This window comes from Emys orbicularis, chromosome 1 (genome assembly GCF_028017835.1).
Source record: "Emys orbicularis isolate rEmyOrb1 chromosome 1, rEmyOrb1.hap1, whole genome shotgun sequence".
NCBI lineage: Eukaryota > Metazoa > Chordata > Testudines > Emydidae > Emys > Emys orbicularis.
The window spans coordinates 76,509,151-76,778,510 of NC_088683.1; the positions used below are offsets into that span (position 1 = coordinate 76,509,151).

The 269,360-nt window shown below is 42.2% G+C and overlaps 2 protein-coding genes across 2 annotated transcripts; both read left to right on the forward strand.

Annotated features, from left to right (window-relative positions):
* Positions 1-66,255: 66,255 nt before the first annotated feature.
* On the forward strand, positions 66,256-69,916 carry RPS16 (ribosomal protein S16). Its single transcript, XM_065403158.1, has 6 exons — positions 66,256-66,359; positions 66,451-66,506; positions 67,370-67,471; positions 68,642-68,738; positions 69,520-69,567; positions 69,698-69,916. The coding sequence occupies exons 2-6, from the start codon at positions 66,459-66,461 to the stop codon at positions 69,841-69,843; spliced, it is 441 nt and encodes a 146-aa protein (XP_065259230.1). The 5' UTR covers positions 66,256-66,359; positions 66,451-66,458; the 3' UTR covers positions 69,844-69,916.
* Positions 69,917-78,302: 8,386 nt separating this feature from the next.
* OTOGL (otogelin like) lies at positions 78,303-222,869 on the forward strand. Its single transcript, XM_065403324.1, has 57 exons — positions 78,303-78,381; positions 79,490-79,529; positions 80,669-80,717; positions 81,728-81,794; positions 82,538-82,636; positions 83,976-84,130; positions 85,583-85,704; positions 87,328-87,533; positions 91,434-91,561; positions 92,613-92,719; positions 94,880-94,986; positions 97,893-98,018; positions 100,134-100,242; positions 100,509-100,555; positions 102,417-102,562; positions 103,257-103,380; positions 110,219-110,396; positions 114,477-114,601; positions 116,849-117,058; positions 117,977-118,142; positions 119,600-119,674; positions 121,572-121,621; positions 122,371-122,533; positions 127,402-127,509; positions 128,931-129,069; positions 147,790-147,944; positions 148,444-148,579; positions 150,636-150,755; positions 155,050-155,166; positions 157,952-158,108; positions 159,996-160,022; positions 165,019-165,186; positions 166,970-167,248; positions 171,121-171,238; positions 171,740-171,819; positions 174,009-177,043; positions 178,722-178,899; positions 180,322-180,464; positions 184,020-184,043; positions 184,167-184,259; positions 185,302-185,491; positions 190,270-190,484; positions 196,352-196,493; positions 196,871-197,056; positions 199,243-199,455; positions 201,307-201,411; positions 201,753-201,860; positions 202,699-202,800; positions 203,530-203,634; positions 203,721-203,761; positions 205,808-205,871; positions 207,704-207,882; positions 211,273-211,377; positions 213,812-213,931; positions 215,896-215,945; positions 219,727-219,802; positions 222,669-222,869. Exons 1-57 carry the CDS (start codon positions 78,303-78,305, stop codon positions 222,867-222,869), a joined length of 9,957 nt encoding a protein of 3,318 aa, XP_065259396.1.
* Positions 222,870-269,360: the final 46,491 nt, after the last annotated feature.

The following is a 269,360-nucleotide window of genomic DNA, read 5'->3' on the forward strand; positions in this document are numbered from 1 at the left end:
GAAATGCTGGGTACCCACAGCTCTGATTGAAAATTCCTGGGAGCTGTGGGTGCCCAGCACCCCTGAAAATCAGGCTGTGCACCCACTCTCAGGCAGTCGCCCAGAAATTGTGGCCACTTGTGAAAAGACTTGCACAAATTCACACATGATGTCTCTGACAGAGCCAAGAATAAAATCCAGGTCTTCTGGCTCCCACTCCTGTTCTTTTACTATGTAATTATCATTCCTTCCTGACGCTAGCAATTAGTGAGTATTTTCCTGCCACCTACAGGTAAAAGGTGTGTAACATATTTTTGTTGTCCAGCTCCTCCCTACTTCCTTCTTGATTGTTAATTTGACAGTAACCTTATTTTATATTTTTCAGGCATGACTAGTTGTTCTACACTGATATGAAGTCCATATATGATGTGCTCAAGAGGGCAGAACAATAATTCTAATAGTTTACAAATGTTTCAGATGAGTCCATCAATGGTTTATGTAACTCGAATCACCATAATTGAGAGGTAGGGTGATGGTTTCCTTTTGTCTAATTAACAGACGCTGCAATTTCTGTTTCTGAATGAAATACTAGAAAGGACCAAAGATGCAGTGCATTTAAAAGTACAGAAAGCAATTCAGTTGCACGTTTACACTCCTAATTTATCAGGCTCATAGAACTTTTCTACTTTTCATTTAGGATTTTTATAGAGATGGGTTTCAGAATGATAGATACTAAATTAATTTTATGCTCTTGGCCTGATTGTGCAACCCTCATGCAACTGCTAACATTTGTGAACTCAGTGCAACCACTTCTATGACTAAGTGCTGTTCTGAATGAGTAAGCACTGCAGAATCTGGCTCTGTGTATATATGTGTGTGTGTGTATGTGTCGTTTTTTGTTTGTTTTCCTTTTATGTGGAAAGTTTCTACCTATTCCACATGGTATAATCTATATTATAAGACCATTTGCTGTCTGTAGGACTCATCATTAACCTGAAGATTTTTAAAGCATCCCAACTACAGACAATAGAAGTATGAATAAAACTGATAACTTATATAAAGGGACATATTCCAGCTAGCTCTTGATTATTTATGTATATATTACCATTGATGTGCATGGTAGTACAGATAGGTCACTTATTTCAGTGATATTGTCCACGAATAACCGAGCCTGTTTTGAACAGGAAAATCACTGCCTTTTCATTCTGTTCTACAGCCTGCCATATTTAAATACAAGAAAGATTTACACAGAACACACCCATTTTGAAACCTTATGACAACAACCTTTAAACTAGTGATGGAAAGTTTCCAAGTGGTTTGGTTCAGATATGCATCTCAGTGTCTGCTACCTTACTGTTTTGGGAATCTCTCAAGGTCAGGTATGTTTGTTTGTTTAGAGAGATTTATGGTGCCTCCTGGTTTTGAAGGAACCAGAAATAATCTTAGAACATTGATTCTTGGAGGATTTCAGTTCTCCCACCTGCAGGCAAAACCAGGAGATGCAAAGGCCTGAAAATAATATTCAAAGCAAGAAAGATTCAGGTTTGGTTATATTCTCTAACTCGGTTCACTCATCTTCACTTTAAAAACCCTAAGCCAAATTGAACTAGGTGCCAATCTCTGTGGGAGAGGTGGGATTTAGGACACACCCCTCACATTGTCCTCTCCCATTGGATAGTTTACCCAGTTCTTAGCATGCTGGCTTTTGTGGATCGCATTCTTAGGCACCTATTTCTCCCCATTCATTGTATGGGGAGTCTACGTGCCCAACCCAGGCTTTCTGGATTGCAGTGCTGTTCCAGTGATTTGTCTATGCCCCTAAAAGGTGCTGTGAAGCAGAGCACTGCAATGCCTAAATCCCATTGTGGAGCTAGGCCTCAGTGCCTGAGGAGAGTAATTATGGGAAGGTGGGGTTTTCTTGATTCTTTGGCTATCTGGGTTTAGCTGGTTATTGCTGGGATACAATGGAGTTGGCAGCTGGATTTGTCTCTCATGTTATAATTTGTCTTTTAAAGAAATGTCAAAGTTGTTGAGAGCCAGGACCCCACTACAGCGCCCATGGACCAAACATGAGCATGTATGTGGGTGGGGAACCCTCTACAGCAACTTACCCCCTCAGCCAGATGTACAAGGCAGAGACAGTGCCCAGGAACAGCAGGGACTTCCCCAGTAACAAAGAGCGGAGGCAACAGCAGGAGGGCAGGGATGAGGCCCTTCAATGTAACAGAGAAAGGTATAACACGATCCACTGGCTGGGAGCAGAAACTAGACAAATTCAGACTGGTAATAAGGTGTAAATTTTTAACAGTGAGAGTAATTAACCATTGGAACAATTTATCAAAGATCATGGCGGATTCTCCATCACTGACATCTTTTAATTCAAGATTGGATGTTTTTCTAAAAGATATGAATCATTTTGGGGAATTTCAGTGGCCTGTGTTATACAGGAGGTCAGACTAGATGATCACAATTGTCCCTTCTGGCCTTGGACTCCATGAACCTGTGAGGTACCTTCAGAACCCAAGGCCATCCTGTTGTCAGAAGACTACATTCTAAAAACTGTACTGTGGACATATTTTTTCCTCTCTGCTGTTTGAACTTTATTTAACTTTCTTCTGCCCTTTTTCCTCACGGCTCCTCCTTTGCTGGTCTAAGCCCCCTACCCTCCATGTTCCTCTTAATCTGCAAGATAAAATCATTTACCTTCAGACTGATATAGCTATTTTGGAATACTTATCCAAAGTGGACTATGCTAACTCATAAAAAGGTACTTTATTCGTCTTCTTCTCCTCACCCTCAATGCCCCTCTTCTGTTTCTTTTTTGTGCTCTCATGCTATTAGCTCATTGCCTCCCTCCATTCCCCCTCTTGCCATCTCTACTCTCATTTTTAAATGTAACAGGAAAAAAGGTAAATGATTCAGAAACACCAAGTTATGTGCATAACTACCCTCTAACCATGTGATCAGATTACTATTAATCATACTCTCTCTCCACCTTGTCTCCTACTGTTCATTACTCCCATTTGTCATATTTTGTCTTTAATTAAACTTGTCTTTAATTAAAGCAATCTGGGTGGGGGCTGTTGTTTACTCTGTGTTTGCACAGCACCTGACAAAATGGGACTCCAATCCTTAGGGAACTAATGCAATATAATTAATGCTCCTTATAAAGCCAATGCAATACTTGCATAATAATCACAAATGAATAATTTACACTTTGATTTCCTGGTTTTATAAGGATGTTTTTTCCTCCCTCTTCTAATCTCTTTGTACTCTTCCTTGCCTTATTTTTGAAGTTATGTTAGTTTCCCCATCCTCCCAAATGCACTAATTCTTAGTGAGACCAGGTGGGTGAGGTAATATCTTTTATTGGACCAACTTCTGTTGGTGAAAGAGACAAGCTTTTGAGCTAACACAGAGCTCTTCTTCTGGTCTGAGAGAGGTACGCAGAGTGTCACCGCTAAATACAAGGTGGACTAAGTTAAGCATAAAGAGTTACCACATGTTGCAAGAGACCATTCAAGGTGAAGAGGGCAGTTAACATCTCTGCAGCCATAGGACAAAGGAGGGTTATTGGGTTACATATTGTTGTAATGAGCTATAGATCCAGTGTCTTTATTGAGTCCATGATTTTTAGTGTCTAGCAAAGTGATGAATTTAAGCACCCAGGCTCGTCTTTTGAAGGTGTTATGCAGGTTTCCTTTGAAAATGAGGACTAAGAGGTCAGATATGGAGTGATCATTTTGTGAAAAGTGTTCACCCAGGGGTGATATACTGTTTTTTGTCTTTTATCATTTTTCTGTGTGAGTTCATTTGAGAGTATAGTGATTGATTTGTTTCACCCACATAGTTGCTATTGGAGCATTTAGTGCACTGGATGAAGTATACCACATATTATGATAGACATATGTAGAACCCCTGGATCTTGAAGGGTGTGTTGGGGTGGGGAGTGTTGATCATTGTAGCAGAGGAGATATGTCTGCAAGTTTTGCATTCATTGTAATGGCAGGGTCTCGTTCTGCTTTGAGTTGATATGTCTTGGTCTGTGTGGACCTTGCTTTGATGATGAGTTTAGCAAGATTGGGCGTTATTTGAAGTCCAGAAGAGAGGGTTGGGGAAAGATTTCTTTCAGGTGGTGGTCCCCATTGAGTATGGGTTGTAATTTTTTGATGATACCATGTATGGATTCTAGTGTGGGATGGCAGGTGACAAGAAGGGGTGTGTGGTTGGTAGGGTTTTTTCCCCCTGTATTGAAGCAGGTTCTCTCAGGGTATTTGGATGTCCTGTTCCATGATGTGAGCTACTTCTCTGGTGGAGTGTCCTTGTTTGCTAAAGGTGGTTTTAAAAGCATATTCTGTGGTATCTGAGGGCGTGGCTGTGGGTAACAGATTTCTTGGTGTGTTTGGGATGGTTACTGCATCTGTGAATATAAGTGTGGTGTTTCATTTCTTGTAAATAGTTGTTTGTAGGGTTCCATTGTTCTTAATATCATGTATCTTGTCTCATTCATTCCACAGCTCTTCATCAAGCCTGGTCTCAAACCAGTTCTAGTTAATTCTAGTTATTCCTGTTGTCTTAGCCAAAAAGAACTGATCTCTCTCTATATAAAGATGCCTCACACTACAGTTGGGCTGCAGCTATTTCTTTCTGCACTCCTCTCTTTTTCTGTGGCTCTGTGCTTTTCCTTGGTTATGACAGGCATGTTGCTTTTACAGGTATATTAGGCCCTAAGCTGCACTGTATGGCTTTGCAGATAGAAAGAGTCATAGAAGTTAAATAATACAAGACAGAATATAAGGTCATCTAGGCCAGTCAGCTGTTAGAACAGGTTATATTTCCTACAGTATATACCGAAAGGGGGGCTATTTGGCACTGGAATCTACAGTATATACCGAAAGGGGGGCTATTTGGCACTGGAATCCATATAAATTTCAGCTTTCTCCATCCTCTTGCTCCTAGAGGTGCTTTCCAATGACTTTTTCTATACATCATTTACTTCAGATGAGTGATTTTAACAGTAACCCTATGAGCTAATAGACTGGTTCATCCACAAACTACTCTACTATTGCTCTTTTCTCACAAAGACTTTAGATGGACACTTGTAAAAGTTATTTGCACTTCTGAGGGACAGGATGCCTCAGGGAATTGCTGACAGGCTACAGAACCCTTCCCCTGTAGGTCATAAGTTTGAATACAGCCCACCTCAGCAATGATTAAAAGTTGTTCCCCCTCAATGGGATGTTTGGTAACTTCTCTATAAGAAAACCTGAGTGGGAGGGAGTTCCATTTCCAGCTTCCACAAACTCACGACTCTGCTTTGCTGTAAGCTATTCCGTGCAGGGACTCCCGCTTACTCTGTGTGTGTGTGTGTGTGTGTGTGTGTGTGTACAATGGGGCCCTGATCCTGGCTGAGTCCTCGAAAAAGAGCTCCTGCAGCAGGGGCCAAAATCATGTTATGAACAATTTGAGAGAGCCAGCACCATTTGAATTGTCACACGCACAGTAGGGGGGTAGGCAGGTGGATTCAAAATCAGACTAGACCACAAACATGAAATCATCATCTTTTTAAAATACATTTTATGATTTGTCAGCCAGTCTCTTGATTTTTGAACTTTTGGGGTTGGCAGTATTGAATAAGTATGCAAATACTGGAAGAATTGCTGTCTGGGCAGCTGGCTTCTTCTGTAAGTCAGAGCTACACGTGCTCTATATAGAACTAAGCTTTTTTTTTTAAATCAAGAACAGACATTCCCCAAATTAATCAGACCTATGACAAACTGTTTTTACTTGAGATGTGGCTTGAAGGCTTAGCTATTACAGCTGTTCAGTTTTCATCAGGTCTCTAAACACTGTAAAGATTTAGGGCATGGTCCTGCAAGCAGCAGGTGAGTAACCTCCTTTGTGTGTGGAATCCCACTGAGATAATGTGTAGTAGTGTGTATAGGATCAAGCCCTAAATCATAATTTTCTCCATCGTGCCATTCAATAGATTGGCATCCAGGTAATAGAAGGTGTTTTTCTATTGAAACAAAAATGTATGCGTAAATCTCTGACCAGAAAACCCACAGGTTACCTTTAAATTAATAAATGGCTCAGGTTATTTTCTTAAGCTTAATAATATTTTCCATCATCCCTCCGTCTTTAATACCTACCTGCCATTGTCTAATCATTCACATATTTTGTTTTTCAGCATGCAGATGAGTCATGAAGTGCACATTACCATGATAAATATTTCATCTCTGTTTCCTTTTACTGTTAACTCAGCTGTGTGATTCATGCCATAACACTATTTTACTTGTTCCATTCAATGTTTATGTCAAACCTTGACTTTATGAACATTAATAATGCTGCTGCAATCACCTGTTCTTACTTAAAAGTCAGCATGGAGTTATCTGCTTTACATAATCTTATAAATTCAACGTAGTGTAATTCTTCATGCCGTTAAGTCAGTTACTTGTAACCAAGAATAATGTTGTATTATGAGCTGCAGAAACAAAAGCGTTTTTTCTGCATGATTCTGTCATTGATTTATTTGAATATTTTAAAAGGATGTTTACCAGTCTTTTTTATTTTTTTTAAGGTAATGCTGTTGCAGGGCACGATTTCAGGCTCTGCAGTGGCCCCTATAATGAGGCCTGTTATGGCCACACTCACCATTAGAAGTGCCCCCTCATGCCTGGAGGCAACATTGCAGGAATCTGTCTCTTGCATGTTTCTTTGGCTGCTTCATCCACTTTGTGATGGCCTGTCTCTGTCTCTCTGGGTACACCTGCACTGCCATAAAAGACGGGTAGCACGGCCATGGCTGGCCTGGGTCAGCTGATTTGAGTTCATGGGGCTCAGGCTGCGGGGTTATAAAATTGCACTGTAGATGTTCAGGCCCAGGTTGGAGCTCAGGCTCAGAGACCCTCTTCCCTCGCAGGGTCTCAGAGCCCGCACTCCAGCCTGGGACTGAACATCTACACTGCAATTAGCCCTCCAGCCTGAGCCCCGAGAGCCCAAATCAACTGAGCCAGGCTCTGAGACTCAGTCCCAGGCTCTGAGACTCAGTCCCATGGGGTTTTTTAATCACAGTGTAGACATACTCTTTGTGTTCTGTGGCCTGTTCCTCCAGCCCCATCTCATAAAAGTTCAACCCCCGCTTTCTGCGGAAACAAAAAGGGCCAACTATAAGTCCAACCTAAATGCCCCTCTTGGGACACCTGCAGTTCTCTGCTTCTTTGCCCTTATACGAGGACCCTGCAGAACTGCTCTTATGCTACCTTCTTCTAGCAGGATTCTCCCACTACCTCCCCTCTCCTAGGACTTTGGCAGCAACCCTTCAAGAGCTCCCTGCTCCTTGTAGGCCCTAGCTTAGGGCATCCCCCATAGGAGCCTGTCCTGCTCTCTCTGAGTCCCTTTTAGCCTGACTTCCCTGGCCTTTCCCAGAGAGGGAACTGCCCTTGCATCTCTCTCCTGTATCGTTATGCTGAGTTCTCAACTCTGCCTATATAGTCCTTCCTCCTTTCCCTGGCAACTGGCGTCAGTCACTATAATTAAGTCTCCCAAACAGGTTCAAGTACTGTCACTAATTATCCCTGGGGTTGCTACGTCACAGCAGGCAAGATTAAACTCAGCTTGCCTAAAAGGCCAGCCATGACAGGGCCACAAAACCAGCTTAACCCTAGTGCAGGGCCAGCATAGGCGCATACTAGGGGCTGCATAATTCACACCAGTGGTTATCAACCTGAGGTCCGCAGACCCCTGGGGTCCACAGACTATGTGTAAGGGGTCTGTGAAACCTGATTATGAAAATAACATTTCAGATCCCAGAAAAGGCATTCCATTCTTCTGATCAATCAAAAGTATGTGAATAGCCTCACCCTACAGGTCAAAACCCAGAAGTGTTGTCATTACTATAAAAGTTCAGTTTAGTGCCCTTTCTCATGCTGCATCAAATGCTGTGCCAAGCAACATTTACATGCAACATTTATAGTTGAATTCTGTTCAGTCAGTTTTCAGTTAAAGACTTCTATGGTAGGCGCCAACAGAACACAGGTTGAATTTCCAAAGGGGTCCACACCTCCATTCAAAATTTTTTAGGAGTCTGTAATGAAAAAAAATGTTGAAAACCACTGACTTACATGGATGACTGCAGTCATCAGCCCAGAATCATATGGTATGTACTTTGATCCTCTGGTTTTATGTTAATAGAACATCTGCTGTCATAGTTTTATGACAGCCTAATATTTGATGGTCCTGACTGAATGCATTCACACTTTTCCATATAGGGCTGGGGTGGATGTGGAGCTGCTATGTAATAATCTAAGCATACCAATATGTAATAATTTTATGAATACTGTTTGTGAGCTGGTCAGTGAGGTGAAATTACTACAGGTCTGTCGCATCTTACACACATTTAACATGCGCGATTTCAACTTTATGCAGTCGGCAAAAACAAAAAACAAAAACAAAAAAAAGAGAGAAAAACAACAGTTTTAATACTATACCTGTAGTGCGGGCAATTTCGCCTGCCATTGAACTCAATGGGGTTTTGGCTATACACGGTTTTCGCTTTACGCGCTAACCGCGGAATGGAACCCCGGCGTAAGATGAGACAGACCTGTATATACAGGACATTAGACTTTGTTGTATGAATAAGTCGGTCTTGCTTAATGTAGGGCTGTTGGAAAGCAACCCAATGGCTATAGGTTAGCAGCCTCCCAACAAATATTTGTGGGGCAATTACAAGACCATGGCCTACTGTCAAGGCTGGGAGTCTAGGCATCAAAGGGATAGTAAACACTTAAAAGTACTGTCTGGAGAGGGGGTGGAGTTGTTCCTGGAGAGTACAGGCCCACATGGAATCCATACACACTTCTTGTAGGAGTGTCTGAAAATACTTAGGGCCTTTCCCAGCTTCCAGGGAATGGTGAGCCTTAGTGAAAGACAGGCACGCATATAGACTATTTATTGTTTCATAGATCTGTTTTCTCTGAAATCTTTTGGTTCTAAATAAAATAAATCCTTTGCTTTAAGAACACTGTCTGGGTTCTGGATTCCACTGTCGTAGCTCACAGAGGGAACAAAGCCTAAGGCAGGCCTGCTGAGGGAATCCCAGTCAGCACCTGGGGATTGTAGGCCAAACCCTGGTCTGAGAGTGGGTGAATCAATGATTCCACTCTGAGATAGATAATGGCCCAAGGCCTGAGAGCTGAGGGGGTGTGGTCCCCGATTATCAGAGGTGCTGAATGTGCACCGCTCCCATTGAAGTCAATGGCAGCTGCAGGCGCTCAGCCCCTCTGAAAGACAGGATCAAAGTCTATAGCGTAGAGTATGGATGAAATCCTAGCCCCATTGAAATCAACTGGAATTTTGCCCTTGACTTCAGCTGGGGTCAGGATTTCATCCTATGCATATTATGTAAGGCAGCCTATATGAAATACCATTTATATTCATTTCATGTAGCCATATCTCTGAATAGCTTATAGACCAGACCACTAAATAGGATAAAACCTCAGGTTTCTACTTTCACTCAAGGACGCCGCTTTACCTTTCTGAGTAATAACTAACACAACCAATTCATGGCATAATTCAGATTTTTCTATGTGTAATTGTGATTAATTTTAAAAACATAAGCAAATTTCATAACACTTGAAAAGCTCCCTCTTAAAAATATAGTAGTATTTTTAAAAGGTGAATGGATTATCTGATAGCATGCTATATTTTACTATTGTCAATCAGCTGGGAACTAGTATAAGAATATTACTATGTGGTTAATTGTTCTGGGGTAGCTTTAATGCTGGACCTTTGTTCCATCTTTAACCATGACCACTTAATAACCAATCTACTCACTTTTCCCTCAGCATGGTATTGAATGTAGCATTAGTATGTGCCATGGTTACAGAGAAAATGCACATTTGACCCCTCTTCAGTCTCTTCTTAGTGCACCCTTTCCAGTGCCAGGCCCTGAGCCTTCACTCCTTTCTGGAGCAAATCCCATGCTTCTCCCACTCATAGACCACGTCCCTGGGCTGCAGCACCTCTGATTACCAGGCATGTTTCTTCAACAGATCCAGCTGGGTTTGACCTCTGCAAGAGACTTCCTTTCAGGAGCTGTGACCAGTAGGTTATGCAGTGACTCAGAACAACTTCTTCAAAACAAAAGTATTTATTTATCCATGGAATATAACAATCAGAGAAAAGGGGTAAAAACACAGAAACCTACACACATCTTGTCTTACCTAAAGCTTAACTCAAACCCAGATGACACGATGTCTGGGTACTGGGAGTCAGTGATTCCTGGCAGACACTATCTCTGTGTCTTTTGTCTTCCTTGAACTTCAGGGGATGTCTTTTTAAAACCAGAGAGGCCTCTTTGCTCACTGTGTCCATAAACTGAACTTTACCAAATTTGGCTAGTGTTTCATGCACCACATGTTGGGTTATAACGCAAGAGGATTCCAAGTTTCAAAACTAAACTGGATCTCTAGTAAGAGAACAACTTAAAGAGTTGCTGCAGTCGCAGCTAGCATTCTAGCCGTGTACACACAGACTAACTTCCTGGTGCTTTCTCTAAACTCTTCTCTCCTACATATATGGGCTACTAGGTTTACCCCAAGGACAGAAAGATGTTTACTTTAAAAGCTAGGAGGCCAAAGGACTGCTGACCATTGAAGACTTTGTTCCTAAGGCATAACACTATTGAAATTTGAACACCTCAGAATTAAATTTAATCTACCTTCTTCTTGGGATTTCTATATAAACCTACAGTTTAGGAACTACCTAGATCTGGTTACTAAAGGAGAAATTCTACAATTGGGAAACAATAGATTAGAACTAGAAGAAATACTCAAATGAAACAACCCAAATAAGCTCCTCCTTTTACTGTACAACATATTCATTGAGAAAACACATAAATTTTAAAATATATATGCACACAAATTTCTATACGGTCATACACACCCACATTCACACACCCATCTGTGATTATTTTTAAACAAGAAAGGCCTCAACACTTCAGGTATTGCATCTGAGAAGACAAAGTTTTAGGCCTAAAATTAAAACTCCTGCACTAGCTCAAAGCAAAACAGGAATTAAGAAGAAACAGGAAGCATAGCATGTTAATCAAACGACTCTAATTTAACAGTGAATGACAAAAAAGGTTGCAGCAACACACTGAACTATTACACTCTTATTTATTCAAATTGTTATGAGATTGTGCAGGGAAAGTCAGCTGATCTGGTACAGCTGCGCTGCCTGGATGGCCCATGCACAGCACAGAAACAATTCATTGGAACCTGAATCATTCCAGGCTGGTTATAAGACTTGCTCTTAACTCATGCAATCACTTAATAGTCAAAAATATTATCATCACTTTTGTGTGTGAACATGAAGTGTTTGGAAAATGTTTCCAGTGCTTGAAATGGTTCTATAAATGCCAAAGATCTCTACAGCAGATGAGGTTTTTGAGGATTCAGGCCTGAATTCTCAGTCACACTAAGAGCCCTTTACACCACTCTAGCAATGTAAAGGAGTTTTAGTATAACTGAGAATTCAGGTCAGTGTCTTTGCCTCTCCCTGCTGCAGAGAACACAGAAGGATCAGGTCCAGAGGAGTGGTTCTCCTCTTGCCTCAGAAGGCCACAAGAGGAGTTAGCAGGGAGTTCTCCCCACTTCTTTATTGCTACTATGCATTTCCTTTCTTCTTGAAGTCTATTTTCCCTATCTCATTTCCAGTGCAGATAATATAGCAAGCTAGAATGATCTACAGAAAAATCCATTATTTATGCATTTATTCATTCTATATGTAAGCAGAGTCTGAATAAGCTCTTCCCTAACATCTAGTGATGAGCTGTGGAAGAGGACTTCAGGAGCTGATTTTGTTTGCACGGGCACACCACCCTGCCTAGGTGTTCAGCATGATGGGATTGCTCACCCAAATGGTCACTTTTGGCTGGTGTGGGATCCCCAGTCTCCTTGTTATTGAGGCAGAAGTAATAAAGAGTTGTTATTCTTGTTGTATAAATCAAGGGCAGCAGAACTGTACTTGGCATTTCCCGATTGAGGGGCTCACCCTCAACTAAATGGCACTCGCTAGGCAGGGGACATGGGTTCCCAAGCCCAGTGAGTTGAGAGAGGGTGGGGACCCTGTGTACGGGTCCCAGACACCATTTGACTTTTCCTTGCTTCACTGTGTAATAACAGCTAATTTGGACTCAACTGAGAGTTTTGTTACACACTGCAGAGCTAAAATCACTGATAACTAGATCTAAGTATTAGACCTGCTTTGGGACAGTGTCTCTGATGCAAGAGACTTTCCAGTATGCACCAGCAGTGGGGCTTCCCAATTAACAGCTCAAATCACAGAGCTGTGTTAAGTGGTGGGCTCTGGGGACAGCTTGGTGAGTGGCCAGCAGGGTGGTTGGTGGAGAGGGCCTGAGCAGGGCCCCATAGAGAGGGGTGGCAAGTGAGTGCCTGAGCAGTGGAGTGAGTAAGGTGCCTCCTTACCTCCCCCCTCCACCCAGTGTGGGAGGTGAACTCTGCAGATGCATCTCTGAATTCTGGGTCTGCACTGTCCCAAGGACAGCAACTATGAGTGGGGTGCAGAGAAGAGACGGGCACATTAAAAGGACCTTTGAGTTGCTGGACTTAAGAACTAGAGAGGAAAAGTACATTGCTCAACTTACTTGGGAGTGGGTCTTTTGCTCATGGTTTATGTTTATGAGCCCTGTTTGCAGTGTTTCCCTAAATTAATGCCGAGTTTCTTCCCTCCTTTTATTAATTTTTTTTTGCTACACTCAGACTCTGTGCTTGCAAGAAGGGAAGTATTGCCTCTTAGAGGCACACAGGGAGTGGTGTGTAATTGTCTCAGGTCACCGGGTGGGGGCGCAAGCCAGTTTTGTGTTGTATTGTTGAAAAGGAACCCCTAGATACTGAACCCGGCCCTTGTTGCTGCCAACTCTGACTGGCAGAAGGGTTACATATATATAAATGGATATATTGATCAGACTCTAGACTTGGTTTTTAGTATCCATAGAAACTGAAGAATGCTAAAAATGACATCACATTTCCTTCCCTTTTGCTGATCTTGAGAAGAATTTCTTAAGCTGTAATGCTACTTGATATTTAATGAATTAACTTTTTAATATACCTTTTATTCAAACTAGTGAATTTTCTTTTTTTTTAAATTAGCTAATATTTAATTTTGCATGAGAATTTGGGAGCTGGTTACCTCTGGGACTATACCTTTTATCCACTTTTTATGAAATAAAAGCTATCTTCTCTTGGTCATTCTGTTCATCCCATGACTGGGATGCTTTCACATACTGTGCTCTGACTTTCTAGCCTTCCTGTTTCTTCACAGCTTACCACAGCTTCTCCCTTCTTGAGAGCTGCTGAAAATGTAAGTACTGATGTTACAAAGCTATTTGGCACCTAGAAGTGGTTCCTATGACAACAGAGGCAGAGAGAGGTATAGAGACAAGTGTGAATCCTTCCAGAATTCAGGTCCTGTAGTTTGTAAACACAGAATAGCAATAAAAATACACGTTACCACTATTATCACTACAATATATCACTATACATATGAATATATATTCAGTGTGGTTATCTGTCAGGAAAAACTAAATGTTTTCCCTTTTGACACTGTGACAGGGTAACATCCCACTTCTTCTCTGTCTATGCAGACTTAGAGACCTTCAGTTGTTAGACCCCCCAGTGCAGTTTACTTATATTTGCTCTTCCCATCATCTTATTATACCCCCTTATTTAGTTTCAGTTTCTCCTCAATTCTCTGATGAGGGGACAGGGCTCATTCTAGTCAGAGATCATTGGCTCTTTCTCCCTCTCGACATAGCTTTCCTGTGCTGCCTTATCCTCCTGTGTTAATGGGTCAGTTTGCTCATTAATCCTCACCCAACCCATTCTGAGCCACCTACGAGTCCCTGTCAAGCCTACCCTGGGGGGAATTAATTGGTGTTTACCTGACCAGAGTGCTGGTTTAGCTGTTGATTCCCAGCGCTGTGTCACTGATATATTTGGCTAACTCATGACTCAGGCCTGGTCTACTCTTGCAAGTTTTTTCGCCAAAAGGCATCAGATGTGTACACACTGCAGAGCCACTTTTTGTGCTGAAACTCCTCAGTTGCAACACTGTAATAAAACCACCCTGACAAGGGTCATAAGGCTTTTTGCGCTGAGGTTTTAGTGCTGTAGTGCCAGTGTAGACACCGTGCTTGATTTTAGTGCTTTTATTGGCCTCCGGACGGTGTCCCACAATGCCCATCCTGACACTCTGGTCAGCAGTTTCAACTCTGCTGCCAGGTAAACAACCTTCCGCCCCTCCTCCTTTAAAGCCCCAGGAATTTTGAAATTCCCCTTCCTGTTTGCTCGGTGTGCTGAGTTCACATCGCATCTTCCCAGCTGACCATGGTGGCTCCATGCAGCAAACAATCTCCTGCTTGGACCACTGCAGAGCTCCTGGATCTGATAAGTGTTTGGAGAGAGGAGGCTGTCCAGTCCCAACTGCGCTCCAGCCATAGGAATTCGATACTTACGTCCAGATTGCACGCAGCTTGCATGAAAAGAGATATGACTGGGACATGCTGCAGTGCAGAGCAAAGGTGAAGGAATTGAGGAACGCATACCACAAGGCAAGGGAGGCAAACCGTCGCTCCAGGGCTGTGCCCCAGACCTGCCATTTTTATAAGGAGTTGGACACTATCCTAGGTGGCGACCCCACCTCCACTGCAAAGAGCACCGTGGATACTTCGGCGGGTCTGGAGCCAGTGGAAAGTGGACCTAACCCAGAGGAGGAAGTCATTGATGAAGAGGTGGAGGATGAAGAAGATGTGGAGCCCTGTGATGCATCTAGTCAGGAGCTGTTCTTCACTCCAAAGGTGTCTAGCCAGTCTCTGCAGCCGCTCTCTGGTGAGCCAAAAGCAGGAGAGGAGACCCCTGGCAAGTGGTTTTGCTTTGTGAAGTTCTGAAGCAGGTTGGGGGCAGAGAAATGTAGAAGGCTGGCTTTGCTGGGCATTTCCCCGCACAGCTAGGCAGTACGGAGGAACAGGGAGTTGATGCACTCTGTGATTTCACAGGAATCCTCCATAGTGCTCTCTAGGAAACTTTCCTGGAGGTATTCAGCAATCCGCTGCCGAAGGTTCCTTGCAGGGCTGTTTTGTTCCTTCCCCCATGGAGAGACACTTTCCTATGCCACTCTGCAATCACTTGGGCAGGACCAAAGCTGCATGCAGGCGACCAGTATTGGAACCAGGGCGGAAGCTACAACCAAGTAGCAGATGCACCCTTGCTTCCCTGCTTACTCTCAGGAGCGAGATATCTTCCATAGTGACCACCACCTATGGAAAACAGTGGGAATGTTTAGAGTGTTGCCCTCTATAAGTGCCCCGTGACCTTTTCAGATTGCTTTTCTGTAGTAAACAAGGCCCCTGCCCCTGGGTTCACTCACCATTCTTGGGGTCTTCTGCCTCATATGTGCTTGTCACCAAGAAAGTGATAGGTATGTTACCAGCAGTATTTTAATGTTACTGTTTCAATGCTCTGTGTGTAGTTGACAATAGCACTTCTGTTTATTGTTAATTATGTCTCTCCAGACTTGACCTTGACAACCAACCCCCCAACAGCAGTAGAGCATCTGCGCAAGATAAGGAAATGGCTGAGACAGACCAAAGAAGATATGTTCCAGGTGGTGCTGCAGCAGTCAGAGGCAGAAAACATTGAACGCGAGAAGTGGAGGGAAAGCAAAAAGCAGGAAAGACAAGAGAAGGATTCTTACAACAGGGATGCTACAAGGAGGCTGATTAAAGTTCTGGCGCATCAAACCAACATGCTCCAGACTCTCGTAACACTGCAGACTGAGCAGATGCCGGCCCGCCCTCCCCTTCAGCACATTCAGAACTCTTTCCCATGCACTCCCCAAACTCCCTCTGCACATTCTTTTCCACCTTCTGGCACTTGGCACTTTCCTCTACACTCCACCCCCCGCAGACAGCTTTTCAAATGAAAGCTGGACCTATACTAAGCTATGAAAATCAGCCCCCACACGGTACCTTCTCCCCCACCAACAGTGTGTGGTGTGTGTGTCCATATGGTGTTGTGGTCTATTTGGCAATAAAAGCAAAGTTTTTTGAATTAAAAGCATTCTTTATTTGTTTCCACGCAAAGTATGATAACTCATGGCGCCTGCAAATCAACAGGCATTTTTATTAGTTCTTTACATGAATCCTAGGCTTTAACAATCACAACTGCTTCCTAGCCTACTAAATGTAATTAACCATTGCAGTCCCAAGCATAGCAACAAACATGTTTTTCATCTTCAAAGTGTTGTCTCAAGGCATCCCTGATTCTTATTGCCCCATGTTGCGCCCCTCTAATAGCCCTGGTGTCTAGCTGCTCAAAATCAGCAGCCTGGCGTTGTGCCTCAGCATTCCACCCCTGAGTAAACCTTTCGCCCTTCTCTTCACAAATATTATGTGTGTATAACGCACGGCTATAACCATGGGAATATTTTCCTTATTCAGGTCTAACCTGTCATATAGGCATCGCCAGCGCACCTTTAATTGGCCCAAAGCACATTCAATGGTCATTCTGCACCTACTCAGCCTGTTGTTGAAACGCTCCTTACTGCTATCTAGGTTTCCCATGTACGGCTTCATGAGTCATTGCATTAAGGGGTACCCTGGGTCTACCAGGATCACTATGGGCATTTTGATTTCCCCTTCTGGTCTGGAAAGAAAGTCTCTGCTTGCAGCTTTCTGTACAGGCCAGTGTTCCTAAAGATACATGCATAATGCACCTTTCCAGACCACCCCACGTTAATGTCAGTGAATCACCCACAGTGATCCACAAGCGCCTACAAAACCATGGAAAAGTACCCCTTCTGACTGATGTACTTGGTCCCAAGGTGGTCCGCTGCCAGAATTGGAATATGCATGCCATCTATCGCTCCTCCACAGTTAGAGAAACCTATTTCTGCAAAGCCATTCACAATTGCATGCATGTTGCCAAGAGTCACGGTCTTTCACAGCAGGATGCGATTAATGGCCTTGCACACCTGTATTAACACAGCCCCAATGGTCGACTTCCCCACTCCAAACTGGTTCACCACCGACCGGTAGCTCTCCCTGCCCCCACCCTCCCGCAGGTAACTCTGGTGGGGCAGGGAGAGCGTGGTGGTCCTCAGGCTGGGTGCAGGGTGGGAGGTCGCTGGGGAAGGCTCCAGGAGCAGGTTCCCTTGCCTCTGGGCCCAGAGGCATGTGCTCCCTGCTCCTGTGGCCCCAGCCCCCCAGAAGCTTGTGGAATTGGCTGCCTTAGCCCAGGGAAGTGGGGCTGGAAGTTCCTCCCATAGGAGACAGGAGGGGCAGTCACTTGTCCTCCCCTTTACATTGTGACCCCCCCAGTATCAGGAAGCATGAGTCATCTATGCTTGGAAGCAGCTCCTGTCTCTTCCTGCCTGTAAACCAACAAAAGGCAGCTAACATCTCCAGGCTGTTGCTGGCCATGAGAAGGTTAAATGGGCCTTCCTGCGGTAACACACATGGGCTCCTGCACCTGCCGGCCCCCTGCCCAGGGCCCTTTGCCCATTTCTTGCTGTGTCTGGCCCTTGCAGGGTGGCGGCTCCAGCCTCACTCCTCTGCCTGCTCCCCTGGCTGCAGGCACGGCGCAAGGTGCAGGAGTGGATCCTCTGGGCACGCAGGGAGCTGGAGAAGGAGAAACTCTGAGTTCAGCAGCTCAAGATACCAGGAATCAGGGCCATTGGGAGGGGTCATCCTATGGGTTGGTGCGGGCATCTGCTGGGCAACAGTGCCAGAACTGGGGAGGCCAGGGGGTCAGGCCCCCATCCCCCATCTACAAAGGATCCAGTGCCCTTACTCCAATGCAAAGGGGATGGGAGGATGGGTCATGGAATACACGTCTGCATCACATCTCAAAGAACTACAGTTACGGTAAGTAACCACTTCTTCTTTGAGTAGATGCAGATGTTTATTCCAAGTAGGTGACTAGTGAGCAGTACCCCCATCGTGAGGCAGCTTAGAGTCTGCCTGAGTAAGGATCACAGGACCACTCTTCCTACATTAGCGTCTGCTCTGGAAGAAGCAGTGATCACATAACGGTCTGTAAATGTATGGATGGATGACAATGTGGCCACCCTACAAATGTCCAATATGGAAATTTCATTGAGGAACGCCACTGACATTGCCTGTGCTTTCGTTGAATGCACCCATATCTACTGAGGCGGCATAGCTGACACTATCTCATATGCTGTATTGATGCAATAAGTTATCCATCTAGAGGTGGTCTGTGCAGAGACCGCTTGTCGCCATGTGGTCCATATATGATATGATCAGGCAAGGCAAAGCATGAAACTGTTCAGTCATCTTCAGACAGAAGGCTAGACAGCATCTACTGTCTAGCATATGGAGACATTAGTCTCTGGAGAGGAATGTGGCTTGGGGAAAAAGATAGGCAAATACACTGCCTGGTTCAAAGGAAACTGAGAGACCACTTTGGATACAAACTTTAGGTGTGGCCGAAGCACCATCTTCATCCCTGAAGAACAGCGTGAAAGGAGGCCCAGCCATCAGGGCCTGCAACTCACACACCCTCCTGGTAGAGGTAATGGCTATCAAGAATGCAGTTTTCTGGGACCGAAGGGGCAGTGGACAGGAAGCAAGGGGCTCGAATGGATGTCCCGGATTGGAGGATGCAAGCAGAGAAGTCCTTTCAGAAATCTCATCACCATGATGCTGGAGAAAACTGATTTCCTTTGGATAGGTGGATGAAGCACTGATATTGCTGCCAAATACACTCTCAGAGAACTGAATGTGAGGCCTGATTCTTGAAGATGTAGCACGTACTCCAAGATATCCGATGGAAGCCTCTGCTGGATGGGTCCCACGGGCCAAGGACCACACAGAGAACCTCTTCCACTTCACCAAGTAGGCCATTCTAGTGGAAGGTTAAGTAGGACCTGTTGGACAGCCTCCGAGCAATGCCCTTCCTTCTCCTTCAGCCATGCAACAGCCATGCTGTAAGGTGCAGAGAGCTGGTCGCCGGGTGCAGCTGTGGTCCTGTGTGAGAAGGCAAGGAAGGAGAGCAAGTGGCAGGGGAGGCTGAACCAACAGAGCAAGGAGGTCTGAGAATCCGTGCTGCCTCAGCCATGCTGGGGTGATCAGGAGGGGTCTGGCTCAGTCCTTCTTGAGCTTGGCAATGACCTGGGGAAGGACTAGAATAGGAAGGCATAGGAGAGGGAGCATGGGCTGAGCCCATCCTGAGAGCAGAATAGGCAACACTTCCTGTTTTTCATGGTTGCAAAGAGGTCGCTCGTGGGGGTGCCCCATGCTGTGAACACCATCTGTAGGACCTCCATCTTCAGGAACCATTCGTGGCTTGTGGAGAAAACCCTGTTGAGATGATCCATGAGATGGTTCTGGACCCCTGGTAAGTGGTAGGGTGATATCCTCTTCAATGCAGAACTGCCACAGGTTGATCGCCTCCAGGCACAGTGATCTGACGTGAACTCCCCCTTGTTTGTTCACATTCTACATCGCGGTGGTATTGTCTGTTAGTATGTGAACCACATAGCTGATGTGGTCCTGGAAGGTGTGACAAGCATTGAGGATGGCCCAAAGGTCCAGCATGTTGATGTGGAGCAAGGCCTCCTGTTCTGACCACAGGCCTGCATCCTCAATGAGTCCAGGTGCGCTCTCCAACCCAGAAGAGATGTGTTGGTAATCACATCGTCTTCTTTTTTTGTACGACTGGTGTAAAGCAGCAACTACAATTTCAGTAGCCACTGACTTGGTTGGAGAGGGCAGAGCGAAGGGTACCCCTGGGCACACATTGTGTGGGGACTCCCACCAGCACAAGTACTCCAGGACTGAAAGAGGAAGACGAACCAAACTGTCTAGAGAATGCAGGTCAATAAACCATCCTTAGCCACATCTGAAGAAGGCAAAGGTGCAACCTGAAGAGTTGGGCCACATATCCACTTGCACCTAGGTGGTCCAATAGGCTCAGGCACACACGAACTGTCATGGACGGTTGTGACTGCAAACAGAGGCACAGCTGTCAAATCACCTGGAAGCAGTTGGTCTGCAGGAACGCCCTTGATTTTGTGGAATCTAACAGGGCCCCAATGAATTCTGTTTGCTGAGTGGGGGCCAAGATCGATTTCATGGTGTTTAGAATGAATCTCAAATGATCGAGTAAGCGTAACGTGGTGCCGACATGGGCAAGAACCTCCTCTCTGGAGCCACCCTTCAGTAACCATTGAGATAGGGGACGATATGGATTCCCGTCCTCCTGAGATACGCTATGACCACCACCATGCATTTTGTGAAGACTTGGGGGGCAAAAGAGAGGCAGAATGGGAGAACAGTGTATTGAAAGTGTTGGTCTCCTACTAAGAATTGAAGATACTTCCTGTGACTTGGTAGAATGGCTACATGGAAGTAGGTGTCTTGAAGGACCAGAGCAGTGAACCAGGCATTCTGAGACAAAGCAGGGAGGATAGCTGATAGAGTGACTATGCAGAATGTCATGGATTTGATGAACTTGTTGAGTCTGTGGAGGTCAAGGATGGGCCTCATTCAGCCCTTGGCTTTTGATATCAGGAAATATTGGGAGTAGAACCTGTGACCTCCGTGTTCTTGTGGAATCTCCTCCAGCACTCCTAAGTGCCAGCAGAGAGCTGACCTGCTCAAAGAGCAGTGTCTCATGAGTTGGGTCCCTGAAGAAGGATGGGGGGGTGGGTGGGAAAGGGGCGTGGAAAGGAACTAAAAGGCATAGCCCGATCTGACAGTGTCCAGAACCCAGCTGTTGGATGTTATCAAGACCCAGGCATTGTAAAAGCGGGCCATCGTGTCCCCAAAGGAACAAGGATGAAAAGGGAGGAAGAAAAACAACTGAAACAGTGCTCTGGGCCAATGAGTCAAAATCAATGTTTAGCAGGCACTGAAGGAGGGTGCAAAGAGCAGCCGGGCCCTGAGCTCAAATGCTTCCTCTTGTGAGACTGATCCCTCTTCCTGGGGTAGTCTCGCTGTCTCGGGGGGAAGGGCTGCACAAAGATGTGCTGTGATCTGTATGGCTGCTGTTGCTATGCCCCTTAATGGCATCTCTGTGTGGGTGTGTGATGGGGTGTGCGTACCCCACACCAGGCAGGAAAGGATTAATCCCACACTATGGGCAGAGGAAGTCCCACCCCTCAGACCCTGCTGGGCATGCTCCAACTGCTGTGCTAGTATAAAGGAGAGCAGCCCAGCTCAGTTTCGGGTGACTGCCAAGGAGGAAGAGTGTTTGGTGGAGGCCCAAGCCCAGAAGCTGTTACAGCCCTTGCCTGTGGGAGCCAGAGATCCCGAGACCCGCACTGGAGACATATCGCCTACAACTGACCGGCAGGACTTGGAGTCCCAGGGAGTTACCTGCGCCGAGGAGCCTGGAGACCCCAATGTCATAGGGATTACAACTGCAGGAAGTACGGTAGGAAGTGGCCCAGGGAGGTGGCATGAGTGGTATCTCCCACCCGTGTAAGGTCAGATACCTTACATGTTGTGTGACTGGATTCCCCACTGACCCATTGGCGGACCACTCCGCCACTGTTAAGGTGCTGGACTGGGACCCAGTGGAGTTGGGTGGGCATGGGTCCCCATACCCAGCCGCCACCCCCACTTTAGGGTGGCCCCTAGATCTGGCCACTAGGCCATGCAGCCCAGCACTGGAAGGCCACTCTATTGACTCCGGCCACTAGGCCACACAGCCCAGCATGGGAGGGCCGCTGTATTGACTCTGACCATTGAGCTGTACTGTCTTGAGTCCCAGGAGTCTTCGGTGCTGTCTTGAGTCCCCAAAGGGTGATGGGGGTGTGCATATACTGCCACAGTGTGGTGAGACCTTAAGGTAGCTGTTGAATCCTTGAAGCAATGGAGGCAAAAGTCTCCAGCTGTGGCGCATGGGGCACACACACACCTATTTGGGATACATGTCTACATCTACTCGAAGAAAAAGGTACTAGGTTCTAATCCCACCAGGTTCCTGGCTAGGGGAGTAAAACTTCTAGCTAAGCACGGGAATAGGCTTCCAAGGAAGGCTGTGGAATCCCTGGCATTAGAGGTTTCTAAGAATAGATTAGACAAACACCTGTCAGGGATGGTCTAGATCAGCGGTTCTCAAACTGTGGGTTGGGACCCCAAAGTGGGTCGTGATCCCCATTTTAATGGGGTCATCAGGGCTGGCTTAGACTTGCTGGGGCTCAGGGCTGAAGCCTGAGCCCCACCGCTAGGGTGACCAGATGTCCCGATAAAATCGGGACCGTCCCGATATTTCAGTGTCTGTCTGGTCGGGACGCATTTTCTCCTGACATCCGCTGGCAGCACTGTGGTTTTTGGGTTTTTTTTTCTTTTCTTATTTTTGCTCAGCTGGCAGGACTCGGCTTTTTTTTTTTTGCTCTGCCAGTGGGAACCCCCCCCCCCCCCACATGTGTCCCGATATTTTCTTCCCCTCATCTGGTCACCCTACCCACAGCCCTGGGCAGCGGGGCTTAGGTTACAGGCCCCCGGCTGGGGCTGAAGGTCTTGGGCTTTGAACCCTTCCCCGCCAGGGGCAGTGAGGCTCAGGCTTCGGTCCCCCCTCCTGGGGTCGTGTAGTAATTTTTGTTGTCAGAAGGGGGTCGCGGTGCAATGAAGTTTGAGAACCCCTGGTCTAGATATACTTAATCCTGCCTGGGAGTGAGGGAATGGACAAGATGATCTCTCAAGGTACCTTCTAGACTTATATTTCTAGGCTAGTTGGAATGTCACGTGACTACATACTGCTTCTAAAAATATTAATTGTATTGCCAAATATATGTACTGCCTGAGTGTTTCCATAGTGTGTTTTATGCAGAAATAGTTTAATATGTGAAATATTGTACAACCGTCCATTAATTTTGCTATTGACAATGATTTTTGCGATAGAACTACAATATAGTTAGAATATACCTCTAGAGGTTTGCCATATTCCTATGCCCTATCAGTTGGTTTTGAATGGGAGAGTTCCTAGAGGGCTATTGTATTGAACTGCTAGATGTCTATGCTATTCTTCTGGAGTTGTTAGTGAGCCGGATAGATGGAGACTTGACCTCTTTTAAGGTAAACATATGAATCTAATCTGTAGAGAACATGGGCAGGGGAGGAAGGGAGACAGAGAACGTTTCAGATATAATCAGTATCAAGGAAGCAAAACAATGCCTTCCCCAAGTACCTTATATGGCTACAGCCAGCCTTAGTTACTACTTGGCAATTCTTGTTTTCTTTGTGTTGGTGCTACAGTAACCCCTCTCCATTTATTGTTGGCATGTAGAGGAGATCTCCAAGAATGAACTCCTTGACCTTCCCAGGTGCCACTCGTTTGGAGTTCGGAATACTGTTTCTTTTCATAGGTAGTAAGTTAAGTTGGGATTTTCTTTTATTTAATGTTGGCAAGAAAAAAAATTAATATACTGCTCAGCAGCTACTGCTACCTATCTGGCAGTTTTCATTAAGGATTTTAATGTTCTATCTAAATGCAGTTAAGATCTAATGTAGGGTATAATTTTAATTAATAAAACTTTCAAACAATTGCTGAGGCATAGCAGCCATTTTCTAAAATTCCTGCTATCTGATGTTGTGCAGAGAGTATTACTGAGCAGAATAGCAAAATGATGTCTAAAAGTGGCAGGTTTATTTTTCATGGAAATTAGTTTCCTACTGTAGAAATAATCTGAACATCAGTAGTGCAGTGAATCATTATATAGCCACTGAATTGCTATTGATTTAGTGTATTAGCCGATATAGCAAGTATTGTCAAGTTTAAAGCACACAGGGAATTTACAGTGCAATCTGAGCAATTTTGCTGCTGTTAGAGAACCAACTGTCTCTCACTTCATGTATTAATATAGCACTAATGAAGCATAACAGAGTGACAGACTCTAGGACCCTAGACAGGCATGCAGGGCTCCAGGGATAAGGCAAACACTCTATGAAGGTGCAGCTGAATACATCAAAATAGCGGGACTGTCTACACTAGGAAATAGCATTGTTTCAGCAACCGGTTGTCATTAATCAGTTGAGCTGAACTGGTATTCGATTTAGCTGTAAGTGAAGGCAAGGAGAAACTGTGGTCAACACAGTTAACCCCAGAGTCAAAGGAGCATTGACCATGGTTTGTCCTAGTTTACATTTATAGTTAAACTGTGGTCAGCACTAATTCAGATGAATGGACCATGTACCAGTTCAGAAATGTCCTCCGGAATCTGCAGACAACTTGAAATGCTAGCTCCTAGAGGTATAATCTGTTCCCATTCTTACGGGTGGGTATTGACTTGGAAACCTAATGACAATTTAAAACGTCAAGATTAACTATTTCACTGCTGATCATTCAGCAGAAACATTCTTCCACTCTATTAGGCCAAATGGTGTGGAGTAGATGGATACGCTCCTGGGTTTGCTGGAGTGGGAAAGTAGGAGTTCAACAAAACGCCCATCCTTCTAAGCAAACAATTTCAAGTCACATCTCTCCCTGTCCACAAGAGACAGAAACGACACCTCCTACATTTTCCTGTCTGTCAAAAGCTCCAGTTCTCTAGTCATCTCCTAAAACTTTGAACTGGGAAACTGTCAATACAGAACTCTGCTGTGTGATGAAATAGAATTATTTGAGGACAACATTGGATAAAGTGAATTTAATATAATAATATATCAGGAAATGTGGGATATCAAGGTGATTATTATTAATTTTTAATTCAATAAAGTCCTCCCTTTTTAAAATTTACACCGAGCTGGCTGCAGAATTTCTAGTTTGCCGAGTCAGAGAAACCTGAGGTCTGGTTCAGGTCCAGCTTGCAGCAGAATACACAGCACTGTGCTCATGGTAAATAAAATTCTCTCTTTAAAACTAAATTCTGTAAATTTTGTCTAAATTCAACATAGGGTTTGACAAACAGCAGGATAACAATAAAAATGTGTTATGTCACCCAAGCACTATTTCAGGAAATGGTGCAAACAAGGTACCCAGCAAACAGCACACGGCATAAGTATTTTGTCACCTAGAACATTGTGCAATTTCATTTAACATGCAATGAAGTTATACCTAACAACTTTCAACACCAGCTAATTGCACCACATGTAACTTCACTAAATACTCAGAAACCTTGCACTCAGCGGCTCGCTTATGTCAGCACAGTGAGTTTACAGTGTATGGGCCTGATCCACAGCCCACTGAAGTCAATAGAAATGCTGACCTGTGCAAGACCTATTCATGTTGTTGGATTTTATTTATTTTTACACTATCATAAGAATATAAGAACGGCCATACTGGGTCAGACCAAAGGTCCATCTAGCCCAGTATGCTGTCTTCCGACAGTGGCCGATGCCAGGTGCCCCAGAGGAATGAACAGAACAGGTAATCACCAAGTGATCCATTCCCTGTCGCTCATTCCCAGCTTCTGGCAAACAGAGGCTAGGGACACCATCCCTGCCCATCCTGGCTGAAACCCATTGATGGACCTATCCTCCATCAATTTATCTAGTTCTTTTTTGAACTCTGTTATAGTCTTGGCCTTCACAATTTCCTCTGGCAAAAAGTTCCACAGGTTGACTGTGCATTGTGTGAAGAAATACTTCCTTTTGTTTCTGTGGCACCTTTAAGCCTAACAGAGGTATTGGGAGCATAAGCTTTCGTGGGTAAGAACCTCACTTCTTCAGATGCACTTCTTGCAAGCTTATGCTCCCAATACCTCTGTTAGTCTTAAAGGTGCCACAGGACCCTCTGTTGCTTTTTACAGATTCAGACTAACACGGCTACCCCTCTGATACTTCCTTTTGTTTGTTTTAAACCTGCTGCCTATTAATTTCATTTGGTGACCCCTAGTTCTTGTGTTATGAGAAGGAGTAAATAACACTTCCTTATTTACTTTCTCCACACCAGGCATAATTTTATAGACTTTGTGAGAACTGAAGTGTGTGTGTGTGTGGGGGTAGCTCCCTTATGGACACCCAGCCAGCCAGTTAGCTGTAAAATCCTTCTTGCTGTCTGTTCTCTGCTTCCTTTACCTGTAAAGGGTTAACAAGCCCACAGGTAAAGGAAAAGGAGTGGGCACCTGACCAAAAGAGCCAATAGGAAGGTAGAACTTTTTAAAATTGGGAAAGAAACTTTCCCTTTGTCTGTTGTTCTCTGGGCTGGAGGAGACACGGAGCAGCAATGCTATAAGCAGAAATTCTGTGTAAGACTTGAACCAGGTATGAAAATTCATCAGATCATACTTAGAATTACGTATTTGAAACCCCCCAAATATGTAAGTAAATTAGGAATGTTTAGCTAGATGTGATCAGGTTTATTTCTTTATTTAGCTTGTGGATCTCCTCTGTGCTAACACCAGATGCTTTTGTTTGCTTGTAACCTTTAAGCTGAACCCCCAAGAAAGCTATTTTGGGTGCTTAATATTTGGAATTGCTCTTTTAAAATCTAGCAAAAGCCTAAGTTCCAGATGTATTTTCTTCCTTTTTGTTTTTAATAAAATTCACCTTTTTAAAGAACAGGATTGGATTTTTAGTGTCCTAAGAGGTTTGTGCACGGTTGTTGGATTAGCTGGTAGCAACAGCTAATTTCCTTTGTTTTCTTTCTCAGCTATTCCCCGGAGTGGGGGTGAAAGGGCTTGAGGATACCCCACAGGGAGGAATTCCCAAGTGCACCTTCCTAGGTCCAAAAGGGTTGGGTTTTTTTGCATTTGGGTGGTGGCAGTGTTTACCAAGCCAAGGTCAGAGAAAAGCTGTAACCTTGGGAGTTTAATACAAGCCTGGAGTGGTACATATTAATTTTTAAAATCCTTACAGGTCCCCACCTTCTGTACTCAAAGTGACAGAGTGGGGATTCAGCCTTGACGGACCACAATCATATCCCCCCTTAACCATCTCTTTTCCAAGTTGAAAAGTCCCAGTCTTATTAATCTCTCCTCATTTGGAAGCCGTTTCATATCCCTAATCATTGTGTTGCCCTTTTCTGAACCTTTTCCAATTCCAATATATCTTTTTTGAGATGGGGCGACCACATCTGCATGCAATATTCAAGATGTGGGTGTACCATGGATTTATATAGAGGCAATATAATATTTTCTGTCTTATTATCTATCCCTTTCTTAATGATTCCCAATATTCTGTTTGCTTTTTTGACTGCTCCTGCACATTGAGTGGATGTTTTCAAAGAACTATTCACAATGATTCCAAGATCTCTTTCTTGAGTGGAAACAGCTAATTTAGACCCCATCATTTTATATGTATAGTTAGGATTATGTTTCCCAATGTGCATTACTTTGCATTTATCAACACTGAATTTAATCTGCCATTCTGTTGCCCAGTCACCCAGTTTTGAGAAATCCTTTTGTAGCTCTTCACAGTCTGTCTGGGACTTAACTATCTTGAGTAGTTTTGTATCATCTGCAGATTTTCCCACCTCACTGTTTATCCCTTTTTCCAGACCATTAATGAATATGTTGAATAGGACTGGTCCCAGTACAGACCCCTGGGGGACACCACTATTTACCTCTCTCCATTCTGAAAACTGACCATTTATTCCTACCCTTTGTTTCTTTTAACCAGTTACCAATCCATGAGAGGACTTCCCTCTTATCCCATGACAGCTTACTTTGCTTAAGAGCCTTTGGTGAGGAACCTTGTCAAGGCTTTCTGAAAATCTAAGTACACTATATCCACTGGATCCCCCTTGTCCACATGCTTGTTGACCCCCTCAAAGAATTCTAGCAGATTGGTGAGGCATGATTTCCCTTTACAAAAAACATGTTGATGCTTCTGTTGTATCCACCAAGCAAAGTATTAACAACTTCAACAGAACTTTATTTACAGTGGAAGTCTCTTTTCCAAGCTGTAGCTGCACACTCTGTAATTCTCCCAGCCTCCTCAACTCCTCCCCCCTCCTTCCTGTTTCCTGTCCTTTCAGACTCCCAACAGCCAGTGCTCCCAGTTCTAATAATCACATGCAGCATCTAAACACCACATTCCCTCCTCTCTTAAGAAACTTTCCAAATTAAAATAAACATTGTTGTTCTAACCACAGGAACAAATATGAAACAAGACACTATACTGTTGGCAGGAATATTACATTGAAAACACTGTAGATACTACATAACATAGTCTTTAGTCCAGGCAGGTGGTCGTCTGAGTCTGACAGGCCGTCTCTCAAGCCCCAGTTCCAGTGCAATGTCTTGTTGTGTTGGTTCTACAGTGAAGTCATCCAATGCAGACTGGGTGTTGGCATAATCTCCTCTTGGTGCATAGGCAGGTGCAAGATAAGAAGCATTCCATACCTGCCCATCAGAAAGTCGATAGGTGTAAGGTCCCTTCTTCTCTGTGATTTTAAGAGGAGCTGTGAATTTATGGTCCCCTTTGCGTAAGAGTCCAGGTTTTCGTATTCTAACAAAGGAACCACACTCAAACTTTGGTTCCTTAGCACCCCGCCGTTTGTCTGTGAAAGCCTTAGACTTTGCTTGGTTCTGTTCAACTGTCTTTCTCACATCATCCTTGTGTGGGGCCTCAGGTCGTGCCTTTAACAATCCAGCAATGTTCAGTTTAGTAGTCATCTGTTTCCCATGAAGTAACTCTGCGGGTGATCTTTGCGTTGTGGCATGTCATGTAGCCCGGTATGCTTGCAAGAAATCAGTAGTGAAGGGTATCCACAATTGCCCTTCCAGTTTAGCTGTTTGCAAACTCTCTTTCAAACTTCTGTTAAACCGTTAGATTTCCCCATTGGCTTCAGGGTAATATAGGGATGACCTCCTGTGTAAAATGTTCCTCTCTGCTAGAAAAGTTTCAAACTCCAGGGAAGTACATTGACTACCATTATCTGAAACCAGTTCTTTGGGGTTACCTTCCTGGCTAAAAACTGAAGAGAGGAACTTAATTACTGCAGCAGAAGAAATTTGCAATGTAAACGCCACCTCAGGCCATTTGCTGAAATAGTCTATTAAAGTGATGGCATAACGACAGTCAAGTGGAGCAGTATCAAAGGGTCCTAATGTCAATCGCCACTTTTTCCCATGAAGATTCAGGAAGAGGAGCAGGCTGTAATGGAGGGGTACATGTCACTGCTGTCTTATCATGCATTTGGCAAGTGACACAGGATTTTATGAGTGCTTCAGTTTGAGAGTCCATCCCTGGCCACCAATACAGATCCCGTAGTCGTTGTTTGGTTCTGACAATTCCTTGATGAGTATCGTGTGCCAGGTGTATGAGTTTTGACTGTAATTCTTCTGGCACAAGTAGCCGGTGTGTACCTCGTAGCACACAGCCATCGAGCAAAGAAAGTTCATCCTGAACTCTAAAATAAGGCAGCAAAACTGGGTCAAGGTTTTTAGGGTTACTGGGCCATCTCTTTGTCAGAAATTCCCGTAATTTTTGTTGAATTGGACACGCTGAACAAGCAGCTTGAAATTGTTCTCTTGTAACTGCAGTAAGAGTGCTTGTAATAAGCGCAACTACTACATCCTCATCCTCCGGTGGACCATCTGGTGAAGGCAAAGGCAGGCGAGAAAGGCAATCAGCTACCACATTTTTGTTTCCAGGCTTATATTCCAGTTCATGATTGAAAGAGAGTAGTCTTGCAGACCATCTAGCAATACGATATCCTGCTCTTCCCAGTCCTTTCGTGGTGAGCAATGTTGTCAAAGGGCTGTGGTCTGTGCGCAACTTGAACGTGCGGCCCCACAGGTAAGTTCTCCATTTTTCAGTAGCCCAGACACAAGCAAGTGCTTCTTTTTCAACTGTAGAATATTTTCTCTCAGCATTACTTAGTGTCCTTGAAGCAAATGCAACAGTCCTCTCTGTGTTGTCCTCATGAAGTTGTGTGAGGACAGCCCCAAGTCCATAATCAGAAGCATCAGTAGTTACAATTGTGGGCAATGCGGAACTGAATAGTGCAAGTACTGGACTATGTACAATCAAGTCTTTCACCCTTTCTAAACTAACTTGTGCATCCGTTGTCCACACTAAGGTTGAACTTCTCCATAGTAATTCTCGTAACGGTTCAATGACAGAAGCATAATTGGGAATGAATTTTGCGTACCAGGAGGTAAGACCCAAGAAGGAACGTAAGGTTTGCAAATCTGTTGGAGGAGGAGCATTTGAAATTGCCAGGATATGATCTGGATCAGGTTTTAGTCCAGCCTGTGAAATTGTATGCCCCAGAAAGGAGAGTTCAGTTTGTCTAAATTTGCATTTGGACCTATTGAGCTTGAGGCCTGCTTTGCTGATGCAGTTTAGTACAGACTGCAGGTTATTGTCATGCTCCTCAGTAGTATTTCCAAACACAATAATATCATCCAAATAGCACTGAACTCCATGTTGATTCTTCAGAATCAATGACATCATTTTTTGAAAGGCACTTGGGGCTGATGCGAGACTGTATGGAACACGTTTAAAACGAAATAGTCCCTCATGTGTAATAAATGCTGTGAGGTCTCTGCTATCTTCATGCAACATAACCTGGTGGTATGCGCTGTGCAAATCAAGAGTAGAAAACATCTTTGCTCCACGGAGTTCTGCAAATACTTCCTCTATGTGAGGAAGAGGATGGCTGTCAATCACAATAGCTTTATTTGGCTCCCTTAAGTCCACACAAAGGCGAATGTCTCCACCCTTCTTCTGCGTCACTACTATAGGTGAAACCCATTCCGAGGAGTTAATCTCTTCAATAATGTCCTTTTGAACAAGTTTTCTAAGTTCCTCTGAAACAGCTTCCCTGACTGAAAATGGTAAGCGCCGTAATTTCTGTCGTACAGGCATCACATTATTTCGCATTTTAACTTTATGCAGAAACCCATAAGCACAGCCGAGTTTCTCCTCAACCTGGAGTTGGGTCCCAGCTGAAACTGGTGTGTGTACCGCAAGAGTGTTTTGCTGAGGAAGATCAATTCGTCCATTAACTACCCTGAGATTTAAAGCAGCTAATCAATCTCTGCCAAGGATAGGAGTGCCTTTGTGAACAATGTAGAATTCTGCAGTTACACAGCGATCACCAAAAGTAACTATTGCTGGCAAGCAGCCATGTACTGGAATATGGTTTTTCAAATAGCATACCAAGTGAAGTTTGGGTTCAGTAAGAGGCACATCTTTAAAGTAATGCAAATAGATGGAATCAGGTAGTATAGATACTTCTGAGCCAGTGTCCAACATTAGCTGAATAGAGTGTGATTTGCCTGAGGGTATGGCAGAAACATTTACAGTGCACTTTATCTGTTATGGAATATGTGCAGTAGTGATTTTGTCTACACTCAGCACAGTAACATCTGGTATTGTAACTGCATGCACCTGTTGATTGAACTGGCTACTGCGACATACTTTAGCAAAATGCCCAATCTTTTTGCAATGATTGCACTGAGCTACTTTTGCTGGACATCCTGTGTAGCTTGCAAGATGTTGTGGGGATCCACAGCGAAAGCATGCTTTTACTGTATTTTGCATTTGCTGATTCAGTGGCTTTTCATTAGTTTTCCTTTTGCAATTGTTTGTCTGCAGTGATAGTGAACTTTTCTGCAAAGGAGTCACAGCCTGGACTGGGCCTCCTGTACCCTGGCTCATTATTTTGGCTTCAGCTGTAGCTGACTCAATCTGAGTAGCAATGGTTATTGCTTTTTCTAGTGTAAGTTGTGGTTCTAGAAGTAAGCGTTCTCTTACATGAAGCATTGTTGTTTTCTCAATGAGCTGGTCTCTAATCATCTCATCTGCCATATTCCCAAAGTCACAAGTTACAATCAGACTCCTCAGGGAAGCCATATACTGCATTATAGTCTCCCCTGGTTTCTGCTCACGCTGGCGAAATCTGTAGCGATTAGCTACTATATTCACTTTTGGCACAAAAAAGTTCTTTAATGCAGTGAGTGCAGTCTCATATTTATCATTTGCAAGGGGAAAAGTGTAAAATATACGCTGCCCTTCTGCTCCAAGGCAGTGGATTAGCAGAGCACGCTTTCTTACTTCAGAAATCTCTGTAGCACTGATTGCAAGCAGATAAGTCTCAAACATATGGATCCAGGCAGTAAAAGCAATTGGAGGCTCACCTGGGCTTTGCAGAAAGGGTGCAGGTGGGTTCAGAGGCAGAAGATCCCATCCTCGTCGCCAAAATGTTGTATCCACCAAGCAAAGTATTAACAACTTCAACAGAACTTTATTTACAGTGGAAGTCTCTTTTCCAAGCTGTAGCTGCACACTCTGTAATTCTCCCAGCCTCCTCAACTCCTCCCCCTCCTTCCTGTTTCCTGTCCTTTCAGACTCCTAACAGCCAGTGCTCCCAGTTCTAATAATCACCATGCAGCATCTAAACACCACAGCTTCCCCAACAAATTATGTTCATCTATGTGTCTGACAATTTTGTTCTTGACTATAGTTTCAACCAGTACTGAAATCAGGTTTACTAGCCTGTAATTACCGAGATCACCTCTGGAGCCCTTTTTTAAAATTGGCATCACATTAGCTATCCTCCGGTCATTTAGTACAGAAGCTGATTTAAATGATAGGTTACAAACTACAGTTAATAGTTATGCAATTTCACATTTGATTTCCTTCAGAACTCTTGGGTGAATACTGTCTGGTGCTGGTGACTTATTACTGTTTAGTTTATCAATTTGTTCCAAAACCTCCTCTAATGACACCTCAATCTGGGACAGTTCCTCAGATTTGTCACCTAAAAAGAGTGGCTCAGGTTTGGGAATCTCCCTCACACCCTCAGCCGTGAAGACCGATGCAAAGAATTCATTTAGTTTCTCCACAATGGCCTTATCGTCCTTGAATACTCCTTTAGCATCTCGATCGTCCAGTGGCCCCACTGGTTGTTTAGCAGGCTTCCTGCTTCTGATGCTCTTACATTTTTTTTTTGCTTTGGCTAGCTGTTCTTGAAATTCTTTTTTGGCCTTCCTAATTATATTTTTACACTTCAATTGCCAGAGTTTATGCTCCTTTCTATTTTCCTCAATAGGATTTAACTTCCACTTTTTAAAGGATGCCTTTTTGCCTCTCACTGCTTCTTTTACTTTGTTGAATTTAATCTGTCATTCTGTTGCCACGGTGGCCCTTTTTTGTTCTCTTACTATGTTTTTTAATTTGGGGTATACATTTAAGTTGAGCCTCTATTATGATGTCTTTAAAAAGTTTCCATGCAGCTTGCAGAGATTTCACTTTTGGCGCTGTACCTTTTAATTTCTGTTTCACTAACCTCCTCATTTTTGTGTAGTTCCCCTTTCTGAAATTAAATGCTACATTGTTGGGCTGCTGTGGTGTTTTCCTCGCCACAGGGATGTTAAATTTAATTATATTATGGTCTCTATTACCAAGTGGTCCAGCTATATTCACCTCCTGGACCAGATCCTGTGCTCCAGTGAGGACTAAATCAAGAATTGCCTCTTCTCTTATGGGTTCCAGGACTAGCTGCTCCAAGAAGCAGTCATTTAAGGTGTCAAGAAACTTTATCTCTGCATCCCGTCCTGAGGTGACATGTACCCAGTCAATATGGGGATAGCTGAAATCCCTCATTATTATTATTATTATTATTATTGAGTTTTTTATTTTCATAGCCTCTCTAACTTCTCTGAGCATTTCACTGTCACTATCACCATCCTGCTCAGTAATATATCCCTACTGCTATATTGTTATTATTAGAGCCTGGAATTACTATCCAAAGAGATTCTATGATACAGTTTGGTTCAATTAAGATTTGTACTTCATTTGATTCTATGCTTTCTTTCAGATATAGTGCTATTCCCCCACCAGCATGACCTTTTCTGTCCTTCCAATATATTTTGTACCCTGGTATTACTGCGTCCCATTGATTATCCACATTTCGCCAAGTCTCTGTGATGCCTATTATATCAATATCCTCATTTAATACAAGGCACTCTAGTTCACCCATCTTATTATTTAGACTTCTAGCATTGGTATATAAGCACTTTAAAAACGTGTCACTTTTCAGCTGTCTGCCATTACATGATGTAATTGAATGGGACTTTTTTTCATGTGACTCTTTCTCATCAGATCCTACCTGTATTTTATCATCTGCCATCCTCTCCTCCTCATTAGGACATATAGAATCTCCATTAATAGATCTTCCCCTAAGGGATGTCTCTGTCCGAAATAGATCCTCCTCTAAGGGATGTCTCTGTCCAAAAATGTATCTGAGTTTCTCTAATTATATACATGTATTCTCTTTGATTAATTATCTTAATTCCCCTGCCTCATTTTCTCCCCATCAACCACTCTTTCTTCTTTAGCCACAATCTCCTATATCTGTTAATCTGATAAGCAGGGAAGTCAAACGGATCAGTTGGGAAAAACCAAAATAGGATATTAACTGACTATTCTGCAAAGATTAGGTGACCAATCTGAAGAGCTGTCCCAGATTGAGGTGTAAATAGAGGAGGTTTTGGAACAAATTGCTAAATTAAACAGTAGTAAGTCACCAGGACCAGGTGGTATTCACCCAAGAATTCTGAAGGAACTCAAATATGAAATTGCACAACTATAAATTGTGGTATGTAACCTATCACTTAAATCAGCTTGTGTACCAGATGACTGTAGGATAGATAATGTGACACCAATTTTTAAAAATGGCTCCAGTGCCGATCCTGGTAATTACAGGCCAGTAAACCCAACTTCAGTACCAGGCAAATTTATTGAAACTATAGTAAAGAACAGAATTAGATGAACATGATTTGTTGGGGAAGAGTCAACATGGCTTTTGTAAAGGGAAATCATGCCTCACCAATCTATTAGAATTATTTGAGGTGGTCAAGAAACATGTTCACAAGAGTGATCCAGTGGATATAGTGTACTTGGACTTTCAGAAAGCCTTTGACAAGGTCCCTCACCAAAGACTCTAAAGCAGGAGTCTCAAACTCCCGGCCCGCGGGTCATCTGCGGCCTGCTATCCTCCCCAATGTGGCCCGTGGTGCTCCAGCAGTTTTGGGGCTAGGTCTCTCCCTTGGCCCCACCTGCCACCCCAGAGTGCTCTCCCCCCCAGGGGCCCCAGCAGCACTGCGGAGCTGAGCGGCGTCTGCCTGATCGCTCCAATGGCTGCCGGCCCCTCCCTGCGGCCCGGGGTGAGCCGGTGTGGCTGTGCCTCCGTGCGCTGCCCCCACCCCGAGCGCCCCTGCGGCCAGTGGGACGCTGCGGGGGTGGTACCTTGGGGCAGCAGCGCACGGAGGCCTCCCGGCCCACCCCGTCTTGGATCCCCAGGTAAGTGCCGCACCCCTCGGCCCCCTCCCAGAGCTTGCACCCCTACCCCTTCCCCACATACCCCCTCCTGTCCCCAAACTCCCTCACAGAGCCTGCACCCCCTCCCCAAACCTCCTCCCGCCCCCAAACTCCCTTCCAGAGCCTGCACCCCAGACCCCTTCCCCCACCCAAACTCCCTCCCAGAGCCCACCTCTCACCCCTTCTGCACCCAAACTCCCTCCCAGATCATGCACCCCAGTCCCTTACCCCAGACCTCCTCCCCCACCCAAACTCTGTCCAAGAGCCTTAGGCAGGTGGGGGCAGAGTTTTTTGGGGGGAGGAATTTTTGGGGGCAGGTTCTGGGTGGCATGAGTGACATTGGCCCACTGGGAGGATTTGAGGACTGGCACTGGCCCTAAGGTAAATTGAGTTTGAGACCCCTGCTCTAAAGCAAAGTAAGCAGTGATGAGATAAGAGAGAAGGTCCTCTCATGGATTGGTAACTGGTTAAAAGATAGGAAACAAAGGGTAGGAATAAATGGTCAGTTTTTAGAATGGAGAGAGGTAAAAACTGGTGTCCCAAGGGATCTATAATGGGACCAGTGCTGTTCAACATATTCATAAATGATCTGGAAAAAGTGGTAAACAGTTAGGTGGCAAAATTTGTAGATGATACAAAATTACTCAAGATAGTTAAGTCCAAAGTAGACTGCAAAGAGTTACAAAGGGATCTCACAGAATAGGTAATTGGACAAGAAAATGGCAGGTGAAATTCAGTTTTGATAAATGCAAAGTAATGCACCCTGGAAAACAATAATCCCAACTATACATACAAAATGATGGGATCTAAATTAGCTGTTACCACACAAGAAAGAAGTGTTGGAGTCATTGTGGATAGTTCTCTGAAAACATCCACTCAATATGCAGCAGCAGTCAGAAAAGCTAATAGAATTTTAGGAACCATTTTAGGAACCATTAGGGATAGATAATAAGGCAGAAAATATCATAATGCTACTATATAAATCAATGGTATGCCCACACCTTGGATACGGCATGCAGTTCTGGTCTCCCCATGTCAAAAAAAGATATATTAGAATTGGAAAAGGTACAGAGATGAGCCACAAAAATAATTAAGGGTATGGAACAGCTTCCATATGAGGAGAGATTAAAAAGACTGGGACTTTTCAACTTGGATAAGAGATGACTAAGGGGGGATATAACAGAAATCTATAAAATCATGAATGGTGTAGAGACAGTGAATAAGGAAGTGTTATTTACTCCTTCACATAACACAAGAACCAGGGGTCACACAATGAAATTAATAGGCAGCGGGTTTATAACAAACAAAAGGAAGTACTTCTTCACCCAATGCATAGTCAACCTGTGGAACTCATTGCCAGGGGCCGTTGTGAAAGCCAAAAGTATAAATGGGTTTAAAAAAGAATTTGATAAATTCATGGAGGATAGGTCCATCAATGGCTATTAGACAAGATGACCAGGGATGCAACCCCATGCTCTGGGTGTCCCTAACCTCTGACTTCCAGAAGCTGGCAATGGACAAGAGGGGATGGGATCACTCAACGATTTCCTGTTCTGTTCATTCCTTCTGAAGCACCTGGCATTGGCCCTGTTGGAAGACAGGATACTGGCTAGATGGACCACTGGTCTGACCCAGAATGGTTGTTCTTATCCTATCCTCTCTCCTAGAACTGGAAGGGACCTTGAAAGGTCATTGAGTCCAGCCCCCTGCCTTCACTAGCAGGACCAAGTACTGATTTTGCCCCAGATTCCTAAGTGGCTCCCTCAATGATTGAGCTCACAACCCTGGGTTTAGCAGGCCAATGCTCAAACCACTGAGCTATGTTCTAACAAGCTGGTAAAGAGGAGTATTCTGCCAAGCAGTTTACACTTAGATCATAATAAACCTTCCTTTTTAATTTGACAATTACTTCAAGAAGAATTTCATAGGAAGAGTTCCATTTAATATGCTTCATAAAGTTGATATTAAATTTTCTATGCATGTTTGCATAAATACATATTATTTAACTGACAGTGTAATGGCTGCCTCAGAGCTGTTACAGTTGGCCATGTACACAGGTAGGGTTACCATACGTCTGGATTTCCCCGGACATGTCCGGCTTTTTGGTACTCAAATCCCCGTCCGGGGGGAATTGCCAAAAAGCCGGACATGTCCGGGGAAATAGGGAGGCAGCATAAGCCAGGGTCCGCCTGGCCCCAGCACGACCCGCCGGGTCTGCAGTGCAGCCCAGCCGCCCGGCTACATTGTAGCGAGCTCGGGCGGGGGAAGGGGGGGCGCAGCCGCAGAAGGCGGCGAAGGGGCCGCTGCTGCCCCCGGAGGCTGGGCGGACCGCGCGCCCCAGCCGAGCCCGCAGGACCACGGGGAGGCCGGGCCCAGCCAACGGCTCGGGCTTCCCTCACGGGCGGGGACTCCCTGGCCACTGGGGGACCCTTCCTGCGGCCCCATCACCCCGAGCGGCAGGAAGGAGGCTGCGGCGCGGGGCAGGGAGTGCGGCGTGTGCCGGGGCTGCAGGGACCCGCGCTGCCCCGGTCGCCGCTGAGCATCCGAAGCCCCCGCCAGGCAGAGGCTGCCGGGGGAGCGGGGGAGCTGGGCAGGCGGGGGGGTGCAGAGGCTGCAGGGCGAGGAGGAGCAGGGCAGGCAGGGGCATAGAGGCTGCAGGGGCAGGGGGGCACAGGGAAAGGGCAGGTGGGGGGCGCAGAGGCTGCAGGGGCGGGGGGGGGATGCAGGGGATGCAGGGCCAGTGGGGAGCAGGGGGCACAGAGGCTGCAGGAGGGGGGGTGCAGGGGCTGCAGGGCGAGTGGGGAGCAGGGAAGCACTTAGCAACCCCCAACCAAGATCAGAGCGGGAGGGAGGAGGGGGAATGTGGGGTGCTCAGAGGAGGGGGCAGAGTTGGGGCAGGGACTTTGGGGAAAGGGTTGGAATGGGGGTGGGGAAGGGGTGGAGTTGGGCGGGGCCGGGGGCGGAGAAGGGGCGGAGTTGGGGCGGGGCTGGGGGCAGGACCGGGGCCCCGTGGAGTGTCCTCTTTTTTAAATGTTTGAATATGGTAACCCTAATACAGGTAAGTTGGAAACTGTTAAAAAGCAGATAATGCACATGATCGAGTTAAATATTTCTTTTCCTGCTTTCAGAATATTTGCTGGTGTTTTTCAGTTTCATTGTCCCTGAGAGACCACAGCTTCCTATCACCACTTTAGAAACAGCTCACCTGCCAATGCTTTCTGACTTGCTGACTGGACACGGCAGGAAGCCACAATTGCTCAGTAAATTTATCTCTCCACATCTCACAACTCTGACAATGCAAAGCTATTTGGATAGCAAGAAGCTGCAGTGACTGCAAGCAACCACAAAATGCTAAAAGGGACCTTTCCCAGTTATTTACAATACTCAGAGTAAGAGCAAAACAAGTGCATTTTTTTTATTTTTTATTTTTTTACAAAACAAGTTCTTTTTAACTCTAACATAAACACAGAAGAATAGTAGTTTGGGTGCAGGCGCTCTAATTTGCTCTAAAACAAAATCCTCACCCTGCAGATTCAAAAATTCACCCCTCCCTGGGGTTTGGTTTTGTTAAAGAAATGAATAACATAAAAACACAACCAGAATCTCCAGACAGTCTATCTTGAATCTTTTCTTCAGGATGGCGGCTCCTACAGTGCCTACCTCAGAACTGCTCAGCCCAAAACCTAGATCCCTTCTGTCTCTAGAAAGCAGCTCCCACTTCCTTTGCAGTAAAAAAACTTCCTGCCCTGGTGAGTCAGCAGAATCCATTTAGCACTTTCCCAGTAGAATAAACACCAGTTAGAAGGGAGGGGGGTGTTTCAAGCAAACACTGCTACCCTGTTACACAGCATTTTTTTTTTTTTTTAAGAGATGGGCTCCTGATTCAACCTTTGGATCTGTAGCCAAACTTTCTCAAAGTTTGTAGCATTCAGATCCAGGGTTTTGGTTCAGATATAAAGGGCAGCTGCAAAGTTCAGTTCCGGATCAGAATTCTTCCGAAGCATGGAGGAGTTCAGATCTGTGGCTTTGGTTCTGGAACCAACTCTCTTTGTTTTTTGTTGTTGGTTTTTTTTTTTTTTTTTGCAGATATGAAAAAATCTGACTTGGCAACAACCCCTGAATAAGACGCTTAGGATCAAGATCCTCATGAAACTTCCTTTTACAGTGGGATTATTTGAAGCAAAACCAAGGCTTACGTCAACAATGTTATTGAAGATTAAAGCCTGATTCTACAAGTAGTTCTGTGCAACTGTCTATTGACCCATTCACTTCAGAGGGGCTTGGTTCAAGGTTCACTTAAGAGCATGATTCTGAAAATCAATGGAGTTGCTGTGAGATCAGAATCAGGTCCTCATGCCTCAAAGTCATTGACTTCAATGGAGTTACACTGGTATAAAACCAGACCTACATTTTAAAGAGAGAGACTGTGATGGGACAGGGAGGGAGAACTAGGCCTTGGTGGCCCCCTACTGATGGCTCCACTGCTCAGCTACACTCCTCAGGAAACTTATCTGTGAAGAAAAGAGCAGCCATTTTGAATATCAGCAAGATCTAGTCCTCCAGCAGCCAGAAGGGCGGGGGACCAACAACAGCCAATCAAGGCCCATCAAGCCAAAATAAAAGGAGCTGCTTGCTGTCAGCAAGCAAGTCAGTTCTGAGCTGGAGCTATAAGAGTGAGGAGGGATGCTCCTTAGGCTGCAGATAGAGGAACCAGGCTGGGCCAGGGCTATTACTGGCAGGGGCAATGGCTAAGAAAGAACCCTGTTGATTCAATTGGAGAGAGGGAATTTAACCCAGATAGTGAGATGCTATTTTATTTATAATTGGTCCTGGAGTGTAAGGAACTGTTTCTATCTTTTGAGTTTGTTATACACCAGAAAAGGTTTTGGAGTGTGTGACCGGGCCACAAGGCCAAGTCCCAGAAGACCCATGGGGGCAATGGTAGCTCAAGAGAAGGGCAAAACTGTAACTGGATGACAAGGGATCCTCAAGAGATGTGTACAACCCACCAGAGAGACCATAAAATACTTCAGGGAAAAAATTCAAAGTTAGGCACCCACATAAAAGTGACTTGATTTCTTCTCCCCCCAACACACTGAACTCCCCTAAACTTCCATCTCTAGGTTTCTCTCATGGCCATTGTTCTAGCAAGTAGCTTATAGTATCAGTAATTATACATGTCTTTAATTAAAGATAGTAAATAAAAAATAATGGATATTTGAGCATACTCCGTTTTTTCAGCTAATAGGCCAGATTCCATGGTCCATTCTGGCTGCCTTTTACCACTCTAGAGCACCTAGACGCCCAGTTCATCTGGCCAATTAAACCAGGTTTACAGCTGCTTTGCACAGCTGTAGTGCCACAAAGGACCACACCAGTGAAGCTGGCCCAACTGTTAAATTTTTACAGGAAAATATAAAATACAGGAGCACAAGCAATATAAGCACAGAGTTTGATATACCTTAAATTTTATGTAATCTAGTAGAGAAAATTCTGAGATTATTTAAAAGAAATGATCTACACTTCTTGTTCCAATTACACTAAGGAAGACAAACAGTAGAGAATGTGAAAGTTAACTAAAACCTGTCCTAAAATTGTGCGGAATTCAGTAGTGGCAAGAAGATGGTGAAGCCATATTGGCTTGTACTCTACAACAAACAAGATTTTAAAAGAGTATTACAGGCAAAATCAACAAAAAGCAATAGAAACTGGTCACCATTTTCAAATGTAGGTGTCTACACTTTGAGAGGCAATGGGGTTGTCAGGAGCACAGCTGGCTCCCAGCCAGGTCACTAGGCAACCCAGCAAGCTCAGCTGGGTGCAATACACCTTTGCTAAATGACTGTGCTTCCTGATTGGGCATGGGAGCCAGCAGCTTGCTACTTGAGTATTCCAGTGGCTGCAGTACAGCAGCTGCTCAACTCCTGCTATGCTGCAGCTGTGGCTTCCTGCTCCAGCTTCTGAGTCCAGCTACTTGCTCCAGCCTGTTTTCAGCCCTTACTCTGCCCCTGCTTTAGCCTTGATTCCTGTCCACTTCAGTCTACTCCTTGCCTCCAAGTCCTGATTCTGACTCAGACTCCCACCTTTGGCTCGGCTTCTCAACCCTGATTTTGGCTTACCCTTTGGCTTGGTGTTCTCTATCTTGTCTCCAGTTCTGACCTTTTGTCTTGGCTCCTCCACTCTGACTCCAGCTCACTCTTGGACCTGTACCTGACTCCTGAATTTACACTCGCCATTATTTCAAACTGCTGCCACAACTACCAGGCAAGGCCCAGGCCCACCCATTGGGTAGACCAACCATGCCCTGGCAACCTACAGTTTGAGCAGCCCTGAAAGACCAGGTGTAGGGAAGGCATGGGCCTAATGACATGGAGGTCCCTCCTGAAATGACCTCAGCAGGAGCTCTGCTCACCCTTTTGGACTTAGTTGGAGCCTTGCAGGAAATGCAGACCTAGAAGAGGAACTGCAAAGTATCTATATATAACATGTATGTATAAATTAAAATATTAACTTTCTAAGGGTATGTCTACACTGTAATGGAAGTGCAGGGGTTGTGGGACTTGAGCTCGCAGGCTTGTTCTTTTTAAGCTCAGACTTGAGCATCCATGCTAAATATTGACCACAGGTTTAGAATTTCTGCATCCGGATCTTACAGCTGTGCTCACGCATCTACATTGTGCTACACAGACCTGAGTCAAACTAGCCTATGCCTAGGGCCCTCCCCTGCTGTAGCTGCTCTAGCCCTTTCTCATGGTGCACCGTGGTAAAACTTGACTGTCTATCCCACAGCACTTTACAGGAGGTTGTTGCAGCCTGCCAACATATCCTGCCAAGCTGTCTTTTAGGTCTGCACATTCCAGGCAACTGGAGCCAGCAACACGGAGGGGTCATCATTTTGAAGAAGTTTGGGCTTTCACTCCTGTTCCATGAACCAGGGAGAGCATCCAGGAGGTACTGGTGGACATTTTGGTGGCATTTTCTGACCTAGCGAAGGCACCTGTCTAAGGAGGAGAATACAGACATAGCAGACTTGAACTGGCTGATGCTACACACAATTCTTGGTATAGCTTCTGATGCTCCCCTGGTAGACCAGCATTTATGGAGCAGGGCTACAAGCGCAGACTGGTGGGATCACATCATCATGCGGACTTGGGGTGTCTGGCAATGGATCTAGAACTTTCATATGAAGAAAGCTCCAGAAATGTAGCTTTCTGAGCACCTCTAGCATTGCGGCACATGTATGAGAGTGGCCATGCCAATCCAGAAGTTAGCGATTACAATCACCTGGAACCTAGCTATCCCAGACCGCTACAGGTCCATTACTAATCACTTTAGTGGTAGGCAAAAAGCAACTGCTGCAACACTAGGTCCCAATCATTGGAGTGTTCATTTACGAATTTACGTATCATGGCCCTCAAAGTTCCATTAAACCTCTCCACCAGACCATTGGTTTGATGGTGATGAGGGGTGGCAACCAAGTGATTCACCCCATGAGCTTCCCACAGGTTTTTCATGGTCCCTGCCAGGAAATTAGTTCCCGAATCTGTAAGGATGTCGGAGGGCCACCCTACCCTGGCAAAAATATCTGCTAATGCCTGGCACACACTTTTAGCCCTGGTGTTGCTTAAGGGTACAGCTTCCGGCCATCGGGTAGCAAAATCCATGAAAGTCAGTACGTACTGCTTTCCTCTGGGTGTCTTCTTTGGGAAAGGACCCAGAATATCCACAGCTACTCGCTGAAATGGGACCTCAATTATGGGTAGTGGCTGGAGAGGGGCTTTCCCACTCATTGGCACACCTCACAAGACCGGACATAATTAGCAACATTCTTGCCCATTCCCTCCCAGTGGAAGGACTTCCCCAACCAGTCTTTGGTTCTGTTCACCCCAGAATGGCCACTGGGATGATCATGGGCTAAGCTCAAGAGCTTTACCCGATACTTAGTGGGAACTACCAACTGTCTTTGAGGATGCCAGTCTTCCTGGTGCCCACCAGAAAGAGTCTCCTTGTATAAAAGTCCTTGTTCTACAACAAACCGGGATCGGTTAGAAGAGCTGAGAGGCGGTGGGGTGCTCCGTGCCGCCGCCCAAGCTTTCTGAAGGCTGTCATCTGCTTCCTGCTCGGCCTGGAACTGTTCTCTTGATGCTGGAGACATCAGTTCCTCCTTGGACTGTGGACTGGGGGTTGGCCCCTCTGGAAGCGATGCAGGTGCTGGGGCTGTTTCCATTGACTGTGAACCGCTGTCCGCTGGTGCACTATGTGGTATTTCAGGCTCTGGCTGAGCCTCTTGGGTAGGGTTATCTGCTGCTTCCACCAGTTCAGGCTCGCTGGTGCCCTCTGGCGTTGGAGTTGTAGACGGGTTTGCAAGCGCTGGACTCAGTGCTGGCAATGGTTCTGGTGCTGGCTGCGTTGCCAGTTCCGGTTCTGGGACTGGCTTTGGCTGGGTCTCTGGGATTGGATCCACTACGGCTGTTGCAGTCGTTGGCAGGGGATCTGGTTCCACCACCTTTGTTTGGGTCTCCGGTAACACAGACGGGGCCCTGGTTGACGGCTCAGTAACAGGGATTGGGGTGAAAGCTTGCCTAGCCTGGCTGCGGGTGACTATTCCCACCCTCTTGGCTAGCTTTACATGGTTGGCCAAGTCTTCCCCCAGTAGCATGGGAATGGGATAATTGTCATAGACTGCAAAAGTCCACATTCCTGACCAGCCCTTGTACTGGACATGCAACTTGGCTGTAGGCAAGGTTACAGACTGTGACACGAAGGGTTGAATTGTCACTGGAGCCTCCGGGTTGATGAGTTTGGGGTCCACTAGGGATTGGTGGATAGTTGACACTTGTGCCCCAGTGTCCCTCCAAGCGATAACCTTCTTTCCGCCCACTCTCAAGGTTTCCCTTCGCTCCGAGGGTATGAGAGAGGTATCTGGGTCTGGGGATCTTTGGTGTGATTGTGGTGTAATGAACTGTAATCGGTTGGGGTTCTTGGGGCAGTGAGCCTTTATATGTCCCAGTTCATTACATTTAAAACATCGCCCTGCTAAGGTATCACCGGGGCGATGTTGGTTGGTGGAGACTGGTGTGGTGGGGTGAGAAGGCATCTGGGGTTTCCCTTGGGATGTGGGTGGAGCCTTGGGTTGTCCCTGGTGGTAAGGTTTGGTTTCGGGTTGCCCCTTCTGATATTCGCTCCAACTGCTACTAGTTTTTTTCTTTTCTGCCACCTCCACCCATTTGGCTCCAATCTCCCCCGCCTCGGTTACAGTTTTGGGCTTCCCATCTAGGATGTACCTTTCTATTTCCTCAGGAACACCCTCTAAAAACTGCTCCATTTGCATTAGGAAGGGCAACTCTTCCGTAGATTTAACATTTGCTCCTGATATCCAGGCATCCCAATTTTTCCCAATGTGGTAGGCATGTTGGGTAAATGACACATCGGGTTTCCACCTTAGGGCTCTGAACCGCCGACGGGCATGCTCAGGTGTTAGCCCCATTCTGATTCTGGCCTTGTTTTTAAAAAGTTCATAACTGTTCATGTGTTCCTTAGGCATTTCAGCCGCCACCTCTGCTAAGGGTCCACTGAGCTGCGGCCTCAGCTCTACCATGTACTGGTTTGGAGTGATGCTGTATCCAAGGCAGGCCCTTTCAAAATTTTCTAAGAAGGCCTCAGTATCATCGCCTGCCTTGTAGGTGGGGAATTTTCTGGGATGGGAAGTGGTACCTGGAGAGGAGTTGCTAGGATGGGCTGGTGCATCCTGCCTAGCCCTTGCTACTTCCAGTTCATGCTTCCTTTCTTTTTCTCTATCCTCCTCTTTGGCTTTTTCCAGCTCCATAGTTCTCTTGTGAGCCTCCTCTTTGGCTTTTTCCAGCTCCATAGTTCTCTTGTGAGCCTCCTCTTTGGCTTTCTCTTCTCTTTCTTTCTGCTCTGTCTCGAGTTTTTTTAATTGAAGCAGTCTCTGATGTTTTCTTTCATTTTCTTCTGCTTCTAGTTTGGCCAGTTCTATTTTGTTAGCTACTTCTTTGGTAGTCATTTTCCTGTTTTCTTGTGCTGGGTCACACCCCTCTGCAGTTGACTGAAACTGGGATGCACTTAGCTCAGGCTGCTGCTGAGTTAACAGAGACTTTCTAACTAGCTACTCCCGAGGATGTAAAAAGAAAAAAAAACAATTCAGCTTGTAAATTCCTTTTACCAGTCGTTTGCTCATTAATTGAACCCTTCTCTTAACAAAGGCTCTTGTTAAAAAAAACTTAACACCTCTGCCTTCAGGCAAGGAGAGATAAGATATGCATCTACCTTCAGCTCTGCTTTCCAAGCAGCTAGAAGGAAAAAAAAGTCTTACTGGCTTTTGGGTTTAAAACTATCTCCACCACTCTGCCACCATGTCAAGGCTGTATCCCCACTTTGAACTTTAGGGTACAAGTGTGGGGGCCTGCATGAGGACTTCTAAGCTTAACTACCAGCTTAGATCTGGTCCGCTGCCACCATTCCCTTCCCTGGGAAGCTTTGAGAAACCTTTCACCAATTCCCTGGTGAATACAGATCCAAACCCCTTGGATCTTAAACAAGGAGAAATCAATTAGGTTCTTAAAAAGAAGGCTTTTAATTAAAGAAAAAGGTAAAAATCATCTCTGTAAAATCAGTATGGAAAATAACTTTACAGGGTAATTAAACTTAAAGAGCTCAGAGGACCCCCCTCTAGTCTCAGGTTCAAAGTACAGCAAACAAAGATAAACACTCTAGTAAAAGGTACATTTACAAGTTGAGAAAACAAAGTAAAACTAAGACGCCTTGCCTGGCTTTTTACTTACAAGTTTGAAATATGAGAGACTTGTTTAGAAAGATGGGGAGAACCTGGATTGATGTCTGGTCCCTCTCAGTCCCAAGAGCGAACAACCCCTTAAACAAAGAGCACACCCAAAAGCCTTCCCCCCCCCCCCCCAAGATTTGAAAGTATCTTGTCCCCTTATTGGTCCTTTGGGTCAGGTGTCAGCCAGGTTACCCGAGCTTCTTAACCCTTTACAGGTGAAAGGATTTTGGAGTCTCTGGCCAGGAGGGATTTTATAGTACTGTACACAGGAGAGCTGTTACCCTTCCCTTTATAGTTATGACAGGTGGAAAGTTAACTGTTGGTAAAGTCATGGCTGAGGTTTCTGAGGCAGTAAAGCATGTGATTTTACCCAAAGTTGGTGGACATAAAAAATATCCCTGAAGTAATTGCTGGTTTTTAGAGAACGGGATTTCCAGACTGCATCAGGGCCATTGATGGGACTCATGTGCCCATAATTTGTCTTCCTCAAGAAACACAAAAACATAAACCGCAAACTACACTGTTATGCAGGTCCATGTGGACTACAGAGGCTGATTTATGGATGCCAATGTGGGCTGCACTGGAAAAGTTCATGAGGCTAGATTTTTCTGTTGATCAGGAATCTGCCTTCATGGATAGGCCAGGACACTATTCCCACCAAATGCCATTGTCATAAAATGGATTAACTGTCCCTGATGTTATTCTAGAGGACCCAGCATACCTCCTTCTTCTTTCGCTTATGAAACCATATCATGATAAGAGGCCCTTGCAAAAGACTCTCAGTAAGTCTAAGATGGTGGTTTAAATGTGCATTGAGATTGAAATCCTGCTGGTGCTGTTCACACGTTTGGATTCCACTGTCATCAATATTGTCTGCATTATTGTGGCTTGCTGTGCTCTTTACAATCTTTGAATCCAAAGGTGAGCATTTTCTGCCGCTAAATGGACCTACTATGACAGTAATGGATTGCTGAGCCAGTACACACAGCCAGAAAGTGCATCTATCACAGTGGGAGCACACTGGCAACAGAAATCAGGGATGCTTTGTGCACTCACATTATGGACTTACATGGACCAATGGAAGAGAAAGAATGGTACATTCATGGACGTGTTTGTACAGCAATTTTTACAGTAAACGAAGTACTGATGCTGTATGCTATGAATGGGTGTGTGTGATTGTCATGAATTGTTAATTGTGAATGAGATGATTGCTTATCCAATGTGTGCGGGGGAGGAGGGAGTGATTTGTGTGGCATGAGCTGGGGATTTTCATTATGGATTGATCTGAAAAGATGTATTGAGAAATTGTGTTTGGATAAACAATTCCCAGTTGTGCCTTATCATGTCTTTTTCTTTATCCTTCAAAATGCTCATTACATGATGTGATGCAGTGTAGTAATAAACTTTTAAAATAAAATAAAGCCGTTTTACTTGTGAATATAGCTGTATTACAAAACAAAACAAAAATTAAATTAGTGTCTGATAGGACAGCTGCCATTACAACACCAAAACATCAAAAATAAACCAAAACCAGTAATAAAATAAAGTGCATAGCACAAACATTTAACAGTCCAAATAAATAATTCTGTACTTTTGCATGGTCCTTGGTCTCCTGTTTCTCTCCCTACCGCCTTTCTAATATGTTTAACATGCACTTGGTGCTGCTGCTAGGGGTGGAGGACTGCTAGGGGTACATTTTCCCTTTCCAACTAGTCTTCAGTCTCAGATGCATGGACTATCCAACATGGTATTGTCCAATGAGTTTTCTTGGTACTGTGGAGCGGATTCAGGTGTGAGTGGAATAAGAGGCTGAGCCCTTGTCGCCATTAGTGAAAGCAGCCTCTCAAACATGTCAGTAATATAAGGGGCCTACCATCAATCAAACGGCCCTGACCCCTCAGGCCCCACCCCCTGACCCATCAGGCCCCCACCCCTGGGCGTATTATATCCGGGGTCAAGGCGGACACATGACCAGAAGCAAAAGGTGTCATGTGACCCCTCTAAGAACTCCTCCCACCGCCCTCTACCAATCAGGATGGGTTTTGCCCCCCATAGGACTTCCCTGAGAGGAGATTTGACCAATCAAGGGGAGTTCCAGGGCGGGGTAAACTGCCCGGAAGTGGGTCATGTGACCCCTCTAAGAACTCCTCCCACCACCCTCTACCAATCATGATGGGTTTCGGCCACAGAGAACCTCACGGAGAGTGGATTTGACCAATCGGGGGGGAGTTCCGGGGCGGGGTGACCCACCCAGAAGAGGGTCATGTGACCCCTCTAAGATCTCCCCCTACTTCCCTATACCAATCAGAGTGCAGCACCGCCCCGGGAAGTCCAAGAGCTGTGCGGAAGACGCCATTTCGTTCCAAGAACGCGTGTTTTAGAAATTGTGGAAAGGCTGAGAGGAAACATGGACTTCTTCACCACCCCCGTGAGAACTTCGGACTTTGTTTTAGCTCCAAGAGCCTTCGCGGAGGAAGTGCACCATCAGCAACAGTTCCGAGGAGGAGGAGGGAGCAGCCCTGGGGAGCCCTTTGGCCCAGCCCTTGATGGATATGCCGGAACCCGACCCCAACACCCAAGCGATCATGAGGCAGACTGACGAGCGTGATGGCCTCTCGTAGTCCACCCCTATGGAGGAAGGCGACTGTGGCTCGTGAGGATCACTGGTGGACAAGGTGAACAGAAAAGACGTCACTCAGGTAAATGAATGATTAAGAAGTGACAGTCGAGGATGGGATGTAATGGGGTAGGAACCAAACTGGGAGTTTGCTTAAATGTTAAAAAACAAGCGGTGGGGGCTTACAGCTGTTTTGTTTCTGAAAATCTCTCGACAGCTTGACAATGCCTTTCTAGAGGCCGTGGAGTCCCCGGACAGCGTTGCATCAGACAGTGAAGATGAACCAGGCCCGCCTTGTTTTTGCTCAACGCCGGTATAAATCATTGACAAGGAGTCCGAGGATGATGGATTTGTGGAGTTTAGGAGGAGGTGTGGCATGGAACTAACTGAGCCAGTGCCACATCGTGAGGGTAAAAAAATCATGTGATCTATTGTACGTGTTGCTGTTTATGCTGTCCTTAATCACTGTCTTAAGGAAAAGCTTTTCAAAGTTTGTGAGGGCTGTGTCATAGACGTGTCTGGCCAACGGCACCAGGACTGTGTGACTTGGACTTCAGAGGATGTAAACCGCAAGCTCCATGACCTATGTGCTGAACTGTGTTTGGAAAGCTTATTAAACGCTGTTATTGCCATAGGTTATGCTATGCAATGTCTGTGCTTAACTCAAGAACATTTAGCACAAGGGGTGACCTTGGTAAATGCTGTATAATTTGGTCAAGACCCTGACAGTGTTTTAAAGAAAATGACCAAACCGGAGAATGCCTGCTTAGAGCATTATATTGACCGTATGGTCCGCACAAAAAGTTACAGAACCCTGCTTAGGAAAAAGAGTATTTGTAAGAAATCTAAAAGGATTAAGTTAGAGAATGGTGAGGGGACAAACATCTGATATAAAACTTGGTAGCTATTGAAAAGGACTTTGTGACTATCTGTGTTTCTGTTAGAATGTCTGTGTGGCCCTTAAGTAAGATAAAAGTTTTGATGGAGCATCTTGGTTTGTTTTCAAGGTCTGTATGTCTTTTAAATAAAAAAAAATAGATTGTGAGAACCCAGCTATTGTGTCTTTGTGTAAAGAGATCTATTTACAGCAAAAAGCTGAAATGTGTGTAGTAGAATCCTGAGGAAAAATAAAAAATGTGTTTAAAATAAAGCAAAAAAAAAAAAAAAAAAAAAAGCTCCTATATTATGTATAAAACAGGGGTGTTTGAGACATGTGTTTGAGTACAATAGAGCTGACTCACCCTGTTGAACTGATGGTTTAACCACATCCCCACTGAATAGCCAGGGTGATTCTATTGAGTCTATTGAGTCTGTAGGTCTAGATGTGATTATCCACCCTTGTTTCCATAAACTTACTAGTAATCAGTAATTAAGTCTGATGGGTGTACACCCATAGTAAGGCAGGTGAGTGTGTGGGGATGGTGAGCTCTGATTAATACTAAATGAAATAAAACCTCAGGAGTTTGTAGAATTCTTTTGGACAGTTTAAATATAACCCAGGAGTTTGTAGAATGCTATTGGACAATTTAAACGTAACCTCAGGAGTTTGTAGACGCTATTGGAGAGTTTAAATAAAACCTCAGGAGTTTGTTGACTGCTATGGGTCAGTCTTTCTAGCAACTCAAAGTCATTACAAGTTTAAAATAATATATTTACATAAATAAACAAGGGTCTAACCCAGGGGTTCCCAAACTTGGTTCGCGGCTTGTTCAGGGTAAGCCCCGGTGGGCCGCGAGACACTTTGCTTATCTGAGCATCCACAGGTATGGCTGCTCGCAGCTCCCAGTGGCCGTGGTTTGCCATTCCCGGCCAATGGGAGCTGCAGGAAGCAGCGCGGGCTGGGCCACCACTTCCCGCAGCTCCCATTGGCCAGGAACGGCGAACCGTGGCCACTGTGAGCTGTGAGTGGCCGTACATGCGGATGCTCAGGTAAACAAAGCATCTTGTGGAGTACCAGGGGCTTACGCTGAACAAGCCGCGAACCAAGTTTGGGAACTCCTGGTCTAACCCAAAACTGAAATGTTCCAAGGGTTCACAAACCTTGAAATAAAATACTTTTATAAAATAAGCATTTGCTGTAAGAACACTCAAACATTTTAAAGCTATGGGAAAAAAAACCTAAGAATCAAACATTTAAAAGCTATGGGTATTTGTAGAGTGTTTACTATGGTTGTGCTCCATCCATTTTATTTCAAAACAAACCAAAACTTTAAGCATGAAAGAAACATGTTTAAAAAAAAAACAAAAAACCCTAAGACATTCCCTGATATCTGTAAGGTCCCCCCAGTCAGGGGAGGGTACAGTAACATTAAGGATTGTTGTGTATGGTGACTTACTGTTTAATACTGTAAGAAGGTCCTACAGTACTCTGTTTTTTCATTGAAACAGGAAAATGTATTTTAACTTAAAAAAAAAAATCCCAGTTGTGCAGATCACAAAAGGGGGATGTTTGGGGAGGGGTGCTTAAAATCCTTAAGTCACTATTAATTAGGAGTTGTAGTGATCAAATCAACCTGCTAACTACAGACTTTGAAATTTGTTTGAAACAAAGAGTTAGAATGGTATAAAAAACCTCACCTTTTTGGAGACTGTCCTTTTTTTTATCTTGAACAGAACAGCTGCTGGACTGCAAGACTAGGTATGTTGCTTGTTTTTTAACTCTGAAAACATATAATGTTATTCTTTGTCCAGGCTGTCCTTACTAAGAATGATACATGTCTTTATTGCAGTGTGATCTGTTTAGCATGTAAACAGCAACTTCAAGTTGTATTTGACCAGGGCAAGGTAAAACCCTATTTTTAACTATAGTTGTGCTTAATACTGTTTAATAAAAAACCCAGGTATTAAAGAGGTTGTATAGGGGTTTGATGCATTTGGGGAATAATACTAACTACAATTTTGCTTATTCTTTAACCCAAAGACCCAAATACACATATGGAAAAACAGAATAACCATGTGCCAGCATCCCTTTATCCTGTGGTGGAGGGTAAATTTCTGCAACTGGCTTTTAAATGCATGTGGGTTTATTGAAAAGTAGTTTGTTGCAAACTGTTGATTTGGTGTGTTTAAAACTACTGGGGGAGGGAGGGGGTTATTATGTGCAAGACAGAGGTGTGGGTTTCTTGAAAAGGATTTTGTTGCAAATTGTTGGTTTGGTGTATTTAAAACTACTCTTTTTTTTTTTTTTTTATTAAACAGTATTGAGCACAAAACCATCCCGATTGGTAGACGGCGATGGGAAGGGTCACATGACCCACTTCCGGGCAGGTCACTCTGCCCCGGAATGCCCCCCCGATTGGTCAAATCCACTCTCCGGGAGGTCCTCTGCAGCCGGAAACCATCCTGATTGGCAGAGGACAGTGGGCAGAGTTCCTAGAGGGGTCACACGACCCACTTCCAGATGGATCACTCTGCCCGGAACTCCCCCTGATTGGTCAAATTTCCTCTCGGGGCGGTCCTACAGGGGGGCGAACCCCATCCTGATTGGTAGAGGGTGGTGGGAGGAGTTCTTAGAGTGGTCACATGATACCTTTTGCGTCCAGACATGTGTCTGCCTGGACCCGGGATGTAATACCCCTAGGGGCGGGGGCCTGAGAGGTCAGGGGATGGGGCCTGAGGGGTTAGGGGAGGGGCCTACGTTTGATTGATGGTAGGCCCCTTATACTACTCATGTCTTTCTGCTGCGCTCTGCCTTCCTTCCTCAAGCAATGTTCCAGCTCCAGAAACTGTGTTGCACATCTCTCTTCACTTGTTGCACTCCTCTCCTTGAACACTGCTGCCTGTCTGTCTTTTCCACTTGGTGTCAATCCTTGTCCCTTAGGTACTGTACATGCTTGTTGGCCCAGTCCAGCATGTCCACCGTAAGTTCATCATAGAAATGCTTCCTCTTTGACAGCTCTGTAACAGTTTGAAATCCCAGGCTCCTGCTGGACTGTGGCTAGGCTGCAGAGATGGAAGGGCCTACAGAGATGGAAGGGACTGAAAGCAGGCAACAAACAGTATATTATTGTCCCAGCACTTCAAAAAAGGTTTAGTGCATCCTCAAGGCCAAAAAATGATATTTTGTAAAACTCAGGTCCATTATATTCCCAGAGGAACACTCTGTTCGCAGAAGCTCCATGGACACAAATGAGTTAACAGAATAAGAAGACTGAGGCAGGCATGGTTTACTGCTTAAGGTTTCTCAGTCTTTTCAGGCATTCCACATTCTGGAGGACATAAAAATCCTGGAGTTTTACGAATGGCAAAGGGACAATCTGTTCCAAGCTACTGGTGGCAAGCCAGCAATATGCCTATAGCAGGATGCGGTCTGCTCCTACCTTCTAGTCCCACAGAAACTGGCTCAGGCTTCAGTGGCTCTGTATCCACTGTGCAGTTTATTTGAGGTCCCTTCACCAACACCTTCACAGTCTCATGCAACAGTACTATTTACAATATGCGCTGTGCTATCAGCCCTCCTCTCAGCACCTGAGAGCAACAGAGGTCTCCCTTCCCTGAGGCCTCTGTGAGACTGGGCTCAGCTAGGCCTGTTCCTCTTTCTCTCTCCCCTTGTACTTGCTTCCTGCACCTCTTTATCAGTCTTGAGCTGATGGGCTAATTGGCTCATTAGCTCACCTAGCCTAATCAGCTAATCACCTTTAATTACCCAATCAGCTTTCTGCAGGGACACCAATGAGTGTCAGAGTGATCAGAGTGTAGGCTCACCTGTTAACTTCGTGCACTCTGTTACAATATCACAAAGATATTCAAGCTTATGGTGACTGAGCAACACATCTACAAGTGGAGTGGGCTGGTGTCCTATAGAGGAGGGCCTTGAAAAAACACCCTTCCCTGACTTGTGACTACCTATCTGATGTTCCTACTATGGGAGAAGGTTGAAGCTATCAGCACCCAGGACTGAGTCAAAACATGGGGAATCAACAGGATGCTGCGTTAATATCTACATGGATTACTGCCCTCCAACGGCTTACCATACACTCTGCTCTGACTACATCTCCCTGTGGATGACATGCAAACACATATGATAATACAAACTCTCAAAGAACTGCAAACACACCCCCTGCCATATTTTTGACATTGACTTTTTTTTTTCACCGATGCATTACGTTTCCCACCGCCTTACAGTTTCCTGTTTACAGGCAGCTTGTAATGCTGTGGCTTTGCTGATTTGTACGGTGTGGCTTACTAAAGGGAAGGCAATATAAGGTTCTTAGTTTCAACACTCCAGCACATCTTTTTAAGAATGTGTGAGTAACTAAAATTTAATGTTAAATGGTTGGTTAGCTGTTGTTAGTGCTTCCTGGTCTCCATTTGGAATTCCATGGGGTGTATGTGTGGGTGTAACGCCAACACGCTAGTGTACATTCCACCATTAGCAAATACATGCTGCTATCTGCGGCTTGTAGTTAAAATTGAATTGGGCTATAAACCGGAAATCCCGCCCATCTGTATATTAATAATAACAAACATGAGCAAAACACTTCCCAGGCTCCAGCACTACTTCTGCCTCTTCTGTTTCTGCTGCTGATTCCGTGGAAGGGCTGCTCCTCTGGGGAGTCATCAAACAGCTCTTCCAAGTATGGACCCAGGGTATGCTGCAGCTGCTCTGGTGGTAAAGCCTCCTTGGGCACCGGTGTGAGCACCAGAGTCACTTCACTAGCCTAATCCAGCACCTGCTGGTCAGAAGGTCGTCCCCCCACCCCCGTTGACCCGGCTACTGTAAATCACTTGGGGAATCAGTGCTTGGTGCAGTACCCAGCACCCCGTCAAAGTCCTTGTACAAGAGGCAGGATGATGGAGCATTCCCAGGGGTGTGGTTCTAGTCCCTGGTTTTTAAGTAATCACTGTTGAGCCACTTAATCTGCTCCCTGCACTGGTCCCCGGTCTGTTGAATCCCCAATGCTTCCAGCTTGTCTGCTATTTCTTGGTACATGTCGTCATTTCTGGTGCTCAAGCTTGAGCCCAGCAGCTGCTCCCTGTCATATTCCTCTGCATGACTTATGGAGTGGCTACAGAACTTGCTTATACACACCAGCTGTGTTCATCATAAGATCCTGTAATGCTCTGCCAGGTATGGGTGAGGTTTGTTTAAATAAGGTATTTTACACATAGTTTCACCTAGTGGCTGAACAGTATAATAAGTTTGGCATTCCATTGCAGACCCTAAAGAGGTTGTTGCAGTGTCTGGACCACTCATTGGTCCACCCCATGTTATACTCCGCCCCTTCCCCCCACCACTGTGGCGCCTCCAGTTGGGGTGCGGTCACACTCTTAGAAGTATCAGCTTTGTCTGCCAGAGTAACAATGTCCCCTTGTTCAGGGCCTTTCATGGATTCCCAAATCCAAAAAAGGGGCATGAGTGTGGAAACATGGATCACCGCACTTGGAGTGGCCTATCAATGCTGCAGTCACTCAGCCCACAGCTCCAAACATCAGCCTTTCTTCCTGGTGCAACCTGAAACTCCTTTCCCAGACTACCAATGTCCTTTTAAACTGTCCCTGCATCTGGTGCATGCCCTGCAGCTGCTGAGGGGCAAGGCTTCCCTAGCCCAGTACTGTCCCATGCCTTGCTCTGGTTTAGCGTGCGGTCTGTAAACCCCATAACATCCTTCAAATTGCTCAGGGGGGCAGATTTTTAAAGGTATTCAGCCACTTAAGATCCTATTAAAATCAGTGGGACTTAACAGAGCCCAGAACCGCATCTGAGCCCTATGGAAGGGAAGCCAAATGCAACACCCCCCCCCCCCCCCCAGCATTCTGGATCACATTTTGAGTATATGCACATTTCACTACAAACAATACCATAATGGCATCTCATGTAAGCAGAGCTTGGGAGAGTACTACTACTCCCCACCCCACCAGTTCAATCGTATATGTAGTTATATCACTGAAAGGAAATGTCATTCTATTTGTGTTTCACTTTCAAACGTAGCCACATCTCCTGGTCTGCAGGGGAAGCTGTCATTTGGCGTTGCTGTCCTTTTTTGTAGCAGATTTTTTTTCAGTTATTGTATTCTCTCTCATGGAGATTTTACATTTGTTCATTGTTGTTGTTCTCGTTCAATTGAAATAACTCATCGTGACCTAAAAATGCATGTTTGCCCTTGGTCATGTTTTCTAAGACACCATAATGGTTCCATAATTTCTGACCTATTTATTTTGCAGGCATAATAGTTTCCAGGGAAAAAATGAGACTGCCTCTTCAAGGTTATTGCTAGCTTGTCACTGCTGCTGCCACTAGGAGAGTAGAGATTTTTGAGGGTTGTGGTTCTGTCTGCTTTAAATTTCTTTATCCCTATTCTCTGATGAGGAGTCATGATTCTTAAGGAACTGTGTTATAAAATGAATAACAGGACAACTAGAAAATGGATGAGATGCAATTTCAGCAAAACTAGAATTCTACTGGGGTGTGAAGAGAAGGGCTCTGCACTAGACTGGTTTTTGAACTCCTTTTGAAGAGGAAGAGAGCTTAATAGCTAACCTATGGAAACAAGTCTTATTACTGTTACCCTCATCCTCTCTTCTCTTCCATTATTTGTTAAACTCGCTTGCTACACGTTGTTTTCCTGACTGTACACTCTTCAGAACAGAGACTGTATCTTCCTATACAATTTTATAGCAAGCAACAAAATGGGATCACAGTCTTGACTGGAGCCACTGGGTGTCACTGTAATATAAATACTTAAAAAAAAAAAAAAAATGTGAAGAACACCCTAGGATGATATGATGATAGTTCCATTGCAATCGCCCCAAGGCAGTGGACTAGTTGATTAGGGTTTAAAAATGTATGAATGTTCTAGTTCATCTCATGTCATTATTTTTACTTTAATTTGCGTGTGTGAAACCTGTTTTTAAAAAAGCGAACCAGCTCACTTAATGTGAACTTTGCCTGCATAAATAAAACCATCTGGTTTGCTGGCTAACCATCTGGTTTATCTAAAGATTATCGTCTCCTGAGTATTATTCACAAGCTGACATTTGATCAGTCCTCCACAGTCCCTTGTGGTTTGTACGAGTTTTCCCACGACATTGTGATTTTAATTGTTTTATCTGTTTTTCTTTTTGTAAAAATTTGGTATTTTAATCTGCATCTTGTAATGCTGTGTGTGTTTTTGTGCAGTATCTATGATGCCATGAGCAGATAGATACTATGACCGAGATTCTGTTGGGGGCAGGTGAAGAGAGGGCTGCAAAAGAACCCTTTGGAGTGCCTTGGTTCTGGGGCCCATTCAATGCTGGCCCTGGTCACAGTGCACTCCAGGGTAGCCCCAAGACTGCTCTAAACTAAACCAGCTATTAATGACCAACAGAATGGACTGCCTGCCTGTTAGGGACTGAATTGTGGCCCCAACCCTTCCCCATCTCTCAACCCAAGTGCTTCAATGAGTGGATGGTGTAGGAGCCGCCTATGGCAGCTGGGGACTCCCCAGCTACGGGATAGGGGGCAAATCACCTCCTAGAATCTGGCCTTGTGTTTATAAGATTTATTATTGGTGTGCTGAGTATTAAAGGCTGAAGAGTGACTAAGTTTCTGCTGTCCCTCTGCTTCATAGACACGTTTTCCACTGGGAGCCCTAGTAATGCCTTGCCAAAAGGGTTCCTCCTCCTCCAGAGTTCAACTACTCCCGTTTCTGGAGAAAATGTCTCAGTTCTCTTCTAGGTCAGACAGTATACGACAGTTCACCTGCCTTGATACTTCTGCCTGATCTGCCATTCTACCACAGGTTGCAGAAAATATTTCAGTCAAACGACAGATTCAAACTATAGAAATAGAAATGACCTGATTAGAGACTAATATAACTAGAATTCTCCTGTTCTAAACAAAACTAATGTGTTGGAATAGGCTGGTTGTGTGCACAATTCATACTCTAGCACTTTTCACCTGCTGAACCATTAGAAGATAGCACTTTTCTGTGTGCATTACAGTGAGATGAGTTTTAAGGAGGGACATGGAGAAAAGGTGGTGTTTTTACAGATCAAGTTTATTAAATACAAAGGATAGATTTTAAGTGATAGCAAACAGATCACCTTAGTACAGGGGTTCTCAAACTGTGGGTCAGGAACCCAAAGTGGGTTGCAACCTCATTTTAATGGGGTTGCCAGGGCTGGTGTTGGCCCTGGGCCCCAGCAAGTCTGAAGCCAAAGCCCAAGCCCCGCTGCCTAGCATTGGAGCCCAAGCCCAAGCCCCACCGCCCAGGGCTAAGGTTACATGCCCCCCACCCAAGAAGCCCTTGGGCAGAAGCCCTTGGGCTGGCAGGGCTTGGGTGGGCTTGGTCTTCAGTCCCCCCTCCTGGGGTTATGTAGTAATTTTTGTTGTCAGAAGGAGGTCACGGTGCAATGAAGTTTGAGAACTGCTGCCTTAGTAAATAAACAAAAACTGCAAGCTGATCTTAACACACTAGATAAGTAGGATACGGTATAAATTAGCAAATTCTGACCCTGAGTGATAAATAGGCTGGCAGTTGCCTTGGCTTTCCCAGGTTTTCATACAACGGCTAAAGATCCTTCTAGCCTGGGACTATCACTTCCCACAGTTTAGTCCTTGCCCCATATTTGTTTCCAGGTGTGTTCTTGAGGGAGAGTGAGGTACCCTCATGAAGTCATTGTCCCCTTTTATATCTTCTTCCCACTTGCTGGAAAGCTCTTTTGCTGTGACCTGGGTCAAACAGTTCCCATTGTGTAGAGCTATCTCTGAGAGGTTTCTATTGTACACATTTCCTGGGGTAATCCTTGTGCTTGTGTACATTTCCTCAATAAGCCATTAACATTGTTTGGTCTTTTTACTGTTGTACCTGAAAGGCTGCTTGTGGGTGTTTTCAACCTCACGTTTCAGTAACACATACATAGCCAAACTTCATAACTTCACATATGACAATAACACATACAATTCAATGAGATATTAATGTCTAGCAGATCAAGACTTTTAGAATGATACCTCTCAAGACATACGTTGTACAAAACATATCCTAGTTACATGACAGTGGTGAATATTGGGGTGTTGGAGTGTCAAAACAGGGAAGCGGTATTGACATACCTAGTGAGCCAGAGGAGAGGAAGCCAGGGCAGTGCATCTCTCTGCTGAGGAAAGTTGAGAGAGAGCAACAGGTCCCAGTGTGCTTAGGCGCTAATAAAAGGAAGGAGGCCTCTAGGGGAAGCAGACTACTGGAGGAATTGCATTCTGCTTCCTCAGCAGCTTAGGAAATCTATTCAGGCAGTTTTAGAAAATCAATCCTATACACTGTTTGCAATTCTGTTTACTGTTTGGTTTATGTGAGCACCTAACTCAGATATAGTGGGTAACCTTCAGGTCAAATTTTTACTACTTTTCGTTGATCTTTAAAACCAAAAAAGAAACACTTCTGTAAGGAGGGATTTTGTGCACACGTGTGCTTCAGAGGAGAGTCTGAGTTGTGGTAGAGGCCTAACCACAATTTAATTCTTCTTCACTATAAACCAAATTACACTATACCCTCGTACACCAGAAGGGAATTCAAATGCACAGTGTTGCACCATTTCCAGTCAGAGGGCTTGATCCTTAGATTATTGCTTAGCTACCACGGTGACTGGGTGTTTCAGTAAGAGATAGCTCTTACAGTCCTTAGGTAAAAATCACATTGAAATCCCCAGGAATTGAGATTATTCCTGAGTAGAAATGGCAGGATTGAGCCGTAAGTGATCTATTAAGTTTCTATTTATTGATGGACAAAGATTTCAATACAGGCCTATACATTTAATACTTTTTCAAATTCTACCATAAAAATTTGCATTTGTGACTTCCATCCAATGTGATCTAAGCCTTTCCACGAGGTCAACCCCATCTGTGAGCAGCTACCAGAATTCACAACAATCAGGATAATATTTATCTTTACATGCAAATATTTTAAATAGCCTTTTTGGAGATGAGCAATTAACCCAATACATTTGCATTACACCCAAGTAATAAGTAATATTTTCTAAAGGAATAATATGGAAATCTTGTGCAATCCCAAATTGTTTTGACAGCAATATTTTTAAAAGCTGGGAAGATTCATTTTCCTGGATGCATCAAACATTTTTCCATTGGTCACAGCATTCTTGCACTAATTCAGTTTAGAAGACTCTTCAGCGGTTGTCTGGATGACTATAATCCGTGAAAAGCAAACATTGGAAATAATGTGATTCTTGAGTTAATTACACATTTTATCATCAAACAAGTACAAAATGTAACAGCGCTATACACTAATACCCTGATGACTAAGGATAATAAGTTTTGCTATAGCAAATAAGGCCAATGGTAGACCAAGTTAAATATCTTCCTCCTGGCAAGTCTGAGAGGGGACACTTCCTGAGCCCTGCAGTGATCATTTTTTGCCCTAAATAAAGAATAAGGTTTTTTTCACCCATCTGTATCTTAACATGTATGAAGGAGCATTAAGTCTTTTTACTGGTCAAAATTATCCATCCCTTTAAAAAAATAATACAGCTATGCACCATAGTAGATTATGACCTACTGGTATATGGCAGCAAATTCCACATGCTGAACACAGTGTATAAGAAAAGTCTTTCCTTTTATTTATTTTAAATTTACCTTTAATTTTAGAATGACTCTTTGTTTTCACATTATGAGACAGCACAAAAGGAGTGATTGATCAATTTTTGCTACACCTCTCAATTTTAAATATTTCAATCAGGTCCCCATCCTCTTTTCCCTCTTCCAGCAACTGTGCTAAAGGTATGTGGAGTTCCCCTTACTATAGTGAGTGTTTCCTCTCTCCTTTCATAAAGATTCATACTGAAAGCTGGCCTTATTGACATACCTTTGCCTTGATACTTCACTGCCTTGTACCTTGTATAGTTATTTATTCCTATGTACAGTCCGTATAAAATACTATCATTCTGAGCTGGGTATGTTTTACACTCATTTTGTACAAGCTGCAAGTGAAGAATCAGGTCTTTTGTTTCACGTTTGGGTCCACTATGTTTAACTTCCAAATGTTTAACCTGAATATAAGTAAAAGGCCTGATAGAAATGAATCTCCATGAGCTTTCCCTCACAGCAATCCTGCAAGTTTTCCCTTCAAGGTGACACAGTTTAGGTAATGTAGAATTTGCACTGAGTAAGGATTCTCAGTGCTATGCATCCTAGGGACAGAAGCCACACATCCACGGAGGCAAAAGCTGTTTGCATGGATAGGCTCCAGTAAAAGCTGTGTTGCAACAGATTGTATCCCTCTGTGGCTGGTTAGTTAAGTAGCCATGGAGAAGATTCAGAGGGAGTTAATATTGCATTAACTTAATTTTATGTAATTACTCCCAGAATTCAGTGCTGTCAAAGAAATTAGTACTAATATGAAGAAAGAGAGACATAGGAAAGACATCATTCAAGTGCCTATTGCTATTAACTCTTAACTGTAAAGATTCAAGCCAAAAATTTCAAAAATGACTAGTGATTGTGGATGCTCAATTTGAAACATATTATTAGGAAGTATTGAGTACCCACTCTTTGAAAATCAGGCTATTAGAGTTCTTTGAAGGGGTCAACAAACATGTGGACAAGGGGGATCCGGTGGACATAGTGTACTTAGATTTCCAGAAAGCCTTTGACAAGGTCCCTCACCAAAGGCTCTTACGTAAATTAAGCTGTCATGGGATAAAAGGGAAGGTCCTTTCAAGGTCCCTCACCAAAGGCTCTTACGTAAATTAAGCTGTCATGGGATAAAAGGGAAGGTCCTTTCATGGATTGAGAACTGGTTAAAGGACAGGGAACAAAGGGTAGGAATTAATGGTAAATTCTCAGAATGGAGAGGGGTAACTAGTGGTGTTCCCCAAGGGTCAGTCCTAGGACCTATCCTATTCAATTTATTCATAAATGATCTGGAGAAAGGGGTAAACAGTGAGGTGGCAAAGTTTGCAGATGATACTAAACTACTCAAGATAGTTAAGACCAAAGCAGATTGTGAAGAACTTCAAAAAGATCTCACAAAACTAAGTGATTGGGCAACAAAATGGCAAATGAAATTTAATGTGGATAAATGTAAAGTAATGCACATTGGAAAAAATAACCCCAACTATACATACAACATGATGGGGGCAAATTTAGCTACAACGAGTCAGGAAAAAGATCTTGGCGTCATCGTGGATAGTTCTCTAAAGATGTCCACGCAGTGTGCAGAGGCGGTCAAAAAAGCAAACAGGATGTTAGGAATCATTAAAAAGGGGATAGAGAATAAGACTGAGAATATATTATTGCCCTTATATAAATCCATGGTTCGCCCACATCTCGAATACTGTGTACAGATGTGGTCTCCTCACCTCAAAAAAGATATTCTAGCACTAGAAAAGGTTCAGAAAAGAGCAACTAAAATGATTAAGGGTTTAGAGAGGGTCCCATATGAGGAAAGATTAAAGAGGCTAGGACTCTTCAGTTTGGAAAAGAGAAGACTAAGGGGGGACATGATAGAGGTATATAAAATCATGAGTGATGTTGAGAAAGTGGATAAGGAAAAGTTATTTACTTATTCCCATAATACAAGAACTAGGGGTCACCAAAAGAAATTAATAGGCAGCAGGTTTAAAACAAATAAAAGGAAGTTCTTCTTCACGCAGCGCACAGTCAACTTGTGGAACTCCTTACCTGAGGAGGTTGTGAAGGCTAGGACTATAACAATGTTTAAAAGGGGACTGGATAAATTCATGGTAGCTAAGTCCATAAATGGCTATTAGCCAGGATGGGTAAGAATGGTGTCCCTAGCCTCTGTTCGTCAGAGGATGGAGATGGATGGCAGGAGAGAGATCACTTGATCATTGCCTGTTAGGTTCACTCCCTCTGGGGCACCTGGCATTGGCCACTGTCGGTAGACAGATACTGGGCTAGATGGACCTTTGGTCTGACCCAGTACGGCCTTTCTTATGTTCTTAGGCTCACGTAGGATGTCCCAAGTTGGGCACCCAAAATCACTAATCCCTTTTGAAAATTTGGCTTCAGATCCTAGATTTCTCAGAACTCATTAAAACTCTTCTCCCACCAAAGTCATATTTACAATAACCCAATGCAATGTTAATTCATGAGAATTCACAACATATATAAACATACACATCTACAGACACTGTAGGCACAAAGTTCTCTCTAAATACCTTTTGCTGTTAGGCTCTAATCCTGCAAGAAATTCCATGCAGGTGGACTCCTGCACCCTCACAGAGTTTTCTATGGAATCAGGACCTTGCAGTTAAGATAAAATGTTTTTTTTTTTCTCCAGACAGAGTTATAAAACAATTCCTCATAATTCTGAATGGAAAATCTCTTTCAAATCCAAGAATTTAAATAGTGGTTGTTAGCTATATAACAAATGTCCTATAAAATGCCTTTCCCAGTTGGGTCAGAAAAATCCTATCTGTTCCAGGAGTGATGTTTCTAGTAAGGGCAGATGAACAACACATAAATCTTACATTTAGTAGGAATGAAAAGTTTGTGTTGTCATTTACACCTGTGCAAAGCAGATAGAAAATGCTACCTCGTCAGTATGTTATATTGCACAGGTGCAAATGAGTATACAAAGCACAAGGAAGTGGAGAATATGGTACTGTGAGTTCTTCTGGAGACTCTTGTTGTCTTTTCTTTCCTAACATTAGTTTTATGGCTGCTTTAGGGTGTGTGATGTTCTACTGAAGTGGTTTTCTAAGTGGGTTATCAGAAGAGATTTTGCATGCATTGATTTTCTGAACTGCAACACCTTCCCTAGTCTGGAACCTTTTTCTCCATCTTGCCATTCATCTTTATTTTCTCCTCTGCTTCTCACTGGGAACTTCCCCCCCCCCCCATGATCTCTGTGAATATGGTTATTTGTGACATAATTTTCTCTCTCTCATGTTACATACCCTACTCCCTGAAGCATGAGCTTCTAAATTAAATAGCTTCTAGCTTCTATTCCAAGATTTGTATGGGCCAGAAATGGGGAAAAAAAGAAACAAACAAACAAACAAAAGAAAACCCCAAACCCAGTTCTTTCCAGAATCATTATTAAATGTCCAACTGTGTGCTAATTACCGCTTTACTTTTCTAACAGAATATGGAAAGGCAGATAGTCAAATTTATAAACCGTATTTGTAGCATGAATTTTAGTGGCATTTCTAGACTGTTGGCAGAGACTTGCAGCAGGAGATGACTATGTGAGTGGGAATGAATGTCACAGGATCTGCAAAAGCAAAATAAAGGAAGTCTTATGCTAATAATGCACTTGAATGCCCCTATTTAATTGATTATTTAATACTTAAGCCCTGATCTGCACTGAGAATTGCGTTGGCGTAGAGAAGGATCCACCCAATACAGGTTGGGAATGTATTTATAAAGTTGTTGGGCATCTAAAGGAAATCCTTTTGCAGGTCACATTTAAGACCCCAGTTATGCAAAGACTTAAATGTGCTTAACTCTATACACTGTGAGTAGTGCCTTTTACTTGAATGGAACTATGTAATGTGCATAAAATTAGGCACATGTGGAAACCCTCAAATGTTTGGGGCCTAAAAGGGATTAGGACTATTCAATTGTACTGGTTTAGGACTATTCAATATATTTATTTACAGGCAGAAGGATTGGTTGTTTAATGACAAATTAAATGTATAAATAAAAGTATCGACTGTCAACAAAAATCTCTGTTTCAGAAATATGTATTCATTCAATCTGCATTTTTTATACACACGGATTCCATATAGAAGAAATGTCTTCATACTCATTATTATTGACATGAGGGTTTCAGTGAAATATTAGATCTTACATTTAAAAAAAAATCAAGCTCCACAAAAGACACAATATTCCATATTGTCTGAGATGCTATTATATGTGAAAGATAGAGGCAAAAACCCAGATCCTGCAAAGAGCTCAGTGCAGACAGATGGATCCTGTACCTGTGAAGAGTCCACTGTCTTTAATGGGACTTCATGTGGGCACACGGATCTGCACGCAGGGAGCTTACTGCAGGTTGTACATATCAAAGATACTATTTTGATATTTCTTAGCAAATTCAATATTTAAATGGCAAAAAATACAGCTTTTTCACTCTTATTTATTATCTGTGTTACCACAGCACCTAGGAGCCCTACTCATGGACCAGGACCCCACTATGCTAGGTTCTTTGGGGCAGGGACCATCTTTTTGTTATGTTTGTGCAGCACTTAGACATGGATCAGGGCCCCATTGTGCTGGGGCTTCTAGGTGATACTACAATATAAATAATAATTTGGATATCTCAGAACTAACCCAAGGAAGCATTATCATTTCCCAACAACTCCTCAGAATACCACTTTTGAGCTGATACCAAATATGATAAAATTCAGACATCTGTGGGTTTTTTCCATGATTTGGTCTGAAGCATTTGAACACAGGTCATCACAGGTTAACTAGTGAGTGCTCTTTTAATATTCACCATGCCCATCTTAGTAGCATTCCTTTATAAGAAGTGCACTAAATAGCCTCTAGGTGGCACCTGGATTCTTTTGTTTGTCAAATGTCTTTTTGTTCCATTTAGCAAAATGAACTCATACAAGAGGAGAGTTTCAAAGTTAGGACAAAATCTCTCACACTGTGCACAAACTTTAAAGAACTTGGAACTTCCTCTATTTTCAATGTCTGTCAAGCTTATATTTACGGAAACGTTATTTCCTTTGTGGCTAAGGATGAGACAGGCCAGTTTCAAAGTTAAAGTAGTAAACAAAATAAATGAACAGAAATAATTACAAAACATTATACTGCAAAATCAGTAGAAAAATGTAAACTTTAAAGGACCATATGCCAGTGCACCAAGAGCCAAACTCACAAGGAGTGGTTCTAAGTGTCTGGGATGTTTTCAACTCACATTGGCTTAGGTTAAGTATTAAGTGAAATACTTTGGGTGATAGTGCCATTTGTTTTAGATTAAGCATTTAATTCTACTTTGCACCAAGTTTTTGTGTTGATATAGGACACAATCTTGAAAGCTGTTCCATGTAGATAGGCCATTTTACTCAGAGACTAGAGGTCTTGGGCCGGTTTTATATTTTACTCACCACCTTGGTAGTGGTTACTCCTTATCATGCTCAGATACTATGGTACAGATACCTAGAAAACAGCACCTACAAATAGACTGAGGCACATTAAAAAATGTATCCAGATGGGAGAGATCCCACTGATTCCAGTAAAATTCCCTCTTTGTAATGGGGAAACCATGCTGGTAGTGAAAGACTCCTTCTAACCAAAAGCGTTTTTTTTTTTTTTTTTTTTAAAGTATTTAGAAAAGACCCATTGCGTGAAAGGGCCCAGACAGAGAAAACCTTAGATGGGTGTGAGGAGCTGCTGTCGCCGTGTAACACTAGTCAGTACTATTTAGTGCATTATTTGGGTTAGTTTAATGATAACATAGGTGAAAGCCTATGCTGTTGTACAGCAGTAATTCATAACGTGTAAAAAAATAAAAGAGCACAGAGAACTTAAAAATTGGATGGTAACAGACCACGAATCTGGGTGACGGTCGCCCCCTGCACCAGCCTCTTCCCGGCAGCTCTCTCAGCCCCGCCCCGCCGCGCCGCGCCCGAGACTCCTGTCCCCCTTCCTTCGGGCAGCCGTAAAGCGCGGCGGGAGGGAGCCGTAAAGCGCGGCCGGAAGTCGGACTGCGCTTTGCGGCTGGGCTGCCCCTGAGAAGCGGCTCCGGAGGCCCCGTTCTCTCTTTTGCTGCTGCTGTCGCTGGCGGAAGGTGAGTTTTCGCCAGCTCCGCGCCCCCCCCTCCCTCGTCCCCCACCCTGGCTGGGCCGCGCGCCGCTCACCGCCGTGTCTGTCTGTTGCAGGAGGAGCCATGCCGGCCAAGGGGCCCCTGCAGAGCGTCCAGGTCTTCGGGCGGAAGGTGAGCGAGCGGGCGGCAGCGCCCCCGGGACCAGGCCGCGTTCCCCGGCCCGGCAGCTGCGGCCTGTGCGCTCCGCGGCGGCCCGGGAGCCGCAGGGGCCTCCACGTGTCTCGCCCGGGCCCAGCCAGGCGGGGTGGCCGGTAACCCCGGCCCGGGGCTCCCGCCGCGGAGCTACCCGGGATGTAGCCGTGGGGGCACCGCGCCATCGGCCGAGCCCGTCATCGCGATGGGAGCCAGGCCGCTGCGATAGGCGTGAGCTGCAGCACCCCGTAGCGTGCACAACAGCCTCCCTGCTACACCCACCTACAGCCCCCCATAGGTGTTGGAAGTGGGGGTACGGCGGCGCCCCCTGACTTGAAGTAGTTTCCATCATGTACAGGGTTTACAATGTGGGTTAATGGTTCTCAGCGCCCCCACTATACAAATTGTTCCAGTGCCCCTGCTCTCCCCGCCCCCCGATCACACACAGGTAACACTGTAAAAAGTCTTCTCCACGGCATGACTTGCAGAGATGGCAGACGGTGAAGGTAATGGCTCTGCCTCTGGGCCTCTCCTGTTCATTCCATGATCTAGGAGGCCTGGTTGCTAGTAGTAAATTATGTCATCACACTTCCCACGTGTAGATCAAATTTTGTGTGTTTTCAGCAAAGCTGACTCGCCTATATATTTTTTTATTTTAAGTCCTCATCTGACCTAGTATGTTTCAGTGGTTTGCAGCAGTGGCTTTGCTTTAAATGAAAAATACTTTTTGAAATCTTGAGTGTCATAATCTAGACTGAAAGCACTGTACGCTAGTCTCTAAAGCAGTTGGTGCACAGTTAATAGTATACGAATGCTTTACTCATATATGCTTGCTTTTTTAGAAAACAGCTACTGCTGTTGCTCACTGCAAGAGAGGAAATGGTCTCATTAAAGTGAATGGAAGACCCCTGGAAATGATTGAGCCTAGAACCCTGCAGTACAAAGTAAGCACTTTATTGGTTTTCTTTGGACATTATTCTATGTTTATGTACTATATACATAAACGGAAGAGCGGAAGAGTTTATTGTTGCCATGAAGACATACAGTAGATCAGGGGCCGGCAAACTCTTTGGCCTGAGGGCCACATCTGGGTATGGCGGGCCATGAATGCTCACGAAATTGGGGGTTGGAGTGCAGGAGGGAGTGCGGGCTCCGGCTGGGAGTGCAGGCTCTGGGGTGGGGCCAGAAATGAGGAGTTCAGAGTGGGGGAGGAGGGCTGTGGTTCCCAGCCAATGGGAGCTGCGGAGGTGGTGCTTGGGCGGGGGCAGCGTGTGGAGCCCCCTGGCTTCCCCTACACATAGGAGTCGGAGGGGAGACATACCACTGCTTCTGGGAGCCCCGGCACACGCGGAGCGGGGCAAGCCCCCAACCCCGCTCCCAGGCGGGAGCTTGAGGACCCGATTAAAATGTCTGAAGGGCTGGATGCGGCCCCTGGGCAGTAGTTTGCCAACCCCACACTAGCCATCACTTTTTTTAGTGGCCATGTAGGCTGTTAGCTGTAGCTTGACTATTTGTAAGTTTGTATACAATTTTAGATTTTGGAGTTGAGTACTCAGGTTAAATAATAAAAGCTTAGAAGTGTGTCCTCACTCAAGTCACTTTGCAAAATGGGATTTGAGCTTCTGTATCAGTTAGGTGCTTTTCTCAATTTTACTCTGATGTATTTTCTTAATTCATTTATTCTTATTAGTGTTGATGGGAGCAAAGCATACATGTTGATAGGTGTTAATCTTCCTTAGATCTAACTTCATAAAGTTTAATATTACCTAGTTTGACTCATCAGTTAACCTCAAAGCACTTTACAAAGTATCATTGCTCCCATTTACAAATGGGGAAACTGAGGCACGGGAAGGCAAAGTGACTTGCCTAACGTCACCCAGCAGCAGAGTTGTGACAAGAACCCAGGTCTCTGCTCTTATCCACTAGTGACTAGGCCACATTGCCTCAGTGGTTTTTATTTAATTACCTTAGTGTGTGCATTGTAAATGCAAGGCTCATAGCCCCAAACATTTTATAAATCCATGCTTAGAAACCTTGCTCAAAACACTGATTGCTGCCTCTTGATTATAAATATGTTCTCATAATTTAATACAATTTTTATGTCTATTTCTTAGTTGCTTGAACCTGTTCTTCTCCTGGGCAAGGAACGCTTTGCTGGTGTTGACATCAGAGTCCGTGTTAAGGGTGGCGGCCATGTAGCACAAATCTACGGTACGACTCTTGTACAAGTTCTTTAGTATGGGCTGGAATAGATTAAACTACTTATTAATAAATTATAAATATTTTTTATCTTAGGGAATAAACACCATCTACAGTTTAAAGCTTTGGCTATTACAAATACCAGTTTAATGCATGTATCTTGAACTATATCTGTATCACCTGCTCTCATTTATACACATGAATGATCTTTATGGAAATGATTTGAATGAAACTGGCATTAGCATTTCCCTCTTCCAGGGCTATATAAATGATTACGTGTGATTGGTCATAAATTGGATTTTGGGATGAGGTTAAACAGCATTTTCTAACTGCACTGCAAAGTCAAGTAGTTATTTGTCTCAGATAAAATTGCTCAAATAAAAATCCTAGAATCAGAACTTAACTTGTAACTTATACACATTGGGCAAAATAGAACATAAATTGCTTTTCAGAAGTGTTAACGTGCTGCTGCTAGTTAAGGCCTGAACATTCATTAAAATGATATGGCTCAGAAGATGCACAGGAAGCAAGTAGATGTATTAACCCAAATCTTCATCTGTTTTAGTTAACCATCCTGACATTATTTTAAAGTCAGTTTTTGATTAAAGGGTGTGGCTTGAGGTGGAAGGTGTATGACACAAAATGGTTTGATGTGGTTTTATCATTACACTTATAACTATTTTTCATTTGTCAAATTCATTTCTGCCAACCCCTCCCCAAACCCTTTGCCATGCTTTCTATGTAAACCTGAATTTATTGGATATTATTGTTAACTTGTCTCTTTCCTCAACAGCAATTCGTCAGTCTATTTCCAAAGCATTGGTGGCTTATTATCAGAAGTGTAAGTTGATTGTTTTGATTTTGTTTTACTAGCCTTTTTGAAGTGTTTAGCTTCAGACATTAACTGCTATACGTAGAACAGTAATAGATGGCGGTATAGAATGTTAGTCACAAATGTGATCTTTTTTCAGATGTTGATGAAGCTTCCAAGAAAGAAATCAAGGACATCTTAATCCAGTATGATAGGACCTTACTGGTTGCAGATCCTCGTCGTTGCGAGTCCAAGAAGTTTGGTGGACCTGGTGCCCGTGCACGCTACCAGAAGTCTTACCGTTAAAATTGTTCTTTACCCTTGTATCTTGCAATAAATATGAGGAAAAGTTAATAAATATTTCAAGTTTCTAAATCTAGTATTTGGTTTATATTGGATAACTCTCTCTTTTTTTTTTTTTTTTTAAGGGTTGGGAGTCCTTCGGTAGTTAAATATTTTATTAATATAAGAGAGCTGACCTTAAAAAAACCACAGGGGAAGTGCTGGTATCTAGAAATAAAGAAAAGCACTTTGCTGCTGTTAGATACACATTTTTTTTTCTTTGTTTCAAACAATAAACTCCCCATACTGTGCTCCATGCACCCTTGACAAACCACTAACAAATCTAGCAGAATAGCTTCTAAAATTGTTAACCCTGGGAAATTAAAAGATCTTATCTCAACCCTCCCCCAAACCCTGACCAAATGCTACAAAGCTGTATTGCTGTTTTGGAGCAAGAGGAGTATGTTTCCTTCTCTGTTGAAAAATCTACAGTGTATGCATGTTGAAGTGCAGTAGCAGACTTCTTAAAATACCCTTGTGCTATGTGAATTTTTACGTTTATATTCAAGACTAGAAAACTGATTTTTTCCAAAAATCACGAAAGCTTTCATATGTCCATCTTTCAAGCTAAAAAATGCTTAAATATAATTACTTGCAATGCTTCAGAAATACTGAACATTGAAAGGGTTGCACAATGCTCTGAAAATGAGAAAAAGGTCCTTACTCTGAGGTGCTTTGATACTAATTTGGGCACATGTTATATACCCATAACAGATCAGACACAAAGGGGTGCAGGTAAGAATGTGATATACAAAGCTCCCTGAGTTATCAGTTTGAAGGACAGACATGTTTCCTGTCTCACAAGATTGGGGAGGCAATTCCAAGCCTTGGAAGTACATGTGTAAGATCTGAGATTGACTAAAAGCAGACACATGGGGAGTAATTTGGAGGGAGATCTAGATTAGCGGTTCTCAACCAGGGGTATGCGTACCCCTTTGGGTACTCAAGATGTCTTCCAGGGGGTACATCAACTCATCTAGATATTTGCCTAGTTTTACAACAAGCAACATAAAAAGCCCTAGCAAAGACCGTACAAACTATAATTTCATAAAATGACTTGTTTATACTGCTCTATATACTATACCCTGAAATGTAAGTACAATATTTATATTCCCATTAATTTATTTTATAATTACATGGTAAACATGAGAAAGTAAGCAATTTTTCAGTAATAGCATGCTGTGACACTTATATTTTTATGTCTGATTTTGTAAGCATTTAGCTTTTAAATGAGGTGAAACGTGGGGTTACGCAAGACAAATCATACTCCTGAAAGGGGTACAGTAGTCTGAAAAGGTTGAGAGCCACTCTTCTAGATGGTGGAGGTGTGTGCAGTGTATGAGAGGAGGAAATCGTGGCGATGCTAGGGAGAGAAGTTGCATCTATTTAAGTAGATATTGAGAGGAAAAAGATAAAGAGGGCGAGTGGATGATGAGGAAGCCTTAAATGAAAAAGAACTAGCTGCTGCCAACAAAAGAGCTGGGACATCAGTCACAAGTGACCAGCAAAAATCACGCGACAAACGGGTGCTCAAATACTGAGTAGAGGCCTTCTGACAGATGGGAGCAGCTCTGGGTCATGATGAGAATAACTGCTTTGTATTCCTTTGAATACTCAGCAGGAAACCATTTTGGACAGGAATGGAAAACACCATAGGCTGACCAATAGAGAGTCTAGATTCTTGACCATATCACACTTTAAGCAAGATACTATTTTCTCTCCCCCATTAGACAACAGTGGTACTTTGGGGGCTTTTTTGAGGGGTATCTTCCAAAATTCCTTCTTTGTACTGTAGCCTCCATGGTCCTGCATTGTAGTGATTCCTTCCCACCAACAGCTAAACCCACTTCCTTTGCTAATTGGGGTGTTGGAGATCTGTAAAGGATTTTTTTAAAACATTGGACTTTTGCCCTTTCTTGTATTGAAGAGTGCTTGCAGGTTTTTTTTTTTTTGTTTGGTTTTTTTTTTTTTAAACCTTAAAAATATCTGCAGTCTGGTCTTCCTTGTTGCTGCTGGAGGAGCTCATGGATGTCTGAGAATGAGCTAAAATATTTTAGGGTAAGGGAGTGATCTTGTTAATTAAGATTTCCTTTTTCATAAATGTAGTCATTAATATTAAATAGTATTAGCATAAATTGAACAAAACTTCTAAACAGGAATGATAAGTCCTGCTCTCATTTGCTCAGCTTTCAGTCTCTGTAGATAACATAACTAATTTTTCAGTCACAGTTGTGTGTTCCAGAGTGGATAAGACTTGAATTTCAAATTCAGTGCAACTGAAAAATCAAACTGTTATTCTTTCCTCATACATCAGAAAGAAAGGAGGGGGAATGCAGGAAAGCAACAAGCCCATTTTTGTTTCCTTTTTGCAGATCTACTGTGACCCACTGGCAACTTGTTTGCCAGACTTTTTTTTGTTTGTTTTTTTTGTCCTGCAGCAAATGAACAATATGCCTAATTTCACTTTAGAAGTTTTATTATGGTTTATTATTGTTCTGACTGATCTCTCTTGTGGGATGTTCTCTGGCTTCTCTTTCCTCTCAGTCTCCTTTGACCTGTGAAACTTCTCATCACCCCGTCTAGGGATGCAGTATTGGCTGGTTAGAACACTGGAGCTCATCCAGGTTTCTTCTTGTGATGAGGTTGATGATGAATGATGAGCTGTTCTAGCTCCTGGGCCATAAAAACTCTGCCTTCCCCTTTCTAGGCCTAAGTTTTTGAACGCAGAGATGGGGAATGAAACCTGGATATATTATAGGGCAGTGCAGAGCATACTGCCTCCATGGCATTTCTTCAAACAGAGAAGCCCTTAACCACAACAAAAGTGAATCAAAATGTTTTCTAAAGTGGATTTTGATCTCATGAAAATGTCCTGTTAATCTCTGCAATGATGTCACGTCAAACTATTTGATTTTTGTTAATAAGATGTAAAATGTAAATGTTACTTGATGGGGGGGTAGTTTTATTTTCTGAAATACTACAAGTAAATTGGTGTGAGCTAAGTGCATGAGAGCACAGTGGAAATAGGATGTAGTAGTGAGAACTCTGTTTTTCCTATTTATTCTCTCTCTCTCCTGCCAATTACCTTCAGTAGGGGGATGCGTGGTGAAAAGGATTCTTCTACCATCGATAGTGGTAGGAGCAACTTTACCAACTCAGCTCTTGCATAGCCTGCCCCTCCAACTAGCCCTTATCAGCAACAAGATGTGTAAGACCAGAAAGGGGTCCCCCAGCAGCAGTGAGGCTGAACTGGAAATTGGAGATGGTCTGGTTCCAGCTTGGCCCAAACCCCATCCCAGGACTCACTAGCTGCAGGAGCATTAAGCTTGGGAGGCAGAGTAGGGACTGGAAGCTGCTGTGGAAATGTGGATCCTGCCTAGTCTGTCCACGTGACATTGGGACTTACCAACTGTGGGTGTGGTGCAAGCTCTGAAAAGTTCCATGTGCCACTGGCATCAACAATGTAGGGAGAGCCAAAATTGGGAGTAGCTGTACCAGTGTGGCTCTGGCCTGGTGTATCCTCACTGACCAGATTGCCCTTTTATGCTGCACAGTCCCTATAGAAGCTGAAGACGCTCCTTGCTGCTATGGTTTTGGAGTCATTGAGATAAATTGTGCTTGACTGTAATACCCACATAGATTATAAGTGGTTATTAAAAAGTTTGTTATTAAATGAGGCTGTTAATTTTGTATATTTGAAGTCAGCCAACAAACTTTTAAATACAGAATTTATATCTTAAATTAACGTTGTCATTTCTAATAGTAGAAAGTCTAGATAGAGAACACCTATTAATTCATTCAGTTTGTCTCCCTGCCTAACACATGTGTTCTCGTGGGCTCTTTTTTTCTTTTTTTTTCTTCTTGATTTTTCAAAGGTCCCAAGCAGTGGGGCTTCTACTTATTCCCTTATGCAGGCAAATTCATTTAATCGTCTGAATGTAATTCCTCCAATTCAACTTAATTTCTCCCCCCTCCCCCCCCTTCCCATTTCTTAATTTTAATCCCATGACTCTTGTACCATAGTCTACCTCGCTGAGTAATTCCTTTCCTTCCTTGGATGCTTGTTGGACTGTTACGACCTTACCTTATCTGTCATCCCCCTATTTCACTAGTGACTTTTGTTGCTCTTTGTTTCCTCAAATTTCTCTGTCTTTCTGGTAATATAGTTGCCAGACATGAATGCAGTTTTACGGGTGCAGGTGTATTAGAATCGTAGAGAGGAGGATTGTTGCTTTGCTACTATATGCCTTGTTATGTCTGTGTTTTGAAGGCCTACCCTGCATGGGCCTTTTTACAGCTATAACACATTGCAAACTAATGTCTAACATGTTTTCTAGTATGATTTCCTATGTCGCTTTTTAGCATTATTGCTTTCTAGGTTTCTCAGTCCAAATAAGTATGTGTGTTCTGGAAAATTTCTCTCACTTTGTAATATTTCAAGATTAATCTAATTTTGTTGTGTTCTTTCTGTATTTCTAATATTTCTAGGTTCTTTTATATTATTCGCCTGTCTTCACTGCTTTTGCAAGGACAAAGAAATAATACAAAGGAAACTAGATACACTATACTGTAAAGTATGATATTAACATGTCTTTATCCAGCACTAAATGCTGGACACAAATAGCATCTAAACAACAGTAAGAATAACTTCATACATTGGTTACCAGTCAGTTATTGGTTACCCAGTTGATGTTCCATGAGACTTTCAGGACAGAGTCTCTGGTGTGTACACAACACAAAGGGAAGTTATGTCTAGGCCCTCTTCTTTTCCAAATGAGTGTTAAAACTCAGTAAATGAAAGCTTCAAATTAGAGAAGTCTCCTCATATTTTCAGAGTTGTAGTGGTGGGAAAAATAATCCTTGGGTAAGAGTGTACAGAATTAAAAGAATCCCTGAGAACCAGGCTGTGGTGGGGACAAGGGATGGTGAGAAAGAATCAATACCAAAATGCCTGGCTCTGAAGTCATGGCAAAAAGGAATTGCCAACATAGGAACAGTGATGTGAGAAGAGGAGAATAGATATGAAAGTGGAGAGGAAGAAGAGTGAAAGACTGATAAATGATGACCCCTCTCCCAACTTTCACCCCTGATATTAGTTATATTTTATAATATACAGTGATATGTTTCTCTACAGAGGTTCTTTATATTCATAAGAATTGGCCCTTCTTTCAGTAGATAGTTTTCTGAAGCTACTGTGAAATTACCAAATCATGAAGGTATTGATATGCACCAAATACTCCAGTCATCTCACTTACACATAGAATAATTTTTAGGTGACTGATTAGGTTTAATCCTAAACAGACCCTATTTAATGTGTTACTTTATGTTAAAATAAGGTAATAGAAATATTTCTATGTCCGTGGAGCTATGCAAGTATGATGCATTTATATATATAATTTAAAGTATGGGCTTGGGAATGGCAGAATCTGAGGTCAGATTATCTTTACATCTCTGCTTTTGTAAGAGATGAAGAAAGGAAAGATGAAAATATTTACAAGGCCAAAATAACTGATGTAGAGGACCAGATGGCTCGGGAATTGGTAATAGAATTTGGAGCCTCTCATCTCTGCATTGTTGGCTTGGGTCCGTACCAGGCTGGTAATGATCAAAAGTCATTGCCATCTATTAACTCCTTTTGGTGATCTGTGAAATTAATGGGAGGTCTCAGTCCAGCTCTTAATAGACAGGAGTCCATTCATCATTCACACTAAGTGGCTCCCTTCTTGGCAGTGAGCAGAGGTGCAAAGGCACAGATAACAACCTACTCTCTTACTCATCCCGGCTGATTTTCCAGTCAATGTTGGAGCATATGTTACTCAAAAATTATCCCTTTGATCAATCAAAATATACCACTGATGTGTCCTAGAAAACATCATGTACAGTTCTTGCCTGCAAAGTCCAGGACACCAAGGCAAGGTCTTCAGTTGGAGGGGTGAGATGGGGGAATGGTTGTAGGGAAGATGATTTTGCACTGGGAAATATTTTCATTGATTCCTCTAGAAGATAAGAAGTAAATGGGATAAATGAGACAAAATGGACAGATAAGCAGAATGCTTAAAATGACTTTTTACTATACATTTTATAAAATACCAAAATGTGGAGGAATGCATCATGGAGTTCGTTTTTCAAAAGTTATATTCATTGCTAAGAGTCATCTATAGAGATTAGATTACTGCAATGCATTCTAAATGGGGCTACAGCTTAAATCAACCTGGAAAGAGAAGCAGGTGTAGAACAGGGCAGCCCATTTAGTAACTGATACATTTTTCCAGCCATACATAACACCAGTGCTCTAGCTGCTGCACTGGCTTCCTGTTCGTTTCTGTGTCGAGTTTAAGGTAGTGAATTTGAACTATAAAGCTTTAAGCGGCTTGAGGCCTGACTTTTTGAAATACTGCATCTCTCTCTGTCAGTGAAGGCACTCAAGCTAGATGGATAAAAGAAAGGGAACTGCTGGTAGGACAACTTCCATGCAAGGCCCTCAACTTCTGAAGTCACTTGGGTCTAAAATAGCCTTCCAGCATGAGATTAGAGACATGCTGCATGTTGTTACTTTTGAGGAGGGGGCATGCAATGGGGGCTGCATTGATGGGCTCAATACAGCATTGGTTGGGGTGGAAATCTGATTGGTTATTCTCCAATTTGTTTTGAGGAAGCTGTTGGCTTTATCTTTTAAACATGTCAAAGGCACAAAGAGACCACCCTAGTTAGTGTGTAAACAATGAGTTAAAGGTAGTTTCGAGTAGTACACCTGCCCTGGGGTCCCAGTGCCAATTCTTATGGTTTTACTATAACATTTTCTTTTTCTTTCTTTATTTTTAAATCTGCCCGTGCGTGAAAGAGCCCCAGGGGAAACTGGCTAAAGCACAAAGTAAATTTTTTTTTAAAAAAAGGAAAATATGTTTTTCTAATCTCTGTCTATTGGTGTACTTAAATGCATTATCACTGTACAATTATACCATTCAGTTACAACAATCGTTTGTGTGTTGCTTGTAATCAATAAAAAACAAACAAAAACAAAACCCCAGAACAAAGCAAATTATTTTTTAGGTCCCTGTAAGTATACTTTGTAACAATTTCTCAGTAAATACCATATTTTCTTGATGTATATGTACAGAAATCATCAGTATTCTTTATTATGACGCACACACCATAAACCTAGATGATGCTTTACATAAAAATAAAAGGTAATTGGTGAAATCCTGGCCCCATTGAAGTCAATGGCAAAACTCCTATTGATTTCATTGGGCCAAGATTTCACCCCTCATCTTTTACACTGAGGAATTTATAATCAGCAAGAATGGTATGTCAGTGAATACTACGCAGTAGTGCGCGTTTGCACAGTTTGACCCGGGGTTAGATTAAGACATAATGACAAACACTAAATGGGCTATGGAAGGGCTAGGAGGAAGGGAAGGCACAGTACTATGATCAAGTGGTTGTTTGGATTAGTAATGTACATGTTTTGATACACAGATTTTTTTTTTTAAATCTGCAATTAATTTGAAGGGAAGATTAGTGTAGTTCTAGGGCTAGGCTAGATGAGGTAGTGTCTTTCCTTTGTTTACATTAGATTTTGATGAAGAATATAGTCAAGAGGATGGAAAAAAATTCCAAAAAACTTATGCCCCTGCACCAACAGTTTTTCCCTTTCTGTTATCTATGAGATTTTAAAACACATTTTATTTTAAAAAAATTATAAACTTCTGGGCAGTTTTCTTTTGTGACACTATCAAAATGTTACAAGGAAAAAAACTTATTTGCTTCCACTAGGTAGTTAAAATCCAGGTAATTTATTTAATGGAAATGAATGTCTCTTATTTAAAATGTTTGTTGAATACTTTAATAAATTTGTCAATAAAACAACTTAGTGGTACGTTATACAAGAACATTATTGTAAGTTTGAACTTAAAAGTTTTTTTTCATTTTAATAAAAGGTAGAAAGGGCAGCAGTTTTAATTAGCACAAGTTTCAAAACACACAAACGTGAAATGACAACTGTTGGAAAAAACTTTCAAAGCATCATGACATGGCAAAATTTCTTTCCATGTCACTATCCATGAATGTTATAAAGGGTTGATTCAGTCCAAAAGAGCAATAAGCCTTGCAGGTCTAGTGTAAGTGTAACTAATACAGGCTCTGGTAAGGAGTTACCATGCATTACTAATGAGAGAAGCACAGCCAAAAAGTTGTATGCAACATTTCCAGAGCTCCAGAAGCTGAATGTGGCTAGGAAGCTTGATGTTTCTTTTGAATTCTCTCCCCTCTTTTTTTTTTTTTTTTTTTCCCCCTGCCTTATTTAAATTTCTCGGATATCTAAATTTATAAAAGATTTATACATTCCAGAGACACATACTTCTAAGATGCCATAATAGTCAAGGCCACCAATTTGGATACATTTCAGACTAAGAAGCTACACTGAAATGAATATTGTGGGAAAACTCTATTTAATGATACCCTGGAGCATATTCTTGGTTCATTCTCTGCTGTTCTCTTTGCAAGGTAAGAACTTTTATGCTCAATTTTTACACTAAAAACCTTTTAGAAAGACTTCTCTTAACAATTTAGTAATACGGTTACTTATTTTTCTTTCATTGTAAAGCAAATATTTCCTACGGCCCATGGCTTAATTAAACAAACAAACAAACCGGTAATACAGACTTAATATATTTACATCACACACTTTTACTGCTTTTGAAACTAAAAACGACTTTGATATTTTTTTTAATTCAGACTTTAATGCTTGAATTTTATACAGAATGATTGGTAAAGAACAAAATTATTTTTCTTGGCTTTCTTGCTTCTCATTATTGTCAAATGTGTTATCAGATTGATGTAGGCTTAATTGTTATGAACAGGATATGGGTTTGCTCAAGATTTGGACTGCACCTGCAGTGTGTCTGAACATTTTCTATAACTCTAGAATAAATATTTGGCAAACTGATTATATAAACTCTCCCAGCTGTTGTCATCACACATGCTAATAATAGATACCATAGACCGCTTAGAAAAATGATTCTGAGGATAACAGAGGTTTTTCAAGCATTGTAACTTTCACATAGCTTGAAAGTAAAAATATTCTTAAAATGAAAGTAAATCTGCATGAAATCTAGAGAGAGATTTAAACATTGGACTAAAGGTTTATAATTATTATGTTCAGAAAAGCATTACATTGAAGCCTGATCCTGAGAGGTTCTGAGCACCTTCCATATTTGATGAGCTTTAGTCTGATCCTGCAAGGGGCTGAGCATTCATCACTTCCACTGTCGATGATGGGAGTCAAGGGTGCTTAGCACTTTGTAGGATCGGGCCCATTGGAAATTGCAGGTTCTCAGCACTTCTCAGGATCAGATTCTGAAGACGAAAGACATCAATCACTCAGAAAAAAAGTGTTTCTATCTTTGCTGGCAGGGAGTAACTTTGCTGGCAGGGAGATGGAAGGGTTGCATAAATGCTTTCTGGAAAACTTACTGTCATTAGCCCTCTTCTAAAGGACAAAACTCACTCTTGTTTCTTAATCCAAAGTCAGGTAAACATTTGTCTGCATGTGAAATGCGTTGAAGGAAATAGAGAAAAAAATGGTTTAATTCCATCACTTTTTATCCAACAGGATCCTATTGCGAGTTTTCTCTTTTGAGAAGAACACCAAGGTGAGTGAGCGTTCCTCATTTGCAGAGTTTTAAAAGCAAATATAGGTGCAATCAGTAAGGCTTGTCTGATATGATGAAAGTATAAGAAATACAATATGGCCTTGTGTAGAACACCTCTGACTTTTAGTAACTTAGACATAAAGTATTTCTTCCGTTTAATAACTCTTCCCAAAGAGCTGGTGATTAAACGTGTGAATCCTTTTTTGAAAAACAAGTGCACCTCTTTAGTAATCACAAAAAGATGGTGTTCCTCAGGGGCCCAAGTAAGTTCACAGGATGAGTTTCTTATATGACTATTCTCATATCTGATAAAATGGACATTAATTAAGTACCAGTAGATCATTTTAGTTTCAGGATAAAAATAATAAAATTCTAGTGACACACAGAAAGGAATTTCCCCACAAATAAAATGTGTTATACAATAAATATAGTCTCAGTGATGATAATTCATTTTCTCAGTCTGAAAAAAGCACTTGCAAGGAAAGTTGTATGTAATAGTTCAAACCAAAACAAAACTAGGGTATCTTCCTGTTCCCATTGAAGTCAATGGAAACTTTGCCATTCAATAGAAGCAGGATTAGAACTCAGCTATGGACATCTAATGACTTCTAGTACATCTAGTGATCACACACTATATTGTACAAAATCTGGCCTGTTAAATAAAACAAAGTGTATTTTGTAGATTGAGGCCATTATTTCTGAAATTAATTTAATCATTGCCTATTATAATTTAGTTACCACTGGAAGGTAACCGTACACTTTTAACACCATGACCACTGCACATGCAAATAGCACTGGTGTCCCTCAACAACACGTGTACCATTCAGGCATCTAATGAAAGAACTTCACTATTTTGTGTCCCATATTATAAGCCCAATTTGCTTATCTCCCCTCCCCCATAAATACCAGGTACCTCCTTGAACAAGTAGCCTGTGTTCAAGAGCAGAGATCTGAGCACTCTTGAATTTTGTAAAACGAGACTATGAAAAGAAAAAAGTCACCTTTTTAAATGTTAACCCAAGAAAGACCTCTTTGATAACGTGCTGGAAATCAGAGAGAAACACCTCTCCCTAGGGAACCACTTATTCAAGTTGCTCAGGGACCTTTGATTATACAAGATCCTTTTTGTTTTCTTCCAGAAACCAGTTTAATGCAACTCGACAGAAAAGAGATCTCTTAGCAGCTGAGGTAGGTTATACCACAGAAAGACAGAGGGGCAAAAATCCCCCTCCTTTCTGCAACGGGGCTTTGCTGTTGTCACAATGAGGTCTTTGTAAAGGAGAATGGAAATGGTAATAACAAGACAGGGATGAGGAGGAGAAGCTTTTCCATACCTGCTTTCCTCAAACTTAAATCTACAGCCTCATTCATTCTTAGCAAAATGCTTCATGAATTACCCACCCTAACACACACCGTGGGGAGGAGGGTCTTTGTTAAATCTTTTGTGAGAGCAAACAGAAACTTGGGAGTGACTGTTTGGTGAAAAGCACAATAATGTAACCATAGCCAAACAATTTTGCAAATAGTGTTGTTATTGGGCAACGCTCCTGGGCTGTGCAGCAGGTTCCCAGGGCAGAGCCTGTGCCTCCGAAGACCATCCCCAGTTCCATTGCCTCATTGCTATTAAGATAACTCAGGGAGGTAGGAGGTCAGGGAGTAGACCTGATAATTATTCTATCTGGGATGAGTTTAAAGTCTCTCACTCTTTTATGTACTAGGATTTTGTTGTGTGTCAGTGAGAGATGCAAACCCCTGTAAATTCCTGCCATTTGCCAGTCCTGGAGAAAGCAACTTGTTCACTGGCACAGGAGTGTGGGGGTTAGCATTTGGGATGCTAGGAAGCCACATAAAGTGCTGAGTGCCTGCTTGGGGCAGATGGCTAGTCTTGTGCTAGTATCTCAGTGAGCTATGCTCCTTGTACTACTTCTGATATCTCTGTTGCTGTGTTCCACCCCAGGGAGTGCTGCATTTCGGTGATGGAGAAAGTAATTCCTTACATATGGTTTACAATTTTACCTAGTGTTTACAAAGTGCTTTGGGATTCTCTTGGATCAAAAGCTCTATATACACGCAAGATCATTTTATGTATTAAAGTAATTGTCCTATCCTAAAATTGCTTCAAAATCTCTAGAATTGAATTAGTCAGACCATTTATGAAGTATTAACACTCTGGTTTTGCTTTTTTGTTTCTCGGATAGACTGGAGCAGATTCTGCTGGGTCTCACCTTCATGGGGACCTTACTCAGGGTCAAAGTCCATCAGGAGGTCAGTACCATGTTAGTAATTCACTACCTGTTTGAAAGGATTTCAGTAAAATGCCATCTACCCATCAACTATCCCTTGTTACCAGAGATTGTGTAACTTTTGATAGTATTTACCTCCCATGCAAAACCCAGTGCTATCTAATTTTGTTATGGTAACTTGTACTTCTGACTTGCTAAATCACAGAAAATAGTTATTATAAACAATCAGTTTCTAATGTACCTGTTAATGTGGCACCCAAGCACCCAATGAAACAAATCCTTCATTGCTTTACAGTTATTTCCACTCCCAGTTTTCTTGTGTGTCACTTTTGGGCCTTGTCAGGTTGAGTAGGTATGCTGTGTGGGATTGATAATAGCAGTTGTCCATGGAAGACCAACCTAAAGCCTCTTTTAGAAGATTCTAGGTGTCAATCAAACTCTTCAGTTTGTTCGGAGTGAATTGAGGGGTTTCACAGATGATACATTCCCATCGCTGTTATCTAGCATCCAGCATGCAAAAATGATCAAATGAGCTGAACAGTGACACTTTCTTAAGACAAGATGGAGTTTTTGGTTTCTTTCATATCAATGAATACAAATCATGGTGAATCATATAGTGTTGTTAGTTTTAAAAGTGTTTCTTTGTAAGTGAAATGGGGGAGCGAGACAGTATTCTCTGCCTGGTCTATATTTTCAAATGGTATTTGTCTTTATAAGTGTTTGAAAAATAACTTTAACGTGGAAGGCTGCTATGTTTTCTTTCAGTCTCTTGTCCTCAAGAATGCCTTAATGGAGCAGTTTGTACAGAGGCGGGTGTATGTGATTGTCAGATGTTTCAGGCTCATGGTGAAAGGTGCCAAATTGGTAAGTTTCAGTAATCGGCAATGGAATTGAGTTTCAGATTAGAGTGAGATTTAGGGGCGAGTTTGTTAAAATAACACCTGTTCAGAGCACTTTGCAATTGCCTTATAATCAAGCTGTAATTCTAAAAGGAGGCTGGGTGGCTCAAATGCTGTATTTCAGAGTGAGATATGGGAGTACAGAAGAGCATCAGATGTTCCTGAATTTTATTAATACTCGTAACAGTATCCCAGTGCATCATAATGTACCATATCTGCTTTTACTTACTTAGCAGTGTCACCAAAAATATCACTACATTTCCACTTAAAGTGCCCTATTGCCCATTCTGAAGACAGGATGTTCAAATATTTTAATGGGACAAGTTTTGGCAGGTGTAATCTATTGGTAGTAGAATTGGGGTAGAAGTTGTTTGTCCCTATCGTGATTCTTCAGGCTCTGTAGAATATCTGCAACAGCAGCCATGGAGGGACTTTCTAAGGTCAGGCCTAGAACCTCAGCTGGTGTCAACCAATGTAGCTCCATTGAATTCAATGGAACTGCACTGACTTGTGTCAGCTGAGATGGTAGGCCAAAGCGGCTGTTGAAACTGAACTAAAATCTTAGCCTTGGTTCACCCTGAGCCCATACACCAAACACTGACCTAAACTTAAATGATATGATCATCCTCTCCTTTGTAAAGTTTTGTGGATAATGGATTTTTTTTGGTTCACTGGCAATTTCAACAAGTTGAAAACAAAACTAATTTTGTGTTAAACAAAATGTTTTATTTGAAACAAAACGTTTCATTTCAGTTTCAATCATTTTCAGATATATTTAAATTTTAAAACCAAAATTAAAGGAAATTTCAAATAAAAATGTTTCAAAATGAAAAATCATAATGTTTAGTTTAAAAATGTCAAAATAAAAAGTTCTGATTTCTCCCCACCCCAGAATTTTAGTTACCCCCCTCTTCCCCCCAAAAAAAGGTGAAATCAACATGAATTCATGAAATGATTAATTGTCACCGAATCTGCCTTTTTTCACTAAAAAAAAGTTTGGGTCCAAAAATTTTGCCCAGCTCTACTCATTGGTCCATTCCTAGTTATAATTTAAAGGTGAAATCCAGGCTCCATTGATGTCAATGGCAAAATTTCCATTGGCTTTATTGGTCCACAGTTCCCACCTAAGAGTTTTAAAACTTGTCTTAATCTCATTTCTTGAATGATAAGCATACATCAGCACAGAAGATAGTTTTATTTATCTACTAGGCATGTAATATCTTACTTTTGTACATGTCTCTGACACTTGTGTAATTTTGTTGTTATTTTGCATTTTATAAACTCATCTTATTTATTCTCCCCAGTACCTAATGATGGCAAGGATCGAGATGGAATTTGCAAATCATGGGGACAGTATCACTTTGAAACATTTGATGGCATCTACTACTATTTCCCAGGAAATTGTTCCTACATTTTTGCAAAAGATTGCAGTGCTCCAGAACCTCAGTACACTGTATGGGTAAGTGTGTGAATATGGATTTTGAAATGAAATGCAAAAGATTTTTATAACATAACTCAACAGAGACAGTAAATGGATCAAAAGGTGGTTTATTTCCTTTTTAGATTTATAGAATGTGCTGATCAAAAACTCTGTAAGTACACATGCAATAACATCTACAAATCTCTGAAATATAAAGTAAACTGTATTATAAAATGATCTCTTTAGGCAAACATGGGGAACTTTTCTCCTGACTTCAAAGTAGTTGACTGTCTCCTTCATTAGCCCCAGACTGAATCATTTAATGTTAGTGATCAGTGCTCTGATGTCAAATGTTGAATAGCATCATTTGTTACATACAAATGAAGTTAAGACTTGTATTATTCCAAAGATAGTAACTCTGATAACTGTGATAAAGAAATTGTTTCCATGACAGATTTGTAAAACTGCAAGTGGTAGTTATAGAGACAAATATGAGTTGAGGAGGTTTTCTGAAATATAGAGATTCTACTTACATTAAATGTGGTTTGACCAGGACAGGTGGACTGGACTAGTTTTGGGCATAGATGACCACACAGGATTTCATATCAAAGAGGCTTCCAGATATCCCCGGTGTAAAGATTTGAAAAGAGAAATTGATTAGGAGAGAAGATGTTCATTGAGCTAAACTTTTGTGCTATAGAATATATTAGGGTTTTTTTGGGTCTGCATATCTGCTTTGGGCAGGACTACATGAAAAACTTTTGTTGGTACAGTAATGCCAGTTAGAGGGGTGATTATTATTTTTTGATGATATCTCTGTGCTGGCAAAAGCATTTTTTTGCTGATATAAGTTGTTGACACTGTCCTAACAGAACTCTCAAACCAAGCGGGACCAAGCAGAATCAATACTTGGATGGAACACCTCCAAATAAACCCCTACTTGCTGCAGGAAGGGACACTGATGATTCAATAGATGCCAGTCTTTTTTTCTAGGTCAATATTGAGAGTGCCCATACGGTGCTGGGGCTATTGTGTTGCTGGCGGTCCCATCTTTCAGAGGACACATGTCTTTGGGCAGTAAAGGCCCACTTGCACTTTTCTGGGGTGTTCCCCTCAGTATCATTCCCAAACCCATAACTAGGTAATTATATTCTGCTTAAACTAAATTCTCTCTGCAGTTTCAATTGGATAAAATATTCCAGTTCTTTTTTCTGTCTTAAGCTGCTATGTAATGATGCCGGGTGCTGTTAAACAGTTACTGGGTTTCATAGCAGCGCGGGGCAAAGTGGTCTTCTAACTATGTATATCCCTGTATTAGTGATCCCTTGTATTGTTTAAATATCTATTTCTAAAGTTCTTTGGGATCCTTCAGTGAGAGGTGTGTAGATATGTAAAATATTATATGTGTAAATTTATTAAGAGTTGTATGTAAATATTGAGCAAAAAACCACATTTGTTGTTAGTGCACGTGTGTGTTTTTCTCCTCTCAAGGTTCATAACAGCCCCCAGTGTGATGGTTCGGTGTATTCTTGTCTGAGGTCAATCAGCTTATTTTTTTCAAGCCAGGATGAAATAGTTGTTGTGGGACATGAAGTAAGAAAAGAAGGAATCAGGTAAATGAACTGACTGTTTTTGGAACATCTTACCACAGAAATGAAGTATTGGAATTGTGGGAAGGCACTCGAGTAATTTAGCCTGCATCCTCACTGCAAAGTGGGCTGGTTACCAGCCCGAGTGAAAGTGGAGCCTATACTCTAATCTACACCCACAGCCGCGCCAGCTAGCCTGGGCTGAAAGTACCACTAAACTCAGGGAGAGGTTTTTGTGTGTGGATGGGATAGGGACTAGGGGCAATATCAGGTAAGAGTTTGGCATAACCCTGCAGTGAAGACATACCCTCAGATGTCATATGGTAAGACACAGAGGTTATAATTATTACCGGTAAGTCAAATTCAGATTTGATGAAAGGAACTTAACTCTATTGAAACGTTGAGCGAGTTGTTCACTCACACCTGTCTGAGTTAGCCTATTAATTTTGCTATTTTCAGTGGTGGGCCTCTACAAGGCATCTGATTTCTGATTTTTCACATGTCTGTCCCTTGACTGAAAGTTTTTCTACACTGGGAAAATGCATGGTGTTATAATATGTTAATTATTGGACTGTCTTTTTTAAAATGGTGTTAGCTAGTCTTGGTTAACCCTTGGTCAACCCTGATATTATTTAAAATATGACAGTCAGTCATTGTCCATGCTGAGTGCATTGCCCCATTGTAGAGAAGTCCAAATTGAGTTCATCAGGGTCCTTAAGTTCCTTCTGTCTTACCATTTTGAGGCCCAAAATAGTGTTTGAGATACACCAAACCCTGAACTCTATCAGTTTACCCATCTTTGTTTCAAATATAAGGGTCGATGAGTAGATCTGGTGTTCTCACGTCTGAGTTGTTACACCTGGTAGCTCCAAGGATATTGCCATTAGTCCCAGAAGCAGCAACCTTTGAAGACAGAGATTCTGGAATACTAGAGTCTGGTGGAAATCCAAACATAGCTGTCCCCACTAACTGGACAGAGCTACAGGCATATTAGAGGATGTACTGTACATGGCTAATAAGGTTTTCTGTGCTATTTAATCTTTGATTAAGCAAGGGTCTTATTCTACACACATTCTATGTAAAGAACAGTTATTGACTTCAAAGGGAGTTGTCTGTATTGAAAACTTGAAGGATATGGCTCCATGTCATTACCCTGTCAGTAACTGATATTTTTAAAAGTTTTTGGGCACATCTACCTGTTGCTGCTTCTGTTTACAAATGAATTAAAAGTGCACTTAGACTCTAAAAAGGAACTGTATAAATGACTTCATGGGTCCCATGCTTAATGTCTCTGTCAATTACTTCATGTCAAAACTATTCAGTTTACAAGTAAAAAGATGTCTTTCCTAACACAGCAGTGCTGCAAACGCACCATAGGATTTGAAAGTCAACGTGGGTTCTTTCTGGTTTATGCATCAATACTGTATTGATTGTGTATGTGCCAGAAAATAATCCATTTCACTGAATTGATTGCGCAAAGTAACAGGAGTGACAGATATTGAAAACGTATTTTTGACAGAAAAGTAAACAGACTTTGAGGACACACGGGGAAGAGATCTAATGAGTTGGAAGGTGACATTTTATGTAATCTTTTTCTAGTTCTAGTCTCACTTGTCGTGTTTAAAATGGGTTGTTCTATTTTTCCAGATTGACATTGCCTCAGACAATTGGAAATGTTTTCATTGAGAGGCTGGCCGACTATATTCTGGTGAAAACTACCTTTGGTTTTTCTCTTGCTTGGGACGGAAGCTCTGGTATTTATATTAAACTGACAGAAGAACATAAAGGGAAACCTTGTGGCCTGTGTGGAAATTATAATGGCAATAAATCTGATGATCTGATAATACAAAATAGTAAGTGAAGAGACCAGAAATTCACCTTTCCTTTGTTATAAAAAAAACAAAAAACAACAACCAGATTCTGTGGTCCTGATGTCTTGTAAATATGAGGATGTGCTCTAAAAGGTTGTGACTATTATCCGTTTAAATTTATTTTCAGGCGATTTGAGTAGACTATATAGGGTCTGGTCCACTTTCCCCAGTCATAAATTTTAAGGAGTAGGGCTAGTTCTACAAAACATTTAAGTGTATGCTTAAGTCCTTTCCTGTTCAGCAAAACACTTAAGCACATGTTTAATTTAATTGATAAACAAACTTTTAATGACCAAAATACTATTGTTTTTGTGAAAGCAATGTGATGTAAAAAACAAACAAACCCAAATTAATATTTGGAAAGGGCAATAGTTCAGCATGCAGCTCTACAGAGTTATTTTAAATAATATGTTGCTATTTTATTGGTTGGTGAAATACAGAAAATTGAAAAACCTTGTTGAGGAAGTTTATTTTTTTCCCATTGCTACACTTTTATTAACATACTTTGCTGTGGTGGCAGATGGTACATTTTCAGAAGATGAATAATCCAGTGGCATCACTGTAGTCCATCTGAGAGACTACGAGCTTGTGCTGTTGATTTCAGCAAGGGTGCCAGAGCTGGAGAAAGTTAAAACAGCTTTTCTCTTCAACTGAATAGTGTTCTCTCTAGGCAACACTTTATATTGGCCATTGTCTACTGTAGATAATATTTTATGCACACCCAAGTGAAAAGTGTTCTGTGCTGCCTTTGTTTTAGAGCAGACACCAGCTCGCAGCTGGTGAAACAAGAGGAGGAAGGTTGGGAACACAAGAGGAGCAGTTTCTCCCAAACAATCCCTGATATAAGTAAAAGTAATAATGGTATTTAACCACTACAACAAACTACAGGGAGAGTTTTTAGTTTCTCACATTGGCTATTTTTTAAAATTACAAGTTTTATCTCAATATTACCCTGGCTTTTCTCCCTCTTTCCACATCGCTCTTGGGCGATAGCCAGGTGCTATTTATTGTACCAGGAGAGTGAGAAGCAGTTTATGTGTGTGCACATAGCCTTCATTTTCTGCCCAATAGAAACTGGTTGTATCCTCTCCACAGTGCATGTATCAGCCTCCAGTTATTCAGTGACATGGTACTGTTTGTTCTGTTCCAGACATTTGATGTCTGTATACCAAAGCATAGTACATTATCTGGCCAGTTAAAACTAATGGTTTTTTTAAAAAAATCATTGATTCACACAGAGTTAAAAATATAGTTTCAGCGTCTCTTTAGTTTACTGTTTATCATAAAACACTTTCAAGAGGTGGTCTGCTTTCTGTCTCCACTTTCAGCATTACACAGTACTAATGGCACTATAATCTGGCAACTGTAATGGCAGAATTCCTGTCTTTTAGAAGTCAGAGAGATATGGATCACATTAAAAATTAAACATGAACTGAGTTTATAACACTGCACCCTGACACCATGTGTGCAAAAGAGAAGCAATCTGTTGTGATATTTTTCACAAGAATAAGATGTGATGGGTTCATAATACTTATAAATTGCAACTCTCTCTCTACGTCTAAATGTTTCCAACTCTCATCAATCCTTTATGGTATTTCCATACAGGGCCGGCTCCAGGGTTTTGGCCGCCCCAAGCAGCCAAAAAAAAAAAAAAAAAAAAAAAGCCGCGATCGCGATCTGCGGCGGCACTTTGGCGGGAGGTCCTTCACTCCGAGCGGGAGTGAGGGACCGTCCGCTGAATTGCCGCCGAATAGCTGGACCTGCCGCCCCTCTCTGGAGTGGCCGCCCCAAGCACCTGCTTGCCAAGCTGGTGCCTGGAGCTGGCCCTGTTTCCATACACCAGCAGTGTAAGATGAACTGTTCTTTGTAGTCTGCAGACTGATAACTCTCATTGGCCTCAGCTACACTACAGCTCGAACCAAATCTGGGGATCTGTTGTCCATATGACTGTCTTCCAGTTTGGCAATGCAGTTCAGAATTGTAGGATCTCTGAAAGTGGGTTAAAGTCTTGGACACAGTTGCAATGAGGTCCCCGACTCGGTTATGGCTCTAGTGTTGCTGGGGCATTAGACATACCTCACAATCTACCAAAGTAGTAGTAGAAAGTACATTTAAGAATTCAACATTTCTAATGATGGTAAAATAAACTGCTAAATACAGTGGGATAAGTGGAAAAATGGGACAATGCTACAATCCTAAAACTGTTCAAGATACAAAAATGAATCCAGATGGGGATTCCCCCAAACAAAAAAGTGAGCGAAATTAAAAGGCATGCTACAGATTCTGAATACTTAAAAAATAGTAGTTGAATCTTATTCTATTTTTGTTTTTCTTAATGGCCACTTTACACACCATCTCTTTGTTGTTGTTGTTTTCTTTATATGACACCTTACTCATTTTGATAGATCTGCCCAGAGGAGGACAATTCTATTTAACAGCAACTTTTGAGGTTTCAAAATTTGGTTTTGTTGAACAAAAGCAAAACCTTTCGAATGTTGAATATAAAACAGAATTTGTCAGAATGTCTTTATTTGGAATATAACCCTGGGCTGTTTGATTCAGGAAGGTTTTCCAGGTACAGGGCTTGTGGGGGAGGTGGAAGGGGGAGAGGAGGAAAAGAGATTGAGACTCAGATTGGATCTCTTTTGACTAGAGAGCTAGAAACTCATTCTATAGCCTGAGTGAGAGGGCACTGGCCTGGCATGTAGGAGACCTACGTTTATGTCCCTGCTTTGCCTGAATCAGATTCTCCCCCTCCCAGGCTATAGACTGTGAGAGTGTCTCTCTCTCTCTCTCTCTGGTTGGAAGTGACCAGAGAGCCTCCGTGATCCAAGAAACCTTGGTGATGAAAACTTTGTCAAAATCAATGTCTCCACAAAACATTTCTGCTTTGATAAAACAGCATATTTTGACACAATTTCATTTTGTCAAAAATGTTCTGACCAGCTCTAAATTTCGATTTAGAAGATATTGGACTGGATTCCCTGTGTCCTGAGCTGGTTTAATCTGGAGGCAATGTATGCAGACTTTGATAAAGGGAATTGTAGATGCATCTCATTTTAGTATCCCTGGCTTCTGACCTATTGATTGGTATTGGTATCAACTGCTGCTGTGTCCCACAAGATAGAGGAAATGCACCTGTTTCACTCTTTTTGCACATTTAAGAGCATGAAGTAAATGTGGTACATAGTGCTTAGAGCAGGACAATGGGAATCAGAAAACCTGGGGTCTCTTCCCTGACATTGACTTGTTGCTTGGCCTTGAGCATCTGTTTCCTTATCTGTGGAATGCTGTTCTATTATATACTGGTTCTTATGTCTCCCTCTTCACCATAGTCTCTGGTACCTTCCAGCAGTGCGTTAAGTGATGTGACTAGCATCGTTCACATGTGGTTTGTTCTTTCTCTCATCTTCTCTCCAAGGGGGAGTTGTGTGTGTAGTGCAGTGTTTTGTTTTGGTAGGATTTTTCTTTTGAGGGGATGGGTGGGGGACAGGAGAGATTATTATACCCACTTTCCCCAAAATATATATAGAGGTCCTTAAATAAAATGTATTAAAGAAGTACCAAAAACAAACAAATACTCATAGTAAGAAATCTGCCTTTGACTCCTTATGAAGTTACCACAACTATATTTCCTGAAAAACTAGACATTTCCTGTTAATTCATTTTAGAATTTAAATATGGTATAAAAGGTTAACTGAAATTTAAAATAATTTTGTAAAGATCCCAAACTACTAACTGAATATATCTTATAGTAAGTACATTTAAATTGTTTGGAAAATAATTCTAATATTTCATTCGAGGGGTTCCTCGGCTTTTGTGTTGACAGAAAAACCTTTGTTCTTGTGGAAAATGATTCTGTTCGATGTTTTTCTGAAGTAGGTGAATATACAGAAGACATTGCTGTATTTGCAAACAGTTGGTCTATACAAACCCCAGATGATGCAATTTGTGTGACTACTGCCTCAGATTTTTCTAGTCCATGTTCGACTGACACAGAGTCCTCCGAGGTAAGTTGGTCAATGTACATTTTCATATTAGATGCATTATAGTGATTCACCTTCTCTAGCCTGTTTTATGTATTTCCATTAACAATAATTTTATAATAAAGTGCCCAGCTCTTCCCAAATCAAAGCACTTATGGCTCTGCATAGACCTAAAATTCAACACACGTGAAAAAAATCATAAATGATTGATTTAAAATTAGATAAAATATTTTAAAAGGCAAATGCTGTGTCACCTGGTTAATAAATCATATTTTCTAACCAGTTATATAGGTGCATAAGAAATGAAATATAGTCATCTGCATGTTCTTTATTGATAATACATGAGACTCTTTAGAGTCCTAAAGGACTTTCACACAAAGTGCCTGATACTGATCTCACACTGGTGAAGATCAGGATTAACTCCGCTGTTGTCAATGGAACTATACCAGTGTTAGAGAACATGAGGGGGAACAGCATAAATAAGATCAGAATCAGGAAAACTATAGTGAGTATATCAAGCTTGTAGAGAAGAGATTGGTCCAAGGCAAAACACTGGCTCTAAACACTGAAACATTGGGAATGAGAAGATTTAGATCAGGCCTGTCATTAATGTAGGGACTTTTCCTAAGAATCTTTGAAGAACTGTCTATGATGAAATTAAAATAACAAGGGATTGTTGGCCTACTTACAGTTATTTACTGCCACATTGGACTGTGGGTTTAATTCCCAGCCCTGATGCCTTACCCCTTCATTATCTGAGGAGTTTAAAGTACTGCAGAGGAAACTTGCTCAGCTCCTGGGTGGAAGAGGATGCTTTTTGTCACTTTGGCCAGTTTAGCTGTAGCATTGAGGGGCTATAGAAGAAATTCAGTCCAATCAAAACCGGTCTGGGAAGAATAGTGACTGTGATATACTGGGCGAATGAGTGGAAATAGGAGAAAATGGGGGAATCGTCTCGTTTTAAAAGGAATGTAATAGACACCCAACGGGGGAAACAAAAGTAAAAAGAATAATATTTGTATCATGAAGTATATGATAGCTGTTATTTAACTGATTTTTTTTTAAAAATGCACAGGCCATATTCTTCAAATGCCAAATACTCCTACAGTTTCCTTTTCTCAGCTGTCATGAAAGCGTAGACCCTTATTCGTATATTTCTAGCTGCATGAATGACCTTTGCAGGTAAGAAGGATGGTGTTCTTTAAACATTTATTTTCATTCTTTGAAATATTAAACAATAGCCAGACTGGTTTTAGATAGTGGAGTTTTTCAGTACAATTTTATTTTAGTAATTTCCTCTCCACATTTCCCCCAGTCTCACCTCCCAGTGTTTCTCTGTTTGATCCCAATAGTCGCTATAATCTTAATAAACAGTGAGTCAAATTCAAACCTGGCATAAAATGTTGCTACTGTCATAGACAACAATGAGTACTGCATCCTCTAATGCTAGGGATAAATTCCATCCATTATTTCTCCCTTAATTTCAGAGGTGGTTTTTTTTTTAGTCTTGTTTGCTAATACCACCTGCATTTCCAACAGTGCTGGTTTCTGTTAGACCTTGTGAGATCATTTGAATTAGAAGTGATTATCCCCTCATGTGTACTGAAATTGAATAATTGACCAAGCAATATACCTCCGCTTTTTCAATAAAAATGATATCACTAACAAATAATCTTAGTGACATCACTATCCATGTTATTTATTTATATCTTTTACTACTTTATTTACTTTCTGCTTTCCTATTTATTTATTTAAGTGGCTACAGAAGGCAATCAGTGCAATGAATTGAAGAAACTCTTGCTTCCATTATACTTCAATATGTGACAAATGACTGTTTTTTGATTTTCTCTTTTGCTTCACAATGGAGATAGCAAGATACAGATTTACTAGCGTCATAGAGTTTAAAACCAGAAGGGACCACTCCATCATCTAATCAGACATCCTATAGACCACTGGCCACCAAAACACCTGAACATTAAACCCAACAACCAAAATTAGACTGAAGTAGACATAGGAGACTAGATGATTATGTGTTACGCACAGACAATAGGAAGTAGCAAGGTGCACCAGTGCCTGGGGCCCCCTGCAATGGCAGGGAAATGATTAGGTGAGAGAGACCTTGGGTCTAAAAATGTTTTCACTGAAGCCAGTGGAAAAACTCCCATTGACTTCAGTGGTAGCAGAAGCCAGGCAGGATCTGAATCTTATTTGTAATGCCTATTTACATTACAGTGACTTATTGCACCTTCTCTTTTGCAATGGAGAAAAATGGAAAGCAGACTTTCAGGATGGCATTGAGTTAATAAGGCAATATGCAGGAGGCTTTTTTTTTTTTTTTTTATCATTCACACCTGTGATGTGAATGGTGTGAATATTCAAAACTTTGAGTGAAGTTTCTGTATCCCAGGATCTCATTAATTTAGGCTTATGTTGCTTATAAAAGAGAACTCTCATCTTGTGGCTTAGTGTCAGGTTGAGAAGTTCCTTCTGGCGCCATAGTTTATATGCCAAGTCACTCTTTCTATTAAGACTCATTTAATTGGATTAGATGAGGCAAGCTGGAGAGAGACCGATCACTGTGGAGTTTTGAAATGGTGACTTTGTAACAGGTATGTTGAAAGCACCAAAACACACACAATGCGATATAGTCTTAAAACAACTAATTTTGGAAACTTGATCTTGTGCTGAAAGACAAATAAACCCTGAGACTATATATTATAACCTTTCCTATCTCAGAGATGTCTTGTTATGACTAGTCTATTTTGGTACAAAGTCCTTCACAGTGAACATTCGTTAACTTCTCACTTTAAAAAAAGTGACTCCTGTCCATGGAATACCTGACCACAACCCAAATATTAATGAATGTATCCTTTGAGCAACCTGATGAGGGAGGGAATATTATCCCCATTTTGCAGACAGGGAAGGGAGGTATAAAGAGTGACTTTGACCAAGGCCACACAAGAAGTCTGTGACAAAGTCAGCAGTAAGACCCAGATTTCCAGACTTGCAGGCCTTTGCCTTTAGCACAAGACCACCCTTCCTCTCACAAATTGTTTCTATTAATGAGCATTGCTAATCTTTTGTAATAAATGTTACTCATTCTTTGTTGTAACATTAAAATAAAGCAAAAATCGTTTGTCGGGTCAAATGGTAAAAAATGCAAAAGCATAATCAGTATCCCTAGTTTCTTTTTTAAGTGATGCTATTTAAAGTCTCAAAAACTGTAACCCCTTTTAACTGTGCAAGGCCAACTCTGTGGAGAGTTCTGTAATGTCACATAGCAGATATTTATGAGTATTAAATTTAGGATTTAGTGATGACAGGATTATTTTACCACTTCAGAGTGGATGATGATGAAACTTACTGCCGAGCAGTGACAGAGTATGCTAGAGCATGCTCACATGCAGGCTACCCCGTACGGGACTGGAGGGAGGATTTTCCTGCCTGCTGTAAGTATCAACTTTTTAATATTTAAAATGTTTTATTAATTTTTCCAAATACACCAAAATAGCAGATTCAACATAATACATAAAGTAAGCAAAAAGGATTAGGATTAAAGGAGGGGAGGGAAAGAGATTGATCTATCTTCAGGGTCAACCTTAATCAGGGACCTCTAACAAGTTCAAATTACTTGGAATTTTTCGGAATGTCAGTCGTTCATTAGCTGTGAGGTCAGCGTTATCATTGAGCCAGGCATCGATGTTTGGTAGAGATAGACTGTTCCATTTTTGCAGGATTAATTATTTTAGTGACCAAAGCTGCATATTGGAGCCATGCCACTAGGTAACCTCCACGTACAGTAACTCCTCACTTAATGTCTTCCTGCTTAAAGTTGTTTCGAAGTTATGTCGCTGCTCCATTAGGGAACATACTCGTTTAAAGTTGTGCAATGATCCCTTATAAGGTCATTTGGCTGACTTTACAAGGGAGCATTGCACAAGTTCCTCTTCTCCGCCTCCTCCCCCTCCTTTCTTCCCTCCCTCCCAGCGCTTCCCCCGCCGCCAAACAGCTGTTTGACAGCACTTAGGACTTTCTGGGAGGGAGGGAGGGAGGGAGCGAGCGAGCAGGGCCACCCGGAACGCAGGGATTTTAGGGGCTGCAGGGCCCTGGCCTAAGGGGGCCCCTGGCCTGCAGCTCTAACACCCCTTTCAGAATGCGGCCCTGCGAGCATGGGCCAGAGGACTCAGGAAGAGCAGGGGCAGCCATGCAGCCAGTGGCAAGAGAGAAGTAGCACTTTCCCCTTCAAAGCCAGCCGGAGAGAAGCAGCGCTTTTGAAGGGGAAAGCGCCAGTTCTCTCCGGCCACTGGCTGTGCGGTTGCCCCTGCTCCTCCTGAGTCCTCCAGCCCATGCTCGCATTCCGAAAGGGGCTTTAGAGCTGCAGCCCAGGGCCCCGGGGCCCCCTTAGCCCAGGGCCCCAGGGCCCCCTTAGCCCAGGGCCCCAGGGCCCCCTTAGCCCAGGACCCTGCAGCCCCTAAAGCCCCTGCGTTCCGTGTGGCCCTGCCTGCCGGGGGGCGGGGGGAGGGGGGACTCCCAGAATCGTGGCTCCCAGAATTGCGGCCATGGGGGCAGTGCTGTGCTGCACAGAGCCTCCTGCACACCCCCTGCACCAAACAGGAGCTGCCCCAGGTAAGTGCTCTGCACCTTGTGCCTGCCCCAGCCCTGAGCCTCCTCCCACCTCCCCCACCCTGAGCGCCCTCCCGCACCCTAACTCCCTTCCAGACCCTGCACCCCCAGCCCTGAGCCCCAGGGGTAAGCCAGGGGCACCTCCCCACTACAGTACAGTACATAATGCCTTTTGTCTGCCCCCCAAAAATTTCCTTGGAACCTAAACCCCAGCATTTACATTAAATCTAATGGGAAAATTGGATTCGTTTAACTGGCTCTGTCCCCGTCCCCCAGCCTGGAACAGTACCTGGCCTGACGGTGCCTGGGGGGAAAGGGGGCTGGGATGGGATGGGCCGGGCTGGCTTAATGGAGGAACCCTAGCTGCTGCTGTCTGCTGTGGTGACCTGCGGCCACTCTGGCACCGGCTGCTGCAGCGATGTGGCGGCTCTGGTGCCTCCCTGCTGGGGCTGCTGCTGCTACCGAGGGGATGCCACATGCCGGCTCCTGTTCCCCCTCACCACCATTCCCATATCCCCTTCTATTCCCCATGGCACCCCACTTCCCCTCACCACTGCCCCCAGCCCCATCCCTTTCTCTTCCCCTGCCCTACTCCCCCCTTCCCCACTGTCTCTTCTCCCCATCCCCCTCCCCTCAGCCCTGCCCTGCCCCCGGTAGGCACTCACTCTTGTACAGGAAACAGATGGGCACTAGGACCCAGAAGGGCAACATCCAGCTGCCGAGGTAGCAACCTGGAGCAGCTGCTCCGTTCTGCTCCCCATCCTGGCCCAGCCAGCTGCCTGGCTTGCTCTGCTTGGCCTACCTTTGGGGGAGGCACAGTTTGGGATGGGCAGAGCCCCCACCCCCCATAGGCCGAGCAGAGCAAGCCCTGCAGGGCAGCTCGGTACTTGTTGAAATCGGGAGGGGGGGAGTGGCACATGACCTCATGTGCCCCCCCACACCTTACCTCTGTTGGGGGGGGGGGCAATGCCCCTCCTGCACCCCTTCAAACTACCGCCATGGTCTGTGTGGGGACCACTATATTTGGAAATGTGACTTTTGGTGAATAAGCTGTAGTTTCAGGTCTATAGTTGCTTTTTTAATGTTAGGTACAATTGTATTCCATTGAGTTGGAGATAGTAATAATTGGATACAAAACTAAAGCATATTTAAGATTTTTTTAAATGTTATATTCTAACATATGCAGTGTTGCTGTGGCCATGATGGTCCCAGGATATTAGAGAGACAAGGTGGGTGAGGTAATATCTTTTACTAGACCAACTTCTGTTGGTCAGAGAGACAAGCTTTCGAGCTACACAGACTTCTGCTTCAGGTCTGGGAAACGTACTCAGAGTATAACAGCTAAATACAAGGTGGAACAGATTGTTTAGCATAAGTAGTTAACACATATTTTAGGGGACCATTTAAGGTGAAGTGGCCCCATTAACATCTCTCCAGTCATAGGGGAAAATAGAATAGAGACACTGGATTTATGGTTTATTACAGCATTCTATAAGCCCCCACTTAATTCCCCTCCCCCCATCATTCCCCTCCCCTTTATGACTGGAGAGGTGTTAATGGGCTTTTAAAAGTAAATTTATGTAACAACAATTAACTATACCAGAAACATTGCACAACTATTTATTTGGTAAGATGTGTTGTGTTTCAAAAAAACAAATTACTGATGAAGGTTTTCTAACTTATAAAGGAAGCATAATGCACTAATGTCCAGTGTAATTTGTACACGTTTTAGCTGAAAAGTGTGAAGACAGTTTTGTCCATCGGGATTGCATTAGTTGTTGCCCCCCAACCTGCACATTTGAAAAGGATTGTCTTGGCAGCAACCTCCATTGCTTAGATGGCTGTTACTGTCCAGATGGTAAGTATCTAATATTGTCACAGGACATATTAACATTAAATTAATGCCTGACAACACAACTATAGTGTCATAGACTGTATGCTTAAAATTAAAAATCAGAAAAAATGTATATTTTACATACGTAAGCTTCTATTTTAGTTTTTCATATATATCCATACTTTCTTTCCTCCTGCTAATGTTTTATGCATTGGTTGTATTATTATATTCTTCTAAAAGATCATTCAAAATACAGTGCAACTGTGAATCAGACCATATCAGTTAAAACTTGGGTGAGCTATACAAATAAAAAAGTTGCATGAGTTTTAACTAGCGTATCTGAATTTTTCCTAATTGTTTTGAGTTTTTTAAATAGTGCAGATATTTTATGCTGTGTTCGGGAAGATTACCTTCCTTAAAGCTAGACTCAACAAAAGACAAGATGTTGGACTGCAGGGAACAGCCCTGCAATGGACTGTGTGACCCCACCAGTCTTTTCCATTTCAAATTTGTATGGTTCTATGGGATCATTGCGGGTATTGTACATGGCATGCACATTCAGGGTGAAATTCAAGCTGCTTCAAAAGACCTGCTCAAAGACCTCCACCACAAATCCCCCCAGTAAGCCCCTTTAAACTAGTAAGTGGTGCACCTTGATTGGACACCTTGCTTTGGGGTGAATTTCATTCAGTGCTTAATTTGTAATGAAAGAGGGGCTCAAGCAATTAGGTGCCTGGTCTCAAACAATTTTTTTACATTCCTTACTGATGCAGCAAGCCCTGAGGTGCCAGAGCTTTGAACTGCCACGCCTAGAAGTGCCAGGACACAAATTAAACACTGATTTCACCCTTTTGCTGAATTGAATTTTTATGCTGCAGAGTGAACAGTGGAGCACAAGGATGGCCCACTGGTCTGGGATGTGGGAGATTCAGGTAAATTCCCTCCTGTACCATGGACATCCTGTGTGACCTTGGGCGAGTCACTTAGGGCAGGTCTATACTACAGGGTTAAGTTGACCTAAGTTACGCAACTCCAGCTACATGAATAATGTAGTTGGAGTTGACATAGCTTAGGTTGACTTATTGCAGTGTCTATACCACGCTGGGTCGATGGGAGAAACTCTCCCGTCAACTTACCTTATGCTTCTCGTTCTGGTGGAGTACTGGAGTCGCTGGGATAGTGATCGGTGGTCGATTTAGCGGGTCTTCACTAGGTGACCCACTAGGTGACCCAGCATCGATCCACAGTAAGTGTAGACATGCCAATGCTTCCAGGAACAGCATGGTCCCGCCACCTTCTTGACACTGTCCCCACTGGTGTGCTGTGCATGTGAGGTCACACCATGTAGAGCAGTGGTTCTCAACCTTTTTCTTTCTGAGCCCCTCCCCCCACCCCTACATGCTATAAAAACTCCACGGCCTACCTGTGCCACAACAACTGTTTTTCTGCATATCCAGTAGATTAAAAGACTAGGGGTAGCAAGGGGTAGCAAGCAGGGAAATTGCCCAGGGCGGCCCTGTGAAGTTAAGTGGCTTGGGCTTGGGCTTCAGACCCAGGCAGCAGGGCTTGGGCTTCAGCTTTCTGCCCTGGGCCCAGTGAGTCTAATGCTGGCCCTGCTCTCTGGTTTATTTTGACGGACCCCTTGAAATCTGCTCGCGGCCCCCTAGCAGGCCCCGAACTTCTGGTTGAGAACCACTGATGTAGAGGACACCATTTTAAAGGGTGAGCCACCCTGCCCCCACTGGTGCAACCGTGCATGAATGGTCATGGTGGAGTGGGGTGGGGTGAGGGTGAGGGTGGGGATGGCGTGGCACACTCTTCAAAATGGCACCCTGCATCCATGATTTCAGATAAAATCATGCCTGGTTTTGTCTCAGTACTGGACAGGGAACAAACCATTTAGAATCTGGACTGTCTGGCTTAAAACTGGATGAATGGCCTGCTTTGCCTCAGTTCCCCATCTGTACAATGGGGGTCATGGAGAGGAGACGGACACTGCTGGGATAAAACCACCCACTGAAATATCATGAAAATGGTGTCCCTATGACCAAGTGAACATACGGAGTGAACAGCAGAGCCCTAATATTCCTATCTTGTTTTCAGTCTTTTTTTTTTTTTTTTTTTTTTAAACAAAAATAGGTCTCGTTATGGACAATGGAACTTGTATCTCTGTGTCAAGTTGTCCTTGTATTTATCATGGGAAAGCCTTCTCTGCCGGCTCAAAAATTGAACAAGAATGCAGTCAGTGGTATGTAACCTCTAATCCACTCTTCCCTTTTTCATGTATCCGTTTGCCTATATTTAATTCACTGTAGGATGTTTACCAAGTTACATTACATTTTTCAAGGCTATTCTATATCTGTATCTACAATCCGTGTTCTGTATCTAACTAGAATACAGAGAAAATGTATCCTAAATTAAGTATAAATTTGTGACGTGTCTGAAGACTTACAAAATCAATTTTTTCTAAAAACCTGAACAAAAAGCATGTTCTGTGTTTTGTGCTTTATTTAGTACTTGTACTGGTGGCATTTGGAACTGCACTGAACACGACTGTCCAGGTAACTGCATTTTATTTATTCCTATCACCAGTATAGGGATCACCAGCGATCTGGGGCTCATAGTGGATCACAAGCTAAATATGAGTCAACAGTGTAACACTCTTGCAAAAAAAAGCAAACAGCATTCTGGGTTGTATTAGCAGGAGTGTTGTAATCAAGACATGAGAAGTAATTCTTCCACTTTACTCCGCACTGACTAGGCCTCAACTGGAGTACTGTGTCCAGTTTTGGATGCCACATTTCAGGAAAGATGTGCACAAATTGGAGAAAGTGCAGAGAAGAGCAACAAAAATGATTAAAGGTCGAGAAAACATGACCTATGAGGGAAGATTAAAAATTGGGTTTCTTTAGTCTGGAGAACTTAACAGTTTTCAAGTACATAAAAGGTTATTACAAGGAGGAGTGAGAAAAATTGTTCTCCTTAACCTCTGAGGATAGAACAAGAAGCAATGGGCTTAAATTGCAGCAAGGGCAGTTTAGGTTGGAAATTGGAAAAACTTCCCAACTGTCAGGGTGGTTAAGCACTGGAATAAATTGCCTAGGGAGGTTGTGGAATCTCAACCATTGGAGATTTTTAAGAGCAGGTTAGACAAACACCTGCCAGGAATGGTCAAGATAATACTTAGTTCTGCCATGAGTGCAGGGGACTGCATTAGCTGACCTCTTGAGGGCCCTTCCAGTCCTATGATTCTATACTAAATATGTGGCCCAGAAGCTGCAAAAGATAACAGAAACAGATATGCTTTAGGGGTTTGGGATGATAATAAGCAAACAGGAAAGATTAAAGAAATGGATGCAGAGAGCAATGATTAGACCACTGGTGTGCTGATTATCTGACCATATCATCCTACTGTTACCTTATGCTTCCCCCAATCTTTCTGTTGTATCCCCCTGCTGTCTCTTGTCTTAGACTTCATGTTCTTCAGGGCAGACACCATCTTTCTATTGTGCATGTACAGTGCCTAGCACAATGGGTCCATGATTGGAGCAGCTAGATATTATCATAATACAAACAGTGAAAAGAGCACATCATCCTGGTGCTCAGCTTACTCTGCATAGAGCAACAGGTTAATTTTAAAATAACAGGCCTCATTTTTAAGGCCTCCATTGCTTTGGACAAAGTTATTCAACATCTATTCAATAACTCTTGTACCTCAGGGACCAATCTCCCTTGACAATTACATTTCATAGAAATGATAAAACTCAAAATCAGGAGGTCAAATTCATGAAAGTGGGACAGAGCTTTCCAGGCAACTGTCTCTAGACTATGGCGCTCCCGGTGGAAGGATAAGAATGACTACCTACCTAACCTCCTTCAGAATGCAATGCACGACTCATTCCCTTTTAATCTATCCTTCCCACAACAGCAACAACTAAGAAAAGGAAAATAAAAGGGAGAAACATGCTCTCTCTGCCTCAGTCTGACATGCAGAGAAAAGAGGAGGAAAAGTATTCCAGGAACCTCGCGAGAGGTAGTGGGGTGTGTGTGTGTGTGAGGGGGTGCAGAATATAGTCTTCTTGTTGGGCTTTGTCTTGCATTAATTCTTCTTATTTTGAAGTGGGAGGGCACTCAGATACCATGGTGACATGTGCCTGATTAGAACCTAGGGATGCTGCACATGTAAAACTGCATTTGATGAGGTGGTTTCTGATGGAAATGTAAGTTGTGATACTGCGCATGCACTAAATGTGGCACCAGACATCATGATAGCTTGATAGATTTAAACTAGGCAGGATAATGTGCTTGAGAATATATGGTAGGGAAATGTTCCTGCATTGCCTCTTTTCCATCTCCGACTCTATGATCTGGCTCTATGCAAATTAACTTTTCTATTTATTGAACGTTGTTCTTTCTCTCAAGCTGAGTGCACCATCGTAGGTGACTCTCATTTCACAACGTTTGATGGTCGTCATTATACCTTTCTTGGGATTTGTCAGTATATTCTGGTAAAAGGCACTGGGAAAGACAAATTCACAATCACTTTACAGAAAGCTCCATGTGATCAGGTAAGGTCACACTTGAATTTGAGATGATAAATGGGTACATAAAAATTTCAGGTAATCTTACATAGCCAGCCAATGTAAATTAACCAGGCAAGCTTAGTAGTAATAATGTCAGAAATAAAATTGAAACAGTTTTGCTGCTTTTTACATTGATGAGCGAAATATAGTTTGAGCATGATCTGTGTTTTATTTCAATTACCTCTATTGCCCTTTGTAAAATTAATTGCTGCCTTTCTGGAATTAAGTCAACAGACCTTTTCATTCATGCATGATTACACAGGTATCTACATATTTGGTTACAGCCTGAGCAGGTGTCTTAGACAGAAAAACACTCTTACTGACAGGACTGATGGGTTTAATATACTGCCAGCTAGGTAAGAGAGATTTCTTAGCAGTCTGAGACACTTATTTATTAATTTATAGGATATCACATTCCTTGGAACAGTATGTTTAAGAAGTTCACAAAAATATTAAAACGTTAACTGCCATCCATATCAGTTTGTGGCTGAAGAGTTCAGGATATGTTATTGGTCTGAGTTAACAGCAACCTTAACTTTTAATTTCATTCGTTTTGAAAAAGTTAAATACTTGACATTATTTTAACATACCTTTGGATGAACAAACTGAAATTTAATTCAGTGTTAGTAAAACACTCTTTGTATCTTTCTGTCTGTTGATAAAATTCATTTTCACTCAGAACCTCGACCATGGCTGCATCCAGTCTGTAACACTAGTTCTTGAAGATGATATGAGTAAACAAGTGACTCTTACCAGGGATGGTGAAGTCCAAACTGGCCCTAGCCAGGGTTTTAACTTTAATGGTAAGAAAAACATGGATTAGAGTTCACATTCTTGCCTTCATATTTTCTAATGCTTTTTATTATACTTTTGTACAAGTAAATAATTCCTTGGCAGGCCCAAACCATGAAAGGTGCTAAGTACTGTTAAAAGACTTAACCTTCTTAATTTTAATAACCTATGGAATGCTGCGTATACTCTAGAAATACTTTATGTAGGGGTGGGGAATCCCTGTGTTATACTTCCAAGGACACCTACAGATGTCAGCCGTTCTGATTTTTTTGCCAGATCGTCCTGATGCTAAAGGGATGGTCCTACTTATTCTTGGAACATGTTGCAAGCCAAAATGCAAACGAGGCACAACTTGGTTTAATGGCATCTGCATGGTTTGAGAGCTAAGATTGCATGAGTCTTGACTCTGATACTGATTTGCTGTGTGACTTTGGGAAAGTTAGTTCACCTTTTTGTCTCATTTCCCTCACTTTTAAAACTGTGAAATATTTACCTGCCTCAGAGTGTTGGTTTGAGGATTAACGAGTGAGAGTCTAAGGTTGAAGCTAGCATCTGATTATGTCCACTTCTCAGACAAACTTGTTAAGATGTTTGTGAATATGTATAAATGAGTTAGTTGCAGGTCTGGACTTACCATGAGGCGAACTGAGGCGGCTGCCTCAGGTGCCAGACTGTTGGGGGGTGGGGGGGGGGGGGGCGCCAGTAGGACCCAGAGTGTAGAAAATTGTGTCTGCTGCTGGTGCATATGTATTCTCTCTGCTCTAGATGCACAGAGATGGTGGAGTGCTGTGCTGGAGGAAGAAGGGCACAAGAGACATAACAGGCAGGCAGGAGAAAAGGTGAGAGGGAATAACAGAAAGCAGCAGGAGCTGCAGGGAGAGAGAGGAAGAGAAGGAGCCTCTTATGTACCTCTCTAGCACCCCCAGGAGCCTGGACTGATTAACACCAGCTTCTCAGGGAGCTTCCTGTTTCCTGCTGCTTCCCTGAACCCACTTGAGGAGAACAGGCAGTCAACTGAAGTAGTAGGAGCCAGTTAGGTCCTTAAGACGCTGATATTTTCCCTCACTCAGGCCCTGCTACCAGCCTGCTTATTTGTCCCCTTCAACTGAGTGTTGAGAGCCACTATAGCTGGCACAGAACAGCAGTCATGAGTGAAAGAAGAAAACGCCCCCTGGGGCAGCATTCAGAAAAAGAAAGAAAGCAAAGGAAGCTTTTCTATCTAAGCAGGAAGGAGCTCTCCTGAGATACATAGACACAAATGTTCCGGCCCCAGAGAGGATGTGAGTGGTGAGGAGATGCCTGATCTTCCAGTTAGTTAGAGTGCAGGTGACCTGGCAGCTACTGCAGCATCCATATCTCCATTTCAATGAATGTAACTATGCACATTCCTGAAGAAAAGTGTAGATCAGAGAAGAGTGTGGTGGAGGAGCAAGAAACAAGCTGCTGCTCAGTTTAGTTCCTTAAGTCTAGATGATCCAGGACTGCGGACCCACTTGAGCAGTAGCCTGAGGGACTTCCTTGTACTGCATGGGCCACAGCAAGTGAAAAACTTCATGTTCCCCCAAAACAATGAAAATAGAAGTTTCCAACCAACACATTATTGGTGTGAAATCCCCAATGGTGACAAAGTGGAGAGGCCATGGCTTATGTACTCAAAAACCCAGAATGCTGCATACTGTTTTTGTTGCAAACTCTTCCAGTCTAATGTTCCAGCCACATTGGGTTCTACAGGAACAAAGGACTGGAAAAATCTGGCATGCCATGAGAAGGCAGCAAATCACCAGAGAGCATTCCATAGGTGGAAAGAGCTTGAGATGAGACTAAGGTTAAAGGCCACCATAGATGATCAGCATCAAGAGAAGATTGCATCAGAGTTTCTTTACTGGCAAAATGTTCTGAAAAGGCTCATTGCCATTGTGAGAATGCTTGCTACCCAAAACCTAGCACTGCGTGGCACTTCAGATCAGCTGTATGTGACAAACAATGGAAACTTCCTTAAAATTATGGAGCTGATGGCTGAGTTTGATGCTGTACTCCAGGAGCATCTAAGAAGAGTCACCACCCAAGAAATGTACACACACCACTACCTTGGAAAAACAATTCAAAATGAGATCATACGAGGTACTGGCAACAAAAATCAAACAGAAGATTGTGGCAGATCTGAAGTCAGCAAGATATTCCTCTGTTATTCTGGACTGCACACCTGAAATCAGCCATACAGAACCAATGACTTTAATGGTGCGTTTTGTAACAACAATAGAACCTAGTGAAAATGTCCCTGCTATGGTGACTGTCAGAGAGTATTTTCTAGAATTTATTGACATTGATGATACTATAGGAGCTTGTATGACAAATGTGCTTCTTAAAAAGCTGGAAGATATGGGAATTGCGATAGCTGACATGAGAGGTCAGGGCTACGATAATGGTGCCAACATGAGAGGAAAGAACAGAGGAGTGCAGACACGGATCCGAGAGTTAAACCCTCGAGCTTTTTTTGTCCCGTGCAGTTCTCATTCATTGAACTTGGTGGTCAGTGATGCAGCATCAGCTTCTCGTGAGGCTGCTGAATTTTTTAATGTAATTCAAAGCATCTATGTATTTTTCTCTGCATCAACTCATCGATGGCAAATTTTGAAGCAACATCTGGGAGCATCCTCTCTGATACTGAAACCACTGAGTGCCACATGATGGGAAAGTCGAGTGGAGGCAATAAAGTCTATCAAACACCAAATTGGGAAGATAGATGATGCCATATTTGCCATTATGGAGGATAATGCTATGACAGGAACTGTTCGTGGGCGAACAGTGGCAGAGGGAAATGGAATCACCAGAAACATACATAACTTCAAATTTCTGTGTGGCTTAGTGTTATGGCATGACATACCGTTTGAAATAAATGTTGTAAGCAAGAGACTCCAAGGTGTTGACCTTGATATATCTGGAGCAATGGAACAACTGGACAAAGCAAAGTCATACCTACTGTCTGACCGGTCAGATGAGGGATTTCAAAACGTTCTGAAGAGTGCACAGAAGTTGGCAGAGGAACTTCACACTGAAGCTATTTTCCCATCCATTCAAGAATACAAGAGTCACCGAAGAAGAAGACATTTTGGTTACGAGGCACGGGATAATCTCATAAGAGACCCCAAACAACAATTCAAAGTTGAATTCTTTAACCAGGTGCTAGATTGTGCAATACAGTCAGTTGAAGAATGTTTCATGCAGCTCAAGGAACACAGCAGGATATTTGGGATGTTGTATGATATTCCAAAACTCCTCACTATACCTGAAGAAGACCCACACCAGCAATGCAGGGCACTAGAGACAGTGTTGACACATGATGACATGCGCGATATTGATGCGAGTGATTTAGGTGATGAACCGAAAGCCCTTTCAAGATACATTTCAGCAGGATCAACTCCAAAGGCTGTTCTGGAATATATGTGCACAAATAAGATGACCACCCTCTTTCCAAATGCTTTTGTTGCTCTGTGCATACTTCTAACACTTCCTGTAACAGTTGTCAGTGGAGAACACAGCTTCTCCAAGCTGAAGTTAATAAAAACACATCTATGCTCCACAATGACACAGGAGAGGCTATCAGCCTTGCAACCATCTCAATAGAGCACGAGCTGGCCCAGACTGTGGACCTTCAGGAAGCAGTTCAAATCTTTGCAACCAAGAAGGCAGGGAAAGCACCACTTTGATTATTCAAACAGATAAAAATGCCAGTGTTTACTATGCAGACAAGAAAAGTTACATTTGCTGTTCAGGTGTTTGAAAGTTAAGTGTTACTTAAAATTTTTGAACAAGGCATTTTAAGTTGTTAGTTCTCCTTTATTGTGGTAGGTAGCAGAGCAGTACCATGAGAGGAGTAGAACAGGAAGAAGGCAGAATTGAGACCTTTCAAAGTTTTGGCCCAAGCATGGAGGCGTCATTTGAGCTTCCCGCCTCAGGTGCCAAAATGTTGTGGGCAGCCCTGGTTAGTTGGTTTGGGAGGAAACCCCTCAACAGAATATTTTAATTATCAAAGACAAATATATGAGGCAAAGAATTCAAAAGTTAAGATGACACTTAAAAAAACCCACCCCAAAACATTAAAGCTTAAGCACAGGAAAGTTTGGGAATGTAGTTAAGAAGCTCTACCCTTTTAGCCTCACTAGCTTGTGGAACATCCTTGTAAGGTACATATTTGTCTATGACAAATATCTTGGTATTACAGCTAGGACATGTTATTAAACCCTGGATAACTGGGTGTTTTGGCTATTGGCTAGGAACATTTTAAAGTCTTATACACTGAAGTGTTTTGTCTGAAGCTGCAGGCATCTTAAACCATTTTCACTGCAGTTATACAAAAGAGTATTATGTAAATTAGCTGCAAAGGTATACTGGGTTTAAGATGTCTGCAGCTGCAGGGAACCGAAGCACTATGGATAATAATTGGCTACAATGATTGTAAAATTTCCATTGCCCACTATAAGGGTTTTATTAGGAAGATGGACTTGGTGCTGGATAGGGATTTTGTTTGTATATCAAATGTAGTAATAATAATTAATAATAAAGTTATTAGGTAGCATATTCTATATAAACACTGCAATGCACCTTACAGACCTCTGTTAATTAACCTCACAATGCCCCTGTGAGTCAAGAAAGTTGTACTATTCCCATTTTGCAGATGAGAAAGCTGAGGTACAGAGATTGAGTGATTTGCCCAAAGTCACACAGGGAGTCTTTGGCAGATCTGGAATAGATCCATATTCTCCCTTGACTCTGTCCTCAATGGAACTGTCATTCATCTCACCAGAGGCATGATGTTGTTGTTGCTGTCTTGTCAAAGAAGGGAGAATAGTCTCTGGTCTAGTAGCCGACGCGTACAGGAAGGTGATGCACACATTTTTATGCTGATTATGGTACACTGTAGTTGTGGCATCTGGTTCATTTTGTCAATGTTGAAGATGTGTGTCACAGGGTTTGGGGGTTGTGTCACCATGTGCTCTGCAGCCCTGGGTGTTTTAAAATGTTTTGCTGCTGTAGTTTCCAGCCTGGAATGCTCACAGCTAGCCTACAAACATGCAGGTCACACCCTGAGAGAGAGAGAGAGAGAGAGAGAGAGAGAGTGTGTGTGTGTGTGTGCGTGCGTGCGTGCTAGACAGCCCTGGTTCAGCACTGTCTGACCCCAGCAGTCTGTCTGCCTTCCACCAGCCTGGATTACAACCAGCAAGGTGACCCCAGTGCACTCCCATTCCTGAATTTCTCCAAAACCATGTGCCCTGAAGTGTCCAGCCCTCTCCTGAACAACTCAGAGAAATAATAAGGTTTGTTTGGTCCTTTAAAGAGACAAAAGCACATTAAATCTTATTAACTTCACTGGGATAAATATACCCTTCCCTGCAAACACAACACTGAGTAGGTTTATAATAAAAATAAAACTTTTAGTAACAATAGGACATAGGTTAAGTGATACCAACTAAAAGAAATAAATTTAGAAATGGTTACAAGCAAATAAAAGTGAAAACACACATCTAGAAGTTTAAAACCTAATCTAGCAAGGTACAGGCTTTGTTCAAGATGATTTTTCTCACCAGTCTTCCTTCTTCCCAGCCCTGGCTGACTTTCCCCAAGTCATGATCTTCCACAGAAGTACAAGATGCTGACTTCCTACGTCTTCCTAGGTGAAAGATCTCTGCCTAAGCAGGTTTCTCACCTATATTCAGATCCCAGAGACTTTAACCCTCCCCCCTTTGGTTGAAGGACCCATCTCTCTCAGCTTGCAAGAGCTCTGTCACCTTGTCTGTCTAGTGGTGAATGCCAGAGATGGCATCTGTCTTTGCTTATATCTTCCAAAATTCAATGACCTTGTTTCAAGAGGCGGGGTGACCTCGTGCTGTTCTTTCCTTCTTGTGGTCTTTCCCTCCCCCTGTAAGTAAATGGGGTTTCAATTGTTTTGATTCCACCATGTTTAATTTATATAGGAGACAAGTGAATAGCTGCGACATCCCTTCCTGTCTGGGAGAGGCATGTTTCTCCCTTTGTTTGGACATTGGCTGTAAAAGCTTAATACCAATGAGTATCCATAATTCCTTATATGGTGTCAATATATACATTTTACAATGCTATTAATCAGTAGTGTGTCATAGGCTTTCATAAAACACTTCACTTGATACACTTATAATACTGTAATATCGTATACAATCTGTTGATTCAATTGCTTATCACTTAAGGTTCAGGCCCCCTGTCTTTATATCCCAGATAAAGTTTCTCTTTTCTGCTGGAAGCTATCTCCTCCCCCCGCTTAATAGTTTAGTTTAACTAATATGTAAATAGGCCTTCCTTGTCTCTGCCTGACAACAGGGCTGGTCAGAGAAGCAAATACACATTTGTTTGTCTAGGGCAGACTTGTTTGCCAACTCCACCTGACATGCCTGGTTTAAACAGCATATATCCATAACTCTTAATGCACACCATGTACATATATCGCACAAGAATATTAATGATCAGTGAGTTATTAATTTTCCAATGTCAAATTAAATGACACCAATTATAACCATAGTGAGTTGGTTGTAATGAGTATGTCAGGCCTGAGAAGAGTTGCTGACACAGAGTAGTGAACCACAATTGGGCCTGTCACAGTGTGATACACGGTTGTCTCCATTAGTTTTGGTGCAGGGTGGGCAGGGATATTTGGAGTGTTCTGAGGTTGTGTATGGTCCATTAATTGCATTTCTATACTTTTCAAAGGTGGTTTTTTTTTTTTTAAAGTTGAAACATTTAAAACCATAGGGCTGGTTTCTGTATGGAAATATTTCAACCAAGGAAAAATGACTTACTTTTTTTTTCTGTTATGTGCAGGGGACATTGAAATTCGGAACCTGTCTTCTTTGTTTGTGCAGCTGAAAACTAGATTTGGTTTAAAGATTCAATTTGCTAAAGATGGGGAGAGACTTTATATACAAGTCAATACCAGCTGGAAAAGAAGAACACTAGGTCTATGTGGAACTTTTAATGGGAACTTAAGAGATGATTTTCTGTAAGTTTGTTTTATATATGTCTAGATTGAATTTAATAACAGGTGAAATATTCAGATAAATCTAACCAGCTGACGCGGTCATTTCACTAACACTTTCATATTCTGGTAAACCAATCAGTCAAAAAACACTTGACTTTAATTACAAGAATCTCAGCTACTTTCTTTTTTAACATTAAATTGGTTTACTCAGTACCCTATGCAGTGGTTATTTCTCTGTCAAGTTCTTAAGAATCAAGGTGTTTGTGCTTTTCCTGCCCCAAAGGTGAGATGCATCAGTTTTACAGAGAGACAATGTTGTCTGGTGAGTTGAGAAGGGGCCTGGAAGTCAGGATTCCTGATGTGAAATTCTGCCCTATTGAAGTTAATGGCAAAACTCCCTTTGACTTCAGTGGGATGAGGATTTCACCTCTGGACTCTATTATGTGTAAAATAGTGACTATAACTTACCTACTTCACAGTGAAATTGCTTAACTCACTAATGTCTGCAAAGTGTTTTGAGATGCTTGGATGCAAGACAATATATAAATGTAAATGATTATTTATGACAGTGCAATCATAGAAAAATGAACAACTAGAGATTTATCTAATATACAGAATACATCTCATATCTAGAATATAGCTATATTGTGTTTCTCTATTTTGTATTAAAAATGTAGGCTCTGAATTGATCAAGGGATTGTTTTAGTCTGTTACATCTTGTCTGTGGTTTGAATTGGCAGAGGTCAGATCTATGTCTGCCAAGATCATGATCGCGCTGTTATATTTGCCAGAGAGCATATTAGTTAACATATTTATCATTAGTCAAACAGAAAAAATCCATTGAGCAGCTTGGTTGAGTCTAGCAGCATCTTTATCCTCTCTACTAGATTTAGTGGCAGCACTCTATAGGAATTACTACAGGGGTTTCAGAGGACAGAGAGATGATTCATTCCCAAGCTGAGTAAAAGCAAATATTTAACAGAAGGCAGGTTGTGTATCATTGTTTAACTCCTTGGCGCCGGAGGTCAGATTTCCTTGCATGAAGTCCACTGCTGGCGACGGATTTACTGGGAAACACCAGCACAAAAGGATTAACGATTTCTTTATTTCTTGGTTGTATTGGGGTTGCAGCACCAGGAAGGTAGTGAGAAGTACAGTTGATGGGATCTTGAGTCATTTCATGGCTCTCTGTTGGGGGGATGAAGTTGGCATACTTTTACCAATAAATAAGTTTCACTTTTTAGCAGATTCGCTTTTTTTTGGTAAAACGTTTTGTTTTCTTTTGATTTATGGACTGAATAGGGTTTTTTTTAACAAAGGAAAGCAGCCTTTCTGTGACCAGGCTGATTTATCTCGATCATGACATGGCAAGAAACTACTCTGTAAATCACTGTATGCCATCCTCCTTTTAAAGAAAGATTAACATGTCATTTGTATATTGAACCATTTTATTCCTGATATTTCCAGGTAGCTCCTTTGCATCCAAACTATCAGCTCAGGGCATCAGAGCCAGGAAAAATTACAGTATCCAATACTGTTACCATCCTCCCTTGATTTCCAAACATTATTATTACTTGATTTTTTCCCTTAAATTTTTTAGGATTGGCACAACTTTAAACTAGAAGAATCCCTTAATCACAAAGGATACCCTTTCCTCTTCCCTTCAGTTCTACTTCTCTACCTTCCTGAAAATCCTTCCAACTCTATCTATTCTTTATAGAAAGTGTATTTGTTTGACATATTGAATACAAAATTAAAACATCATTGAGAATTGGCTATTTGTCAGCTTTTTTATGCTTCACTAAACATGTGAGTTTTAGCAATGGCCAAATTCTGCTCTCCCTCATGGCTCATCCAACTCTGCTATGACTGTACTTGCTTGGGGTGGAAGTGAGGTCAGACATTTCTGCATCAGTAAAATATTAGCTGAAGCTGAACCTGACTTTTATTATACTTTTTTGAAAGCTAAAAAATGTGGAGACTGCTTTTTTGAATGGTGAATTTGCTTACGTGTTTGAGGTTCTTTGACTTGCTGAGCCTAACCCATGTGGCCAGTAGAGACAGCAGGACTCATTCTGATTCATTTTCTCAGAGGAAGCAGCTTAAGTTTATCTTCATATCCACAACAACAGCTAGTGTCTATTACTTATGTCAGGGCTTGGGCCCTGGGGTTACCTTGGCTATCACAGGCAAGAGTTTATGGGCCACGTGACTGCTCCAGCAACTTATGAGCTGATGAGAGAAACTTTTATTTTAAAAAGTTAATGCCTTTGATATGTTGTGAAAAAGAACATTACACATTTTATACTTAGACCTGAACCTTGGCCTTCCTTTTTAAATCATTTTTTTACAAAGTGATTTGATTTGCATTTAATAATAAAATTGGTCAATTATGCAAAGTTTTTCTTTTTAAAGACAGGCACAAACATAAACAAATTCCCATTGAAATCCACTATAGTTTGCTTTAAGGGTAGATTTTATTAACAGCTCTCCATTTTGTCATAACTTGTCTCCCTTGATGTCAATAATAAAGCTGACTTCAAAGGGAAGCAGGCCAACACTGAATACTTTTGAAAATCCCGCCCTAAATTTATATTCCATACTCTCAAATTGTCATTCTTTTTGCACTGTGTTGGATTTTTCTTGTTCAAAATCCATACTTTGGATGCAGTGTGGCCCAGTGGATAGAGCAGGTCTTAGGAGACTTTAGTTCTATTCCCAGGCCTGCCACTGGCCTGTGAGGTGATCTTGGGCAAGTCACTTCACCTCTCTCTCTGTGCCTCGGTTTCACCATTTGTAAAGTGGGGATAATGCTACTGCCCTCCTTTTGTAACGTACTTGGAGATGTATTGATGAAAAGTGCTAAATAAGAGTTAGGGGTTGTTGTTATTTGCTGGGGCAAGCTTGACAAATGGAGACCAGGGCTGCCCAGAGGATTCAGGGGGCCTGGGGTCTTCGGTGGTGGGTCCCGGGGCGGAAGGAGCCCCCGCCGCGGGTCTTCAGGGTGCTTCGGTGGTAGGTCCCGGGGCGGAAGGACCCCCCGCCGCCGAATTGCCGCCGAAGACCCGGAGCGGAAGAAGCTCTGGGGTCCTGGGCCCCACGAGAGTTTTCCAGGGCCCCCGGAGTGAGTGAAGGACCCCGTTCCAGGGCCCCCGAAAAACTCTCGTGGGGGCCCCTGCGGGGCCCAGGGCCTGGGGCAAATTGCCCCACTTTCCCCCCCCTCTGGGCGGCCCTGATGGAGACAGGAAACCCGAAAGAGCATTCATCTCTCATATTTGTTTTCTTGGTTTTAATGATTTTTTAAAAATGTATTATGAATGCTCTGTTCTTCTCTATTGTGACTGAGCAAATACCCTGGCTCCGGGATGCTACTTCTGTTTCTAGAATCTATACAAATTTCCAATTTCCAGGTAAGTACCTAACTTACAGAAGTTTGACACTTATCTGAAAACAGAAATGTGTGTCGACTCTGAAGTGACTCTGAGTCTGCATCTCTCTCGCCCTTTGCAGCATCACCATCTTGAATTCTATGGCAAGATGACAGTGAGGGGTCTGATTTTGCAGATGTGCCTAAGTGATTTAGAGCCACAAAGTCCATTTGGGAATTGGTGTCCCTAAGTCGCCGAGGCAGTTTTGAAAATCACTCCTGAGGTGAACAAGGACATAGTCAACAACAGTTTCCGTGAAATTAGTGGAACTGATTTAAGAATGTTCTAAAGAATTTATAAGACAGAGTTGGTAAAGATGTTATAAAATGTTGGTAATAATGCAAAGAATACTGGACAGGCCTTGATTAAGTATACTTAACTTTCCAAAATGTTTCTGTACCTATACCACACTGAATAGCTGTTACACTTTCAAAGGTAGTATCTGCCAGTTGTAAAGGAAAATCTTTTCATGAGAGTTCTGTTCATTTTCATTCCTTTATAAAGATTCTGAACCAAAATGCAGTGACAGGGTAATTCCACTGTGGTGTGGAAACAATGGATGTGCAAGAGAGATCTGAACAAATGCAAAGACATTATTAATAACTAGTCTATGTGAGAAGCCCTTCTACCAGGCAATGCTGATCTTTTGCTTTATCTTTCCTTCTCCCTTCAGTTCTCCAGCAGGGATGATTGAAGGAACCCCTCAGCTTCATGCCAATGCATGGAAGGTTTCCTCAGCTTGTTTTGCGCCTGTCAACATTCCTGTGGTTGATCCTTGCAACATTAATCAACAAAATGGTACGGTCTCACTTTTGGAATTTTGATTTATCTTAACCACATTACTAGATCAGGATTTTATTTATTTATTTATTTATTTATTTATTTATTTATTTATTTATTTAGAGAGAGAGAGAGAGAGAGAGAGAGAGAGACCTATCTCATAGAACTGGAAGGGACCCCGAATGAGTCCAGCCCCCTGCCTTCACTAGCAGGACCAACTACTGATTTTGCCCCAGATCCCTAAGTGGTCCCCTCAAGGACTGAGCTCATAACCCTGGGTTTAGCAGGCCAATGCTCAAACCACTGAGCGATCCCTCCCCCTATTTTGTTCTCTCTATGATGCCTGAGCTTCATTTATCAGAGGGGTAGCCGTGTTAATCTGGATCTGTAAAAAGCAACAGAGGGTCCTGTGGCACCTTTAAGACTAACAGATGTATTGGAGCATAAGCTTTCGTGGGTGAATGCCCACTTCGTCAGACGCATGAGCTTCATTGTTACTTACAGATTATCTGTGGGTATTAGTTTAACTTCAGTTTTAGACACACACTGATTTTTTTTTTTTGCAAACCCTTTCCTTTGGTGTGTTTAATGTCCTTAATATACAAACTGAAATAACCGTTGGCAAATGCAAAGGTGATTACTTAGTTTTAGATGTGCTTATGTTTCCTTTTAAGAAATATAAGCATGTTTTGCAGATTTGAAGGCTGTTAGGTCTCCTCTCTGATATGCATGTGTAGCTCACAGTGATTGTGCCTTATCCCCAGATATAATTTGGATTTAGTATTTTTAATGTTTTTGGGTATCATCGTCAAGTCCTTAATCAGGCCTTACCTCCACTGAAGCCAATGGGATTGAATCCTGACTAAAGACTACAGGACTGAGCCCAGAATAATCTTTAACTTTTAGGAAGCTAGTGAATCCCAAGGAGTTTTATATCTTCAGGGCTGGGCAGTTTTCTAGAGTGCTGTGGTTGTCTGTGGCCAATGCAAGGGGGCCACTTTAGGACTTTTGTGTAGTCATCTCCCCAATTCCCCCCAAGATACCCTCTTCCTTCCTCTGGCCTGCCTGAAAGATTGCCCTGCCTCCCTCTGCTGTCAAGTTAACCCCCCCCTTTTATACAGGAAAGCAGCATGGGTAGATGATGCAGAGCAGCAGTGGTGGATGGCGATGGATGCCATCTCGTATAGCACACAGAAGGACAGCAGTGTTGATGTGGCTGGCTGGGGAGGTGGTAGCTGGAAAACAAGAAGTTTGTTATCAGAGAGCTGAGCCTTCCTGGCAGCTCCAGAAGAGGTGTGGTTGGTGGCAAGAGACAGCAAAATCTGAGTTTGCTCTGCTCTTGTCCTTTGAACTCAAATATAAAGGCTAAGTATGGTCATCTTTAGGAATCCAAGGATCAAAGTACTGTAGAAGAGGTCCAAGTGCAGCAATAAGCCACATGTGGCCCTTCAGCATTCCTATGGTGGGCTGGCATAGGTATCAGCCATGCAGTTGGAATGGTCATCTGTGGCAGCTATTCCACCATGTAACAGCCAAGCATTCAGTCACCTGCTTCTCAGGGCTGGAAGGGACCTTAGGAGGTCATCTAGTCCAACCCCCTGCTCAAAGCAGGACTAATCCCCAGACAGATTTTTGCCCCAGATCCCTAAATGGCCCCCTCAAGGATTGAGCTCACAACCCTGGGCTTAGCAGGCCAATGCTCAAACCACTGAGCTATCCCTCCCCCCTTTGCTTCTGTTAATGCCAGGAGATAAAATGAACAAAAGCATGAAATGGGCTCAGCACCAAAGCAGAAATATTTTGTGCCAGATAAGAATTTCAGTGGGCAGGCTAGCAAAAAGTCAGTAACTCCAGGAAGCACTATGTGGCGCGTGGAGAGAGCAGTAGGCTTGGGACGCTTGGGTCCCAAAGCTCCAATTTGTAATAACTGCCCAGCCTGCGTGCCAAGAAAAGTTTGGCCATTGCAAACCCCCAAAATTCTCAATGACTTTCCTTATGCTTTTGAAATGTATTCTGTTTCCATTTACATGTTTCCTTCACCTCAATATAGATTTTTATTTAGTTACATATTTTTATTGAAGCAAAGTTCATTGCTGAAATATTTATGTCCGTTACAAAGAACAGTATTTTATGGAACTACTTTATGTAGAAGCTTTTATTGCACAATTGTATGAATTGGTGTGTTGTTGATACTCTTTGCTATTTATTTTTGATTGATATATTATCATGGGTACTGCCAAAAAAGAAAATGTTGCCTTCCCTTAGTTGGCTATGCATCCCACTGTGATATCATCAATCAAGAACTTTTTGCTCCATGTCACCCATACATCAGTCCAGGATTATACTACCAGCTGTGCCGTTTTGATGCCTGTAAATGTGGAAGCAGCTGTTTGTGTAATGCACTTGCACACTATGCCTATATCTGTAGCAAGCATGGAATTGCTATTGATTTCAGATCTCAAGTTTCATACTGTGGTGAGTAACATTTGCAAAAGAAGAATAGTTTTAGAAATGGGGAATGATGAGAAATTCTTTGAAACAGAATAAATCTTTGCTTTGCATCAGAAGCGAGAATTCTGCTTTGGGATGTTCAAATATGAACATAATACAGAGTAGATGCAGCTGCAGTGCTGAGGGTGTCATTTTTTTGGAAGGAGGGGAAAGAGGTCACAGTGTGATTTGGAAGGTAGAGCAGGGACTTGAATCCAGATCTTTCAAATCGTTGGCTAATGCCCTAACCACTGCATCATTCTTCCTCTCCCCTAGAAACTGAGTTACTAGAAATATATCGAATATACTTTGAAACACACATACTTTTTCAAGGGTTTTTCTTAACAAAAAGGCATCCTGAATTTAATCATTTAAAGCCTCAAAATGGGTGAAGCCAAGCAGGGCCGGCTCTAACTTTTTTGCTGCCCCAAGCAGCAAAAAAAAGCGCTGCCCCCCCCGCCGAGCGCCGCACCGCCGGAACCCCCCCCGAGCGCCGCGCCTGGCGCCGCCCCCCCCGCCGAGCGCCGCGCCGCCGGAACCCCCCTGAGCGCCGCCCCCTGCGCCGCCCCCCCCGCCGAGCGCCGCGCCACCGGAGCGCCCCCCCGCGGAATGCCGCGCCGCGCCGCACTGCCCCCTGTCACCCCAAGATTGGCCGCCCCTTACCAGGCGCCGCCCCAAGCATGTGCTTGGTTGGCTGGTGCCTGGAGCCGGCCCTGAAGCCAAGAAATTTCTAACACACTTGAAATCAGAGTTGGCCTCAGGTTTAGCTGAGAATCACATGACTAAACCCCAGCACATCTCTGTGGCAATTTGGGACAGTACATCTTACTGTGTTAACTCACACTGTCATGAATGTCAGTGTATTTATTGCAACCTCATAAGATGATGATGTTTCCTCCCTAGCTCTAGTGTGCCGAAGTGGTATGCTGTATCATCGGTGCTCTTCTTTTTGCGAACACTCCTGTTCTTCCCTTTCTGCCCCGCATGTGTGTAATGATGACTGTGCTGAAGGATGCAATTGTCCTGATGGCAAATACTTTGAAGAATCAATCAACTTTTGTGTGCCAATGTAAGTCATATTACATTGTTTTGAATATACCGTGTTTGTCGCTTTGCAGCAACCCTTTAAAATCGAACTCTTTCTTGCATCTCATTTTGTGTTCCCGTTTCTCCACCACTGTTACTGTACCAGTTATTGGCTGATAGTGTAATTGGTGACTGATGGCCAACAAGACAAGTGATTTGCTGATTCAGTATCAGAAAATGTAAAGTAATGCACATTTGAGGGAAACATTTAAACTACTCGTACACTTTACAAGATTTTAAATTCATGATATCAGCTCAAGGAAGAGACCTCAGAGTCACTGTAGACAGCTCATTGAAGACCTCTGTTCAATGCACAGCAGCAGTCAAAAAAAGCTAACAAAATGTTAGGATACATAAGGAAAGGGATAGCAAATAATATAAAACTATCATAATGCCCTTATATAAATCAGTGGTGCAGCCTCTCCTGGAATACTGTTTGCAGTACTGGTCACCCAGTCTTAAAAAAAGATATTGCAGATCTGTAGGTGGTTCAGAGAAGAGCGATGAGAATGTACAAGGTCATGTAAAAATTCTCATATGAAGAGAGATTGAAAAGATTGTGATTGTTTACTGTAGAAAGGAGACAAATGAGAAGTGACATGATAGAGGTATATCAAATAACAGAGAAGGTGGATCTTTAACTTCTGTTCTCCATTACACATAACAGAAGCCCAAGGAGACATTCAATTGAATTATAAGGTGGGAAGTTCACAATGAAAAAAGGAAATAGCTTTTTACACAGCATGTAATTAACTGTGGAACTCATTGCCACAGGAAGTCATTGAGGCCAAGAACTTAATAAGATTTAAAAAAAGGACTGGATGTTTATATGGTTATCAAGAATATCCAGAGTTGTTACAATTAATGACAATAACTATTTTGGAAAGGATAGCAAACCTCATTTTTCATGGTTTTAGCCAGTCTCTAACTATTAGAAATCAATGTGGGAAGCTGATTACCCCACAGCTACTTTCTGCGGGGTTCTTATCCCGTCTTCTGAAGTGTCTCGTTCTGGCCAGTGTCTGACAGGATACTACACCAGATGAAACTCGGGTCTGATTCAGTATGGCAATTCCTATGTTCCTAAATCAGGCTGCATCCTGCCATACTCAACCTGTAACCAGGAAGAAAAGCTGCTTTCTGTGAGGCTGCAACACACAGAAACAGCAAATAAGTAATTTGAAGATCATTACAGGATATGAGTGAAATCCTGGCCCAATTGAAGACAATGGCAAAATACCCATTGACTTCAATAGGGCCAGGATTTCACCCTTTAAGTCTTGCCTTAGGTTAAGCTTGCACTGTAAATATAAATAAGCAGATCAATTAGAGAAGTAAACTGCGTGTTTATCCTACTTAGTTAGGATTTGAAGAGTAAATATCCTTATAGCCTATTTCATATAGTTTTTATACCCATATGCATAAGCTTTGTTTTCACAGATCTAGCTGTCATTGCTATTACAAAGGCAGAACTTTCCAGCCTGCGGAAATCCTGCCCACACAGTCAGGCTCTTGGTAGGTTTTGGTATTAAGTGTTTAATCTTTGACTCACTCAGGCCCTGATCCTGCTAGTAGAATTGTATGAGCAGACCCCTATGCCTGTGTGGTTCTTAATTCAGAATCAGGGCCTAACTGCTTCAAGATCCGTGTTTATGTCATATATTGGAAAAGGAAATCTTGAAAGAAACTGGATTTAATACATTCTTAACAAAGAACTCTTAAACCCAAAGAAACAACTCATCCTACCACCACTCAATATTCCCCACTTGCCCCAACCTCACCATGCCCCATTGCCCCCTACTTGCCACAACCCATATTACCCTGCAGTCCCCCAACACTCCTCACTCACCCCACAGCCAACCAACAACTCAACCCCACCCTTCTCCTCTGGGATTTTCCTAGCCACTCAAAGTTGCCCTTCCTTCCCCCTCCCCTCCACTCCTCTCCCCCGTGGCTCAGCCCTCCACTCCCATCCTGGGCTAGGGTGGCTCCTCCTGATCCTGGCTGTCCAGCTCCACTTGCTTCACAGTCACTCGGCCCCACTCTGCTCAGGTTTGATGTGGCTGTCAAAGTTCAGTAAGTGTTGAGAGACACAGTGTTTCAGGGCTGATCAATTGGGTGTGGTGCTCAGAGAGGTGGCCACGCCAAACTTCAGTGAGTAGGGTGTGATCCACCTCACTAGGCCGCAGTGCTGCTGAGGTTTGGCTCTATCATGACAGAGGTGTGGCTGGGCCAAATTTGAGCAAGTGGTGTTGCATTGTTGTGCCAATTAGTTCCCCAACCCCCTGCCCCAGTTGTCTCATGTTATTTCCCTGAGATGGGGGCTTATGCAAGTGCACATGGGTTAATCTGGGCCTGTATCACATTACCAATACCCTGAGACACCCAGTTCCTGAATCAATATAAATAATAGGGTTATCATACGTCCGCTTTTTCCCGGACATGTCTGGCTTTTTGGTAATCAAACCGCCGTCCGGGGGGAATTTCCAAAAAGCCGAACATGTCCGGGAAAAATACTCCCTGGCTTACCTTAGAGCGGGCGCCGGGGGCTGCTGTGCTCCCTGACTCCTGGGCTCTGTAAGAGCCGAGCTGCCCGAGCGCTACCAGCTTCGGGCAGCCCCCATGCCTCTGGAGTCTGCGCCCCCGGCCAGGCACTTCCCCTCCCGGGCTCCGGGGGCGCAGGGTCCAGAGCCATGGGGGCTGCCCGAAGCCGGTAGCGCTCGGGCAGCTCGGCGCTTACAGAGCCCAGGAGTTCAGGGAGCACAGCAGCCACCGGAGCCCGGGAGGGGAAGTGCCCGGCCGGGGGCGCAGGGTCCAGAGGCATGGGGGCTGCCCGAAGCCCGAGCGCTACCGGCTTCACGGTTTGCCGGGCAGCCTCCAGACCCTGCGCCCCCAGGCGCTTCCCCTCCCGGGCTCCAGCTGCGCTGGGGAAGCGCCAGCCAGGGGCGCAGGGTCTGGGGGCTGCCCGGCAAACGGTGAAGCCGGTAGCGCTCGGGCAGCCCTTTTCGCGTGGCTGGGAGAGAGGAGGGAGAATGCGGGGCGCTCAGGGGAGGGGGCGGAGTTAGGGCGGGGACTTTGGGGAAGGGGTGGGGAAGGGGTGGGGAAGGGGCGGAGTTGGGGCGGGGAAGGGGCGGAGTTGGGGTGGGGCCGGGGGGTGGGAAAGGGGCGGGGTCAGGGCCCCATGGAGTGTCTTCTTTTTAAATATGGTAACCCTATAAATAAGTTACACACCGAATTTTGGACAGATTTAGATTTCTAGAGTTTAATGATCATTCCCCTCTTGATTTAGATTGCTTAAATTAGGTAGTGTTTTTAGAGTGCTACATAATTGCTAAGTTGTTTTCTTACATACGCAGCAGATATGTGATTTATTTTTTCTTGGAATAAAGATGGTTTGTTTTCTTTACACCAGCCAGTGTTTGAATGGAACAATGAAATGCACTGAAACTGCTACAACTGCAGGTGATTTATATTCTTGTCTTATTTTACAGTTTCACGGGGAAAATGTTTGCTATCGAGTATTCATTCATTTGCATTTTTATATTCATATACATCTCATCAGATGCTAAATATCACCACTTTTTGTGACAATGATTTTTTCAGTCTAAAGTTACTTATCTTGACCTAACTGACTTTCAATGCAACTTGTATTCCTAAGTCACTTAAGTAGAATTTTTAAAAGCACCTCTTGTAAGACATAGGGCACAATTTTCAAACATGGGTGCCTAAAATTAACCCCCCAAATTCCATATTAAAACATCTAAAGGAAGAAATCTGATTTTCAGAGGTGCAGAGCAGATGAAATTTTAGTTGGATTTCTGATGGAATTTGTGAGTGCTCAACACCTCTGAAAATCAAGCCACTTCATTAAGGGCTGATCCAAAGCACACTGAAGTGATTGGTAATTGACTATAATAGGCTGTGGATCAGGCCCTTGGTGCCTTGATTTAGATGCCTAACTTTAGGCACTGAAGTTTTCAATTTTGGACCTTAGTTAGTAGATATTCTTAATGAAATAATTACATAGAATATAAACGAAAATGCAAATTTTCACTTTAACTGCTGTCGAACACATACAAAATGCACTTATTTTAAATAGTATATCTTATTAATTACAATATTTTTAAAAATAAATTGTGAACTAAAAGAATTAGAAATCTTCAGTGCAAAGGAGCAGCTGATCTCATTCAATTTGCATTTTACATTTGAAGTTCACACATGCCCTGAAGGAAAAATCTACTATGACTGCAGATATCCGGTGCCTGGCTTACCAGCAGCTGGTGTGAACTGTGAGATCTCCTGTGCAAACCTTGCCATGAACTTCACCTGTGTGCCATCACCACCATGTGCAAGTGGTTGTATCTGCCCCCCAGGGTAAGTGTAAGCCAGAGTGTTTAGTAGTGCCACGGGGACAGGAATACTTTGCCTCCACAGGGACCCTCTGTTCTTTTTTTTTCTTCAGATAGTTCAATTTGTAAATTTCGTTCTTCTGTTTTGCTTGCAAACGTTTGAATCTATCATGCTGTCTTTTTTTCTGAGATGCGAAATAGTGATTGTTATCTGTACCACTGACCCTTTCTCTTGTCTCTGTGAGTGCACCCCCCACAGGTGCTAGGCCTCATGCCTTACCTTTTCTTCACAGAATCCTGCAGTTCTCCCAATCTTAGATCAGGTCCTAGGCTACAGGGCCCTGTGCATCAACTGTGTGTACCCTAGCTAGTCTGACTGGGTTTGGAATCTGCACTTCTTCCCTTTGGGAGCCTATGACCATGGGTTATGATGACCCAAAACAGCCTTCCCTAAAGCTAATATAATAAATATATTTATTTAGCCATAGGACCAAAGCATAACATAAGAGAAAATTATTTTAAAACAACAAAAGGTCTCCATTCATTTCTACCTTACCTAGAGCCCTAGGCAGGCCAGTCTTACTCTCTGGGGGATCTGTCCGGTGAGTGCCACAAGAGGTTGAGCCAGAGCATCAAAGAAAATGGTTCTTGCATTGTCTCTCAAGTGTTTGCTGCAAAATGTATATCCGGATCCACTCCTTCTTGGATGCATTTCCTGACAATCATGCTATTGAATTAACTCAACATATGGATGCAGTACACATCACAATAACCTGGTCACGATACAGTATTAATTATACGAGCAGTTCCAAATCCACCACACTGACATACAGTTGATTTAAGTTGGAAAGGCCAAAGGTACTACAGATATAAAATGATGTGACTCTGTTTACCTGTTTTTAACCACCATAATCCATCTCAGATTGTGTTGGATGAAACTGTGATGATAAACATTAAAATCTTAGTTGATTTATTTAAAGATTAGCCTTTCACTTTGTTGCATGGAAAATAAATTCACATTTAGTGCATAATTAGTGGTAAATTATGTTTCTGTATTTCATTGTACTGTTCAGGCATGCAGGGTCAATTTGTTTTTCTAGTCCCAAGCCAGATAGAATAGAATAGTGTTATCTCCAAAATATTTGGGTTAGAAATTATTTCTGTTTTACAGAAAAAAAATGTAACTAATAGGCTTCCTGATATCCAGTTTATTTGGAGTGTGACTGAAAGACAGTCCTGGGCAGGTTACAGACTTATTATAAATTTGCAATTGTAAGGCACTAGTGCTAGCCTCAGTTGATATAGTCAGTTGTTAGAAAGAGATGTTGAGGAACAAGAAATAATAGTGATCAGAGGTATCAATGAGACCAGGCTAATCTTTACCCCTCCTTCTAATTGTGAACAATTCTGTTTAATTTTTAAAAAGAAAATCCCATTATTAAAAACTTTCTCCCTGCCATTGAGTTAAAAACAAAAAGAAAAAGACTAGTTTTATATCTTACGTGAACGAAGAACCCCTTAATGCCAACTGGCAACTGGGTACAGGAATATCCTGATTCTGGTATGTATGTTCTGGTCTCAAATGAAAGCCGTGTCACACTGGTTATTTATATTTTTGTGAAATATATGTGCAGGTATTATGAAAGCAGCACTCTGTGTGTGTGTGTGTGTGTGTGTGTGTGTGTGTGTGTGTGTGTGTGTATACACATATATTGTGTGTGTGTGTGTGTGTGTATACACACATATATATTGTGTGTGTGTGTGTGTGTGTGTATACACACATATATATTGTGTGTGTGTGTGTGTACACACACACACACACACACACAATATATGTGTGTATACACACACACACACACACACACACACACACACACACATAATACCTGCACATAATATATATGATACTCTGAAACGTTTTAAAATCTATACCAAGGTACTGCTCACCATCAGATATGCAAAACAGCTTTTCTGTCAGGCAAGAGATGTGTGTCCATCTGTCTGGTTGTTTAAATGTAAATGTAAGTATTGTCTCATTCACAATGGGTTCCCCATCACCTGTCTGAGCTGAATGCAGATGAAGGATTGTAAGAATTTCAGAGAGGAACTAACAGGTAGAGGAACACATCTGGGGAAGAGAACCTTATCTTGAGATGCACTTCAAAGGTTTGCTGGGTTATATTTGCAGAATAAAGAAGATACTCTGTCATCCTGCTCCTGTTTACATTTAGGAAATGGGATCTCAGGCAGCTGAAAATGCTGAAAAGGACTTTGGGTGAGATAAACTTCTTTAGACAGGAGGTTAACCTATTAATTAAGTTTAGTCTCTTGCAAGTGTGTTATGATTTTGTTTTATATGTACCCGAGGACTGGAAAAGGGCAAATATAGTACCTATCTATAAAAGGAGGAATAAGGACAACCCAGGGAATTATAAACCAGTCAGCGTAACTTCATTACCTGGAAAGATAATGGAGCAAATAATCAAGCAATCAATTTGCAAACACCTAGAAGAAGAAAAGGTGATAAGTAACAGTCAACATGGAATTGTCAAGAACAAATCATGTCAAACCAACCTAATAGCCTTCTTTGACAGGGTAACAAGCCTTGTGGCTAGAGGGGAAGCAGTAGATGTGATATATCTCAACTTTAAGGCTTTTGATGCTGTCTCACATAACTTTTTCTTAAACAATGTAGAGAAAAATAGCTTAGATGAACCTATTGTAAGGCAGGTGCACAACTGGTTGGAAAAACATACTCAGAGAGTAGTTATCAATGGTTCACAATCAAGCTGAAAGGGCATACAGAGTGGGGTCCCATAGGGCTTTGTCCTGGGTCCGGTTCTATTCAATAGCTTCATAAATGATTTGGATAATGGCAGAGAGTACACTTAAGAAGTTTCTGGACGATACCAACCTAGGAGGACAGGATTAGAATTCAAAATGATCTGGAGAAATGATCTGAAATAAATAGGATGAAATTCAATAAGGACAAGTGCAAAGTACCACACATTGGAAGGAATAATCAATTGCACAAATACAAAATGGAAATTGCCTAGGAAGGAGTACTGCAGAAAAGGGGTTATAGTGGATCACACACTAAATATGAGCCAATAATATAATACGTTTGCAAAAAAAGTCCACATCCTTCAGGGATGTATTAGCAGGAGTGTTGTAAGCAAGAAGCAATTCTTCCACTCTACTTGGCACTAATAAGGCCTCAACTGGAGTATTGTGTCCAGTTCTGGTCAACACACTTTGGGAAAGATGTGGACATATTGTAGAAAGTCTAGAGGAGAGCAACAAAACTGATTTAAGGTCTAGAAAACATGACCTATGAGGGAATATTGAAGAAATTGAGTTTGTTTAGTCTGGAGAAAAGAAGACTGAATGGGGATTTGATAACAGTCTTCAGGTACGTAAAAAGTTGTTTAAAAGAGGAGCGTGATAAGTTGTTCTCCTTAACCACTGAGGACAGGGCAAAAAGTAATGGGCTTAAATTGCAGCAAGCGAGATTTAGTTTAGACATTTGAAAAAACTTCCTAACTGTAAGGGTAGTTATGCACTGGAACAAATTACCAAGGGAGGTTGTGGAGTTTCCATCATTGGAGATTTTTAAGAACAGGTTAGACAAACATCTGTCAGGGATAGTCTAGATAATATTTAGTTCTGCCTCAGTGCAGAGCACTGTACTAGATGACCTGCTGAGATCCCTTCTAGTCCTACATTTCTATGATTCTATGATTTGTTTCCAATAATCTTACTCACTATCTACTGAATCTCTAATCTTTGATGATGATCTTATTCTTGTTTTCACTATAAATATATCTTAGTGCTGTGGTGTTAAGCAAAGGGATGGTTCTGAGCTGAATCTTACAAGCTGTGTGTATAGTGTTCCCTTGGGCTCAGCAAACCTGGTATTTCTGTGAGTAGCCAGTGTCGGGTTGGATGTCGCAGAGGTTTGCTTCAAAGGGACTCAGGAACTGGGGTGCACCTGTTGTTAGCCTGCAAGGCAAAGTAAGGGCTGGCATAGCTCAGAGAAGAATGCTTGAGAGGCTAACAGGCTGGTTGTGACAGGGAGCTAAGTACAAGCAAGACTCCCTCTTCTTGGAGGCAGAGGGTAACAGGGTGACTCATACCCCACTACCCATTACATCTTATTAATTTGAAAAAAAAATACAAACTCATCCTTAATGCTAGTGATAATACTGGGAAAACATTACTGTGAACTTCGTTTTAATTTTTAATTGAAGGATCCTCAAACTTATTCATAGTGTGGATGGCATCTATTTGCATAGACCACTTCCCCACTCAGCCACAACGGCAGCTACAGCAATTGCTTCCCTAGAGCGTAATATCAGGAAAGCATGTAGTATATCAGGGGTCGGCAACCTTTCAGAAGTGGTGTGCCGAGTCTTCATTTATTCACTCTAATTTAAGGTTTCGCGTGCCAGTCATACATTTTAACGTTTTTAGAAGGTCTCTTTCTATAAGTCTATAATATATAACTAAACTATTGTTGTATCTAAAGTAAATAAGGTTTTTAAATGTTTAAGAAGCTTCATTTAAAATTAAATTAACATGCAGAGCCCCCTGGACCAGTGGCCAGGACCCAGGCAGTGTGAGTGCCACTGAAAATCAGCTCGCGTGCCGCCTGTGCCCAACGTAGGTTGCCTACCCCTGTAGTATATTTTAGCTGTTCTTTTATGTCGCTGAGCAGCTGGAGGTAAGAAGGCAGCACAATGTGACCAGCCAGCTCTCTGGACCACCAGCAGGTTTTCCAGTGACCAGCAATGTTATACTGGCCACAGTTGAAAAACTGTGCTTTAGGTGGTTAGTTAAAGCTCACGTAGTTGGATTTTCACTTTAAACAATGATTTGTTTTCTATTTTGAAGGATGGCAGAGCATAAAGGGAACTGTTATGTTCCTGATAGTTGTCCATGTACCTGGAAAGATTGGGAGTATCTGTCCGGAGAAGTGATAGCTACACCTTGCTATACCTGGTAAGTGACTATTATGTTTTACATATTTCCAAAACATCATTGCCTATTAATAAAGTGAACTTTATACTTAATACAGCAAATTTTGTAACGACATTGAAAAAGAAGGTGGTATGGGAAGGGAAATATCAAGGAAGAGAAACTGTGAAGGAGAATACATGAGAAGAGTTGAATGTAAAATCATGAGTGAGGAAGCTGGTTATTTGGTAGCTCAGGATACAGCTAGGTGAGCTTACATAGAATCAAAGAATATCAGGGTTGGTCGGGACCTCAGGAGGTCATCTAGTCCAACCCCCTGCTCAAAGCAGGACCAATCCCCAAGCAGATTTTTGCCCTAGATCCCTAAATGGCCCCCTCAAGGATTGAACTCACAACCCTGGTTTTAGTAGGCCAATGCTCAAACCACAGAGCCTATCCCCAATGCTACTTTCCAGTAAGGCTTGGGGCTATGTGCAGGATAAGGTACTACTTAGTATGAGTGAGGGTACCAGAATCTGTTCATTAGCCAAGACCATGAAAGAAAAAAAAATGGGTCACAAAAAATTAAAGGAAATAGAACAACTAAACAGCATTAAAATATTTTTAAAATTGGAAAGATAGCACCTGGATTCCTTTCACAGGTTTTCAACGTGGCCTGCATTGGCACCCACACAACTTTGTATGCGCTAACTCACATGTGGAAAAAAATATAATTGAGGGACACAACCTGTTTGCACTTGCTTTGTAGTCAGCTTGCATATACAAATTAGTGACAGTGTGAAAATGTTACTAGCAAATTGTTGAGCTCGGAAAATTAATTACACATGCATAAGCAGAGGCTCTGGATTTTTTGCTGTCATTTACACCAGGCAACTCCATTTAAGTCACTTCATGTAACTGACAGCAAAATTTGGCCCTCCAAATGTAAGCAACTTTGGGGCTCGTTTGGCACAAGGACATCCATTGATAGTAATAGGAGAGCTCCATGTATTGAACAAATGTAGATCCTGTCTCAAAAATATATCAAAATGAAACACAAACAGAAAGTTCTTAGTGTTCTAAGAATCTGGCTTAGGCATTGTGGAGTGGCATCACAGTGCTGGAGTTATCCATGCTGCCAGTGCACCCTGAGGAGGCAGTGGGAATGCTCTCACATGCCATGGAATTGGTAGGGTTTTCATGTTCATTTTCTGCACATCTTTATCAAATATGTGGGTTTAAGGCCACCCTTTTGTCACTTCTGCAACACTGGCAAGCTCACAGTTTTGGGGCAGCATGCAGCACAACTCTGGGTTAACATGGCCATGCAAGTTTTCCCCTTCCTTGTTTTTTCCCCCCACAAGTCAAAATAAAGAGCGTAAGAAAACTTCTTTGAAAAATAAGGGTTTGAAAGGAAAATAGCTTTTCTATGAGACATTATGGACTATATTACCTTTTCCTCACAGTGTTTGCCGGCGAGGGATATTCACATGCACCAGTTATCCTTGTCCTGCTGTGTGTACAGTTTACGGGGATCGACATTATTATACTTTTGATGGGTTGGAATATGATTACGTCAGTGACTGCCAAGCTTATTTAGTGAAGGTAGGAGAATTGTTCACACATTGCTTTTATTTTCCCTAGGCACACTCCTGTGTAAAAAAAAATAAAAAAAAATAGAGAACTGGACTTGCAAAGGGAGCCTGTACATTTTTTCAATATCAATAGTTGATATATGGAAAGAGCCTTTAATAAAGAGGGTGCAACAGAGATGTAAGGGGAAATCTATAAAGAATTATCCTATAAATGACTTTTTGTGCTAACACTATTTTGAATATGATGGTGATGATTTTTTTAATATAGTGGACAAAGTGTACATAGGTGCTCTAAGGACAAATAAAGACAGGACCTGTCTCTGCCCTGCCATGATAAGGGAAGACAAATCAAAAGGATGTGTAGAGACCACCCTCATCAAGCCATCTCCTCAACTGCAGTTCCCATGTATCTTTTAGATTTAAGCTCTTTGTAGCAAAGGCTTTCTTTATTTTCTGTACTCAACCTTGCTGAGTAAGTTGTCAGCCTTAAAACAAATAGCAGGGCATAGGAACAGTTTAAGATTGGCTAACCATTATTTGCATCTAGCTAGAATTGCATCTAGCTAGCTTGTTCTAAACCAGTGGTTCTCAACCTATTTATCATTTTGGGCTGCATATGCGGCCCACAATGTGTTACGTGGGCTGCAAGTTGAGAACCACATCACCCCCACAAAAGCCCGGCACAGTCCCCTATGCCCAGCCCCCCTGCCCAGAGACCCCTCCACAGAGTGGGGCCAGGAGCGGAGCCCAGGGCGTGGGGATGGGCAGCCTGACTCCACACCATCGCAGCGCGGGTCTGGGCAGCCGAACCCCATAGCCCGCCATGCGGGCTGGGCAGCCTAAAACCTGGGCATGCTGTAGCACCCCCCACAAACCCCTAGTTCCCAGTGCCCCCACCCCCTCAGTGCTCAGAGTGCCCTCCCTCCCCACAAACCTGCCCAGAGACCCACTCTCCCGCACCTTGCCTCCCTGCAGCACTCACCAGCTCCCCTGCTGACAGGAGCGCTCCAGCAGGCTGCCAGATACTATCTCCTCCTTAGCCAGCCCCACCTCCTTTCAGATCAGAATGGCAAATTTTGAATTTTTTTTAGCACACAGCTGGGCCGTGGATTGAGAACCTTTGTTCTAAACTAACCGTATAGGTAATTGCTTTGCACTATATCCTCTGTCACTCAGAGAACAATAAAAAGTGACAATGTAATTTCAAAATGACAGCTGTATTGCTCTCACAGGATATGTCTGCATTGCAAGTAGACACCTGCAGCTGGCCCATGCTAGCTGATTTAGGCTTGAGCTGAAGGGCTGTTTAATTGTGGTGTAGATGTTCAGGTTTGGGGTGGACCCCTGGCTTTAGGACCCTGCAAGATGGGAGAGTTCCAGAGTGTGGGCTGCAACTTGAGCCTGAATGTCTACTCTGCAATTAAACAGCCTCTTAGCCTGAGCCCCCAGAGCCCAAGCTGGAGTCAGCTGGCCCGGGCCAGCTGCGGGTGTCTAATTGCAGTGTAATCATACCCAGAGACTGTTTTCCTGTAAGAGCAGCTAGCATGGAAACTACTGTGCAGCTAGATACAGCTTTTGCACTTGTTTGTTGGTTTATTTGTTTTATATCACATGTTCATTTATAAAATGCACTTGGTTGGCATAGTTTCTAGGGGCCTGATCCACAATGCCCAAATCAGTGGAAGTCTTTCCATTGACTCCAATGGGATCTGGGTTACACCCTGAATGCATGTGTCTAATTAAACTCAAGTGTGCTGATTTAACAAAAAAGCCACAAATTCCTTTATAATGATTGGCTGGCAACTACATACTAATGTTCCTAATAGCAAATATTTACATTACTTGCCTATTTTGTGTAAAAATACCATTACTGACACTTCTAAATGTATCCTCCTGTTACTAAAAAAACACTAATTATTTCTTCTTCTTGGTTGGTGCTTGTGGTAGTGTTTAAAAGTGAGAATCTGTTTTTGGAATTCTAGTAGTGTCCTATAAAAGAATATTTTTACTATGCTAATACAGTAACTCCTCACTTTATGTTGTAGTTATGTTCCTGAAAAATGCGACTTTAAGCGAAACAATGTTAAGTGAATCCAATTTCCCCATAAGAATTAATGTAAATGGGGGGTGTTAGGTTCCAGGGAATTTTTTTTCACCGGACAAAATATATATAGACAGACAGACACACACACAGTATAAGTTTTAAACCAACAATTTAATACTGGTACACAGTGATGATGATTGTGAGGCTTGGTTGAGCTGGTGAAGTCAGAGGGTGGGATATTTCCCAGGGAATGCCTTACTGCTAAATGATGAACTAGCAATTGGCTGAGCCCTCAAGGGTTAACTCTCACACCTACAAAGCAGCAGGAATGGAGGGAGGGGAGAGAACATCACAGAGAGAGAGATGCACATTTCCCCTTTAAGTACACTGCCTTGTTAATTAGATCAGCTTGCTGAGACTGCAGCTGCTGCCAGCAAGCTCCCTCCGTCCTGAGCCCTGTCGTGTGTTCTCCCTGCTCTATGGAAGATGGGGTAAGCAGGGTGCAGAAGCAGGGGGGAGGGGGACACCCTGACATTAGCCCCCCTCTGTCTCCCCTACTCCCTGCACAGCAAGCAGGAGTCTCGGGGAGCAGCTCCAAGGCAGAGGGCAGGAGCAGCACATGGCAGTGGGGGGAGGGACAGCTGCAGTTGCTAGCCTGCTGGGCAGCTGCTGCATAGGGAACTTAGGGGAGCGGGGAGCTGATAGGGGAGCTGCCGGTCCACCCTGGTTCCAAGCCCCCACCAGCTAGCTGCAACGGGCTGCTCTTCCTGCAAGCAGTGGACAAAGCAGGCGGCTGCCAAATGACGTTAGAAGGGAGCATTGCACAACTTTAAACGAGCATGTTCCCTAATTGATCAGCAACGTAACAACGAAACAACGTTAACCGGGACGACTTTAAGTGAGGAATTACTGTATGTGACCTAGTACGTCTAACTCTGATAAAAAGCCCAGCTTCTCAGTCATTATTATTCAAAATAACATTTCAAAGAAACTTTACAAAATACCCATAACTGTGTGAAATAAAACGAAATTATCAAAGAAAGAACAATGTGAACTTACATAACAACTTTACATCTACATCTACATGGCCTGAAGTTTTTATGTCTGTTTGCAAAGCACTATTCAAAATGATGATTTACAACCCTCTTCTACCAAAAGCCAAAACAAACAAAATCACTCACAACTAAACTCCTGATATGCATCAGGGCATCTTCTAGCTAGAAATAGAAGTTAACTTATTTGTTATACCATCTTGGCATGCGTGAGTTGGAAAATTAATAGCCATCTCTTAATCTGTAAATCATCCAGCCGGATAGGTACATAGCCCAATCTTTACTAGCCTCTCCACCTTCAGGGGGCTGTGACTATTTTGCTGATCCCTCACATTGTCCAGTCGAGTTTCACTTGACATTCTTCTTCTTATTAAATATATATATATTTTTAAATGAACCACTGGGAGCACACGGAGTTGTAAAGTTCAAGAATGAAGTTGGCAGTCACATAATCAAGGCATATGGCACATTGCCTGTAGTCCTTTCATCCAGTGAACGAGATGACACAACTGATGAAAAATGCTGCCTATGTAGATTTGTGATATCAGTACTAGCCTTGTTGTGTTGGAGACAGGTGCAATGGTAGGCCTACCTAGAAGCCTTTCAAACTCTGCTTTTTAAAAAAAATTAAGATATGCCTGGTTCACAATAGCTAATTTGTTCGTGGTCCTTGGGTTGCACTGAAGTGCTGAAGGATTTCATCACCCCTACAGAAGGATTGTTTACTACAAGCCAGGCGCTGTATGATGATTGATAGAATCAATAACATTGCTATTTGTTCAATTCTGTCTATAAAATATTTAGAGGCAGTGAAGAGACTGATTTATCAGATTTATCAGATAGTTTCCGTGTCTCTCCTACTGAAAGGTTGGGTGGTTTCTGCTTTAAATATTTGTCCCAGGGATTAGGTTAAACTGTTTTATTTCCTATCCATTAAATCCAGTTGATTTAGCTGGAACTCTGAAGTATATGTGCTATAGATACTCCAACTGAATATTAAAGTATACACCTTGTCTATCATTTTTTTTTTCTGCTGAGAAATAGGTCACTTTGCTCCTGCTAGTTTATAAACTGGCAGTAGAATACAATACTGGGAACTGTTGCTACCAAATACTTATTGCTGTGTTCTTTACTGACACAAGACTGAGTCCTTGAGTTTTATCCTGAATCTACGATAGCTGTTTTCTCAGTTGATAGGATAGTGAGTTGTGCCAGTCCACTTAATTGGCTGATGCTGTTTGACTTGGCATTTAGCCTTTCTGAATCTGGTGCACTGTGTTTAAACCATACACTTTATCAATATATCCTGCTGTTAAAGTTTAAGAAGATGCACCTGCTTGTGTTGGGAAGGGGGAAAAGGAAACACATTTAATCTTTCAGCCACTTAGGACATTTTAAAACACAGACTCAGTGTAATTATTATCAGCACTTTTTGTTTAAGATGACACCAGGCAAACGAAAAGGCTTTTTATGAAAGTTTCAAAAACATATTCTGTATTGGATAAGAAAAACATGTGAAAGAATTGAATGGAGCAATTTTTTTTTTAAATCAGGGAGGTCATTATTTCTCATTAATTAGTAATGTATTTCAAGATATTTTGTTTCATGTAGTATATAACATTATGAATTTAGTGCACGTAAAGGTTACTGCACTTGTGTATGACTTCTTAAAGAACGTGTCCATTTTAAGCCCTAACCATTTAAAATCTTCCTTAATTAACAAATCCTTTCAAAGCAGAAAATCTCTATTCCGTGCAGATCGACTAATCTTTTTCACTTCATCGTAAGTCAAGTAAATTGCTCATTTTTTGCAGGTCTGAATATTGATGAATTCATGCCAGCCAAGTATTATAGCTAAATAGAAGATCTTTCCTTAAAAGCGTAGGAAAGTAAACTCAGTGCTATTTTTCTACTGTAAAATAACTGAGGTTGTCTATACTACATGTTCCTCAGTTGTTTCATTCCTGTTTGTTTCCTGGTACTTTTGCATTTATGTTAAAATTGCCACTTGTGTGGTATATATGTAGGGCCTAATCTAATTAGTTCATAATTGCCTCTATAGCTGCTTTCACTCCTGAAATTCAGTCTCATCTTCAGTAGCGGCTGCACAATGCTAGTGTGTAGGCATTTTGCAGCCCTTCAAGGCCGTCCTCTTTGTAGAAACAGAGTTCCACATTCAGTGATGTAGGAGAGGTCATGTTCCCAGCTGACGAATATCAGCCAAGGAAGAATTTTGAAGGGTCTGTGTAGCCTGAAGATCAGCCTGTCCTTGAATGAGAGCTCTATGCTAATACTCAGAGCCTACTTCAAAGCCCAATGAAGTCAGTGAGAGTCAAGCTCCTCTTTATATCAATTTTTGGAAGTCCTTCTAGGTTCTTATTAACCAAGCCTATAGAGATGTCCCTCTCCTTTTTAGTCTTCACCTGGAAAGCTCAATACCCAGATAACTTTGGCTTGTAACTTTTTTTCCACTTGTTCCATCCTCTCGGTGAGCAGAAGATTCAATTACAGCTGGCAATGGGTTTATGCTCTTGTTCCATTTTCTCCAGATCAATGATTTCAGACTCAATTACCTCTACGTGCCTTTCTGTCTCCACCATCTGGCTATCCAGACCATTGAATTATGCTGTGAATGAATCACTTTTGTTCTCCAACAAAGGAAAGATTGCTTTCAATTTGTGCAGATTAGCATGGAGGGTTTCCAGCAATGGCTGGAAAAAAATTTCTTGCCATGAGACTGGAGTTATTGAGGAGGTGTGGTGAGATTGACAGGTTGGCACCACATGATGGGTCCTTGCTATTCAGCAGTGACCACACAGCATGAAGAAAGTTAACTTTTTCACCATTGATTTTTGCTTTTGGTGTTATGATTGGGCATGCAGGTGTCCTTTGGAAATCCCCAATCTACATTTTAATTTGTTGCCTGTCTGAAGAGCAAGACGACCATAAAAATGGCTAGTTGGAGTTCTGATAATACTGCTTGCTTCTGGTGTGTCAGGTTCCATAGACTGTTAATATAGCACTCCCAGCCATAAACACAAATAACCTTGTACACATCTGTTTTAGGGTGATCACTGTGTGTGTTGTCATTTCACTGCTGAGAGCCCTTTACCATATGTGAACTCTAAGCATGTGAGTCAGGTTGATGATGTTAGTGTGGGCCACATTTTTTGGGCCACCTGAAGATGCTGCTTTAGGGGTGACCGTGTGGGTGAGACTCTAAGAATGGGTAATGTAGGAGCAATATAGGAAAATGTTTAATTCTGAATTAAATTTGCTATGGGCTGAGTCAGGAAAGCTCCTCAGATCCTACCTTTCTGAATCTGTAGAAACTAGACATTACAGTATAGCAATATGAATGATCCAATTTTAACTTTTTTTGTTATAAAAGTTGTAATGAAGTCTAGGACTTGTAGTCATTGACAATGTTTTGTGGTACTCAGAAATACCTTATATGTTACTTAGGAAAAGTAACTTGCTGTCACAATTTCATTTCTACATTTTCACCTTACATTTTGCTTTACTAAGGAACAAAGCAAAATCTTCACAGTGACAAAAAAATTAGTAAAAACGAACAGGAGTACTTGTGGCACCTTAGAGACTAACAAATTTATTAGAGCATAAGCTTTCGTGGGCTACAACCCACTTCTTCGGATGCATCCGAAGAAGTGGGTTGTAGCCCACAAAAGCTTATGCTCTAATAAATTTCTTAGGCCTGGTCTACACTAGGAGCTTATATCGAATTTAGCGCCGTTACATCGAATTAACCCTGCACCCGTCCACACCAGGAAGCTACTTAGTTCGAAATAGAGCTCTTTTAAATTCGACTTCTGTAATCCTCGAAAACGAGAGGAGTAGCGCTAAATTCGAAATGGCAATATCGAATTAGGCTAGGTGTGGATGGAAATCGACGGTAATAGCTCCGGGAGCTATCCCACAGTGCACCACTCTGTTGACGCTCTGGACAGCAGTCTGAGCTCGGATGCTCTGACCAGCCACACAGGAAAAGCCCCGGGAAAATTTGAATTCCTTTTCCTGTCTGGCCACTTTGAATCTCATTTTCTGTTTGGACAGCGTGGAGAGCTCAGCAGCACTAGCAACGATGCAGAGCTCTCCAGCGGAGTTGGCCGTGCAATCTAATAGAAAGAGGGCCCCAGCATGGACTGATCGGGAGGTCTTGGATCTCATCGCTGTGTGGGGCGATGAGTCCGTGCTTTCAGAGCTGCGCTCCAAAAGAAGGAATGCAAAGATCTATGAGAAGATCTCTAAAGCCATGGCAGAGAGAGGATACAGCCGGGATGCAACGCAGTGCCGCGTGAAAATCAAGGAGCTGAGACAAGGCTACCAAAAAACCAAAGAGGCAAACCGACGCTCCGGATCCCAGCCCCACACATCACGTTTCTACGAGGCACTGCATTCCATCCTAGGTGCGGCCGCCACCACTACCCCACCAGTGACCGTGGACTCCGAGGATGGGATATTGTCCACGGCCGGTTCCTCCTCGGAAATGTTAGGTGACGGGGAAGATGAGGAAGGAGATGAGGAGGACGAGGCAGTCGACAGCGCTTGCACCGCTGATTTCAACGACAGCCAGGAGCTCTTCATCACCCTTACCGAGATCCCCTACCAACCGTCCACAGCCCTTACCCCGGACACCGAATCAGGGGAAGGATCAAGCAGTGAGTGCTTTAAACATCTAAACATTTCATTTTAACATAAGTGGAATATTTATATTGTTAAGAATGGGCTTTTCAGTCACTCAGTTAAACATAGAAACTTTTATTAATAACAAAACAGGAATAATAACTATATCAGTAATTTGTTGTTCATGATTTAGTTGGCTTAGTAAACTTTTTTCTACTAACTATGTATAGAAAATCAAGTACTGTCCGGATATTCATGATTAGTCCACAACACGGCCCCTCCACTCTGTAGTCCGTTATGCTCAACTTAAAGGAAAAGGCGGTCAATGTGCCCGGGAATGGACAGACAGTCCTCCTGTGATAGCTCCGCATAGCTCTCCTGGAGGTACCGCTCCAGCATGCGCACGAGGTTCAACGGCAGGGCAATCTTGTTTGGTCCCCCGTGGTAGCACACGTTCCCACGCCATGAGTCCATGAGGTAGTCGGGGATCAGTGCGCGGCACAGCATGGCGGCATATGGCCCAGGCCTCTGCATGCATTCACGCAGCATCCTTCCCCTCTCGGTCTCCGAGATCCTCATGAGGGTTATGTCACACATGACGCCCTGCTTTAAATTAGGGAGGGGAATGTTAGTATTTGGACTGCTTTACAGCCACGCGGTGGAGGCGGCAGAGGGGCAGCATACAGGGATCTTTCCCGGGGACAGCCGCGAGGTGGTGGGACAGGGGCAGAGCTCATGCTTCCCTGATTGCTGCCAGCAGAGAGTGGCCTTGCATTCAGTGCGAAAGGAGCCCAGTGCTACTATTACATGTTTAAGCTGCCACAAGTCTACGGCTTACCATGTTTTCCCGCAGCAGAAGTAGAGGTGTCCTGCAACGCTTCTCTGATCGCAACTGCAGGACCCCAGACACATAAGGCGAGGGCCGAAAATTCGACCTTGTCCTGAGTGCGCATGTGAAAGGTGCAGTGCATGGTGTTGTTCACAGAGAAAGACTATGCTCTTTGTTAGCAACTTCATTTATCTGTCTCAGGAATTTACTCCCTTTTTCCCATTCCAACAGACACATCTGCGAACGTCTCCCAACCCAGCCTGGCATCACACTCCCAGAGGCTAGCGCAGATTAGAAGAAGGAAGAGAAAAACTCGTGAAGACATGTTTTATGAACTTATGGAGTGCTCACGAGAGCAGGCAGCCCAGACGACACAGTGGAGGGAGAACTTGTCACAAATGCACAGAGCAGTCATGGAACGGGAGGAGAGGTGGCGCCAGGAGGACCAGCAGGCTACTCAAACCCTGCTTGGACTAATGAGGGAGCAAACGGAGACGCTCCGGCGCCTAGTGGATGTTCTGCAAGACCGGAGGCAGGAGGACAGAGCACTGCTGCTGTCTATCTCTAACCGCCCTCCCCCGCCACCAAGTCCCACACCCCCCTCACCAAAAGTACAAAGAAGGAGGGGCGGCAAGGGCCGTTAAAACTGTCAGTCGGCCACTGCACACTGCTGCAGCAATGGAAGGCTCTCGTTCCAAAGTTTGAAAAGTCCTTTCCTACCCATCTCACACTAGCCCATGTCCAAGTTTCCTTCCCCCCCCCCCCCTTTTCATGTGCGGTTCGTAATAAAACATCGGTTTCTGTTAAGTACTGTTTCCGAGAGTGTCTTTTGGAGGGGATTCTGTCTGAAGGGGGGGAAGGGGTTTGTTACTTGGACAGGACAGTCACCTGTAGCAGGCTACAGAGGCGGGGGCAGGTCCAGCATCAGGACACATACACAGCACAGTCACCAGTTACCCTGGTCAGTCTGGGAGGCGGTTTTCTTGTTCTGGGGTGCGAGGGGGATTGATCTGTGACTTTGTGTCGGGGGAGGGCAGTTAGAGATCCTATGCCGCGGTCCTTATCCTGGATCACAGAGCCACGCAGCAGGGGATCTGTTACCCTCCGCCCCCTGCCAGAAAGTCACTTGGCCGACACATACATCCAGTCCCGCCCAGGACTGCTGGCAGGCTGCGTTGAAACAACCAATGCAGCACTGCGGAGCCTGTCATTCCCGGACTTTAGAAGCATCATTTGCATCAAAACAGTAAGCCCGCCCCCCGCCACAGTCTGCGTCCCCGGTTTAAAACATTCCCGCGAAAACAGTAAAAAAGAAAACCTTGTTCATTAACAGAACAGAACAGATTTTATTTGTTGGGAAGGTGGGGAAGGGGGTATGTAACTTGGAAGGATAGTCAACAGTAACTGGGTAAAGAAACGGGGGCAGGTTCAGCATCTGTGTCCACAAAGTAAAAAGTCACTGGAGACCCTGTTCAGTCAGGAACCTGACTTTCAAAGCCTCCCTGATGCACAGTGCGTCCCGCTGTGATCTTCTAATCGCCCTGCTGTCTGGCTGGACGTAATCAGAAGCCAGGCTATTTGCCTCAACCTCCCACCCCGACATATAGGTCTCCCCCTTGCTCTCACACAAATTGTGGAGCACACAGCAAGCAGCTATCACAATGGGGATATTGGTCTCGCTGAGATCACAGCGAGTGAGTAGGCTTCTCCATCTGCCCTTGAGACGGCCAAAAGCACACTCCACCACCATTCTGCACTTGCTGAGCCGGTAGTTGAATAGTTCTTTCCCTGAGTCCAGTGCGCCAGTGTAGGGCTTCATGAGCCAGGGCATTAGCGGGTATGCAGGGTCCCCGAGGATGACTGTAGGCATCTCCACATCCCCAACAGTTACTTTGTGGTCCGGGAAGTAAATACCTTCCTGCAGCCGTCTACACAGACCAGAGTTCCTGAACACCCTAGCGTCATGAACCTTGCCAGGCCATCCAACGTAGATATTGGTAAAACGTCCCCGATGGTCCACCAGTGCTTGCAGCACCATGGAAAAGTAGCCCTTCCGGTTGATGTACTGGCTAGCCTGGTGGTCCGGTGCCAGGATAGGGATGTGAGTCCCATCTATAGCCCCACCGCAGTTTGGGAATCCCATCTCGGCAAAGCCATCTCTGATGAGCTCCACGTTTCCCAGGGTCACTACCTTAGATAGCAGTAGCTTGACGATTGCCCTGGCTACTTGCATAACAGCAACCCCCACGGTAGACTTGCCCACGCCAAACTGGTTAGCGACGGACCGGTAGCTGTCTGGCGTTGCGAGCTTCCAGAGGGCTATGGCCACTCGCTTCTGGACAGTCAGGGCTGCCCGCATCCGGGTGTCCTTTCGCTTCAGGGCAGGGGACAGCAACTCACACAGTTCGAGGAAAGTCCCCTTCCGCATGCGAAAGTTGCGCAGCCACTGGGATTCATCCCAGACCTGCAGCACTATGCGGTCCCACCATTCCGTGCTGGTTTCACGGGCCCAGAATCGCCGTTCAACAGTATTAACAAGACCCAGTGACAGCGAGATGTCCTGGGTGCTGGGTCTCATGTTCTCAGAGAGGTCGGAGCTAGTGTCCGACTTCATGCCGTCACGGTAGTGCCGTAGCCTCCTCTCATGATTGATCTGCAGCTGCCTCTGGTACAGGTGGAGGAGAAGCTGCGAGGCGTTGAGAACTGCCACAACTGCAGCGATGGTCGCAGCGGGATCCATGCTCGCACTGCTGTGGCGTCCGCGCTGTCAGTAATCAGAAAAGCGCGCGAACTGATTTCCCGCCGGCGCTTTCAGGGAGGGAGGGAGGGAGGGCTTGAGTGACTGACGGATGACGACAGGCGCCCAAAAGCACCCTCGACACATTTTTTTACCCAGAAGCCATTTGGGGCTCGACCCAGAATTCCAATGGGCAGGGGGGACTGCGGGAACTGTGGGATAGCTGCCCACAGTGCACCGCTTCCAATGTCGACGCTTGCCCCGTTAGTGTGGACTCACAAAGTCTCACAAAGTCGAATTACTGTCCTTAGTGTGGACACACACGTTCGACTTAGTAATATCGATTCCACATAGTCGAATTAACTAAAATCGAAGTACTCTCGTAGTGTAGACAAGGCCTTAGTAATATCGATTCCACATAGTCGAATTAACTAAAATCGAAGTACTCTCGTAGTGTAGACAAGGCCTTAGTCTCTAAGGTGCCACAAGTACTCCTGTTAGTTTTTACAGACACAGACTAACACGGCTGCTACTCTGAAAAAAATTAGTTACATCTAAAAAGTAGCTATTAATAATAAAACCACATTTATGGTCCATTAACAAAAATAATATATCACATACACTTTATAATACTGCATGCTTCCATATAAATGAAAATTTAAATATTTAAACATGCAATAAATCAGTACATCCATTAACTGTGCTGTTTAGATACCTTCTGTATCTCAAAATAATTTATACTGCTGGGGATCGTATCACTTTGTAACAGATACCCAAGCATTCCCAAAACCTTAATCTAGGGAATATCACATTTTTAATTAGAAAAGGATTGTTGTAATGTAACCTAAGCAAATGCCAAATCTGATACAACAAGCAAGGCAAAATTAAATAAACGAAACAAAGGAGAATCTGTTTAAATGATTTTATGCATTCTTTTTCTTAAAATATGAAAAAAAGAAGAAAAAAATCCCTGCTATATTTCTTTTTACCTGATTGCATCGTTTTGGTTTTGAAATTTTGATTTAATTAAAATAGGGCATTCTTTTAGAAATAAACGTTGGAATGTATTAACCAGAAAGATTCCCTTGTCATGGTACCATTCTGAACTGTCAATAGAGTCAGATTCACTAAACGGTTGTTAGGACTTTACACATACTTGTGCTAAAATCAAAACCCTGTATTACTATAAAAAGCTCCCAGAATAGGAAATCAGATGAAGGTCGTAAAATGGTATATTTTGGAAGTCACTTCTGGGGAGGGTATCCTGAGTGCATTATCAGACATCTGAAAATGGTCAGAGGGTGAGTTAGAAACTGGAATAATAACCCTCTCCATATAAAAACAGGAGTACTTGTGGCACCTTAGAGACTAACATTTATTTGAGCATAAGCTTTCGTGGGCTACAGCCCACTTCTTCGGATGCATAGAATGGAACATATGAAAGCTTACGCTCAAATAAATTTGTTAGTCTCTAAGGTGCCACAAGTACTCCTGTTTATTTTTGCGGATACAGACTAACACGGCTGCTGCTCTGAAACCTCTCCGTATAGCATTGCCACAGACCTTCCCACCCACCGCAGTTGCACCCTGCTCCTGCCCTTCTACTCAATAATGTTATCATTCGTTATTCTTACAGTGCCATAGAGGGGTATGGTACTTTACAGATTTAGCTGATTAAATCATTACTTTCTGGAGTTTACAAACAAAATTAGACTTAATATAGTCATAGGGGATGGCAAGGAAAAGGTGTGTGTGTGGGAAGTGAGAAATGTCGTTTGGTTGATATTTGGCTTGCATGTTAGTAGTTCCAAATGTTATTTATTTAAAAAAAATTTTTATTAAAGTGAGTTAATTTTTGTAGAAATGTGAGCATTATCACTGCTCTTTTCTCCATTTGCCTTTCCTGGTGCTCTCCTCCATGGTGAGAACCCCCCTTTCTTCCATATAAATATGCATCCCATCTCCAGTTCTGAGCTCTTCTTAACCATTTCTCAGAACTTGTGAGACTGTGTGAATCAGTGCCATCTGGTGACTCCCAATAACAATGCACACGACTCCTGCAAAGCCTTTTGGGGGCCATTAGCAATGTGCTTCAGGGAGGCAAGAAGTTAAAATTAAACAACAGTAAACAATGTGTGTGTATTTATACGAAAACACAAAGGTATATAGGCCTTAATGCTTATGCTTAAGTGCTTTGCTGGACTGGGGACAGAATGCTCTGCATCTTGCAGGATTGAGGTCTTTGTCAATAATAGATTAGCAACAATGCTTCAGGAGTTAAACATTAGGTGCCTTGCAGAGGAATTTTAGAGCACCGCATCACAATAAATAACAAATAATAAGCCTGGGCTTTCATGACGTATAAAAAGGGGAAACGGCTAAGTTTGTCTATACTATGCTGGTAGCATCCCCCTGGAGATAGCCAATAAGAGTAAAACAAATTCTACTTTTTTGCAGAAAAGTGCAGTTTTCAATGTTTTCAAATCTCCATATTTTGTCTTTCGAGTATCATTATTAAAAAAGTAGCAAACTCAGACAAAAATAAGTGAAATGGGACTTGATTTATCCTGTGCCATCTCCAGTCTGTCCCCAGATTCCGTAGGGAGTGCAGTGGTACTACCAGAGGGCATGCTGGTACATCATACAGAGTGGGAGCCAGTGAGCCTGGATATTAGGACCTGGAAAAGATGGTGAAGAGGGTATGCCTTTAAATCAGTTAATTACTGAGTGTCCCACTAATCCTGGTTATTTGAGCATGTAGCTCTAAAGCAGATAGATTTAAATGATTTTTTTTCTTCCAAAAAACAACCTTCACTTCAAGTCATCATTTATTGGGCTGGATTTTCTGAGATGAGCATAGTGTTCTTATTAGATGGCACTGATAGCAGCTGAAGATTTGTGACAGAAATAAGATGTAACGTTCCCAAGCATTGTTACGAATTTGGGAAGTGGTAGCAGTTTATTTTTCCTTATCTCAAAGGCATGGGATACAGTACAGTTGAGAAGTCTAGCAAAAGAACATTCTGAGAAGTTAGGACTGACAATGAGTTTTTGACTGAGTGCCCAGGTCCGTGACACTCTGCCTTTCACGTTGCTTAGCAACTCCATGTTATCACAAAGAAACTGATATTAAGTCGGAACAGGCTGGATATGGTAATTTACGTGGGAAGATACTAGTTTCTCTTGAAGTGGGAAAACCATTTTATTTCTAGTTTCTATCAGCGTGACTTGGTTTCACATGACAGATTGTAGCTCCCTCTTTGTGGACATTTTACCTAATAAGGTAAAGAGTAGCTCTGCTCTGGAAAGTGACTATGTAAAAATGACACCTTGTTATTCACTAGGTCTGCTCCCTGTCTATACTCGGATGTATCTACCAACATCGGTGACAAAAGTAGTTTGTTACAGCAGGTTACTGAGAGTGAGTTTGATTGTTAATAATTATTTATTATTTGTATTACTGTAGCACCTAAGAGTCCCAGTCATGGACTCAGACCCCATTGTGCTAAACACTGAACAAAAAGACGGTTTGTCTGCCAAAGAGATTACCGTCTAAATTGGACCCCCTTTTTTTTTTTTGCATCGTCAACAGAATTATTTACTAAATTGCAGTTGCACCTGTGCTTTGCCCACTGAAAGTAATAGGGTGGCACATGTGCCACTGGTTGCTGAATTTGAAGGTCATGGGACTACACAGGTGTAACTCAAGGTGCTGTGTGAAAAGGAAAGAACCCAGCTACTTTCAGATCTGTGGAGGAGTTGCAGTTAGGGGGGGCAAAAAAAGTCTTTATTTATTAACTGAGCAAATTTGATCCTGAAAGTTTTGTGTCACAATAAACATGGAGCCCCACAAGGGGCATTTTTATAGTGGGGGCCAGGGTTTGAGTGGCGGGAGAGGGTGCACAAGAGGCTTAGGTTTAAACACAGAATGCCCTTTCTGAGATTTCTGGTTTATTTCAGGAGTTTTGTTTTAATCAAAACAATACAAACTGGCAGTCTCTGGCTGCATTCCTGCCATGCAGCTTTCCATAAATGATCTCTAATATATACACCAACAAACAGGAAAGTACTTGTGGGTCCTTAAGGCTCCCTGTCCGGGCTTTTGATCAGCAATACTGGTCTGTCTCACTGTGCTTGTTGTCACTGCAGAGTTAATTCATTTTATAACTTGTGTCCACCCCCCTGAACTCAAGTCCTGTTCATACGCAAAAACCCTTTAGTGTGGTGGTGCCTTTAACTCGACTTGGCTGACCTATCAGGGTATGTCTACGCTGCCGCAGGGAACGTGCCTCCCAGCCCAGATAGACAGGGTGGACATTGCAGCTTGTGTGGCAGCCCGACCCTCTGGGTCTGAGCTCGAGTAGATAGCTTGAGTCTCCACCAAAGCCACAGCACCCACACAGCTATTTTTAGTGCACTAGCTGGAGTCCAGCTAGCACAAATTTGTCTACCCACACTAAGAGGTTTATACGCGCAGGCACACACACACACACTCACTGTTTTCAGTGAAAACATCACCTGAGTGTTAACTTGCAGTGTGGCTCCTCTCACTCAAGCCAGGCTAACTTGAGAGGGGTTACCTCGAGTTTTGACAATTTGAGATAACTCTGCATTGATGAATAGCCTTTAAGATCCTGAACCTAATTAGAGCCCATTGCCCCTAGGTAGCATCAAGCTAGCAGTGCTTCCCTGAGCAGACTCTTGCTAGAAGTTAACCCCCAAGCCCCACAAGCTGTGAGCTGGCTCAGTGCGGTATCTTCCTATGGGCACTATGGGACTGGGGGTTATGCGGGGCTGTGCAGTGTCTTCCAGTGATCAGCAAAAAACCCGCATCCCCCCACCACACAGTCACTTTTCAGATCAGAACGATACTTTAAGCTGTGCCACTCGTTGTTATTTGTATTGATTACAAGACTGCTTCCCATAGCTGCCAAGTTCTCTGCAGTCCCATACACAACATTTCTCGCTGGTGAGAAAAAGCAACTGATGTTTCACCCTTAAGAGCAAGGGTGTGTGGGGAAAACAGAATCTATCTCCTGCATGTCTCAGAAACCAGAGGGACCTGGGGGAGCCAGAGGACCCCAGGGTATTAGAGGGAGTTGGGTTGCTGGGATGGCTTGCTGTGAAAGAGAGCATGGAAGGGGGACGTGTATATGGCTGTTGGGAGGAGAGAGCCTGGAGAAGAATTACTGGGTGAGAAAAGCTGGAACAGCCTGAGGGGGTGGTTGTCGGTGGATGAGATGGGAAGAGCCTTCCTGGGGCAGCTTGGGGAGAGAGTTGTTGGAGCCAGTGGTAGGGACTGGAGGATTGTTAGGGATGTGGGGGCCCTGGATCAGCTACCCTCACCCTGCCCCAGCCTCTCCCCATTCTGTCCCCTTCCCGTTCTGGCCCCAACTGTCCCATCAGCCCCCTATTCTGTCCCATGCCCCTCCCTTTCAGATGCTGTCTCTGCCTCCCAAGAGGCACACCGGCAAGGGGGATCAAAAACAAAGTGGAGGCAGAAAGGCTCCCTGAAAACAGCACCACAATCCCCCCTCCCCCCACCCCGAGTGCTGGGAGGAGGAATTGTAGGTGTCTGTTGGTGAATGTGAGAGATGTGAATGTGTGAGATCTCAGCAGAGATGTGGGTTTGTGGGACAGGGCTTTCAAATGCAAAATTCCGGAATGTCTTGAAGGGGTGAAGAATCCATGCTTTGTTTGTTTACTTACTAACTTACATAATTCGGTAATTTTCCTGTCCTTAGTACACATTAGTAATGTTTTACTTGAACCCCGTGTCTCTTATCTAGTCTGAACTCAAGTAGCTAATACAGTAAAATACTTTAATGAAAGCAGATGAGTCTTCTGAGATTTTGCTGCATCGCAATATATTAAGTTAGTCATATTTTCTGAGAATGTTCAAGGGAACAAAAATTAGGGTATTTGTATGAGTACAAAAGAGGCCTCAAGGAGTTGTTATAGACAGTGTCCAAATGGAGGATGTATAACTGGGTGACTCAGTCAGGGGTGGGATATAGAGCTTGTCATCTTCAGGTTACTGTTTCATATCTAACACGGGCTTGTTATGAGCATATGCCTAGAACTGATCTGACACCAGTCTGACTTTACAGGAGTTTCTCCTGACTTACACTGATGTAAGCAAGATCAGAATCAGGTCTCTCAAGCCTTCACTGTTTGAAGGCTGTTTGGTGGCCTCTACATAACTTATGAGTAAGGCTACATTTATGTCATGCACAGGGCCGGCTCCAGGCACCAGTCGAGCAAGCTGGTGCTTGGGGCGGCAGCTTGTAGGAGGAGGCATTCCGCCCAATCCTAGGGCGGCACGGCCGCTTTTTTGTTTTGTTTTGTTTTGTTGTTGTTGTTCCGCTCCGGCCGCCCTGTAGGAGGCAGCGGCATGGAGGACAGGAGTGCCCTGCAGCAAGCCCGGCAGGGCAGCCCGCATCCTTCCCTCCCAGCCGACCGGAGCGGTGCAGAGCCCTCCCGGCAGGGGGCATGGTGGGAGGGGTCGCGTGGCAGCGCCCCGCTGAAGCCCTGGCTGCCCCCCTTCTCTCTCTCCCCCCGCTCCCTCCCCTTCCCCCCCGCTAGCCGGGGCACATCCTGGCTCCGGCCGCGCCGCAAGTTTTTTTTTTTTTTTTGCTTGGGACGGCCAGAAAGCCAGAGCCGGCCCTGGTCATGAAAGTCATGAAATCTGTGACTTTAGTTCCAGAGACCTCTGTGACATTTTCTGCTTCAGCCCCTGGGGCCATGGGACTGGAGCTGGCAGCCAGCGGTGCCAGACAGGGTTCAAGCCGTGGGCAACAGCCTCCTCAGGGTCCCCCTGCAGGGTTCCAGTGACAGGTAACAGTCTCCTCAGGGTCTCTTTGCAGGGTTCCCACGACAGGCAACCGCCTCCTTAGGGGGGCCCTCCTCAGGGTTCCAGCGACTTTGGTAGATAATCTCACTATTGCCTACCACAAATCTGACAAATGGTTGGTAGAGTTCTTGTTTTTGAAAATACAATAGCAACACGTTCTCAGACTGCATGCTTTTTAAAAATTCCTTTTCATTGTTGTTGATAACATAGCTAGACTATGATTACCATATCGTGCTAAAATATTTGATTTTTTTTCTGTGTACAGTCAATTTTTAAAACCTAAACCAAACTTCTATTTAGCTAAAAATCTAATTTTAGGCTAGGCTAATCCTCAAATTGTGAATAAAGTCCTCAATAATATAAAATGACTGAAAGATGGATTTAATAGTTCTTTGTGTTTAACTCTAAGCTTTGAATCAAAAGAAGGTACAATACTGGATTTAAAATCCCTTTCTTTGATTGATACCTCTTTACATGGCTTTTCAGTTTAAGATGTTTAAGCTGGAATTTATCTGCTGAAGTGAAATGTAATTGTATTTGTAAATAAAATGATTTTTTCTTCATGTTGCAGAGTACAGACAACTCAAATGTATCTGTAATTGCCCAGAACAAGAAGTGCTTTGACAATGACATTGTTTGCTCTAAGAGCGTTTTGATCTCTGTTGGAGACACTGAGATTTATTTTAGTGAACCTTCTGACAAACAGGTTAGTTGTTCTCTTTCCTTGTTTGGATGACCCTTTAAAGTACATGTCTGAAACACACAAATTTAATTTATTAAACTGAGTCTCATTCAATCTAAAGTATCAAAAACATCCAAGCTTGATGTAGCTTGAGTCCCCATGAAAATTCTGTTTGTTCACTGCTTTTTCAAGCCCCCTTTCCCTTTCCCCTTCTACACCCATATTGGTCCCACTGGGAAGAATGCTTGGCTGCTGCTGCTCCAATGGAGCCAAGGAGTTTTTGAATTCATTTGTTTCTGTCCATGTGCTTTTATGACGGAAGGCAGCATCTGAGCCAAAATAACTACAAATAAAATAAAAATTCTTAAAACAAAACAGCTGAGGCAATGCTCCCTAGTTGCTCGATAACATGCTAGGGTTAAGCTATACTTTAAAATACTCGTTGGGCTAGTTATTAGTTGGCTGTATGTCTTGGTTGAATGCATTATAGAATTGCTGTTGTAGATCTTTCACAAATATCCATTTCTGACAGAGGACCGCAAGGGGACGGGAAAAAAACCCAACGTATCAGCTTTGGAAGGCTGGATATTATACAGTGGTACACTTTCCAGAACAGGAAATTACAATCCTGTGGGACAAGAAGACAACGATACATGTCAAAGTTGGACCTCGGTGGAAGGTGAACCAAATTGTAAACTTGATATACAATGTATTTTATATTACAAAGAGGTTCATTCATACTGAAAGAAATACAGTGTGGGGTGGAAATATGGGGAGGCCCTTGGAATTCAGTGTATTAACATTTTATCTTTGGGCACTTTTGAAACCTGGTTTAGATCACAAAGCAAAGATGGATCCAAAGCAGAATATTGGATATAAACTCCTTGAACTTGGATTTCCCCCCCCCAGATACAAACCTCATAGCTGAGGCCATTATGTGGTCACAAGTTCTATGACTTTGATGGTCTCACTCTTGGTGTATATTTATCAATAATCTAAAAACCTTGGCACAATTTAGCAGAATTCAGCCCAATACATTCTGCTAAGAATCTCAGCTGGTATGTTGCAGGTCAAGTAACAGCAACATTTATAGCAACATATAAGAAATTGAATGCTGGCTGCCTACACTATTCCTGGATTAAGCTAGCACTGTCATTCTTTAACTCTCTTAAGCAATAATAAAATGAAATTATCTCAAACTGAGAAAAATAAATACAGGCCAAATTGTGATTTCATTAGGAGTTCTTGAGGAATAAGTTACTATTTGGCATAAGCAAGTGTGTCCGAATCTGGCTTTAAATGAGTAACAAGTACTCGTAGAGTCTGAGGTTTGCACTAGATATTGAAATCAATATCTTTGCTTGTCTTCTAACTGTAGGAGTGTTACATTGGTAAAGCTGCTTTCAGTCAGGTTATTTTAGTAATTCAAAGATGTTTCAGGTAGTAGCACGAAGCATACTGTCAAGATGCTTTCAGTGCTCCAAATGCAACTGTTGACTTCTGTGGAATAATCATTATTGACTTTGTTTTTAATTGACATCCCTGGTAATACATTCCACTGCTCTCCTGTGACATTCAGGTATTAGTGTGACCCAAATTAAGGCGAGAAGAGACTGAGATGATACAGTTGTAGAAGAGACAGCTCAGTTTATTACATACTCACATTTTGGGGTTAAAATAAACACGGGCAAACACCCAGCCAGGGAAAAGGATCTAGAAAAGAAATAGGAGACACTCTCTGAGCGCCTACCAAGGGTATGTTTAAATTGCAGTCAGAGGTGTGACTTCTGCACATGTAGACAAACCAGATCTAGCTTTGATCTAGCTATCTCCAGTAACAATAGCCGTGACAGCAGCACAGGCTGTACAAACCCACCCAGTTTCCTGGGGATGTACTTAAGTAGCTAGCCTGTTGCTGCTTGTGCTGTTCTATTCTGCTATTGTTATTCAGGCTAGCTAGATCCAAGCTAGCTCGGGTTTGTCTACACATGCTACAGTCACACCTGTGACTGGAGTGTAGACATACCCTCAGTGTCAACCATGAATGCACATGCTCAGAGAGGGGTTCTGAAGGGGCCCCTCAGCAAGAGGAGTTATAGTGCCCATACAAGGACACCAATACATCACACACTTCTCCCCCTCACACACACCTTTCTCAGAGACTTCAGCTCAACCAAGAAAGGGGCTGCAGTAGTAGGACCTAAAGCGCATGCCCCAATATTAAGAGTGCTACAGGTGACTGGCTTGTGCATAACTGTTGATATGAATGCCCTCGCTATTCTAACTTGGATATAGGAAGAAGGTCTTAATGATCATTATTTAGTCAGACTCCAATGGTTTGCGGTAATGTATCAGAACTTTTGGCTTTTGACTTGGATCGTACAAATGTCAGCTTTTAGAGGGAGTTTTGTAGAGGCCCCAGTCCCTTTATTCAGTCAGAAAGTAAAGATACATTCTGGGAAGCAGAAAATAGAATAACAAATGAAAATATAATTTTCTGCTTTTAAAACCTTTAGTTCGGAGGTCTAAATATAGTGGCACTTCAAATATCGTCAAAGTGTGAGTCAGGGTTATAATCACCCTGTAAACTTGATATTAAGGCAACATTAATTTAGTTTCTTCTCCCTTAAAACTATTTAAAAAGTAAAACCAAAAATGTTTGACCACTGTCAGTAATCAAACTGTAATTACAAACCAATCAAAAGATGTTTAAAAAATTTCAATTTATGTTTTAGGGTAAATTAGCAGGTTTGTGTGGAAATTTTGATAAATATACTTCAAATGATCTGACTACATCAAACAACATGGAAGTGAGAAATGCTCAGGTTTTTGGAGAGAGCTGGGCAATAGGACAGGTAAGTAACATATCTGTTCACCAACTTAGAAATAAACAGTATGAAAAGTTAATTACTGTATAAAAGAACATGTAAACATTTAGAGTGCATTTTCCAAATTGCCAGTCAAATCAATGCATGGGAGGGACATTTGGATACTTACAGAAGAATCTTTGTCTATAAACTTTATATGTGGTATAAAGATACCCCTGTATCTCAGTAAGTAGATGATGTTGAGTTTAAATGAAAAACCAAACCAAATAATTTTGGGGATGGTTTTTAGGAAACAAAATAATTGTTTTACAACAGAGTCCTGGTGCATGCTATAGTGATACCAATTTTAATATTAATATATAGGAAAAACTAGAATCTGCAAATTTCACATCTAGATCTGAACTTCCCCAAAGTTTGGGAATCTGGTATTTTGGACTGGGTCCAACTTTAAGAAATCTCTTGTTATTTCGTCTCCCATGTTAGAGGCCTCTGTTGAAGCAAGCATGTTCTGACTGTCAGAACTGTCATCTGCAAATCTTAGAATTTGCCTGCATGCAAATGATAGCAGGACAGACTATTTCCACAGTGTTGGGCTAGACATCTTGACTCTCTGGGTGCTGTGCCCAGAATGGCCTATGAAATCAGATTCAGGTTCACTCAGTGATTTTAAAAATGTGGTTTATAAACAAAGATTAATCTAGCAGAGAAGATGAGATCAAATGATGGTTGCTAGTAAAAGGGGCTGGGGTACAGGAAGCATCAGTCACCGGTTCTCTACAAGTCTATCTGGTTGTCTGAAATTTAATACATAACTGGCATTTAGGGTGACTAGATGTCCCGATATTTCGGTGTCTCGTTATCCGGCAGCACCGGTTCTCTACAAGTCTATCTGGTTGTCTGAAATTTAATACATAACTGGCATTTAGGGTGACTAGATGTCCCGATATTTCGGTGTCTCGTTATCCGGCTCATCCAGCAGGACTCGGCTTTTTTTTCCCTCTCTCTCTGCCAGCGGGCACCCCCCCCCCCCCTTTGTGTCCCGATATTTTCTTCCCCTCATCTGGTCACCCTACTGGCATTGCCTGGTATAGTTAGGAAAACCTTATTAAAAGGTCATCTCCCTGCTAAAGCAGAATTGTTCCTGAGAGTAATTTTCTAGTATTTTGTCCAGGCTAGTTTTAAAATTCTCAAGTGATGGAACTTCCATCGTTATTTCACAGCCTAATATATCTCCCCAAAGGGAAATTTTCCCAAATTTTCCCTTTCTTAATTTTCTTCAGTTACTACTTTGTTATAAACCTGTGTGTCACCAAAATAATTTCTTTCCCTCCTTTGTGTTAATGCCCCCAAACATTATAGACCAGGGGTCGGCAACCTTTCAGAAGTGGTGTTCCGAGTCTTCATTTATTCACTTTAATTTAAGGTTTCGCGTGCCGGTAATACATTTTAACGTTTTTTAGAAGGTCTCTCTCTATAAGTCTATATATTATATAACTAAACTAGTGTTGTATTGTAAAATAAACAAGGTTTTCAAAATGTTTAAGAAGCTTAATTTAAAATTAAATTAAAATGTTGATCTTGCGCTGCTGGCCCGCTCAGCCCGCTGCTGGTCTGGGGTTCTGTTCACCTAGGCTGGCAGCGGGCTGAGTGGGGCCTGCGGCCGGGACCCCGGCTGGCAAGGGTCCGGCAGCCAGAACCCCAGACCAGCAGCAGGCTGTGCGTGGCCGGGACCCCAGATCGGCAGTGGGCTGAGCAGCTCAGCCCACTGCCGCTCAGGGGTTCCATCCGCCGGCTCCTGCCAGCCGGGATCCCAGCTGCTGGACCCACTCAGCCCGCTGCCGGTCTGGGGTCCCGGCCCTGCCCTGGTTCTGGCCCTGGTTCTGGCCCTACCTTCTCCCTGGTTCTGGCCCACTCTCTTCCTCTCTCTGCTCTGAGCTGAGGTTGGGAGTGCACTGAGCACAGGGCTGGGGGTGAAGGGTCAGGAGCTAGAATGAGGGAGGGGGCTCAGGGTTGGGGCAGGAGGTTTGGGTGTGGGGCACTTACCTGGGCAGCTCCCATTTGGTACGAGGGGTGCAGGTGGGAATGTGGTGTGTGTGTGTGTGTGGGAGCTTCCATTTGGTGCTCAGGGTGGGGGTGGGGATGTGGGGGGGTGCATAGGGTGGGGGGGCAGGGTATGTGGGGGGTGCAAGAGTCAGGGCAGAGGGTTGGGGGCATGTGAGGGGGGTGCAGGTGTCAGGGAAGGGGGGGCTGGGTATTGTGGGGGTGCCAGAGTCAGGGCTGGGGTCGTGGGGGGGGGGTGGAGTCCAGCAGAGGCTGGGTGTGTATGAGAGGGGTACAGGGCTCAGGACAGGGGTCTGGGGTGAGTGCGGGGCACAGGGCACAGGCCTGGGGTGTGTGCGGGGCTGCGGGGCTCAGGGCAGAGGACTGGGTGTGTGTGTGTGTGGGGGGGGGTCAGGGCAGAAGGCTGGGTGTATGTGGGGGGGGGGTCAGGGCTCAGGGCAGAGAACTGGGGTGTGTGTGGGGGGGTCAGGGCAGGGGGTTGGGGTGTGTGTGCCCCTATTCCACCCCCCCTTCCCCAAGGCCCTGCCCCCTGCTTCTTCTCTGCAGACCCCGGGACTCCCATGCCCCATCCAACCCCCCCTGCTCACTGACTGGCCCCTCCAAAGACCCCCCGCCCCTAACCAGCCCGCCTGGGATCCCACCCCCTATCCAACCCACCCTGTCCCCTGACTGCTCTGACCCCTAACCACCCCCCGCCCCTGACAGACCCCGGGACTCCCATGCCCCATCCAACCCCCCCCGTTCCCTGACTGCCCCCTCCAGAGACCCCCCGCCCCTAACCATCCCGCCCGGGATCCCACCCCTATCCAACCCACCCTGCTCCCTGTCCCCTGCCTGCCCCCACCCCTTATCCAACCCCCCCGGACCCCTTACCATGAGGTTCCTAGCAGCATGTTCTGCTCCGCGCAGAGCCAGACACGCTGCCCCGCCCCTCAGAGCGCTGCGCGTGCGGTGGCATGGCTCCAGGGGAGGGGGGAAGGCGAGGGCGGGGCCGGTGGCTTGCTGCACTCGGCCGGGTGCTCCGGCCCGGGAGCGCGGACCCCACGGCTTGCCGCGCCGGAAGAGTGGGGCCATTTGCCCACCCCTGCATCAGGGTGTGCCTGGGCACCCACTGTGCGCACGCCTATGCTTCTGCCCCCTGCCCCCGTGGGTGGGGGGGAGGGAGAAGAGCGGGCCGGGCCGGGCAGGAATTTTAATGGCACGCTGCTCCGGCAGGCAGCAGTGTGCCATTAAAAATTGGCTCGCGTGCTGTCTTTGGCACGCGTGCCATAGGTTGCCGACCCCTGTTATAGACTGATATCATGTCTCTACTTAGCCAGCCAGTACATATTTTACTCTCTTTAATCTTTCCTCACAAGGAAACCACTCTAGTCTCCCTCATTATTCTTTCACTTTGTCAATATCTTTCTGGTAATGTGGTGGCCATAACTGAACATGATATTCTCTGTGCAGCTGCATCAGATCATCAGAAAAGAGATCATAACGTTCTGCTCCATGACGTGGTGCCTTTGCTTACACAGCCCAGCTTGCTCTGGCTATTTTTGGTGCTGCATACTGTTGCAAAGTCATGTCTAATTTCCTGTCTGTGATCAGCACTAGGTCTCTGTCACCATTGCTGCTTCCCAGATTTTTCTTTCCCACCCTGGTTACACACGTTGGATGAACCTGCATTCAGCAACTTGAGTGTCCTTTTGTTAAACTTTCCTGCCCATTTGTTTTTCATTTTGAAGGAGGAGATTCAAAAAGGGAGTTGAGTATCTCCGTCATTTTTGAGTTATCATGATGATCTTTGGCTCTTTGTTTTTTATGAGTTAATCTGTTCCTACTGCTGCTTCTTCATTTGGATATATAGGGCTAAATCATCCCTAGTGTGATGCCTTTTAAAGTCAATGGCAAAACACCAGGGATGGATTTGCCCCATGATGTTCTGTTTGTGATGTTACAATTGGTTGCTCTGGAAACGATTACACTGTGTCACAAATAAAAAAAAATGTCTTCATGTATGGAGCATGAAGCAGGAACATCTGAGTTCTTAAAAACAAAAAGCAAAGGTTATTTTTCATGCAAATGTTTTCAATTATAAAACACAGGAAAGGAGGGGGGCAAACATATTTGCTGTTTAACACTGCTTTCTCTGTTCCCTGGCAATGGGAGTTTTGCTATATCCCAAAAGTAAGTCTCTTGTAAAACAAAAAACAAGAACAAAAACATAGTTCATATAAATAGTTTAAACTCATTTTGTGTTTTTTTTTTTTTTAAGTGTAAAAGCCCAAATGAAACCATAAAGCCATGTGAGGTGCATCAGAGCAAGTTCCCCTATGCCAAAAGGGAATGCTCAATTTTGTACAGTGATGTTTTTGCCCCTTGTCGAAATGTGGTAAGTTTATACTTTATTAACTATTCAAAGATGAACATATTGATTCTGAATCTCTGGTAGCAAAATATTCAAGAGTCAGTAATTAATTCCTTGTTACAGTACAACTGGAAGCCATTGACTCAGCCCCCAGTGCTGCAAAGATTTCTGTGTGGGTGAACTCCTGTGCTTGTACAGAGCTCCTTGCAAGATTGGAGCCAAAGTCTGGATCATAAAGCTATAGGACAGTTGGTGGGATTTTCAGTATTATTAGATGTCATGGACATGACCCTCTTTCAGATAACGGAAAGTTTTGGGTTACCAGTTTGGAAAATCAAGTTTCTACTGTATTAGTGTATTTGTACATGATACGTACCTACAAATTTCTATGTTGTTAACTAAGTTTAAGACTACTCACATGCATCAAGGGATTCTGAAAATTTGATAACCACAAGTGTTAAATGCACATGATATGAGCAGTTGGAGACACATGTATAGCTTTCATCTCAGGTGGCTGTCTTCTGTCATTTGTCCTGCTCAATCTGTATATGAGGATGCTGGGGGAGAGAGTGAGAAGATTTGGATGTCAGAGCCATGATAAAGTAATTGACTGGCAACTAACCTTTTTATCAAATGTGTGGTGTCTTGGCTTTGCTGGTACCCGGCTAATAGGGGCTTGGATTACAGCAACTTGTCTAAGGCTCAATCCAGACAAGGTGGAGATGATGCAGATAGCTTGAGGAAAGTGTGACAAGGGAAGTCTCTGATCCCATTAATAAGGGTGTTTGCTGAGCCTTTATCAAATAGTTTGTAATCTGCATGTTTGTCTATTCAGGTGCCTTCAGTTACCAAAAGGGCCTTTTTACAGCTAGTTCGTGCTGCTGCAGTTTACTGCTATTGCTAGCCAAACTAGATAGATTAAAGCTAGCTCGAGTATGTCTACACATGCAGGTATGCTGGAACAATTTGTCTAGTGGGGGTACTGAGATCCATTGAACCAAACTGTAAATCCTGTAAATGATGGAAACCACTTCAAGCCAAGGGGGTGTGCCCCTAGTTCCAGCACCTATGTACACATGCTGCAATTACCCCCCTTAATTGCAGTGTAGGCATTGGTGCTTGCCACAGTTGTTCTTTATGACTTCTAGACATAACGAATGGTATCTCCAGATGGCCTATCAGAAACTGAATCTCTTAACTTTCAGGGCATGGTGTAAGGACTACCAATTTGGTCAGAAATTTGCCTGATGGAGCAGTTACAGTGTTGTACGTAGTTAAACTATGGAGTGAGTAGATTTACTCATATTGACATTAGCCAATATTTTAGGAATTTTTTGAGCATCAGCCTGTGATGAATATATTCTCAAAATATAAAATAGAAATAGAAATGGAATCCTCAGAAGGTAAACTTTTTTCTCTAAAAACAAACAAAAACTTAAGAATTCTGTTTTTTGTTGTGCACTCACTTTTCTCTATTTTACCAGTGTTTGGGATCATTTTCCAAACAATGGCACTTAAATTGCATTGGCAAAATTATGTTCACGAGAATTCACCTCACGTGCAAAACATGAAGTTGCATATCCAATTGCGTATTTGCATATGTACACATACCTTTGGTGTGCAACACATTTTGCAGGTGCAAGTACATTCCAGGTGTATATACCACTTAGACCTCATTGTTTGAAAATTTGGCTCATGGTGTCTTCATAGTTTTCGGTAAAGCAGCCATTCTGAGTTATTGATTGTGATACAATTTCTGTAGACCTAAAATGCGTTACCAATGATTGATTTAAAACTACTAAACTAAGCTCCTCACTGTTTAATATTTCCAGCTTTTAGAATTGCAGTAAGAATTTTTATGATCATTTAAGGTTGCCTCAGCCTGACAAAGGGTTATTTTATAATTCAAGTTGCAAAAATAATGCAGTAGTTTCTTTCTTTTTAAGTTTTAGAGTTCTGAACGGCATGGGGAAGCAAATGGATGTGTGGGCTAATGTAAATCTGGGGAGATATAAGACAAATGAGAGAGAAAATCTTGAAAACACAGAAATATTTTATTTTTGTTTCAATGACAACAGCTCCAGAAATGCAGTCACTTTTTCTCAGACATTCTATTTCTTGCCAGAGAACTACACTGATTTTTTTTTAAAGTAAATTAAATCGACTTGTAAAATTGCTCATCAAGCTCTTCCTTTCATGTTGTTAATATAAAACTACAGATGTTACACTAGATGGCAGTATTTGCCTTATAAGAATAGAAAATCACGAACTTTGGCTAAATGTTGTAGCCATTGCAAATGTTCATAATCACTAAATAGCAAGAGTGTTGGCAGGCGTACCACATGAACTTTATGATATACACTTTTAGTTTTCTAGACAAGCAACGTTGTTTGGGCAACTTGAAAGTTGTTCAGTGTTCTTCATCAAGACTTGAACACACTATTGGGGGCCTGCAGCTGTACAGTACTGCTATTGTTGGGAAGCACACCGTGTGCAATGGCAGACCTCCCTATGAAGACAATGACGTTACTGTGTGTGCGTGATTGTGCACAGGGGGTGGGGGGATGCTACTGCAAGATCAGTCAGTGCTAGCCTGTGTGGACAACTCTAGTTATACCTATGTTAAAAGATAAAGTAATTTACCCAGGCATTAGAAAATGTTCAGATTTCTATGACAGACTTTGAGGGTTGAATTCTGCTGTCGTTCTAAACACAGAATTCAATTTGAAATTGGTGGGAGTTTTGGTGCAAAGTGATGGCAAGGTGGGGCCCACACGTTCAATTGCTTTTTTTCCCCTTCACTTTTCAGATTGATGTGACTTCATTTGTCAAAAATTGCCATACAGACACATGTAATTGTAATCTTGGTGGGGACTGTGAGTGTTTGTGTACAAGCATTGCAGCTTATGCTTACAAATGCTGCCAGCAGGGTGCAGCAATTCATTGGAGATCTCCCTCTGTCTGTCGTAAGTACATGATTGATCATGTCCCCAGAAACCACAATAAAGAAACACCAGATTATCTGACCTTTTAGTGATTGATTTCTGTTGACACATAAGGAAAAAGAAAAGATTAAAGTTCTCATTGACAATACAAATGATCTGAAGTGGGATAGGAGAAGCTATAATATATATGTACTTCTGCTCTAACTTTTTCATGCAGTCCATGCATTAACAAGTTAGTCATTTAGAACTGGATTTACAGCCCTCTATAAGGAAACGGGCTATGATCACAATATTTTTGTATAGGTCCATCAATGGCTATTAGCCAGGATGGGCAGGGATGTGTTCCTAGCCTCTGTTTGCCAGGTACTGGGAATAGGTGACAGGCAGGGCCGGATAAACTTTGCTGTGGGCCTGGGGCTATTAGATTTTGTGAGGCCCCCATATACAAGTCTTTTTTCTAATTTAAAACAAAATGATCACAATTATGGCATCGAGGCTATTAACACTATACTAAACTTGCCTTTTAATTAACATAAAGCCATTTTGTGGTTACATTTCAGTTTTAAAACTGTAGACTATAGTTAAGTTAATTCAAAATAGCCTATTTCTTACCTTAGAACAGCTGTTACATTGGTTTCTTTCTGGGAGGGAGTTTGGGTGCAGGAGGGGGTGCCAGGCTGGGGCAGAGTGTTGGGGTGCAGGAGAGAGTGAGGGGTGTGAGCTCTGGGAGGGAGTTTGGTGCAGGAGGGGATTCTGACCTGGGGCAGGGGGTTGCGGTGCAGGAGGAGGTGTGGAGTCTGGGAGGGAGTTTGGGTGCAGGAGGGGATTCTGACCTGGGGCGGGGGGTTGGGGTGCAGGAGGGGATGCGAGGTGCAGGCTCTGGCCAGGAGGCGCTTACCACAGGCGGCTCCTGGCTGAATGTGCAGGGCTCAGGCAGGTTGCCTGCCTGCATGCTGCGGCCCCACGCCACTCCCAGAAGCGTCTGGCTGCTGGCACGTCTCTCACGTGTCTCCGCGCGCTGTCCCCACCCGTAAGTGCTGCCCCCACAGCTCCCATTGGCTGGGAACCAGCCAAAGGGAGCTGCGGGAACAGTGCTGGGGGCGGGGGCAGCGTGCGGAGACACATGAGAGACGTGCTAGCAGCCGGCTGCTTCTGAGAGTGGCGTGGGGCCACGACATGCAGACAGCCTGCCTGAGCCCTGGTGCGCCGCTGGACTTGTAGTGGCCCGGAGATTGCGATCGACTTCGCAGAGGCTCCAGGATCAACCAGTGATCTTGATCGACTGGTTGGTGATCACTGAATTGTATATAATTATGGATTTATTTTTGCGGGGCCCCCCTTAGCCCAAGGCCCTGGGCTGTAGCCCCTAAAGCCCCTGCGTTAATCCAGCCCTGGTGACAGTGGATGGATCACTTGATGATTACCTGTTCTATTCATTCCCTCTGGGACACCTGGTATTGGCCACTGTCGGAAGACAGGATACTGGGCTAAATGGACCTTTGGTCTGACCCAGTATGGCTGTTCTTATGTATACCTTTGTCCTTAAAGTAGCCTCCATATTAGAGTATGCTACTTTCAAACTCTCATTGTGAGTTTGCCATCAGATTTGACATATTTTACATCTAACTTCACTATGAAAAAAGTGTTCTTCAATGGATGATTCAGTAATGGGTATTTGGTGCTTTAAAACAGCAGTGCTGACACTTCCAATTGAATACAGATGTGTGTCTATTAATGATATCCTATGGAAATAGATCCACTAATTGAAACACATTAAGGAAAACAAAACTTTCTTAGATCAAAGTGAATTACCATGCTGTGACCTTGATTTACGGTGACTCAGGGTTATTAACAGATATGAATTTTGTTGATGGCGTTTAATGATGTATCTATTTTGTTCTCTTTCAGCTTATAATTGTGAATATTACAACCAAGGTACGTAGTATTTATGTAAAGAAAAATATTTCTCTATTGGATGCATCCTCATCTCTCAAAATAGCTTTATGAGCATTTTTATCATTATAATCCACACTGTTTCTTGCCATACCATATGACCCTCTGTATGCTAGAAGGAACCATATTTTGAAACAATAGTTTAAATATGGTTACCCTCTCAATTAGTTTTGTGCAGGATTTAGCTGCTGTTATGGCCAGGGCTTGGGCATGATTTTTGAAAACAAATTTTAAAAATGTTTTTCAAACCTTGCTTTCTCTAGTATAGCCAAGATTTATATGTATGTAGGAGGCCAAATCCTTCCCAAGTCAGGATGGCTTGATATTTCTCTGGTTAGTGGAAGTTAATGGTTTTTCAATAGTTCTGTTCTATGAACGTGTAAGATGTCTTGAACTATGCACCAGCAGCTCAGCTAGTTAGCAAACTGACACCTGCGGGACTTCCAAGGGTACTGAGACAATGGTTACATGGATACAGGCCTCACAGTGATTAGCTAAACCACTTGTGTCTGTCATCTGGGATGTAACTTGAGACATCCTGCTGTAAAAACACAGCCCTCCACCATAGCAAAGAAAAATCTCTGTTAACTGTAGTGGTCCTAGAGGTTGTCTCCTTTCTGGGCCTCTAGGCCCTGCAGTTGGATTGCATAGTAACAAACTCTTGAGTACATTAGACATTCTCAACCATTAGAAGGCAGCAGTGACATATGTTAGCCAGAACTATTGCATGTCCTTTTCAATATTTGCCCTTCCATGCTAATATCATGATGTAATTGTACTAGGGTGACCAGATAGCAAGTGTGAAAAATCAGGATGCTGGTAATAGGTGCCTATGTAAGAAAAAGCTCCAAAAATCGGGACTGTCCCTATAAAATCGGGACATCTGGTCCCCTAAATTGTACTGCTCTCTTGTAATCTGATCCCTTATTCCGAGGCAGGCTTTTTCCCTGTCTCACCAGCCTGGACTAGAGGCAGACTGTAACATTTCACTGAAAACAAGCATCTGTATATGTGTGTGCATGCGCCTTTGTCTTGTGTACTTGCCATGGTCTTTTAATCAGAAAAGTGTGGGTCAGGCTGCTGAGTTCAAAGTAGCTTTGGCCTATATAATATTTGCAAGGGCTCACACCAGATTTATAGATGAACCTAAAAATCTTCCCCTCCTCTACACCTTACTCCATTACGAAAGATATCTAACAATATTTTTTCTCTATATGTCCCATCTATTTCATGGGATTTCTCTCCTATGAAAGCCATGAAAGCTTTTTTGACAAGCATATTAGTTAGTCTCTAAGGTGCCACAAGGACTCCTTATTGTTTTTGCATACTATTCAAGGGATTCAAACTACTGACACATTAGTGTACAAGCTGTGTGTTTGATGTTGTTATATATACTTATTACCATTTTAACCTTCACCTCAGTGAACTGCCTTTGTAGACAGTGAAATTATAATTGTGTTTCTTACAAAATGAATAGTATCACTATATATTGCATCTCTAATGTTACTGTATTAAAATGAATCTAAAAAGATAATTGATTCAGTGTGAATTATAGCAAAACTGGAGATCTGAGCTTGTTATAAGCTTTCTGAATAGTTCGCACTCTTAGTAATTATTTCCTCGTTATAAAAGTTTTTGTACATGGGTGCATCCAGACAGGAATTGCTCTGACTCATTGAGAGGTTCTACTAAATCACCTGCTTGCACTATGTTAGCTTGGTTTATGTCCTGTTTATTTTATTGCTGGTGTTTCTGCTGGGTGATATTCTGTGATCTACGTTATGCTGGATGATAATATTGTTCCCTTCTGGTTTAAAAATCTAATAGCCCTGATCCTGCAAGTTGCAATGCGTAGGTGGACTGCTGCACCCATGCAGAGCCATGTTAACATCAGTGGGGCTCTGTTAGTGCATTGTAAAATGCAAGATTGGGGCTTATCAGTTTACTTCATATTAATATTAATAGGATAACAGATATTTTCTGTGAAAATATCATAGTCTTGGTACTTTCAAGAATGGCTCCTTAAAATGACAGAAATATTCATAACAAACTTCACCTTCATGACTTCATTTCTTAGAACTGCATGGCATGCTTCTTGGATCCTGGAATCAAGACATTACACAAACATTGAAATCTTGGCTAGATCCAGTGGTATCATTGCATAATGGTGTGTCATTACCCAGAATACCATCTGGACTGTTGAACAGCTGCGTCACCTCAACTCTCCAACCGGGGATGCCTTTTACACTGCTTCACTGCGAGAGCAACCACTCTTGGTCTGCTCACACACAGCCTCCAGCATGTAAATTACTCCCAGTTATACTGTATGAGTGCTATAGCCAGCCACTCTGCAGAGCAACACCAGAAAATTCCCAGTCCCGGATTTCCCCACCGAAATGTGCGTCTTTTACTGCCCAGCCCTCTCTTGGACAACACAAGCTCATATGAAGTCCGTCATTTTATTACTAGAAAATGATATGCACAAATCCTGTTATCTCCAATGGAGTTTCCCAAACACACTGGTCTAGGTAAAATAATAAAACAAGTTTATTAACTACACAAAGATAGATTTTAAGTGTTTAGAGGTAATGAGACATAAAAGTCAGAATTGGTTACAAGAAAACAAAAGTAAACGCACAGTGACTCACTGAGGGGAGTGGGCAGCTCACGCCTGTTTTGGCAGCAGGACCCAGCTGGGGTCCATCCCTCTGGCAGCTTCTCTGGTTTGACATGCGACTGCCACTCCCCACACAGAGCCCATCCATCGCCTGTGTCAGAACCTTCTTCTTACCTGACCAGGGGAAAGGGATATGCAGTAGGGAAGGGGGTTAGTGGGAGTTGTAGTGCCTCCTTAGCAGATCCATCGCACTAGATTATAGCTAGAGTCCTTGTGTTCTTCACAAACATGAAATAACACAAAAAATAAAATGAAAAATAACATATAAAACAAGAACACTCACCTGGCAGCAGCTGCTCCTATCCCATGGGTAGGGCCCTACTAAATTCACAGCTGTGAAAAATGCATCACAGATCGTGATATCTGGTCTTTTGTGTACTTTTACCCTATACTATAAGGTAAAAGTATACAAAATACACAGCTTTTCTCAAACTGGGGGTCCCAACCCAAAAGGGGATCACAAGGCTATTGTAGGAGGGTCATAATATTGCCACCCTTTCTTTTGTGTTGCTGCCAGCAGCACTTCTTTCAGAGCTGGGCACCTGGCTATCAGCCACTGCTCTCTGGCCACCCAGCTCCGAAGGCAGTGCAGAAGTAAGGCTTGCAATACCATGACCCTCCTACAATAGCCTTGTGACCCCCTTTTTGGGTCAGGACCCCCAGTTTGAGAAACACTGAGTCTTAAGGGCTTTACATGTTTATATTTTGCCATTTTAAAATACATATTCATGGTTGTTACAACACCATGAAATTCAAGATTTAAAAAATGCTATTACCGTGAAATTTACAAAAATGGACCGTGAATTTGGTAGGGCCCTACCCATGGGGATAGGCCTGGCTCCTTGCTCCTGCAAACTGATGCACACAATCTCAGAACAGCTCAGGTTTGGCCTGGCTGCCCTTCCCTTCTGATGGAGGGAGGTGCACAGGCAGGCCAAGTTTGAGTGAGTGATGCTGTGACCTGTTACTACTTTTTGGCCTGAGTGGCTAGCCAAAAATTCAGGGTCTTGCAGACTGTTCCAGTTATGAGGAGAAATTGATGATGCAGTCTGGTACCTTTGAGGCAATCTTGTTTGTTTGCAAAAAATGTAGAAAGTCCTGTTTCCCTGAACACAGGAGGAACCAAAACAAAAGATCATTTCTTTCCTTACAGCCCAAGCCTGCTAGCCAGCACCAAAACCAGATGCCATCTTTGTAGACTTCTCTCAGTGTCATACACCAGGCCTGTCCAGGCTGTGTCTGGTTTACTTCCTTTTATCTCTCTGTTTTTTGTCTGGTCTCTTTTCGAGTCTGTTCCTGTTTGGAGCGTGGTGGTTATGCCCAACAGCGTCAATTACATTTTGTGCAACCCACAGCAATAGCAAGAAGTGAAACCTTATAAAAAAACCTTTCCACCAGAGCAACATCAGCGTCAAATGTTTGCCTCATCAGTGTTCTTGTAGTTGACAGCTGTAGGTCAACAACTTGGAACTTCATGTCTACTTCCCTCTGGCCTTACTGGATAGATGCAGAGATCAAATTCAATGCCCACTGGGGAATAGTGGTATTACAATTCTTTCAATATTTTATTCCATATTTCATCATCTGTGTGTAAATATGACACCTTCAGTTCACCACCAAGAGTGGGGATATATAGAGGAGGAAATTTCATGAAGAACAAACCTGGGTTACTTACTAGTGAGGGTAGTTATCGAATATATCCATACTTGTCTTTCTTGCATCTCACTTGTTTAGAGTGTTTGTATTCTGGACAGGAAGTGAACTGGGGCGAGGGAATGTTGTACCTCTTGCATAAGATATGTCTACACTGCAGCTGGGAACATGCTTCCAAGATCAAGTAGACAGACACATGCTAGCTCTGCTGAAAATAGTGGTGTTGCTGGGGGTAGCACATAGCACAGGCTAGCTGTCTGAGTACAAACCCATCCAATCCCCAGGTACATACATGGCCAGCTAGCTCAAGCTGCCACTTGTGCTACGCCCAACTATGCTGCTATTTTTAGTGTGCAAACTATATCTATTTACTTGAACTGTGAATGTAGCTGCAATGTAGACATGCTGGTCTTAGATGCTGTCTTAGCCCGAGATTACATTGAGGCACATGGTCCCATTCTAAGTGAACTGCTTTTAATGGTTCCTGGGTTTTCTTATCTTTGTGAACAATTCCAAGTGTGGAAAAATAATTGATGGCAATATATGCCACCAATCATTGGTGGTAAGTAATTGAGGTTTTGCTTTTTTATATAAGTAATCAATAGATTTTTCCATTTGATTTTGTTTGTTCGGTGTTTGTTTCACTAGGCCTTGGAGAAGGACCATATATTTTGGCAAGTTATGGACAGAATGATACTGTTATAGGAGCTAACATTACCAGCAGAAAGCTATTTCCTTTGCCTAGAATCAGTACATATGAAAATGTGGGATTTAGTTTTATGATAACTCCCGGCCTTTTCAAAGATAAAGATTTATGTAAGTATACTCAATATTACAGTCATGACAAAGACTAGTTTTAGAACTATATATATGTATCAGTTACTCTGTTACTTATTTCTAAGTTTATTAGTTGTCTAAAGTATGCTACAATGATTTTTTTTTCAGTTTGTCCTTCATGGAATGGAATAGCCAGTTGCAAAACTGATTTTTCCTTACAGTTTCAAGAAGAAATATAGTGCATTTAAAATACACTCTTGGAAAAATTAACTTAAGGCTTTAATGCTAAATTTTGCAAGAATATATTTTAGAAATGCAGCAAGGTCCAAATGACAGTTTTTGTAAGGGAAATTTAAGTATCTTGTGCAACTAGAAATAGAAATGGTTTGCATGGGTAAATATGAAACATGAGATATTAAAAATGTTTACCAAAAGTGTGTGTGTCCCCAGTAATAAACCAATCACCTATGCTACGCTTATTAATATATATATCTTCTTCCTATTTCTGTTTGTTCACACTGTGTAAATAATTTAACGCTTTCTCTTTCATTCAAACAGTGACCTATGTAACCAAAAATGTTAATATATAAAAATATGTTTCCTTCTTTCAATCCCTTATATATCCTGCACCAGTGAATTCAATGGGAGATTTGCCATTGACATCAGTGGATGCAGGGCTCCTATCTATCACAGTTTGTGAAACCAGTATCTCCAAAAGGGCCGTCTCTGTCCTGAGATTTCAAATCATGTTTAAGAGAAATTGAGATATATTGGCAAGGGAGAAAATAAGCTTTTTGGATGACATTTGAAAATAAATGGAAAGGTGATGAAGTAGAAGGATGAATGAAGTCTAATGAAATTCTCCAGCAGATATAATATAGTACAGGTAAAATGTTGAGGTGACTGAAAGCTGAATTAAATCCATGTAATATATGGACATTTTTCAAATTACTGTTAGGGATGAGATAATATTTGGATGAAGTATGGAAGCTGCATATTTTTACCCATGTTATTTGAACCAAGTCTTTTTTGAGCTTCTCAAATGTTCAGAGAAGTGATTTCTTCACTTTTGATCTGTCCAGGACCAGAACAAGAAGTGATTAAATACAACTTTCCTGATGGCACTTCTGGCTGTGACTGGATGTCTCAGGAGAGAAGACTGTTCTCACAAAATGTGTACCCTGATTTTGCAGCCAAAAGAAGTTTGGACAAACTATGCTTACATAACTAGAGCTGGTGGGAAATTTTCTGGTAAAACTAAGAAAATGCCAATTCGGTAGAGTGAAGGGTTTAGCTGAATATAGCACAGATTTGATTAAACTTGTGTCAAAACGCAGCAGAGCACTGGGACTGTCTGTCTCTCTGCCTCTCCCTAGCTCCAGGGATGGGCAGCACCTCTCAGGCTCCCAGACTTGGTAGCTCAGTGGCGGGAGGCAGTGTGACCGGGCTCTCAGACTTTCTGGCAGCTTGTCCTGGAGGCAGAAAAATCCTGTTTAGGTTTTCCCAAAATAAAATTTTTCTTGAAATCCCATTTTGTGAAAACTTGCATGTTTTTTAATGTCTCATCTCACTTTGGGACAACACTTTTTCTCAAAAAGGAATTTCACTTTTTCAGTCAGCTCTATATGTAGCTGAATTTTCAGATTTTTATCTGAATTGAATTATGGGTCAGCATTGCTATTTTCTACAGAAAAATGGGAGAATTTTTGTGAAGAGCACTAGTTTTGACATAAACTACTCAATAGCTAATGTGTAGTCCATAGCCTCTGGTTCTCTGGTGTGATAGCCTACTCCTGATTGCTTTGTATTTTGTTTGTGACAGCTCTGTCTCTTGTTTCCCTTGAGTCTGCTGAAAGACCAAACTATTTCCTGTATGTCCATGACAATGAAACTGTTACTTTGGAACAGTGGGCAGCAAATTCTTCATTTCGTAGAAGAGCTACATTTTTCCACCATCAAGGCCTCTGGGTTCCAGATTATAGCGCGTTTGAACTTCACAACAAGAAAGGCTTTTTCATTATATTGACAGCTTCTGGCATTAAAGTGTCAAAGTATGATGATTCAGAAGAATTCAAACGTACAAGTAGCTTTAGCATTGAAGGTAAGTTGTACACGATCCCAAAGAATACTGTACAATTCTGTTCTAGTTGTCTTAAGAGGGGTACACATGAGTGCATCATCTTCATCAATAGTAGCAAATATTTGTACTGATTTCCCCTATTTGTTTTTGTGTTTATTCCCCTCTGTGTCCAGATGTTATTGATTTCCTATTTTTGAGGTCATGAATATTGCCTTGACAGCATAACTCACAGTCAAATATGTAATTATTTTTTATAGGGCTGTTGATTAATCGCAGTTAACTCATGTGATTAACTCAAAAAAATTAATCATGATTAAAAAAATTAATCACAATTAATCCCACTGTTAAACAATAGAATCCCATTTGAAATGTATTAAATATTTGTGGATGTTTTTCTACATTTTCAAATATATTGACTTCAGTTATAACACAGAATACAAAGTGTTTAGTGCTCACTTTATATTATTATTTTTATTACAAATATTTGCACTGTAAAATTATAAACAAAAGATAGTATTTTTCAGTTCACCTTGTACAAGTACTGTAGTGCAATCGCTTTATCGTGAAAGTGCAATTTACAAATGTAGATTTTTTTTTGTTACATAACTGCACTCAAAAACAAAACAATGTAAAACTTTAGAGCCTACAAGTCCACTCAGTCCTACTTCTTGTTCAGCCAACCGCTAAGACAAACAAGTCTGTTTACATTTACAGCAGATAACACTGCCCACTTCTTATTTACTGATAGGTAAGGTCCCATGGGAATCAAGACTGAGGGGAAAAACAACTGAGGAGAGTTGGCAGTTTTTCAAAGGGACACTATTAAGGGCTCAAAAGCAAGCTATTCCACTGGGTAGGAAAGATAGAAAGTGTGGCAAAAGACCACCTTGGCTTAACCACGAGATCTTGCATGATCTAAAAAATAAAAAGGAGTCATATAAAAAATGGAAACTAGGACAAATTACAAAGGATGAATATAGGCAAACAGCACAGGAATGCAGGGGCAAGATTAGAAAGACAAAGGCACAAAATGAGCTCAAACTAGCTACAGGAATAAAGGGAAACAAGAAGACTTTTTATCAATACATTAGAAGCAAGAGGAAGTCCAAAGACAGGGTAGGGCCACTGCTCAGTGAGGAGGGAGAAACAGTAACAGGAAACTTGGAAATGGCAGATATGCTTAGTGACTTCTTTGTTTCGGTCTTCACCGAGAAGTCTGAAGGAATGCCTAACATAGTGAATGCTAATGGGAAAGGGTGTAGGTTTAGAAGAGAAAATAAAAAAAGAACAAGTTAAAAATCTCTTAGAAAAGTTAGATGCCTGCAAGTCACCAGGGCCTGATGAAATGCATCCTAGAATACTCAAGGAGCTAACAGAGGAGGTATCTGAGCCTGTAGCTATTATCTTTGGAAAATCATGGGAGACAGGAGAGATTCCAGAAGACTGGAAAAGGGCAAACATAGTGCCCATCTACAAAAAGGGAAATAAAAACAACCCAGGAAACTACAGACCAGTTAGTTTAACTTCCGTGCCAGGGAAGATAATGGAGCAAGTAATTAAGGAAATCATCTGCAAACACTTGGAAGGTGGTAAGGTGATAGGGAATAGCCAGCATGGATTTGTAAAGAACAAATCATGTCAAACCAATCTGATAGCTTACTTTGATAGGATAATGAGTCTTGTGGATAAGGGAGAAGCTGTGGATGTGGTATACCTAGACTTTAGTAAGGCATTTGATACGGTCTTGCATGATATTCTTATCGATAAACTAGGCAAATACAACTTAGATGGGGCTACTATAAGATGGGTGCATAACTGGCTGGATAACCGTACTCCGAGAGTAGTTATTAATGGTTCCCAATCCTGCTGGAAAGGTATAACGAGTGGGGTTCCGCAGGGGTCTGTTTTGGGACAGGCTTTGTTCAATATCTTCATCAATGACTTAGATATTGGCATAGAAAGTATACGCTTATTAAGTTTGCAGATGATACCAAATTGGGAGGGATTGCAACTGCTTTGGAGGATAGGGTCATAATTCAAAATGATCTGGACAAATTGGAGAAATGGTCTGAGGTAAACAGGATGAAGTTTAATAAAGACAAATGCAAAATGCTCTACTTAGGAAGGAACAATCAGTTTCACACATACAGAATGGGAAGAGACTGTCTAGGAAGGAGTATGGCAGAAAGGGATCTAGGGGTTATAGTGGACTACAAGCTAAATATGAGTCAACAGTGTGATGCTGCTGCAAAAAAAGCAAACGTGATTCTGGGATGCATAAACAGGTGTGTTGTAAGCAAGACATGAGAAATCATTCTTCCGCTCTACTCTGCGCTGGTTAGGCCTCAGCTGGAGTATTGTGTCCAGTTCTGGGCACCGCATTTCAAGAGAGATGTGGAGAAATTGGAGAGGGTCCAGAGAAGAGCAACAAGAATGATTAAAGGTCTCGAGAACATGACCTATGAAGGAAGGCTGAAAGAATTGGGTTTGTTTAGTTTGGAAAAGAGAAGACTGAGAGGGGACATGATAGCAGTTTTCAGGTATCTAAAAGGGTGTCATAAGGAGGTGGGAGAAAGCTTGTTCATCTTAGCCTTTAAGGATAGAACAAGAAGCAATGGGCTTAAACTGCAGCAAGGGAGGTTTAGGTTGGACATTAGGAAAAAGTTCCTAACTGTCAGGGTGGTTAAACATTGGAATAAACTGCCTAGGGAGGTTGTGGAATCTCCATCTCTGGAGATATTTAGGAGTAGGTTAGATAAATGTCTATCAGGGATGGTCTAGACAGTATTTGGTCCTGCCATGAGGGCAGGGGACTGGACTCGATGACCTCTCGAGGTCCCTTCCAGTCCTAGAGTCTATGAATCTTTGAAACAATGTAACCAGAAAGTGAGAACAGGCATTCGCATGGCACTTTTGCATCTGACATTGCAAGGTATTTACGTGCAAGATAGGCAAAACATTCATATGCCCCCTTCATGCTTTGGCCACCATTCCAGAGGATATGCTTCCATGCTGATGACGCTTGTTAAAAAAATAATGCGTTAATTCAGTTTGTGACTGTACTCCTTGGGGGGAGAATTGTCTGCATCCTGCTCAGTTTTACCCACATCATGCCATATATTTCATGTTATAGCAGTCTTGGATGATGACCCAGCACATGTTGTTCATTTTAAGAACACTTTCTCTGCAAATTTGACAAAATGCAAAGAAGGCACTAATGTGAGATTTCTAAAGATAGCTACAGCATTCGACCCAAGATTTAAGAATCTGAAGTGCCTTCCAAAATCTGAGAGGGACAAGGCATGGAGCATGATTTCAGATGTGTTAAAAGAGTAACACTCTGATGTAGAAACTACAGAACCCAAATCACCAAAAAAGAAAATTATTCTTCTACTGGTGACATCTGACTCAGATGATGAAAATGAACATGCATTGGTCTGCACTGTTTTGAATCGTTATTGAGCAGAACCTGTCATCAGCATGGATGCATGTCCTCTGGAGTAGTGGCTGAAGTATGAAGGACATTCGAATCTCTTGAGAGCCCTATTTTTTTTTTATTTGGAAATGAATTTGGTGTGTTATAACAAGCAGACAAAAGTTCATATATTGTTTAGTGAGCTATAGATATTTTTTCTGTTTGCTGGGCGAGGCAGTAGTGTTGTTCCTGAAATCAACAGCACATTTGGGTATATGTCCTTTTTCCTTTAATACTCCAATATTTTTAAACTTTCTAGGACTCCTTGGTTTAAATACTCACTTATAAAAACACTGTTATTGATTTGGAAGTTTTTGGGAGTCTGTACTTCATTTCTACTATCAACTTGCTATTACTGTAATATACATCATAGAAAAGACTATCAATCTATAAATACCATGCTTTCCTTCTTTCTCAGATCTCCATGCATCAGTGCCTTATAGGAGGATGTGTGAATGGAGATATGAACCTTGTGCTAGCCCCTGTTTTAAAACATGTAGTGATCCTGAAGGAGTAGAATGTAAATTTCTTCCACCGTAAGTCCAAATAAACTATATATCTCCAATATAATACTATTATATAGAATGTATACGCTATCATTTTTAATAATATATTATAATATATACTAATCTTTACAACAAAAAGTTCACTTCAGTGGAGTTATAACAGGGTTGAATTGGCCTCTTGTGCCTTGTAAAATCAAGTGTGCACATGTCCATTAGATGATTTTACATGATATATGTTTGTTTATCTGTGGGTAATGGTCCATCAGCATGAATGTGGAATGACTCCTTGTCAATCTCCTACTGGCTGCATCAGGATTTCAGAAGAGTGAGTGTGTGTGTGTGTGTGTGTGTGTGTGTGTGTGTGTGTGTGTGTGTGTGTGTGTGTGTAAACTAATGGAGGGGTCTCAGGATTCTCTGTGTGGCAGGGTCAAAAAAAGGAACCTTAAAAACTGTCATTTTGTCAAACTGAACTAAGATATTGTAGATTTGCCATTTTTTCTAATGTGATTTTTTTGGGGGGTTTTATTAAAGGGTTGAAGGATGCTTACCATATTGTCCTAAAAATATGATCCTTGATGAGGTGACACTTAAATGTGTTTATCCAGAAGACTGTAAGTACTTTCTGCAGTTACCAGTAAAGTTTTTTATTATATAATTTATTTTGTGCTCACGACCAGTGTGATAGGTTGGACCCCCCGCGTCCGGGATGCCACCTAATGTACTGGGGTTTCACTGAGCCTCTCCTGCTCCACCAGCCTGGATTCCCTCTCCCTGTTTTGCTGAATTAAGCTCTCCTGCCTTTTGCAGCACACACACACAGGGCCACACCCAGCTGTAGACACAGACTGAAGTCAGTTCTGTGTGAGAGGACTCACCCAGCACTAATGTGCACACCCGTTTGGGGAGATAAACCCAAAATAATACTGTCTTGCACTGTATAGAAAGATCTGCACAGCGCAAGCTCATAAAAATTCGCCCTCTCCCTCAATGTGGAGAGAGATGTGCACAGCTTCTTGCCCCCCCCAGATATGAATTGCACAAACTGGGTTATGTTATAAACAAGAAATAAGTTTAACTACAAAAGTTAAATTTTAAGTGGTTATAAGGGATAGCAAACAGATCAAAGCAGATTACCTTAGTAAATAAACAAAAACCGCAAACTGAGCTTAACACACCAGATAGGTAAGGTATTAATTAGCATATTCTTACTCTGAGTGACAAATAGGCTGGCAGATTCTTAAGGCACAAGTTGCCTTGGCTTTCCCAGGTTTTCATACACAGGCTAAAAATCCTTCTAGCCTGGGACCATCACTTCCCACAGTTCAGCCTTTGTTCCTCAGGTGTTTCCAGGTGTGTTGTTGTAGGGAGAGTGAGGTCCCCCCCAATGTCATTTTCCCCCTTTTATATCTTCTCCCCACTTGCTGGAAGCTCTTTTGCTGTGACTGGGGTCAAACAGTTCCCATTGGGTAGTGCTATCTCTGAGAGGTTTCTGTTGTACACAGTTCCTGGGGTAATCCTTGTGCTTGTGTGCATTTCCTCAATAAGCCATCAAAATTGTTTGGCCTTTTTACTGTCGTACCTGAAAGGCTGCTTGTGGGTGTTTTCAACCTCAGGACATGTTTCAGCAACACATACATAGCTTAACTTCACAAATTACAATAGCACATACAATCCTACGAGATATTACTGTCTAGCAGATCAAGACTTTTAGAATGACACCTCACAAGGCATATTTTGTATAAGACATATCCTAATTACATGACAGTGGTGAATATTGGGGTGTCAGGCTGTAACAACCAGATTGAAAGCCCTAGAAAATAAAGCCCATATACAGAAAGAGGGAGAAGAAGAGGGATATGCATGCTGTACAGGCAGTGGCTGCACAAGTTTTTTTTATGCTTCCTGCAAAAGTGCTACCTCCTTCGCCCTGGCCTCCCTGATACGTGCATCACTCCACTCCAGTCCATCTAGAATACAGCTGCTAAAATCATCCTCCACATCTGACTGTGTTGAACACAAATTCAGTTTCTCTTCTATCACTTCCATTGTATTAAATTGAGACGTCTTGTTCTTGTTAAAGGCTCAGCCCAACTCTGCCCCAGTTATACATCGATCCCGTGTTTTTACCATGACCTCTTGTACCTCACTGCCAACCTCCCTGCATCTTTGGCTACATTTTTTGAAGGGAGGGGGAATTTAAATAGCCCAGTGTCCTGGATGCTTAACTGCCGGCATGTGGCTATCACATCATTCCTTTATTTGTGGATAATGCGGTGACTAAGCATTATAGTTATTTTTCTTTCATTTTAAAATAGTCTCAGTATTTTGTATTTTTAAACTAGTTATATGATGTTTAATAATTACTAATACAAAGTAATCTATTATAGTGCATTACTGTCCAAAAATAGAAAAGAAAACTGTATTTTTTTAATCTAAGGTCCCAAATATTCTACTATTCTGTGTTTGCAGAATTTGCTACAGAATTCACTCCTTGCTGCAGAATTGTGCTCCAGAATAAAAGCTTTAAATTACCATATAATAAAAAACCTAGCTTTTTGGTTTGTGAAGAAAACCTTACAAATGTGAGTTGTGTGCAGCTAATGTTGAGTTGTCCTCTAGAGTCTGCAGATATCCTGAAACAATGTCTTTGGGGGCATACTGTGGTTATCTTTTCAGGGAATTTAAGCTGTCTAAGAATAGGCTGGTTTATATTTAGATTGGTACCCAGTGACTGATAGATGTTGCTGTTTTGCTCTTTCTTTAATACAGAATAACAGTGAAATATATGTTTTTTTTCCAGGCATACCTGTGACACCTACAGAGCTGGCAGCTGGAACAAAAACCCAGAGGACAAGGCCCACTGCATTAATCTCTCCTACAATTGTTACTACAGAGAGATTTCCTCAGCTGCCCCCTATATTTGTTACTGCAGAAGCTGAAGCTGAGCCTAGTCATACAATTGTAACTACCAAAATAACCACAAAGATAGACGCAACTTTAAGAGGAGCAAACACTACAGCAGAAACTTTGTCAGACTTTCATTCACTGGCATCACCTCATACAACTACTTATTTAACTTATTCATTACCTGTTTCAAGTACAATGCAGTCTTCCAAAGTAACCCACAGCACAGCAAGCCTGTCTGTACTGCCCAAGCCCGTATCTTCAACAGATTTTCCAGCTACTCTTCAGACATCAGCAGCGACATTAAAAACATCCCCTACTGTAAGTCCGACAGTGTTTATAACCTCACCCATTACTATGGCAGTTCCATCAACACCTTCTTTTACTCTGCTAACTGCAAGTCCTGTTCCTAGACATTCTACATTACCAGTGCCCACTTCCTTAGTGGTAACACCATTTTCACTTGAAACGGGAACTGCATCCTCTTCCACAGCATTAGCAAGTTTATCTCCTGGACCAGCCTTTGTCACTACTGAAGTACCTACAAGGATCTGGGGAACCAGAAGACCTTCCACAAGCCATTCACAACTGCCACAAACATCCACAGAATTTCCTTCATCTGCTTCATTAACTGGAAGAACATCTTTTTCAAGTCCCACATTCTTTACAAGCTCACAATTAATATTAACTGCATCTACTTCACCACTATCTACTATGACTGAAAGAACCAGGTCTACTATGGTTCAACCTATAGTTCACCCAGCTTCTGTTTATGCCCCAACTTCAACTGTTTTTCAAACTCCCATGGCTACTTCTAGATTTACTAGCTTTGAAACTAGTCCTCCTCAGTTAATCACAGCTTCATACTTGGTGGCAACTCCACCCACCTCCCAAACTACTTCATCATCTTTAAGAACAACCAGTTCTTTAACTAGAACTTCACTACCTACATTTTTATCTTCAATGGACATTTCAGTGACTCCCTCCAAACATATAGTTCCATTAAGCACAGACACTGTTTCCACTATTCCACCTATAATGACTGAAACTTCATCTCCAGTTGCTTCTCAAATCCCTACAACCATGAGAACAACGTGGTCTTCTTTGAGTCCTCTTGTAACACACACAGTGTCTACATTAGTGCCTCCTCCAATTACATCCCCCAAGCCCAAAGCAACGAGAGAAGTCACAGTTGTCTCAAAGAGTCTCTTCTTAGAACCTTCCACTACTTCAGTATCTATTCTAGCCACTCCTCAAATCTCTGAGGTATCTGTAACAAGTACAATCTCAACAGAAAGTAAATATGCACTACACACTGATGCATTTCCAATATCGACTATTTCTAAAAGGTTGACTGCATCCATTAGTTCTACAGCCTTCCCTTTCAGTACACCTGTATTTCCCATAAATGCCACATTAGCTACTTATCAAATGGCAAGAACCACTTCAAAAATAACAGAGTACCCTATCAGTCCACATTCAGAATTCAAAACTGCCTCTGTGGTACGAAGTACTGACACTTCTCTAACTTCTAGAGAACTATCAGGAGCTATATTGTCTTTTACTAGTCCATCCACATTACTTACAATGTTGTTGTCATCAGCAAGACCATCTGTTTCACAAGCCTCTGCCATGACATCCCATACAACAAGTTCTTCAGTGATTCCCACAGTAAACAGGACATCTGCTTTGATATCAAATGTAACTCTTACCCAGTCACCCATTGTATCCATGGGTACACAAGAAACCTCAAAAAGCCCACATACAGAACTGGCAACCTCTCCCTCGGGTATTGCTACATTAACTTTAGGCACAAACATTTACATAAGTCCTTCAGCAGTGCCTAAAACGTCATTTGCACTACCACATTTATTAACTTCTAAAACTCCGAAAGTCACTTTGGAAAGCTATTCCAGTATATTCACTACTACATCTTCACCCTCTTCAGAGACCTCCCATGTATCTACTGTATCATTAGGAACAAATATATCATCATCAAGTCCTTCCACAGAATATGAAACAAGAACTTTTGTACCCACTGAAATAGTCACTCACTCCACAGTGCCATCGGCAGCACTGACCATGAGCACAGCTTTGAGTACTACATCCTTAGTGCCAACTTATGTCACTATGAAAACATCAGTTAGTCCTTCAGTAACTTTATTAGTTACTCCTGCTGCCACCATAGCCCCTAGTGTTACTGCAAAAACCACTGAATCTTCTGTTACTCATATTGAGCTTTACACAGCCTCTAGTTCAGTGCCAATTCCTGCTACCTCTAAAACACCTATGTATCCTTCACCTAAGACTTTACTGACATCTGCACATTCCCCAGTTTCACTGAGTACTAAAGAAATGATAAAAACTATAGTCATGAAAACAACTGGTGCCATGACTGCATTCTCGGAGCTGAAGATTACACCTTCTGCAGCTTCAGAACTTAAATATGCAACCTCCATTGGGAGAACTGCAGACACTAGAGAAAGTAGTCAGACTTCACATGTACAAAGAAATATTACTAAGACAAAATCTACAACTACTGAGAAATCTTCACTGCTACACTCGACGTTCTCTTCTGTTCAGACTACTTCCTTGCCCAGTCAAAGCAGCATAACTTCAGGAAAATCTGTCTCTATTTCTGAAGTCACAGATGTACCGCTATCAGATTGGTCCAGAATTCCACCACAAAGAACAATCAAACCTTACTATAATCTAACAGAACCAGAGCAAGTGGGGATTGGAGAATCACAGAGCACCACTGTAACAGCTTCATCTCATTTCAGTTATGCAAAGGTGCTGTCTTCTACTACAGAACCTGTGGAAACGCAAACTTCACTGACAGACACAGACATGATGATGACAGTTACAGCTGACCATGCTTCATATGGCACAATGATACATACACTGATGTCATCTTCCTCAGACTGTATGGTATGATCAATTTTATCTGCCCACTGTACACTCTGTGTATATTGCTTTTTAATCTGCTTTTTCTCTACCAACTGGGATGGGAGAAGTTTTAAATTGGATAAAATATCTTTCATTTTTCTCTCTTTGTTTGGCCTTTATATTGGCTCTTTATTTTTCTTTGAAGATTGCCTGCACCTCCACACTCTTGGGTGCACTTGTGTACTCCACAAATTGGCTGAAACACTAGAAAACTTTGGCCATTGGAGCTGTGTGCCCCTACTGAGACATGGAGTTCTTTGAAATTATTTCCTGCAGAGATGGGCACAGCTCACCTTCCCTCCCTACTTCTTTGGAGTCTATGGAATTTAAATTAGTGGAAGTTACTGAGGAACAAAGCAGGGTTAAGTCTCCTTATATGCTTGTGGGCATGAACACTGGTTACTGTGAGCAAGTGTGCATCTGGCCTCAATAGCCAATGCTTTCTACAGGGCTCCAGTGCAGTGGTACTGGAACAACTTGTATACTGGGGGTGCTGAGAGCCATTGAACCAAACTGTAAACCCTGTATATAATGGAAACCACTTCAAGCCAGGGGGTGCTGCAGCACCCCTGCCCCCACCTCTAGTTCCAGCACCTATGCTCCAGTGAGAGGTGTGTGTGTGTATGTATATATGTACCCAGTGCTGTGGGTGTATGAAAGCAGACCCCTGGAAATACATTGATAGGCGAATAATCTGTTTTCCTGAGGTTATTGGAACAAATACGAGGAGCCACAAGAGAATAAAGTGCCTCCAACATCTTCAGTTACTCTGTCTTCAAATGATAGAGCCCTTTTCCCAATTTTAGCAAAAGATCCATGACCATGTCACAGTTTCGAGGATTAATTGGAATTCTGTGTTTTTGTTGATTTTATTGTTGTTTGTTCTTTTTGGTTATCTTTAATTTATTTGTTTATGTATTTGGGCACTATGGCAAATTTCTGCCTTGTCCTGCTCAGTGTCCTCAGAGGCAGATTAGGGGTTTGTGGGGCCCTGGGCCAGAGTAAGTGGGGGCCCCTCCCTACCCCTTCTGCTTGCAGTCCCCCCGCACTCCCCCAGCACTCCTACTGGGGAAATGGGGTCGGGACACGGGGGGAACTCCTGCCAGGGAGCTGGGTCGGGGTGCGGAGGCTTCCCCCGCTCCCTGGCAGGTGCACCAGGTGGGCAGAGGGGGGCAAGCTCCCGTGCCCCGACCCTGCTCCTTGGCAGGAGCACTGGGTGGGAGGGTGGAGCAGGGCAAGCCCCCGTGTCCCAATCCTGCACCCTGGCAGGAGCACCGGGTGGGCGGAGTGGGTTGGGGTCCCTGGGCAGGGGCCTCATTGGCCCAGTGGCTAATTTACCACTGAGTGTCCTGGGGGATGTGGGAGAAAAGTATTGGGAGTCTGTTTCCTTTCTAGCCTAGGAGCATGCAGCATATTAACTTGGTGGATTCATGGGTGCTAGATGGAGACCTATCTAGTGCATCCAGTTGACCTCTTTAACCTTGAATGGGCATGGATAGGTCTCTGTGTGCAATTGGATGTTCAAAAGCAAAAGCTGCAGGGAGCTCATGTTGCAGCTAAACTCATGTGGTGTAAGAATATTCTTGTCCGTGTCTCTGAATTTAATTTTTGAATATACAGACTGCAATGCTCATTCCTATTTTTCCTTTCTACATAACAGCCAAGATACATTGAACCTGTAGACAGATGTAGCCAGTATGTATGCATTAATATGGGATGGATGTTGTATAACGTTTCAAGGAACTGCCATAAGAACGTGGAAAAACCTGACTGTGGTTTTCGAGGAATGCCAGTTCAAATTAACAGTGATAGCTGTTGTCCAGAATGGGAATGTCCTTGTAAGTCATTATATTGTTTGTTACGTTCGCAAATGTGAAAGATTAAAACTTGATTATGTAAACATCAAAAATTATAAATTAAGGATTATAAATTCAAGAGGAAGGATTGTCTTGTGGTTAATGCACTGGCCTGAGACTCGGAATACATGGTTTCTATTCCTAGTTTTGCCACAGATTTTCTGTGTGAATTTAGGGCAAAATACTTGGGAATTTCATACTTCTCAGGAATATTGAGAAACTAAATCCATTAATGACAGGTTTCAGAGTAGCAGCCGTGTTAGTCTGTATCCGCAAAAATAACAGGAGTACTTGTGGCACCTAAATTTGTTAGTCTCTAAGGTGCCACAAGTACTCCTGTTATTAAATCCATTAATGCCCATGCGGCGTGCAATACCACAGTAAAAATACAACAGAAAAGCCTTTTCTTAAAATAAAATAAATAAATTGGGGAGAGATTAATATTTTGTGGCAAAGAATAAATCAGCATTATTTTTACAGATTACTTTGCTTAATTTGATTTTTTTTTCCTTTGGAGTTTAACATACAGATTTTTAAATATAATATTTTTAAATATACTGCGTTGTAAATCAGGCTCCAGAACTACAACTCCCATGAGACAATGTGCCACAGTAGGAAAATACAGTTTAATAATGAAATGTCTCAGGTTACTTCAACCAACAAATCAGAATGAAACCTTTTGATTTTGGGAATGTCAGAACATTCTGACTGAAAATATTGAAATGAAGCATTTTAACATTTCTATATTGAAATTTCCCTTCCATGAAAAGTGTTAGAATATCAGCTTTTTTCCCAAAAGAAAAATGTTGAAATATCAGAATTTCCTGCGGGACGGAAATTCCAATTTCACTCAACTCTAACTGGAACTTTAGGCCTTGACCTCAATAGATATGTCATTTAATTTAAAGAGTGTTGCATCAGGCCCTAATTCTGGCAATAGACGCTCCAATTTTATTTTATTTTTTTAGGGTGTAGCAAAGGTGAGTATTAAAATATAGATAGTCATAAAGATGTATGACATTCTTGAGACCTCCATGTTGCAGCCACTGCCTTTTCAGTTGTAGAAGAATGATTGAGTCTCCCTTTTGACCCATGGAACAGACCCTCATTTCATGTAAATTGTCATTACTCCATTCACTTCAACGGAGTGATGACAATTTGCAACTGCTGAGGATCTGTCCCTGTATCCAGCGCACTCCTTAACTGGCCAGAGCTGTTGCTGTTGAACAACATAAGGTACTTCCTTCTCCTCTTGGCTCAATGCACTGTGCACAGCAATTCCAGCTAACAGTGGTGGGTTTTTGTTTTTACAGAAGAGGCAATTATTGCCAAAAATAGAAGATTTAAAGAAATTTGTAGTGGTCAGTTTTGTGGTACCCTCATTAAATGTCAGTTCTTTTTTAGGTCAATGTTCTGTACTGTCTGAACTGAGCATTATTACATTTGATGGAAATAACATAGCCCTCTATAATATGGCTTCCTACATTTTAGTCAAGCTCCCAGGAGAAATAATTGTTGCTCATATTGAAAAGTGTCCCACTAATCGGGTAAGATGTTTGCATGCTATCACTTCCTCAATAACCTTAGTAATGTTGAATTATTTTGGTACGTGTGTGCAAAGGCACAACATGAATTAACATCCAGTTAACAGTGATAGCCATTTTAAAAATTGTAAGTTATTTATATTTCAAAGCACATGTTTTATTGTACCTCTTGGGAAATGAAACAGACCTCAGGGTAACTAGAAATTGTTGTATTTGTTACAAGGAAATGAAACTGTAGTTTTCTTTCTTATTGTTAGATATTCAACTGAGTGTACTAGATCCTCAAAGGGTAAATCAGCATAGTTCAACTGAGGTGGTGAAGGGAAGTGCAAATTGTATATCCCCTTCCACTAGCCTGTAACAGTTGCACCCCAGGGGAATTCAGTCCCATGAGAGGAAGGCAAGAGATGCCCATATCACTGGCTTCCTCCAGGGATTTTGCTTGTGATGCTAGCTTCAAGTTGCAGCAGGATCTCCACAATAGTCCTCCTCGGGCAGTGGATGCCCGAGTGATATGCTTAAAGCCTCCACCTCCCCTCACACTTCTGGAACTGCACTGGCTGGGTGCGGGTGTTGGGGGGACTTGCACCAATGCTACCTCTCTCAGGGTTGACTTTCTGCAAGGCTGGTGAAACTTGGTAAAACTCACGGGTGAATTAAGATCATTGTGTGGGTGGTTTGTGTGAGAGGGAGAGTCACAAAATATTTGATTATATTAAAATGAGTTTCACAAGAAAAAATACTCAAGGTCACATTTTTCTCATAAATAAATTGAGGCCAAATCTTGCAATCCTTATCCTTAGACAATAAATGCCTACAGTGCACTGTAGTAATGGCCCAGGGCCCCAGTCCTGCATTGGGATAGCCCTTGTGGAACCCTGCGCCTGTATGGCTGATTTCATTGGGAGTGCACAGGGGCAAATGGGCAAAGTCCACATGGGCTACATTAGCAAATATTTTGTAGGATTGGGACCCAAAACACTAAATTTTATGATATTACTACAGCAGTGTTTTAGGTGATTACTGTAATTTGATAAGGGGTCCTAGTTATTGTGTGAACTGTACCTTAGACCCCTTTAGATGCCTCTCAAGTGCAGCCCTCACGTGACAAGCCTGGCTTTCCACACCTCGCTCTGGGTAGAAACACATGGTCCAATCTGGCTCTCTTGGTGTCAGCACCCTGTTTCCCAATGTGACAGGCCCAGCTTGGTTTGGCACCTATAAACCCTCTCACTCCGGGGGACCTGTGACCAGTGAGGTGGTTAAAGCAGAGGCTGCTCAAGACAGTGTGCTGCCAAGGAAAAACTTCAGTGTGCCACCCCATTCCTATTCCCTTAGAAATTTGTGACAGGCCCCTTGCACCTCCCTTGTCCCAGGCCCTACCACTGCCACCTCCGAACTGTGCGCAGCTGGGGCAGGGGCTGATGGAGTAGCCCCTAGCCTGGGGCTGCAGAGGCTGCTGGGCCCTGCTGACAGATTGAGGGAACAGTCTGACACCCAGGCAGGTTGAGCCGGGACAGGCCGGGATGAACATCCCCTTGTCTTCTGCCCTAGGCCCTGCAAACAGCTGAGACCCGCTCACTGGCTGGGCAATACCCCCAGCCAGGTCTGCCCTTCCCAATGGCCCTTTCCAAGAAGATTGGCACCAGCTGCCTGGTGCTCGAGAGGAAAGGGAGTCCTGGCCCCCTGGATAGCAGCAGCTCCTTACCCTGGAGCTGCTCAGCTCATCCACAACAGGATCTGGACACCAGCAGGGGGCATCTCCCAGCCTGTAGGGCTCCAGTGAATGGGCAGTGTAAACTCCTTGTCACCCAGCCTGGAGGTGCCGATCCTCTCACATAGTGGGTGGTGGGCTTCTTCCCAGTGGACAGAGTGGGATTCTCGGCATCTGGGCCCCTGCTTGCTCAGCCCAGTCCCGCACCTCAGTCCTCACACTGCCAGTCTGTTGCCCAGTCTCCTGCACACACCCCCAGCAACCCAGAGCCTGCACCCCCGAGACTCCCAACAATCCCTGCACACCCTAGTCCTCCTCCCTGTGCCTTCCTGGGTGAGCTCATTGCTGTTGGGCTTGTAGCTTTCTGGTGGCAACTCCTCCACCAGAACCTGGATACAGTGGAGTTGAAGCATGGCCGCTGAGTGAGCCCAGTGCAGCAGTGGTGGCTGGGGCACGGGCAGTCTCAGAGTGGCAGGTAAGGGCTGGGCATTTGACATGGAGCCAGGCAGGTCGCTGTGCTTGTGGCTGAAGCCCCATCAGCTTCTGTGGTGCCATCAGGAGCATCTCTGAAACATGGCGGTGATGTTACCTGCACTGAGTAGCTGGGTAGGGGGGCGAGAGCACTTCCCTGGCATCCTGGCTGGGTGCCACTTCCTGCTTCTTGTAGCCCTGGTTGGGGGCCTCTCCTGCCCGCTGGCAGCACTGCCAGACTCATCCACCATTACATTACTGTTCCCTGTGGAGGGTACTGGGGCAAGTCTACAGAAATCTTGCCCTCAGAAATCAGTTGCTCTCGTCAGCTGCCTAATCTGCATATAGCTAGAGCAGCCTCTAGGTTAAAGTGACTCAAAAACAGCTTCTTCAAAACAAAGCATTATTTATCATTCACCCAAAGGTACAAAGCATGTAGAGTGAAGGATAAAAAAATAAAGGCCTACGTGCATATTTACTTTTACCTTACTCTTAATCTTTCCTTGCAGGCCTTGTGTGTTTCAGCTAGCCCAGTTACCTCCATCTTTGGGCTGTGCAAAGGAGATGGCCCTTGCTGCAGTTTCAGCTTCTCACTCTGGCCATTTCTACACTACAGCCACTGCAGTGGCACAGCTACAGAGTTACAGCTGTGCTACGGTGGTACTGTAGCATAGAGGCTTTTTACATTGACGGAAGGGTATTTTCCACTGATGTAGTTAATCCTTCTTTCCAAGAGGCATTGACATAGCCACATGTACACCAGGGTTTAGGTTGACCTAACTACAACACCCAGGATATGAAATTTTTTGCAGCCCTGAGCGATGTAGCTAGGTTGATCTACATTTTGAAGTGTAGACCAGGCCTGTCTGTCTGATCTCACTGACACACCCTGGGCAGCCTCTGGCCACATACTCAACCTCCCATCCCTTTTCTAGGCCTGGGGTCCTGTAATTATTAAGTGTTCCCATGGAGATCTCTCTTCTCAGCCTTGGCAAAATAGCTATGTCACCAGCATTGGGACCGAGGAGTTGTCTCTTCACTACTGTGAAGCTGGCAATTGTGTCTGAGTGTTGGAATGCTCTTTATCTAGGTCGTGATGTTGTCTTTCCTGCTTGATTCCCCTAATAGGCTCTTTGGCTCTAACTCCATAGCAAATAAGCAAACACACAGAGGCATGCACCATATTAATAAACATATGCTTTGGGACTAACAGGGAAGTATATGTTCTCATGTTTAGTGAAAGTTTAGCTAGCATTAAGATAGCAGGAGAAGGACCCTCAGTGTTGAAAATGACTAATAATTTGTCATAGCAAAACAGGAGGAAGGTTACTAATATCCCTGCATTTCTAATCTACTTTTTAAATGTTTTTCAGAGTGCAAATTCAATAAGAAAACTAGTGAGTATTTTGTTAATTTTTAAGTATACCACTTGTTATTTACTTCTTGTACACGCTAAAATAAATACTATCTGTAATATTCACCCATCCCCCAAACTCTTACTTTGGCATTTTTCTTACAAGGTTTCACCTGGAGGCACTTCAGGGCTCTGTTTTAAGAAATTAAATGTAACAACACCTACAAATAAAGTACTCATCAACCGCTTGGCAAGAAAGGTGAGAATAATTGTTAATATTCAGCATATGTGTATTTAAAGGGTAATTTACACAGCGCTACTCTGTTCTAGCATGCAGTAAACCAGTCTTTACAGTTTATAAAGTGTAGGAACAGGGTTACTCCTGTGGTACAGCTCCATCCTCTCCTTGTTGTACTACAAGAGGAACAACAGCATTATTTTATAATTTTTTTTGTATAAAATATGCTGTCGGGCTTCCAGTTATCCCTCTTTCATGAATGATTTAGAAAAAAAAAAATCATTAAATCTACCAATTTCTTCCCGCTCTTCTTTCATTCTTGATCTCCTATAGCACTGAGGTCAGCTGCCTCTCCTCTTTATTGCTGGAAGTGGTGTTTGTCATTCTCTAGGTAGCATAGTTCCTCAGCATGGTTTTAGGGGACACTGTGATGATGGAATTACTATCTTTCAGATGGATATTGAACTAAGACCCTAAGCAAAGCTGTGGGAATCTTTTGTGATAAAACCCCAAACCAAGAAAAATTTATTAGTTTTTGGTTGGTTTACAAAACCAACATTTGGCCCAGTTTCACAGACTTTTGAAGAAGCACCAGGGATTTGATCATATTTGGTGGAAACTCTGCAAAACACATTCATATTAGATGTTCAAAATGGAACCAGAATAAGAACTGTTCCTAGACTTGTTGAGTTTCTGATCTCCAGTTCTACGTTTAATCCATTATCTCCCTGCCAGTCAATAATAGATAGAAAGAGAGAAAAAACGAAGAAAGCAGGATGAGTTTCTTATTTGGGCAGTTGGGTATGGGAACAAGCAAGATTTCCTGTTTTCACAATTACAAAAGATTCTTCCTTCATCATTTTCTCTCATTGCCTACTTTCTTTGCGATTATAGGAGATGGTCAGAGGTTGATTAGAAACGCCATGATTTGCACACCCTGACTACCTCTGATAAATATGATGGAAACAATCTAAAACAATAAAATACAAATGCTATTTGCTATTTCATTAAATGTGTTTCTGGAATTCTGCTGTTCATTAAAAAATATATTTGGTTTATTTAGGTAGTAGTGGATTCTGTAATTCAACCATTACCTTTCTCAAAACATGGACTATGTATTCAGGATACTGGTGCCATGTACGTCATTAACACACCTGCTGGCATTAGCATTAAGTGGGCTCACGTTACAGGCATTATAGATATACAATATGGCTTACATTCTAACACATCTACCAAGACAGAAGGACTTTGTGGTAAGATTATCTTCTCTATTAATCTTTGTTTGTATTATATTTTTTTCACTAAAGTTTTTTATTTTTTTAGTCTTCTCTCACTTAAAAGTTGTAAAATACCCCACTTCTTAATGCTGCTGTCAATCAAGATTTATCAGCCATTATCTGTTCTCTTAAAGTCCTTCAGATATGAAACTCTCATTAATTGTAATGAAAATTCTACCTGATCTGGGCTCCCAGGATTGGATCCATCTATCAATGAATGTTACTTGTGTTTCAAAGCACCTGTTTAAATAATATCAGGGTAAATAATTATCACTACATTTTATATATTTATCTCTATTTGAAGTGCACACATCAAAAGCGCTGGCTGCATGTAAAAATATTAATGAAATCCACTGAGCAAAAGGAGCCAAATTTTGTGCTCAGAAGAAACCGCCAAGGAATGAGTTGAGGTGGAGGTAGTGCATTCAGTGGGCTTTGCAAAGGGATACTAATTTCTGAAAGGCTTTCTCCCCCATCCACTGTAAAGGAAGGAATGGCCTAGCCCTGGGATGATGGGAGCAATTACCAAATCTGTGGGTTTGGCTAAGGAGCTGTTTCCCTTGTAGATACAGGAGCCAGATCCAGGCCTGCTACGGTTCCTTAATCCACAACTGTTTCTGCTTATGGACAGGGCTTTTTGGTTTTCAGTCCTCAGAAAGAAAAGCCATAGGAAAAAAGAGCAATGCAAGGGGGAAAAAATAACCATGGTAAAACTATCTGTGGCATGGTGTTGGTGCCTCATGAGGTACTGAGTGCATCCCTAAATTGATGTCTTACCATGTTCTTCGACATAAGAGGCACATCAACAGATTTAATAGGGAAGAGAACAAAAAATAAAGATTCATAACTAATGTGACCTATAAAATTGTTATTGACTTGATACAGCAACTCGACCGTATAACACATTTAATTTGGATATAACTTCTGCAGAGTGTAATATGTTTGTGCTTCCACATCAATATTCAACAGCTGCTGGAGAAATACTTATTAAAACTGGGATCCTGTGGTTAGAGCAAAAGTGTTCTAAGAGTGAGGATACTCTGTTCCTCAATCTTTGAAGAACTAATAATTAACAGTTGCTAGTGCAGAAAATCGCAGGAACAGTTTTGAATAATATAGCTTTTCTTTCTTTTTTTTTTTTTTTTTTTTTTTCAATTCTTATTTTCCGATTTGGCGTCACAGATCAGTTTTAAAAGCTTTCCTCTTCCCTTTAGCGATTTGTAGTCAAATTCAAACTGACAAGATAACATTATAATCCTAAGTGTAAAGAGGTATTTTAATATCAGTCACAATGTAATTTAACAATTACTGCTCTATACAAATAAAATTCATGAGTTAAACTTCAAATTATTTTATTATTTTTAAAAGAATTAATTTCAAAATAACAGGCCAATGTTAATTCCACCAGATAAAATATATAGCCTAAGCCAGTGGCGGCAAGTTATATGGGCCTGTGCTGCCCAGGCTCCAGGAATATTCAGGGCTCCCACGCGCCTCCTCCAGAGCGTCTCCCAGCCCCGCCTGCCACCCCCAGGCAATTTAAAGGGGTCCGGGGGTCCCCGCCCACCCTGCCATCACCAGCAGCGCAGCAGGGCTAAGGTGGCTTCCTGCCCGGCCTCGCTCCGTGCCACTCCCAAAAGCGGCTGGCATGTCCCTGCGGCCTTGGAGGACGGGGGGGTGTCTCCGAGCACTGCCCCGCCCCGAGTGCCGACTGCGCAGCTCCCATTGACCGGGAACTGCGGCCAATGGGAGCTGTATGGGCGGTGCCTGCAGGCAGCGGCACGCAGGGACACCCCTCTGGCCTCCTACCTAGGAGCCGCTGCCAGAGGGGTGCGCAGGTCGTTTGGGAGCTGCCCAAGATAAGTGCCGCACCCCTCACCCTCTCCCACACCCCAACCCCATGTCCCAGCCCAGAGTCCGCACCCAAACTCCCTCCCAGATCCCACCCCCCGCACCCTCTCCTGCACCCAAACTCCTTCCCAGAGCCCGCCCCCTCCTGCACCCCAACCCTCTGCCGCAGCCCATACCCCGTACCCAAACTCCCTCCCAGAACCTGACCCCTCACCTCTCCCGCACCCAAACTCCCTCCCAGACCCCTCACCTCTCCCGCACCCAAACTCCCTCCCAGACCCTTAGGCAGGTGTGTGTGTGTGGGAGGGGGGGGACTTGGACCCATTCTGGGCACCACCAAAAAGTATACATACCTGCCGCCCCATGTCTAAGCAAATCAAGTACTTAAAGCCAAAAGCTCACCCATGGGCTGAGAAGAGCAAAAAGCTGTAAATCCAGGGGAGATGGGAAGTGCTGGCTTTGGTTCATGCTTTACCTTTCTTCCAATCCCATGAAAACCTCCCCTAGGAGCTGCATGATGATATGGATTCATGACTTGGGAGGGAGAGGGTTGAAGACAGATGGCCCAGTAATCTGCCACACCACACACTATGATTCTTCCAAGCATCAATTAATTTCAGCATTGATTAGTGTGGGTTGCCCCTTCATGATGTGACCTTTGTCCGCATAGGTAGGCAATGACAGTAGGGGACACCATATCACAAACCTTACTGCCATGGGGGTTGAGGTGGAGGTGCTGAGTAGTCGGGGTCAAGAAGAGAGTTATAGGGAACCCTATTACCTGAAGGAAAGAACATGTGAAGTCCTGGTTTCACTGCAGTCAATGGCAAAACTCCCGTGTATATCACCTATAAATACAAACTTGTGAAGTTTATGGTGTGGAAATAATCTATATAGTGGGTAATTTGGACTTTGTTTATCATCAACATACATGCACGTTAAATCACATTTTAAATGAGACTTTGGTGTTTAAATTGTATGAAGCAAAATTTGTAGAGTTTGACAATGAAATCATCCAGCTATTGTAATTGCACCATAATGACAAATTTGTTTTACATCCAGACACATCAGGAAGATCTCAAGACACAAATCATGCCTACCAGGACTTAAAAAACACGTAAACACAAATTTAAAGTCCATAATAACTCAAGAGGAAATTAAAAAGTGCTCTATGGCCTGGGAAGAAAAGGAAACAAAAAAAATAGATAGGAACCCCAGCTGCCCATTTCCCAATCAAAAATATTCAGTGTCACCTTGGCTGTAGAGAACTCTGCTACTTATTTGCTAAATCAAACTCCATCCATAAAGATTCGAATTCTACCATTTTATTGTTGACTTTGTATAATATATATTTGTAGGAAGATATTTCAGTGATTTCTAAATACCTGTCTTTGAGTATGGAAATTGCATCTGTTATCTCTCAGTACAATACCAAATTCATAAGAGAATAGGGAACGTTAATTTTTAAAATGTTAGATGCATCTTTCTGCACTGAGAAATCAAGTAACACAAGTATTTGTGGTAAAGAAGGCAATTTATTCAATTTTTTAAAAATTACTTTTGATAACGATAGCGTTTAGCAATGTTGAGATAAATCCAAATACTGTGCCAGATTATGAGCTCTTTTCTGCCCATGGTGAGTGCCACAGTTCAGGGCACCTGTGTTTCCCCTTAGTGGTACAGCAAGAGCTCCCATTCTCAGGCTTCTGGAGTACCTGGCCGTTGCCTCTCTTGGGTGGAGTCACCTATCTGTCTCCCTTCTGACCGGGGTATCTGCAGGCTGGACAGTACCCTGCATTATTCCCAGCAAGAGACACTGCCTAAGCAAGCCTGCTTACTTTCTATTCAGAGGGTTAACAATGTACCTATCCACAGTTCTAAGTTACCACACAGCACTTCCTATGCAAGCCTAGTTTATTCTTAGTGTAAAAGCACTACAGAAAAACATATTAAAACAATAAAAGAACCTATACACATGCTAATAAACTTATCAGAGATTCCGCCCCTCCCAACCCCCGTCTTCCATATGGGTTCTGGCAAGTGACTCTTCAAACCTTCCCAAAGGGGTCTCTTGTGGTGACAAGTTCATAAGAGCCTCAGCTCAGAACTAGCACACTCATGATATGTTTAGTTCACCCTTTATACAGTTTAAGGATCTTTGATCTGGGATTGCCAGGAGCAGGTAATTAGCAACAATTGGTTTTTCTCTCCAGGGCATAGCTTCAAAAGCATGGATCTGAAGTGGGTATTTGCATTCCCCTCACCCCCAAGTATTTCCTAGGAAATCCACTTTATATGCATTTCCCAAAGTGTGCTTTGAAGTTCCTCATATCTCCCAGAGATTGCATTAATCCTGTCTTCCTGCTAAAAAAAGTTCCATGCAATCCCACAATAGTACATATTTGCATTTTTAATACAATGAATTCCAAAGATATTAAACTTAATTCAAGAAGGTTTGTCCAGGATATTGCAGTCTGTCACAGTGAGCTGTTATTTGCATAAGCACTCTTATTTAAATTAATAATTGAACTTGTGGAATTAGGTCCTACTCAATGTGAGTAAGGGTGTCAGAATCTGGCACAATCTGAGAGAGTTTGCCATTCTGCCTCTGACATATTTTAGTACCAGTTATTTTCAGTTAATCCACATCTGAGAGAGTTTTTAATTGAACTGTATGATCTGTCTGTCTAGCTAAAATATTGTTGAATTGACAGTGTGCCCAATAAAAATTAAAACCATATTTAGGAAATTCTAACTTTTGCAAATGCAGTAGGCTGTTGCAAATAAAATCGTTTACAAATGGATTTGATCCAATGTTAACATTACTTTATCATTTGCACTTTTCTTTAATTGAAGAACAAATGTACTATATTTATTCACTAAATATGATGGACTGTTTTAAGGTGTGTGTAATGGAGACCCAGTTGATGACCTCAAGATGCAAAATAGGACTATAATTACAAATATGGAAGAAATTGAAGCATTTATTAAAAGTTGGGAAATTGAGAAATCAGTTGATGTAACAACCAGGAGGCCAGTAAGAAATTGTACTGAAGATAACTGCACTTACTGTATGGAGCTGTTAAACAGAAGAGTTTTTGTCCCATGTCACAAAAAAGTAAGTACAAAGAAATAGGCAGTTCCAAGTCTAAATTAATTAAATTTATAATAAAAATATTATGTATAATGCTTCTTTTTACATTTCACTTGCTTCCAATGTTTAGTGAAGGGACTGACTGAATTAATTCCTCCTCCATGTTGCTCATGGCTAACCCAGATGGTCTCCTTACCTGCAAATCTCTGATGGCTTGTCTTCACTGCATTGTTAGTTTGAGCTGTACCTCAGGTTTTGCCCCTAGTCCAACTCCTGTCCGTCCACACACATATCTAGCTTGAGCTAATTGGTGGTGCTTTAACCTCTAGCTACCCAGCCTGGAGGGCAGGGTAGATGAGGATGTGTTGAAGCTCAAGTGCTGCTGAAGCTAGTAATGAAGTGGGAATATAGCAGCTCGAGTTACAACTCCTCATCAGCTGCCTGTGTAGCTTCAGCATGATTATTCTCTCTGGAGCTAGCCTGGCTCGAATAGAGTAACTTGAGTGTACTAATTTGAGCTAACAATACAGTGAAGACAAGCTGTGAATGTGTGGACCACCATGTCACTCCTGGAAGTACCATGCCATACTTGAAAAGAACATCTAAAAGGTAGAGATTCCACAGCATCAGCCTAACACTGAAGTATTGTTCAGAAAGCATAGGCGTGTGCAGTCCATTTCATTAGAGTGTGCACCCAGGGAGCCCCGTCCCCACCCTGCCCCCCATCCACTCCCTCCTACTTCCCGCCCCCTGACTGCCCCCCTCAGAACTCCCAACCCTCCCTGCTCCTTGTCCCCTGATTGCCCCAACCCTTATCCACACCCACGGCTATCCAACCACTCCCCGCTCCTGACAGGACCCCCAGAACTCCCGACCCATACAACACTCCCTGCCTCCCCCAACCCCTCTCCACACCCCTGCCTCCTGACAGCCCCCCCCAGAACTCCCAGCTCATCCAACCCCCCCAGCTCCTTGTCCCCTGACCACTCCCTCCAGAGACCCCCCCACCCTAACTGCGCCCCCAGGACCCTCCTTGCTGCCTGTCCCCTGACTGCCCTGACCCCTATCCACCCCCCGCCCCCTGACAGATCCTGGGACTCCCATGCCCCATCTAACCCCCCCTGCTCCCTGATTGCCCCCTCCAGAGACCACCTGCCCCCAACCACCTCCCCTGGGATCCCACCCCCTATCCAACCCACCCTGCTCCCTGTCCCCTGACTGCCCCCACCCCTTATCCAACCTGGCCCCGGACCCCTTACCATGAGATGAGGCTCCTATCCTCCCTGCGGAAGCGCACAGTCCCAGCTCCACAGGGGGGATGGGAGAGAGGGGCTCAGGCCAGCTCCACACAGAGTGGGGGCAGGGCTTCAGCCCTGCAACTTTTGCCACTAGGGTGGCTGGGGCTCCCGAGACAGGGACTTCAACCCCACATCTTCTGCCAGGGTCCAGGGCTTCTCCTCCCTGCCCCAGTGTGGCTCCTCTCCCCCCCCCCCAGTGCAGCTCCTGCTGGGGTCCAGGCTTCTCCTCCCCCCCCCCCAGTGCAGCTCCTGCCGGGGTCCGGGCTTCTCCTCCCCTCCCCCAGTGCAGCTCCTGCCGGGGTCCGGGCTTCTCCTCCACCCCCACTCCCTCCCCCCACGTGGCTCCAGCCCCATCCAGGGCTTCTCTTCCCCCATCCCCGCGTGGCTCCGGCCGGTATTTGGAACTTGTCCTCCCATTGCACCCAGCCCTAGCCTAGCTGGGCTCCCGTGGGTCACCTGCTGCCTGCTGTGGCTGGAGTCAAGCCTGGCTGGCAGGGAGCAGCCATACACGTGGACGCCATGGCCACCAGCCCAAGAGGTGCGGGGCGGCCCTAGATAAGCAAGGGCTGGCTGTGCTGCTGCTGATAGCCCCGCACTCCCGCCCACACCTAACCCTAAGGCTTTTTTTTTTTTTTTGAGACTCACTCAGCCCCTGCTGGAGCAGGGAGCAGTTGATCTGAGCCTGCCCCGCAAACAGCTGAGGAGGGGAGCGGGGAGGAGCAGCCTTCTCAGCCGGAGCGCAGGGCATTAGGGTGTGCCTAGGCACACCCGGCACACCCTGTGCACACGTCTATATCAGAAAAGGTTATGTTTAGTGCATGATCAAGAAGCATGTTGCTTGGAGTGAAGGCCTAATGGTTCTATTAAATGTAATAGCATCCAGTTCAGACTTACAGAAGTATCTGAGTCACATAGACATTAGCCTAGTCACTCCTACACTTGTGATATCCTTACAGACAGTGTTTATTTTCAATACTTCTAGTAATGACATAGTTCAGTACATCAGCTGCCACTAGAGGTAGCTGGTGCAATACAGGCAGAGTAGGCATGGTTTGCAGGAGAAGAGGAATGAGAAAATAAGTTGATGAGGAGAGGAAATATGATTGTACAATCTTGCTCACTCCCAAGGGCTTGTCTACATGGTGCACCAGAAGGGTGTAAATTGTAGAGCACTCTAAAGTGCTGCTCTCTACCTGCTCCTTGCGGAGGTGACTGGTAACTGCTGATGGGGGAGGAGGGGAGGCACAATTTAAAGGTTCTGGTGGTATGCCGCAGGGTTCAGGGCAGGCATTCAACAGACAAAGGAGTTTTGATTTCTAGAGCTAGTTTTGATGTCATAGAATCATAGAACTGAAAGGGACCTCAAGAGGTCATCTAGTCCAGTCCCCTGCACTCAAGGCAGGACTAAGTATTATCTAAACCATCCCTGATAGGTGTTTGTCCAACCTGCTCTTAAAAATCCCCAATGATGGAGATTCCACCACCTCCCTAGGCAATTTATTCCAGTGCTTCACCACCCTGACAATTAAGAAGATTTTCCTAGTGTCCAACCTAAACCTCCCTTGCTGCAATTTAAGCCAATTGCTTCTTGTCCTATCCTCAGAGGTTAAGAACAACAATTTTTCTCCCTCCTCCTTGTAACAACCTTTTATGTACTTGAAAACTGTTATCATATCCCCTCTCAGTCTTCTCTTCTCCAGACTAAACAAACCCAATTTTTCAATCTTCCCTCATAGATCATGCTTTTTAGACCTTTAATCATGTTTTATTTACAATGCTATGTAATAGCAGATGGAGACTGTTCTAAAAGGGAGCTACACATGAAGAAGCTCTGGGTTGCTCTGGCATAGTCTATCAATTTGAGGAACAGAGATATTTGCAAACCAATCCGTTGATATGATCTTTTAGAGCTCTTGTGATAATATCAGCATCCAGTAATTATGTCAGGAATCGGTTCTAATTTAACCATATACAATTATTTCCCCCCTCTGTTTGAATCTGCTCTCTCTTCTGGCTTTACAGGGAGACTTTGGCTGCCTTGGGCATCACAAGTACCAGAAATATCATGCTAACCCTCCTGGTAGTTATGATGTCTCTTCTGGACAAATTGGAGAAAGTCCAGGGAAAAGCAACAAAAATTATTAAAGGTCTAGAAAAACATGACCCTGAGGAAAGATTGAAAAAATTGGGTTTGTTTGGTCTGGAGAAGAGAAGACTGAGAGGGGACATGGTAACTGTTTTCAACTACATAAAAGGTAGTTTTAAGGAGGAGGGAGAAAAATTGTTCTCCTTAATCTGAGGATAAAACAAGACGCAATGGGCTTAAATTGCAGCAAAGGGAATATTTAGAATATTAGAATATATTAAGCTGGATATTAGGAAATACTTCCTAACTGTCAGGGTAGTTAAGCACTGGAATAAATTGCCCAGGGAGGTTGTGGAATCTCTGTCATTGGAGATTTTTAAGAGCAGGTTAGACAAACACCTGTCAGGATCTAGATAATACTTAGTCCTGCCATGAGTACAGGAGACTGGATTAGATGACCTCTTGAGGCCCTTTCCAGTTCTACAATTCTATGATTCACAGTTCAGGTTTATTTATGTGATGGACCAATTCAGAACTCCAAATCCCAACACTCTTGTGAAGTGGCTTGGGTTTGTATCTGAAGTTTAGGAACTTGAATTTGGATTGAAGCTTCACAACTGACCCACTTTTGTTATTAATATTACAAGATACAAGTGTGACTTTCCAGTTCTTACTATTTATTATAATATATTTTGACATTAAGGTTCCAATCCAGCAAACTCTTTAGCATATGCTCAATTATAAGCATATGATTTGTCCCATTGAAATCAATAGAACTGCTCAAGTGCTTGGATTTAAGCACAGTTAAGTACTCTGCTGGATTAGAGCCTTTAGGAAAAAAATGAAATAAAATATCATTGTCACAGTTTCAGTGGAACTGCACTTGTATTCCTCCAACATCCCCAGTGCCCCCGGGCCCTACTGCCTCTCTCCTCCTACATTGCCCTGAGCTCCCTTCTGCATCCTTGCACCTGCACCCCAGGCTGGATCCACTGCTCTGTAGTAATTGCAGCTGCTACCAGCTGGTCTCAAATCCCTGCTCTGGGCGCCACCTAGTGGGGCTCAGTGGGAGAGCTCAGTGCTGGTGCCTTTCCCAGGCACATCTCCCTCAGCTATGCTTGGAAGAAATCTAGGGGGGCATGTGACCCTGCATTCCCCCCCCCCCGTCCCCCCAATACACACACATGTCACTTATGGCCCCATGAAACAGGAATACGTTAATGAGTACTTTTAGAGCACATCAGCGTGGTCTATACTTTAGAGCACTTTACAACTCACTCCCCTGTGGTGTGCATTGCTGGACTGTGAAGACAAGCCTCAAGACTTCTTTTCCATCTGGTGCTTTCTCAGAGTAGGAGCAAAGGTCCAGATTCCAATTCCTGATTTTATTTTTGTTCTTTCCTACCTCTCCTTCTCTGTGGTTTGTTCTGCCCTGCTCTGCCCTTCCCTGTAAATCTGCTTGACTGTAGACCAGCCAACTGTGAGCAGCATCATGGGCAGCTCAACCCCTTCCTTCAAGCTCCAGAGATGTTTCCTGTCTTTGCTCCTGCTCCTATATGAAGGGAGAAAATGGAGGGAAATCTGATTGAAGGAGTGGGCTGAGGAGAAAAATTGAGTGACATTTTAGTAGGTGTCATCTGAAGAAACCTGACAGGGGCAAGAGAGGAGGGAGCTGTGGAAAGCAATTTGGCAGCAGGAGGGAAAAGGTGGGGGTAGTCTTTGCTTTATACACTTTGATGTCTTTAGCTTCTAGTAGTTCAGAGGTAGGTCGGGTAGTCAAAATACATGACAAACTAAATTGATTGGAAATCAAAACTGACAGAAAGAACAAATACAAAAATAAGTATAAACCCTAAGGAACAGACCAGAAACAACCTGAGGAAGAGAATAGAAACATTTCTCATAAGTTATTTACAGTGATCTGTTAATACAGGCAGAATCGTCATCTGGTACAATTACCACAGATAATGTAGGGATGGAAAATATGTTCTTAATCTTGTCTCCATATATCACTTACCACATTGGTATTGTGGACAGCAGGAAAGGGTGCTATAGCCTACCATCAATTTTTCTGAACACCACTCCTCACAGATCTGTCAGGAGCACTGATGCATTGAACCTGTGTGCTCCGTTTCTGAGCTGCATCAGTGTTTCAATGCCAGGAATGCTTGCCTCAGCCAGAATGAAGTTTATTCTCTCATGTGCACATGAAACTGGCAGAGCCAGAGAGGATGGAATATATTATGTGCTTCATAGAAGTTAAATGAAACAAAATTCAAAAGTGAAGAAGGATCTGTAACAAAGCTGCCTAGTAGTGAGCATACAAAATTGGGGAGGGCGTAGAATCATAGAAGTAGTGGTCAGAAACAGAAAAGATATTGACTTCCTGTCAGTCAGGGATCGTTGATGATTTTTTCCCCTACAGTGGTAATATTTCTTGTAATTAATTAGCAACTTTGATTACAAAAAGCTGTCCTCATTAAATCTCAATTAAAATGTAATTCTAGGTTTCACCACAGGACTTTTGTGAGAAGATGTGGATCAACAATACCTACTTTTGGAATTATGAATGTGATGCACTTTCTGCATATGTGGCTTTGTGCAACAAACATAATATCTGCATTAAGTGGAGGACACCAGATTACTGTTGTAAGTAAATAACACTATTCTATCTCCAGACATAATTTCCTATCACTGCAACCTTTCTGTGTCTTGTATACTAGCTAGCAATTTTTTCTTTTTACATATTATTGTCAGAAGATTTGCCCTTTCAATCACAGCCTTGTTAAGTCATGGTAAAATTTCTTAAAACTCTAAAGTTATGTCTTTCATTAAATATGTTATAACTTAATTCTAACCTTGACTGAATTAGTCATATGTATTCCTAAAGCATAATGTTGTAATTTATGTTGCTAAAAATGTAAAAAATATGCTTTTTATGATATTAAAAATATTGCTCTTACTACATATTTTCTCCTTTGAAAATGAAAGTAATACTTTATTTCCTCTGTGTGTGTGACTTGTAGCTCTGGGTTGTCCTGATGGCAAGGAATACCAACCTTGTGTGCAACCCTGTGCAGCCAAAACGTGCCTAAATAAATGGTTCTATGAAGAATCCCCATGCTCCTATTTAAGAGAAGACTGTGTGTGTAAAAATGGAACTATTCTTCATAGAACAGACTCTGACCTCTGCATACCTGAAGAAAAATGTGGTAAGTAAAGCTGAGCAGAGTGGCTGAGTAGATATGTTAATATAACCCACTAACTGGTGGGTTATATTGACATCTCATAGTAAGTTATGTACCCTATCTTTGCCCAGTCACCAGAGAATGTGAATCTGTTACAGCCCCAGATACGGCACTTGGCTCTTTAGCTGAAGCTGTAGAGATTCATGCTTTCAGCTGTGGAGGTCCTTGGTGCAATCCCTATTGTTGGTCAAAGGGCCATTCCACTAGGATGTTCTTTCTGTGTTTCTACAACTTGTTCCCTCTCTTACAAGAAGGAAAACAAAGAATGGTTCCTGTCCTCTATATTGAGTGGCTTTGTGTCCACCCTTTGTGCAAGAAGTTTGTAATTTGGTGGTGCTTTTGGGCCAGTGGCTGTCCCTGCCAGGTTGTTCTGGGAAGCCTAGGCTTCTAGGCAGCCCTGGCTTCCGGGGCCTGCAGCTCCAGGGCACCGTACCAAGCAGATTGCCCCAGAACCAAAAATTTTTAAAATGTTTGGCTTTTGTTCCGAGTTGAAACAAAATTAAACTTAGAAATACTGGAATCCTCCATGACAGCTCTAGTTATAATCCTGTGTTAACATTCAGACTAATTACCACTGAGTCATATTGGAAAATGGATATAATTAGCTCCATTCCCTGGGGTTTTTAGAACCCCACACTGTGGTAACTTAACCTGTTTTTTCAGGCGGTGTCAGGAACAAATCAATGGGGACACAGCTCCTCAGTCTGATAAATGATTGGTACAAACAAGAGTGCTTTCACTGAGTCTCAGGCACATACACAGATGCCATAGCAATAGGTTTACAGCATCCCAGATTATAGTTATCCAAAGTTTTGAGATGGTTTCCAGTGATCAACAGCCAGGCTTTCGCGGGCCCTCCTTTTGTCCACCTGCTGGGGAGACTTTGCTCAAAGAAAAGCTTCCTTGAACTGTTCCAAAGTGTATTTTTGTACTTAATTTTTTTATAACTAACTTAAATAACGCACATAACTTATAGTTACTCCTAGTGGGTCACCTTAGTAACCCCTAGCCGGTCACAATTTTTTTTAGCTTTAGCAAATTGCTCATTTTTTACTAGCAAAGCATTTTTTGTATTTTTAATTATAACAACAATAAAACACACGTTAGGGGCACTTAAAATCCAGGTTGGCTATTTACGTACTCCCCTCCATTTTCATGGTCTCTTAACTTTCTATCACATCCTCCCATTCTAATTAGCAAAACTGCAATCATGCAGCTATTTGGCCTTGCCTTTCAAAGTCCTAACAATTATTTTTAATGATATGGTATTTGGTTTTCAGCTAATATTGGCTGGACACACAAAATGACTGCATTTATGTCAAATTTAATTCTCCCACAATGTGTAAAGGGAATGGCACTGTCTATTTGGATCAAATGGTTTTAAATGCCAGTCGCAGGTAGGAAGCTTAGGCTGAAGTTTATCTTGTGGTATTGTTTTTGAGTTCTAAATAGATTCAATGAAGGGAGTGAGTTTGGACACTTACTCGGGGTTTGTGGCTCTGTGAGGATGAGATAGATTCAGGCCATTCAAATCTAGGTTATGACAGCAAATGCTTCTTAGGGGATCTAAATGACACGAGGACGTATCAGAGAGACAAGGTAGGCGAGGTAATATCTTTCATTGGACCAACTTCTGCTGGTGAGAGAGAGAAGCTTTAGAGCCACAAATAAAAGATATTACCTCACCCACCTTGTATCTCTAGTATCCTGGGACTGACACAGCTATAACTACACTTCATACAAGGAGGTATCATTAGAGAGGTAATTTCTGATGTAACTGGGACCCAGACAATTCAAGGCTATAAAGTTAGTCACTGACTCCTTGAATTTCTCCCAGAAGCAAAGAGGAAGTATGTGCAGAAACTTGAACTGTGGTGTTATGCACATCAGCTATCATACCATTCAGTGGAGCTGGCATTCTATACCACCTAGAGTTTCTGTTAATAGAATAGATCAATTAAATTAGTAATTTTCAATGTATCAGAATCAATCATGTTTTAGAAAACAATGCAGATCTTTCAATTAAATACTTGATAAAATATTGCATATCCTTTTATGCCATGAGGTTTTCCAGCTGACACATTTGTACTAGTCCGGAATAAATTTGTGCTAAATACAGGTCTGAAGGATGTAATGTTTTTCTTCCTTAGCATGTACAGATAATGAAGGACAGCCTCGTTCTGCTGGAGAGGTTTGGAATGGGTCCATTAAAGGATGTTGTATGTATAACTGTTTGGAGAATGGAAGTGTTATTGCTATAGAACCGGAATGCAGTGAAGACCCACTGCCAGTCTGTGAGAGGGAAGGTGAAGTTATCATTAATGTCATTGAAGAGAGGGCTTGCTGTCCAAAGAAAGTTTGTGGTATGTATGCAGCCAAACATATTTTCCATAACAAGAGTGCTAAGGAGGTGTTTAAACATTTATTGACATGGATTGATTTACAGGCAGGGTTCAGGGTAAAACTTTCAAAAATGCCTAATTGACTTAAGAGTGAAAACCCTATTTTCAAAAGTGACTTAGGGTATGTCTACCCTGCAACTAAACATCAGTGGCTGGCCTGTATCAGCTGGCTTGGGCTCCTGGGGCTCAGGATGTGGGACTGTAAAATTGCAGTGTAGACATTTGGGCTCAGGCTGGACCCTGAGCTCTGAGACCCTCCCCCCTCGTGGTGTCCCAGAGCTTGGTCTCTAGCCCAAGCCCAAACATGTTTAGTTTTAGGCACACCTGTAGGCACATAGGACCCAATGTTTCTCAGAAAATTAATGGGATTTACGCTCCTAATTGTCTTAGTCGCTTTTGAAAATGGGACTCCGGTTTGTAAGGCTGTGTCTACACTAGAGACCTTACTACTGTACCACTGCAGCTGCACTGCTGTAAGGTCTCCTATGTAGCCGTTCTCAGCCGACAGGAGAGAGCTCTCCCGTTGGCATAATTAAACCACCTCCAACAAGCGATGGTAGCTATGTCGGTGGGAGAGCATATGTGTTTTTTCATACATCTGACTGACAAAGGTTTTACCGCCAAAAGTGCTAGTGTAGACATAGTCTATGTCATGTAGGCTAATTTTACATAGGCTAAACTTTCCTAAACAGTTTGCAGATTATTCCTGTCTTGGAAGGGATACGATAGAACAGTCCTCACACCTAGGGTCAATGCTGAGCTTTTAAATAGAAGAGTATGGGCTTGTCTGCATGAACAATTAACCACAGCAAGCTGGAGTGTGAATCTACTCTGCACTAGCCTGCCGCAGTGTAACTACCTGTGTGGACCCTTTTGATGCACGTTAACATTTTGTTAATGTTCTTTGAGCTGGTCCAAAGGGGACTAGAGCAAAGTGCTCTATAAGCTGTTAACATGCATCAGCAGAGTTAGACTGCGGCAGGCTAGTGCGGGATAGAGTCACACCCCAGCTTGCCATGGTATAAATGTTCATGTAGACAAACCCTAAGGTAATTCTCCCTAGTTGTTGCACATTATGTATTCTATTGTGCAAATAATAAATAACGGTATTATTGATAACAGTATTGGCAATAGGCCCAAACACAGATTGCTGTCCCCTAGGGCTAGGTTTGTTATGTACACAGAGTAGTCCACAGTCCCTGCCCTGAAGGGTTTAAAATCTAAATAGACAAGTCATAGGGTGAGACAAAGAAGAAGTTCTGACTGACCACAGTTTTACACATGGGAGCTGAGATAGAGAGACTTGCCCAAAGAAACACAAGAAGACTTTGGCAGAGCCAGGAACCGAATCCAAATTTCCTTGATCCCGTGTCCTCTGCCTTAATGGCAACACCGTTCTTCCTCTTATGTAGTTAACTATTTTATTTTCTATTTCCATCAGTGAGCTGCCAGCACAGTGAAATGCCTTGTTAGAATCTTCATGATTCTCTCTTTGCACCACGGCTTCTTCTCAGTGAATCATGCATTGGCATGTTACTGTTTTCCCAGAAAGCAGCTTAGTGTCAGTTGATGGTCAGATGCTAGTTTTCTGTCTGTCCAAAAGAAGCATGCTTCTAGTATCTGATACGTTAGTCATAAGATGCTTGTTTTAATGTCTTAATGAAATATTTTTGTGGAAATAAAGGGCAAATGGGATAGCTGAACTGGTATTTTCACTCTCTAGATAACTGGTTACAGCTAGCTATCAACAAATGTAATGTCTAGTCACATTCATACACATGAATATTTGCATATACCATATATTTTTTTCAGAATGTAACATGACTATGTGTGAGACTATTATTCCAACATGCAAAAATGGTGAAAAATTGATGGTAGGCTATAGCACCCTTTCCTGCTGTCCACAATACCAATGTGGTAAGTGATATATGGAGACAAGATTAAGAGCATATTTTCCATCCCTACATTATCTGTGGTAATTGTACCAGATGACGATTCTGCCTGTATTAACAGATCACTGTAAATAACTTATGAGAAATGTTTCTATTCTCTTCCTCAGGTTGTTTCTGGTCTGTTCCTTAGGGTTTATACTTATTTTTGTATTTGTTCTTTCTGTCAGTTTTGATTTCCAATCAATTTAGTTTTGTTTAGATAAGAGAAGAGAAAATGAAAAAAAAGAAGTTAAGGAAAATAGCTTCTTCTATTTTAGGATTACTCATGTGACTTTTTATTAGCGATACTGATTGTCTTTTATGTAGAATGTGATCCCTTAGCATGTCCCAATGCTCCCCGTCCGGAGTGCAGAGAGGACCAATTTATTGTTGAAGCAAAACAGGAAGATCCTTGTTGTTTCTCTTATCTATGTGGTAAGAAGCCTTTACTATACTACCTTCCCTGTGGGTAGACAGGATATTATAGGGCAGTGGTTCTCAACCTTTTTTCATTTGAGGATCCCTAGAAAATTTTGAATGGAGGTGCCCAGGCCCCTTTAGAAATCTATTGTCTGTGTATATATAGTTGAATCTGTTCAGTCAGTTTTCAGTCTGTCTTTTGTGGATCCCTTAGACGTAGTCTGCAGACCCCCCAGGAGTACTTGGACTAGAGGTTGAGAAGCACTGTTATTAAGTTATCTACAAATAAGAAAAGACAGGTCTCTAGTTGCATACTTGATAAGGTTGCCTGAGAATGCTGTCACAGGATTGGCCTGGGCAGACACTAACAGCTATAAGTGTCCACTTGCATGTATTGTTTTGCAATTTGGGGCCTTTATTCCTAGGTTACTTTTTTTAATGTTACTGCTGAACTGCACACTAAAGAATTATGGCATCTCACACACAAGTACAGAAATTGGGCTTGTCTGAAAATATTTGGACATATTTCATTTATAGCACTATGTGACCTTTGCCTTCAGTCTGCAGCTTCATAGATTATAGCCCACCAACCGTCATTTTTTCAGTTCATGTAGCAAGTCTGAGCATAAATCTCAACACCAGGCAAAGCAATAGATACTTCCATTACTGTATCATTACATTCAATTATCTATTTTGTTTGAACGTGTTAGTCAATAAAAGTTTCTTAGATACCCAGGTGGCTGGCTGGCAGGTAGGCACAGTAGAAGAACGTGGGTAGAATAAAACTCATATGTAACAACTTTCTGATGATGTATTTTAAACTTTGTATTTGGTTTATTCTTTTTAACTTTAGTTTGTGAATCTTGCATTGAGCCTGTTCCTTTATGTAATGAGGGGGAAATTCTCACAGTAGATCTTAGCACCATGCATTCCTGTTGTCCTCGTTACCATTGTGGTAAGTTTAGCTATTTTTAATTAAAAGGTTTTACTGTATCTGGTCAATATTATATGCTGAGTATTTATTTTTTTCAGCTGATTCAACACTTTCCAGCTAAAGTTGAATTTATCCAAATGTTAAAAATATAGTATTATAAAATGTTCAGTATTGTATAATGTCCTAAGTTATTACAATATTCTGGCATCCCTTTCACAGTTTGTCCTTAATAGACTCTGAAGAAGTTTCAGTTTTCACAGCTATCTCCATGCATTAGCATTGCAACAAGGAGTGGAATGTTGTTCACCACCATTGCTGAAGTGACTCTGCCTCTGGTCAGCCACCGTATACTGACATCTCATCTACCAACTATTTACAGATATACAGCTAGAGCACTCCTGTAATTACTAGTGATTTTGGGTGCCTCAATTGCTGGGTGCCCAACTTGAGTCACTTTGATGGAGCGAGATTTTCAGATGATTGGCATTCAGCAGACTTTGAAAAATGTAAGACCCTTTAAGGTGATTTAAGTTGGGCATCAAAAATTGAGATAACCAAAATCGCTAACTTTTGGAAATCTTGGCCTGTCTCTCTATTTGTCCCTTGTACAGTGCTAAGAATGCTATTGGACCTTAACAATTAAATAGTTATAACAAAATTCTATGAAAAACCTTCAATGTTGTTAGAATAGTTTATCTAAGGAAATATGAGCTGAAAACATGTTGATCCATGTCATTTCCCCCCATTTAGTTTGTGATGAGAACCTTTGTTCAGTGCCTCTTCTGAACTGCACAGCTGACATGCAACTTGTGAAAGAGAGAGTACCTGAACGGTGTTGTCCAGACTGGCACTGTGGTAACTATTTTTCATTCTTCTACTAGTTACTTATTAATAAAAGTTAATGTCTTTTGACTGATACACTTTTGTTGCTCTCTCCTTAGAATGTAGCTGTGAAAATTTTACTATACCAACCTGTAAAGTGGTAAGAAATTTTCCCTTAGATGTTACTTAATAACATCCAGTGTTTTTATTCCCCTCTTTCTTTTTATGCACTATTGTTTCTGTCCCTTCCTTGAGTTTGTCATCATAGGCTATGGGATTGAGGCTGCCAACACTGCCTATCATATATTTGCCAGTACATGGATTATAAAATGGGGAGGTGTTGAAACACTGTCTCCTATCTTCCAAATATAGCTTGTAACCCCCTATTTTAGATCCTGTGTTGCTACCATCAGTCCACTGGAGAAGCTTGATTTTGTGTTTTTTAAGCAGACCTAACTGAAGGGAAGAAAATGTAATCTTACTTTGTTCAATACTGACTAGGATCTACATGCTTAAAATTTTACCAGTTACAAAATTAATTTTTGTTATTGAAAGAAATCAACTTTATGAACATGCTTTGTTTCTAGAAGAATGTTGGCTTGTTTTGTTAATCATATATGCTTCCTATGAAAGTTATTAAATATCTTTGACCTTTGTAACATATGAGAGTTTAGATATACTGTCCTCTTCTCTCATTTTCTATTTTGTTTTAAACAAAATAGTTGCTGTAACCTGGAAAATGCATGATAATGAATGATGTAACTCTGAACTATCACTGTGATGAAAGGCATATTTTCCCATCACATGCCCTCCCCCATATGTGTAGAGCCCTGCATGGGTACAAAATTTATATCCACTGATGCGGATATCTATTAGGGAGTGGGGGGAGGGATAGCTCAGTGGTTTGAGCATTGGCCTGCTAAACCCAGGGTTGTGAGTTCAATCCTCAAGGGGGCCATTTAGGGATCTGGGGCAAAATCAGTACTTGGTCCTGCTAGTGAAGGCAGGGGGCTGGACTCGATGACCTTTCAAGGTCCCTTCCAGTTCTAGGAGATGGGATATCTCCATTAATTTATTTATTTATTTATTTATTTATTTATTATGGCAGCTGTCCCTGGTCATGCTAGTGTGTCCAGGAGCGTGCGAGCTGCTTGCATGCACTAGCATGACCAGGGACAGCTGCCAATGAGCCTGGTGCCTGCCCCAGTGGGCAGGGCTGGCCAGTACAGCCACGCCGGAGGAGCTGCCCAGGTAGGGCACTGACTCCTGGAAGCAGATGCCCAACATGCCGCAACTTTCACTGCTGCCGTTCCTGGTAGAGCCCTGAAGTTCCGTGGATATCCGCTTTATATCCACAGATATCTGCATCCATGGTTATAAATTTTGTATCCGTGCGGGGTCTACATATGAGGAACATGTAATGCGGATATAATGCAAGGAATATAATATGGATCATAACAGGCCAAATTCTGAACCAATTACAAGAGATGTACAGTAGATCAGAATTTTGACAATACACCTCTACCTTGATATAACGCTGTCCTCGGGAGCCAAAAAAATCTTACCGCGTTATAGGTGAAACCGCGTTATATCGAACTTGCTTTGATCCACCAGAGTGCGCAGCCTCGCCCTCCCTGGAGCACTGCTTTACCGCGTTATATCTGAATTCGTGTTATATTGGGTTGCGTTATATCGAGGTAGAGGTGTATACTAAAGTCATGGAGGAGGTTTCAGAGCTGTCAAAGTTGTATTTTATGACCAGATATATCTTTATTATTAAAATAACCAGGATTTGTCACTTGAAAGTATATCCAAAATAAAGGAAATATAGATTTTGTTAAAAATAAACTAATTAAAACTGAGACCAGGTGGGTAAGGTAATATTTTATCAGACCAACTTCTGTTGGTGAAAGAGGCAAGTTTCAAGCTACACAAAGTTCTTCTTCAGGTCATTATTAATTAAAACTGATATTCAGCTACACTGTCATTATATTCAGACCAAAAGAAAGTGTACCACTTAGCTGTTGTTAACAGTAATGCATCTCGCAACCATACAATCTGCTGTCTATTGTAATGGATTGTGATTTTCTCTTTCTCAAAGCTTAGGCTGGAGTGGCAGTAGTATGTTTTAAGAAAAGCGGTCTCTTGTAAGCCTTATAAGTTGTGTTTGATGTATTTGACTCTGAAACTGTTTCTTACTACACAGGGAGAAGTTCAAAAAATAGACGACAGCATTTATAGTGCTTGTGGATGCCTGCAGTACATCTGTGGTAATTTTTTTTCTTTTTAATGTTGTTAATTTTTGTTTGACTAAACAAAAGCACACAAGCAATGCAGAAATGGGTCAATACTGGCCTTCTAAAATGGAAATGCTAAAGTGACTTTATATCTACAGTGTATAATGTCTCAACGTTAATTCTAAAGATAGAAGTTTAATTGGCGAAAAGCTACATTTTTGTGATTTGCAGACTAAATATATCTATCATTAGATTATCACAGTGTTAAATATTAGAGAAATGCAGAAAATATGAAGACTCACTTCAGCCCCAGGCCAAGAGTATTATTGACATTATGTAGTTGTACATTTTATAGCTTTTCAGGGTTTTTTTTTAAGCGGTGTTATGTTGTAGGCTTTCTTTTCCTTCCAAATACTAGGAAAGTCCCCATCCCATCCAGTTTAACAATTAAATTCCAAATCAAGTGTAAAACATGGTCAAAAATCTTTCATGTATGTGCTGATACTGAGCCACCAGCCCTAAATATGGGATTAGTGAATGGGAAAAATCTCACCCCCACACCCATCTTGGGGCGGAGGGGCTTGGGGGAGAAATGTTTGGTCAGAATGCACTGTCCCCGGAAGGGAGATTAAGTGTGTTAGGAGGGACATAATTGGTTGGACCATAAAAAGAAATGCATTGCTCCTGGAAGAGAGGGGGAAGGTGGAGAGCATATGCCCCAAAATTCCAGACCTGGGCCCCAGTTTGTTATATCCCATTGGTTAGCCAGGAGGGAAGAGTGAGAGCTGATTGGCTCCTGTGCCCCTCCCTAAAATAATTTAAACTTTTCCTCAGCCTTCAGGAGCCCCCTTGCCTCTTCAGTTGCTCTGCTCTTCCTCTCTATAGCGTAGATAGGGAGCTGTGTTTCCAGGCTGCTGTGGGTGTGACTGATCGCCTGGCTATGGGATCAGGGAGGAATTTTTTTTTCTGTTGAGCCAAAGTGGCAGAGATCTGGTGTGCTTTTTGCCTTCCTCACAGCACTGTGGACGTGCAGTTAGGATGAAGAAGAATGGCATTTGGAAGTCTGATATTAAAGGATAATATAGGAATTTACAGTTTGTCTCAGCTTGCAGATGGTATCCAGAATGGATAAAAGCTAAAAGGGCTATATCCCAGAGGCAAATGAGACTTGGGATTTTTGCTGGTGGACCTTGTGCCTGTAAGAAGGGGAGGCCTGAAGGCTTTGCAGACCAAGGTCTCCCTGTTGGTACTCTGCTCTTTTTGCGAGGTAGGACGTGAGGATGAGAGGACTTAGAAGTGAGCTGAGTCCTAGGAGGTAGACTGAAGGATTTACCCTGGGTTCTTGGTTATATGGTGGGAGCCCTGTCACCTTGCACGGAACCCAGCTAAATGGCTGATGTGTGAGATGGGTGGGTGTATACCACCCCTATCCAGCTGTAAGTGAACCAAGTTGCAGGCTGTTGCTTAAAATCCATCCCAGTGACTTTTTCATTTCCCTGTATGTTCTGAGCAGTGCACTACATGCTTGGGACGAGCACATTGCCTCCTGCCTAGGAAGCCCTCCCACAACTAAATATACACATCTAAATGTGGCATATTTAAAGTGGAGAGGGCAAATTCAGCACTGATTTTCATCTCCATAGAACTCTATCAAAGTCAGTGGGATTGCACTGGATGTAAGAGAACACAGAATTTGTCCCCAGGATGGGAAGTCACTTTGAACAATCCCTACCTGCAGTAGTAAACTTCAAAATTGTCACAAAGTGCAGGATCTGGTCCTAGTTGTTTGAATGAGATTCTGATAATTTGCTTAAAAGAAAATATTTTCCTAATGACCCACTTCTTCTTTTTGTTGTTATTATTAGAAAAGGATGATGTATGTGTATTCCAAGAAGTAACTGTGCTGAATCCTGGACAATCTATGATTCAGTATTTGGATGAAAATCTTTGTTACACAGTACAGTGTTTACAAGAAAAAGATCACAGCACAGGATATCATGCCATGGATTTTACAGTTGTGAACTGTTCCCAACAATGTGATGCTGTGAGTGTTTTTAAAATGCAATTCTGATGTAACTTGTGAACAAAAACGTCCTAATTACAGATTATGAAAATTGAATAGCGGATGCTTAACAGTACATCTATCCAGCAAGTGGAATAATAAGAACGTGACTTAATGGCAGTACCCTTGTGTTTGTTGGGTGGTGGCCTATGACAAATATTGCGTTAGTGAGGTTTTTTTTATTTAAGTTTTATAAACACATTTTTCATTTTGCAGTTCAGAAGTTGCCAGGAACAAAGAGTTTTTTTTTTTTTTTTTTTTTTTTCCAAGTTGCAAGTCTGTTATTTAAAAGTAAGTTACATGGCAAAAAGTTATAAGCAGCAGGTAAGAAAATTGTGCATATTTTAAGCAGGCTGTGTGTGTAGACGGCACAAGAAACTAGAGCAGTAGTAGCTTTGATACAGTATTCCCCACTTGGGGAATCTGGCTGGCAATTAGGCTGCAAATGGCTTGCAAGTTATAAGTAGAAATGGACCTGAACAGCAAAATTTCAGATATGGAGATTGATCCCTATCTGCTTTCTGAAAGTTCATGAAGTATCTGGGGTTTTCATTAGGGGGTTTTCTCTTAGGGCTTGTCTACATGGTGCTGCAGTCTGGACTATGGGGCTGTGATTTGCAGAGCCCTCTAAACTGCCCCATGTAGACTCTGCTGACATGAACTAAAAGGTCCAGTACTACATTAAAGTGAACTAGGTACCTTTTAGTCCATGCCAGCAGGGTCTACATGGGGCACTTAGAGCACTCTACAAATCACACCCCTGTGGTCTGGACTGTGGTGCTGCATAGACAGCCCTTAGTTGTGAAGTATTTAACCTCTTAAATGTAGAAACTAGCTTATCTCTGCTAAAGAATTTTAAACCATTCCTCTAACTACATTTTCTCATATTTGAACATTGTCATTTGGGAATAAGACAGACTTTTGCACTGCACTCTGCATGAGGCTATACTTGCAGACCACTCAGAAACTTCAGCTTATATAGGAAGGGAACTGTTGCCCAATTATTTAGTGATGCTTCTCCAGTAAAGCACATGTGTCCTATAGTGCAGTGGTTCTCAAAGCCGGTCTGCCGCTTGTTCAGGGAAAGCCCCTGGCAGGCTGGGCCGGTTTGTTTACCTGTCGCACCTGTAGGTTCAGCCGATTGCGGCTCCCACTGGCCACGGTTCGCTGCTCCAGGCCAATGGGGGCTGCAGGAAGGGCGGCCAGCACATCCCTCGGCCTGCGCCACTTCCCGCAGCTCCCATTGGCCTGGAGCGGTGAACCGCGGCCAGTGGGAGCCGCGATCGGCCGAACCTGTGGACGTGGCAGGTAAACAAACCAGCCCGGCCCACCAGGGGCTTTCCCTGAACAAGCGGCGGACTGGCTTTGAGAACCACTGATATAATGTACATATAGCTAACCAGTTTGCTTCTTGGGGAAATTATAGATGTTGATCTACCGTGATTGCCAATAAAAAGTCAATAATGAATACTGCCATGATATGAAGAACTTTTAAAGTTTGAGTCTTAGGCCTTGTCTACACTACCACAGTAAGTTAACCTAACTTATGCTACTCCAGCTACGTGAATAACATAGCTGAAGTCAACGTAGCTTAGGTCAACTTCCTACGGTGTCTATACTGCTGCGTCAACAGGAGATGCTCTCCCATCAATTTACCTTAATCTTCTCATTCCGGTGGAGTACCGGAGTCGACCGGAGAGCACTCTGAGGTTAATTTAGTGGGTCTTCACTAGACCCGCTAAATCGACCCCCACTGCATCGATCGCAGCAGCTTCAATCCCCGGTAAGTGCAGACATGGCCTTAGCTATCTTAGAAACAAAGGGTAGGATCCTCACCCCTGCTCCAGCCCCTTTAGGCCAGATGAAGGGGCTGGAAAAATGTAAAAGGGTCCTAAGAAGCCCAATATCCAGTCAGGGAGAATTCCCTTGTAAGGCTGCCTTCCAGGGACCCCTTCATAAGCCCAGGTGTGTAGGGGGTGTGCCAGGAGGCAGGCTAGAGGATTGTGTTGAGCACAGGGCCACAGCACATAGCACTGTGGAGATTCTGGGCAGTGCTTAAAACTATACAATGTCCCTGGGAGGAAGCCGTAACTTAGGGTACGTCTATACTTACCTCCGGGTCCGGCGGTAAGCAATCGATCTTCTGGGATCGATTTATCGCGACTTGTCTAGACACGATAAATCAATCCCAGATCGATCCCGGAAGTGCTCGCCGTCGACGCCGGTACTCCTGCTCCACGAGAGGAGTACGCGGAGTCGACGGGGAAGCCTGCCTGCCGCGTGTGGACCTGCGGTAAGTTCGAACTAAGATAGTTCGACTTCAGCTACGTGAATAACATAGCTGAAGTTGCGTATCTTAGTTCGAAGTGGGGGGTTAGTGTGGACCAGCCCTTAAACTGGCCTCCAGGACTGCATAAATTATGCTGAGGTCTCAGAGCAGCTCAGGATTGGAAGGATGCAAAGGTGGCTTAATACCACCTTAGTCCACCTTCTCAATGGGCTGTGAGTTCTGTGCTACTCCTCTTGAAACACAGGATATTCTCAGTGGAGAGATGTCTACTTTGGGTTCACTTTTCTAGCTGTTTTGACAACCCCCCTCCAGGGCACATTGTAAAGCTTATTGAGTTGCTTAGGTTTTTGCTTGAGGGAGGTTGCCTGAGTGGGTTGAATTTCTTTTGTGGTTTCTTTTGTAGGGAGTGGAAGAAGATGATTTTTGTAAATATTAAAATTCTCTAATTTTGATGCTTTTGAATTATTATTCATACTTCCAGAGGCTGTAGTGGACACACATTGCACAAATTTAAGTAAAAATTACAATATGCCATGGGAACACTTTCCCTTTTCCTTGTGGGATGGGATTCCTATTCCATGGTGTCACTTTTTTACTCTTTTAATAAATGACACATTTTCTCTTAGATTTGATTCCCAGCTTTCTTTCTTAGCCACTTGTCTTCATTCTTGCAATCTCTTGTTGTAAATGTGTACCATAAAAAGTAAATATATCTCACCAAAATAGATCTCCTATATTGTTTGTTCATTTTGGTATGTCATGTTTTAATGGTCAAAATGGACTTCATTCATTTAACTAAGAATATAGAAAGATTTGAGGAACGGGCAAAGATCATATGGTTCATCATAAAATAAAATTCTAAGTTTTTGTAACCTCTCAGAAGTAGAGATGGGCCTAAATCAAAACACCAGATCATGTCCCTGCCTAACACTTTGGAGAATTTGAATGTCAATTCACATCCAAACTTTGTGACTTGTGACCATCCCTATTGAGAGAGAACACAGACAAGGAAACCACCCCATCAACTTAGTGACCTATATGTTAAAAAAAAGGTTCATTTAATTTTTTTTCTTTTTTAACAGCATCAAATATACATTCCTTCTTCCAGTCATCATGTTTGTTGTGGAACCTGCCAAAATGTGTCTTGTACTTTCTATACTGAAAATGGAACACTATCTGTACATGAAGTAAGTGCCTCTGGACAGCTGGAGGAAATCATAGTATCAGTAGCACATATTCAGTAGTATCGATAATAGTATCAGTAGCACATATTCAGGTATCTAACTGACATCTTTTAGCTGGTTCTTGTATTATCATTTCTCACATTCCTACTTTTGGTCTGTCCATGTGGACAGTTGTGGTATTTAATATAGCTGTATCCACATGGCTGTCTGTCATCAGCAAGCAGATATAGCGGAGCAGAGAAGTTGATCTAAACACCTGGGGCTAAATCCATAAAGGAACTTAGACACCTAAATTGGCAGTTAGGCATATAAGTCCAACATTTAAGCATCAGTGAGTCCTCAGAATCTCTGCTTGACTGCTACCTAATGCTGTAGGCACCTAAATTCCCATGGCACCTGACATTTTCCAGTAAAGTCCCATAGGTGCCTAAGTTATCACCACTGCGCATGTGCAAAACTGCCTAAGTCCTGCCACTGCTGAACAGCTTGACACTATAGCATGTGGCTAAGCCCTGGTGGGATTCTCAAACTAGGCTTTACCCCCTCTTGTCTGTGGGGCCCAATCAAGTAGGCAGTCTGAGAATGCAAAGATTCGTTTGGCCAGATAAACAAAAAGTGAGAGTAACTCTGAAGCCTAGTGGTTAGGCCACTTCTCAGGGATGTGGGAGACCCAAGTTCAAATGCCTCCTCCAATGAATCTTTAGTGTTTTATACAAAGTGGAACAATTTGAACAGGAGATAGTGCAAGCCCCTCCCCCAAGAATGCCCAATAGCTCGGTGGCTAGGGCACTTACCTCCGATATAGGAGACTTAGAGTTCAAGTTCTGCTCTGCAGCAGGGGTTGCAAATAGGTCTCCCACATCTTTGCAAGTGCCCTAACCACTGGGCTATTGGCTATAATGGAATCATTCTCTTTGGTTTTTCATGAGAAAGACCTAGTCACCTAACTCCAGGAGACAGTTCACAGCTGTGAATCCCAGGTTTAGATAGGTGCCTCTCTCCAACCTGGACTTAGGCACTTGACTACCTTTGAAGTTCTTAAGCTGTACCCCTGTCCTTGGCATTTCCTACTGGTTAGCTTAGCATGCTAGCTTCTGTGAATCCCATTTGTTGACATCTAACTCTCCCCATGCATTACATAGGAAGCCTGGATGCTTAACTGAGGGCTGCAGTTTCAACTGGGTGGCAGTGTGCCTAAAAGTTAGCATTGCAATGCCCAAGTCCCTTTGTGGAGCTAGCTGTTGGCACCCAATTTTCAGGAGTGCAGAGCACCCACAACTTCAGCTGAAGTCAATGGGAGCTGTGGGTGCTCAGCACACCTGAAAATCAGGCTCCCTAAGAGACACTGGAAATATTATTGATGTCAGGGAAGCTCTTGTTCAAACACTTAAGCAGACATATACAGCAAACTTGCCAACGTGAGTTGTAAAGAGAGGATTGGGTCAATGGCTACTATTATGTTTTTTGGTGGAGGCTCAGAACACAGAATAGTGGCTGCCTTCCAGTGATTGGTGTTAGTGATTCCTGTACTATATACTTTTTGGAGAGGTTGTAAAGCATTTTGGGATTGCAGGTGTGATATAAATGAAAGATTAATAATATTAAGAAGATTAATATTCATATGTTCCTACAGTTCATGCTTCATGGTTGCCTGCAGGAAATCAGGAAGGGATTTCACCTTTCCCCAATATATTCTGGGTTTTGTTTTTTTGTTTTGTTTTTGTTTTTGGTCTCCTTCCTCTGAAGCATCAGAAATGGTTGGAGATGGGACACTGGACGGGGTGGGCCAATGCTCTGAAATAGCACTGAACAGTCTGTCACTCACATGCTTAGCTGGCTGGCTCATGCTCACATGCTCAAGGTTCAACTGATGGTCATAGTGGGATTGGGATGGAATTTTCCCACAGGTCAGCTAGTCAGTGACCTTGAGGTATTTTCACTTTCCTCTGCAGTATGGAGTGTGGATCACTTACTGGGATTAGCTATGTATATCTTACATAATCAATTCCCTGCCATTGCAGGAGTCTCAGGCACTGGAGCATCTCGGTCCCTCCTATTCTCTTCCTGTGGACTGTAATGCTTTGGTTTAATTTTGGTGCTGGGTTTAATGTGCAGGTGCTAGGTAGTTTGGTGGCCTGTGATCTACAGGTCATCAGCCTAGATGATCTGGTGATCCCTTCTGGCCTTAAACTCTATGACTCTTTGACTCTTACTTATTCTGAGTCATAATTCAGTTTCCACTCTGATTCACGGGGAAGTAAGTTGCACCAGCCCTTTTTCAGGTGCAGGCTCTTCCTTCTGGCTGGTGCATTGGCGAGGAATAGAGCCCAGGGTCTGGCTACATGTGGAAATAACACCTTTATAACTAAACAATGTTCTAGTTTCAGTGCTGCTGTAACTTGCTGTCTGTTCTGGTATTTTTGTTTTGTATTTGTAGGAGGGAAGCACCTGGGTCTCCAATTGCACCAAATATGAGTGTGCAAAGACTGCTGTAGGTGCTATGATACTGGGATCTAGTGTTGTCTGCCCCCCTTTTAATGAGACTGAATGCACAAAGGTTTGTACTTTGTGATGTAAATCATAATAACTAATCTTTTGTTTTGGAGCTTGGCATTCATTTCAGCACTATTATGGGTCTGACGCCCATATTATACTTTCCATAGAATGATTAATCTAAAAAAACATTTGGTAAGTAACAACTTTTAAATGAGCAATGAATGGTCTTATTTACTATTCTTCTGTTTGTTTTTAGGGTTATATCATAAATCTCAAACAACGTCCACTTTTAAAATTTTGTTTAATTGGTATTAAGCTGCACTCTTATAGGGTTCTTACTCCCTTTAATTTTGTCTGAGCAGAGAGTTCTGAATAGGGCCTATAATTCACAGAGTTTATAAACACATAAATGAAATAAGCTGTTTCACGCCACTTAGAAACTTAGCAGATAAATGTGCAGCAGCAGAGTTTCAAAATTCCATAAATTGAACAGAGATTAGAAACACTTCAGGAGGCCTGCAGACTTTGTGCTCTATGTGAAACAAATAGCTCTGGTTCATGAAGATTACAAATTACTTAGTATACCTACCTAAAAATTAACATCTGTAAACCAAATAGCTATGGTTCAAAGGACTTAGATACTTCACACACACACTTTTTTGTTGTTGTTTTGGGAATATATGTTTCTAGCTTATATCCTAATTAATTATTCTGTTTCTTGTTTCTAGTTCTTGCTCTTGTGGCTGTTCAAGCAATGCTCCTAAAAATACATTGCAGTATCTGTCCTGAGTACTGATTTCAAATTCTGCACAAGATCTATAAATCTGTTGCATGCTATTTAGAAAGGGCACAGAGCCACTCTCCTGGCTATCCCAAATAAAGTACCTTATCATAAAGTAATGTTGACACTGTTAAAAACTTTTTCTTATTTCTGGAGCTTTTTCATCACATTCTATTAGGATCTTTCTTTAATAATAATAATAATAATAGCCAAGATTTTCCAGCATCTGTTCCTAAAATTATCCTTCTGAATCAGTTTGACCTGATTTTCAGAAGTGCTAAGCATTGATTTCAAGTGAGAGTTGAGGTTGCTCAGCAGTTTTGAAAATCAGGTTAGGTTAATTTAGGAGCTAATATGGATTTAGGAAGCTAACTTTAAGTGCTTGTTTTTGAAAAATTGATTATTCAGTGATTTCTCTATAACAATATAGAAAACCAATACTATAAATTTTAAAAAAACATCTTTTGTACCGTATTAGTACAAGACTGCCATCCCATCCACTCTCCTGCTTTATCTGCAATTTTTGTAAATGTATTAAAAGTGTGGACAGTTTCTCTTGTTTATTATGTCAGTTCTGCATGAGAGAAATCCTTTTTTTTTTAATTTAAAAAGGAATATCTCCTCATTTTGATATGTTTTCTGCATTCCTGCCTACAATACATTTGAGAAGAAAACTGTAACAAAGATTAATTATAGAATGTGAAAGGAAAACCAAAAAACTAGAATGAAGGGATGAATTAGAGCTCTGAAAATATATTACATGATGCAAAATTATAGGTATTCAGTTGTAAATAGCTATCTAATTGGTATCTTCACTGTGCTCATTTCTGTGCTACATGAGCAATATAAATCCTTTTAAATCTTCAACAAAATTACATTTTACTCATATATGGAAATTTGTAAATGTCTAAGTAACTCCCCATGTTAATTGAGCCATCAGTGGGAGAATGGATGGTAATGTCTATTGAAGATGACTGCTCTCTTGATTCAAAAGAGACCAGCTCAGATAAGCTCAATCATAATGGCAAGTTGATTTTCAAATATTCTATTTTAAAACAGATTGGAGATTTTGACCCTAGATCCTTTGCTGCTGTGAATTTTTGTAACTTCATTGACATCGGTGGTGGTGCACCAATTTACACCAACTGAAGATTTGGCCCATTATGTTCTAAATGTAATTGGATACAGCAGGGCATTCCATTGGGCACAGTCTTTTTTGATATATTCCCCTTTTCTTTTCCTAGAATGGAGGCACTGTACAGACTTATAATGATGGCTGCTGCAAGACGTGTAAGTGAAGAAAGCTGCTGCAATACATGCTAGTTTGGCTTTGGTTTTGGAGAGCAGTGTTTTTTAACTCAGTTGCTGGGACATAAGGAAGGAAAAAGCATGCAGTCCCCAAATCAAACAAAATTGTTATAGTTCTTTAACAACTGTTTATTGAAAAGCCTTGCTTCATATGGCTGCTGATATGGTGATATTTAACCTTATCCTTCTGGAGTATAACCAAATCTCTCCAAAGACAGCCTGAGGAAGATGAAAAGTAATCTCAATTTAAATAATGAAAAGATTTGTTTGTTGTTAAGATTACTCCAAAACGATACATATACATATTTATAGTGTTCTCTATAAAAGCTCAGAACAAATTTTCTAAAATTGATACCTATTTTGATCATATTTTGAAACAAATTGTATAATTATGGGTTTATTCTGTTTTGTTCTTGTATGTTTTCTAGGGTCAGAGTGCTGGAATACAATATTTTTAAAATTAAAAAGTTAACCCTTTCCATTTTGGAAAATGCATTTAAATCCAAAATATGAAAAAATTGTAGGGTGTAAAGCAAATAATTATTGATGGTGATAAAAGGCACAAATCTAGACCAAATGTACACTTGTGCTATCTAGTTATATATTCACATTCTATGAATGTGCATGTTTAAAACATACAAGTTCTTAATTATGGCGTAGGTTATGTGACAGATTCTGATTTCTTTTTACTCCAGTGTAAAAACAGACTGAGAACAGAATCTGGTCCTGTGTCTGTAGTTTTGAACTACACAAAGCTTTGTTATTTAGGCTGTGAATTCTAAACTACATAAAATAAAACCCTTGATTCTGTATAAATAGCTAATAATAAATGTCAAAAATAGAGCTGTTTGGAAAGCACAATTTTTTTCTTCAGAATTAAAATTTTTGGGCATAAAATGCCTTTGAAATCCTGAATTTCATTTTTTAAAATGAGCTGTAATCAATAATATCGCAGAAGAACACATAAGTATAGTTTCATATTGCACTGTGTCATACTTGACATTCAAAAGTACAATATGATAGCTGCGTATGTATACGTGTATCTCTTTTAAAAGAGTGGCTGCATAAAGGCATATATTTATCTATTCATATTTATCAAATAAAATTATATTTAGCATCCATGACATACAAGGCCCTGAAAATCAATGTTTAGGAATGTGGATGGAATGTTGTTCCTTCATATACACAGCAAAGAAGCCAGAAATGATTGTAGCTTAATAGAGTACTTTTTTTCAGAATGAAAAACAATAATAATAATAATAATAATAATAATAAAAAAAAACCTTGCACAAGAATTGTGCTAGCGACGTTCAAAGGAGTTATTCTTTTACTGGTTGGAGTAAAGTTGCAAAATATTTCACTGAAGCCATACAAGTTGGGTGGGTTTCATTTAGAGAATGAGACTAAAGTATTAATGGCTACAAATATTTTCTGCTTTTTGCAGTAATCAGGAAAGATTTAGCTTTCACAATATTCTGTGGCCTCAGGAAAGGCGTTGTTATACTTCAGAAATATTTGCTGAGGTGGCTGCTAAGAACAAAAATACAATACATACAATGACATGCTATTTTATTTTATTTTTATTTGTTTTTGTGTTTTCAAACTAAAAGCATGTGCCCTGGGGTAAAGCAGTTAAAAAGACAAATTAAAAATAGAGCTTGCGACACCTGGGGGTTGTAATGGGAACAAGTAATCCTTTTGAAAAGAGCTTGATTAAGTGCATGCAAAGTGAGTTCATATACTTAATTCTTACCTTGCCATAGTTATGAGATACCCATTGCAAAAGTGTGGTATGCATGGAAACACTGTTGAAGTTTTGTCTTAACCAGGAAAGTACTAAGTCTAGGGTGTTATCAGTGAGATTTTCAGCAACTGCAGAATTTCTAAATTTGGAAGGCAAACAGGGAAGTTCATTACGTTTTTACCAAAAGAAAAATTGCAGTTGGCAGTGTAAGAATTAATGAAATGTTATTTGTGTAAAAATGTTTTTATTTTACAAGAAACTTATATTCCTAATAATTCTGCCAGGTTCTGGATTGGGTGTATTACCCTTTGCCATTAGCCCTGTAGTCTCTACTGATAGTATAAATTGTGAACCAGGTATTATTATTTTTAATAATGTATTTTCTTTTTTATATAACATAATTGTTTGTAGGGATATATTTATACTTGACTATCAATGTAATATAACCAATACCATACTGGTATTGGGCCTGATCCTGACAGGTGCTGATCCCCTGGAGTCTTCCATAGAGCAGAGATCCTCTGTAGGTTCCTATTGCTCAGTGCGTCTCAGGATTAAGCCCATTAATTGTTGGAACGTGCTGTCAGTAGTAGATCAAAGTGCACTATGTAACTTTTAGTGTGCAGGAGCTACTTAGTGCACAATGGGTGACGCACTGTAAATTTACACCCCTTGCTTGCTGCGCACTAAATCACTGTTTAGACAAGCCCTTGCACAGCAATTTTGGTAAGAGAGTACAGTGTTTAGTATACCAACCAACCTGATCTTGATTCTGCATAGCATTTGTCAGAGGATAGCATGGCATCTATCCCCTGAAGCCAGAAGATTCGTGCTTTACTCCTGACATGGAGTACCCACCGGCTCCGTGGCTACTCCACATGCGTCACTGGATTGCTCAGAGCTTGCTGATCTTACAAAACATATGTTCCGCCCTTCCTGTGGAGCAGGAATGGGATTGTGTTGAAGTGAAGAGGGACGTTGTTGGTTAGTCCCACTTAATTTAGATGCTGAAGATGCAAAATGATTATGTGGCAACACAGTTATACAGTGACTTCTGATTTGGTTGTGAAATTGGTGTAGTAAATGTATATTGTATAATAGATACAGCTAGCACAACTTATCTTGTGTCCTGTGGTATGGGGGTTTTGTGTAACCTTTGCATTTGTTTCAGTATCATGGCTTTAGTTGTTTTGTGACACAAGTATCCTTAATATTCATTTTCCAAAGGCTAAAAGAAAAATCCACAAAAATCCGTAACTGTAGAAAAATGTAATCTTTTCATAAACCTCTATGAGCATTTGCTATCCCCAGTACTACCAGCTTCAGCCATGGGAGTAGTATTTACTACAAAATACCCCACATACGTGGAGGAGATGTGCATATCTCCTACTAAGTCTTCCCAAAGCCCTGTCAGACCTCTCCCACAATCAGTAAACCTGGACCCTAGTCTATGTGCTGGATATTTAAAGCTGGTTTACCTTCTAATGATAGCCAGTTCCAGAAGTGTTCTAAGGAGCAAGAGCAAGGATATAATTATGTAAAATATGTCTTTTAAATAATATAATTAACACTAATTTCAAGTTAGTGTCTGTTGTTTTCATAAGTTCAGCCTTAGTATTGATAGAGTTTGAAATACAGCATTTTGCCCTTTTCTATTCACTGGGTTTGTCTTTGCTATGTGGGTTCAATCTTCAAAAGCTTTACAACATAACTATTAAATCTCTCTAACATTTCAACAGTTGTAGCCTCTTTATATGTTCTATGACTATGCTGATTAATGTGTTCATATATGATAATTAGAAACTATAGTATTTGTTTCCAGGAAATGTTTATTAATATATTACTGGTTTGTCATTGCCTAATGATTTAGATATGGAAATAATATTTTACCATATTATTAATTTAAAATGTAAGAATTCAATTATTACAATTATTGGAATTCTCCTTTCACATTTTAAAGAATGAATAAACGGAACACAATGTCTATTTAATGAATAAACATTTTCTATATTTTATCAGGTAGAAAGGAAGAAAGGATTTGCCAGAAAGTGACAGTCAGAACAACTATAAGAAAAAGTGACTGTATAAGTCAGAGGCCTGTAAGTATAGAAAACTGTTGTCTTTGTGTTTCATAATGAGTATGAGTCATACTAATAAAACCAGTATGAAAAAGAGGATTGCAGACATCAATATACAACAAAAAATGCTGTTATCCTCTCATCAAGCAGACCTCTCACCCTGGAAATGTTATTCTACTCATAAGTGGGGTAAAAATTAATTACTTTTGCCCATACATGGCAGAAGTGCTGAGCCCTTCTACCTGGAATAACATCTGACTCCAAATGAAAAGTACACAGTATAATTGCTTATCACTGACAAAGGCACTGACCTCTCCATCATGAAATAACATCCCTAAAGAGGAGTTACTCAAAAAAGGGAGTATAAATGCTTCCACTTATAAATGATGGAAACATATTCCTCCTTAAAGAGCTCTCTGATGTAAATGTTCTTCTCTCTTCCACATGACAAGTCTCTCTATATCATACATTGATGATCGCCTTTATGGAGATAATTTAATAAGACATCATACCTCTCTGTTTTGGTGAGGTCTCAGCTATAAAACCTGTTATGTGCATGTGTGAATGTGTCAGTAATATAGTGGAAAAAGGAGAACCAGTTGACATAATTTATTTAGCCTTCCAAAAGGCCTTTGACAAGGTCCCACACAAGAGGCTATTAAAAAAGCTAAATAGTTATGGGGTGAGAAGCAAAGTATTGTTATGGTTCAAAAGTTGGCTAGTACCTAGAATGCAAAGAGTAGGTTTAAGTGGTCAATTTTCATCATTGCAAAAGGTTAACAGCAGGTGTCCGACACTTCCTTACTAGGTCCTGTGGTGTTTAATATATTTATTAATGATCTGGAAAGGAGTATGAATAGGGGCGTAGCAAAGTTTGCAGCTGACAAAGTTATTTAGGTTAGTCAGGACCAGAGAAGACTGAGAACTTCAGAGAGATCTAAACAAATTACGTAAATGGGCAACATGATGGCAAATGAAATTTAATGTAGGCAAATATAAAAGTAATACACATTGAGAGGAAAAATGTAAGCTACTCTTACAAGGTTCTAAATTAACTGTATCAATCCAAAATAGCTCATTTCAAACCTCTGCTCAATGCACAGCTGCAATCAAAAAAAGCTAACAAGGTGTTAGGATGCATAAGGAATGGGAGGGAGAATAATCTCAAAAATATGTCTTTAAATCAATGATGTGGCCTATCCTGGAATACCGTGTACAGTACAGATCACCCCATCTCAAAAATTGTATTGCAAAACTGGAGGTAGTTCAGAGAACAGGGACGAGAATATTCAAGGTCATAGAAAAACTTGCAGATGAAGAGAGATTAAAAAGAATGGGATTGTGTACATTAGGAAGAAGACAAATAACAGACATGATAGAGTATATACAATAATGAATGGCGTAGAGAAGGTGGATTGGGAGCAACTGTTCTCCCTGTCTCATAATACAAGAACTAGGGGACTTTCAATGAAATGAAAAAGTGGGATATTCACAACCAATAAAAGAAATACTTTTTCACACAATGTGTAATTAAGCTGTGGAACTCATTGCCACAAGAAGTTGTTGAGGCCAAGAACTTAACAAGATTCAAAAATGGATTAGACATTTATATCTAAGAAGATACAGAGTTATAATTCAAGACAAAATTTTTGGAAGGGATATTAAAGCTTGTGCTGGAATAAGTTGCCTATGGAGGTTGTGGAATCTCCATCACTGGAGATTTTTAAGAGCAGGTTAGACAAACACCTTTCAGGAATGGTCTAGATAAGTGTTTCTCAAAGCCGGTCCGCTGCTTGTTCAGGGAAAGCCCCTGGCAGGCTGAGCCAGTTTGTTTACCTGCCGCGTCCGCAGGTTCAGCCGATCGCGGCTCCCACTTGCCACAGTTCACCGTTCCAGGCGAATGGGGGCTGCGGGAAGGGCGGCCAGCACATTCCTCGGCCCACGCTGCTTCCTGCAGCCCCCATTGGCCTGGAACGGCGAACCGTGGCCATTGGGAGCCGTGATCGGCCGAACCTGCGGACGTGGCTGGTAAACAAACTGGCCCAGCCCGCCAGGGGCTTTCCCTGAACAAGCGGCGGACCGGCTTTGAGAAACACTGGTCTAGATAATACTTAGTCCTGCCATGAGTGCAGGGGACTGGACTAGATGATCTCTTGAGGCCCCTTCCAGTCCTGTGATTCTATGATTTAGGACTTAAGGCAATCTCTAACTATTAAAGCTTGGGATGAAACCTATGTGTGGGCAAACCTATGTATGGGGTAGGCTTTTGCTCTCACAGGAATAATATCCCTGTTTAAGGGCCTGCTATCCATAGCCCAATGGAATCTTTCCATTGACTTCAGTGGACTTTGGATCAGGCCTTAATTAAGGAGTACCATATAGCTCCACCTGGATATAACTTAAGTCATCTTTTATACATTAGTATCTGGCTCATTACCTTCAAAAGCCTAGATGCTCTTCCACAACAGTGCTAGGCCAGGATTAGGGCGTGGATTGCTTGGAGAAGAAGGTAGTATAAGGTAAAAGTTAGTGATAAACAGCTTTAGAATAAAGCACCAAATTTTGTTCAGGCTCAGCCAACATATGTGGTCACAAGTACAAAACAATTCAACATTTAGAAGCTGACTTCATTTAAAAAAGAAAAGGCAAGAACAAAGAGACTCACCTCAACTTAGAATTGACATAACCATTTAACATAATTTTGTATGCGATAACTTTCAAATGATTTTTAATAGGGAAAATAATTATTACATATCAGAATCCTTTACAAAACCCTGGATATTTTTAAATGTAAAAACAGATTCTGATTACAGTTAATTTTGAAATGTTTTGTTTCATCTTGTTAATGAAACTTGTTTGATAATTTCTCTTTCTCTGTCACTAATAGATAAATGTGGCTTCCTGTGAAGGGAAATGCCCCTCAGCTACAATTTTTAATGTCAATATCGATAGCCATTTAAGATTCTGTAAATGTTGTCGTGAAAATGGAGTACAGAATCTGACTGTGCCACTATACTGCTCAGGAAATGGCACTGAAGTGATGTACGTCATCCAAGAGCCTACAGACTGTTCATGCCAATGGAACTGAACATCTGATGGATTCTGTGTAACTGATTTCACAGTGAGAATTGAAGTTGGCTTCCTATCATTGAATTATATATTTTTTGGCATTGGGCAGACTGAATAAATACTATATAGAAAAATATATTTTAACAGTAATGTTTCAGCCAACTTGGTTTCTTAGCAAATTTAGTAAAAATTGCATAGAAATATTACAGCAAAAACATTTTCAGACATTGGCAAATATATAATTTCTTTTATATCAGATTATTAATTTGACAATTATTTACTTCTATCCAATATGCTGATGAAAACTAATTCGACTTTTAAAATTTAAACTTGATTGAATTGGGCCAACTGTATCCAAAAGTTAATTTTTGTGAAAACTTTTGCTTTTATCTTATTAACAGTTCCATTAGGCATTACTCAGTGACTGAAATCTGCTTAAACTTGAACCCACTGAGCAACATGATGAATGTAGTCTTTTTAATTTTGTAGTTTGAAAAAACCTGTGGCCTAAATCCTAGTATAATGTTACATTCCTTAAATCTATGGCATTTTGCTTTTTTAATATCATATATACATTTTAAATATTGTGATTGGATAGAAGGGGCTAAGTATGAAGGGTGGTTCAGACTTCTGTTAAAAATATGTAAAAACTCTGCCGTTCACCATAGGCTTATACTTTAAATCAATTTTTAACTTTTTACAACCAATCAGAGGAGAAATTGCTCTTTACTGTATTATTTTATGAGGATGCTGGAGTGAGATTCTGTGAAGGTATTCTGTTTTCAAAGTGGACCAGTGCACCTTCTGTTTTGGTTTTACCCTTTGTTTCATGGGTTGAAATGCTCATGTTTAATATTTTTTATTTAAACAAACTAAATTTAAAGATTGTTTTAAAGTAATATTAAGATTGGGCACACTTGCTGAATCTAAGTCTCAAATCATTTGGAGTCAAGAAGAAACATGCTCCCATTGAAAAGGATATAACATTGATTGTAAGGAGATAAGTGAAATTCATATATAAAATTAGTCTGTGGATGCACATGGTCCTGTATATCTGCTGCCAAAAGTACTCTCCATTTTCTTAACCATCAACTATTTATTGTAATTCTTAAGAATTGAGAATCTAGCTTTATGCCCATTTTCAGAAGTATTGCTTACCCTAGAAACTCATTGGTGAATTCCTAGCCCGGTTGAAGTCATTGGTAGTTAAGTCATTGACTTCAGTGAGTCCAGGAGTTCACTTGTGTATTATTTTGAAACTAAAATTCTTGGCTAAGAATCTCAGAATTTCTTGGGCAAGCAATTCTCATAGATACTTAAACTGTCAGAATTTAATAAAATAATAAAGAAGTTGGATTATTATATTGTTTTTATAATGAGAAATAGTCACTATAAAAAGGAAAAATAAATATATTTAAAAGTTATGGCTGTTTTGTATCATTCATCACTTCATATGCTGAAACCTAACTTTCCATCTCCTGTGAACTAAATTCGGCTGATTGTGGAGAAAAATAGTATATAAACTTAAATCAGTCAGTTATTCACGAGACACCTTCCTATGAATTCAAAGAAGGGACCATTGTGATCATCTAGTCTGACCATCTGTATAACAAAGCTCATAGAACTCCTCCAAAATAATTTCTAGACCTTATCTTTTAGAAAAACATCTGTTCTTGATTTTAAAATTTCCAGTGATGGAGGATCCACCACATTGCTTTGTATCTTGTTCCAATGTATTTCCAAACAGTTTGTCTAGCTTCCCTTTCCAACCATTGGATCATATTATACCTTCGTATGCTAGGTAGAAGAATCCATTATCAAATATTTGTTCCCCATGTATAATAACAAAATTGTGAGTTGGGTTAATACTTTAAAATATTCTATCATAAAGAAGGCTACAATTTAGTCACTGGCAGTTTTAGTAAAAGTCATGGACAGATCATGGGCAATAAACAAAAATTCACGGGCCCGTGATCTGTCCATGACCTTTATATAAATACCATTGACTAAATCTTAACTGCCCAGGGGTGCTGCAGTTCTGGGGGGCCCCTGGGGTGCTGCAGCTCTGGGGGGCTCCTGGAGCCAGCCCCACCAGCTGCTGCTCCATCTGCCCCCAGGACCACTGCTCAGGCGGTCCCCAGGGCCCGCCGCACCTGCCGCTGCTCGGACAGTCCCCAGGGCCCGCCGCACCTGCCGCTGCTCGCATGGTCCCTGGAACCAGCTGCCCGGGGCTGCCCAAGCAGCGGCTGATGCGACTGTCCTCAGGGCCGCTCCAGCAACGGCCAGTGCGGCTGGCTGTGGGGCCACTCCAGCAGTGGCTGGGGCGGATGTCCCTGGGGCCACCTGAGCAGTTGGCCCTGAGGTCAGCTGCTTGGGTGGCCGTGGGGTCAGCCACATTGGCCGCTGCAGCTGTGGAAGTCACAGAGGTTGTGGAAAGTTACGGAATCCATGACTTCCGTGACAGACACGCAGCCTTTATCATAAATATTTAATCATTATAAAGAAATAATATTCATCTAATGGTCATAATAGAGTTGCTACTCTAGCAACAATGATATATCTTTGGAATACTGCTTGTCTATTTTATTCTGTGTAGGGAAGGCAGATAGCATAAATAGTCAGAAACAGGAACCGATCACTTTAGCCAGTTGAGACAATGAATGTGGCAGCAACATATAAAATATTATGGGTGAAATCCTGACCTCGGTGAATTCAATGGTAAAATGTATGTTGACTTCAGTGGGGCCAGGTTTTCACCTAGAGTTTTAATGAGTGTATAGACCAGTGGTGGGCAACCTGCAGCCCGTCAGGGTAATCCACTAGTGGGCCGCGAGACAGTTGGTTTACATTGACCGTCTGCAGGCATGGCCGCCCACAGCTTCCTGTGGCTGCAGTTTGCCGTTCCCAGCCAATGGGAACTATTATGTACTGGGACCTAGAACCAAAATGTGCCTGGCTAGTGCTGTAGGAGTTCATGACCATAATTATAACTATAACTTACTTTCATTTGTTAGCCTATACTCAAAGTTTGTATAACAGTGCAATATATTGGAAGGACAAATATTCAAAAAAGAAAATGTCTTCAAGAGCTTTTGGCATATAGAGATAGGAATCTTATTTTTATATCTACAGGGAGTTGGGCCAATACTTATTAATGTATTTAGTGTTTGCCAAATAATGCCACAAGTTTAAATATGATACAAAAGATTTAATCATGGAACACTTGATGGGTTTTGATTGAAATGGTAAATGATATATTATATTTGTATACAAAATGTTTTTTGTAACACTTAGCACTTATTTGTAATTAAAGAGATATCAATAAACATAATTTTTGAAAAATCACTTGAATTACAATGAATCAATACCAATGTAAGTAGTCAAAAATACAGCACATCTTTTAAGTAACTCACATATTCCTATAAACATCAGCTATAACCCAGAGTCTTATATTACACTAGATGTACAGACATTTAAAGATTTTTAATTAGTCTCATGAAGATATGTAACTGGGACAACATATTAAAAGACTTTTTCCTGCTTTCAGGGTTTGTTCCAACTCCTGAAGCCAATGGGAGTTGGATCAGACCCTCATTGAAAATCTGCAGCAAATTTCTTCCTCTTCAGTGGAGCAGGAGCTGGTCCAAGATGTATTTTTTGTTTATAATTTTACTTCATCCGTAAATGACTTTGTAGTGCACTGAGTAATAGGCATTCAGAATGCCATTCTGAAGAGGAAAAATTATTGGGTGTAATTCATTGGTGCAAGGGCCTCTGCAGTACTAAAGCCCCACATAGGAGCTGAGCTTGTGGTAACACAGGTGCACCTGTGCATCACCTATGTGCTATGGAAAGGATCTTCAACACAGGCCCATTCTCTCACAGAACAGCATAATGGAAATGAGGCAGGATCACATATCTACATCTGTGTAAATCCAATGGCCCCAGCACCCTGTGCAACTGGCACAAAAGGGCTGTGGCCACTATTCCAACTCAAAGGCTGGAGTAGTACCTGAAGGAAGTGGGAGGTAGGGTGGGGAGACTAGCAGCCATGTTCCCTAGCTCTGGTTGGGAAGGGTTGGATTTCACCTTGCCAACAGTTCTTCATTTCTTCCACATAAATGCCTGAATACTCTAAGCTTTATGTGGTTTGAATAGATTTCATCCATTTCATATACTTTAATTAAAAAGCAACAAAGAGTCCTGTGGCACCTTATAGACTAACAAATGTATTGGAGCATAAGCTTTCGTGGGTGAATACCCACTTCGTCAGACGCATGCAGGTCCAGACTAACACGGCTACCCCTCTGATACTTTAATTAAAGTACATTCTAAGGCAGTGGCTCTCAAACTTTTGTACTGGTGACCCCTTTCACATAGCAAGCCTCTGAGTGCGACCCCTCTTATAAACTAAAACCACTTGTTTATCTATTTAACACCATTATAAATGCTGGAGGCAAAGCAGGGTTTGGGGTGGAGGTTGACAGCTCGTGACCCCCCATGTAATAACCTCACGACCCCCTGAGAGGTCCCAACCCCCAGTTTGAGAACCCCTGTTTTAAGGCATTGCTAAAGAGAGACAGTAGCCCATCTGTAATTGGGATTGTGTGTGTGTGTGTGTGTTTCCCCTCCCTCACTATTTACATTTAAAGTTTCTGAGGTATGGAAGCTGGAAAAATTAGGAGTAAATCAACACTGGCAAATTGTTAGCATGCTTTTTTGGCACATCATATCTCAAAATCAGTGAGACCTAGAAACTTCAAATTTATTCACAAATTATTGAATGCCTATTGACCATTTTGGAACTGTCTCTTTTACCTGCCTCCATGGCACTCCTGCTTACAAACAAAGGGCATGATCCTGTATGTAATTGAATTCAGTGGCAGGATTTCTTTTGACTTCAGAGGATGGAGGATTGGCCCCAATTCTGCAAAACTATGAATATACAAGTAGTATATTTACTTTCATAAGTAGCTCCATTGTGTTTTATAGTGCTACTTATGAGTAAGAGTTTGGAAAAACTAAACTTGTTAAGATTGTATACAAGTTCATGTGTTACATTCTGGGCACTACACTGGTGAAAAACTCAAACTTAAACATTTGCTGGAAATGCTGAATAAAAGAAAAATGTTTGTTTGGGGAGTACTCTTTTGATTAAAGTGGAATGTGCCAACACACACACACTTTATTGAGTGGGGCTTTAATAAAATACCTTAAAAACTGCCCATTTGGTTTCATCACAGCAACTTGGGTCACTTGTTTCTTTTTTTTTGTCAACGAGACCTGGAGAACACAGGGAATTTGTAAGCCCAAAACGTCTTATCCAGCAGAAATTCAGGTCACTTGGTTTACTCAAAAGCTATGCAAGCTCTGACTAAAATGTCACTGTTGTTTACTTAACAATTTCAGTGTTGTGTGCAGCTATTAGAAAAATCCTATAGTGTAACATGATCAGTGAATATCTCATGATACAGAAATATTGCACCATATGTGACTGTAGAACCTGAAGATATAACCACATAAGGAAATGTGTGTCATGAATTGTCCATGCTTGATCGGGCTACTTATTTTTATTTATACCTTGATTGATTTATCTAGCGCAGGGGTCAGCAACCTTTCAGAAGTGGTGTGCCAAGTCTTCATTTATTCACTCTAATTTAAGGTTTCGCGTGCCAATAATACATTTTAACGTTTTTAGAAGATCTCTCTCTATAATATATAACTAAACTATTGTTGTATGTAAAGTAAATACAGTTTTTTAAATGTTTAAGAAACTTCATTTAAAATTAAATTAAAATGCAGATCTTATCAGTTTAGTGTGATCCTTGCCCTTGCTTTTCCTTGCTGAGTTTTCCAATGTCTGGCACATATTTGGATACTTTAAGCTGCACACAGGCTTCTGAGTGATCAGTTGTTAACCAGCTCCGAGAGGGACAGAGGACAGATTTGTGAAAATACCTGTTCACACAGGTATGTGGATCCAAATGATGAAAGCATTGCAAACGCAATTTTCTTCAAACAGATAAATTTCACTGTCGGGGATGTCCAGCAGGTCAGAATAGAGGCCCCATGATCTCTCTCGATAGCTTTAAGTGCACTCCACATATCTCCAAACTTTGATGCTCACAATTCTTTTTAACTGAATGAGCTGCATTTCGAAATCTTCAACACCCATCCACTGAAATACAGACAAATCCAAGTAGCTTTTGTTGAACTTTTCAGGTTTAATTAGAAAAGAAACCATTGGGCCAAATCGCTGGAAATCTTGAACTCTGTCAGAAAATTCTGATTCCAGTTCTTGCATGTATATTCCAATCTCATTGACACTGACAGTGCAATGTGTCGATAGCTCTTTTATGTGTTGGAAGTAACAGAAAGTCGAAGTTTGAATATCCCGAGAAAAAACTGCTAGTTTTACAACAAATGCCTTCCAGGCTTCATGAAGATCCAGTACTGTTTGCCCTGCACCCTGGAGAAGGAGGTTGAGTTCGTTTAGGTGAGTGGTGATATCAGTTAGAAACATGAGCTTACACAGCCATTTGTCATCATCCAGTTCAGGGTAGTTTTGTCCTTTTTCCAACAAAAAAGCCTTGATTGCATCAAAACAGTTTACAAAGCGCACCAAAACCTTGCCATGACTTAGCCCCACCACATGTTGCTGTGAAGTGGAATGTCATTATAAGCACTGTCCATCTCTTCTAGAAGTGCTTGAAATTGTCTGTGAGTCAAAGCAGATCGAGCAACAAGGACATTCACAATTTGCACCACTGTATTCATCACATTATTAAGCTCTGAATTGCTTAATTTAAAAACACTGCTTTGCTTCTCATATCCTGCTACTGCCTTTTTGATCAATTCAGTCTTGTCTGCTTCGTCAAGAAAGGTTTTCTCGTGCTTTGTTTGAAAATGTTGTCGAACACCTGATGTGCGACAAACAACACTTTCACAACAGAAAGCACAAACAGCACAGTCCTTCTTTTGAATAAATCCAAATGTGTCTGTCGAAGGCTGAAATGAACGGACATCTAACTTTGCTTTCTTAGGAGCTGACATTTTGTCAAATGTACCCCTCAACTTACAGTGGAAAAAAAAATCACGACAGATGGCACACACAACGTCAAATGCAGTGCGCTGTTCCACGTGGTGTGATAGTGATGCAAGCAGCAAATCAGGACTTAAAAATATCCCAGTACAGTGGCACTGGAACAATTTTTAAGGTGGGGGTTCTGAGCTGTGCCCCCTCTTGCCCCTGTCTACACCCCACACTGCCCCAGGCTGGGGCCAGTGGGCCACAGCTGGGGGCGGCTGCAGAGCCCCGGGCTGAGGCCAGGACCCCAGGATGGCAACAGAGACCCTAGGACTGGTGGCCGGACCCGGGGCCAGCAGCGGGGCCAGCGTCTGGGACCCGCAGGATGGCAGCAGAGCCCCCAGGACCAGTGGCCGGGACCCAGGCACTGTGAGTGCCACTCAAAATCATCTCACGTGCTGCCTTTGGCACATGTGCCATAGGTTGCTGACCCCTGATCTAGTGGTTAGCATATTCAATTTTTGAGTTTATATATTATCCATTATGCAGCTAAGACTTAATTTCAATGGTTTTTTAACAGAATTAACTACCATTTAAAAACTTTCTATTTTTGTAAGGCTGGGGTGCTGGATGTCTCACAAGATTTTCTTTTTTAGAACACTGGTTCAAATCCAGCCAAGGCTGCTGGTCATCAAAAGTCATTACTATCTGATGGGCTTTTCAGTGGCCTTTGTGTTAGGAGTTAGTGGTCCCAGCCCTATTATTTGTTTGTTGATGTTTGCATTGGTAGCCCTGCTAGCAGAGAGGCAAAGAACTGAATAGGTATGGAGAATCAGAATTCTGCTCCTTGAAAGGCAATGAAAATTTTGTCAGTGATTTCAATTGGCACTGAATAGGGCCCCAATTATAATTTCACCTCTAGAGATGATCTCTATGGCTTGTAGGTAATATACACTGTTAAGACAATGCAGGAAGCTTGCATCAGTGTTCATGTTGAATCTGTTCTGTGGATAAATGGAAGACTTAATTCCTAAATGATTTCAGTCTAGTACCCTTCATAACAACTAAATTTATATAAAAAATAATTTTCAATTTTTTTTATCTTGAGTCTCACTAATTGAAAGTATATGGTACAATAGTTGCTTCTGATTCTCTCTGTTACTGATGATTTTCACAGAAATATACTCTTTGGAGATCTAGAATACATTTTATATAAATATTTCTTAAAAGCAGTTAATGTAATATTTTAAACAGTTTACACCTTTGACATTTGTGGTGTTATACTTAAAAAACAAACAGACCTCCCCCAAAACAACAGTATTGAGTTGGAGTTGTTTTTATTTCCAAGTAAAGAAAACATAAATAACATCTATTCTGTTTGTTCCCTTGAATTCACAGCAGTCAGAAATGTACTGTATTTCAGATATGACTGTAAATCATATTACTGATAAGTAATACAATAAATTAACAAAAATGCCAAATTACATTGCAGCGAATGTTAGTCTTAGTGCTAGTTTCCGCATTAGGAAACAGAATAGTTTCTTGGCACACACATTTAGGTTATAATTCCCTGGCACAGGCTCTAGTCCAGCCTTTTTTTCTTTTCATACCAACATATTAATTCTGCAATAATAAAGCATTTAGCCATAAAAGGTTCATTTCCCTTTAGCGCAGAATTTCTATGATTTTGCAGCATACTGGATAAAATAGAAGTTAACTCTCTTTTAGTGAGCTCTTTGAAGGTTATAGGACGGGAGGTTAAGCGCCGATCAGCTGATACTCTGTGGAACATAGGGTACCCTGGTCTATGCTGATAAAAAGTTGCGACCAGCATCGTGTCAGCGCATTTGGTTCTTCACACTCCTGTTCAGCGGCAGTAACATGGGGTAGAGAAGCCAAGCCCAGGGACACGGTGCGTCTAAAATGTTGGGGAAGACGGGGAGGGATGTGGAACCCTTGTGCAAAGCTGCTTACTCCCCAAAGGGAAAACTCCTCACTAAATGGGCATTAAAAACCACTCGGCTTCCATTCTAGCCCCAGGGCTCCCAACCCGCAGAGCCGTGCTACAGCAGGGAGACGACCCGCAGCTGGGAGCCAGCGCTGTTTAGACTCACTAGGGCAGGAGCAAGGCTGGTGAGAGGAAATGGGCAGAGGTGAGTGGATGGCGCGGGTAGCACCTGCCCGGGCGCGGGGCTCGGGCTCCAGACCGGCGCAGCCTTGCACTTGGATGGAGGAGGGGGGGGTCCCCTGGTTGCTCCTTCTTGGGGCAGAAGCGTCCCGTGCTAGAGCAGCTCACTCACCCCCCCCCCTTTCCTATCTAGCGTGTGCGCCCCCCGCCATGTCTTGGCGGAGACTCCCGCCACTCCCTGAAGCTGAGCACAGCCTGTTGCTCGCCCGCTCCCCACGTCTCCATGGAGATCTCCCCTCAGCAGCCCAACAAAGGGAAAAGGGCAGGAAGGACCAAAACAAATTGGGGGTGGGGGGAGAGACGGGCAGGCTGGGGAGAGAGCGGGACTCAGCGGCCGGCCAGGCGAGCAGGTGGGTCCCGCGCACAGCTCGCCGCGGGCCTGGGCAGCGGCTCCCTCTTGCTACTCCTCGGAGCGGGGAGCGGGGAACCGGGCTGCCTTTGAACGGGGCCGAGCCGAGGATGCACTCGCTGCCCCGGGGAGCAAAGAGGGCAGGGCAGGGAGTCGCGCCTGTGCCCGGCGCTGCTGGGGCCCGGCCAGCCACGCTCTGGCTCCGGGGCTCCCTCTTTCCCCGCCCTCAGCTCCCTGCCGGCGTCGGCTCCAGCAGCTCGCCGGCTCCGGGCCTCCCCACGTGTCTGGCAGCCTCACCCAAGTGCAGCTGTTGGAGGAGCCGGGCCCCGGGGGCTCAGCGCTGTGCCCAGCGCCCCCTGCTGCCCAGCCCCGGCCGGTGGGGTCGGGGTGCAGCGAGCGCCCGGCGGGCATGGAGCGGGGAGCTGGGTAGGGACAGGGAGCCCTGGAGGGTCCCCAGGCTGTTTGGAGGAGGTTTTTAGACCCCGAGTCCCGAGGATGTTTGCAGAGGGCGGAGGGGCTGTAAGAACAGATCTCCTAGTCCCAGTGTCCTTCCTCCTTCAAAACTCCGGTTCTGCCCCTCAAGGGCTTTAGCATCGGGCCCTACATGAGTCAACGACTGCGACCAGATTCTGCTGCCTTTCCTCAGTGTGAGTAATAGCGGCTGGCGGAGTAACACATTGCCAGGCTGAGGAAGGGCAGCAGAATCCGGCCCTAGCTATTGACTCATGTAGGATCCGATCCCGAAGGACTGCGGCTGGCCGAGTTGTGTTGGCAGAGTAAGTTACTGCTAAGGGTGGCAGAATCTGTGCCTGCCCCAGAGAAATAACCTTCATCACACCATCACTGATTGATTTCAGGGACTGCTCCAGCTTCAAATCATGTATCTACCTAAATGGCTCCTGGACTGGGGCCTGAGTGAAGGTCACTTTTAGGAGGTGAATGTTTTAAAATTCATAGTGTTGAGAATTGCAGTAATGAAGGATTGTCTTGCCAAAACAGTTTTCATCTTGGTTGCTAAGATTTTGGGCACACTGAAGCTTTTGGATGCTGACACAATGATGCTTGCAGAATTAAAATGCTTTGGAATAAGCATGATGGATTAATGTGTGTGAATTCGGAAGTATATCTGCTACATTTTTAGAATAGAATTTTCTGTTAATACTTGTCTAAATTATTAAAGCAATTTCCAATGAACTATGTACATACACATTTGTGTGTGGGTGTATGACATCTCTTGTGATGAACAAGTTATTTCACATCATTTACTGTAATTTTATGTAGTCATCTACTAGTTAATTGTATACATTTTGGTGCTCTTGGACATCTTTTGTAAAACACCCATTAATGTGCACTTTGTATTTGATGATGCATACTTCAGAGACAAAATATTGCCTATCTTGATAGAATGTGCAGGTGAGTTCAGTGCAGTACTTCTAACAAACAATAGTTTAAAAGTAACTTACAAGAAGTATGCATTATGGGCATGATTCAAGCCCACTGAAGCCAGCAAGGATAAATAAGAATGGCCATACTGAGTCAGACCAAAGGTCTATCTAGCCCAGTATCCTGTCTTTTGACAGTGGCCAATGCCAGGTGCTTGAGAGGGAATGAAAAGAACAGATAATCATCAATGATCCATCCCCTATTGCCATTCCCAGATTCTGGCAAAACTGAGGGTAGGGACACCATCCTTGCCAATCCTGGCTAATAGCCATTGGTGGACCCATCCTCCATGAATTTATCAAGTTATTTTTTTTTAACCCTGTTATAGGCTTGGCTTTCACAACATCCTCTGGCAAAGAGTTCCACTGACTTCACTGGGGTTTGGATCAGGCCCTAAATCTGGGGCCAAATCCTGCTTATACATGTAGACTCATTAAAATTACCCTTGTGGGAGTGAAACAAACCACAGCTGGTCCTGGATGTATCCAATATAATGTCTGGTCCTGTAATCATTATTTAGGCAAAGGATAAACATCATTTTGAAGTTGAGAATTTTGCTGTGTAAGAAGGAGGAGACTGAGCCAGAGCTCATTGAAGTCTATAAGAGTCTGTCATTGAGTTCATTAGGCTAGAAGAGCCAGTCCCATAGTGAAGGAGTGTAAATCTAGAATAGTATTGAACTTCAGTTATATCAATATAAAGTGTTAACATGCATGTTCATTATCTTAATTTCCTCCTCATTTTATCTTAAAATATTCCAACATAATTTTGTTTTGAAGCTGTTAAGATTCAGACACATAATAGACACTGGGATTATAAAACTTTCTTTCCATATGGACAAAACGAATCTTCTGCTGCTGCTGCTGTTAGAATATATATTTCAGGTAAGAAATTTTTTCTTCTTTGATGTTTTAATTGAAGTATACAAAGTTATGGTTACCGGTTAGGCTCTTTTTTGTCATTCTAACCATCACAATAAATTGTAATGTATAGTAACCACTCTGTGGTTCCAACCCTGCTGCTGTTGAAGTCAATGAAAGCTTACCTTTTACTTTAGTGGAAACGTGTTTGGGTCCTATGGTAGGTAGGTAGGTGGTGAAAATGGAGTGTAAGGACTTGTGCCTAAACCCTTTGTTGTCAGTTTAAAGGCTCCCATTGACTTCAGTGGACTTCGGATAAGGCCCTAAATGAGATTCAATATCTTGAAAATAGTTTTTGGAAAAAGAAGTAGAAGGAAAATTATAAGCTGAAGTCCCTTTTGTCCTTTATGCTCACAAGTTGTGCATGGCAGAATATCTGAATACATTTGTAAATTTGAAGAATTAAGTGATTTTTGGTAGGTTTTCCATTTTAATTGATATTGTCAGATGCTGTGCTCTATTTTGCATGGTGGCTTCCTACAACTGTAATGAGCAAATATACATTGTTAGATCAAAAACAAGAGCAAAAGTTGGAATGGAAAGCAAATATGAGTTGCTTGTTACATTTCAAAGCCGATTTTCTTCTGTTCAGAATGAAGAACTTTCACTACATTATTTTCAGTGTAAATTTCTGCAGTTCTCCAGCTTGCTGTACAAGTATAATTTTAAAGCCTATTATTCTTTTCCTGAGCATATCTTTAACTTGTCAGTGAACCCTACTGTTTATGGCACATATGTCAGTGTAATGTGGGTTCCTTGGCTCCCAGGAAGAGGCTTGCACCATTCTTGTGAAATGTAAACTATACTTTGAATGTGAATTATTATTAAGATCTTAGAAGATTTACATAGTCATGTCAGTTTGGCATTAGACATAACAAATGACCCTAAAACAGTAAACTGAGTACCATATCATTATGGATTCACAAAGGGCAAAGCTATATGGAAAACTTATCCTTTTATATTTTGTGTTCAGTTTTTACTACAATGCATCACTTTGCACTATAACATCACATAATACAATCAGAAATTTTAGATTTAGCTTTTATTGTGGAGTAGAATGGTTGCTACTAGTTCAGGCTATGACTTTTTTGAGCTACATTTTGGGTTTTTGTTTCTAGTATTCCATTCAAGGTAAATGGAAATATAAACAGGTAAAGTGCTGAAATCTTTAAATAACCCTAACCTGTATTATATCTAATATAGAGACTGGCAGCTCAGGCCCAAATTCCTTAGAATTTCAGACATATGGTTCAGATTTGTATCTCCAAATACTAAACCAGCCCCTAAGTTTTTGGTTCCAGGTCAGACCCAAAATCAGCAGGGCCCTGTTTTCCTGAATGGGTGTAACCAAAGTCCTGTAAGAACAAATGTATCATTATAATAATAGGAGTAAAATATTTGTATCTTAAAATGATTCAGTTTCCATCATAAGAACAGCTCTTCACAGGTAGGGTGGGTGAGAAGGTCAGCAGAGGTAAGCTAGTTCCCCACTTCATATAGACTTCTGTTCCTGATTCTAGGCGTGCAGAGGCTGGGCTGCTTACTAAGGATAAAGTAAACTCTATACTATGTTCTGAGCGTGGGAGCCAGGGAATCTGGGAGGTTTGGAGCTCAGGTCCCAAGGATCATATTTAAACAAAACCAGCAAAACTTAAAAGGAACTGGATCTCTCTTCTCAGCACTGACCTAGGCAGAGGGATATTAACCCTACTACTCCACATTGCTGGTTCGGAGACAGCAGTAAACCCTACCCTCATTATTACAGCCGGCAGAATAATATTAGCTGCTCAATTTATTTGATTAATTTCATAGTATATTTCAAATACATTTTTTTTTCATTTTTTGCCCAGCTTTACACATTTCTGTTGAGGACAATTTTCTTGATTTAAGCAGTGTTGCCTCTTCTTTCCCTCTCAACACTTGCTGTTTCGGAATGGAATTTTGGCTTCATGAAGCTCTCCCAATCTCCCATCTAAGCTTCATGAAGGAGCTCTCTGCTCATCCTCATAATGTGCAGTGCCTTTAAAAATTATTCCCTGGATGAGTACCAATGTACTCAAACAGAGGGGATTACTCTTCCCTTACAAAACTTCCCCTATTTCAATCAGGTGACTATGAATGATATCACTCTCCTGAGGCTGACCAGAAAGATAAAGACCAAATGTTGCATGAATGTGACCAAAACCTAGGACCATTCGCTGCTGCGCTTTGTGCTGCCATGATTCCAGACCACTTGCTACTGGCTTGGCGTGGTAAAGCGTCCTACCGTGGAGGACAAAATAAGGCAGCTCTCCCCAGAAACCTTCTGCAAAGGCTTTCAGAGTACCTCCAGGAGAGCTTCATGGAGATGGCCCTGGAGGATTCCCGCTCCATCCCCAGACACGTTAACAGACTATTCCAGTAGCTGTACTGGCCGCGAATGCATCCCAATTGTTCAGGGCAAATCAAACATTAAACACAATTGCTTTTAACCCCTGTAGTGTCATTACAAATGTGCACTCACCAGAGGTGCCTTCTCCGCCTTCTGGGTCTGGGAACAATACGCCCTGGGAGGGTATTGGCTCCAGGGTGCTGAAAAGGTCCTGGCTGCCGGGGAAAACAGATTTTCCGCTTGCCTGCTGCACGTTCTCCTCCTCCTCCTCTACTTCCTCATCCATGTTGCATGAGGCTGCCGCCTTGCAGGTGTCTATGGAGAGTGTTGGGGTACTGGTAGGGTTCCCCCTAGAATGGCATGCAGCTGATCATATAGAAGCGGCATGTCTGGGGCTCTGACCTGGAGCGACCGTTTGCCTCCTTTGTCTTTTGGTAGGCTTGCCTGAGCTCCTTCATTTTCACTTGGCACTGCTGTGTGTCCCTGGTATAGCCTCTGTCCACCATGCCCTGTGTGATTTTTGGCATATATATCAGCATTTCTTCTGCTGGATCGGAGTTCTGCCTGCACAGATTCTTCTCCCCATACAGCAGTCAGATCCAGTGTATCCCATTCGCTCCATACTGGAGCTCATTTGCAATTCTGGGACTGCCTGGTCACCTGTTCTGCTGAGCTCGCCACACTGACCAAACAGGAAATGAAATTCAAAAGTTCCCGGTGCTTTTCCTGTGTACCTGGCTAGTGCATTGGAATTGAAAGTGCTGTCTAGAGCAGTCACATTGGAGCACTCTAGGATAGCTCCCGGAGGCCAATACCATCGAATTGCACAGCGTTGTGTGTACAGTACCCCAAATTCAACCCAGGAAGGTCGATTTTAGCGCTACTTCCCTCGTTGGGGAGGAGTACAGCAGTTGATTTTAAGAGCCCTTTAGGTCAGCAGAACGGGGTTGGTTGTGTAGATGCATTTATTATAAAACCGACCAAACGTGGCTAAATTCGACCTACCCTCATAGTGTAGACCAGGCCTTAGGGAGCACTCTGTGAATGCATTCCCTGCCTGAATTCCTATGATGATGATTGCCATACTGGAATCACAGACTGCATTCCTGACAATAGAGTGGGTTTGGGCCACAGCTGATATTACTTAGCTACATCTGAGATGAAGGGAAGACATTAGTATCTGTATCTGCAGAACCTATGAATATTATGGAGCTTCTAAGGACTTCGCAGTTGGGCTGGCAGTTTTGGTCTGGGTAGAATCCAATGGTAAATGGCAGTATGTAAACAGAACAAGTAACTATAGACAGTGTTTAATCATTTCCTCAAATTTGCTTTTCTTCTACTGCAAGTTCTGTTGAAATACATTTTGTGTACTTTTGTATTGCAGGTTTCAAAGAGTCTAGATTGTGACCAAGTGAAAAAATCCACTAGAGCAGTTTCGGTGGCGTGGTCTGAGTTCCCAAAAGGAGAAAAGCCAGATTTTTATGTTGTAACATATAAGCTTACAGATGACTTCCATGAAAAAGTAAACTATGTACAGTATTTCATAATTCTGAGCTGTAAATAGTTGTCTGTTTATTTAAATTTTAAGTGCCAGTAGAAAATGGCCTTTGTTTTTTAATAAAAGAGATGAATGTGACATAGTTTAATCGATTGAGTGAAAGTTTAGAAAAATTAATCCCCAATTCCTCAATTGACTTCATGTGCCCACATGGAGCTCCATTGAAGCCAATGGGATTCAAGCATGCACTTTAAGTGCTTTGCTGAATAGGAATAGATTTAAGCATTTGCTTAAAGTTAAGCATGTGCATAAGTGCTTTGCTGAGTCAAGGGACTGTGTGAGGCTAATGCTGCCATTTGACGCTAAGCTCTCCTAAAAAGGTACAGTTGCTATGCTTCCTGGTGCTCAGTCTAGGAGGCATTATTTCGTACATGCCTTCTGGAGCTCCCATCTGGGCAGAACACAAGTCATCCTTCCCTCTCCCCCTTCCCCCCAATACAAGGTTGGGCTTTAAAGACTCAAAACAACCATAAATATTTTTGTTATAAATATTTGTGAATATTTAATAGTTGAATTGAAAGGAAATAGTTTGACGTGCTGCTATATTTGATTAATATCCTTTTTTAAAATGCAGGTACACCGTTTACACTAGAGATGATTTTTATTAATTCTCTTTTGTATTACGTTCATTACTCATTACATCAAGAAATTCTTTTAAATTTCAGATTGTAGAAAACATTTCTTCAGTTGTGCTAAATCCTCTGAATTCCATAATTCTGCTAGAAGAAGGAAAGAAATATGATGTCACAATAGAGTCAATAAAGAATGGGGCAATTTTAAGTGTAAAGTCATTTAAGACATGTAAGTAATAGAACATAAAATACTTTTTGGCATTTTTATCATCAATTTGTTATTGAAGATAAAAGAAAAAGATAGGGAATGAGCTCCTGGACTCATTACAGTCAATGGAAGTTTTTCAATGAACTTCAATGGGGCCAGGATTTCACCCCTGATTTAAAGGAAGACCATCTTCACAATAACTTGTTGGGTATTGTAATGATCAAGTTAACCAACAGAGTGCAAAAACAGTGCTCTTGTGATTTTTATTATTTTATTTTATTTAATTTTTTTTTACTTGTGGCTGAGATGTTCTTCCCTGGGAGAAGTGGGCCAACTGCAAAGTTATTGATAGTCTTGCCATTTTAGACCAGTTTAAGGTGTAATATATTTACAGTAAAAATTGAAATTAAATATTGTACTTGGGTTTGTTTGTTTTTATGTTGACAACCCTTCATCTAGAATGGAGGAGAGGAGAAGGTGATTGTGGGCTAGTGGTTAGAATGAAGAATTGGGGACCAGACTTATTGGGCCAGATTTTTAGCACAGGAGTGTGTGTGTTAGGGATGGGGAGGCAGGGGAATTCAGCAGGGAACTGCTTGTGGCATTATGCCAGATAATAGCTCCTCCACATCAGGGGGAATTCTCAGAGGCCAACTACAGTCAGATTCCAGCCTGTATGCTGACTGAGTGGTGCAAGGTGCCAGATTTGGGAAGTGAATCTGACCCTTAGGTACATCTACACTGCAAACAAACAAACAAAACCCCAGAGGCAACAAGTCTAGAGCCTGGGTCAACTCAGGCTCACACCATGGAGCTAAAAATAGCAGTGTAGGGCTTGAGCCTGGGCTTTGTGATCCTTTGCCCTAACCGGGTCTCAGAGCCCTCAGTTGACCCAGGCTGTGCCTGGCTGCTGCTGGTTTTTTAATTCAGCGTAGGTGCATGCATAGGCTGCATTTCCTTAACTATTTCATAGGGATTTTGTGAATTCATATTTATAAAGCTCTTGGAGACCTTGGGAGGAAAGTAGGTTTTGTAGAGGTGTAATTCACCCCAGGGCCGCCCAGAGGATTCAGGGGGCCTGGGGCAAAGCAATTTCGGGGGCCCCTTCCATTAAAAAAAGTTGCAATACTATAGAATACTATATTCTCGTGGGGGGCCCCTGCAGGGCCCGGGGCCTGGGGCAAATTGCCCCACTTGCTCCCTCCCCCCCCCCCGGGCGTCCCTGATTCACCCTAGTGCAGAGGGCCTGCATGAAGTATTATGGCAATAGTTAACTTCATTTAAACCCTAAAATGGGTAATAAGTGGTGACTCTGCCTGGGTTGAATTTCACCCTAATTGCAAAGAATTATTAAGGTATCATGAGTATAGCTGAACAGATAATTGATTTTTCAGTTCAAATAAAAAAAAATGTTTTTGAGTCAACCCGTAAAGGACATTTTTTATTTTTCTTGCTGAAATTAAAAACGGGAAATAAAATCATTTCAGGTTGAATGAAATGGTTTGTTAAACCCAAAACAAAATTTTTGGTGTAAATTTTGTTTAAATTTTGAAACAAAATGTCATTTCAAAATCAAAAGATTTCAGTTCAAAACTGTCAAAACAACATTTTGACTTAAAAAAAATTTTTTTTTCCCTTGGCTGAAACATTTGGCCTGAATTCACAAATAGTTTTCGTCAACCTGAAGCTGCATGGTGGATCAGCTATTTGTCCAAAAAAATTCACTTAGCTCTAATCATGAGGCCCTCAACCCTATGGAATGTTTGTCTGATTTTTCTTTGTGACTGTCCCCCAGTGAACCCTAAAAGAAACCATGGTCTAAGCAGTAATATCATTGTTCGATCAACTAGCACTCATGGCTTTAATTTCAATTTCATAATAGGTCATGGTCACCATCCATATTCGTCATTTGGGGCTTCAGCAGCAGCAGTAGTAGCAAGAATAGATTGCACCTCTTGAGTTTAAGAGGGACATTTTGAAAAGGTCCTAAAGAATTTAGGAGCACATTGATTTTTAAAATCAATGGGAGTTGTGCTCCTAAATCCCTTAGGTGCTTTTAAAAGCCTCTCTAAAGCCTTACCTCTAAGACATTCAATATCTTGCCAACCTGGAAATGAAAGACCAGAATCAGGATTTAAATTTAGATCTGTGGCCTAAACCTGTGAAGTCCTGAGTCCCTGTAGTGGCATCCATTGACAATAGTGGGAGTAGAGGGCACTCGGCAGCATTTCTCAGGATTGTGCTGCTACTATGTTTGTGCACTTGGCCAACATACGTTATTAATGAATATTGAACCAAGCTGCATTACAGAATTTACACCTTTACACTCACACTATGTTTTATTTATAATCTTTCTAAGTTTATTTGCATTTCTTTCTACTGAATACAGTGATTATTTCAATTTTATATTTACATACTGTTAAAAATCAACCAGAGCAAGGATGCATGGAATTGCACACTGAAATAGTTTCTAAGTTGCAGCTAAACAGGAAATACATTTTTGTTTTAATTGTAGTGTGTCCCTCATCCCTTCCTGAAATACACTTGCTTCTTATACAGTGCATAAAAATTAACATATATATATATATATACATATTGTACTTATTAATCAATTATTGTAAAGGTAAATAATCTAAATTTCTTTGCTCTGTTAGGTGGAATTTCAGGCAACAACATCAAAGCACTTGTGACAAGTACTACAGTATCTTTTAACTGGAGTATATTAGCCAGTGAATTTTCAGTTTCAGTTGCACTGAATAACACTTTGCGGATTATACAACAAAACGATGTCTTCTCTGAGTGGGATAATTTGATACCTGCAACCTTGTATACTTTTACATTTGAATTTAAACAGCTGCACCTTGAATTTATAAATGTGTTTCAAGCAATGGATATTCAAGTTGAAACAGGTATATACTCTAGTTTATCATGATCACAAAGATTAGAAAGATGACACTGATTGCTTTACTTTAAGAGAAAATTTCAAAAAATATTATATGTACTCAGCAGTACTGTAAAGTCCTTAGTCCCTGTAGTGGCATCCATTGACAATACTGGGAGCAGAAGGCACTCTGCAGCATGCAGGAGGCTCTCAGCCTCAACATTTCGCAGGATTTTATATAAATTTTAGCCTTTCTTAAATCCCTTTTGTGTTTGCTTTCCAAAAAACTAGGAGAAATAGTTCAAAGAATAGAAACTGACTGATTTGACCAATTTCAACAAAGCAACCTAGTTTGAATTTCAGATGTTGACATGTTAGATTTGAAGCAACCTGTGATCAATCCATCGAGTTAAAAAAAATTGTTGAAAAAAGTTCATTGAATAAATTCAAGGAAATTGTGATCTGTTTATGGATATTCCTAAAGAAGAAAATGAGGCTATATTCACATACTAAATTATTTGTTGTGAATTATTCTCTCAGCTGTACTATCTAGCAGGTGTCTGCAATAACATTATGATATGCTGCTATCCTGGAGGGGCACTAGTCTCGTCATAGCATATGCATGCTGAAGACCTAATAACCTTACAATTTAAAGTACTGATCTTGTAACGTGATCTGCACAGGTGGATCTCCTGTGTCCAAATGATCCCATTGACTTCAGTGGGGCTTTGCATGGGTATTGAGGGTCCAGCCATATGGATCAGTTTGCAGTACTTGAACCAAAGACTTAAATATTTAAGACAAATTCAACACAATCACAGTTTTTGAAACAGGGGTAGATTTTGTTGTTGGGTCTTGCAAGACCCATGTCAAGTGCAGGAATAGTAAGGCTTTTAAGGAATTGCCATTATTTGAAAATTAGATTTGATTCTCTGTCATTGAAACTGCAGGAGAGAAAAACATGGTGACCAAGAATATTTCTTTTGTCAGCCTCCAACCTGGCCAGGGGTACTTTCTGAAAGTTGAATAAAACCACCATAATTTGATAAAATGACAATTCCTCCTGCATATCTCACAAAATTTTTTCCCCTAGCCTATGAATATGCAAAGGTTCATTTTTCTAGATGGGCATAAAAGAAGATCAGAAAGTGACTTGCAGAAGAATTCATAGGAAGCTTGTGGCAGACCTGGAAACACATCCTTAATCTGTGATTAGAGCACAGTGCCTCTCATGCAAATTGACTTAAATCTATTGAAATATTGAACTACCCATGTTTACCCAATTTTGCCAAGTGCTTTGAGGCACTTTGGCTTAATAGGTCAGCTATTGGCTGTGGAATTACGCAATATGGTTTCTGACATGTTGTTTGCTAAAAACTTGTAGCACTGTATGCCAACATTCAGAGAGGATGTAGGTTACATTGCACATGCATGCATGGCTAACCTAGCTAAGTAGTGGACATGAGTATTTTGTCAGGCATGCTTTGAATGAAACAGGACTCTATAGGAGCTACTATTTGATTGGCTGGCACCATTCCTTTTATTTAATAATCTGGTGTTACTATCTAAAATTTTAAAAAACGTTTATTTAGCAGCACAAAAGAAAAAATTATATATGTTTAAATAAACATAAGTCCAAACCCAATACAGTGTATACAATAAATACGTTACCATTTTTTAAAACTTTTAAATATGTATCTTTAGAAACCAACCATTTTCCTTATTTAACTGAACAAATTCAATTTTAACTTCAATCACGTTACTCATAGACTCATAGACTCATAGACTTTAAGGTCAGAAGGGACCAATATGGTCATCTAGTCTGACCTCCCGCATGATGCAGGCCACAAAAGCTGACCCACCCACAACAGAATCCTCCAGCCTGTGACCCCTGCCCTATGCTGCGGAGGAAGGTGAAAAACCTCCAGGGCCTCTGCCAATCTACCCTGGAGGAAAATTCCTTCCCGACCCCAAATATGGCGATCAGTAGAACCCCGAGCATACAGGCAAGATTCTACAGCCGGACCCTCATTTTACCCGCGATAGCACGTTAATGCCTAATTGACTAAAATCACGTTATCCCATCAAACCATTCCCTCCATAAACTTATCAAGCCTAATCTTGAAGCCAGAGAGGTCTTTCGCCCCCACCGTTTCCCTCAGAAGGCTGTTCCAAAATTTCACCCCTCTGACGGTTAGAAACCTTCGTCTAATTTCAAGCCTAAACTTCCCCACGGCCAGTTTATATCCATTCGTTCTCGTGTCCACATTACTACTGAGCTGAAATAGTTCCTCTCCCTCCTTGGTATTAATCCCTTTGATATATTTAAAGAGAGCAATCATATCCCCCCTCAGCCTTCTTTTGGTTAAGGTAAACAAACCGAGCTCCTCGAGTCTCCTTTCATACGACAGGTTTTCCATTCCTCGGATCATCCTAGTGGCCCTTCTCTGTACCCGTTCCAGTTTGAGTTCATCCTTTTTAAACATAGGAGACCAGAACTGCACACAGTACTCCAAATGAGGTCTCACCAGCGCCTTGTATAACGGAAGCAGCACCTCCCTGTCCCTACTAGAAATACCTCGCCTAACGCATCCCAAGATCGCATTAGCTTTTTTCACAGCCACGTCACATTGCCGACTCATAGTCATCCTGCGATCAACCAGGACTCCGAGGTCCTTCTCCTCCTCCGTCACTTCCAACCTATGCGGCCCTAACTTATAACTAAAATTCTTGTTAGTCATCCCTAAATGCATCACCTTGCACTTCTCACTATTAAATCTCATCCTATTATTGTTACTCCAATTTACAAGGTCATCCAAGTCTCCCTGCAGAATATCCCGATCCTTCTCCGAATTGGCAATACCTCCCAACTTTGTGTCATCCGCAAACTTTATCAGCCCACTCCTACATTCGGTTCCGAGGTCAGTAATGAATAGATTAAATAAAATAGGACCCAAAAACGAACCTTGAGGAACCCCATTGGTGACCTCCCTCCAACCCGACAGTTCACCTTTCAGTACTACCCGCTGCACTCTCCCCTTTAACCAGTTCTTTATCCACCTCTGGATTTTCATATCGATCCCCATCTTTTCTAATTTTACCAATAATTCCTTGTGCGGCACAGTATCAAACGCTTTACTAAAATCGAGGTAAATTAGATCCACCGCATTTCCTTTATCTAGAAGGTCTGTTACTTTCTCAAAGAAGGAGATCAGGTTGGTTTGGCACGATCTGCCTTTCGTAAACCCATGTTGTAATTTGTCCCAATTGCCATTCACCTCAAGGTCCTTAACTACTTTCTCCTTCAAAATTTTTTCCAAGACCTTGCATACTACAGAAGTTAAACTAACAGGCCTGTAGTTACCCGGGTCACTTTTTTTCCCCTTCTTGAAAATAGGAACCACATTAGCTATTTTCCAGTCCAACGGTACCACCCCCGAGTTTACAGATTCATTAAAAATTATCGCTAAGGGGCTTGCAATTTCTCGCGCCAGCTCCTTCAATATTCTAGGATGAAGATCATCCGGTCCGCCCGATTTAGTCCCATTTAGCTGGTCAAGTTTGGCTTCCACCTCTGATACTGTAATGTCAATCGCCCCTCCTTTATTCCCCTCTGTCCTGCTCCCTCTATTCCTAAGCCCTTCATTAGCCTTATTAAAGACCAACGCAAAATATTCATTTAGATATTGTGCCATGCCTAGATTATCCTTAATCTCCACTCCATCTACATGCTTCAGCGGTCCCACTTCCTCTTTCTTTGTTTTCTTCCTATTTATATGGCTATAAAACCTCTTACTATTGGATTTAATTCCCCTCGCGAGGTCCAACTCTACACGGCTTTTGGCCTTTCTCACCGCATCCCTACATGCTCTGACCTCAATAAGGTAGGTTTCCTTGCCGATCTCTCCCCTCTTCCATTCTTTGTACGCTTTCTGTTTTTTCTTAATCGCCCCTTTGAGACGCCCGCTCATCCAGCTAGGTCTAATTCTCCTGCCTACTAACCGTTTCCCCTTTCTCGGGATACAGGCCTCGGACAGCTCGTGCAACTTCAGCTTGAAATAATCCCAGGCCTCATCTGCCTTTAGCTGTCTAAGTATGTTAGCCCAATCCACTTCCCTAAGTAGTTGCCTTAATTTATTAAAGTTGGCCTTTTTGAAATCGTAAACCTTAGTCAGAGTTTTATTTGTGTTAATCCTTCCATTTAGTTTAAACCGAATTAGCTCATGGTCACTCGAGCCAAGGTTGTCCCCTACAACCATTTCCTCAACGAGGTCCTCACTGCTCACCAGCACCAAATCTAAAATGGCATCCCCCCTCATCGGTTCAGCTACTACTTGATGAAGGAATTCATCTGCTAGCACGTCAAGGAACATCTGCGCCCTATTGTTGTTACTAGCATTTGTTCCCCAATCTATGTCTGGGAAGTTAAAGTTCCCCATGATCACACAGCTCTTATTAGTTTTTACTTCCTTAAAAACATCCAGGCTAGATCCCGGCGGTCTATAGCACACCCCAAGCAGTATCTCAGGGGAGGCTCTAGTAGTTCTTTTACCCAGTGTAATTATTGCCCATACAGACTCCGTCTTATCCATTCCATCACTTATTATTTCTTTACATTTTAGCTCATTATTGACATACAATGCCACACCCCCACCTTTACCTTTTTTCCGGTCATTCCTAAACAGCACATACCCTTCCATACCTGTACTCCAGTCATGACTACCGTTCCACCACGTTTCGGTTATTCCTACGATATCAGGTTTCATTTCTTGGACCAGGAGCTCCAATTCCTCCATTTTGTTACCTAGGCTTCTTGCATTTGTGTATAAACATCTTACCGTATGCTGTCTATCCTTTCTCCCATTATTTATGCAATTTGGTACGGACCCCGTACTGTCCATCCGCCCCCTCCTTCTCATGTCCAATTCCCTACCCCTACCTATATCTGTGCTTATCTCTTCGCCCTCTTTTTCAGTGTTGGAATCTGGCGTGGAGATTAACTGGACATCTCCCAACCGTCTCCCCCAAGTTCCTAGTTTAAAGCCCTTTTGATGAGATGAGCCAGCCTCCCTCCCAGAAGTCTATTTCCTTCCCTACTCAGGTGAAGTCCATCCCGTGAGAACAGCTGTCTGTCCCCGATTACTGAATAATTGATAAAACGTTGTAATATTCCTATTAGTTGTAGAAAATTTAAGGAATAAGGATAGTACATATTTTCAGTGTTGATACCTCTCGCAATTTTATTATGAGTCTCATAATATTTGGCGGGTTTTCTTAAAGCCCCAGTTGCTGCAATCCTGAGATTGCAAGAAAATCTCAGCTTTCATTAAAAAAAGTTTCTAATCATCATGGTTATGGACAAAAGCTAGAAAACATGATGTGCATGCACTCTAAAGTCTCAGAACCAGGAGGCAAATAAAAAAGAAGGCAAAACATTTTTTTTTTAATGTATGGCAATCTTATGCTATGGGGTGGCTAATTCATGATTCTTGAATGACTGAGGTTGGCAGTATTGTTAATTTTAATTAAATGTCATCCTACTTTATAGACTTGTTTAAGATTTATTAAATGGAACATCATCATTACTGGTAGAGAACTTTTGGAAATAATGTATTTGTTCACCCGTAGGTCTGTGTTCACAAGGATGGTTGGCATTCAAAGGCAGCTGCTATAAAATGAGCAAATCAAGCAAGCCATGGAGTATGGCACAACAAATCTGTGAATTGTCTTCAATAGGGGCACACCTTGTTGACATACAGAATGAAGAAGAACATATATTTATATCTTCTTACCTCCAAACAGTCAATCAAATAATCATGTTATGGACAGGTCTTAATGACATGAAGGTAAGTATATTTGATCTTTTGTTATTTCCCTATTAAATAGATTTTTCTTTATCAGGAGAACTTTAATATGTATAATCAAATTTCTATAGATTTAAAACTTACTATAGTAGGTTGATTTTTAAATAAAAACACTCATTCACATTGGTTATTACTTTGAGTGGTGATTAGTAGGATATTGCTATTCTGCAAATAAATTAGGGTTCCCAGATGGTGGTGGTAGCTGTGGGTCCAGAGTGCTGGAGACAGGCAGAGCCCCCAGCACGATCAGTCAGGAGAAGTTGAAGTCCCAGTGGAACTGATGCAGATTTTGGATCCAGCCATCGGAGCACTTACTTGAGTGTGGGTAGGGGTTTTTGTAAGGAAAGAACAATGGTTCAAGGGAGAACACTAGATTTGTTTGTGGGTAAACTGATGGGTCAAGGGAGTACACCAACGTTGTTTTGTTCAGGCTAGACAATAGGAACTGATCAGGGCAGTGTTCCTTCAAGGGAGCTCACAATGCAGTTAGGCAGCTTCAGTATTTTGGATGCCAATAAAATAATTTATTACTAGAATTGGTCTGATAACTGCTGAGCTGGGTGTGTGCAGGCGTGGGTTCATTAACATCTTGAGCAGAGATTCCCCATCATGCTGTGCTTCCCTGCTTTTCTGGTCCTAGAGTTCCGTGCGGTTCTTGTCTTGGAATCTCTGTTCTCCATTCTGTATGCTAATAGGGATGCCTTCCTGTCCCATCTCCGATGCAAATGAGGCTAGGGGAGTTTCCTTAATCCTGTCACCCTTGTCCAGAGGGGTTTAGGTGTGTCTTTCCCTGCCTTTTCATTGTTTTTTGTAAATCTTTCTTCTGATCGGCTTTGGTTCAAGCAGAGGCTGGCGGGGGGTGGGGGGAAGGTCTTTCGTGAGTCAATCAGGCTGGGGACTGCGCCCTGGTTCCCCAAGAACACAGAGCTGATAGGTAACACCCTGCAAGGTCTCAAGCAAGGCTGGGGCTCTGCAATGTGGGTATGTGGATAGACCAAGAGAGGGAGGAGGTAGGAGCTGGACACTGTAAAATTATTTCCCTGTCCCCCTGCCATGAGCTCCTGGTGTGGGCTTTTGAGAGGTCTCTGTTGTTCCTGACTGGCTCTCCTTAGCTTGCCCTCGATCAGGGCAGTTCTTGGGCCCTCACTTAGCAGACTGCTTCAGTGTCTTGGCTGTGTTTGTGGAGGCAGCCTGGTGCAGGGAAGTCACCCCTTTGTTGTCCCAGGCATTTCTGCCATCCTTTCCTTCTCTGAACTCGCCCCTTTATAGCAGGCCTTGTTAGGGTGACCGGATAGTATTAAATTACTCATTTCCGCCTTCTGAAGTGTGGAACCCCCCCCTTGAGAGAAGGTTACTGGGGTGCCAGGTTGGAAGTGATTTTCTGCAGGAAGCCAAAGAACATAGCTTTTGTAGAAGCCATTTTGCCAGAGGTTTGGGAGCCATTGTGTGTAGGCAGGGCCGAAGCTTGCTTTGTGTAAAAATAAAATGATTTGGAGGAGTTCTGGGGTTTTTGATTTGTTTTCTTCTCTTGTTTGAGGCATGTTGTATTTCTTTGAGAATAGGAAAACTGGTTTTGGACTTAATTGGGAAGAGTCTTGGATCTGTTTTTATTTAGAGTCAAAATACTTTGTATTATTTATTTATTGTTTTAAAACATTATCTATAAAAATCTAATAATAAAATAGAACCTAAGTAGTTTTTATTTTTAACTGGACACCATTTCATAGACAGAATTTCTTTTTGGCGAACATTGTTAAATAATGTAGTAGATGTGCACAAACAATGTCAGAGCAAGATAACATGCAAATTGAGAACAATAAAAACCTGTGCTGGGTGAGAGGATTTGGGCCCAAAAGCAAAAAAAACATTAGTGCAATGTTGATGTTACATATTTAAACACAAAAAAGTAAGGAAAGGTAAGGTTCTCATAGTAACATTAATTCTCCTGTGTATACAATTTTCAATTACTATTACTCATAATAATAATAATAATAATTAATAATACCTAGCTCTTATATAGTGCTTTCATCAGTAGATCTCAAGTGCTTTACTGTGCAGGTCAGTATCATTCACATTAGGTGACCAAATATATATGTAAATAAAATACAGTAAAAATCATAAATTCCTTGGGCAGGTGTGTTGTCTTTTGTCTGTGCAGCACCGTGCACATTGTCATTCCGTAAATGATAATAATAATGAGCAGTGTGGATGAGTTAATGTTACTATGTGAAACTAACGTCACTGTCTAGTGTCTTTATATTAGAATATGAAACTTTAATGTACATTAATGAAGTGTTCTTCATGTAATGTTATTTTCTGTTTTACATATATAACTGTACAAAGAAGTAAAATTTTTCTTAGAATGCTGAAGTTAATTGAAGTTACCTCGGTACTATAGGCAGAATGTCATATTTTAAAAATGCCATAAAAGACAAAGGTATTCCACAAGACAAATACCGTAAATGTTATTTCCATATCTACTACATATTGTGAAGAAGTATTTGAATTTTACTTCATCAACTCTCTTTACACAAGGAAAGAGTTAATTATCAGTTTGGAATTTGACAGTTAACCAGCTGTTTATATTATCTTTACAAGCATTTCTCCGTTTGTGGGAGTCTGGTCAGTTTAATGAACTAGATGAGTAATTTCTTTTCAGAATGGCAAGAGATAATAATGAACCTGCTTGATTTTCAAACACCTTACTGATCTTTCTTCCCAGATACTTTGTGTCTTTACACTGTACAAACAGTATGCAGATTTTTGTGTGTTACTAGTGCAATTAGTTTGTCATATGAACTCTGAGAAATTTAGAAAAACTTGATTTTTGTATTTACAGTATTGTCAACCTCAAATGTTCAAAAATCATGAGTTAGTCCCCCTAAAATAAAAAGATTAAAAAAACCCACCACATTTTGGGTTCTTTTTATTTGCCTCTTGGTTTTTGCACCTTTAGGATACATTTTCCATTTTTTCTCTAAAACCCTAAAGGCTAGAAACCTGTTTAAAAAAATGAAAGCTGAGATTCTCACTTAATCAGAGGATTCCAGAAGCTTTAAGAAAAATGCCACATATTGCGAGACTTGCAATAAAATCACAAGAGTTGGCTACACTATTAGCAATTATTGTTAATTGTAAATGTGTTAATTTCAGTTGTTGTATTTTAATATTATGGAGGAAATTTTCAAAGGCACAAATGGCAGTTAGGTGAAAGTCATTGAAAGTTAGCTCTGTCATATGTACTTTTGAAAATCTTCCTCTAACCTTTTAAACCAGGGGTCGGCAACCTCTGGCACGCGGCTCGCCAGGGTAAGCACCCTGGCGGGCCGGGCCAGTTTGTTTACCTGCCGCGTCCACAGGTTCAGCCGATCGTGGCTCCCACTGGCCGCGGTTCGCTGCTCCAGGCCAATGGGGGCAGTGGGAAGCCGCGGCCAGCACATCCCTCGGCCCGCGCCGCTTCCCACAGCCCCCATTGGCCTGGAGCGGCGAACCGCGGCCAGTGGGAGCCGCGATCGGCCGAACCTAAGGACGCGGCAGGTAAACAACTGGCCCGGCCCGCCAGGGTGCTTACCCTGGTGAGCCGTGTGCCAGAGGTTGCCAACCCCTGCTTTAAACCATGGCAAAATGGAAACATTGAGCATTGCAATGAAAGCAACAGTATCATGTTGTGATATGAACTGAGAACATTACTGGCCCCAGAAAAATAATTTCATTTGCTTTAAATGTCCTCAAAGTCTTGTTTACAGTAGGCAAGCTTGCAGGATAAAATTTTTTTTCCTGAATTTGTTCAAATGATTGACTACCCAGTATCATTTCCAGAAATGAGATATAACTTTTTCAACAAAACTAACTATGAGCAGGTGATCACCATTAATTTTTTTAAGTTGCTTCATAAATATTACTAGGATTATTAGAGGATTTTTTAAAATTATTGATCCCTCTGCATTAGCCTCATGTAGCTTTTATCATAACATATAATTTCTAGCAAGCTGTTTTCCATCATAGTTATGGTGGAGTGGTGGCAACACCATAGTTAGGGTTATATAGTTTAATAATTCAAAATGTCCCACATAAATAATTTGTGCAAATAAGTGCAAGATGTAAATACCAACTGTTCAAGATATGTCAGCTATATTGTAGAAAAGATGAATGGTAATAATTCAGCAGCGTAACTTTAAAAAAAAATATTTCCTGTATTTTGTGTTTATTGCAGGAAGAAGGTCACTTTTTGTGGACAGATGGATCTCCTTATCTTGGAAAAGCTGAGATCTCGTCCTTGTCCTTGATACTAGAGAATGAAACTGACTGCTGTGCTTTTCAGCAAAATCCAACTGGTCCAAACTATTTCTTCACAGGATTTTTCTGCTATATATCTTTGCCATATATTTGCGAATATGAATGTAACTATATTTCTTTCAGTCTTTTACATTTATCTGAAGGTGTTTTTTTCCCCATAAAACTACATTAATGATGTTAATTTTAGAAAAATCAGCCTTTATATTTATCAATTATTCTAAATTTTTGGTGTTCTTTTTCAGTACCTTCTGTACCAGAAAACTTTGTGTTTAACGTGCAAGACATCAAAACAACCGAAGCTGTGTTTGTTTGGAGTGATTTGAATGACTGGCTTAAATCAGGATTTGAACTTATAATTAAATACTATTTTGATGATTCAGAACAACATTTTGAGCGCTTGCCTCTAAATACAACACACACAACAATTGTGCAATTGTCTCCTGGTCGCCTCTATAGGGTTTTACTATCAGCAAGGAGTCCCAGAGGGGCACAGACTAACTTAAGTCCAGTTCTGATGGTAGAGACAAGTAAGTTACAAAACATACAGGAATAATAACCATTCAATCATTCACTTTTTCATATTTTTTTCTTTTAAGAAACTATGTTTTGTGTTCATGGACATGCTAAAATTAGAGATGGGCTGAACTGAAATCTTGGATATGAACACTGCCAGATTTTAGAGTGTTCAAAATCTTGATCTTAATCCATAGCTAAAATGCACTATTGGAACAGATTGTGAAAGGATTGAGGAGTTTACATAGGGCTTAAGTAGAAAACAGGCTAAAATGTGACTAGCTGTAAGGTCAGGGATTTAACTTCTGATTTAAAAAATATTTCAAAACCTCAATCCCATCATCATCATTCTGCACCTAGAACTTCCATTGAAGTCAAAAGGGTAGGGGCCAGGCTGTCAGTAAAAGGTGAAAAAGCACCCATTTGACCACCATGATTTAATAAAATTGCACAGGTTCTAATTCTCAAGGGAAAGACTTCTTTTGGAAATATCACTATATTCATATCTATGTAGCGAAGGTAAAGACAAATTTCAGTTTGAAATACACTATAGTTATTTTTGACCCAATGGAGCAAGCTAAATGGAATAGAGACAAATGTATAACCCAATTATCTACTGTCATACCAAAATCTAACTGAACACACCCAGTGAACACTAGCAAACACTGGATAAAGGTGATTAATTCCTTTGAATCAAAGGTGAGTCAAAGAGAAATCTCATTAAGAATAAATTACTTCAGAGACACAAACAAAACTTCAAAACCACTCAGTCTGCCAAAGAATGATACAACAAGTAGAGGAACATATTTTACAACTTAATTTCTGTCTGAATCCAATCATTTTGTACCTTCTTTTTGAAAGTAGTATAGACAAAAAAGTATGAAATTATATTTTTTGTTCCAAAATGTAAAGTCAAATGGTTTTTTAAAGATATAAACATTTTAGGTGTAAAAATTGGATATATGAAACAACTGAGATAATTAAGCTGCTAGAAGGAGAGGATATCGTTATATAGGGAATCAACTGCATATCATCTGGGATTATTCCAAACCGAAAGACTTTTGGTCTGATCTTTGAAAACTGATTGCAGGGGGAAATCCTTCAAGTTCCTATCTCTGTGGTGTTAGAATCTGTAGCGATTAAACAAGGATAGATGCTATGGGCTGGATTAGCATCTGGCAAACCATCATGAATAAGGGGCAGGGCATGGTTGCATTTCCCTAGGAGCAGAGCAGGAACCAAATTGCTCCATAGGGAAGTAAGGTGTACCAGCCCTATACCTGGTGGATTTTTCTCCCTCCTCTATACTGGCTCAGGTTTGCTGACTTGTGCGTTTGAGGTGGTGAGACTCCACCCACTTCCCACCCCTGCCTATCTGGTTATATCTTTAATAAATAATAACTAAAAATTTGCCAGAAGCTATTTTCTTATTTTCCTTTTTTAATTTTGTCATCAGGGCCATTACATTCTCACAGTTTAGAGGCTACACATGTATCATCAACAGAAATCTATTTACAGTGGGACCCTCCACAGAACTCCTCCAATGCATCTTTTCATCACTATCTTGTCACTATTTTGGACACTGAAGTGAACACATCGGAGAAATTACCAGTTCAGAAAAGCACCACTTCGATGGTAATTAGAAACATCAAGCCGTATCATCAGTACAAGATATATTTACAGAGTGTAGCAGAAAAGGGATCTCTAAGCTGCAGTGTGAAGCCTATATTAATTACAACAGGTAATTACATATATATATATATATTATATATATATATATAGATCTTTTCCATTTAAATTGAAAATAGAAAGCACAAAGTTACTGTTAATTGGTACTAATTAAGTACACCTCTACTCCGATATAACGCTGTCCTCGGGACAGGGCCGTCTCCAGGCACCAGCTGAGCAAGCAGGTGCTTGGGGCGGCCAAGGGGAAGGGGCGGCACGTCGGGCTCTTCGGCGGCACTTCGGCGGCAGGTCCCTCGGTCCCTCTGGGAGGGAAGGACCTGCTGCCGAAGTGCCGCCGAAGAAGAAAGCAGCATGGTGGAGCTACAGCTGATCGCGATCACGGCTTTTTTTTTTTTCTCCACCGCTTGGGGCGGCAAAAACCCTGGAGCCGGCCCTGCCTCGGGAGCCAAAAAATCTTACCGCGTTATAGATGAAGCCGCGTTATATATCGAACTTGCTTTGATCCACTGGAGCGCGCAGCCCCGCCCCCCTGGAGCGCTTCTTTACTGCGTTATATCTGAATTCGGGTTATATCGGGTCGCGTTATATTGGGGTAGAGGTGTAGTGATTTACTGGTACATGTTTGGAGGCAAGCCAGGCAAATTCTCTTTCTCTAAATTGCCTCTATCATTCATTAATTTTCCAGATGGGGAGTGTATCTATCCTCTTTTTTTCCCAGTGTCTTGTGTTAATATTTGCTAAATAAACTTCATAATGGTTTATATATATTTATTTACACAGCTCATATATTTAATGATAATAAAATGGCTAAATCTCCACGTACTCCAGTGTAGCTTTGAACATAAAAACATGATGAATGTGAAGTTTAAGCAAAGCTGAGCAGTGCACCAATTAGGAGGATTTTTTGCAATTTGCACTTGACACTTGCTCAAAGTTCCATAGGCTGTGGAACAGGGGGGCCATGACTCAACCACTTTTAAGCAGCGATCCCTTACTAAATCAGGACAGCTACTTCTGAAGCAGTCCAGAACGTCACTCTGGCTGTGTGATTGCAATGCAGTTGAAATTTGACCCAGACAGTCCTTGAAGGGGCTGGAGAGCCAAATTTCAGTGAGTGCCGCTGTGACCTGGTGCACAGGGTCACAATGCCACTCAAATTTGGCTTGGTCACCCTTCTGTCAAGACAGAGGGATGGTCAGGTCAAATGGGGTTGCGACCTGGCATATTGGGAGTCTCATCTGTTCGGTGCAGTGCCAGAGAGTCTGCTGAGAACTTGATTCCTGGCAGCACTGGCTCATGCACTGTGTTGGTAAGAGAGGGGAGACTCCTGGGTCGAGGGAGACCCGGGGTTCCTGTAGGAGCAGGAGAGGGGAGAGAGTATGGGGAACAGAACAGAGTCCCAGCTGAGGGGGAATTCCCATCCCCCCAGAAATATCTCATTTGACCTACATGAAGATAGATCAATGATTATACTAATGGTCAGATTTTGATACCCTAATTCACAGTGTTTAGTGCTTTACTCTGACTATTTCCACTGGAATGGAAGGGACTACTTGCAGAGTAGGGGACTACTGATTGTGAGTAAAGGTGGCCACAAAGGATGACTGGAGCAATTTTAATAAAATACTAGTAATAAACAATACTTTTCAGATACCAGTCACCATTAAACCATCCATTTTCTATATTTATATGGAGACTCAACAGCACAGAAACAAAGAGCACAGTACTGTTCATCCTTTCACACATTCTGGATAGCTCATCTTCCCCTTCCCATCTTTCCCACTTCCTCAAGCCTTGTCCTTAATGTTTCCACCTGCCCACCCCATCCGGCAATATAAAACCACAGAGAGATACAACAAGAAACTGCAGTTTATGTGAAAGAATGCAATTTAAAAATCATTAACTACAGAAGGTGAGTGTACAATCTGATATAACCTCTCTTTTGATTAAAGCACTGTACAAATTTAGAGGTTTCTCTTGCTATGGTTATGTATGTGTCTTATCCAAGTATCACAAAAGAAAACATAAAATCAAAAGATTGCATTAGGAAGGGTTACTAAATGGACACTACCTTTTAACCTGTATTTATACACTGTAATTTTTTGTCTTTATTTAAGCTGTCAGTCCACCTAGCAATGTTGTTATTCATCCCGAGGATGTGCAAGAAGAGAGTGTAATTCTTCACTGGAAGGTACCACAAGAGGGCCTTGGATCCTACATTCAAGTGAAACCTACTACAGATGTGGATGAAACTGTAAAGTTTTTAGTAAACACCACAGATAGATTTAAGATTAATCATCTAGTTCCTGGCATGACTTATGAAATAGCAGTGGCAACTGTGAATAATGGAAATATGAGTGAACTGAAGACCATTCAATGCACCCTAAGTAAGATAAAATTTTATAAAGATTAACAGATTATTATTATTATTATTATTATTGTTGTTTAGCATAAATGATTTGGCAGATTGGGTAGTTTTGCCTGGCAATCCTGGGCCTAAATTGAGAGATTTAATGCATTTATGTAAACTGTCAGAGGCACAGTCTTTAAGAGCATCAGAATTACATAGCACAAGTCAATGCAAATGGTACAGCATTATATCATAACCATGCTTAGACGTGCAATGGTAGCACTGAATGCAGTTGTGTGAGAGAGATGGGGACCAGCTAGGACATTTTACTCCCACTGTGAAAAGAGATTGGGTGTGTTGTGGATTTGAAATGGGGTGACTAAATACAGGAATGATTTGGGTTAGATAATCTGTATATTGGTCTGTTATTGGAAAGGCTGTTAATCCAAGTAAAATGCCAGGAGTTATGTAGGCTGCTACAGCAAGAGTATGTTGACAAAGATGTAAATGGATGAGGGAAACGAATTAAAGGCTAATAAGTAGAAATATGGTGCACATAATTTATGAGAGGTAAAAACTGAACTTTGTTTATCTAAGGATCTTCTCTGTTATACTTAGTTTCCTGGGAGATAGAGAAGGTCCTGGTACAATATAGATTTTTAGCAAGTATGTAAGGAATGTGGAAGGTTCACACTTAATATGTGTATGTTTGTGTAGGGCAGTGGCTCTCAAACTTTTGTACTGGTGACCCCTTTCACATAGCAAGCCTCTGAGTGCAACCCCCCCCCCTTATAAATAAAAACCACTTTTTATGTATTTAATACCATTATAAATGCTGGAGGCAAAGCGGGGTTTGGGGCAGAGGTTGACAGCTCACGACTCCCCATGTAATAACCTCATGGACCCCTGGGGGGTCCCGACCCCCAGTTTGAGAACCCCTGGTGTAGGGGGATAGGGCTGTATAATATAGACAGCTGAAAAATGACATCATCACACTAAATATAACTGATTACAGTAATTTTTGGTAGATTTTTGTCATTTTTGGGTATAGCATGGTGTCCAATACCTCATTCCAGTTACAGAGGCCAGGAAATTACAAAAGGTACTTTTCACAGCTGCTAGCACCAGCTGTGGAGCAAGAATGCTAAGATGTAAAGATCGCTTACCAGTGAAATGTAGGCTTACTTGGCACTTCTTCTGTGACTGAATTTACTCTCATTTTACAATCCATAAGTTCATTTGTCTAAATTTGTTTCAAATACTGGTTCTTCACTGCTTACTGGAATTATGAATGAAAAGGAAATTAATATGACATCTTCTGTAGACTAAACTGTTGTGAGATTGACCTCCTTTATAAAGTGCTTTGAGATTTAGTGATGAAAAATGCTATATGAGAGCTCGTTGTTTATTTATTTCTCAGTGATACTGTATCTTATTATGGTAGCTATCACTTATGCCATATGAACATATTTCTCAGAAAACCTGCTTCAGATTTATTGTATTACAGTAACTCCTCACTTAAGTCGTCTCGGTTAATGTTATTTCGTTATGTTGCTGATCAATTAGAAAACATGCTCGTTTAAAGTTGCGCAATGCTCCCTTATAACGTTTTTTGGCAGCCGCCTGCTCTGTCCACTGCTTGCAGAAAGAGCAGCCCGTTGGAGCTAGCTGGTGGGGGCTTGGAACCAGGGTGGACCAGCAGCCCCCCTACCAGCTCCCCGCTCCCCTAAGTTCCCTGTGCGGCAGCTGCCCAGCAGGCTTTCAATTGCCGGCAGTTCAGCTGTCCCTCCCCCCCACTGCCATGTGCTGCTCCTGCCCTCTGCCTTGGAGCTGCTCCCAGGAGCCTCCTGCTTGCTGTGCGGGGAGGAGGGGAGTAGGGGGGCTAATGTCAGGGTGTCCCCCTCCCCCCTGCTCCTGCCCCCTGCTTACCCCATCTCCATAGAGCAGGGGGGGGGGAGGAAGGGACACGACAGGGCTCAGGACGGAGGGAGCTTGCTGGCAGCAGCTGCCGTCTCAACTTGCTGATCTACTTAAAAAGGCAATGTACTTAGAGTGGGGTCAGAGTACTTAAAGGGGCAATGCACATCTCTCTTGCTCTCTCTCTCTCACACAGGGAGTGTGTTTCTGTCTCTGTCTGCCATGCTGTCTCCCCTCCCACGATTTGTGCTGCCTTGTAGAGTGTGAGGCTACATTAACAACAATGTGTTAACCCTTGAGGGCTCAGCCCAGTGCTAGTTCATCATTTAGCAGTAAGGCATTCCCTGGGAAATATCCCACCCTCTTCCACCCTCTGACTTCACCACCTCAACTAAACTTCACAATCATCATTGCTATGTACAGTATTAAATTGTTTGTTTAAAACTTATACTGTGTGTGTGTGTATGTGTATATATATATATATATATATATATATATATATATATATATATATATACTCGTTCATAAGCCAAATTTTTTTAGTAAAAAAGGGAAGCACCAGATTGGGGGTCGGCTTATGAACGGGTATAGAGAGGGAGAGGTGGGACGCAGCCCCTCCCCCCAACAGAGGGGGCAAGGAGAGGCAGCACAGCCAGCAGAGCCAGAAGGGAAGAAGCGGGGCCAGAGTCTCTCCACTTCTGGCCACGCTGCTCTCCCCCAGCCGCCAAAGCAGCTGCAGCTCCGGGGTTGGCAGGCTGCAGCCGTGCCGCCCCGCCTGGCCCGCCGGAGCAGGCTGCGGCTGTGCCGCCTGGCCCCGCCCGCCAGAGCAGACTGCGGCTGCGCTGCCCAGCCTGCCGGAGCAGCTCCGGCCAGGCCAGAGACATCCTCACCTGGTCCGCCCCAGCTAAGGTGGGAAGGGATGGGATGGGGAGAGTGTGGGGGTCCTGGGCTACGGGTGGGGTCATGTGGGGGGGGGTGGTCACAGGGGTTACTCCCCTGACTCCCAGCTTCTCTTTCCTCCTCCCCCCCACCCCGCAAAATTTCCACACCAGTTGCTGTCTCGGCCCGTCAGGGTAAGCCGCTGGCAGGCTGGGACACTTTGTTTACTTAGGTTTACCTCCATGCCTGCAGAAGCTCGAGGTAAACAAACGTCTCAACCCTCCAGTGGCTTATCCTGATGGACTGGGAGCCAAAGTTTGCCGACCCCTGAATTATAGGGTAGGCTTATGAATGGGTCATAAAAAATTTCCATTTTTACTTATCCATCTTGCAGGGGTCAACTTATAAATGAATCGGCTTATGATCGAGTATGTATAAATATATATATTTATTTTGTCTGGTGAAAAAAATTTCCCTGGAACCTAACCCCCCCATTTACATTAATTCTTATGGGGAAATTGCATTCGCTTAACATTGTTTTGCTTAAAGTCGCATTTTTCAGGAATATAACTACAACGTTAAGCGAGGAGTTACTGTATTTTCATTCAGCTTTTTGTTAACTGATCTAACATTTGCTCTATTTTTTCTTGTTCCAGAGCCCAAACCAGTTCAGATTATTGTCCCTTATGACATTTCTAGTAATTCTGTGGTTTTATTTCTTCAAATACCTGATGTTGGAGTATTTGATGGTATATATGTTACAAGCAAAGGAGGACCTAATGCTACGCTGGCTTTAAAGAATGATAATAAAGTAACAATTGAAAACTTGATCCCAGGCACAGAATATGATTTCTATGTTTCTACAGTAAGTAGAAACACGTTAAGCTCCGTATATCACGTACCTGGTGTAAAAACATGTAAGTAAATTAAAAAGTAATTTCCTAAATTACAACTTTAAATCGCTTTTGAAGGCCAAGATCTCCTCTACTCAGTATAGATACAGTGTCAGACCTTGAGATCTATTTTGGAAATTCATAATTAAATCATACCACTAGATGTTTTATAAAGAAAGCTATAGCTATACATTAGCATTGCTGATATTTTAAGTCTTTGTACTCATTTAGATGCTTTATTTGTACCAAGTCTCTACTAATAATTAGCATGTAATTCAAGAATTAAAACAATATTAAATTTGTTGTTGGCCTTGTGGGAAAAATAAGGTATTGATGTTTTGACCATTCCTATTTAGTCAATCAGATGAATATCAACAGAGCTTTTTCTGTGACCTGATATCAATAGGTCTGTGCTTATGGATGCATCTCAAGGTATGTTAGGGGATGTGTAATAGTGTTTACATTTCAATGCTGCAAGGTGCTAACATCAATGAGAATTAAGCTCAGCACTTCATAGGAGACACTCACCACTAAAGCTGGTTGGAATTCTTGGAATGACTTTTTCCCCTCCCCCCCACTACAAATATGCTTTTTCTAAAAATATTTTTTATGGTGAAATTTTTTTGTTGTTTTGAAATTTTCCATTTTTTCCCCAATGAAACTCCAAAACTCAAAAATGTTTTGGTTTTTCATTTTTCTGCTTTTAATTGTTTCCATTTTTCAACTCCCTACATCATACACTATTTTTCAGTGGCAAAATGTTAGAAGGGAAAAAGAGAGGACAGAGGAAAAGAGAGACAGGGGAACCTCACAAAAATATGAAAATATTCAAAACAGAAAATTTTAGTGACTGAAAACTTGATAAAAATCATTGCAGAAAATGTTGAATGAATGAAAAAATGTTCCTTTTTAAAACCTACAGGATGAAAATGATTTCTGAATTTTCTATTAAACATCTTTACCATTTTTAAACCAGTTCTACTCATCCCCTCCCAGGACCCAGGCCTTAAAATATGAATTGACTTTGGGCCAAATCCTCATGGCAGAGTCCAGCCTGAGTAAGTCGGCTGGGTATTGGGCAGATAGTTGGAGGCAGAAGGAAAAAACCCTCACCTCTCAAGGCTATGAAGTCACAGAGGCTACTTCAGTTTATTATTCTGAGGAGCCTTCAACACCCTTTTCCACCCTTACTGCAAGGCAGAGAACTGGCCATTGCGTGCAGCTACAGATACTTTGGCTCCTTGTTCATCCTTCCCTTGTAAAAATTTGGCTACTTAGACAGACACATAATGGTTTTAAACAAATATTACACTCATTTAGTGTTACCATAATACCCCTCTGCCCCCCAATGCTTTTTATTAGCTCCATGATTAACCAGTGAGAACGCTTTAGGGCATTGTGGATGAGCTCTGATCTGCAAATATTTATTACAGAAATGAGCTGTGGAAGTTAATATGTATTTTACCATCTGTTTTTGAGAAAAACATGTTTTGTAGTAAATAGAAGTAAGTGTGGCTAGAAACGCAATCACTGAAGGGATATAATAAAAAAACAAGGGATACTATTTTGGGGACAATGTACTGCATACGTGATGCTGAACTCCAACACACATAACAACCTCTGTATTAAGGTAACGATATATGGAAATATGCGGTGAACCCTTAACATAGTCTGAGATGAGGGCCACATAGCCCCACCATATTCAGAGACCCTTGTATGCTTACGGATCTAGTGAAATAGTTATGCTTCTACTGAAGCATGTATTGCTGTCAACTTACTCTCAGTTGTCTGTAGTGATATTATTTTTCCAGTGTAGCATATGTACTCCACACACATTTCGTGACATCATACCTACTTTTTTAGTTTGCAGAACCTTTAGGGATCTCATATGTGGGACCATTTTTGTGTTCTAAGTCAAAATGAAAACATGTCAAGTAGAAGGTTTTAGAGTGTGCATAGAATTTTGTGTTAGAATTTGAAGGGCTATGCTTTTTGAGACACAAGCCATGGGAGCTTGTGTCCCTGAGGGCTTGATCCTGCACTTCTCTCTCCAGCTGAGTTGGCCTTTGAGCCCCACAAATTTAATGAAAAATAAAAAATATTAGGAGAATACAGTAACTCCTCACTTAAAGTCGTCCCAGTTAACGTTGTTTCGTTGTTACATTGCTGATCAATTAGGGAACATGCTTGTTTAAAGTTGCGCAATACTCCCTTATAACGTCGTTTGGTAGCCGCCTGCTTTGTCCATTGCTTGCAGGAAGAGCATCCTGTTGCAGCTAGCTGGTGGGGGCTTGGAACCAGGGTGGACCAGCAGCCACCCATCAGTCCCCCCTATCAGCTCCCCGCTCCCCTAAGTTCCCTGTGCGGCAGCCGCCCAGCAGGCGATCAATTGCCGGCAGTTCAGCTGTCCCTCCCCCCACTACAATGTGCTGCTCCTGCCCTCTGCCTTGGAGTTGCTCCCCGGAGCCTCCTGCTTGCTGTGCGGGGGGTGGGGGAAGAAGGGGGCTAATGTCAGGGTGTCCCCCTCCCCCCTGCTTCTGCACCCTGCTTACCCCATCTTCCATAGTGCAGGGGAGACACACGACAGGGCTCAGGACTGAGGGAGCTTCCTGGCAGCAGCTGCCGTCTCAGCTTGCTGATCTACTTAAAAAGGCAGTGTACTTAGAGTGGGGTCAGCGTACTTAAAGGAGCAATGCGTATCTCTCTCTCACACACATGGTGTGTGTCTCTATCTCTGTCTGCCATGCTGTCTCCCCTCCCTCCATTCATGCTGCCTTGTAGAGTGTGAGGTTACATTAACAAAAATGAGTTAACCCTTGAGGGCTCAGCCAATTGCTAGTTCATCATTTAGCAGTAAGGCAGTCCCTGGGAAATATCCTACCCTCTGATTTTGCCACCTCAACCAAGCCTCACAATCATCATCGCTGTGTAGCAGTATTAAATTGTTTGTTTAAAACTTATACGCTGTGTGTGTGTATACATAATATAGTCTTTTGTCTGGTGAAAAAAATTTCCCTGGAACCTAACCCCCCCCCAAATACATTAATTCTTATGGGGAAACTGGATTCGCTTAACATCGTTTCACTTAAAGTCGCATTTTTCAGGGACATAACTACAACGTTAACTGAGGAGTTACTGTATAACCTTTTAATTAAAACAAAGGTTCTAGTCCTTTTCCTTGCAAAAATGGCATTGACATGTAAACCAATATAAACAAGAGGTAAGCTGATTGCTGGGGTTGAATGGAAAAGCAAGCTTAGTTCCACCTTTGCAACAGGCGACTGAGACCTAAAGAGCACTCTTACCCATTCATACACACCTTTTTATAGGAAATGAGTTAGTTAAGCTTGGTGTAGCCCAGGGGTCGGCAACGTTTGGTAAGCACCTTAGCAGGCCGGGCCAGTTTATTTACCTGCTGACGCGACGCGGCAGGTTCGGCCGATCGCGGCCCCCACTCGCCGCGGTTCGCCGTCCCGGGCCAATGGGGGCGGCAGGAAGCGGCGCGGGCGAGGGATGTGCTGGCCGCGGCTTCCCGCTGTCCCCATTGGCCCGGGACGGTGAACGGCGGCCAGTGGGGGCCGCGATCGGCCGAACCTGCCGCGTCAGCAGGTAAATAAACTGGCCCGGCCTGCTAAGGTGCTTACCCTGGCGAGCCGCGTACCAAACGTTGCCGACCCCTGGTGTAGCCCATAGTATCATCTTGCTAACCCATTCCACAATATTTAGGTTAGCCTTGGGCATGGTGGTGTGATACTAGTGGAGAGGGATTAGTTACATTTTGGGGGAGTGGATGGCAAAAAAGTTTTTACTAGCCTGCCCAGAAATGCCAGCTCTGCCACAAGAGGGAAATGCATAATCAGACCCAATATGGTTTTCAGATAGGCAAATTCATCAGTAGCAACTGATTTTCTTTGAATTTTGACAAATATTAGCTCTCATTCTTTCCCTACTTTTCTTTTTTCAAATTTTTGCTTCTGTGTATGTGTGTGTTTGTTATAGAATCATAGAAGTGTAGGACTGGAAGGTACCTCAAGAGGTCTTCTAGTCCAGGCCCCTGCACTCAAGACTAAGTATTATTTAGACTATCCCTGACAGGTGTTTGTCTAACCTGCTCTTAAAAATCTCCAATGACGGAGATTCCACAACTATTCCAGTGCTTAACTACCCTGACAGTTAGGAAGTTTTTCCTAATGTCCAACCTAAACCTCCCTTGTTGCTATTTAAACCCATTGCTTCTTGTCCTATCCTCAGATGTTAAAGAGAACAATTTTTCTCCCTCCTCCATGTAACAACCTTATATGTCCGTGAAAACTGCTATCATGTCCCCCCTTAGTCTTCTCTTCTCCAGACTAAACAAACCCAGTTTTTTCAATCTTCCCTCATAAGTCATGTTTTCTAGACCTTTAATCATTTTTGTTGTTCTTCTCTGGACTTTGTTCAGTTTGGCCATATCTTTCCGGAAATGTGGTGCCCAGAACTGGACACAATACTCCAGTTGAGGCCTTATGTGATCTTGGATCCTATCCTGCCATCTGTTTCTGTTCCAGACTTTCACTGGCCTCTATGGGGATCTGAAAATACTCACAATATAAAGTCTCATCCTGCTGTCCTTCACTTGCATGTCTCCCATTGACTTCAATGGCATTTATGTGTGCAGAACTGATGGATAGGGCCCATTGCATTTAGATGTTTTATGTGGTTTGGTTTTTTTAGGTCTGGCAGCTCCACTAAATGTACATGAAGGTAAAGTTACAGATACTTCAATACAAATTGTTTGGGATCGTGCTGATGGAAATTTTCAGCAGTATGAAGTCACATGTACAAATTGTGCAGGCACTATCATGGTATGTTTTAAAGAACATTAATTGTGTATAGTCAAGAAAGTTACTGTTGCACCGCTTCTAGTCAAATAAATTGTATCTGATGCTAACAGATATTAACCCATTCAAAACACAGAGATGCTTCAAATAAACAGTTTACTATTATTTAAAAAAACTTGAAGCAGTTCCATAGAAATACGTAAGCTATAACGTTTGATTTGTAGGTCCAAAAAGTCATGCAAGAAATGGCGTTGTTTTCCAATCTTATTCCTGGAATGCTGTACAACTTTACAATTCGAACAGAAAAAGAAGGTTTCAAAGACAGCCTTCTTGTAATAAAAGAAATAGAGACAGGTGAGACCTTACTGTTATAATTCGGTATACGTTTGCCTCTACCAGTATTACTTGTATTCTCCTGCAGTTGCTTGAAACTTTTTTGTCTTAGGTAGTTAGTTCAACCATCTTCATAATTTCTGCCAAGTTCTCCTTCATTGTTATCTTCTTGGCTCTTTTCTTTGGCTGTTTCCCTGCTCTGAAAAGCATATTTGGGTATGGTTAAACTGTGCCATGGTCCTGCTAATGTTATCTTAAGAATTATGTTGCCAGATGTCCACTCTTGTGACTGATATTGCACAGTGCTTGGCAAGTGTTGCTAGTCATTAGAAAAAGCAAGCAAAATAATTTGCCTTAGAATTTCTCACTTTAATGTCTGATCCTGCTTGCTCAGTTGTTGAATTTGGGCAACTTTGTGTATTGTGGACCCAACTGATTCCTGTACATGGGTGCAATTCCCATTGGCATCCCTTTGGAGTTGCATCCATTTACACCAGGAATGAATTTGTATATATATATATATATATTCTCCATCTTCAGCTTTGGCTTATGAAATATCTATGTAATGTTTTTCTCTTTCCTGCAATATTGAAGTCTCATTGGACTTCACATCAGTTGTGTTTTCTGTTTTTCTTTCTTTTCCAATCATGTCAGTATTCTTAGGTGCTATCCATATCTGGTTAGTTTCCACCAGAGTAGGTTGGTCTTCCTTTCAGTCAGGCACTCTAGTTCTCAGAAGCATATATATTTCCCATCTCAGCTTCATAAATCTTATGTCATGGCCCTTTGATTTTAATCACACTTTCTGCTGTCTATCTCTCTGCTGCTATGATTTTTTTCTTTCTGTCACACAACTAAATTCTGTTTCCTTACAGCTACCTCCTGCTCTCAGTTAAGACCCTTTATCACTTGAACCCAGGTTTGTTTGCAACTTTCTTTCCTTCTGGAATTATTTTCAATCCACAGGACTCTTTCAGTTTCAGAAGGTTCTCTCTCCCCTTTAGGGTGACCAGACAGCAAGTGTGAAAAATCGGGACAAGGGATGGGGGGTAATAGGAGCCTATATAAGAAAAAGACCCCAAAATCATGACTGTCCCTATAAAATCGGGACATCTGGTCACCCTACTCCCCTTACTCCGTCACCCATTTGCACTCATAACTTACTTAGGCTGCTTCTCTGAAGACACTGCCAATTGTATTGTGTTCAAATATCACCATCAAGTGATTATACTGCCACTATCTAGTACCATCCCCAGTTAATGATTTTGCGGTTTAGAGCTCATCACTGTACTGCTGCTTCTTCCTCCAGGGATTGGTTGGCTAGTAGGGGTGACTCAGCTGTGGCTGTAAGGCTACAAAAAAGGTGTATTTTTGCGGTAAGATAACTAAAGACTGTCTCATAACACATAGGGCTGAATTAAGGACTATAGAGACTTACCTGGGTTCAATTCAAGGTTCTAGAAGGGAGTGTGCTCTAGTGGTTATTGACCCTACTGTGTGCTCTCTGCCCCTCTGCTCTTGTCCAACCCAAGCTGGCTCTTGTCTTGTACTCCTTTCCTCTTATCCACCACACTTTCCCCTCTGTTCCTATTCACAACCCCACCTCCTGACCCCTTCCACTTCTGTTCCTGGCCTGTCTGTCTCTTTTTCTATCCTTCCTGCTGCTCCTGAGAGTGGAGACAGAGAGGGAGCATGCCAATTCCCCACTAGTGTGAAGTCCTTGAGGGACCTTGTGTCAGTGATGTAAATTAAAGCTGCCCCTCCTGCAGTTTTAATTTGTATGGGGCCACGTGGCTGTAAATCAGGGAGTTGTGACCAGTTCCCTATTATTTTTACTCAGAGGTCTGGTACAGTGGAGAATCAAGCCCTGTATGTATTACTCTGTGTATCCTTGTGATAAGTATATTTTAGGGTCTATACAAACTTTTCTAGGTGTGGTGGGCTTTTTGGCTGGGGGTAATTGGTGCTGTTAGCCCTATGATAGAATAGGCTATTTAAACATTGCTTTCTTTATTGACACAGTACCAAGCCTGGTTAAATATATGAATCACAGTAAAGACTCAGAATCAATAACTGTTACCTGGCCATCAGCACAAAATATATTTGATGGATACATTATTTCAATTATCAGCAAAAGCTTCCGCAAAGAGGAAATATTATCTTCCAGTGTAAGGTACGAGGATGATATTTTACTGCCCAATCAAATAAATATATATAACCAGATGTCACATTGCATATTTAAAGAGACTCTGCTGAATTATTATTTATATGTAATATTCATTGTTTGACAGGTAAGTTTAAAAATCATAGAATCATAGAAATGTAGGGCTGGAAGGGACCTCGAGAGGTCATCTAGTCCAACCCTGCACACTAATGTTAATGTGCACTTACGTACAGAAAAAAAAATCTTAATCTTGATCAACAAACATCTTCCTCTTCCTCTTTTATGAATCACTTTTTTTTTTTTTTTTTTTTTTTTAGAAATAAACAAATCTAATGGGCTTTATACCTAGATAAGCCCAAATTAAAACCCTGGGTCTGAATACCCACCCACCAGCCTATGGTCATGTCACGATCTGGGTCAAAATTTATCATCTCAGATCCATCTCTGTCTGAAATGAATTAATGCTACCTGAATGTTGCATATAGAGTGACTGCAGGATCTGAACATGATTCCTGTAAGGAATTTAACTTGCATCATATAAAAGCAATCTCAATGGCTGGCAGCATATGCATATAACTTTTGCATTAGGTCCATGTAATAATAATTAATCTGTGAATGATGTACAGTAATAATATATATTTGTTTTCCAAATTCTTAAAAATATAACCATGTTTTTCTTAAATATGTAGAATGTTCAGATTTGAAAGTCTTTCCCCGGGGACTGACTTCTTAATTAGTATTGTGACTACCAATGGATTAAAGAAAAGCCATCCTACCACCCTCAAGATTAGTACTTGTAAGTTCATACTTATTTATTTAATTGTCAGGGCTGGAGATAGTAAGGGCTGTTTTTTTTTTTAGAGTCTTGGTTGAAATATATTTTTATTTAATCCAGGAATCTTAATGTTATGATTAAATTCATACACATGTATAACATTCTTACCTTTTCAAGCTAAAGAGCTGTAAACATGAAATAAATGAAAATATTGAGAAACAAATAATTTTCTTCTATGTTATTAAGGGAAGCTACATGTAGTTAGATAAATGGTGTGAATAATTAGAATAAAATAATGTAAATAACATTGCTTTTTCTACAGAATTTTGCATTACTTTCATCTCCCTAAACCAATTTTGTTTTTATAATTTACTAGTTATTTTATCACACTGTACCTCAAGCAACAACATGATCTATTATTAACATGTAGGAATGAATTCAGTCTATCCTTCATTCTTCCTTTTAGCTATGAAATGTAAACTTTATTTTCATATTTA

What these genes read in the sequence shown, in the direction of transcription:
- RPS16 (XM_065403158.1), top strand. Translation starts at nt 66,459, where the DNA reads ATGCCGGCCAAGGGGCCCCTGCAGAGCGTCCAGGTCTTCGGGCGGAAG. An exon ending in TCCAGGTCTTCGGGCGGAAG is followed by an intron (nt 66,507 to 67,369) that starts GTGAGCGAGCGG and finishes TTGCTTTTTTAG; the next exon opens with AAAACAGCTACTGCTGTTGC. An exon ending in CTAGAACCCTGCAGTACAAA is followed by an intron (nt 67,472 to 68,641) that starts GTAAGCACTTTA and finishes TCTATTTCTTAG; the next exon opens with TTGCTTGAACCTGTTCTTCT.
- OTOGL (XM_065403324.1), top strand. Translation starts at nt 78,303, where the DNA reads ATGAATATTGTGGGAAAACTCTATTTAATGATACCCTGGAGCATATTC. An exon ending in GTAAGAAAAGAAGGAATCAG is followed by an intron (nt 85,705 to 87,327) that starts GTAAATGAACTG and finishes CTATTTTTCCAG; the next exon opens with ATTGACATTGCCTCAGACAA. An exon ending in TTGTCCTCGTTACCATTGTG is followed by an intron (nt 202,801 to 203,529) that starts GTAAGTTTAGCT and finishes CCCCCCATTTAG; the next exon opens with TTTGTGATGAGAACCTTTGT.